We start from the raw sequence: 281,923 nt of genomic DNA, 5'->3' as shown, positions 1-281,923 counted from the left end.
GCTCCGCAGAGAAAACGACGCGCCGGGGAACAGGAAGAAGCTAAAGCCCATGAGCCACTGGGAGGAAAGGCGAGGTGCTGCCGGAGGCTGAGCTGCGCTGGAGACTGGAGCCCGAGGACGCCCCAGGTGGGCCGCCGCCCGCGAGGACCAAAGGCCCCGCCACCCCCGCGCGGTGGCCTACGGCCCGGAGACGCAGCGGGAACGCTGAGCACGTGGGGAACGTGGGCCGGCGCTCTAGGCCGGTCTCAGCCCCACACTGTGCGCCCCGAGGCGGGGCCTGGGACCAAATCCACGTGCCTGTCGGCCGGAAGGGCGCCGGAAGGACGCCGGTCGGAGGCAGCGCTCGGCGGGCTGGAGCGCCTTTCGCCTGTGCGCACACCTGGCCCCGGCCCTCCCCAGCGCCGTGGAGCCGCAAGGACTCACCTGCACAAAGAAGAGGACGAAGACCAGAATGCCACACCAGCTGTGCAGGCTGTACAGGTCGGCGTAGCCTTCCTTCCTGTGGTAGTCGAACACCGCCACCAGGCCTAGCCGGAGGGGGTCGCGTGAGGACTGGGCTGATGGCGACGGAGGGGGTGCGGTGACCCAAGGGAAACCCGACCCGCCGGGACTTCTGGGCTCCAGTCCCAGCTCGGTGGCTGCCAGCACCAGTATCCCTGCCCGGAAGGGGGAGGAGGGGTGGGGAGGGGAGACTGGACAGTAAAGCAGCTCCTTCCCCAAGTCAGCAGAGGTGGGGGAAGGAGGGCGGGCCGTGCCTGGAACTCACCCACCAGAGCGATGACGAAGGCGAAGACGTGCAGCAGCCCGTGCAGAACTTTGGTGGTGCGTTTGGCCTCATTCCTGAAGACGCGGTAAACCAGCAGGGCTGGTGGGCCGTGAGAAAGGGAATGTCAGGGCGCTAAGCCGAGCACGAGGCCTTCCTGCCAGGGCAGCGAGGAGACACCCCCGGCTGGAGAGGGGAGGGCTTGTCCAGGTACCCCAGCCACAGGAAGTGGGGGAGGAAACAAGGCTCCGTATGCCCCCGCACCGCCCACCCCCTTCTTAGCTGTCCTGTATCCCAGGCTTTGTTTTGGGCTCATCGTGCAGTCACATCAAGGTGCCACCAGGCTTCTGAGTTCACCTCTTAGCTATGATGGTCCTCAGGTTGTATAGCACTGAGGCCAGATCAGCCTTTCACTACTCTTAGCCAGCAGGCTCCCTGGTTGGGAAACCCCAGGTTCTCAAAGAACTTTGCAGCCCCAAGCTAACTCCCCCTCTTCGGGCTGAAGCAGTCAGGGCCAGGGGTCCTGCGGAATGCCTCTCAGGAGTGTGCTGCTGAGGAGGTGGCTGTCACCAGGACCACATCTAGGAAGAATGCATAGATCCAGCTTGCTTGTTACCAAAAGGAGAAGGCCAAGGCCCCCTGGCCTTGAGGCAGGGTGGGGGCCAGCCACGGCCTGAATCCTACCCCAGAGAGAGGAGCTCTAGCTCCTCCAAGTCCAGCGTCTACACACACACACGCACGTACCCTCACGCTCACACTCACGCTCACTTTCTCTCCCTCAATTTCAAGCCGCCTCTGCAGAAGATGGGCTTTGCTCACAGCCCAGCCCCTGGGCCTCTGTGTGCAGCACACACACCTTCGGATGCTCCTTGTTGAAGCACGAGGTGAAAGCTCTGGGATAAGTCAGAAAGGAGCTGCCACCCACCAGCCGTGGGGCCCTGGATCTGGATTCCCAGTGTCCCCAAGGTCCAGGCCAGCTTCCTTCTGTTACTGGGCAGATTCAGGTGTGAAAGGGTCCCTGCACATCTCCTCTCTCAGGTGGCATCGCCCAGGGACTCACCATCTCCCTGCAAGAAGACCAGGCCTATGACCATGCAGAGAGGATGCACGTTGAACTGCAGGGCGCTCTCCCAGGCGATGCCTCCTCGGTACACACCGAGCCAGGTGCCAGTCATGGCCACCACGGCCAGGCCCAGCAGCTGGGAGAAGGCCACATAGTAAAGCAGGGCCGCAGGGGCAGGTGCTGGGCGGGCAGGGCTGTCCATGCTGAGGTGGCTCTATGCCGAGGCGACTGCTGCAGGGAAGATGGTGGAGCTTAGAGGAGCGGCCCACAGCCTCCAAAAAGACATCGCAGGCCTCCCTTGCCCACCTCTGCCTCCTCCCTCGGCCCACAACCCCAGGCCTCCGTGAGAGTGCTCCCGGAGCACCCGGTGGGGGTGGGGCGCCTTCCTGCAGAGACTGACCCACACCTGGCTGCACTTCCACCTGCAATGAGGGAGCAAGTCAAAGTCCTCCAAGCTCTGGCCGGAGCAGGAGGGCCCAGTGCCAGTGCTTTACTTTCTGTTTCAGGAGGCCCTGGGTTTTCTCAGGTGGGGTTCACAGGTGAAACAGAGAAGTGAGCAAATTCCTTGAAGGTGCTGGAATTTTTCCTCCAGATGAATCATAAAGGACATCTAGGGTGAGAAATGAGGAACCTGACTCCCCCGTGCCTGCTTTTTCAGCTCCCAGCTGGAGATGAAAGAAGTCCTGCCCACAGAGAGCTGCAGGGCAGCTGCCGGTAGAAGGAACGTTCTCTGAGCCGCTTCAGTAGAAAGGACCAGGCGACAGGAGCCTCCGAGCTGCCCGTTTCCCTTCCTGCCTCGTCTTCCCCTCCACACCTGGGGCGTGGGCCTGCGCCCCTCCCTCAGGCCAGGCTTCCTGAACTGAGATCTACAAGGTGAGAACTCCTGGGGTCACTTAGCGCACAGGGATCCTGTGAGAAAAGGTGTGTCACTGCTCCCGTTGTGCAGACAGGGAACCGGGGGCTCAATGGGGTTTGGGGAAGCGAGGCTCAGGGCCAGTGGGAGGCATTTCCTGGCTCCTCTGCCCAGTCCCCAGTGTCTCCACAGCCTCGCCCGGGCTCAGGGTGGCCTGTGTGCCGGCTCTTCCCTCTGAACCTGCTGGTTCTCCCCACACCCAGGCGGGAGAGGCACTGGAAGATGGGAGGAGAGGAGGCGGTTGATGAACAAGTATGGTGTCCATTTGCTGGGCCTCGGTGCTGGCGGCCTGGGGCCACAGAAAGACGCTGCTGCAGCTCCCAGAGGGCCGAGCACTCCATCCCATCTTGCCTCTCCCACTGCCCCAGCCTCTCCCAGCAGCTCTGGAGACACCCTCCTTCTCCTTCATTACCAGCAGAGAACAGCAGCTGAGCAGAGATGTTTAACTAACAAATTTTGGGGTCCCCCCTAAAAGCGAGCACACACCCTGTACCCTGTGCTGCTCAAGAACTAGTTTCCAGCTGGCCTGGCCTTGTCCTCCTGGGGACTGGGCTGTCTTTACCCCCAGTTCTCTCTGCCACCTTTGACAACTGTTGGCAATTCCATCATTTTTTAAAAAGGGGGGCAGGCCGTGTAACACACCTCCCTGCAGTAAAATACAGATAAGCAAAAAAAGAGAAAAATTACAAGTAATCAACGTTTTGATTTATATCCTTTTCTTCTGGAAATACATGTGCCTTCTTTCATAGAAACATGACCATACCAATTTCTAACCTGCTTTTTTCACTTCATTATATAGATCATGCACATCTTTTCATGTCAGTACATGACAGGCTATTTCATATTTTAACCAGTCCCCTAATCTGTTGTTAAATATTTAGCCAGCTTTCACTAAATAAACAACACTGTGATCATTTTTGTACAACACTCGTCTAATTCCTAAATGAAGAAATAGAATCCTGAGCAAGGGCTAGGTTCTTTTTTAGGTTTTAGATACATTCTGTCAAATCATCTTCCAGAAAACACTCCCAAGGCAGGTGGGAACACCTGTTTCCAGAAGCCGTGGGCAACAGTGAAGCCATATTTCTGGAACTCTTGCCCTCATGCTTATCTGTTACCTCTACACTGATGACTTCTAAATCTAGTGCCAGTCTGTCCTCTCCCCCAAATTTAAACCCCATTTCTAACTGTCCACTAACATTTCTACCTGGACATCCCTCCAACACTTCAAACTCAGCACATCCAAAGTTACACTCCTCCCCTGACCTCCCAGGTCGCCCTTCGAGTCCCAGTGCCGAGTCCTCCTGCTTCTCCCCCACGTCTCGCCATCGCTTCTCTCTTGGCCATCTTCATTTCCACCACCCAGCAGGGCCTGGAGCTTCTGCCCCCGTCTCCCTACCCTCCTCAATCTGCCTGACCGACAGGGACAAAGCCAGATCCCAGTCATGTTGCCCCACCAGGCACAAAGAGCCACCAGCGTGTGGTGGTCAAATGCCAACTCCATAACTGACCCTAATCCAGAGCCCACCGGCAGCCCCCACTGTTCTCCTACCACGTCCACTCGGAAGAGATGCTCCCAGTTCCCCAGCTCTGGCAGCACGGCCTGTTGTTATCCCCTCCACCTCACACCCCGGCTCCTCCTCTTCCGCCTCTGTCGATTTGCTCCACGACCTGAAATGGGCCTTTTGTTCACCACTCTGTCCCCCTCCTCTCTGTTCCCAAGGCTGGCCTGGCGCTTACTCACCCTCGGTGTCCTGCCTCACGTTAAGCCCTGTGAGCCTCTCTGCTGCAGGGCCCTGTGAGCTCCCAGAAGGCGGGGAACGCATCTACCTCCCCCTCGGGAATCTCATCCCTGGGCCGACTCTGACAGGAAGAGTGTACTGAACTGAGAAATGCTGTCCTCCTCTGCTTTATTAGATTCCTCCCCGAGAGCCTGGGGCGCAGTCAGAATCCGATTAGCTCTGAATTAGGAAGACTGGAAGGAACGTGCTCTGCCCCGGCAGACCTGCCACAGCGTCCCCACCGAGTAGCCACTGAGTACAGAGGGGGGGAGCTCAGGGCTGCAAAGACTGCCACTCCTGGGTCCCGAGCCGCTCTGTGGTGACGCATGCCAGAGCCAGATTCCCCCCCACCCCCAGCCAACCTCCTCGTGAGTCGGGCAGAAATCAGACTTCTCTTCACAGCCATGATAGTGTGATATTAATAAGAAATATATGGGACTGAGCCTGTAAAACGCTAGGAATTTTCCAGGTGACAAAGCAATCGTTTCTTTTGTTATGTTAATATTACATCTTGTTACTGAAGCCCCTCGGAAACCTGAGGGTGGGGCTGGTTACCAGGGGAACCAACCACGTGACTGGAGGGTTGGAACGTTCAGTCCCACCCTTGACCTCCAGGGAGGGAGAAGGCCTGGAGACTGAGTGCAGCCACCAGTGGCCAATGATTTAATCAATCGGGCCTGTGTAATGAGCCCTCCATAAACCCCCTAAAGGACGGGGTTTGGAGAGCTCCCAGGTTGGTGAACACATCCACATGCCGGGAGGGTGGTGCACCCCAGTTCCCCGGGGACAGAGGCTCCTGTGCTCCGGACCCTTCCAGACCTTGCCCTACATACCTCTTCATCTGGCTGTCCCTGAGTTACATCCTTTTATAACAAACCAGCAATCTAGCAAGTTTCTCTGGGTTCTGTGAGCTGCTCTAGCAAATTAATTGAACCTGAGGAAAAGGTCGTGGGAAGCTCTGATCTATAGCCTGTTGTTCAGCAGCACAGGTGACAACCTGGACTTGCAGTTAGCATCTGAAGTGGGTGGGGGCAGTGTTGTGGGACTGAGCCCTGTGGGATCTGACGCCGTCTCCGGGTAGGTAGTGTCAATGTTGAGTTAAATTGTAGGACACCCAGGAGCATCTGCTGAGAAATGGAGACTCGCTTGGTGGTGTTGAAAAGAAAACACGTGGGAACAGCACAGTGACTGAATACATGGCTTTAATGTCCTCACTGAAAACTCACAACCTGAATTCCCTTCAGAGTCCAAACCCTAGTGCTGTCTGCAGCCCAGGGTGCTGGACTGGAGTTGCGAGCCTCAGGGGTAGGGAGCCCCGCCCTGTACTCAGTTCAATCTTCGCAATAACCTATGGTGATAACAGGAGTATTACCCCAATTTGACAGATGAGGAAATTGGGACTCAAAGAGGATAAATGACTTGCCCCAAATCAGCCGCAGCAAAGAAGTGCTCAACTCAGTTGTTTATCAAGCGCCTACGATATGGGGGTGACACTGCTGGATACAGATGAGCCATGGCCCCCGCCTTCCAGGACCTTGCAGACAAGGTGCAGAGCAGATGCAGATTCTAGAGTAAAGGGCCGTAACAACTCAGGCTATGAGTTAAACTCCCAGAGCACTTACCACAGTCCACGCTGGCTTCACCACACTGGGGTGGCCACTCCTTTGGATTTCCTACAGGGGTTGCCTGCTCGGGGTGTGGCTCTGCACTTTCTCAGGCCAGTAACTAGGGAAGAAAGGAAAACTTCCTGAATACTGAAGCCAGTATTCAGAGGATCTGAATCTGCTTGGAGGCAGGGTTCCAGGAAGGCCTCTCCCCTCACACGCCAGTCCTCCTGGGCCCTCCCCACCCCTTGGGGAACCATGCTTCTAAGGCAGTTTACACCCAGCATAGCATCAAGCATTGGTGTCCCCCATGGGCTCTCCTGGGAGAAAAGGCTGCAGGATGGAAACAGGTGGGTTAGAGAGAAGAGGTGATGGGGACACACTAGCTGCAAGATCTTCATGCCAGCTGCTCCAAAGGCATCTCTCCTGGTCCCTGTGCCCTGGTAACTAGGCATCCCAGAGGAAGCCAGAGATAAAGAATGACCTTTGGACTCATGGAGGCCTAAGCAGTCTCCCCTGTGGCCCCTTCCAATTTGAAGGTGATTCTAAATCCAGGTATGAGGGATGACAGGAAAACGCACACAGAAAGACCAGTCCTCCTCGGGCAGGCCTGCAGCTTCCCCATAGGTGACATCACAGCCAATAAGATCTAAGTGAAAAATCCAGATTTACAGAAAAGACAAAGCCTCAAGTGGTTCTGTGCTTCACAGAAGATGAAAGACCCCTTCAGCAATGCCGTTGCCCTATTGCTTATTCGGTTCAACATAATTGACGACGTACCTTTGTACACAGAGGGGCTGCTTCCGAGGATGGGGGATACAAAGAAGACATTTCAAGGACTCTGGTTGGAATCTGACTCACCCACAAACACATTTGCAAACCTTGAAATCAGTTGAGATTCACCCCCTAGTAAGCAGATTTTTTTTTTTTTTTTTTTTGTGCAGTTCGCGGGCCTCTCACTGTTGTGGCCTCTCCCGTTGCGGAGCACAGGCTCCGGACACGCAGGCTCAGCAGCCATGGCTCACAGGCTCAACCGCTCCGCGGCATGTGGGATTTTCCCGGACTGGGGCACGAACCTGTGTCCCCTGCATCAGCAGGCGGACTCTCAACCACTGCGCCACCAGGGAAGCCCAGCAAATATCTTTTATTCCGCTCCCTCATTTCCCAGTCTAGACAGTGGGAACATTCTGTTGCCCTCCCTCCCTCCCTCCCTCCCTTCCTCCCTTCCTTCCTCCTTGCCTCCTTTCCTCCTTTCCTGTGGAACACCAGAACACTGGCTGCTTTGGGATCTCCTGTGTTCCCAGCGCAGCAGTACAGGCAGCAATGTCAACAGTCTGGAAGCAGCCCATCTACACCCCCAAAGGCTTCCTCAGCCCAGTAGACCAGAGTCTCAGAACCAGGACGAGCTCTTGTGGATCCTTACCCGGCCACCCTCCTTCCTGTCAGAGTACAGGATGGGGATGTCAGATCTCTGGCAGCTTTTGGGACCTTGGGCTGTGACAGTCACCCCTCCCCTCCCACACACACCTGCAGCCAGACTCCACTTAATGTGATCAACCAGGGTCAGGAGCTGCCGCAGGGCTTGAACGTGCTTACGAGCATCCCTCTCCTTCCCTGAGCCCAGCGGGTTTCACTGAAAGGCCACCAGGCCTAATCTCATTATGGGGACCAGACACCGCAGAAGTGCCACAGCCTGGAAGCAGGGAGCCTGGCCTGACCACAGCCTCCTTATCCGAAGCAGGGTTTTAATTGGGTTAGAAAAGATTGTGTTGGGGGCTAGATCTTTTCTTGATGGGTGAGGGGGAGAAACGACTCAATTGTCCTAGAATGTCCTCGAATGTGATCAAAGAAAAGGCAAAATGAGGGCTGAGCTGTTAGGTGGGGCACTTTCTTACTACCCACACCCAAGTAACCCCTGGGTAGAAAGCGTGAAGTCAGACACTGAGCCCAGTTCTCCACTGGGCCCAGGGACTCAGTGTTGGGGCTCCCAGTACTTGTGGGGACTCACAAAAAATGTTTTGATTTCTGTTAAAATCATAAGAAAAAACAAACTTCTAGGGTTGAAAAAAATATTTTAATTTTTAATCCAGCCTGGATTATATTCATCTTTATACCAATATGGTTGTAAAATATAATTCTCTTTTTTTTTAATTTTTTTTTTTTTTTTGCGGTACGCGAGCCTCTCACTGTTGTGGCCTCTCTCGTTGCGGAGCACAGGCTCTGGACGCGCAGGCTCAGCGGCCGTGGCTCACGGGCCCAGCCACTCCGCGGCATGTGGGATCTTCCCGGACCGGGGCACGATCCCGTGTCCCCTGCATCGGCAGGTGGACTCTCCACCACTGCGCCACCAGGGAAGCCCTCTCTTTATTTTTTTGTGGAGGAAGGGGAAAGTCACAATGCAGCTCTGGTCAGACGGATATGATTTCAAAGCCAGCCCCACTGTTCATGACTGTGTGTGCCCGGGGTGGGGGGTGGGGGGCAAGCACCCTCTCTGAGCCTGCTTCCTCTTCCATAAGGTAGGGGGATGTTGAGAGCCACCTAACTGGCCTGTAGCAAACATTAAACAGGATAAATATGTACCAGTGCCTAGCACACTGCCTGCCACATAGGTATTCAGTTAAATAGCAATCTAACAAAAACTAAACCTGTTCCTAATAGCACCTTAGGAAGAGTCATGCATCCGAAGCTGCTGACACATGAGGTTTGGGGCCACAGAGAGCCAGATGGCAGCAGACAGCACGACCCCTTCTAATAAATCCATACCCCGCCTTCTGTCTACCATGAATCCCCCCACTGGGCAGAAACACCTGGATCTGGCGTGAATTCCTCCACCAAATTCTTCCAGTGCTGCTGAACCCCTTTGTATTGGAAGCCACCCAAGCTCTGCCTGCCAAGGGAAGGTGGCGCAGGCAGGGAAGAAGTGGGACAAGCAGGGCATCCACTCAGGTCCAGGAGGCTCCTCCTGCCCTGGGGGCGGGGTTGTAGCAGCCCTTCTCTGTATGGGGCTCCCCTTGGCATTTACAAGTTGCCTATATTTTCTGCCTCAATCCAGTTTCACAGGAGAAATCAAGATATGTATGAGGAGGTAGCACAGCTCTGTAGGGTGTTGTTGTTGTTTGTTTTGTTTTCCATTTGCTATGAAAAGGAAGGAACTGGGCTTCTGTGGTGGAGCAGTGGTTAAGAATCTGCCTAACAATGCAGGGCACACAGGTTCGAGCCCTGGTCCTGGAAGATCCGACATGCTGTGGAGCAACTAAGCCCGTGAGCCACAGCTACTTAGCCCACGTGCCCAGAGCCCGTGCTCCACCACAAGAGAAGCCACTGCAGTGAGAAGCCTGCGCACCGCCATGAAGAGTAGCCCCCGCTCGCTGCAACTAGAGAAAGACTGCGCGCAGCAACGAAGACCCAACACAGCCAAAAATAAAATAAATGAATTTATATTAAAAAAAGAAAGAAAACGAAGGAACAGAATCCAGATAAGATAGAGCTTCATTTAATGAGCCTTAGAAAATCCTCAAAGCCAAGGTAGAGTGAGAGTGGAGAGGGGCGACCAGAAGGGAGAAAGACTTGGGAGGGGTGCCAGCTCCTAAAGACATGTCTGGGACTCCAGGGTCCACCTGGATCCTCCTCTCTGTGGTGCCCTGGGGGGAAGGGCAGACAGAGAGGGGAGGTACCCCCCACCATTCCCAGGTGTCAAAGGCAGCAGCAGATCCCTTCCTCAGCTCAGTTCTGCATCCCCTGTACCCACAGTTCAGGGGCTACCAAGGCTAACCCAAGGAGTAAGGATTTCCCAAACGGGAAACTACTTACACCCAAGAGGCTGGAGATGTTGGAGAAGAACAAGGAAGGGCTCTACTAGCTAGACATCTCACCCCGAGAGGAAGGAGGCAGAGGGAGGGAGGCCGCTCCACTAGCGAAGCAGTTTGGCAGCTCGGTCTCAGGTTTCAAAAGAACAGTCGTGGCAAATGTTGGTTGATCCACTTCTATGCCACCTAGTTTCTAGAGTAGGGCAAAACATTACGCCGTACATAAACTTGGGATCACCTGCCGCTCCGTGCTAACTTCCGCGGAGACTGGGCACAGAGGCTGACCCGGGGCCGACGGCTGACAGCTCCAGGCAGGAGTGGGATGAGCTCCTAACCTCGGGCCTTGCTCGGTGGCCCCGAGCCGGGGGAAGCAGGTGAGGTGAGTCAGGTGTGGAGGCAGGAGAGGGAAAGAGAAAGACTGGCTGCGGCGCCGGGATCCCGGCCTGTCCCGGCGCGGGCGCGGTCCCGCCCCAGGCCGGGCACACCTGAGCTCGCCGTACCCCCGCACACACCCGGGGCCCCTCCCGACTCCGCGCCGAGCCTCGACTCTCCCCCATCCGCCCCGGCCACCTACCTGGCTGGACGTCGAGCCCGGACCTTGTCCTCGCTGCGCAGCGTCGCGCTGCCGACTGGCCCGCGAGCTGCCCGCGCCACGCCCGGGCTGTTCTGCCGGTTCGGCCAGCCGCGCGGACTTCGGAGCTACCGCGTCTCCATGGCGACCGGGCGGCTGCAGCGGGTTGGCAGCCCGGCGGACTACGCGACGGGCGGGGGGCGGGGGCGCGGGGACCGGAAGTGCCCCCGGCGGGTCCGCGCACCTGGGACCGGGCCCGGCCCCCCAAGGTCCCGGGTCTAGGGACAGGGTCCCGCCAGACTCCGGGCCCGAGCCTTGACGCCCGCGTGCAAGGGCCTGCGGCGCGAGAACGGCGGCCACCGTGACCCGGCCTCCGGACCCGAGCTCGGGTAACCTTCGAATCCGGGCCTCACGACCTGGCTTCCCGGGTCCGCCACGTTCGGGGGCGTATGGGGTTCTGCGACCCACCCGTGGGTGTGGGAGGCCTCCAAGTCCAGGCCTGACTCGGAGGCCGAGGGCGAGGCTGAGGGGGAATGGGCTGCTGGGGCTGCCAGGGCCGGGCCCCGGGCAGAGGGAAGGGGGATGCTGGCCAGGAGAATGGGAGAACAGGCCCCCTGCTCTTCCCGGGCCCTGCCCCGGGCTCAGGTGGCCACTAGGTGTCAGGCGTGGCCGGACCTTGGCCTACCTTGCCGCTGTTGCAGCCCTGAGGGACTCACCCCTTCCTTGGAGCCGATGGTGGAGGTGTCACTCTGCAGGGAGGCTGGGCTCACCCCTTCTCCAGGTCCGCAGCGCGCGCGCGCGCGCGCACACACACACACACACACACACACACACACACACACACACACACGGCGCGCGCGCACTAAGTGATGTTTCTTGCCCCCTTTCCCCAAGCCAGGGACCTTTGCCAGGCTATAGCGCCCACCCCACACACACCCCCTCCAGCAGCCTAAAGATAAATACCAGTTCTCACCAGCCTTTCGTGAAGGCCTAGACCTTGCCATGGGCAGCCTCCCCGGCCCCAGACGCTAAGAGAGGAAGGAACCAAGGCCACGGCTGGGAGCCAGCCCCTAGTGCAGTCCCGTCCAGGGCCCCTATCCAGGAAGTGCTGTGGGTAGATAACAAGTCCAGCTCAGACTTCCTACAAGCTCAGAACAAAAGGTTCTTTCCTGTCGGCAGGACTCACCGAGGGCCTGGTGGTAGTAGGGAAATGGGGTTTCCTCCCCTGGAGACATAAAAGAGCCTCGGCAAAGGGACATCACCCCCACCCCCTGCCCCAGCACTGTGGGCTTCCCAAGGGCCCTGGCCAAGGTGGGCCTTGGGGATCCAATACCTCCTGACAGAACATACTCTCAAGCCAAGGCAAGACACCTAAGGGTGCCCACTGCCCTGGGCACACCTTCCCATGGGGCAAACCCAGCTGGGCCCCCGCCCTCAGAGTGACCAAGCTTAAACCCGCCACAAACAGAAGTTTTGTTGGGGTAGCTTTCCAGCTGGAGGGAGTTAATGGACATTTTAAATTAAGAAACAGCTTCCTTCACAGGCCGGTAGGCAAACAGCAGGCAACAAGTGTCTTGTGAGTTGAGTCCTTGGAAAGGAGCCATTTCCCGTTCTTTGGCCTGCGTATTTGAGGAGGACTGGGGTGGGCTGGGCTGCACAAAGGAGCAGAGCCTCACTGGGGACCTGATTTGAGTTTCCTGGTGTAGGGCTTTCAACCCGTTCCAAAGCCAGGAGAGAGACTCCTGCTGCGGTGAGATGGAGCCCTTTGCGTCCTCCCCACCCCGTGGCCCTGTGGCCCTGGGCTGCAGCATTTTCCCCGAGAAAGGAGAGCACACCTGGCTCCCAGCAGTGCTCTCGGGAGGGCATGGAGGTGGCTCTCCACAGGGACCAGTCACATGGGGTCTTAGCTCTAAGCACTCATGGCTCCACGCCATTTTTAAGAGCTGGAGATCCCACCAAACTGCAGTCAAGAAGCAGGCCCCGTGGCTTTGCCGCTGCTGCCAGAATCCCTAACCCCAGACGGCAGACACTCACTCCCTTCCGCCCCCATCTTTGCCGCTGAGACTCAGCCTTGGAGGCCAGAGAGGCATCCACCCTACAGCTGGGGGCGGTGACCAGCAAGGAGTGCAGCCTTAAGTCCCCTTCCTGGAGACCATGGATGTGGCCCAAGGTCTTCCATGTAAACCCCTTCCTTCCTGCACTCACTCCACTCCACTAGCCTTTATGTTCCTCAGACTCACCAAGTTCACACCCACTCTCCTTTGGAACTTTCTTCCCCAGTCATCACTTGGCTCATTCCTTCAAATCTCAGCTCAAACATCCCCTCCTCAGAGAGGCCTTCCCTAACCGTCCAGTCCAGTAGCCTGGGTCAGGGGTTGAGATGCAGGGAGATACAGTGGATTAAGTGTGCGAGTGACAGCCCTGGGAAACCACGTCTTGAGCTCACCTTGTTCTTTGCCCAAAAGCATTTAAAGAGCAGGAAGGACCCAGACAGTGAACAGAATGTACCTTGTAGAAGGACCTCAGACCCCCTAGCACCTGGCGCATCATGTCTGCCTTGCTAGGATTCCCAGACTTAAAAAGAAGGAAAATACCCCAGGATGCCCCATTCCATCTGAATTTAATATTTTTTTGGCATAAGTATGTCCCACGTATGACATGCAATATACTAAAAATGTATTTGCTGTTTATCCAAAATTCAAATCTAACGGGGCGCCCTGTATTTTGTCTGGCAATCCTACCCTTGCTCCTGTGTGGGAAGGACAGAGGGCCTCCCAGCAGTTCCGGCCCCTCCCAGCAAAGCGTCCCTACCCCAGCAGGCGGAAACACCCAGTTAACTCCTGTTCAGCACACACTTTAGCCAGAGGCTTTAATCTTGGGCTGCAGTGAATACCAAAGGCATTGGAGATGGGGCTCCCCAGTCCTAACGCACTGTAAGATGCAAACATACACAATTCATTCACTCTTTACAACAGTTTTTATCTAGTCCCTTCAGTGTGCCAGGCGCTGGGTGACACTGGGTATAACAGTGAACAGGACAGGCACAGCCCTGTTCTCTTCAAGCCCTAACAGTGCATAGAAAGGGCGCTTAACCCAGATGTGAGGGTCAGGGAAGGCTTCTGGGGCATGGCATAGAATCGTAGAGCTGCAGGGCGAGCAGGGGTAACCTGGCGAAGGGACAGCAGGGAGAGAGCAGGAGTGTTGGCTGGAAGGCAGGTGAGGAGGCCCAACCAGTACTGCTGGACTAGGAATCAGGAATCCATACGCCTGAACCAAACCCTGTGCCAGCTCTGGGAGGTGGGCGTGGCACTCGGGGGGCAAATAGTCGAAGGACACATCTGCTGACCTGTATTCTGAGGATGAGAGCATCCTTCAGTGGGGGTGGCATCGTCAGGTCCGCTTCCTGGGGGACTTGCCCCAACTTGCTGGAAAAGAAAACTGGTTTGAATCTGAAAGTACATGGCTACTTTGATGAGTTTAAAATGGAACAATAATCACTCAGGGGGAAAATCCTATCTTCCAGCCTCAGGGGCAGCAAAGGAGGCCAGAAAATCATCGGCAGCCTGAGCAGAAGCAGCAGCGATGGTGGCGGGAGCGGCAGCACGCGGGGGACTGACCTCAAAGCTCCCAGTGAAGACGGTGAGTCACCTGCGACCTCCAGCATGCGCGGGGATGGGGCTGAGGGGTGTCACAGGCTGTGGGTTCCCGGCTGAACCACAAAGTTGGTCCAAGTCTGGGAAGACAAGACTTAGATAAACAAGAGTCCACAAGCCAAGAGAACACTGCAGGTTGGATGGAGAAGCGATGAGAAGGAAACAGTCAGGCCAGCTTTCACTGCTGCTGGCCCTGAGCGAACAGACGTGGGAGGCATAAGCGGCCAGGGTGGTGCAGGGGACTGGCCCAGTGCAGGAGGTGGCAAAACAGCACTGGGCACCTGAAGTGGGTGGCAGTGGAAGGGGTGGGCTTTCCCAGCCTCTCAGGGAACTCTGTGCAGCCCCCTGGGGGAGGGAGGGATCAGGAGGAAGTCCATTTTTCCTCCCTTCCTCCCTCCCTTCCTCCTCCCTCCCTCCCTCCCTCCCTCCCTCCCTCCCCCATCCCTCCCTCCCTGCCTCCCTGCCTCCCTGCCTCCCTCCCTCTCTCCCTCCCCCCTCCCTCTCTCCCTCCCCCCTCCCTCCCTCCCCCATCCCTCCCTCCCTCCCTCCCTCCCTCCCTCCCCCATCCCTCCCTCCCTCCCTCCCTCCCCCATCCCTCCCTCCCTCCCTCCCTTCCTCCCTCCCTCCCTCCCTTCCTCCCTCCCTTCCTTTCTTTCTTTCAACAAAGGTCTATTGGGCATCTACCTATGCCAGACATTGTTCCAGGCCCTGGAGAGACAGTAATCCATAAGACAGACAAGGTCGCTGCTTTCATGTAACTTACATGAAGTGGGGGAGACAGATAATTAAAAGGTAAACAAACAACACACACAAACCTAATTGCATGTAGTAACAGATGATACAAAGAAAATTAAGCAGGGGAAGGGGATGGAGTGTCCCGGGAGGGAGGGCTGTTGTTGAGGGGTGCTAGTAAAGGCTGTCTGAGGAGAGAGAAGTGAGGGTGCAGCCACGTGAAGGTCCAGGGGAAGGTAATTCCAGCCGATGAAAGAGGAGGGAAGAAGGACAAAGGTCCCAGGACAGGAATGTGCATGGCCATCTCCATTCCACCCTGTCCTCCAACACTCCTCTTCCCCCCAACACAGGAGAAATCAGCCACCTGTGCAGACAAGAAAGCAGGGATGTAGACGGGTCATTAGAGAGGGCAGAGGTTGAAGATGTGAGGTGTGCAGCAGGGACCCCGCCAGAGGCTCCTGGGGCGTCGGAAAAGTGTCTCTAGGCACGTAGTTGTGGTTGTGTCTGAGCACTGACCACGTCTATCACCCGCTGGAGAATCCAGACATCAGTCCCGGTCAGTAGGGCACCACCAGGCTCCCCTGGTCCAGCCCAGGTTTACCTGTGGCTGGTGGTACGGCCCGAGAAGGAGGCATTGGCGCCCAGCCCCGGCATGACATCCACCCAGGCCAGCGCTCCCCTCCAGACAAGAAACCATGAGGAGGCGTGTTTCCCAGTCGTGTCCTCAATCCCACCTCCCCACTCTTCTCCGAGTCCATCAGTCATTGAGTCTCAGTCAAGAAACATTGAAGACCTGCTGTGTGAGTGCTAGACGCGTTGTAGAGAGCAAGAAAGACCCAGGAGGGCAAGGGTGTGAGGCCGGGGGTGAGGACTGGCTAAAGCTTGGGGTGGTGTCAGCAGAGACATGAAGGGGGAGGGCGTGAGCTGCTGCTGACAGCCATCTAATCGCCTCCACTAAGCAGCCATAAACCGCGCAGGGCCAGGACTCCTGCACTTTGTTCAGAGCCCGTGACAGCTGAGAGCTCATCTTGGCTCCTGAAGCGACTCCAGCTCTGGCTCCACACTCCCTGTTTCTCAGCCGCACGCCTCATGCTAGGAGTGTGCTGCGGATGTGGAGGCCACCCTGAGCCGAAGCTGTGGGGTGACAAAGCCGCGGCCCGAGGACGCCCGGGCGGGAGATGGGCAAAGGCTCAGGCAGCGCTTCCCGGCTGTAGCTTTGTGATGACCCCAGAGCAGGATGCAGCTGAGCCCAGAGGAGCAGGACGAAGGGGAGGCCAGGCCAGGCGCTGTCCCTGGGGAGGGCACTAAGGCTGGTGACTCTCCCAAGGTCACAGCCAGTCAGCAGCCTGCTTGTCCTGAGTCAGAGGGCTCACTTTGCCCCGCTCTGCTCTGCCCCTCCCCTCGTCCTTTATACTTCTCCTGACCTTGGCCATCACCTCCTGCCTGAGTGCTCCTATCAGGCCATCTGGTCCCTGATTTGAGAGCAGATGATTAGAAGGTACGCTGACCTTAGCTCAGCACTCCCCTCACGCAAGAAGCCACACTCCTCGGATCCCTCCCAGCCAGTGGGAGACCCTAAGAGGTGGGCTGGTGCCAGGGAGAACCACGCCCCTCAGCTGGTCCCCTAGTCTCTTGCCTCATGGCCTCCTGTGGGGCAGTCATGCCTCCTGCTCTTGAAGGGATCCAAGGGGTCAGAGCTAGGCCTTCCTGCTCCTGCAGCAATGGATAGCTCAGGTCTCTGGGTAGGCTTCTGGGTAGCTCACCCCAGAGCTCCAGGGCCCATAAATGACGACCCTAAGTGCCATCTCTCGGGTTCCACGGACTGAGGCTGTTGGAAGGCAAGGTTACTGCTTGGAGTCTTCATCCATCCCAACATCCCGTTGTCTGTGGTACCTTCACAGCTTGGAAGGCAGTGTCAAGTCCAACCGGGTGTAACTTTGAGTGCTGTCATCCATCTGGAGGAGTTTTTCTCCCCTTCCACAGGCCCCTCCCCATCGGATAAACCCAGGCACCTCCAAGAGCTTATTCTGGCCCAGGGCTCAGTCCTGGCTTCAGTTAGCCACAGAGTCAAGACCAATGGTGCCATTGCCAGCGAGCCCAGCTTCTAAGCTCGTTAGAGACCCCGTGCTCGTTTCCCGCCCCCCATGACCTCGCTGCAGCGCTCAGGTGGCCAGGTTAGCAGCCGTCAGGTGCAGTGAACAGCACCAGCTACCCCGCGAGATGACTGAGTCCGACTGGGCCCTCTGCAGAGCCCGGCCCCATCCACGTTCCTCCGTGGAGAGGCTTCTCCCCAGCAGCCCCAGCACCTCCCTGGCCAGCTGGCCGTCAGAGAAGGTCTGCTAAGGCAAAAGGGTCTCAGCTCAGGTTCTTTCTTCCTCTTATGCACATTGGTCAACCCACCCACCCCCCGCTCAAGGGGCGTGACCTGAGGTGGCCTCTGCCCAGCCACAGAAGGCCACTGCCTCCATCTCCTCAACAGACTTTCATCCTCTTTTTTTTTTTTTTTTATAAATTTATCTTATTTTATTTATTTATTTTTGGCTGCGTTGGGGCTTCGTTGCTACATGCGGGCTTTCTCTAGTTGCGGCGAGCGGGAGCTACTCTTCGTTGCGGTGCGCGGGCTTCTCATCGCGGTGGCTTCTCTTGTTGCGGAGCACGGGCTCTAGGCACGCGGGCTTCAGTAGTTGTGGCATGTGGGCTCAGTAGTTGTGGAGCACGGGCTTAGTTGCTCTGTGGCATGTGGGATCTTCCCGGCCCAGGGCTTGAGTCCATGTCCCCTGCATTGGCAGGCGGATTCTTAACCACTGCGCCGCCAGGGAAGTCCCCAGACTTTCTTCTTGATGTCTGCATAAAAGGCCCTCTCAGGACTTCCCTGGCGGCCCAGTGGTTAAGACTCCGTGCTTCCATTGCAGGGGGCACAGGTTCGATCCCTGGATGGGGAACTAAGATCCTGCATGCCGCGCGGCACGGCCAAAAAAAAAATGGCCTTCTCAAGTGGTACCTGCTAAAGCAAAGCAAACTACGCCGAGTTAACTAAAAGACAAAATGTCATTTTCTCCCTTAGAGGCCCCTCCTCTGACCCATCCTTGATGCCTTCCAGGGAGTTTGATTATTGAAGGGTCCCAGGGAAGGGATGTGGAGACCAGGATGCTGCTGGAGATGGCAGGGGGGCTGCAGGCCTTTCAGGGGCCCTGGGCATTCAGAGGGCCTTGCTGGGCCCTGGACATGTAGAGGTGGGGGCAGACCCCAAAGGTGCATTTGCCTCCTATGACGGAGACCGTATTTGAGGGCAGCAGGAGGATGCCTCTCCCCAGCCCAGCAGGAGGCTGTCCAGACCCCCGGCTCCAGGCTTCCACTGCCCACCGTTCCAATGACAGCTGTGCTTCCTGACCCCCTTCTCTCTGGGTCCCCCACGTTGCCCTCTCTGCTGCCACAACAGGCCTTGTTTTGTTTCCCCTGACTGTCTCTCTCTTTCTCAGTTTCTCTCTCAGTCTCTCCCCCTTCCCTCCACCTCTGTTTTCCCGGCTGACCTGACGTTTCCTGGGCTTCCAGGAGGGAGATGATGATCTCCAGCATTTCAGGGCAAGGGTGGTTTCACTTGGTTTCCTGACCCCCTGGGGGTCAATGTTCCCCTGGGAACAATGAGTGAGATACACACAGGTGCCGGGTAGCACTTTAGGGCCTGTTAAGATTCCGAGCTCTGACCTGGGCCCCACTGGGGTTGGGGAAGAGTCGCTGGCACCCAACCGGGCCTTCAGAGCAGGAGAGAGCTGGCCGTGCCCCGGCCTGACAGCTGAGGCCAGCGGAAGCCTGGACACCTCCACCCACTGCCCCTCACCACCACACACTCAACCTGCTGCAAAGAAGGCTGGAATTCATTCACTCTAGTCAGGCTCTCAGCAAACCTCCAAGTACATGGGTGGCTGGGCCTGCACCAGGCTCTGGAAATGTGAATATGATGGTGCTGCAGACATGCTTTTTGAGAAGGAAGGTCAGGCCTGAGGCACGGTGGGTGATGACCAACACTGGGTCAGGGGGTGAGCATTGCAGACGGAAGGAATGAATGGCAGGAAAGACTCAGGAACCTAAGAGATCAGGGTCTGCTTGGCATGCCAGTGGGGCAAGCTTCCATCAACCACTGAATTGTCAGAATAAAAAAGGAATCTGACTAGAGTTGCAGACATTTTTTAGTTTGCCAAGTAAGGACATTAAGGGAAAAAAATCCATCATTTTTCTCTCAGCACCATTTTATGAAAGAAGTATTTTCACTATAAAAAAAATAGAATACTTAGAATAAAAGATATTGTGACCAAGAAAGGGCAGCTAGCAATTTGGCTGTTGTATGCCGATCGATTTTATATATCTCACTGTTCTTGTTTGTCTTGCTTTATTGCTGACTATCGAACACTTTATCAAAGGCCAGACCAGCCAGTGGACTGGCCTCTGGGAAGTGCTGACAGAGGGGCCTGTAGAGGCAGGGCAGGAGCTGGGGACCTGGAGGAGGCAGGGGCCACACCGGGAAGGACTTTGGACTATGCACTCGGGAGTTTGGATTTTATCCCCCAGCTGATGTGGAGCCAGGAGGGGCTCTCGGGGAACAGATGCTGTGGTCAGATCCGTGCTTTGGGACGAGCATTCATTCTCACAGCTGTAAGGATGGACCAGAGGGAGAGAGACGGGGGAGCCCGGCAGAGGGAGCTGGCAGAAATGATGAGGGTCTGTCCCAAGGCGGGGACAGTGGTGGGACTGGAGAAGGGGGAGGAGCTAGGAAGAGGAAGGTGTCATCCCGCTCTCACATTCACGTTCTCACAGGGACCGTGAACAGAGATAACCTCACTAGGGGCAGAACCTGAGGAAGTGGGCTTAGGATTTGGGATTAAAGATAAGAACATCCTGACTGTAAAGAATATGAAACATGACAGTCGGTGAGAGTAGACCAAGGCAGTGAGCATTCTGGAAGGCGGGGGAGGAGTGAGCAGTGGGGCAGTTCACGGTGGGGGCACTTGTCTGACTTTGCACTTGGGCTCCACCTCTTGTGCAACCTTAGTCAACTTCCTAACCTCTCTGTGCCTTAGTTTCCTCCTCCATAAAATGGGAACCGAATAGTACCTAACTCATAGGGTTGCTGGGAGGTTTACATTAATTAAGATATGTAAAGCGCTTAGATGCCCAGCTCCATAGAGATGGCCTGATATTATTATACATTGTCACATCCCCAGCAATCACACAGCCCCCAGAGAATAGGAGGGGTTGTTAATGTTGGTGAAAATACTAGGCCTGGCTTCGTGGAAGGCCCTGGGCTCGGAGCCCGCCTTCCGGGGTGCTGGGCAGGGTTTTGAACCCTCCTGGGCTCTCTTGGGGCAGCTCTTCCCTGCCGCTGCCACACACACCTAACGCTGACTGAGATGGAAACTTGATGAGCCTGTGCCTGAGCCCAGGAGCGGGAAGGGACTCGACACCTCCTGGAAGGTTCTCTGGGGTGGATGCCTGGTCCAGTGGCAGGAGGCAGGCAGAGAAAAGGGGGCAGAGGGTCTGGGGGCCGCAGGAGGGAGAGCAGACTGGAGGATGCCCAGTGGTGGCAGCAGTGAGAAGAGCTGGCTGCTCAGTCACCCACCTCCTCCCAGCGAAGGACAGTGCCCTCCAAAACCAAGCCCTCATCTCCTTGCCCCCCACCCCCGAAGCCTGCTTCTAGGATGTCTGCTGCCTGGGAACGTGCCTTGCAAGGCACCGTCACCCCTCAGCTCCTCCCCGCCCTGCCCTCATCCATTCGGCCCCTGTCTCCCTCAGCAGACCCCGAATCTACCACCTCCCTCAGTCTCTGGGGGACCCTGAGCCCTATCTTCTCCTGCCACCTCTGGGCCTCCAGAGTTTGCTAATCACTTATCTTCACCGAACACCCTGAAATGCAGTTGTGGCGTTGGCACTGCCCTCTGCGAGCCCTTCCTTAGGAGGAAGTCTGACTGCCTACCTTGACTTGGCAGCCGCAGCCTACTCTCCAGACCCCCCTCACATCCGTGTGCTGACGGGGGGAAACTGCTTTCTCTTTCATCTGCTTCAAATGTGAGTCCTCCAACGACTGACCTGATCAAGTCCTACCCCTCCTTTCATGGCTCAGCCCAAGCAACACCCCCCAGAGGGGCACAGGGCCTGTCACCACTTTGGGAATTGCTGTTAAACATCCAGAGAGGGCTTCCCTGGTGGCGCAGTGGTTAAGAATCCGCCTGCCAGTGCAGGGGGCACGGATTCCAGCCCGTGCGCCACAACTACTGAGCCCACATGCCACAGCTACTGAAGCCCGCGCGCCTAGAGCCCATGCTGGCAACAAAGAGAAGCCACCGCAATGAGAAGCCCGCGCACCGCAATGAAGAGTAGCCCCTGCTGGCCACAACTAGAGAAAGCCCGCATGCAGCAACGAAGACCCAACGCAGCCAAAAAATAAATAAATTTATAAAAAAAAAAAATCCAGGGAGTCTCTGCGCTCCCGGTACAGGGGTGTGCGGTTTCCATCCCTGGTCAGAGAACTAAGATCCCACATGCCATGCCAGAGTCCCTAAAGAAAACATCCAGGGATTCTGTGTTGGTGAGACCATCTTCAGCACAAGCACAGTGCCTGCACCCCATGGTCTCAAGAGAAATGTGCAGAGGAACCAGTGAATGAAGGAAAAGGAGGGAGACATATTTTTTTTCTTTTACATCTTTATTGGAGTATAATTGCTTTACAATGGTGTGTTTGTTTCTGCTCTATAACAAAGTGAATCAGCTATACATATACATATGTTCCCATATCTGTTCCTTCTTGCGTCTCCCTCCCTCCCACCCTCCCTATCCCACCCCTCTAGGTGGTCACAAAGCACCGACTTGATCTCCCTGTGCTATGCGGCTGCTTCCCACCAGCTATCTATCTTACGTTTGGTAGTGTATATATGTCCATGCCACCCTCTCACCCCGTCACAGCCCATCCTTCCCCCTCCCCAGAGGGAGACATTTTTAATGAAGACCAGGCAAGATTAGGCAAGAGGAGACAGGACAAGTGTGAGTTAAAGATTACTCAGATGTTCCCGGCCTGGGAGACAGACCTGACCGTCACCGCCCACAGCTGTGGCAGAGCTGGGCCTCAGCCTGGGCCTGGAGGGATGCGGTGCACCTCCCCTTCCCCTGCTTCCTGGGGTCAGGGGCCTGACATCCCAAAGGCAGAGCACAGAGCAGATAGGGTCCACGGATGCTTAGTTGCCATAGGGCACTGTCCTGGGGATGCCAAAATTAAAAAAAAACAGTATCTTGCTGACTAAATCTGTGCTTGCCATGGAGCTGAGGGGAAGAACAAAGTGAGACATGAGAGTGAAGAATAATTTCTCAAAAGATAGGATTACTGAGTCAAAAGCAGTAAGATTGAATTTTACATATATTCTGCGTTCAGACAAGGGGGAAGTCAGATGCACAGAAACAAACTGGTAATTTTTCACATGAAAAAACATCTAAGGGTTTTCATCAAATCCCAGGTTCCGTACGAGCCACAGGGCCGATGAGGCTGCCAGAACAGCCACGGCCCTCGGGCTGCACCAATAGACTCACGTTAACCGGATCAGGACCCCCCTGCCCCAGCCCTGAGGTTAGACCAGCCCTGGGGTCTTCCTCAAACACGGGCGTGCGGTTTACCAGGAATATGGAAGCGCTGCAATCCATTCACGGGAGGATGAGCAGGTACGGAGAGATCTGGAAACCCTCTCTTCCCAGGAGTCACTGGAGGTGATGGATTTCTCCTGGAGAAAAGGAGACCTGGACAGACAGACTTCTCCTGTTGGAGGATGGTCATGCCAAAGAGAGAAAAGACGAAGTGTGTCTCTAGAGAGCAGAGTGAAGAACAATAAGTGTAAATGGTGAGGCAGGAGACACAACAGAAGAAGGCAGTTCCTAACAGCGGGAGCAATCCGGCCCACCAGAGTGGTGAGCTTCCTGTCCCTGGAAATGTCCTCATGGAAGCAGGATGATGTCAGGGATATCATGGCCATCACTGGCAGGAGACCAGCGTTTCCTAACCTCTCTTCCCCTTCCAAACATCCCACTGTTCACGAATCCCATGTTTGATAATAATGTATCTATTTAATAAATTGTACTTATGCAAAGTAAAATTTATTCCATTTTAATAGTCAAAAACCTGTGTATTGTCAGTTATCTGATGCTTAGCCAGGCTTGGGGCCCACTGAACAAGGAAGGAAGAAATGCTTCTATGAAGAGGAGGTTGTGCCTTTCCTCCCGAGCCACCATTTTCCAGTAACTCACAAAGTGACCAACACAAAAGCGGGGAGGAGAGGCACTTACTGTATATTCTCCAGGCCTTTCAGAAAACAAGGAGCTGTTCCTTTGGCCACATTCACGTGAATCTACAAGAAAGGTGATGTTGTAGACATGAAGGGAAGGGGCCCCGTTTAAAAAGGAACGCCCCACCAGTGTCCCCATGGCAAAACAGGAAGAGTCTCCAGTGCACACAGCATGTGGCTGGCATTGTTGTAAACAAACAAGGGCAAGATTCTTGGCAAGAGAATTAAGTTACGATTACTCCACCAGCGGAGACAGCTTCCTGAAACGTGTGAAAGAGACTGATCAGAAAAAGAAGGAAGAAATTTACTTGGGTTCAACTGAAGCGCCAGCCTGCTCCACCCAGAGAGTCCCGCTTTGTGAGAACCAGTGAGAGGGGCCTGCACTGCTGGAACGCACTCCCTGTGAATTCATGGCTTGATAGCTGTAAAAAAGTAAAGACCTCTGGACTGTGGGGAAAAAAAGAGAGAGAGAAGGAGAAGAGAGGGAGAGGGAGAGGAAAGGGAAGAGGAGCGGAGGGGAAGGGAGGAGGTTGTGCCAGAGCTGGGATTTGAGGAGTGATGGGGTTCTACGAGCAGATGAAGGGAAGTCTTTGCAGCCAGGACAGACTCAGGGGTGAAAACGTCAGCTCCAGAACAAACTACTGAGTGTAAAGTGGGACTGAGACGAGGCTGGATGCAGGAGGCCGTCCATGCTCTGCTCAGAGCTTATCAATTCAGCAGGGACCATGCAGAGGCTTTGACCAGGAAATAGGCATGATCTGCAAGGAATGAAGAGGAGCTAGCCAAAAAAAGGAAAAATAGAGAAAAAAAAGTAAGACCTTCTCTTATTAAAAGACACCACAAGGAAATTCAAACGAGTTACATACTGGGAATGATTTCTGCAACACATTTTAAATGACACAGGACTAATATTCAGAATATATAAAGAACTGTATGAGTTGATAAGAAAATGAAAAAAGAAAAGGGCAAAGGAAACAAACAGGAACAGCACAGAAGAAGAAGCACAATTGCCCCATAAACATATAAAAAGATGTTCAACCTCATTAGCAACAAAGGAATGAAAATATGTCATGCCCCCAAAATTGGCACAAATTTAAAAATAGGAGAACACTAAGTGTTGATGCAGATGTGGGGCAGTGTGCAAGCTCCCATCCACTGCTGACAGGAGTGCAAATCAGTACAACTATTTTAGAAAGCAGTTTGACATTGGGACCCCCTTGAACTTTTGCATATCTCTGAACATCTGCATATCCTTGGCCCAGAAATTTTACTCCCTAGAGCAATATTTCTCAATGAGGACCAGTTTTGTTTTGATTTTTAATTTGTTGGGGGAATAATACTTTCGTAAAATACAGTAAAAATGAATTCCTAAAAATGAAGTGAAAATAGACATACAGTATACAAGCCTGATATTATTAGATTCAACAGACATAAAGTTACTTATGTATACCAAGGAGACATGTGCGAGAATGTTGCTGGCAAATTGTCTTGTAGTAACTGAAAACAAGAAGTAACTCACATGTCCAGTGACAGGATTAGAGGTTGGAAGAAAAAACTGTGGCGTAATCACATGATGGATTATTATGGACTATGAAAAAGTTATAAAAATAAATGAACTGTAAACATGGAACAGCAACGACAAAGTCTCAGAAACGTAATTGTAAGAGAAAAAACAAACCTTAGAAGACTCTAATATGATGCCTTTAAAAAAAAAAAAACTTTATCAAAGTGCAATTTGCATTTCCACGTTTTAGCATAATTCACCCATTTTAAGTGTACAATTCAATGATTAATAGATTATTTTGAGATCGCAGTGCATTTCCATCACCTTCAAAAGAACCCTCCTGCCACTTTTCAGTCACTCCTCATTCCCACCCCCTGCCCCAGGCAACCCCTGATCTATATTCTGTCTCTATAGATTTGACTTTTCTGGACATTACATATAAATGGAATCCTACCATATGTAGCCTCTTGTGTCTAGGTTCTTTCACTTAGCATAATGTTTTTGGAGTTCATCACATTGTAGCATGTATCAGAACTTCATTCCCTTTTATTGCCAACTAATATTCCATTGTGTGGGTCTACCACATTTTGTCTACCCATTCGCCAGGTGATGGACGTCAGGGTTGCTTCCACTGTTCAGCTCCTTTGAGTAACACTGCTCTGCACGCAGGTCTTCGCACAGATGTGTTTTCATTTCTCTTAGGTACATACCTAGGTGACGCCGTCTTTATAAAGTTCTAAAACAAGCAAAACTAAACAGTGTGATGTTTAGAGATACATACGAAGTGCTGAAACTCTTCTTCACAGGAGAATGATAACGATAGCATTCAGGGGAGCTGGTGTGGGTGCATGTGGGTGTGGGGGAGGGAGATGGGAAAGGGAAGGACCAGACTCAGCTAGACAAGAGTAATGTTGGGCAGTGGATTTATGGGTCCTCACTTTATTATGCTTCATAACTTACATATACATTAGATATCATATATACATACTACTTATATTCTATGTAACATATATTACATTATAAGAGGACACTTTAAAAAATGAAAGCCTGTCACCAATACCCAACAATTGCACTGGGTTCTTGTCTCAAGATAACCGGGTCCCTGCTCTGGCCGCCTGTCCACACTCAGCCTATTCTTGTCTCCCCCTGCCCCCGCCGCACTGGTGCCTTAGCTCTTCCTCAACTCAGGGAGCAACCCTTAGAGGGAGAATGGGTAAAAATGTCTATAGCTGTTTTACACATGAGGAAACTGAGGCTCAGAGAGGTTATTTTGCTCAGGTCATAAGGCTTGTAAGTGTGGCCCAGATTTTTCTGGCTCCCGATCCAGTGCTATCTCCCCTACACCTGGCTTTTGGAGTCCATGTGAGTTAATGCTGAATAAATATCGAAAGGCGAGATTATCATTGGTTGAGGAGCTAGAGCTGTTCATGTTAGAGGCAGGACTTGATCTGGTCTTTGAGAGATGGGTAGGTTTTGGCGAAACAAAGAAGAGCAGGTGGGTATCCAGTGAGAGAACCACGTCTCCTCTGAAAACCAATCAATAATCGTGAGATTCCTGATGAACATAGAATGACAAAAGTCAACATTTGGGCGTATTTTTTTAATAACAGCTTTATTGAGATATAATTCATGTGCTATAACATTCCCCCTTTTAAATTGTATGATTTGGTGGTTTTTAGTATATTTAGTATATTCAGAGTTGTGCAACTACTAATTTCAAAACATTGTCATCATCTCATAAAGAAACTCCATAGCATTGGCAGTCACTCCCATTCCCTCTCCCCCAAGCCTCTGGCAACCACTCATCTACTTTCTGTCTCTATGGGTTTGCCTATTCCAGACATTTCATGTAAATGGATTTATACAACATGTGGCCTTTCACTTAGCATCATGTTTTAGAGGCTTATCCATGCTGTAGCAAATAGTCAAGTCTTCATTTCTTCTATGGCTGAATAATATTCTGTGGTATGAATACACCACATTTTGATTATCTCTTCATCAGTTGGTGGACATTTAGGTTATTTCCCATTTGGGGCTGTCATGCTTAGGAATGGAATTGCAGGGTCACATGGCATCTCTGTTTAAAGTTTTGAGGAACTGCCGATGTTTTTTCCAAAGTGGCTGTACTATTTTACAATCCCGCCAGCAACGTATAAGTTCTCCAGTTTCTCCGCATCCTCAACATTTGCTATCGTCTGTCTTCTTGACTTCTGGCCTCTTGGTGGGTGTGAAGTGGTATCTCACTGTGGTTTGATTTGCACTTCTGCGATGACTGATGGAGTTGAGCATCTTTTCATGTGTTTCTTGGTCAGGTCTCAATTTTACTCCATTGTTGGGCATATTTTCTAAGGGATATTTTTCTCAAACTGTGGTGACTTGTGACCTGTCCTCCCCTGGAAGAGAGGTGGAGAGATGGGGAGCTCTCCCAAGCAGACTGCATTTCCTTGGTGGGTCAGGCCTCTGGGGGGTCATAATTACATCCTCCTGCAGGATTCAGAGCCATCTCCATTGTTTTGATGGCAGCTGGGAGGTAGCTGACTGAACAAAGGACCTTATCTCTTTACTACCTCTCAAGGTTATTATAAATATCAAATAAGATCACTTACACAAAAGAATTTAGAAAGGTCTAAAATGCTATCCAGATGTAAGTTGCATTTACTTTTAGATTATCTTCCAGCCCCATTTAGCCTTTGCTCTTATGGTTTTCCAATGAGGCCGAGGCTGCTCCATGCTGAACCCAGATGCTCCACAGACATCGTCACGAGGCCACCTTAGAGCTGAGGATGGGCCGTGGAGCAAAACCCCTGCCCTCCCCGCCTCCCAGACACGGCGCTCAAGAACTCTTCAGAGACAAGGCCCTGCTCAGACCTGCTCAAACCCTTCAGCTTTCCACGCTGTTTCTTTCCTGGTAGAAGAGAAGGGCTCCCCGGTCACAAGCTAAGCGCCAGGCTCTCTACCCCCTCTGCCCATCCTTCCGCTCCAGGACCCCGTCTTTGGGGCCTGAAGGGGTGCCACTCACAAAATCCCCCCCACGCATGCCTTAGCTGGTGGAGAGACTGCTCTCTCCCAGCAGACAGCAGCAACTGTGCACACACGGCCCATTGCCCTCAAAGCCTGGAGAACATAGTTGTTAGAGCCACTCGAGAGCTGGCGAGTTCTGAGGAAGAGAGGCCAGGCTCACTGCGTCGCCCTCAGCCGGGCCCCTGCCCTCGATGGGGCTGCTCTGATCACAGGTGTCCACTTCGCCAGCCCTGAAGTGTCCGCTGGAGTGAAGGAAAGCCAGGGGCCCAGGACTCCTCTTCCTCCCCTCCCGCCTTCCCCCACACTGTTGAACAACAGCACTGACGATGCCCTGCTCCCCCTCCTAGGGCTGGGGCAGCCACCCTCCTCTTCTCCCCGCCTTCCTCCCTCACCCCCCCTTTCACACACCACCCTGGCACCATGTCACCTGGCAGCTCAGCACGGCCTCGGGCCACACAGCCTCCTGCACACACTCCAGAGGGCACAGCGAGCCCACGTGTCCCTCAGAGCCCCAGGCGCCATCCTGCACGCAGATACCCAGGAGCCCAGGTGATTCCCAAGGTGCCCAAGCTGCGGATGGGTTGGGTCTCCTGAGCAGCTGTCACTGACTCCTTCCCTGCTCCCTCTGCCCAGCCTGTGCTTCCTCCGTCGCCCTGCCCACACCTTTGTCGCCCTGCCCACACCTTTGTCGGCGTCTGCTGGGGGTAGGTCCTCCCGCCTCTGGGGACAGACACCATGATGCTGAGGAGTTAGGGGCGAGCCCTCAGCCTCCCCAGCCGCCTCAAGAGGATGCCACTCTCCTTCCTCCCCCGTGCTTGTCACTTGGAGGAACGCGTGGTGAGACAGGGAAAGACTGATGGGGAGTGTGGAGACCTGGAGTGACTTGGAGCAAGCCGTTCAACCTGAGTCTCCATGTCTTCCCCTGTTGAAGGAGAGGTTGCTGTCATCTCTGCGCTCATCTTTGTAGCTAGCTCTCAAAGTCGGCAAGTCTGTGACTGTTTCTGCCTGAGCGAATGACAGCTCGTGTGAAGAAAGCAGGTGTGCCAGTGCTCCTGTGGCTTTATTACCCGCCCCTCCTCCCAGAACAGCTCCTCTATTCTTCCCCCGCCTTCTGACAGCCCCCCTTCCCCAGTCCGCAGGTGAGCCGGGGGCTCTGAGCACCGCTCCAGACGCCTGCGGAAGCTAAACTCTCCCCTACCCGCGCAGGCCACACCCTCTCCCCCCAGGGCCTCGTGAAGAAGCTGGACCGGGCGACCATCCTTAACCCTATCCGGCAGCACTAGCGGCACTGCGGACAGCTCCCCCACTTTGTCACTCCCGAGTCCAGAGAGCCCTGGGGCGGCGAGGCCGGGAGATTGAGCGTCAGAGACCGCTGGGCCCCGGGTCCCTGCGCCGAGGCTGTGAGATGGAAGGGGAGGGCACGCTGGCAGGCTGGGGTGTTCCAGCAAACTGCTGGGTCCCTCAGCTTCAGAGGTGTGTGTGCGCGTTAGGGGGCTTCTTTCTAGCCTCCCTTGTGAGACCCTGACCTAAGGCCCATCCGCCACCCGCGGGCTGCATCTCGCAGGGGGCCGCCTCGGCCCCTCCTCGGGCCGGCGCCCTTGCCTGGGGCGGGCCAGGAAGCCTCGGTCCCCGCCCCGCTCCGTTAGGCCCGCGTAGCGGCCGGGGGACTTTGGAGCCGAGGAGGAAGCGCGGCGGGGCGGGGAGGTGAGGGTGTGTCGGAAGGCGGCGGCGGCGGTCGGGTTTTATAACCCGCGGGGCTGGCGCGGCGCGGGAGAAGGGGCTGCACCGCGCACCGCGCCATGGGGGCCGCGTCAGGCCGCCGGTGGCCGCGGCCGCCGCTGCTGTCGTTGCTGCTGCTGCTGCTGCCACCACCGCCGCCTGTGGTCCTGGCGCTCGACCCCGCGTTGCAGCCGGGGAACTTTTCCGCCGACGAGGCCGGTGCGCAGGTCTTCGCAGAAAGCTTCAATTCGAGCGCCGAGCAGGTGCTGTTCCACAGCACGGCCGCCAGCTGGGCGCACGACACCAACATCACCGAGGAAAACGCGCGGCGCCAGGTGGGCGCGCGGGCCCGGGGCGGGGGCGGGGCCCGGGCGCCCAATCACAGGCGGGCGGACGGGCGCTGGGGGGCGGGGAGTCATCGCCCCGCGTGCGCCCCCGGCCCGTGAGCGGTGGGGACCGGGCTGGGCCAGCCGGCCTCCCCGCTAACCCCCGAGCCCAACGCCGTCCCAGCAAGACAGGCGGTCGGTTTCCTAGCACGGTGCTGGGCACATGCCCAGTAAGGAACCGAATGGATGAGGCTGGCCCCTCTGACCCCGAGTCCCCCCAGGTGGCAGCGTCTGGGGTTGACGACGGGCTGGGCCAGCGGCAGTCTTCGCTGAGGGTGCCCGCTCTGCTCTGGGTTCTCATCCTCTCCGACTGCAACGTACCCCTCTCTCACTGTGCCTGTCATCGCTCACCACTGTTCACACTCTCTTCCCCCGCCTCTCCTGGCCCCAGTTTCTGCTCCACCGCCTCCCTGAGGCAGACTCCCCCAGTTCCTCACCCCGAGGGCCCAGGAGGAGGGAGCCGTGCTCCCACAAGCCCCAGTCTCCTGAAGCCCTTGGCCTTCCTCCCCTCCCCCGCGCCACGGCTTCCCCTATTTACCCTCTCGTGCCCTCCTGGTACCCACAGGAGGAGGCAGCCCTAATCAGCCAGGAGTTTTCAGAGGTCTGGGGCCAGAAGGCCAAGGCTCTGTTCGACCCAATCTGGCAGCACTTCACCGACCCCACGCTGCGACGCATCATCAGTGCTGTGCGCACCCTGGGCCCTGCCAACCTGCCCCTGGAGGAGCGCCAGCAGGTGGGCCTGGTGGAACGGTGGATGCAGAAGTGGCCTGGGTGCCCCCATTGCCCCGGAGGGGTGGGGCCTGGCAGGGAGGGACCCTGGGATCTCTACCGGCCCCGACTGTAGGGGAAGCCCCGCAAACACAGAACGGATTCCTGAAGTACTGATCTTCCTTGGAGCTGGAGTGAGAGAAGTTCATTTCTATCAAAGCAAGTATTATGGAGCAGAAAGCAAAATTCAAATAAAGAGAAAAGGATGAAACAGGGGTTTTCAAACTTTCTCCAGAGGTGGTTTGGTTTATGGGCTTCCTCAGAAAGATTGGGAAGGGCTGAGAAGGCATCAAGGTCAGAGAATGAGAGGGATTTGCCCTCGCTCAAGGTGGTGGCTGGGCTCAGAATTGAACCCTGATCCCTAATTCTCAGGACACTAGTTTCCCAGGCTGCCTCCACTGGAAGGGGAATCCGTGCATTCATGCTCAGCTGTGCTCTGGGTGCCGCAGCGTGGCCTTGCCCTAGCCACGTCCCCCTCTCCAGGCATCTCCCCTTTTCCTCCCAGCGGAAAGAGTAGAGGGCGCCAGATTACCTCCAAGGGCTGTTCATCGCTAACATTTTCTCAACTCTAACTCCCCAGTACAACTCTCTGCTAAGCAACATGTCCAGGATTTACTCCACGGCCAAGGTCTGCTTCCCCAACAAGACTGCCACCTGCTGGTCCCTGGACCCAGGTACTGCCCTGTGTCTACTCTCTCTGTCTTCAGGGGCTTCCTACCCTTCCCCATTGGCCTGCTGCACTCAGGAGGATGACGTGTTTTTGCAGAGAGAGTGGGTAAACCCAAAGGCATTAACCTCCAATTGGGACTGGACTGTCAGATGCCCCCAGACCCCTGCTCCTCCAGGCAAACTGATTTCTGGAATCTCCAGCCTCCAGCCCCCGCTCCACCCCCACATGCATGTGTGCTTTTTCCTCTCTCATCACAACCGGCTTTCCTCCTGGCTGCCTGGTTTTCCCTTTCATGGGTCCTCTCATTCCCCACAAGAGTCCTCCACAGGCCTTAGACCCCTCATGGTTCCCTTGCAAACCTCCTCCTCTCCCCCCACAGCTCCCCCGCCCCGCCACATACCAGGCAGCCTTGAGGTCAGCCACTCCGTCCAAGGAGCCATGAAGGGTCTGCCTATGTTTCAAGTTGTGGGTGTCCTCTTGGTGTCAGCCACCTTAGAATAATCATTTCCTGGGAACCAGGACCCTGCCTGGCTCCTTACTTTGTATAGCTCCCAGTGCCATCCTGTCCAGCTTGTAGGTTGCCCTTGACTTTGAGGGTATCATGATGCTGAGGAAGTAGGTGGAGATGGTGAGGACCGGTGTGGGAGCTCTGGTGAAGGCTACTGCTGACTTCAACGCAGAAGTCTCCAAACTGACCCTGCTCACCTGTGTCTCAGAGCTCACCAACATCCTGGCTGCGTCGCGAAGCTACGCCCTGCTACTCTATGCCTGGGAGGGCTGGCACAACGCTGTGGGCATCCCGCTGAAACCCCTGTACCAGAAGTTCACTGCCCTCAGCAACGCGGCCTACAAGCAGGATGGTGAGCATGGCCACCCTGTCCCTTTTGTGGGCATTTCCCTCTCATCTTCTGTCTCCACCGAACCCCGCCCCCTGAGGCAAGCAGAGCGGCTATTACAGTGACTCCATACACTGGTCCAAGGTCACACAGATAGTGGATGGTGGAATGGGCATTAGCCCCACCGCCCTCATGCTGCGCTCCTGGCACTCCTCCCAGCCCTAGGGCTCAACTTTGCCTCTCCTGCTCTCTAGGATCTGTTTAGCTGGAGTTGGAGCAACCCGTAGTTAGAAGATTGTAGAGCAGCAACCCCCAAGCTCTCCCTTCCAGCTAGCAGGCAGATACACTGGCCCTGAGCCGGGAGAACGGCCAGGTGGTAGCTGGGAGGCGGAGGTGCCAGAGCCTGGGGCCTGAGCTGCACCCCAACGCCACCCTCCGGCTAGGCTTCTCAGACACGGGGGCCTACTGGCGCTCCTGGTACGACTCCCCCACCTTCACGGAGGATCTGGAGCACCTATACCATCAGTTAGAGCCCCTGTACCTGAACCTCCACGCCTACGTCCGCCGCGCACTGCACCGCCGATACGGGGACAGATTCATCAACCTCAGGGGACCCATCCCTGCTCACCTGCTGGGTAAGGACCTGGCCTTGCCACCACACATGTCCAGGGTCCTCCTCATCGTGTGTCACATTTCAGAGCCCCGTACTGCTCGATCCCCTGCACATGAGCCCATAAAGCAGGTGACCCTTCTCATGGTCACTACTGTTCCTACTTTTCACACGGGGACACTGAGGCTTAGGGTGCGCAAGTGACTTGGCAGAGGGCAGAAAACTATTAAAAAGCAGAGCCAGGAGTCACACTGGAGGCTTTAGCTGCAGGTCCAGTGGAGGGGGAGAAACAAGCGTAGTTTATGCCCCAGGAAGCCAGCCCTGTGGCCCTGCGCCAGGGTTGGGAGGCAGGGACCCTGGCACCGTCAGAAAGGACCCGGCAGCATCACCTGGGCTCACACTTGGCCTCTGCCAGCCCCAGGGAACGTGGAGCACTCGGGGGTGTGGGTGGGACTGATGTGTGAGCCAGCTGAGAGGGCAGTGGCCCTGCAGCGCCCTGGGTCCAGACACCAGGCGCCCAGGGTGCCGTTCAGTGACACACATGGGGAAGCAGGCACTGGCTGGACTGGGAGCCAAGCTGTCTGGCTCCCCTCCTCTGTCTAGGGGACATGTGGGCCCAGAGCTGGGACAAAATCTACGACATGGTGGTGCCTTTCTCTGACAAGCCCAATCTTGACGTTACCAGTACTATGGTGCAGAAGGTAAGCTCGGAGTCAGGCCAGGTGGGGGCCACAGGAGTGAACCAGACATGAGGAGAGGGACGGGAAGGGACCTCAGTCCCTCCCTTTCTACAGAGCAGCAGCCTGGAGTGTGTGTCCAAGCCATGAGCTGGGGTCTGTGTCCTCGTCCTCGCTGAGCTGCCAACCCCTCCTCCGGGGCCCCTCGGGAGTGGGGGCTGTGAGCATCAGTCCACCCACTCTAGCCAGCAGGGGCCGGACATCTGGGAAGGGAGGCCCCAGAGCAGAGGTGCTTTTCACGAGCAGGGCGCTGAGCTGGGTGGGGGACCACAGACGTGCCCCTGGGGCAGCCATGGCGGGCTCCAGCGGCTGGCCCCTGACCCGTGCGAACACCCCTACCAGGGATGGAACGCTACACACATGTTCCGGGTGGCAGAGGAGTTCTTCACCTCCCTAGGGCTCTTGCCCATGCCTCCTGAGTTCTGGGCAGAGTCCATGCTGGAGAAACCAAGCGACGGGCGTGAGGTGGTGTGCCACGCCTCCGCCTGGGATTTCTACAACAGGAAAGACTTCAGGTCTCGATTCGGGAGGAGGGTTCTGGGGCTCCCACAGGGCAGGCAGCCTGGGCACGGAGAAGCCAGTTCCCAGGCCCGCCTCTAACCCAGCCCCAGCACTGGCTGGGGGCGGGGTCCCTTCCCTGGGCAGCTTTGACAGGCAGTCAGCTCTGTACCTTGGAACGGAGGGAAAAGGCCAGAGTGTGGGCTGGGGCAGGGGAAAGTGTTTGCCTGTTTCCGCCCGCTCCTTCGAGCCCCAGGGCAGTGCCTGCCTGGCTCCTTCCCCTCAGGCGCCAGCCCCACCGTTCTCTGGTCCCTGCCCCGCCCGTCCTTCACCCTCACCCACGCCCTCTCCCTGCCCCAGGATCAAGCAGTGCACGCAGGTCACTATGGACCAGCTGTCCACGGTGCACCACGAGATGGGCCACGTGCAGTACTACCTGCAGTACAAGGACCAACACGTCTCCCTGCGCCAAGGCGCCAACCCCGGCTTCCATGAGGCCATCGGGGATGTGATGGCGCTCTCCGTCTCCACTCCTGCACATCTGCACAAAATTGGCCTGCTGGACCATGTCACCAACGACAAGGGTATGGGGGTGGGTGGAGAGAGCCCAGTGCAGCCGCCCCCCCCAGACCCCGCTGGATCCCACAGCAGGCCCGCACTTGTCCCCGCTCCCCTCTGCCCTTCTTGTTTCTGCCTCACTGCCCCATGTCAGGCAGGTTTGGGGATCCACCCAGACCCTCACAGCCCACCCTGAGTCCCAACTCCACTGCCCAAGCTCCCTCTTCCAAGCGGGGCCCCAGGGTCCCAAAGCCTGGTGCTCCCTTCTATGCGTCTGCCCAGCCTCACCTCCTGCTGGCTTCTCCCCAGGCCCACCCTGTCCCAGCTGGACTCCCTTCTCCCTCTGACCTCTCTCTTTTCATCTCCCCACAGAAAGCGACATCAATTACTTGTTAAAGATGGCACTGGAAAAAATTGCCTTCCTGCCTTTTGGCTACTTGGTGGACCAGTGGCGTTGGGGGGTCTTTAGTGGGCGTACCCCCCCTTCCCTCTACAACTATGACTGGTGGTATCTTCGGTGAGCAAAGCAGGACCGGGAAGGGCCTAATCCCAAACGGCCCTCCCCCCGCTCCCGGGCAACCTGCCTCCTGCCTCCCTCCTCTCTAATGATGCCTCCATCCTCTTCCGCAAGGCATTCTTTCCTGCCTAAAACTTCCTCCGTCAGGCAGTCTCTCCTGGTTCGCCAGGATGGGGAAGGTATGGCCCGTGGGAATGTCTGCTTAGCAGACTTTTCTGCAAAGGTAAAATCAGCCTGTGTACAACCCTTGGGTCCTAAGACAATTTAACCACATCCTCTTCCAGAACCAAGTATCAGGGGATCTGTCCTCCAGTTGTCCGAAACGAAACCCACTTTGACGCTGGAGCCAAGTTTCATGTCCCAAATGTGACACCATACATCAGGTACTATTGCCCCCACTTCCAGCACACCTTTAGTCCCCTTCCCCCTACTCTGGGACCCCCATTCCCAGGGCTTGTTCCCACACCCTTCTGGACCCCTCAACGGCCTGGAATTTGAGGGGGCCTCTCTCCTGAGCCAAGCTCGGTTCTCCCTTCTCCCCCAGGCAGCCCCTGGTCTGGCCTCTGCCCAGCGGAAGCTGGCTGGGACCTGGGCGAGGGGCCTCCACCATCCCCCTCATGCCCACCCTGTGCCTGCAGGTACTTCGTGAGTTTTGTCCTGCAGTTCCAGCTCCATCAAGCCCTGTGCAAGGAGGCGGGTCACCAGGGCCCCCTGCACCAGTGCGACATCTACCAGTCCACCCAGGCGGGGGCCAAGCTCCGGTGTGTGGGGCACAGGGAGGGCAGTGGGAAGTGAGGGGAGCGACCGGTGAAGGGCATGCCAGTGAGGGCACCACCACCAGACCAGTGGAGGGGGCCTTTCTCCCCTCCCCCTCCCTTTCTGTCTCTCGTCGAATGTTTATTGAGTGGGCCTCTTGGCTGGCATGGGGCAAAACATATGTTCCCCCCTTCACAGAGCTCCTAGGCCCTGGGTCTTAATGCTGCCGTTCTTGCCATCCAGTGGGGGCAGAAGTGGCCGGAGATGGGGCAGGTGGGCCAGGGCAGCGGTAGTGGCCCCTGGCCCGAGAGCCCTGTGCCCACTGTGCCCGCTCTGCCTGACAGGGCACTGCTGCAGGCAGGCTCCTCACGGCCCTGGCAGGAGGTGCTGAAGGACATGGTCGGCTCAGATTCCCTGGACGCTCAGCCGCTGCTCAACTACTTCCAGCCGGTCACACAGTGGCTACAAGAGCAGAACCGGCAGAATGGCGAGGTCCTGGGCTGGCCAGAATATCAGTGGCGCCCACCGATGCCCGACAATTACCCAGAGGGCATTGGTAAGGCCCGAGGGAGCCTGGGGCGGGGCGCTACCGCAGGTTCTCAGTTCCAGGCTCGGGACCAGGCCCCCGGTTCATGGTTCCCCATCAGCTTCTCCCAGCCGGGCCCTGGCGCCCTGCCTGGAGGGCCAGGCAGCCCCCTGAGCTGGTTGGCAGGGCCCTGGGGTGGGGTGGACACATCTTTCCCAGCATCCTGGGGAGGGTATGCCCAGATCTGAGGCCCCGGCCGGGGGTTGGCTGGCATGCACACTGCTCTATGAGGTCACGCTTAGGTCACACTGCAGGCTCCGCTCTTATAGGCCAGGGGGAGGGGCTGCAGGACTCTGCTCTCCTGCTGCCATGGGCCAAGGCTGGGCTGCTCCGGGACTGTCCCGCCTCCTCCTCCTCCTCCTGCTCTGCTGTGGGCGCCCCCTTGTGGCCCCTGGCCAGGGGACCACCGGCCAGGTGTCAGTCAGCCAGGGAACAGCCAGCAGCCAGACGACTACCCGCCACTCAACAACCAGCAGCCCGAAAACCCAGAGCCCAAGTGGGACCAGCTGGGGGCCGGGGCGGGGAGGCCGGGGCAGCAGTGGAAGGGCAGGGGGAGTCCTGTCTGTGTCTCTCTGCTCTGTCCCACAGACCTGGTGTCCAACGAGGCTGAGGCCAGCAGGTTTGTGGAGGAATATGACCGGAGATCCCGGGTGGTGTGGAACGAGTATGCCGAGGCCAGCTGGGATTATAATACCAACATCACCAAGGAGGGCAGCAAGATACTGGTAGGGGCCCCTGCACGCCCCCTTCCCCCCACCAGAGCTCGCGCACAGACTCAGCACACGTCTGCTCCTCCCCCGGGGGCCACCCTCTGAAACCCAAGGCACTGCAGGCCGCCCTTCCGCCCCCGACATCACCTCAGTGGGAACAGGCTGTCAGAATTTGTGAAGAATCCCAGTGGCATATTGAAAAGCGTCCAATTTCAGGCACACACCCAGTGCCTAAACGAGTTGCCTTATCATTCACAATCAACCCGTTGTTGGTAACGGAATAATTTGTAGAGAAATAAGTGATGCGAAAGTCAGTTTTTAAAAAGATTGAACGCTCCCGTTTGCCACCATTGAGAGGGCTGTGCGTCCCCTCCAACCCCCCTCCCCGCCTGTGTGGCTGAGCGCTGACTGTAACCAAGGTGAGCCGCAGAGGACTAACATTTCTTGAAGACCCACTGTGTGCCGGCCACTTTTCCTTGGCACTGGACATCTGTTGCCTCATTGATTCCTCAACAGCCTTGCAAAACCAGTGACCTTATTCGCATTTTACAGCCGGGACCCTGAGGCTCAGAGAGGCCACAGAGCAGATACCAGGCTGCATCTATCCTAACAGCCTTTAGGACACGGGGCGGGGTTTCCTTCTCTGCCGCTGCCATCAGATGTCTTGCTCGAAATGGCCATCCGTTGAGGGGCAGGTACTGCACACAGGATGTTATAGACAGTCCGGGTCGAAGAGGGTCTTCATAGGCAAAGGCAGCCACTTGGTGAAACCCGCCCCACCCTGACACCCTCAGTCCCTTTGGCTCCCCTCAAGGCGCCTCCTCCCAGGAGGCCTTTCTAGAGCTCCTGGGCCTCATGATACGGTTCCCCCGTGCCTTCAGCTGGAGAAGAACGTACAGATGGCAAACCACACTGTCAAGTACGGCACCTGGGCCAGGAAGTTTGACGTGACCAACTTCCAGAACGCCACCATGAAGCGGATGATCAAGAAGATTCAGGATCTAGGGCGGGCGGCGCTGCCTGTCAGGGAGCTGGAGCAGGTGTGTGCCTCGTGGGGCGCGCGGGGCGGAGGATCCAGGGTCAGGGGAGGGTCCTAGCTCGGGGGACAGTGTCTGGCCTTCATGCTGCTTCCCCTTCGTCGATTTGCCGTGTCGTGACATCTGGCACGTCAACACACACCTACAGACTTACTGAGAAGGCAGAGCTCTGGGAGCACCCGCCTCAGCTGCAGAGCGCAGGTCCACGATGGTGCCGGGGGCGGAGCAGGGAGCCCAGGGCTGAAGCTCGCTGCCCCTCTCCTTCCCCCTGCAGTACAACCAGATCCTGCTGGACATGGAGACCACTTACAGCGTGGCCTCTGTGTGCCATAGCAACGGCACTTGTCTGCAGCTCGAGCCTGGTGAGCACACGTGGGGAGTGAGAGGGAGGCCTGGGGAGGTCAGGGGTGCTGGCCGTGAAAGGGCGGAGTTCACTTCTGACTCACGGGGTCCGCGCGCCCGGGAGACTCACTTCCCTGTCTCCCACCGGTGGTGCTCCTCCGCCCCTGCTTAGAACCGACACCTCCTTCATCGCTGCCCTGGTCCCCTGCCCTGCCCTTGGCTCCGCCCGTCCGCTCCCGCTGGGTCCCCTCTGTTCCTCCCTCCACTCCGCCCTTCAGAGCAGGTGTATCTCAAATTCATCTCTCAGGGGCTTGGACTCCCCAGTAGGGAGAGTAACTGTAGGCATCTCCCCTCTGCGCTCTTTCCTTGATCCGATCCACCTTCCCCATCTTCCCTGGCCCTTCCCTGGCCCCCTCCTCCACCCAGAAATTGAAGCCTCAGCCAGCAGAAGCCACGTCCACGCCATTCCCACTTCACTCCCTCTGCCGCCACTCGTCACTGGAAGGAGTGGGCCAGCTCTGGCCTGTCCTCTTTCTCTCGCAGGAGACTGGCTGGTCCTTCTTACCTTCTCCTCTTTGAAGGAGCTCAGCCCCGACACCCCAGTACCTGCGCACAGATACACCCCCTCCCCTCTCTGACCCATGCTTCCCAGGGTCGAGGAGCCAGAGGCATAAACATTTTTCCTGAGGAGTCTCCACCCAGAAGCAGTCTCTTCCTGGCCCTCCGCCCAGCTCCCACATTAGAACAATGACAAACAGAAGGGGAAATGGAAAATAAACAGGAGAGAGAAACAGTTTTCCTGGGACAGGGTTTGGCCTGAGGGTTGTGTATGTGGGTAGGCACGCAAAGTGGGGGGAAGGGGATGCGCATTTGTGTGCATTTATGGAGAAGAGCATTAAAGGGAGTATGGCCTTCACCCCCCGTCGGTCAGCCCCTTAATCCAGGGCTGGGCCATCAGGTCATTGCCAGTAGTAAAAATAAGAAGCACCCACAAAAACAGAGCACTCACATCAGCAGAGGACAAAATTCTCAAGATATGTTTTTTCCCCCAATAAAATTAACTTGAATGTACTTCCTCTGTGAAGAGTAGATAGCGCATAGCATGTTTCAGGATAGAGCACAAGTCCATGAGGTGTGGATGCCCGCAGGCCTCTGTCTCAGGCCAGGCCGGGCAGGAAGGGGAGCCACCTTCAGAACCGACACGTGAGCTCACACCATCCTCATCCCAGCTCTGTGAGGTAGATGTGAGCTCCGTGTAATCCCTAAGCCAGGAGGCCACTCATATAGTCACGGCTTTGACAGGACACAAACGCAAGATTTCTGGCTCCCTGATGATGCTTGAATGGATCTCTGTACTTTGCCTTCACAGCTGTTCTTTTATTAATCAGTCCAGTCACAATGTGGGAAAGATGCCCTGGGCCCTGCGGGGACGTGGGGATGAAGGAGGCACTGTCCCTGCCCTGGGGCCTCCTGCCCCTGGGCCGGCATAATCCCCATTTCATAGTCAGGGAAGGAGGGGTCCCGTGACTCACCCAAGGTGATTTCGAGGTCAGGAGGAAACCAAACAAGAACTCGGGTCTTTTGACCTCCAAGCCATTTCTCCCAGGGAGGTGGTGGGCAGGGAACGAGTTGGGAGCAGCGGCTCTGGGGTCTGGGCCCTTTGTGCCCCAGCTCAGCCACTTGCTGGCTGGGGAACGCAGCCATGTCACCAAACCGCTTGCGTGGAAAGAGGGTCGAGGGCATCCCTCACAGGGCTGTTGCAGCCCTGCAGTTGCCTGAGATTGTGTACGGGAAGCGCTGAGCCCCGGGCCTGGCGCCCTGGAAGCCCCATGGAAAGGGCACCAGCCTGTCTCCAATTTCCCTCGACTTGCTGCCTGTGCAGTCCCTTTCCAGTTTTATTCCACCTCTGAAGGAGGTGGGAGGTGAGCCAAGAGCTGGAGGCTTAAAGCCATCCAATCCCTCCCACCTAGATCTGACACATCTGATGGCCACATCCCGGAACTATGAAGAACTGCTCTGGGCATGGAAGGGCTGGCGAGACAAGGTGGGGAGATCCATCCTCCCATATTTCCCCCAATATGTGGAGCTCAGCAACAAGGCTGCCAGGCTCAATGGTGAGTCCTCTCTGCCAGTGTCACTGGCTGTCGGGTCCCAGCCCCCCGCGAGGCCCTCAGAAAGGTCCTCTGAAACCCAAGAGGTGAGGGGGGAGGAGGCAGGGGATGGTCAGGTGTTCAGAGAGCCTGGCTGTGTCCCCTCTGCAGGCTACAAGGACGGAGGGGACTCCTGGAGATCTATGTACGAGATGCCATTCCTGGAGTACGAGCTGGAGCAGCTCTTCCAGGAGCTGCAGCCGCTCTACCTGAACCTGCACGCCTACGTGCGCCGGGCCCTGTATCGCTTCTACGGGTCTGAGCTCATCAACCTGGAGGGCCCCATCCCAGCCCACCTGCTGGGTGAGGGCAAGTGAGACAGTCAACAGTATGAGGGAGGGGGCAGCCCAGGGCTGGCCAGAGGGCAGAGGGCAGACTGGGAAGGGTCTGCAGATGACACCTGAGGCTGGGGAATGTTGCCAGGGCTGGAGTGGGGTCGGGGCTGGGGGTGGGGAGAAGAGCCCCCTCCCTGCATTTGGTGCCACGTTTGCTACAGATCCACGTTACACAGGTCATCAGGGATGGGGCAGTGGGCGGAGTTCATAGGCCTGTCGTGGGGAGACCACATCACCCGTCGCAGCTCCAGGCAGCATGAGGGAGAGGAGGGGGCCGCGAGTGGGAGCTGAGAAGGCCTCCCCAGGAGGTGGCATGTGAGCAGAGCCCTGAAGGATGAGAGGTTCTGACAGATGGAGAAAGTGGTCGTGGGGAGAGAAAGGCAGACACGACATTCAGGCAAAGGGAGCTGTGAGAGCGCAGCTCCTCCTCAGCTTTGGGCGCCTCACTCTCCAGGGGCTGTAAACTCAGATGCCCTGAACTCATGAAGCAGGCAGTGGAGGACAATAAGGGATGGTGGGGACTGCGGCAAAGTAGAGGCTACTGGGTTCCTGTCTCTGTTGGGCCATCGGGAACACGTTTCTGGGGGCTTCTTACTGTGAACAGAGAGGCCAGGCGGGGCCATGGACCATTTACAAGTCAGGGGGAGACCACCCCCGTCCAGCTTTGGGTCTAGCTCTGCTCAGCCTAGACGGTCTTTGCAGCCCAAGAGACCAGCCATTTTTGGTCCCTCTGTTGTGAGACCAGAGAATATCAGCTCCATGGCGGAGAAACACAGACCCCGGGAGGGAACACAGGTGCCCGGCTGGCCCTGGGAGCTGGGGCTTAGAGCTGAGCCCCCAAGACGAGCAGAGAAGCCAGGCCCAGGCTCGCTCCCCCCTCCCATTCTCGCTTCTCACTCGCTCTGACTCTCACTGGTTTGCACTGTAGGCTCCACTTGATGTCAGCTCAAGCTTAGTCCCCTTTGGCTGTCAAAGCCTCTCCAAATGTATTTCTGCACCTCTCCACTCATTCTGAATAGCTTCCTTATCTCCACTCTTGCGGTGAATGCAGAGGCATCAACCTCTCCAAAAGGAGGGTGGTTCTTGCCAGCTGACCTCGTAAACTGACCTCAGGCGACAGGGAGGGGACAGAGCAGTGGCTGGTCAGGTTATGATCAGTGTTCCCTCCCCCTGCATGACGGTGCTGAGCCTAAGATCTAACACCTGTCTCTCCTCTCTCCGCCATCTCTTCCTCTACCCGCCTCCAGGGAACATGTGGGCACAGAGCTGGTCCAACATCTATGACTTGGTAGTACCCTTCCCTTCAGCCCCCAGGATGGATGCCACAGAGGCCATGATAAAGCAGGTCCGCACCGGCCCCCTCCTTGCACCCCTGCTCCTCCAGGGCACAGGGGAGGGGGACCCTGCCCGGGTGGGAGAGGGCCCTCTGATTCAAGACTCCCAGCTTGGCCCTCTCCCAGGGCCCTCCCACTGCGGCACACAGTCCATCCCCACAATCCCCAGCTTCGCCAGAGCTCCCTCTGCTTGCAGGGCTGGACACCCCAAACGATGTTTAAGGAAGCAGACAATTTCTTCACCTCCCTGGGGCTGCTGCCCGTGCCCCCCGAGTTCTGGAGCAAGTCTATGCTGGAGAAGCCGACCGATGGGCGGGAGGTGGTGTGCCACGCCTCCGCCTGGGACTTCTTCAACGGCAAGGACTTCAGGTATGTCCGGGCTACAGGCCAGGGGGACCTGGTCCTGAGCCCAGAGGACAAGGAGACGAGTCAAGTAGAGGCTCCGCTGCTGTCTCCTCGGCCAGAACAGGGGACGGAGGGTTAAGAGAGTTGGGCCTGGCCGCAGCTTGGCCACTGGCTTGCGGCAGCGTCTCCTCGAGTGCTGACCAGCTCTGTCAGCCCAGCGTTCAAGGTCCCAGTCCTGGGGGTGAGCCCCACGTGAGCTGCCAGCCTTCCCTCCCTCTCAGGCGGCCCCTGTGTACAGCTGGCCCTCTCCCTGAGTGCCTGTGCCTTAACACGGAGGCACATGGGGACATGGGGGTTTTGCACAGATCCACTCTCACCACTGATGGGCTCAGAAGCTGTCTTCATTGGAGGACAGTGTTTCGGTTACCTACTGCTGCATAACAAACCAGCCCAAAACCTAGTGGTGTAAAACAACCATTTGCTTATGCTCATGATTTTATGGGCCAAGAATTCAGGCACAGTGGAAATGGCTTGTCCTGCTCTTCAGTGGTGGAGAGCTCCGCAGGGCTAGAGAGGGCTGGCGTGGCTCAGTGGGGCCGTCTATCTGGGGCTGTGCTTCTGGCTGTCTGTTCGGTTCCTCGGTTTTTCTCTGTGTGGCACGTGCTGGGGCAGGGACGTTCACGTTGGGCTCCTTCTGTTCGGTTCCTCGGTTTTTCTCTGTGTGGCACAACGTTCACGTTGGGCTCCTTCACTCACGTGCTGGGCGCCTGGGCTGGCATGGCTGGAGCAGCTGGGGTTTGGTGGGACATCTCTCTCCAGGAAAGCTTGGACTTCCTCACAGTATGGCAGCCTTAGGTGGTCAGATTTTTTATTTTTTACCTGGAGGCTGGCATCCGCAGAGCAAAAGTAGAAGTAGCCAGATCTCTTAAAGACTAAGTCTAAAATTGGGACAGGTCACTTCTACCACATTTCATTGGCTAAAGCAAGTCACAAGGCCAACCCAGTTTCAAGAGAAGGTAAAGAAGATTCCACCTCTTGGGAGAAGTGGCAGAGATGATCTGCCACAGCTGATGAAGTGTCTTTTATGAGAAGAGTGGGCACAGAGATCCTGGAACAAAGCAGCCAGTTTCACTGGCTCACCTGGCCTTGGGCCCTTCCTTCAAAGGCACAAGGACCAGAGCTGTAGGGCTGGGCGCAGACAGAATCAAGGGGGTGAGGGCTCTTTGGGGATCTTCCTTGTATGGGGAGTCATAGCAGAAGGTGGACAGATCCCAACCTCATTGTCACCAGGGTGCTGGGCTGCTCTTTCCCTAGAATGACAGACAAAGGGGGTCAACTGAGCTGAAGAGCTCTGGTTAGATCCAGGGGAGAATTTCTTTGGCTCACAGAAGATGGAAAGTGAGGTGCAGCCTCTGGCTTGGACTGCCCAGCAGATGTCCCTCTAGTCCTGGCCCTCAGAAATCCTGGGATGAATATCCTTGCTGGCATTGGGCACAAGGGATGCAGAAGAGCTCAGACGCTGTTGTTTCCTTCAGGAAGCCTAAGTCTTGGGAGAGACAAAGCACGTAATGAGGAACCACATGACTCACATGACCCAAGCCCTACACGGACCGTGACCGAGGGTCCCCATGCCTCTAGAGCACATACTTCGTACAGTTAGGAAGCCACACGGCTGTGTGGGCTGGAGTCAGTTGTTCAGGGAAGTTGGGGGCAGAGGAATAGTCTGGAGGACCAGACGTTCGGGGCTTCTAACCCCCAGATTCCCTCTATTTCCCCTTTCGGCTTTCCTTCCCATAATGCTGTGTTCCTTGCATAAAGCAGTCCTGGGGGTACGCTCTGCATCCAGTAAGGACAGCAGGTCCCTTTGCCCCAGGGATCCTCACTGCCCCCTTCCACACCGTCTCCCCACCCCCGTGTTCCCAGGATCAAGCAGTGCACCACTGTGAACATGGAGGACCTGGTGGTGGCCCACCACGAAATGGGCCACATACAGTATTTCATGCAGTACAAGGACTTGCCAGTGACCTTCCGGGAGGGTGCCAACCCTGGTTTTCACGAGGCCATTGGGGATGTGCTGGCCCTCTCAGTGTCTACCCCCAAGCACCTGCACAAGATCAACCTGCTGAGCAGTGGGGACGGCAGCTATGGTGAGAGAGGAACGGGGAGATCCTAGTGGGCGGAGGGGCCAAGAAGGGGCAAGCCTGGGAGGCGGAGAGAGGAGACTTCATAGCCCACAGGCAGAGCTGGGACAGAACAGTGGGGAACAAGAGGGGCAACCAGCAGGGAGAGTGGGAGGATGAAACCCATACCATCCCAAGAGGCAGGTCGCAGGACCCAGAGAGGTACAGCTCGCCCCGCCCGCTCCCCCCATCGCGCCCATCACAGCCCCACTGATAGGAGGCAGGCCTGGATCTGATGCCAGGGCCCCCTTCCCTTGGCAGAGGAGGACATCAACTTTCTGATGAAGATGGCGCTCGACAAGATCGCCTTTGTTCCCTTCAGCTATCTTGTGGACCAGTGGCGCTGGAGGGTATTTGACGGAAGCATCACCAAGGAGAACTACAACCAGGAGTGGTGGAGCCTCAGGTTCTGGAATGCTGCTGTGGGCTGGGGGGGCCTCCATGGCGGGGTGTATGCACCTGCATCTGTGCGCACATGGTGCGTCTGCGTCTGTGGCGTCTAGGGGTGTGTGTGTGTGTAAATGCCGTGATGCGCAGAGGCACAGCACACAGGAGTCTGGAGCGCCCAGTGCAGGCGCCATACTTCAAATCGAAAACACCAACTCTCCCGGCTTGATTCTTCCCAAACCCTCCCTCTAATGTGTCTTCCTCCCCAACAGGCTGAAGTACCAGGGCCTCTGTCCCCCAGTGGCCAGGTCTCAAGGCGACTTTGACCCAGGGGCCAAGTTCCACATTCCTTCAAGCGTGCCATATATCAGGTAACAGGAAAGGGAGGAGGGTGCCGTGAGGGGCAGCGCCTCCGCTCAGTGTTCGGGCTGCCCTTGCTGCTGCCCCCCGGCAGCTACCGTCAGGGCGACCTGGGCACCAGGCTGCATGGCCCACCGTGTCTGGGCCATTCACCTGTGACCAAGGCTGGCCGTTGTTTCACTCTTGTGATGTGACAAGAGCCCGCACCCTCTTGACAGCTGAAAACAAAAACTTCACTATAACTGGCTAATGCTTATAAGACCTTTGTTAGTTAACATTAACCATGACCCACGGCCGGATCATGACCTGAGCACTGTTTTTTTATTTTTACAAGATTGTGATTCCCTTACTATATACTGAACGTATTTCCTCTGATATAACTTAAGTTGTACCTGGAATACCTTCTATCCACTAGAACTAGGATTAGAGACCCAGCTAGATTGGGAGTCTGTATTATTAGGGGCATGGGGTCATAGGCTGGGGCCCAGACAGAACTGGGTTCAAATCTCGTCTCCACAACCCTGTTTCCTTGAGTAAATTCCTCAGTCTCTGTAAGCATCATTTTCCTCAGCTGTGGAATCCTAGTTCACAGGATCATTGCAAGAGCTAACTTCTTATCACACTGTCGAATACATAGCATGTTTGGGAACTGGTGGCCATAACCCACCATTATTAAGTTAATGACTTTTTTTTTCTCTTTTAAAAAATTTATTTATTTTTGGTTAGGTTGGGTTTTTGTTGCTGCGCGCGGGCTTTCTCTAGTTGCGGTACACGGGCTTCTCATTGCGGTGGCTTCCCTTGCTGCAGAGCATGGCCTCTAGGCGCACGGGCTTCAGTGGTTGTGGCACACAGGCTCAGTAGTTGTGGCTCGCGGGCTCTAGAGCGCAGGCTTAGTAGCTGTGGCGCACGGGCTTAGTTGCTCCGCGGCATGTGGGATCTTCCCAGACCAGGGCTCAAACCCATGTCCCCTGCAATGGCAGGCGGATTCTTAACCACTGCACCACCAGGGAAGTCCCTAAGTCACTGTCTTAAATGGAATACAGAAACATAGCCGCGTTGTCAGTCATGCAGCCATAGCGTGAATGCACCCAGCGCAGCCCCTTTCCCTCCATGTGCTGCAGGGGAGCACTTGCTGGGGACTAGGAAGGGTGATTAGAGGATCTGGAGCCCTTCCCAGAGGTAGGGATCTGGGGACACCTCAGGGTAGAGGGCTGGGGGCCCCTGGGCTGCAAGTAGCCCAGGCCACCCATGAGGCAGGACGTAGAGGGCACCCCAGCCCTTGCCTCCTGTGCTCCCCGGAAGGCAGTGAGGGAGGGCTTATGCCCACTGTGCCCAGTCCTCCACCTCAGCACCTGGCACAACGTCAGCACATAGTCAAGACCTAATAAGTAAGCATAGGGTGGGTGAATTCTGTCCCCGAGTCCAGGAAGAAAGAGAAAGCCTGCTCAGATGCTCCAGAGAGCATAGGTGGGCAGGGAGCCAAGGAGACTCAAGGGCGCAGCACAGGCCTGACCCGGCCAGTGTGCCAGGATGACCCGCAGGGAGGGCCTCCGCCCGCCTTCCCGAAGGATTTCTGAGCTTCCAAGCTGGCACTCACTTTCACACAGAAGCCAGGCCCATGTGATGGTTAGCTTCCGAGCTTAGCACAGATAATTCTCTAGGCGGGGGTGCGCAGAGGGGATGCACTCCAAATTCTGACCAGCAGCCTTGGCGAAGCACTTTAGGAAATGCCAGGAAAGTCAGTGACACACGGCTTGTGCCCAGCCTTCAAAGCGGGAGGCCTGCCCTGCTGGTTCAGGACATTCACAACCTCCCCAGGCTCGGAGAGGCGACCCCCACCTGGACCGGCAGACTTCTGCAGGGAATTCCTGCTGCCAAATTTGGGATAAAGGAGGTCCTTCGGGCTGGCCTCCCTGCCTCGTCAGAGAGGTGACCCCTTGGGCAACACCCGGCCTCTCCATGCACGTAGCCCAGGGACGGAGACCTCGCTGCGTCCAGAGCAGCCTGCCACGTCCGTCCGTGAAGGGCTCTGCCAGTGCCCCTGCCCCTCCTCGCCCACGAGGGACGCCCAGAGGCGCTCAGAGTAGGCCCTGCTGAGAAGTGCAGGCAGCCGCGTGGGCGTGGGCGGGAGGTGCCGGGGCGGAGGCAGTGGTGGCCGGGGGCGGTGATGCCGCCCCTCCGCCCTGGTCCCAGGCCTCGCCTGTCCTCCCACAGGTATTTCGTCAGCTTCGTCATCCAGTTCCAGTTCCACGAGGCGCTGTGTCAGGCGGCGGGCCACAAGGGCCCCCTGCACAAGTGCGACATCTACCAGTCCCAGGAGGCCGGGAAGCGCCTGGCGTGAGTCTCCTCTGGTGTCCCCCTGCCTGCTGTCCACCCTCTGACCTACTTCCCAGGGCCTGAGGAGCCCCTCCCCCAGCCCGCCCCCGACCTGCCCTGCGCGGGCCTCTCAGGCAGAGGGAAGCTGGCGCGGGGAGGTGGGGTGCAGAGAGAACCCGTACGAGGCTGGGGCAGACGGGCAGGGAGCCCCGAGGCCTGTCCCTCTGACTCGGTCCCCTTCCCGGGGCTCCCCCAGCGACGCCATGAAGCTGGGCTTCAGTCGGCCGTGGCCCGAAGCCATGCGGCTCCTCACGGGCCAGCCCAAGATGTCGGCCGCTGCCATGATGACCTACTTCAAGCCGCTGCTGGACTGGCTCGTGACCGAGAACACGCGGCACGGGGAGAAGCTGGGCTGGCCGCAGTACAACTGGATGCCAAACTCAGGTACCGCCACCCACCCCCCTCGGCCCCAGGCCGCCCTGGGGCTCGCGCAGGGCCAGGCCCCCCCAGGTTCAGGCAGGTGGGAGGCCGACCTCCGGGCGGGGGCGGGTGGGAAGCCAGCCCGCGGCCCGGGACCGGCCCAGCGCCCGCTCTCCTTCCTCCCTTCCCAGCTCGCTCGGAAGCCTCCTTCCCGGGCTCCGGCCGTGTCAGCTTCCTGGGCCTGAACCTGGAGGAGCAGCAGGCCCGCGTGGGCCAGTGGGTGCTGCTCTTCCTGGGCGTCGCCCTGCTGGTGGCCACCCTGGGCCTCGCCTACCGGCTCTTCAGCATCCGCCACCACAGCCTCCACCACCCCCACAGCGGGCCCCAGTTTGGCTCCGAGGTGGAGCTCAGACACTCCTGAGATGAGGGCTGGGCGGGCCTGCCGGGGAATGCGCCACCGGGAGACCCAGGGACCGGGAAGGCCCGGGGATGGGCTGAGGACCCGCCACTGCTCTCAAGGCTCACCCCAGCCCTCCCCCTCCTCCCCCTCCCACCCTCCTCCCCCTCCCACCCTCCTCCCCCTCCCACCCCTCCTCCCCCTCCCACCCCTCCTCCCCCTCCCCCTCCCGCCCCTCCCGCCCCTCCTCCCCCCTCCTCCAGTCCTCTGGACCGCGAACCACCTTGGCCCCCTGGCCCCTGGGGACCAGGCCACCTAACATGGAACCCCCTCCCCATCTCTCTCTGAATTCAATTAAAGGTCCTGCCCTCCCCATCTGTGTCCATGTCCCTCACAGGGAAGCCAGGGACAGGGGAAGCTCTCTCACCTCCTGACAGTCAAGGGGTCACTTCTTGGGGTCTTCATCCTCCTCCAAGAAGAGGCTGGAAAATACCCAGAGCTCTGGCCCCAGCACCCCCCAGCGCCCATCCCAGTCTCCCCTTCAGCCGGGGCAGCTGGCCCCTGTCCTGCCATGGCAGACAGCCCCTGCCAGGCCTGGACACCAACTCAGGAGGGCTCTGGGCAGCAAAGAGGAAGCAGACATTCTGGGCTTCTGGAGCCCTGCCCCAGCTGTTCCATAAATGGCTAAGTCCCCCAGATGAAAGGCTCCGGGCTGCCCTCTGGTTACCTCGGGAGGGCGCCTTGCATGCTGAGGCTGTAGAACTGGCCAACTGACCCCGGCGTCACCTCAGGCGCCTGCCTGCCCCAGTTCCATTTCCACTCGAAACAGTGGACAGAGCCACCAGAGTATTGCCCACAGGGCCTAGGGTCAGGACCCTTCACCCCAGCTAGGCAGTAGCTGGTGCCCACGCAGGGACTGACTGCTAGGGGACACCCCTGCCCATCCCCCCAGCACATGCCCTCACCCTGAGCCTGCCTTGGAAGGCCATCATGGGTTTGAGGGAGTATCATTTTGAGGGACATTTAAAAATCCCTTATCTACATGTTTATTGTAGAAAATCTAGAAAACACAGAATAGTATAAAGAAAATAAAAGCCCTTTATGTCAACACAGAGATAAGCACTGTTGACGTTTGGTGTATATCTTTCCAGCCTTTTTTTCTCAGCACATATTTTAAGTGGAGTCACACTGTATTTACAGTTGTATAATCTTTTTTCCAGTTAACATGACTAGACCTATTTTTTTAGGTATTTAAATGCCAAACCTAGAAACTGGCCAAAGCCTGGCCGCCTCTGTGGAGACCCTCGGCCTTGAGCCTCTTCTCGGTTTTCCTGATGACTTGGCCCAGCCCCTAGTATCTGTCCCCCAACATCCTTTAGTCCACAGCTTTTGCCCAGCCCCCCAGTCTCCAGCTGCCATTGTGTGTGTGTGTGTATGTGTCTGTGATTGTGTGTGTGTGTGTCTGTGTGTGTATGTTGTACATAGACTTAATTGTACAGGCCTGTTCCATGGGGCATGACGTGGAGTTGAGGTATTTTGGATTTGCAAGAGGGTGGAAGTTTATGATTACTTAGAACAATGGAATCTATAAACATAGCCTCTAAATAGTTCCAAGCCTTCTACCACCAAAGACTTCTGTAATTACCCCCCTCCCCAGCCTGATGTTTCAAAAGCTGTTTGCTAGACGAAGGTCACTGTCACATCACCCCTTTCCTATCTTTATGAACGACATAGGTTTCTGCTGCCTGTCAGAGCTGTGGGCAGCGTGAGAGCAGCAGCATTCAACACCCAAAGGTCTGAGGTGCAAAGAAGACTTAACAGCCTTATCCACTAGACCTCTTGAGATATTAAAACTGTTCAGACTCCTGTTTCTGCCTCCTCGGATGAGCGAGGAGGGGCCGTGTCTACCTGGGAGGTGGCCTAGGGAAGAGGAGGTGGTGACAGCAGGAAGAGGGGCCGTTCCAGCATTTTCTCCCAGTGGCCTGAAGGCTGAGCCCTGCCCTGCGCTGCCTGTCAAGCAGTCATTTCTCAGTGACAGCTCTGACGCACACAGGGCAGGGGTGATGGTGGTTTCTCTGATCTCCCCACCCTGCCCCCAGCTGCTCACTCTGGCGCTCATGAGTGAGTCCAGTGGCTTTGGATTAGGCCTGAGTCAAATCCCACCTCTGCACTTACCACCTATGTGACCTTGAGTGATTTACTTCCATTTTCTGAGCCTCCATTTTCACACGTGTGAGATGGTTCTTATGATGCTGCTTATAATTATGATGGTTCTTATGATGCTGCCTCATGATTGCTGCAGTTGATCGAATGAGATAATACAAATTCCCGGTGCCTAGTCTCCTCTCTTTGTAATGACTGCATCATCTCCTGATAAAGATTGCTTCATATCTGCCTCCCACTTCAAACGTCCCTTCGAGTTGCAAACTGGAGAGCTGGAAGGGCAAGCCCCTCACTAGAGAGACAGAGAAAGTCTTCCAGAGCAGCTCACTGCCAGCTGGATAGACATTTCTCATGATTCCTCCGTGCACCATCGGACGCTCTCGCCCCGGCAGTGCAGTGAGCTTGTTCACTTCAGGGACTCGGCTTCCATCAGTTCTCGAGACGCTCAGCCGTCATCTCCTCGTCCTTTTCAGTCTCCTCTTCGGGACTCCTGCCAGACCCAGCTTGGAGCTTCTTACTTTGTCCTCTGTGTCTCCTCATTCCCACTCATATTTCTCATCTCTTTTTTTGTCCTGTGCTCCAAGCGATTTTCCCCAGCTGTGTCTTAGCCTGTGCATCGAGATTACTGTTTTTCCAATTTAATAACTATATTTTTTATTTTTGCATCTCTGTTACTTTCAAACCTACTGTGTTTCCACAAAAGTCTATCCTTGCTTCACAGATGCTGTTCCTTCTCTCATCCCTTTAAAGACCTTTTTTTTTTAAACTGTTGTAACATATACATAACATTTACCATTTTAACTTTTTTTTATTTTTAATTTATTTTTGGCTGCATTGGGTCTTCGTTGTTGTGCTGTGCAGGCTTTCTCTAGTTGTGGCGAGTGGGGGCTACTCTTTGTTGCGGAGCACGGGCTCTAGGCACGCGGGCTTCAGTAGTTGTGGCGCACAGGCTTAGTTGCTGTGCGGCATGTGGGATCTTCCTGGACCAGGGCTTGAACCCACGTCGCCTGCTTTGGCAGGCGGATTCTTAACCACTGCGCCACCAGGGAAGTCCCATTAACCATATTTAAGTGTACAGTTAAAAATGGCATTGAGTATATTCAATTGTTGTGCAACCATCACCACATCTGTTCAAGTCTCTGACTTCTTTTGAGTATACACTCCAAATTGAAATTCCTGGATCATATGGTAATTCTACGCTGTTTTCCACAATGCCTGAGCCATTTTATAGTCCCACCAGCAGTGCACGAGGGTTCCAGTTTCTGTACGTGTTGGCCATCACTTGATGTTTTCTGGGTTTTTTTGTTTGTTTCTTTGTAATATCCATTCTAGTGGTATCTCATGGTTTTGATTTGTGTTTCCCTAATGATTAGTGATATTGAGAATCTTTTCAAGTGCTTATTATCCATTTATATATCATCTTTAGAGAGATGTCCATTCAAGTCCTTTGCCCATGTTTGAACTGGGTTGTTTGTTTGTTCACTGCTGAATTTGGGGAGCTCTTCATATATTCTGGATATTAATCACTTATCACGTCTATGATTCGCAAATATTTTCTCCAGTTCTGTAGCTTGCCTTTTTACTCTGTTGTTAGTGTCCTTTGATGTGCAAAAACTCTTAACTTTAATGAGGTCCAACTTGTCTGTTTTTTTCTTTTGTTGCCTGAGCTTTTGGTATCATATCCAAGAAATCATCGCCAAATCCAATGTCATGAAGTTTTCCCCTGTGATTTCTTCAAAGAGTTTTATAGTCTTAGTTCTTATGTTTAGGTCTGTAATCCATTTTGAGTTAATTTTTGTAGATGGTGTAAAACCCAGATTTTAAGTCCCTTTCAGATTGCTCTAACACCTGCCCTTCCTCAGGTGTGGTCTAATCCATGCCTGTGTCTGTAGTTTAGCACAGACTCTGGAGTCATACTATATGGATTTGAGTCCCACCTGCACTATTTGCTAGCTGTGTAACTATGAGCAAGTTTCTCAACCTCTTTGTGCCCATTGACCTCATCTGTAAACTGGGGGAGTTGATCACAGTACCTACCTCATGGGTTTGTTGGGAGGATTCATGTCCTGAAAGCCCTCAAAGGGTCCCTCGCCCCTGGGAAATGCTCAGTGAGGGCTGGTGATCATTATTAACACCGACTGCATTGGACTTCCTCTTTCACATGGAAATCTTGACCTATGAGCCATCTTCAGTGGGACAGCCTTCTGCAGGGGGACCCTTCCCATGCAACACCAGGTTGTGAAGATGTCCTCCGGGTCGGTTTCATGGTTGCTTCTTGCAGGGCTCCCTTAGAAAAGAAGCCATCTGCTGGCTCCCTTGATGTAGGCAGTACTTCCACTATGACTGGCTATCCCCAGGCAGGCACCAATGCTGCAGCCCTTTGGGCATGGATGAACTTTGATTTACCACATGGGCCCCCACTCACTGCTGCATGAGCCCTCCTTGTCTCCTAGGCATCTGAAGAGTCCCTTTTCTTGCTTTCCATCTCAGCTCTGTATTTTGCATTTTTAAAAATACTATGTTTTGACCCCAAATAGACAAAGCAATCTTGAGAAAGAAGAACAAAGCTGGAGGCATCACACTTCCAGATTTCAAACTTTATTACAAAGCTATAGTAATCAGAACGTTATGGTATTGGCATAAAAACAGACATGTAGAAAAAAAAAAACAGACACGTAGATCAGTAGAACAGAATAGAGAGCCCAGAAATAAACCCATGCTTATATGGTCAATATATTTATGACAAAAGTCAAGAATATACAATGGGGAAAGGATAATGTCTTCAATAAATGGTGTTGGGAAAGCTGGACAGCCAGATGCAAAAGAATGAAACTGGACCCTTATCTTACACCATAGACAAAAATTAACTCAAAATGGATTAAAGACTTGAATGTAAAGCCTGAAACCATAAAACTCCTAGAAGAAAATATAGGAGGTAAGCTCCTAGATATCAGTCTTGGTAATGAATTTTTTTGGATTTGACACCAAAAGCAAAGGCAACAAAAGCAGAAATCAACAAGTGGGTCTACATCAAACTAGAAAGCTCATGCACAGCAAAAGAATCCATCAACAAAATGAAAAGGCAACCCCCAGACTTGCAGAAAATATTTGCAAATCATATATCTGATAAAGGGTTAAATATTCAACATATATAAAGAACGAATACAGCTCAATAACAACAACAAAAACAATTTGATTAAAAAGTGGGCAAAGGGGCTTCCCTGGTGGCGCAGTGGTTGAGAGTCCGCCTGCCGACAGGGGACACGGGTTCGTGCCCTGGTCCGGGAAGATCCCACATGACGCGGAGCGGCTGGGCCCGAGAGCCATGGCCGCTGGGCCTGCGCGTCTGGAGCCTGTGCTCCGCAATGGGAGAGGCCACAACAGTGAGAGGCCCGCGTACCGCAAAAAAAAAAAGTGGGCAAGGATCTGAATAGACTTTTTTTTCCAAAGAAGACATATGGATGGCCAAAAGCACATGAAAATGTGCACAACATCACTAATCATCACTAATCATGAAAATGCAAATCAAAACGACAGTGAGATATCACCTCACACCTCTGAGAATGGCTATTATCAAAAAGACAAGAAATAAGTGTGGGCAAGGATATGAAGAAAAAGAAACCCTTGTGCACTGTTGGTGGGAATGTAAATTGGTGCAGCCACTTGGAAAACAGTATGGAGGTTCCTCAAAAAATTAAAAACAGAATTGCTGTATGATACAGCAGTTCCACTTCGGGTATGTATCCAAAGGAAATGAAACCAGTATCTTGACATCTGTACCCCCATGTTCATTGCAGCATTATTTACAATAGCCAAGATACGGAAACAACCTGAGTGTCCATTGATGGACACTGAAAATGTAATACACACACATACACACACACCCACACACCCACACACACAAGAATACTATTTAGCCATGTAAAAGAAGGCAACAACATGAATGGAACTTCAGAGCATTATGCTAAGTGAAAGAGGTCAGACAAAGACAAATACTGTATGATCTCACTTATATGAGGAATCTAAAAAACAAAAAAACACCCCAAAACAAAACAAAACTGAACTGAACTTATAGATTGGTGATTGCCAGAGGCAAGGGTGGGAGGGTAGGTGAAATGGGTGAAGGCAGTCAAAAAGTGTAAACTTCTAGTTACAAGATAAGTCCTGAGGATGTAACGTATAGCATGATGACAATAGTTAACAACAACCAAAAAGTACTATTTTTATCATAGTAGATGGTCCTCTACCTTCCGTGCCTCCTCCTGACAGCAAACTCATAGTATCGGGCTCTCCCTGGGGAAGCAAGTGTAAGAACAGGGAAAGGGAGGAAGGGTCCTGCACAGCCCTGGGATGGTCATACATCCCACAAGAGAGAAAAAGGCCAAAAATACGAACATAGGAGGTCAAGTCAGAAGAACACGGAGAGACAACTGTGCTTCCAGAGTCCAGAGACCCGGAGATGTCATTTCCTTCCATCCATCCATCCTCCCACCCACCTGCTCAGAGGTAATCTCAGCCTGTGGAGGGAGGAGACGCATCAATCCCTGGTCATGGCCAAGGGTGGCTCCAGTGCCAGGGAGAAGTGACCGAGTAGAGTGAGACAAGCTCTGGTGTGGAAGTCAAGAGCCCTGGTTCTCCTCTTGGCTTTGCCACTGACTAGCTGTGTGAATCAGGTTGTATGGCTAGACCATTCTGGACCTCAGTCTCCTCACCTGTAAAATGGGGACAGTTGGACCAGAAGGTGGATGGGGGCTTTCCAGTTCTGACGTTCAATGGCTGACCCTTTGGCCCCTGATGTTACAATATGGAGCTTGATCGTGATTGGCCCATAGCCTCACCCAGCTCTGCTGTTCTCCTGGCCATGGGAACAAGATGGACTTGCCCTGGACCTTCCCTACTTGTGCTCTTCTATTATGGGCAGCTCTTGCCATGGCTCAGGACTGAGGCTGATCAGAACTCAGGTAGCGCTGGGACCTGAAGGAGCATGGGATCAAACAAGGGCACCAGGCAGGGGCAGACACCTCCCAGGGCAGCATTATACCCGTCTCCTTCTCCGCAGACAAGCTCTACAATGAGGCCGTGGCAAAGGCCTTCCTGCAGTTTTATGAGCGTACAGCCCAAGTTGTGTGGAACCAGTTCATGGAGGCCACCTGGAACTATGTCACCAACATCACCAAGAAGAACCGCGGGGAGATGGTGTGGTACCACTTCCACCCCAGCCCCTTCTCCCCTTGCTCTTCTCAGGGGTCTCGGTGGGGGGATGGGGGGAACCACACTTTTTTGCCCCCTTTCCAGAGCTAGAGGAAAAAGGGAAGCCCCAAAGTACATGTCAAAACAGACTGTAAGCTCCAGGCCTCTTGGTAGCCCTAAAGATCTCTAAGTAAGAGTCTGTTGTTTCTTTCCCCTTGTAGATATCCCCTGCTTGCTTTTAAGGACCAGGCTCCCTCCTTTCTCCCTCTTAGCAAATTTTTAATGATTCCAAACCCTTAGAGTGGGCTTTGGGGGACTTCCCTGGCAGTCCAGTGGTTAGGACTTCACCTTCTAATGCAGGGGGTGCAGGTTCAATCCCTGGTCGGGGAGCTATGATCCCACATGCCTAGCGGCCAGAACCAAAACAGAGCAGTATTGTAACAAATTCAATGAAGACTTTAAAAATGGTCCACATCAAAAAAAAATCTTTTTAAAAAAAAGTGGGGTTTGGGAGGAGGTTGGGGGGCTGTGAGACCCTGACACTCTCCCTCAGCCTCACATGACAAACACAGTGACCCTCCTTCCAGCTGGACAAGGACGTGGAGCGGTCCCAGCACACGCTGTGCTCTTGGCACGCGGGCCCTCCTGTTTAAGATCGCCAGCTTCCAGGACCCAGCCGTGAAGCGCATGTTGAGTAAGCTGCAGAACTTGGACAGGGCGGTCCTGCCCAAGGAGGAGCTCTGGGAGGTGAGGACAGGCCCCCAGGTCTCCAGGGTGGGTGGGCTGCCTGACGGGGAGCCGCCGGGGGCAGAAGGGAGGTTGGCAGGCAGGGCCAGAGCTTCCTCTGGAGGAGGAGGGAAGATGCCTTGGCCGGGCCTGCCTCTCCAGGCTGGTGGGGCTCGTACCGGGGTGGGCCCACAGGCACCGGCCTGCCCTGGGTGACACCCGTCCCCCCAGTACAACCAGATTGTGGCCCACATGGAGACCACAGACAGCATGGCCCAGGTGTGCCTGAATGAGGGGCCCTGCCTGCCCCTGGAGCCTGAGGAGCACCCGAGCCCCTTCCAGGAGCCTCTAGACTCCCACCCTGGTCCCAACTGCCCTGTTGGGGGGGGCGGGGAGAGTGGGTGCCTGGGGCAGGTGAGGGCAGAAGGCCACCAGCCGGAGTGGGGTCCCACCTTGGCTCCTTTTCCGGGCACAGACCTCCACGAAGTCACGGCCTCCTCCCGGGACCAGAGGGAGCTGCTGTGGGCCTGGCAGGGCTGGCGGGATGCTCTGGGTCACCAGCTCCGCAGCACCTTCGAGCGCTACGTGCAGCTGCGAAGCTCAACGGTGAGGCCCCTCCCCCGCCCCACACCTACCAGCCAGCCCAGCCCAGCCCAGCCGGGGCCGACCAGGTACTGCGTGGGGCTCAGGGCAATGCTGGGAAGGGCGAAGCAGAGTCTGCAGAGGGGAAGGGTGGTGGTAGGACCTGGAGATGGGAACCCTGAGCCCTGCCGCTGGGGAGGGCAAGGTGGCTCACTCATTGTGTGGTTCCACAAACGGTGATGGGGCACTTACTGTGTGCTGGTGCTGGGGAGGTTCTGAGGATGCATAGGTGAAAAGACAGAGAAGGTGCCCACCCTCCTAGGGCTTACAGTTCGCTGGGGGACAGACGCACATCTCCAGTTGTTGCCAGCCAGGATGAATGCTGAGCAGGAAGGGGCTGCAGAGAGAGAATAGGGGAGCCCTGCTTCAGCTAGGTGGTCAGGGAAAGCCTTGCTGACGTTTATCCAAGGCCTGAAAGATGGAACGAGCCAGGCAGCAAGAAGAAAAGAGCATCCTGAAGTCCTTGGGAGGAGCTAAAGGAAGGCGGACTGGATGGGTAGGGCTTGAGGTGGGTGAGAGCGGAACAGGGCTTTACCCAGGTCCTATACAACCAGGCAAGGGGAAGAGCACACAGTATGTACTTTGCTAAGTGCCTTTCCACCCTGATCTCATCCAATACGGACAGTGGCTTTGGGAGGTGTTTTTCCTGTTTGGCAAATGAAGACTCCTAAGGATCTAGGAGGTCAAGTGGCTTCCCTAGAAGGTGCTTGGATCTCCTGCCAGCCAGGCCAGGCTGAAGGGTGGTGAGCGCCTCTGAGCCCCCTCCCCTTCCTAGGTTACAAAGACATGGGGGCCTTATGGCGGTCCACGTACGAGTCCGACACACTGGAAGAAGACCTGGAGCAGCTCTTCCAGGAGCTGCAGCCGCTCTACGTGAACCTGCACGCCTACGTGCGCCTACGTGCGCCTGCGTGCGCCTACGTTCGCCGGGCCCTGTATCGCTTCTACGGGCCCGAGCTCATCGATCCGAGGGAGCCCATCCCAGCCCACGTTCTGGGTAAAACCCCAGCTGGCGGCAGAGGCAGGGCGGGCGGAGTCGGCCTCCAAGCAGGCAGGAGAGCAGGCGCTCAGTCGGGGGAGAGCCGGTCTCCTGCCTCCTCTCAGCTCTCCCCCTCCCCTTCCAGGCAACATGTGGGCTCAGTCCTGGGTCAGCGTCTTAGACCTGGTCCTGCCCTTCCGGAGAAGCCCCCCGAGGACATCGCGAAGATCACGTGAGGCCAGGTCAGCGCTCGGCCTCGGTCTGCCCCTGCCACTCCGCAGCCCTGAGTGGGGCCCCACGCACTTCCTCTTCCTCACAGCAGTGGAAGTCTGAGAAAATGTTCCAAGAGGCTGAAAAATTCGTCACCTCCCTGGGGCTGCTTTCCACCCCTCCTGAGTTCTGGAAAAATGCCATGATGGAAAGGCCAACGGACGGGCGGGAGGTGGAGTGCCACGCATCCGCCTGGGACTTCTACGAGGGGAAGGACTTCAGGTGCTCAGCCTATGGCCAGCATCACCCCCTGCCTCTGCTCCTTCCGCTCTCCACCTGTCTGCCTGGCTCAGGAGGGCAGCGGGGGCGGGGGGTGGGCCAGGTGGGTGAGAGCAAAGGGCTTGGCCGCTGCTTGGATGTGAGGTCTGGAGTAACAGCATAAGGCCCTGCTGGTCTCTGGCTCGACCACCTCCGTCCCTTAACAGAGCCTGAATGGAGAAATCTCTCCTCCCAGGGCATCCCCATGCTCCTTGACCCCTGCCCTTTAACCCTAGGATAAAGAAGTGCACTGAAGTGACCATAGAAAATCTGCTCTCCATCTTCCACCAGATGGGCTATATCCAGTACTTCCTGCAGTACAAGAACCTCTCTGTGATCTTCCACACAGGCGCCAACCCAGCCTTTGAAGAGGCCGTGGGGTCGGTGATCACCCTCTCGGCCTCCTCCCATAAGCACCTGCTCAACAGAGCCCTGCTCAGCCACCAGCACCAGGATGAAGGTGATGGGGACCAAGGGGATCATAGGAGGCCAGTCTGGGCCTGGGGCTGCAGCTGGGGCTTTCCAGGCAAAGCTGAGGGGAGGGGGAACTGGGAGCAGCCTCCTAACGGCCCCACTTTCCCCAGAAGAGGAGGTCAGTTTCCTGATGAACGTTGCCCTGGAGAAGATCGCCTTCATCCCCTTCGCCTACCTGGTGGACCTGTTTCGCTGGAAGGTCTTTGACGGCACCATCGAGAAGGCCGTGTACAACCAGGAGTGGTGGAACCTCAGGTGGGGAGGACCGCTGATCGGGCCCACTGCCCAGGCCCAGCACTGCTGTGGGCTTTCCCAGGGCTTTCAGGGCAGCCTCAAGGGTACCACCTGCTACTAAAGAGCGCTGCTGCCTCTCCTGTGAGGGCAGAGCTGGGAGTGAGGTGCTGCTGACCTGGGGCCATGGGGAAGCCCTGGGGTGGCGTTGGCTGTTTGCTGTCACCGGACAAAAGCGTTCCTGCTGAAGTGGGTGGGGCCCGAGTATGCAGTCGTGGGGGATCATGTCGAGTGCAGCACCAGCTGAGCAGTCCCCTTAGCCTCTCTGGGGATTCTGGGAGCCCGGGAAGCTCGCACATTCGTTGCGCCTGGGCTCCTCCAAGAACAGGACACTGCCTGCCGGGCAGGCCTTCCTGCTCCCCCCCTCCCTTTCTGTGCCCACCAGTGGGACCAGCAGAAGGGGTGTTTGGGGGCTGAGATCTTTCCCTCCTGTGGAAAGAGTCCTCATGGGACAGGGGCAGGCCCAGTGCCCCCTTTCCTGCTACCTGGACACGCACACACACCTGCCTCTGACTTAGCATCCCCAGACCTGTCTGCGGGCAACAGAAGGAGCACCACCAGCAGTCGGGCAGCATCAGCCTTGAGTGAGGGGCACCTGTGTCCATCCCATCACTGACCCCTGGCTGTTTGCTTGGGTAATAACTGCCCATGACTATGGCTTTTCCATCTCCACTAGGCCTCAGACTGACCAGCTCAGGTCTGCTTGCGACAGACGACCCTGATGGGCCTGCTAGCTCTGCACCAGGCCCTTACGTTGGCCATTCACAGAAGAAGGTGTGACCGCCCTGCGGTCACACCGCCATCCAGGGATGGCAGAGCTGGGCGCCCCTCCCTTTGTCCTCTCACCCTCACACCCCCGCCCTGAATACAGGGCCAGGCCTCACTGGAGGGACTGGCGGAGTCTTGACTTTGTGCCCCCTCCGAGGGCACCCCCACCAGCCATCTGAAGTGCCTGCCCAGGACCTTTTCCTTCCTCTCCCGGCCATGCCCACCACCACCTGAGTGATGGAAACCTGGGGTTGAGGGAGAGGGACGGCAACTCCCTGGTCCTTGAACAAAAACCTGTCAATGAGAGAGGAACTTCCCTCAGAGGATAGTTCAAGGCTCCAGTGGGCCAACAGTGAAACGATGAGCTTGTTCACAGACTTTGTCTCATCCCAAAATGGGTCATTTTATCCCCATTTCACAGACAACATTTTACAGCAAGGCTCAGTGACAATCAATAACTTTCCCATAGTCACACAGCTCAGAGGGGCAAAACCAGACCTGAACATGAACGTCATTAGGATCTGCCCATGACTGTTCTGTGTCCTGCTACCAATTCCCTGATCCCTAAGCCTCGGTTTTCTTCATCTGTAGAATGGGAATAGGAGTAGTACTATACCACAGGGATGTCACTCTCTTTTCTTCTTGGTACTTCTTTTTTTTTTTATTTTTATTGGAGTATAGTTGACTTAAATGTTGTGTTAGTTTCAGATGGACAGCACAGTGAATCAGTTATACATATATCCACTGTTTTTTTTTTTTAAGATCCTTTTCCATATAGGCCATTACAGAGTATTGAGTAGAGTTCTCTGTGCTATACAGCAGGTTCTCACAAGTTAGCTATTTTAAATATAGTAGTGTGTATATGTCAGTCCCAATCTCCCAATTTATCCCACCCCCTGGTATCCCCTGGTATCCTCTTGGCACTTTTTTTTTTTTTTAATGTTTATTTATTTATTTATTTTTGGCTGTGTTGGGTCTTGGTTTCTGTGAGAGGGCTTTCTCTAGTTGCGGCAAGTGGGGGCCACTCTTCATCGCGGTGCGCGGGCCTCTCACTGTCGCAGCCTCTCTTATTGCGGAGCACAGGCTCCAGACATGCAGGCTCAGTAGTTGTGGCTCACGGGCCTAGTTGCTCCGCAGCATGTGGGATCTTCCCAGACCAGGACTCGAACCCGTGTCCCCTGCATTGGCAGGCAGATTCTCAACCACTGCGCCACCAGGGAAGCCCCGGCACTTTTTATCAGAAACGACCTTGTTGGTTGGTCTACAACCGTCCCCCATCATTAGGATGAAAGCAGTGACCTTGCCTAGCTTATTCCCTCCTGTGCCCCCAGAACCAGGACAATGTTGAGTGAGTCTGTGTGAAGAGCTTGGCACGGTTCCTGCAGAGAGGAAGTGCTCAGTGTTCACTATTGTTATTTGATTCTGATTCCCAATCCCATGTGTTTTCAACTCATTTATTTAATCAGTAAAAATGCATTAAGTGTCCTCTGCATGCCAAGTCGCTTTGATAGCTGTGCAAATGTTTCAAAAGGAAAAGGCTCTGGGAACCCTACCGGATGGCACTATCAAGCCCCCAGTTTGCCCCCCGCCCCCAGGTTGAAGTCCCAGTGCCTGTGCCCCACTGTCCCTCGGACAGAGGATGACTTTGATCCGGGCGCCAAGTTCCACATCTCTGCCAGCTTGCCCTACATTCGGTAAAGGTCTGGGCCCTGCCAGCAGAACCGGCTCTTCGAGTTGGGAGTCGGGGGCATAGGACCCAGGCTGAGGATTTCCAGGAAGGCAGCAGATCCAAACGTCCCCCTGCACCCTCCCCACCTCCTCCCATCAGACGGCACAGCCTTCTGAGGACCATGCCCTGAACCCACTGGGCTTTTACGTCAGCTCCCGCGTGGAGGGCAGAGCTGACGGGAAAGCGTGTCTCATGTCCCTGAGAGGAGGGAAGGAACGAGGGAGGCCAGCATAGGTTTGATTCAGAAGGCTAGGAAGGAGAGCCCTTGCAGTGCTCCAGGGCCAGCCTACCCCACTGTGACTGCGGACCCAGGCCCACCTCTGCCACCCCTCCCTAGCCAGCCTCGCCTTCTCTCCCCAGGTACTTCCTCAGCCTCGTGCTCCAGTTCCAGTTCCATGAAGCACTCTGCAAGGCCTCAGGCCACGTGGGGCCCCTGCACTGATGCGACTTCTATAACTCCTAGCTGGCTGGGAAGCTCCTGGAGTGAGTGCCTTCCTCCCTCCCCTGTCCTTGGCTCCCCTTCCCCACCTTGCAGGAAGCCTGCCCCAGGGCCCCTCTTCTCACCTGGCCACCCTAGGCCCCCTGAGCAGAGCTTGTGTTCTAGTGGAAGTTCTTCCTTCTGTCAGACTGCAATCTCTCCTATGTTAATCAAAGCTCATTTCCTCTTGTGTAGCCCCTTGTGGTCAGAGAGACTGTTTAGCCCCTCCTGCTAACACATACACACACACACACACACACACACACACACACACACACACACACACACACACACACACACACACACACACACACACACACACACTCACTCACTCACTCACTCACTCCCTCCCTCCCTCCCTCACTCACATAGCCAATAAACCAAACTGTCCCAGATCAGAACCCAGTGTTGGAGTCCTGCCTCTGCCTCCATCTTCCATCTGAATCCCCTTATTCTTTCCTGGCAAGTCGCTTGCCTAGCCTCTCAGCAGCATTTGATAAGGTGCACTCTGCTTTTTCCATCTTTTCTTGGAAGCATCTGAACCCAGTTCCCAGGCCGATCCAGGTGGCTTTCACACCAGCCTCTTGGCACACTCTGATCAGCTGTGGTCTACTTTGACCCCCTACCCGCAGTCTTTTTTCCTGCACTTGGTATCTAGCCCATCCTTTCCATCCCTGCCTCTGTGGCACTGCTTTCTTGTCCTGAAGCAAACCTGGAGTGGGGCGAGAGGCTGACCTGATGGTGGGAAGCATTTACTGCTACAGGCTGGGCTCTCTAACAAGCGCTCTTACAGTGTTTCACATTAGCAGCTCATAACTTTGCAAAATGGATATTATTATCCACATTTCGTAAATGATGAAACCAAAGCTAAGAGAGGTAATGTGATCCCCTAGTGCACATCGCTCAACTAGGAAGTGGCAGAGTCATGCTTTGAGGCCCAAACTGACTCCAGAACACAATATCTTTCACACTGTTGCTTCCATAAGTTAAACGATACTGGTCTGGTGAAGTTGACCTAGTCCACTGGTCCTAAGATCAGCGCTCCAACCACTGAGACATGAGGCCCACCCAGTGACATGGTCTTTTCCCCATTGAGTTTCAACCGATTTCAGTAGGTCCATTACCCTAACATGTCAAGGTCATGTTGAGGTTTTTTTTGGGGTTTTTTGGGTTTTTTTTTTGCGGTGCGTGGGCCTCTCAATGTTGTGGCGTTTCCCGTTGTGGAGCACAGGCTGCGGACGCGCAGACTCAGCGGCCATGGCTCACGGGCCCAGCCGCTCCGCGGCATGTGGGATCTTCCTGGACCAGGGCACGAACCTGCATCCCCTGCATCGGCAGGCGGACTCTCAACCACTGCGCCACCAGGGAAGCCCCAAAGCCTCTTTTTAGTATCCTAATAATTACCCACAATAATTTAGTATCCTTTGCAAATTTAATGAGCACATTTGTGATTCCACCATGCCATTCATCAGTAACCGCAAGGCCAGATGGAGTTGCAGGACTGGTCCCTGCCTTTGCTTGCAGGAGGGCTACACCTTGCATGCCTTCTTGTCTGCCTAGTCTATTTGCTTTTCCATCTTTTCGTACTACAGCAGTTTATTCTAGTTGACTGCCCAGGTTTGAGCTTCTCTGAATGTGTGAAACATAAGAGGCCTCTCTGCTTCCTGCATTCATGTCTCTGGCTGCCTATCATTTATTCATTCAGCAAACATTTACTTGTGCACGTGCCAACCAGCCTGCCCTGCGTCCAGCAGGGGGCAATGGGCCACAGGATAAATCAATAACCGTAATCCAAGAAAGGAGATGGTGCAGTAAGAAAGGGCTTTGATGAACATGTAAAGAGAGTGAGGAGGTCATGCCAGGGGATCAAAGAGGGATCTCTGACCCCCAACGCAGGAGTAGAAAAAATAGCAGACATCCATTTTCTATACATCAACTCACTTTTGTTTTGTGGTGTTTTCTTGTTTTGGCCGCACCGCGTGGCATGTGGGATCTTAGTTCCCCGACCAGGAATCGAACCCGCACCCCCTGCAGTGGAAGCCTGGAGTCTTAACCATTGGACCGTCAGGGAATTCCCAACATCAACTCACTTTTGACTCTGAGCCTTCATCCTGCTTGGTCGCTGGGACTTTTGAGCTCAGTCATTCTCATCACTTCCCTCCCCCACTCCACACAGGGCACACAAGGCTCCCAGGGTGTGACTTGACACCAAGCATGTAGAAGCCTTGCCGGTCGTCACTAGGCATATTGTGGAGGGATGGGGCAGGCGCGTGCTTGCAGGGGAGAAGGGGAAGGGCAAGATTCTTGGCTGCTCTTTTGCCTAACACAGCTTAAAACTTCATTTTGCTATTTTTGACTCATCTTCCTAAATGTGATTGCCGTGGGACAGCCTCTGGATTGGTTCTCCTGGGAAGAGAGGGTCAAAGTGGACTTGGTCCAAATTCCCAAAGTCCCCTGCCTCACCCAGCCAGCCATGAGGACCTGACCCTGTCCATGGGGCCCGTTGCTGCCACATTGGAGTTGAGGGCTCCAGGCAGTGCCCAGTTGTCACCCTTGCAAGTCTCATGTGCTGCCCACATCAAACCTCTTGTCCCGCCCAGCCTGAAAGACTATTTCTGAGTAGGCAGACTCTGAGTGGTTGAAACTTTTCCCCCACCAGGTCCTTCCTTTTTCCCAGGACCTGGCATCTGATAAAAATCTTCTAACTTAAAGTTAGTTTTGTTTGTTTTTTTCTTTCTATCTTGATGACTTTTCTCCTCCATTTCTCTAGGCTCATAACTACATTTCCCCCCAGTGGTTTCTTCCAAGGATCCACTGACCTTTAGTTTCCCCACCTCATTCTTTCCTAGCTGTTTATTAAGCGATGTGTGTAAGTCTTTGCAAGCAACAAAGCCCTCTGTGCTGCCATTACGTGACTTAATCCTCACCACAGTGAAATGCAAGTATTAATGGAACCCGGCTTTACTGATGAAGAAGCTGAAGCTAAGAGAGGTTAAACTGATTGTCTGTGGTTGTGCGGCCCGTAGCTAGCACTGCTGGGTCTGAACCTGGGTCCTGTTAGTCTAGATTCCACACTCTGACTTCTGGGCCTCTCAGCCCCACCTCTCTCCTGGTCGGATCAGGGGAAACAGGTTGAGAAGCATCAACATACGCCTCCTGCTACCTCTGCCTAAGGCTAGACCCCCTGCCAGCAAGCACTAGGTGTGCCTTGAGACAGAGCTGACATTTCTGCAGCGCTGCAGGCAGTGCACAAGACACATCCCATGCTTATTTTCTCTCTAATCATCCCAAACGCTCCCTGTGTGACCGGAAGAGACTGAAGAGTGACCTCTCTCTACTAACACTGAACACCTCATGGGAAACATGAGGTTTCCCTCTTGACTTTAGGCTTATTTGAGTCCAGGAGAACAATAATCATCACAGTAGTAGTAGTAATAATAATAATAATAATATTAGGCAAACATTTATTGCCTACCTAGTATGCTCTGAGAATTACCCCAACCCAGCCTTCACCCCTAGCACATCTATGACCTGGCTTTCTGCTGGGGAGCCCTGTCTGCACCTGATGCAGCCTCGGCCGGGACCACAGCCCACGCCCCAGCCACTAGCTCGCTCGGATGCTTCCTTGCCCACTCTCCAGCTAGACTGCCGGGCTGGCTTCTGAGCACGGGGTGGGCACCTTGCCTCCCGACCCTTGCACGGAGCCACTGCTGGGTGCCGTGTGGTACACAGCCCTATCTGTACCATCCCTTCCTTCTCTTCTTTTTGCTCTCTTTCTCACTCTCCTTCCCAGGCAAGGCCCTCAACTTTGGCTTGGAAGGTGGGTGCCAGAGGCTGAGGGAGAAGGCCCGTGGCAGTCAGATCCTCTCTGATCACCATGAGGTACCCTCCCCAGTTCCACCTGCTTGGCAAGATTCCTATGTCTTTCACAGAGAAAGAAACAGACAGGGAGGCATTCCTGGGTCTGGAGCTGGACCCTGCCCAGGCCAAATCTAGGCAGTGGGTGTTGCTGGCCCTGAGCTTTGTCATGTTACTGGTGGTCCTGTTGCTGGCCTACAGGCTGTACATCCTGGAAAAAAGCTCACTGGCCCAAGACACCAGTGCGCGGGACACCAGTACACAGGACACCAGAGCACAGGACACCAGTGCACTCAAGTCACCACCCAAAGCCTGCTTTCTAGGCACAGCCATGGAGCCCCACCAAGTTGTCAAAGAACAGTGGCTGCTGCTGGGCCTCTGCCTCATCCTGATGCTGCGCTCAGTCGGCCTGACCGTTCGGATTTTCACACAGCACAGCAGGAAGCCCCCGTGGATGAGAGCTGAATGGTGGAGCTGGGACTAGACACCAGTGTGACTGGTGAGGCTGGGGGGCAGGAGGAGGGTGGCCAAGCCAGAGAGGACGTTGGGGAGGGTGAGGAGGGGACCGCTTGCACACATAGTGCCCTGCTGTAATGGGTGCAGCTGTGGCAGATCTGGGTCCGTGCAGAGTTGTAACTGTGTGTGTGTGAACTCGTGTATGTGAGGCCATGTGACTGTGTGATTCCACGTACGCCCTGGGTTCCAGGCCAGCCTCCTTCCCTGGGGGCGCAGGAACCATGGTTTTAGTGACTCAGGGGCTTTGTTCCTCCAAGCCATCCCCCAGCCCCAATTCATGCCCAGAACTTGTTCTTCATAGTCATGCTTTCTTCAGGAGCCCAACTGTGGGGCTGGACAGGGACTGCAGTACCCGAGGAGAATCTGCTCTGGTTAGAAACTGGACACTGCTTCAGTCCCCTTATAAATGTATTCAAGTAGAGCCAGACACTCCTGTACAAATCATCAGCGCCCAGTTCATGAGCACGATTCTCTGTATACTGGCCGGCACCTCGTTCTGCTGATCCTCTGGCCTGCCCTGTGTTGGGCTGCATAATCCAGCCCCCAAAAGCTGCTTGTTAGCTGTCTGAGATGCAAGTAGCCTTACAAACTGCCCGATGGCCCTCCCTGCCCCAGTCCAGGCCCTCCCAAGTGGAGAGAGTGGGTAGCTGGGCACCAAGAAAAGCTTGATGAATGATTGACTTCTTTAATATTTAAACAAAGCTCATCTCCAGCCACTGCGCTCCATAGATGGCCTGGTTCAACACACACACCTGCTGCCTGGGCTGTTGCCCTGGGGATTGAGCACAGGGCAAACAGCACCTTTCCAGGCTCAGTGGGGGAGGGGAGGTTGGGGAGGGAGAGCTCTAGGAGGACATTGGGGAATGAGTACTCCAGGGGCAAACCTAGGAGGAGAGAGGGAAGGCCTCTACTCCTGCCTCTTCTCACCCTTTCTTTCTTGTGTTGTCTGTCTAACCCAAGGATGCCACACCCAATATATAGGAACTTATTGAGTTTGGACTGAGGCCCCAGGGGCTGCTGGGGAGGCTGAGAATCAATGCCTGTCAGAGATTAGGGAAACCTTGAGGAGAAGTAGCATCACAGCCAGTAACCACAGAGGGGAGGCACCGGAGCTCCAGTTGAGCTAGTGGGAAGGTGGCCAAAAGATAGAACTGGCTCTCTCTAGATTAAGGATCTGAGCCCAGAATTCAGGGGTTCAGGGTACAGAAGGACTGTACCCATAGGCTGAGACCTCCATGGATCCTACCTCTGCCCAGGTTTCAAGAGGTCTTCTTGAGTTCTGGCTGAGCCCAAGCACTTCCTGTTCTGACCGCAGGCTCCACAGGCTCCTCGTTTGATGTCTCTGTCACTGCTCTTGCTTTGCTGTGCTGCAGTGTCCTTATTTGTCCCCATTACTAGCTGTCAGCTCTGTAAGGGCAGGACACTGTGTAACACCTGTAACCGGCACAGGCCATGGCACATAGTGGGGACTTGGAAAATGTTTGAGTAAGTGAATGAATGAGTGTCCCACTGCCCAAATCCCTCCTCAGAGCTCAGCACCCCACACACTGAGCCCATGAGAAACAGCCCCACCTTTCCTCCACAGACAGCTTATCCCCCTACACACAGGGTCAGCCAGGACAACTCTGCCCCCAGCAGGAGGCCACACTTGCAGCCCTCCCATCCCCCAGCCACAGTGGCCAACGAGGCCCCCAGCAGGCATTGTGGCTCTGCGTGGCAAAGGCACATCCGACCCAGGACTCTGAGCCTCTCACCTGGACTCCAGCAAAAATCTCACTGAGCCTCCTTGTCCATCTTCCCTCCCCCACCCGCCATTGTGAAATTTCTTTCACTGGACTATTTCCTTCATGCGTAACTGCTAAACAACTTAGTTGTCCATCAGTTAAATCTAGATGTTCAAAATGGCATCTGAGGGTCTTTATCATTCCCTTCTTCTCCCACCTGACCTCTCCCACCCCCCCAGCTCAGACCCCTGCACTGATCCCACCATCAGCCTTTGCCTGAAGTGCATGCCCCATTTGAATGCTTGCCCTCCAAGGCCTGGCTTGAAACTGGCCATTGGACCCTCTGCAAAGCTCCAAGCCCACCAAGATGCTCAGTAAACTGTGGTCCCCTTCTCTCCCTCCTCTCCAAGAAGCCTCTTTCAATAAACCTCACCCCATCCCCATCTGCTTATTTTATTGTATTCATTTTCAACCTGTACTCAGACACTTTAATCAGTGGTCACTTGCTAATAAGTGGTTTTAAATCTGTTCTCTTCCCAAGCAGTGCCTGTATGCTAAGAGCTCAAGAAAGCACCTCATTGCATATTTCTTGTACATCACTCTGCCAGGACCAGGTCCTGGATGGGCTTGCCACTAGGAGTTCTACGTGGGCACTGGGGTTCAGCTGGAGCGCACCTGGTAAGGATGGGCAAGAGGTCTAACCGTACCATTGCTGGAGTCCAGCCCAACAGATCAGGAAAGAGACCTTCAGCAGAAAACCACTTGAGGCCTCTAACACCCCCTTCTGCGCCACCACCCCCCGACCCCCCATGGCCTGAGAGAGACCGCCTGGCAACGTCTGGACTGCCCTCTGGAACCGGGAGCGGGTCTGAGAGGGGCCGAGACCACAGGTCATTGGGACAGAGCAGAAGCTCCTCCAAGGAGTCCTGGAGCGGGACTCCCGCCCAGCTCCGCCCCCTAGGAGTCAGGGCCCCGCCCCTGCCCCGTTGAGTCCTGGAGAAGTTGCCCCCGCCCAGCCGCCGCCGCGCGGCTTCTTTCAGCACCGCGTCGCGGACAGCTCCCGGGCGGCCGCGGAGGGGAGGAGGCGCGGCGAGCGGCCGGCCGGGGAGGGCCGGGGAGGGCCGGGGAGAGCAGCAGAGGGTAGACGCAGGCGGGCGGGCGGGGCACGAAGCCCCGCGGCCCTCCCCGGGGGCGGCGCCCGCCCGGAGCCGGACGCTGCGGAGCCAGAGGGCAGACGGAAACGCAGGGAGCCGGGGCGCTGGTGGCTCCAGGCAGAGGCCGCAGCCGAAAGATGCCGGTCCGCAGGGGCCACGTCGCGCCCCAAAACACTTACCTGGACACCATCATCCGCAAGTTCGAGGGCCAGAGTGAGTGTGTGCGTCGGGTGGGGGCACGATCTGGAGCCCTGGTTCGGTGGCCGGAGTGGCCGGAACCCTTTACTAACTTCAGATAGAGCAGGGTGGGGGGTACCTAAGGCTGAACGCAAAACCCTTCTCTTTAATGTCCCCGAAACACCTTCTCCCCCAGGGAGCCCCCGCTTACCTCCAATGCTGCTCTCTCTTCTACAGCACGGTGGGCAGAGCGCAGTGCTCCCCTCCACCCCTGAGCTGTTTTTTTCCCCTTCCAAGCCCTGACCTCCCCTTCTATCACTGTACCAATTCCCTCTTGAACGGCCCCCCACCCTCCCCCCAAATTCCTTCAGAGGTTTCCTTTTCACCCTCCTTTTCACCCACCTAACCCTAGCCACTCTGGTCTTTCCAGGTGCTCACCCAGGCTTGGCCCCGGTCTGGTCACACCCCTTTCCCTGCCTCCAGGAAGCCTTGGGCCTCCCTCCCTCTTCACGACCCCATTCATTCCTGCCCTGGTCTTCCCACAATCCCCAGCCCTGACTCCCCTTCCCTCACTCCTCTAATCACTCTCCTGCTTCCCCCTCCTGACCACCCCCTCATTACTCCCAGGAGTCTCCTGACCTTCCCCCATGGCTCTGGCCTCCTTGGTCTTCCCACCCTCCCCAGACCTGACCTCCCCCCTCCCCCATTCTGATCACCGCTCTGTTCCCCGATCCAGATCCCCCCTGACTGCTCCCAAGAGTCCCTATGATCTTTCCCTCTCTGCTGCTTGATCCTGGTTGCCATGGGCTTCCCACCTCCCACCCCAGGTCGTAAGTTCCTGATCGCCAATGCTCAGATGGAGAACTGCGCCATCATTTACTGCAACGATGGCTTCTGTGAACTCTTCGGCTACTCCCGAGTGGAAGTGATGCAGAGACCGTGCACCTGCGACTTCCTCACAGGCCCCAACACCCCACGCAGTGCCGTGTCCCGCCTGGCGCAGGCCCTGCTGGGGGCCGAGGAGTGCAAGGTGGACATCCTCTACTACCGCAAGGATGGTGAGGTGCCCTCAGGCCACAGGTTCTGCAAGGCAGGCTTGGCCCCTCTCTTGTCCAGGCAGAGTGACCATGGGAAGGGCACTGACCCAGAGGACCAAAGGGTCTGGATAAATCTTGTCTCTTCTCTGGGCCTCTGTTTCCTCATCTGTAGGGTGAAGTGATGGACACTGGATGAAATGCCTTCTGAGGTCCCTTTCAGAGGCCAGGGACCAGACTGAGCCACCAACTGGTCCTGGCCCCATGCAGGGCCTCTCACACCACCATCCCTCCCCCATGTCCCTGGTCTCCTGGCTGTCCACTCTGTCACTGTCAGCCCCAGCTGTCAGGCAGCTGGGATGGAAATTAACCTTTACTCGTCTCCATCTGCTCTGGGGATTAGGGGAGGAGTCACCCCCTCAAGGCCTCTGTGGCGAGGCAAGGCAAGGGGCAGCTGGCTTGAAAAGAGTGCTGGGTCTGGCTCACCAAGCCCTAGCTCCCTGGGGAGATAGGGTCTGGAGTTTGCCATGACCTGGAGGCTCATCCTGTTTGGGATGTTATTGCCAGCCCAAGCTTACTGCAAACAGAACAAAAGCATAGGTCAGGGGCTGAGGATGTAAAATCATGGAGCCCTTTAAGACCCTCCCCCCAGTGCTTCACTGGATCCGTGAGGGGAGGGAAGAGAGGAGTGGGAATTAGGATCCTGAAAGTCCCTTTGAAATCACCTGGATCAATGGCCCCACCAGCCTGGTTCTGAATCAGAATTACCTGGAGCTTGTTTTCCAAAACACACCTTCCCTAGAGAGAGGCTGACTCAGAGGTGTGGAGGGAGGACAAAGCAGGTGTATTTGTAAAAATCTCCCTGGCAGTTTGGGTGTTTTGCCAAGTTTAGGAGCCACTGGCTTAGATAAATCCCTTCCTTTCATGGATGAAGAAACCAAGGCCCAAGAAAAAGAAGGGACTTGGCCAAGATTCTACTGCTTGGGTCCAGACTGGAACTGGACCCCAAATCTCTGGATTCTTCCCTCAGAGATATCTGGTCTGAATAATCCCAAGAGGGGAGAAAGGAACCCAACAGCCTCTGTGTTTGGAGGCAGGACTCTGGGGGAAGGAAACCTCAGAAGAGGGCCTTCCCTGGGGAAGAAGGAATGAGGACCACTGGAGTGCAGGTAAAGGGCAGGCACTGGGGCTGAGGGGTGCTGACAGCCGGGTAGCAGGGGCCTCGTGTGTGTGTGTGGAGCATGAGTGTAAGTGTGAACCTGAGCATGTGTGTGTGTGTTTAAGGGCTTCCGGGTGCTTCCTGGGCAGGTCCTGGCTGTACCTCTGGCTGTCCCCTGCTGCTGCCACCCATGTGAATGGGGTAGTGATTAGAGGACTAGGAAGAACCTGGCTTAGCTTGGCAGCGCTCACAGGGTTAATGAAGTTAGAATATTTTTAAAAGCTGTGACCTCACCTCCTCACATCACTACAGAGAGGAGGTGACAGTCAAAGGAGTGAGAAGGGTCCCAGGGGAACAGGGTGGGACAGCAGGAAATGATAGCGGACAACAAGTCCTTCTCTGTCCCTCCCCTTGACCCCAGAGCTCTACCTGGGCCCCAGAGGGGTGAGGACTGACCACAGACTCCTAGTGATGTCAAATCAGAGCTCTTAGGGTCTCCTCAGCACCCTGCATGTGCCTGGGCAGGGGGTAGAGGTCAAGGCCAAGCCTTGACCCTCAGATCAGGACTCCGGTCTTCAGAACCCTGCTGGGGTCCTCTAGCAATCAGAAGGGGCCCTAGAGACCTAGTCTTGGAGGTTGTCCCTGGGTGAAAATGAAAAATTACCCACATGCCTGGTGCCCCATAAATCCCAGTCTACTCCCACCCCCATCCTAAGCCCTTCCCTGTCCTATAGTCCAAGACTTTGACCACCTGGACCTGCCCCAAATTGGCCTGAAACCCAGAAAGGGGAACCTCCTGGCTTGCATTCCCCTAAGGGAAGGATGTAATGCTCAGATAACTTATGTTCACCTTATGGTCCACTCTGACTGCATGATTGTTTTTTATCATAGTCACATATATTTTATAGTCCTGCTGGAGGGCATCCTAATGATGATTTCTTCCCTCCTCACGATACCTCTTCTCCCCCCCTCTTTCCCCCCTCTGACTCCAGGGAGGTGAGAAGGGAAGGGGTCCTGGACAGAATTCTAGCTGATTTATAATCCTCTTTTCCTCTAAAGGGGTAATCCACGGACAGTTCTCCAAGTCAAAGTAGAAGGTCTGTGTCCACATATCTCCACATTGTGCAGCTGTGTAAAGTTGGGCTCAAAGAGGCCAGGGCATTTGACAAAAATTACCCCATGAGACAGGGCTCAGAGACCCCTGAGAAACTGGCTCTGCCGCCATCTGCCTTCACTGGGACAAGTAAGAACCTAACAGCTGGAAGGCATGGGGATGGCCATAAGACTAGAACGAACGAAAGTCTGCAGGGAGGGATGGAGGGCACTCAGATCTCCCCCCCGGCCCACGCCCCTACTGGGGGCCTGTCAGAGGGGCCCATCCCTGCCTGCCTTGGCCAGATCCTCTTCTCTGATGACCCCAAACCAGAGAGTCCCTTAATCCGCAAGCCTGGGGATCCTCTAGTCCTCAGCTCCAGATCAGGAGGGTAGGGCAAGGGCTGAGGTCTGAGGTCCCAGTGTTTTCTTTACACCCACCCATGAATGTCAGAAAGACCAAGTCAGGAGGCGGTGTGGAGCCGCCCTCTCAGTGGCAGCTTTTGTGGCACCAGCTCCTCCCTGAGGGCTCACCACATGCTGGACGGGGGTGTGTAAAGAGATGGGGGCAATAGACAACAGGGAGGCTCATAGGGGAGGGGCGGGGACTATAAGAAATTGAAGGAAGGGACACATCCAAGACACAGAGCAGAGCGGAGAGCAGTGAGGTGTCCCAGGGGGCAGATGCGCCTGCTGCCCTTGGTCAGAGAGGTGACCGGGAGGAGCCCCTGGAAGGGAGAATGAGCACAGCCTGTGGCCCCCCGTCCAGGGAGCGGGCAAGGGCACAGAAACACTGCCACTCCTGGGCACAACCTAGGGTGACCACACTCACCCCCTTCCGGTCACCCGGACACAGGTGCTCATGAGCAAGGACAGCTTAGGGATCAGGAAAAGAATGCTCTGAACTCGTCCAAATCCTCATAGCCTCCTGTCTCCACCACCCCACAGGCAGCAAGCGTGAAGGTCAGGCATAGGGTGTCACGCACGGCCCCCTTCCAGCCCTCACTGCTCTGATGGGCTGGTCTTTGGTCCATTCCCAGCCTCAGTTTTCCAAAGATAGCATCAGTGGGTACAGACTGGGCCTTGGCAACCCCTAGCAGCATAGAACCTGGAGGCCCTGCCCTCTGCCCAGGTCTGCCCTCTCCCCGCCTGCTCCCAGGCCAGATTTCTGCAGTGCCAGAGAGAGTGAGGAGATAGTCTGGCCTTGGGGGCAGTGTCTCAGGTCACTGGCCAAGGAGGCTTCCTGGGTGGGTCCCAGTACCCAAGCCTCGCCATGCCCCGGGCTGACAAGAGCCCCAGGCTCTGGCCTGGGAGGCAGGCCTACAGCACTGCGAGCCCAGGAGTGGGTCACAGGCGAGCGGGTAGCCTCTCCTCGGGGTGGATGTCTCCCGTGGGGCCCAATGCAGCAGCTGGCAGATGGCTGCCTGACGCCTGGTGCCTGGGAGTCCGGGAATCTGATCCTGGAGATTCCTGCTCCCAGGGAGGAACGTGGGAGGGAGGATGGGGGAAGCTTGGCTGCCCCCCAGCAGTAATGGTGAGAGGAAGCACACCAGAGGGCAGCTGGGGGAAGCGTGATTCTGGTGAAACCCAAAGTAGTAATAACCCTGTGAGCCAGCCTCCCACCCACTCACATTTACACACATTCTTCCATTCACTCAGTTAACAGCACCTGGAACAGGTCCTGGCAGCTGGCAAATGAGACAGACACAAACCTGCCTTCTGATAGTCATTTTACCTGAGGCCCCTGCCCTTAGCATCCATCCTGACCCTTGGGCCTGACACCCACCAACACTTTGAACTGAGGGACATGGGATGACCGGGTACCATGGGATGACCGGGCTCACGGGGCATCCAGCCAGCCCACAGACTGGACTCTGGGGTACAGGGAAGTTTTAGCTTGTTTTGTTCCACTCACCTATGGGAGGGGGAGTGAGACCCTGGAGCAGAGAAAGAGGAAGAGTGGGGTCAATGGCTGGGTCTGGGCTTCCTGAGAGAGCAGGGAGAGTGGCTGGAGGGCCCATCCTGCCCCCACCCTGCCATCTATCTCCCTCTCCCTCTCCAGACCCCAGGCCACTGCCCTGCCTGCCCCGCCTCCACCCCCAGTCCCAGCACCAGCACCTCTGCCTTGAGACCATGGGTCCCTTCCAGGCCTGGAGCAGTAGCCTGGCCTTCATTCCAGTGTCCTCGCCCCAGACAAGTCCCCTCCCCTCTCCAAACTGTTATGTACTGAGAGCCCAGGGCTCCCCGCTCCAGGGCCCCAGCCAGCCCCAGCAAGTCAGTTTCTCAGAACCCCAGGCTCAGCGGAACAGGGGTCCGTGTGGGCCCTCCAGGGATCCACTGGGTGCCACCACGGAGCTTGAGGCCTCATGTGCCAACTGGCTCAGTGCCCAGCACTCAGTATGTTCTCAACAGTGAGTTCCTTCCAGCATCAGGGGAGCAGGACATCTTTGTGAGACGGGAATATGGGAGCTGAACCCAGGGCCAGCCAGAGCTACATGGGGGTAGAACACCCGACCTCACCTCCCCACTTAATCCACCCCCATCTGCTCGGCTTTAATTACGGCAGAAGCGAACCTCAAGGCTAAGCCCTGAGCTGAGGGCTGAGTGTGGGCTTGGGCCTGATGCTACATTATTTTCTAATGAGAAGCTTAGCTGCTCTGTCCACCTCTGCCCTGTGGGTGGGGCACCTGCTGGGCAGTGTCACGAACCCTCTGCCCAATAGCTCTGGTCACTCTGCAGGCCTCCTCACCCCCCACGGCTGCTCTTAACTTGACCTTAACCCAGATCACTCCCTAGCTTCCCCAGGCCAGGTTCCTGCAGGAGAGGACCCCTCCAGTGACACCCCCTCCCCACGGTGTTTGCAGCCTCCAGCTTCCGCTGCCTCGTGGATGTGGTGCCCGTGAAGAATGAGGATGGGGCCGTCATTATGTTCATCCTCAACTTTGAGGACCTGGCCCAGCTCCTGGCCAAGCGAGGGAGCCGCAGCCTGTCCCAGCGCCTGCTGTCCCAGAGCTTCCGGGGCTCCGGTGAGGCGGGGAGCAGGTGGCCGGGGAGGGGCGGGGAGCACCAGGTAGAGCAGTGGGTCCCCCAGCCCTGGCTGCTCTGACCCCAGCCCTGGTTTCAGAGGGCTCTCATGGCAGGCCGGGTGCACAGGGACCTGGCCCAGGCAGGGTCAAGTACAGGACCATCAGCCAGATCCCGCAGTTCACACTCAACTTCGTGGAATTCAACCTGGAGAAGCACCGCTCGGGCTCCACCACGGAGATCGAGATCATCGCACCCCACAAGGTGGTAGAGCGGACCCAGAACGTCACCGAGAAGGTCACCCAGGTGCGGCCTGCAGGGCAGGGTGGACGGGGCTCTGCTGGGCCTCGAGGGTCCCTCCTTAGGCCATGGACTGGACTCCTCCGGGGCTGGGCTAGCAGAGGGAGCTGGCTTGCCCAGCCCCCTACTGTCTGGTCTGAGCTCCAGGCCTCTTGTCCTGCTGGAGTCTGATTCTTTAGACCTAAAGACCAACCCCAAGGCCACCACCCTGATGCTCAGCTCCCAGAACCGGGGGAGGATGGGGTCAGCAGAGCCTGTGACTAGTGCCACATCCTAGGCCTGGAGGAGCTGGGAGCGGGGAACCCGCAGGTCACCATGGAGGCCCACCCAAGGCTCTGCCAGTCCCGGAGAAGGAGAAGCAGAGAGAAGAGGTGTCAGGGCCATACTGAAGTGGATGGGGAAGCCCCAGCCCTGCTTCTGCCCCTTGTCTTTGAGGCGACGGCCAGCCCCCCCATGGCAGGATCCTTCTGCAATCCAGGCAGAGGGGAGGTGGCCCTGGCATCTTCAGGTCCCTGGGGATCAGGCCCGAAATGCCTCCCTCCCCACCACCCCACCTTGGCCAGGCCAAGGCGAACCCCCCTGGGTCCTCTGTTCCAGCTGACCCCCGTGTCCCTCCTCCTGGGGCCTGATGCCCCAGTCCCCAGCTGACCATCCAGGGGGAAATGCAGAGGGCCGTGCCCAAGGTTCAGGTTCCCTGCCACCAGCCCACTCTGTGACCTTGGGCAAGAGGCCTTATGCCCTTACTGGGCCCCGGGGCTCCCATCCGGAGGAATGAGTTGGACCGCACCGTCTCTGAGGACTCATCTGACATTGAGTGTGCTGGCCCCACAAAGCACTGAGGGCTGCCTAGGCCAGAGATGGGCAAGGGGCTGCAGGGCGAGGTAGGCGCCTACTCCAGCTTCCCCTGGGACTTTGCTTCATAAGCGGATGGGAGCAGCTCTTTTGCCTCCCTACCCCTTTTCACCTGAAGCACTGTCTGTGCCGGAGCAGATGGAGTAGAAACTCCTTGTGACCCAGCCCCTCACCAAGCACAGGAACCCTGGGAAAGGACCCCAGGTTGAGGGCTGGGCGCTTGGAGGTCAGGCAATGTGGCCCAATGACCTCGGAAGCCCACCTAGCTGCACACCCCGGGGCCCTCAGGTTGGTGGTAGGGGCCATGGGGGCTGTTGGACTGGAGAGTTGCCCGTGAAGCCCGACAGAGCTGGCTGGGGCTCGTGGTCCCTGCCCGCACCCAACCTGTCCTGCTGCCCTTCCCCCTGCCCCAGCCCCTCTTGGCTTTACTAACCCACTGCCTGTGGGCCCTAAGGTGGGGAGGAGCCTGACAGAGCTCAGGCTGGCATGGCCCAGGGCACGGAAGTCACACCAGCCTCAACCCGAACTCAAAGGGCCTAGAGGGCTGTGATCCCACACCTGAGTTCCTACGTCCTGAGAGCCCACTGAGAAGGGCCTCGTGCTGGCCTCAGAGGCGATGGGAGACTATGGAGGTCTGTGGTGGGGGAGATGGCACCCCTGTCTGGAAGTCCTGAGGATGTACACTTCCTCGGACCCCACCCCCCCAAAGTCTGACTGCCTCCCTCCCACTCCCCGTGCTCTGCAGTTTCATCCTGGCTGGTCTTGAGCAGCCAGGGGCGGAGGTGGCCATGACAGCCAGGCTTTCAGTGCTCGTTTGGCCCCTTTTAGTTGAGCCCCTATGTGGACCAAGTGCGGGGCATATGAGGCGGACGTGCGGCACAAGGGATCTGCAGCTCTAAGTCAGTGGGGGACAGCTGTGTGGTCAGGGTGTTTACAAGGAGCAGGGAGAACATTGGAAAAGATGGTTTGAGTCTGTGCAGGGTTAGAGGAAACATCCTGGGGAGGCAAAACAGGAGCCGAGGCCAAGGCTGAGCTGGAGGTCACCACAGGGTGGGGACACTGTGGCCCCTCCCAGGGCCTTGGATGGCAGATGGGGGACCGTCTGGTTGGAACCAGCCCTTGGGTGGATCTTCCTTACTGTGATCCCATCTGCTAATGGACCTGGTTTGCAAGGTCAGAACCTTACATGGTAGATTTTCTTAAACCAGGACCACCGGCAGGGCCCTATCTGGTAGTGCTGGGCAGGGGGTGGGGCGTGGTCCGTGAGACACCCCTCAGGCCCCATCCTTGTCGGGGCAGTGTCTGACATGGGTTGAGTGGGGAGGAGGAATTATCGTGTAGAGCGACATGTGCCGTTGAGATGTACCAGCTCATTTACTCACAACAGCCCCATGGAGTTTGTTGTCCTTTGTCATCCCCTTCTGCCAGTGAGGGAACAGAGGCTCACAGAGGTTAAAAAACTTGCCCCAAGACAGACACACAGCAATGTCCGACCTGGGATCAACCTGGGAGGTCTGGCTTCAAAACGCTTGCCTTCCTGCTGCCCCAGCTGTTTGTTGTGTTGGGCAGCTGGGCAGAGCCTGGGTATGTTGGACTGGGCCCTGGTGATCCTGTGTTGGCCGTAGGATTGGAGGCGGGGGTCAGAGGGTCAGAGCAGAAGGGCGTTCAGCTGAACGTAATGATCAAAACCCCCTCGGACGTGTGAAGGAGTCAAGGCTTCCGGCACACAGCACCTGTCGAGGGCTCAGATTAGCTACTCACCCCCAAATTTGGTTCTTTCCACGGAGGCTCTGAGGGTTGGCCCCAGGGAGGGCCCTCACTGGTCCAGGCTCCACAGGGCCCTCAGGAATGCAGAGGGTATTTTGGGGGTGACTTGTTCCCATTGGGAACCTGACCACTGGAAACTTCCCAAACCCACCAGGGAGGACTGATGCCCCCCCCCCCCCCCTCACCACCCTCTCAATCTGCCTGAGCCTGGCCCTCCCTTCTCCCCTCCCCCAGCCCTGTCTCAACCCGTTCCAGGCTGGCCTGTTTGGGAGGGAGTTTGTGAGCTTCAAACCTGGGGTCACTCTGGGACAGAGCTGCACCCCTCATCTGGAACCCCCCTCCTCTCTGCACTTCCTGCACACCTGTCCCCTTAAGAACTTGCCCTGTTATACATGCACACCCCATCTTTGTGTCGTCCCCTCTCCCCGGCACAGCCCCGATCGCCCACCCTCTCCCACATCTCCCTTCCTAGGCCTCAGCCCTGCATCTGCACCCCTCCCAGACCCGTCTCACCAGCGGCGGCCACCCTGCTGACTGCCCCACGGTCCCCACCCCCAGGTGCTGTCCCTGGGTGCGGACGTGCTGCCGGAGTACCAGCTGCAGGCACCGCGCATCCACCGCGGGACCCTCCTGCACTACAGCCCCTTCAAGGCCGTGTGGGACTGGCTTATCCTGCTGCTGGTCATCTACACGGCCATCTTCACGCCCTACTCGGCCGCCTTCCTGCTCGGCGACCAGGACAAGCCTCAGCGCGCGGACTGTGGCTACACCTGCAGCCCGCTCACCACGGTGGACCTCATCGTGGACATCATGTTCGTCGTGGACATCGTCATCAACTTCCGCACCACCTACGTCAACGCCAACGACGAGGTGGTCAGCCACCCCCGCCGCATTGCTGTCCACTACTTCAAGGGCTGGTTCCTCATCGACATGGTGGCCGCCATCCCCTTCGACCTGCTCATCTTCCGTACTGGCTCTGATGAGGTGAGCAAACCCCGTTCAGGCCGGCCGCTGTGGCCATCCCCTGTGCCCCAGCCCTGGGTGCAGAGAGTACCTGGCGTTGGGCACCTTTGCCAAAGCAAGTGGTGGTGGAAAGGGGGGGCCTCAGACATCTGTCATCTCCCAGCTCTGGAGAAGGAGCAGCTGAGCACCCCAGGCCTGGGTGCCCTCCCTGTGCTCCAGAATCCTGCCCCTTCTGGGATGGGCACTCCTGTGCCCCAGCCCCTCGTGCTGACTTCTAAACCACTCTTACCCTGGTGTTAGAAAAGGAATCCACAGGCTGTCCCTCCATGCAGCCTGACCCCCTCCTAAGCCCCAGCCCCTCCACTGTGCCCACCCTGCTTCTCATAGCTGATGTGAGGGCATTTTCATGCTCTTCTCGTAGCTTCCAGTCCCACTATGTCCTTTTGACCCACCTTCTTGGGATCAGCTTTCCGCTGAAATCGGCTCTGCCTCTTGCAGTCACCCAGTCACCCAGCTCGTCCAGCACGGGGTGTCCATCGTGACTACCTGCTCCCATGACCACCCACTCCCAGCAAATCTATCCCCAAGTCCGCCCTCCCACTTTCCACCCACACTGCCCCTGCCTGCACACTAAGTGGCCTTCTTACCCACCCCTGCCCCACCCCACACCTGCCAGCCTCAGCCCCTGCACGCAGAGCCCAGAGCAAGTTTCAGATCACTTGTCTGACACTGTCCCTTATCTGACCCAGTCTTCAGAACTTTCAGTGGCTCCCCAGTGGCTTGGAATAAAAGCCGAGCTCTTTGTGGGCCCTGCGGCCACAGCAGCAGCCCCTGCCCACCTTCCAGGCTCACTCCTCACTCCACTCCTCCACCATCTTCTACTCTGTGCTCCCAGCTGCAGCATCACCCTTGGTTTTCCACGTGGACTGTGCCCTCTCACACCTCCATGCCTTTGCTCATGCTGCTCCCTGTGCCTGGAGTGCCCTTTACCTCTCCCTCCTGTCTGCCTGGAGACCCAGCCTCCTCTCTCAAGACTCAGCTCCTGTGCCACCTCCTCTAGGAAGCCTTCCCTGCCCTGCCGCTGCAGACTTGACCTCCCCTTCCTCTGTGCTCCCCGTAGACTTTTGTGCGAGCAAACATATGGCTATTTTGAACTCTACACTGAGAGCTCCTAAGGCCCTGCACTGTGCCCCACTGCCAAGAGCCTGGCCCAAAGCAGGCTCTCCATAAGTGTTTGCTGAATGACTATGTGACCACATTCGCAAGTGAATAAACGTGGTCTTAAGCACAGCCTTTCAAGGGCTGACCCCCAACTCTGTGTCCCCGCCCCCTCCCTACCTCTCCAGACCACAACCCTGATCGGGCTGCTGAAGACGGCTCGGCTGCTACGGCTGGTGCGTGTGGCTCGCAAGCTGGACCGCTACTCTGAGTACGGGGCAGCAGTGCTCTTCCTGCTCATGTGCACCTTTGCACTCATCGCACACTGGCTGGCCTGCATCTGGTACGCCATCGGCAACGTGGAGCGGCCCTACCTGGAACCCAAGATCGGCTGGCTGGACAGCCTGGGAGCGCAGCTCGGCAAGCGCTACAATGGCAGCGACCCAGCCTCAGGCCCCTCGGTGCAGGACAAGTATGTCACGGCCCTGTACTTCACCTTCAGCAGCCTCACCAGCGTGGGCTTCGGCAACGTCTCACCCAACACCAACTCTGAAAAGGTCTTCTCCATCTGCGTCATGCTCATCGGCTGTGAGTGTCCCGGGCCTTACTCATAGAATCCCAGTTTCAGTTTTGTAATGAGATATAACAGAGGGTGTATGATAGGCAGATCCTAAGTTGGCAGCACAATGAACTTTTGCATATGTGTACACCAACTATACACAGAATTTAACACCCATGTAGCCCTCGCTATATACCAGGGATCAGGACAAACTACATCATTTTCAGGGCCCGGTGCAGAATGAAAACATGGAGCCTTCTGTTAAAACAAAATTATTAAGAATTTCAAGACGGTGACAGCAGAGCATTAAACTAAGTCCAGGGCCCTTCTTAGCACAGGTCCACGCCCATGAAGTATTTAGAGATGTTAAAGCCCAGAAAAACAAAAACAAGGGGAAAATGGGTGAAAACAAGAGACCAAGAGTTTTCCCTTTATTATATTTTTACAACTTGAAAGAGAAAACATATCTGAATTTAAAAAATTCATTGCCCCCCCCAAAAAAAAAATTCATTGCCCTGGTTTCATCTTCTCAGGAGTTTGGCCTCTGGGCCCAGGAAGCTGCCAGGAGGGAGGGCAGAGGGAGGAGGGCAGGAAGCCCAGGGGTCTTTGTCCCCCATGTGCCCTGGCGCCGTCCTGGGCACTTGTGACTTTGCCCTGGACAGAGGGGTCCCTGACTGGGGGATCCCAGGGAGAGGGAGGGGGTCCTGGAGCAGGCCCCGAGGTGTTGTGGCCTGGTGGGGATGCTCAGGAGCTCACCCCGCATCCCGCCCCCGGCCCATATCCCCTGCTCCCCGCCCCAGCCCTCATGTACGCCAGCATCTTCGGCAACGTGTCGGCCATCATCCAGCGCCTGTACTCGGGCACGGCGCGCTACCACACGCAGATGCTGCGAGTCAAGGAGTTCATCCGCTTCCACCAGATCCCCAACCCGCTGCGGCAGCGCCTTGAGGAGTACTTCCAGCACGCCTGGTCCTACACCAACGGCATCGACATGAACGCGGTGAGCCCCCGCCGCTCTGCCTGGGGCGGGGCGGGCGACCTAGCCCAAGTCCGAGCTCTGGCTAACTCCCCGAGGGAGGCCAAAGTCCCGCGGGCGCAGGGCGTCCCCAGAGCCCTCCCCACCCGTTCCCCCAGCCCCACCCCCACCCCGGCCGCGCCCCGCTGGACGCGACCGCCCTTCTCGCAGGTGCTGAAGGGCTTCCCCGAGTGCCTGCAGGCCGACATCTGCCTGCACCTGCACCGCGCGCTGCTGCAGCACTGCCCGGCCTTCCACGGCGCCAGCAAGGGCTGCCTGCGCGCGCTCGCCGTCAAGTTCAAGACGACGCACGCGCCGCCCGGGGACACTCTGGTGCACCTCGGCGACGTGCTCTCCACGCTCTACTTCATTTCCCGCGGCTCCATCGAGATCCTGCGCGACGATGTAGTGGTGGCCATCCTCGGTGCGTCTGGCGGGGAGGGCTAGGCCGGCGTGTGGGGTGCCCTGCCTGGACCAGGCCATTCCCAATGATGACGGTGGCCCCTTCTGCTGACCTGCCATGTGCAGAGCGTGTGCCACGGGGGAGCTTTACACCCAGCTAACTCAAGCCTTAAAACTAACCTCTGCCACAGGCCCCATTTTCCTGATAGGGAAGTTGATGCTCAGAGACTTCTGGTGGGTGGACAAGCAGGGATTCCAGGGCTACGGGGCTGACTCGGAAGTCCAGGCAGCTTCTGACCTTCTCCCACCCTTGGGAAGCTCAGGGTGAGAGGATGAGGGTTTGCCTCGGATGGAGGGGGGTCCCCAGTCTCGGTGCAGCTGCAGGGACAGCTGGACACTTCAGAGGAAGGATGCGAGCATTGGACAGGGGACAGATTTGGGGCACACACAGCCCCTGCCACTTACGTTGGGCAGGTCACCGCAGCTGTCTGAGAGCTCATCTTCCTTGCCTTCCCGCTGATTTCAGCCCACCCCAAGTCCCTGCCCAGGCCGTCACTCACCCTCCCCTGCTCGCCATGGCCGGGCTCTACTCCAGCCCCTCCACCCAGTCCTCTCCCTCTGGCCTGCCCTCGGCTGGTGTTCACCAAGTGTGCTGCTCACTCTCTTCTCCCATTACATCCTCACCTGGGCCAGCTCCTTGCTCCTGTGATCTCAGCCTCACCTATGCCACAAGGACCCCCAGAACTGTGTCCCGACCCCAGTCTCTCCTTAGACTGGACTACCCCATGTGTTCTTGGGCATGGCCACCCTTATATTCCATAGGCAGACCACACAGCATATCTCAGTCTGAAATCATCTGCCCTCAAAGGCAGCTCCGTCGGCATCCCCATCACTGTGAACCTTCCGTTGCCTGGGCCAGAGACCTGGGAGTCAACCAAAGAAGCACCCTCCTCCTTTCTGCCCCACCGCCACCATCCAGGCAGCCACGGAGCCCTGTCTGTTCCCCTCATTAATCTCGCTCTGTCCCATACCTGTCTACTTGTCCCTGCCTGGGTCCACCCCTCATTGTGTCCTTCCTGGGCAGGTGTCAGGAGCTCCTTTCCCATGGCCCTGAATCTGGTCTCCTGCCATACTCCATCTTCCACCTTCTGCTGGTGACCTGAAATTCACATCTGGCATACTCCTCTTCTGCTCAAAATCCTTCCATGGGTCCCATGACCCATGGAACAAATGTAAACCCCTGTGCATGGCATGCACAGCCCTCCCCATTCTGGCCACCTTAAGTCCTGCCAGCCTCCCCCCAGTAGTTCACGTTCCAGCCATACAAACTAGTTAGTTCTGTAAACCTGCCCATCTGTCACACCTCTGTGCCTTTGCACGTGCTGCCACTCTGCTCAGAGCACCTATCTTGCACCCCTGCCTGGCGGACCCCAGTCATCCTTCAACGCTGAGCTCAAGCACGGGCTCCTCTATGAGCCCTTCCCTCAGTCTCAGCCAAGCTTAGAAGTACCGTCCGTGTGGGAGAGACAATAATTATTATTAATAATTAAGAAGCCAGTCCAATTTAAGTTTTATTTAGAGACATGAACTCCTCTCATTTTTGTCCTGAGTGGAAATGGACATTAGGTCATAATCCTTCATCTACTGGAAAACCATCACTTTATAATGTTGCCCAGATTTCCAGCTTCTTGGGTTTCATATGTGACCCTGGAGGGTCCCTTCCTTCTCCAAGTCTCGGTCCCTTCCTCTGTAAATGACCTTTTATCCGGTTCTCTTGGGGCACATGTCTTGGCCTCTGTCCATCATTGTGCAAGCAATTAGCACCTCTTGTGTGGTATGGCCAGGCTGGGGGGCTGGACTTTGCTGTGGGCAGTGGCCATCCAAGTAATCACGGTCCCTGGCACCCTGACCCTGGGCTTTCTGCCCCCAGCCCTGACTGTGCCACACGGACCACATGCTGCTTCCTCCACCCCATTGCCTTTTTCCAGTCCTCCTAGAGTCTCACAACACAGCACCCCCCGACTTCGCTTGCTCTGTAAGCCCCCCTCTTCCCTGCTCGCAACACTCCTGGTGGAACGAGCTTCTCCCTCCCCCATAGCCCCATTGCTCTTGGCTCTTCCCTGTTCTAAGGCTCTAGAGATCGTTCTGTAATCTGTCTCTCTGGGATTTGGGGGGCTCCTTGTGCACGGGACAGCATCTTATTCATGTTGACATGCTGTGGCTAGCACAGTATCTGGCGCCAGGAGGGCCCGATACCCTCACCACGTGCCCCTGTATCCAGCCCGTGTCCACCCTGTGACATCTGTCCCTCCCCGGGCCTTGCATCCACCTGTCTGGTGCGTCTTGCTATTCGAGCCACTTCCTCAAGCATCACATCTGCTTCTCTGGGCAGCCCATGGGGGTAGACAAGGCAGATATGGTTATACCCATTTTAGAGATGAGGACATTGGGGTCCAGAGAGAGGAAGTGACTTTCCCAGGCTTCCTCTGCCGGGGCCATGCTGGTCACTTGGCCCCACAAAGGGAGCGGGAACACGAAGAGAGAGAAGCCTCAGGCCCTCCCCTGGGGAGCTGGGTACTCCTGACGCTGGGTCCCGTCCACTCTGCAGCACCGCGGCAGCCCGGAGAAGAAGAGATTAAGCAGGGAGCCTCTAGGGTCCCTACTGCCCACTGTCCCCTGGATGGGGGTGGTAGGGGCAGTTCCAAAGAAAGTGGGAAACAGGAGGGGGGAGTCTAATAGAGGATGGTCCCAAGGGGCCTGGAGATAGCAAGGGGCCCCACATGCTGGGGTGGGAGGGGTCTCTGCAGCACCCCTCAGCCAGCACATCCAACCTTGTTCCCAGGCCCCAGCCCAGAAGGATCCCTGAAGTGGGGTGAGGTCATGGTTAAGAGGTCCTCAGGGAGGCTCCTCAGAAGAGAGCTTGGAGCCAGGCCCTAGAAAGACCCCGCCCCTCTGGCTGGCAGGAAAGAATGACATCTTTGGGGAGCCCGTTAGCCTCCATGCCCGGCCGGGCAAGTCCAGTGCAGACGTACGGGCCCTGACCTACTGTGACCTGCACAAGATCCAGCGGGCAGACCTGCTGGAGGTGCTGGACATGTACCCCGCCTTCGCAGACAGCTTCTGGAGTAAGCTGGAAGTCACCTTCAACCTGCGGGATGTGAGTCCGGGCTGGATAGGCTGGGTGGGGGGTGGCCCTTGGCCAGCTGGTAATTGGCAATGGCCAGTCAGCCGGCTGAGAGCTTGGCCTGCCTGGCCTAAAGGGACCCATCTGGCCACTTGCCTTCCTTTCAACCCCCTCCTGCATCCTTTGCCATAATTTCTTCTGTGCCTACCATGGCCAACATAATGCTAAATATGAAGGTAGCTACCAATTATCGAGCACCAACTATGTGGTAAGCGCTGGGTTCCTTTTACATGATCTCATTTAGTCTTCTCACAAGTGGTGTTATTATCCCCATTTTCCGGATGAGGAAACTAAGGGTCATAGCGGACAAATGACCAAAGCCACACAGCCATACAGTAAGCCGTATAGTCAATGGCGCAGCCAAAATGGGACTCAAGTTTGTGCATCTCCATAGCCCGGGCTTTTCCCACCACATCCTACCAAGCTGCAGGGGGCGGGTACGGGGCGGGGGCAGCGGTGTCTGCCATCCAAGAACTCACGGTGCCAGGTCCCAGGGGTATAAACAGTAATAGAGCAGTCTCTCCTCTCAAGTTTATCACTCAGCGGAGGAGATTATAATAACTCAGGAAAAAGAAAGAGCTGCGTAGTTAAATAACCAAGGAAGTCTCAAGGGTGTGCAGGGAGACCAAATATTTGTGGAGCTCAGGGTTGCCAAGGCGTGGGGCAGCCAGTATGGAGTGGAAGTGCCCGGAAGGGTCTGTATGGAGGAGCAGGTCTGGAACCAGCTAGTGGGAAGGCGGGGGCAGGCACACCCGGCAGGGGCAGCAGCAGCTGAGGCCCCGATGCTGAGCCCCCCACCCCCGGTGTCAGGAGGAGGGGTCCTGCTGGCCCAGCCCCACACCCAGCTTCTGGAGGTGGTGCTGAGGCAGGTTTACATGCTCTGGACAGCCCTCCCCACCCTCTGCCCTCTGCTGTCCTCCCCTTCCCCGGTCTGCCCCCTTCCCACCTAGGGGACATCTTGCAAAGACCCTGCCTTGGGGGAGGTCCAGCAGCCAGGAGCCATCAGGTGGCCCAAGTGCTCAGTGGCTGGACTCCAGGGCAAGAGGGATGCGATCCCCATGGCCTGGGATATCTGCAGCCCCTGGATACCCTCAAATCTCATGGTGCCAGGAAGGTGGGCTGCCAGGGGCGCTGCTGAGGGCACCCCCTGAACGGACTGGGACTTCCAGACTCCGTCTCCTCAGAGGAAATCGCCCCATTGGCCCACGCTGAAGGCGGGGACACCAGGGCGTTGGGGAGAAAGGCAGGAGAACAGTCCCCCTGTCTCCCACAACCCCAACCTTGCTGCTCAAGGCGGCCTCTCGCAAGACTCTGTGGGGGTCTGCACGTCTCCAAGCCCCTGTTCATCTCCCACCCACACACACAGGAGAGGAGCTGCCGGGAGCACAGTCAGGGAGCCCAGCCACCTGTCACCACTTTCTCACCTAGTGGCCACAGGGCCACGGGGGGAGGGGGAGGGGAGGGCAAAGAGGCCCTGTCCTGGCTTTGGTCCCTGTTACTTGATGCTCTCGTTCTCCACAAGGCAGGCGAGGGTCTCCAGTCATCACCCCAACAGGCCCCAGGCAGCCAGGACCACCAAGGCTTCTTCCTCAGTGACAACCAGTCAGGTGAGCAAAGCCAGCCCCCACCAGTGTCTGCCCCTCCCCAGCCCGAAGCCCCTGCCTAGCCTCCTGCCCCTTCTCAGGTCCTCCCCAATCTGCCTCCCCTGGGAGAGGCCTCCCCAGTCCCCTCAGTGAGTGGAGAGGGGCTCCCTCCCTAGGCTCAGTGTCGGAGGCCCTTGTACCCTTCCTCCCCCTGTGTCCTCAGAGCCTGAGTGAGGGCTGCCCTCAGGGGTAGATACTGGCCAGCCCCTGGGGCTCCACATCAAGGCACCAAGGGCCCTGCTGGGCGGCAGATCCCTGGACAGTGAGGCCAGGGCTGGACGTTCCCAGCCAGCCAGCCACCCACCCCCGCCAGGCTGGGGCCCCAGGCCCCCTCCCAGGGCTACAGCCTTCTGGGTCCCAGAAGCCAGACCTCTATGGGGGTAGGACCTCGTACTTCAGGGCACCCAGGTAAGGAGATCCACTCCTCCCACCCTGTGTTCCCATGGCAGGTAGGGGGAGGGGCCCGGGCTCTGCTCAAGAAGGTCAGGCCTGTGGAACCGGATGAACTGAAGCTCAAGTTTCCCTTGCCCCGTGCAGGTGCAGCCCCTTCCCTGAGCATCTCAGATGCATCTGGCCGCTGGCCTGAGTTGCTGCAGCAAGTGCCCCCCAGGCCAAGTCAGAGCCCCCCAAACCCTCAGGGAGACCCAGACTGCTGGCCTCAGGAGCTAGGCTTCAGGCTAGAGCAGCTCCAGGCCCAGATGAACAGGTGAGTGACCTGTGGGCCACGGATGGGGGCAGCCACAGAGGGCAGGCCCAGTGGCAGGCTAGGCACGGGTGCCCCCTCCTGGTGCCTCAGGGACATTGCTGGGTGCCCCATGGGTTTGAGAATGGCCAGCCCCATTTAGCTGCAGACCTCCCCATCCCTGTCGCTAAGTGCAATTCCTTGGATGGCTTGTCCCAGCAAACCCTGGAGCATGCCAAGGAGGACTTCTGGGGAGATGGGCATAACCTCATGCAGAAACAAATTCCACAGGCCCTTGGAAAGGGGGTGTGGCCTGTGGATGGTAGGGCTGTGGTGGCAGAGTGAGGGCTTAGGGGCACTATAGTCCTGGGTTCCAATTCTGGCTCTGCAACTTACCAGCAATACTGTGGACAAGTTACTTAACCACTCTGAGCCTCAGTTTTCCCTTTTGTGAAATGGGGATAACCAGAATACCCACGTCAAGCTTCATTATGAGGCCAGAGTATCTCTTTGACAGGCACCCTCTGGGAAACAGTGTTAAGGAGAGCTAAGCCTTAGGCTGGCTTCTTGTAGCCACGGGGATGACGTCCCTGGTCACCAAGGCAGTGCATGCATGTTTGGGTTACCTTCACCTTTCCTAAGGTGCACCAAAACATCTACTTAAGTTCTTTCCATAGTACCATTCCGTCAAATAAAGTAATTTGGTTACCCACTCCCCTGCCAAAAAAAACTTCATTATGAGGACTAAATGATGTATGCACCGTGCCTGATCACTGTTATTATCAGAGTCAGGGATGTGCTAAGGGGAATTGGGGCAGGGGCTGTGGATTACAGCAGGGAAATAGCAGGGACAGCATGCAGGCTGCAAAATCGAGAGCTGCCCTCAGGACCTAAACTGCTTTTGCCAGCCCCAGCCCTGACCCTGACTCCGACTGTGGGTTTCTGCCTGACAGGCTGGAATCACGCATGTCCTCAGACCTCAGCCGCATCCTGCAGCTCCTTCAGCAGCCCCCGCCCCAGGACCACACTGGCTACATTCTGGGAGCCCCTGCCTCCAATGACCTGGCCTTGTCTCCTTCAACCTCAGCAACTCAGAGTCCAGGAACTAGACTACCCCAGGGCGATCTGCCCCCTGCACAGGTAAGCAGCTGAGGAGATCCCCAGGGGCTTGCCTGGAGGCAGCTGCATGTCTTCCCCCACCCTTAACTTGGTCTCAGTGGGCATCCAGCCCACGGCCTTTGTGGTCCGAGAGCAGCTATGACTTTTGCTGTCCTCCTTTATGGTCTGAGTCATGACAGGCAGCCTGGACAGGCGGTGACAGAGCCCAGATTGTGACCAGGGACGCCACATCTGGGGCAAGGGCAGCAGGACACAGCTCCTGCCACTTCCCATCGCTGAAGTCGGGGTGGCCTGGGGAGGCTCCCCGTACTGCATGCCTCCCTCTTTCTTGCCCCTCCCAGGCCCCCAGTTATGGTGACCTGGACGAATGGAGGCCGAAGCTCGGGAACTCCTCCTCCAGGATGCTGGCCCCAGCCACAGAAATGGACAAAACTACAACACTGTCCTCAGAACAGAAGCAGCCTGAGGGGCTCCCGTCACCCTTGGCCTCGCCTCTGCATCCCCTGGAGGTACAGGGACTTGTCTGTGGTCCTCACTTTCCTTCGCTCCCTGAACACCTCAGCTCTGTCCCCAAATAGCTGGAGTTCCAGAGACATGGCTCAGATCCTGGATTTGTGAGGAGCTAGAGCCACTGTACCCCAAGATAATAGACACCAGGAAGGAACTGAAGGCGGGTGAGGCGACAGTTAAGGATTTGGGGGAGGCAGACAGCCTGTAAACTGAAAACCATTTACCTAGAGTAGCTACAAACTGCCAATCCAGGTGACCCAAGATGGCTTGGGCCAAGAGGCTCAGGACTTCTCCCAACCTCCCGCAGGTCTCTATTTAGACAGCAGGCCTGGTGGAGGGTGGGTGAGCCTCAGGTGTAGAGGTAGCTTATGGGACAGAGGGCTCAGTGAACAACAGAGACCTTCCTGATCTACTGTGTGAGAGCCTTGCTCTGTGCCAAGTACGATCACCTCCCAGCTCAGAACTCTCCCCCACCACCCAGCCAGCCCCCAAGGTTGGTCAAGACCTCCCGCCGAGAGCTTGTGAACCAGCTGGAGATGAAAGTGTCCTCTGTAGTGGACACATCAGGGACAGAACTCCAGCCCCCAGCCACTCTGCCCCTGATGGTTCTGTGAGGACCTTTGGGACCCTAGGGGACAATGGAGTGAGTGTTTCAGAGCTAATAAAGTCTGCACACTTCATGTTGGGCTGGGTGTGTAACTTACGTAGGGTCATCAGGTCCTTGATTGTGCTGTAACTGACAGCTGTGATCTTCTCCAAGTCCCTCTCCCAAGGAGCTGTGTGTTGGGGACCTGAAGGTGGATCCACCATGTTCAGGAGTCCCCGGAACAGGGGGCTTTTAGCCAGGCTGGGGTGAAGGGAAGCAGAGAGGCGCTGGCATGGTGGCCATAGGGAATCATGACAACAGCCAGCGCTTCCATAGCACTCACCCTGTGTTGGGGGACACCGTGCTGACTGCCCTGCAGACATTAGTTCATCAACTCTTTACAACAACTATATGGGGTCAGTATTATTATCCCCATTTTAAAGATGAGGGATCAGAAGCAGAGAGACACTAAGAAATTTACCCAAGCAGGAGGGAAACTTCTGGGGTGCTGGTACTCTTCTATTTCCTGATCTAAGTGCTGATTGCATCTATGTGTTTCAGGTTGTAAAAACATGTGCACTTCTATGTGTAAACTATACTTTGATTTAAAAAAAAAGAATATTTCCCAAAAACATATCAAAAGGAGGACATAATTTCAACACAGATGGTCTGGTTTGAGAACATGTGCAGTCAACTACTCCACTGAAATTGGCTGTTGTCCAGAAAAGTCAGTGGTCCTGTCCTTTTGCAGTACTCCCTAAAAGAATTTTGAAAATCTATTTCCCCCTCACACATTTTTAGTTGACATCTGAAGTATTTCCTGATAAGTTTAAATAGTTGAAGAGGACAGGACTTCCCTGGTGGCGCAGTGGTTAAGACTCTGCCTGCCAATGCAGGGGACATGGGTTCAAGCCCTGGTCTAGGAAGATCCCACATGCCAAGGAGCAACTAAGCACGTGCGTCACAATTACTGAGCCTGCGCTCTAGCGCCTGCAAGCCACAACTACTGAGCCCGTGCGCCTAGAGTCCGTGCTCTGCAACAAGAGAAGCCACTGCAATGAGAAGCCCACACACCGCAACGAAGAGTAGCCCCCCACTCGCCACAACTAGAGAGACCCAACACAGCCAAAAAAATGAATGAATAAATTTTTAAAATAAATAAATAGTTGCAGAGGACATAATTTCCAGTGTGTTGTAAATATTGACACTTTAAACTGTTGCATTCATATCAATCTATTTCAATCCAAATAGCAGTGATTCAGAAGCCAATATCATTCATTTTAAAAACAGGAGAGCAAGCTCTTCTTTAACGTAGTTCCTTTTTCTCTGCTCATAATTCCACTCTATTCCATCCACAGTTTATCTGACATGTAATTTATTTCCATGCTTGAAAGTCTGTTATTAATAACCTCATCGTATCTGTTTGGAAAACACGCTCGCTGCAAATAGAGAAAGCCCACACGCAGCAATGAAGACCAAACACAGCCAAAAAGAAATAAATAAATTTATAAAAAATAATAAAAAAAATTTTTAAAGTAATTGTAACCTTACTAAGGGTTACACTTATTAGTACTAGGTTTTTCAAAACAACATAAATATCTCTTTAAATTTTTATAGAAACTAAAATTGTATTGGATATACATCGCTTACAAGAGGGAATTTTCCTCTCAATTAGTTCATGTGTGTGGATGAATATTAATTTTTTATTAGAGTAAAACAGAAGCACAGAGAAAACTTGTTCGCATAAGTAGATAGTACTATAAGGGGTTTGTTATATATAACAGTGTCACTCAATTGTTTGAATTCTTTCTGAGCTGTGTTAACAATCACATTTATCATTAAAAACTATATTTAATGATATCTAACAATGAAATCCTCCTTTAGTTTTGTTGAAAGCAAATTATTGGAAACCATTTAAATTATAAAGAGATGTTACCTAGGTTCGGACCCTTCTCCATTTCAAACTCAAGACACAGATATAGTATTTAGGGCTAGATTAGCATTTGCCTTGGGACCCTCGGTGGGGAAAAGATGGAATGGGAACTAATAAAAAGTGAGAGCCACACTGGTCGGGCTGCTGCCTGCTGAAGACCAACCCTAGAATTCAGAGCATTTCTACAGTGGCCAGGATAGCGCAGGAAAGCCTGACTGAAGCTGGCCTGGCCCTGAGTACATCGGCGTGTCCAACGGTGTGTTCGCCTTGGGGCGCTGGGAGAACAACATTCCGGCGTAACGGGGGCGTTGGCACGACGGGGAATTACGGTGGTTCCCCTTTGGCGCAGGCCAGGCAGCCAGGCCGCGGAGCTCTGTGCCGCGGAATGCACCAGGCCCTACGGTAAGGCAGACTTTTCTTTTTCACTCGACAGAGTGGAGAAGCCGTTGGAAATAGCAGCTGCTGTGGGGAAGTTAGAGCACGTCACACAAGAGCTTTCACGCTCAGACTTGACCTAGAACTTGAAGGCCCGTAAGCCAGCGCGCTAGATTCTATGCACCCACGCCCCCATTCATCCGCACTGCCCTCTTATCTCTCTGACTGACATCTTTGTCAGCCAATGACCTTTGGGGCTGTGAAAGCGCCTCCCCCCGTGGAGTTGGGCGGGGCAAGTAATTGGAATGACAAAACACACCAATAGCAAGGAGGTTTCAGAAGCCCCGGGTACAATAGCCAATGAGGAGAAGGCATCGTTCGAAAGGACGTGTCAGGCAGCCAACGGTCGGCGCCGCTGCGAGGGTCGCGTAGCTTCCGTCCCGGGTGGGCGGGGCGGTGTCTCAAACGGAAGGTGGCTGTCGTCCGAGCTGAAGCAGGTTTGAAACTGGGAGTTGGGCTCGGCCCTCGTTGTCTGTCGCTGCGGGCCCTCTTCCGGGCTAGGCCGTCCTTGCCCGCCCCCGCCCCGCCTCCCTTCGGACCCCTGGGTTCCAGGCCAGGCTCCCTTCCCGATTGGCGCCCCCGCCCTCCGCAGCCCGCTGCCGTCCCGGTCCGCACTGCGGCCCCGCCGCCGCCACCATGTCCCTGCACGGCAAACGGAAGGAGATCTACAAGTATGAAGCGCCCTGGACCGTCTACGCCATGAACTGGAGCGTGCGGCCCGACAAGCGCTTTCGCCTGGCGCTGGGCAGCTTCGTGGAGGAGTACAACAACAAGGTGGGCCGGGCAGGGGCTCGGAACCCGGCTGGCGGGGAGCGGGCCCCGGGGGCGCCCTTTCCGGGCCGGAGCCCAGACCCCAGGACCCTCCCACGGACTTGCCCTAGCGCCACGGAGCGGTTCCTCTGTGTCTGGCCCTGTGCAGACAGTTTCGCTCTCATTATCGCATTTAATCCTTGCAGCATTCCTGGGTAGTCAGGAGTGTAGTTACTCTCATTTTACTGATGGGAAAACTGAGGCACCGTGTTGTGACTTGCCCGAGTCACACAGCTATTTCGTGACGGAAACAGGTCTCAAACCCAGGTTTACACCCCAAAGCTATGCCATTTATCACTCCTATCCCCTCCGCTCCTGCCGCATTGCTTCAGTTAGGGGGCGGAAGAAGGATGAGGGAATGGTTGCTGTGAAGAAAATGCTGGCGCGTCGGTGGTCACTCCTGGCCACGCTAGATCTCTATTAGGACTGTTTACTACGCAGGCTTCCCAGCCCCCTACACCCACCCCCAGGTACTCTTCCTGGATTCCCCCAGCCCTTTGCCGGGATTGCCATTGCTATTGCTGCCTCATATTCGTCCTCTTCAAAGAGACCCTCTTTTTGGAAATCTTGGCCAATGGCTGTAATCCCGCCATTGTTTTCCGAACAGAGAAGGATGATACTTGCCGTATTTTTTTCTTGGCATCTTTCGTGCTAATACAGATATGTAATCTTGAGTAGTAAGTCTTCCTGGACATCCACAATTTGAGAATCCTTCATAGAAGCACGGGTAGTAGGAGGAAGCTTTAAGCTGGCAGTGCAGCATAAATTTATTTTTGAAAGTTGTTGAATAAGTTAGTGGGAAGAGTTTTCTTTCCTTTATTCCTTAATCTCTTCCATTTATTGTATTAGAGTAAACGTGATTGATAGTGATCAGAGCAACGGAGAGCCGTGCCTAGCGGTGTTGAAAGCCTGTACACCTGCTTAACACCATGAACACCGTGACTTAAGAAGAATAAAGTGTTGGATGGTGACAGGCATGGGGCAGGGAAGAAAGCCAGGTGCTCTTGGGTTGGGTCCTGTCTGGTCCACTGACCAGCTGTGGGGCACTGCACAGGTCAGTTTTATTATTTCTGACCCACAGTTTGTTGTAGGAAAGTTCTTTTTTACACATAAAGGTCCTGTAAAAAACATTTGAACATTGTAATTTTGTTGACAGTTTTTCAGGAGCACATCTGTTTCTCTAGAGTTAGGTCTTAACTATTTTGGAATCCCCTTTGAGAAAGTGATGAAAACGATGGACTTTCATTACCCAGACATCACACATACACAATTTACAAACAAATCTTGGGGAGTATGCACTGATCTTGGAGTCCACCCATTGCCCACAGAAAGCAGAGAGTCCTGACAAGACATAGCTTTATTTTCTTTTCTCTGGTGCCTCTTTCTTCTTTATGGCCCATAGTGGACGGCAGAGCTGGGAATGGAATTCAAGGCCCTGATGTGTAAACTGAACTAGTAAAATTGAGAACATTAGAACTGTTGTTTAAGGATACATGTTTAAAAGGGGAAGAAAAGTAAAATATATCTTTCAAAGGGCTTGAATCTTTTCACACAGATAGATTTTTTTTCCTTGCAAGTTCTTCCAGGGTCGATTTGGGTAAGCAGGAGTCCCATTTCTAAGAGAGGAGAAACTGAGCCACAGTTAGGCTGCTGGGGGAATCAGTGGAGTAATTGGTGTCAAACCTCCGTTGCAGGGACTGTACCCCAAAGTTTGTCCTTTCGTTTAGTAACCATGTGGAGCCCCTTCTTTGTGCCACAGGCACACAGGCCGCGTGGTCTGATGATCCCAGGGGTAATAGGTTAAGCGGTTACCTCTGTCTCAGTTCACTTGCATGATGTAGGCAGTGCAGTGTCTTGCCTACTGTTTTTGTGCCCTCACCTATCTAGGTCAGAGTTCTTAACGTGTGTGTGTGTGTGTGTGTGTGTGTGTGTGTGTGGGTGTGTGTGTGTGTGGGTGTGTGTGTGTGTGGGTGGGTGTGTGTCTGTCATGGACACCTTTGGCAGTTTGAAGCCAGTAGATCTCTGTTCATAATTCTGTTTTCAAATGCATAAAATACATAGGATTACAAAGGAAACCAATCATATTGAGCTATAGTTATATTTTGTTTGTTTGTTTGTTTTTCGTTTTTTTTGTTTTTTGCGGTACGCGGGCCGCTCACTGTTGTGGCCTCTCCCGTTGCGGAGCAACAGGCTCCGGACGCGCAGGCTCAGCGGCCATGGCTCACGGGCCCAGCCGCTCCGCGGCATGTGGGATCCTCCCGGACCGGGGCACGAACCCGCATCCCCAGATTATAGGAAGCCCTGAGGTATGGTTATTAAAAACATTTTTTAAAAAGTGATAATCTGGGGGCTTCCCTGGTGGCGCAGTGGTTGCGAGTCCGCCTGCCGATGCAGGGGACACGCTGAGCCTGCGCGTCCGGAGCCTGTTGCTCTGCAATGGGAGAGGCCACAACAGTGAGAGGCCCGCGTACTGCAAAAAACAAAAAACAAAAAAAAGTGATAATCTGTACTTTTAATTAAGTTAACTCATTAAATTACATCATCCATTATAATCATTAATCTTGAAGTAGGGATGAGGGTAAACAACATTTCAAGATGTTCACTTTGATGTGATATGAAAAAATCAGTGATTTTTTTTTTTTTTTTAATCAGTGATTTTTATTGGTAACAAATCATAGATCTTGATGCCATGGTGAGTAGCTGCCTCCATTTGTAATGGAAGGAGATGATAAATTTTAGCTAGAGGTTTGTGAAAATGTAAATGTGATTTTCCGCCTCAAGTTCATGGACCTCAAGGTAAGAAACCCTGCTGTAGAGGATCTGTGCCTAGGGGCTGGCGGGCAGTAAATCTCACTTTAACACAGTGATTATCAGGCTCAGTTTTGGAGAAACCTGGACATGGAGGTGCCAGACTTCATATTTTAGAGGAATTTTAAAATTATTGGTTGAAATTCTCAGACCTTTGGTTCCTGTTTGCTGTCAATAGTAATTGCCAGTAGAGGACAAAATAAATTGACACAGCAAATTAACATTGATGAAAAAGCCTAGAAACGGTCATCTTTTTTTGCTGTGAGACATTAAGAAAACGTGATTATAATTTAAGAAAAATTTTGTATTCATGTCATCACATTTTCCTGTAGTAAAATTATTTGTAGTTCGGTAGAATTAAATCTCTTAGCATTTCAAGAACAACTTGACTTCCAGGTGTTCCATCATCCGAATAAATTTGGGAATTGTTGTGGAGTAAACTAGGTTCTATCAACCACACCTGGAATAAAGAGTCCTACTATTGGTAATTGTGTTTGATGTTGTTTTTTTGTGGTCTCTCCTTGGGGATAGAGCAACACTGGTGTTGGAGAATGGTTTTCTAAATTTTAGCTTGTGTATAAGAATCCTTTGAGGGACTTATACATTTTCAGGCTTCACTAGTTAACAGACACCCAGGTGATTCAGACACAGGTGGTCCAGGTGGTGCTCTAAGACCATTACCCTGGAGTTACCTTGGCATCTCCTGACCAGAGACAGGAATCCTTCTTTTTGCATCTGCATGTGCCTAAATATTGATTCCATCCCATGAAAAAAGCTCAATTACCAAATAGCCTCTTTGAGGTAGTCTGGGTTGAGATCTCAGCCCTGCCACTTACCAGTTTTGTATGGCCTTAAGCAAGTTAAACTCTGTGCCTCAGTTTCCTCATCTGTAAAATGAGAGTAATAAGAAAGATTAAATGAGTTAATATATGTAATGGAGTTAGGAACTCTGCCTGGCACATAGTAAGCAATTTAGAAATGTTAGCTATTATTACTTAAACATCATCACTACTCTATCTGTAATCGAAATATAATCAAGGAGCATTATATGGGTGTTAGGTAAATTTGACTTTTTTATTTTCCAGAGAAAAATCAGGACCTTAGGTCAGAAAGGTACCTCAAAAGGTCATTATGTTCATTCCTTTGCCTTTTAAAGACCCAGGGGAAAAAATTCTCTTGGTTTCTTTCAACCAAACCCATTTTGTGGTGTAGAAGCTTCTTGTTGTCGGACTCCAAGTACTGTAATATGCTAGTTTAAGCCCATTTTCTCTTGTTCTACCTGGATTAGACACAGTAACTCTGATATAAGAACTCTGGGGCTTCCCTGGTGGCACAGTGGTTGAGAATCTGCCTGCTAATGCAGGGGACACCGGTTCGAGCCCTGGTCTGGGAAGATCCCGCATGCCGAGGAGCAACTAGGCCCGTGAGCCACAACTACTGAGCCTGCGGGTCTGGAGCCTGTGCTCCGAAATAAGAGAGGCCACAATAGTGAGAGACCCGTGCATCGCGATGAAGAGTGGCCCCTGCTTGCCACAACTAGAGAAAGCCCTCGCACAGAAACGAAGACCCAGTACAGCCCAAAATAAATTAAAAAAAAAAAAAAAAAAAGAACTCTGGTATTTCTCCTGAGTTTTGACAATATCTGTCATCTTTAGACAAGTGGTATTTCCCTTGTTTTATGGGGAAAGATGGGTAGCAGTTCCTGGGCTTCTATTCCACTTAGTTGCATGTTTCAGGGTTGGTTTTGAATAGAATTGACAGCGTGATTGGGATTTATTTTGCCCTAATATTTAACTAGCTGACCATTTGTGCTTTAAGATTTGGCATCTAGAAAACATTTTTTGAGGTTCTGAGGAGAGAAATCATAGGTATACCTGATGCTTTTTGAAGAATACTGGTAGTGAATCTGAGTAAGACTACCTTGTACTTGAAATGCACATGGGATGAATGCTTGCTTTGTCAGCCTGTGTTGATTCCTATGAGATCTTTAATGTAGAATTACTTTATCTATTTGGCACATAATGGTTTTTTTTTTTTTTTTTCCTGCGGTACGCGGGCCTCTCCCTGCTGTGGCCTCTCCTGCCACGGAGCACAGGCTCCGGACGCGCAAGCCCAGCGGCCATGGCCCACGGTCCCAGCCGCCCCGCGGCACACAGGATCCTCCCGGACCGGGGCATGAACCCGTGTCCCCTGCATCGGCAGGCGGACCCCCAACCACTGCGTATTTGGCACATAATGGTTTTGACCCTGGCATATAAGTTTTCATTTCTCAGTATTTCTGGCAGCCTTTCAGGATTCTCATTCATTTGTTCATTAATTCAACAAATATTTATTTGTTGTGTTTTAGGCACAGCGATGATACTTGGTAACCTTCTGTATCCTTTCTTAGCACATTTGAGATTGGTAGCAGTAAAGAGAAAGTGTTTTAATACACATAAGTATTTTTGATAGATATTTATAATTTTGCAGTGCTCCATCAGTCCTTGCCAAGAGTGTCAGCAGGGGAATTTAAAGTATAAAACTCTTCTGGTTTTAACTTCCTCCTTTCTTTTTTCTAGACAGTGAGGGGACTAATTCCTCCATGAGACCACTGAATAAAACTTCTGCTATATTGTTTTTTGCCCTAACCTGGTTCACACAGACTTACTGGAGATGCTGTGATTTGAACAAGGAGTGAATCTGTGTTCTGTAGGTAGTCTGGCCTGCCTGGGGCTGTGATGCCAGAGCTGATTGATTAGCCTCAGAGCCAGGAGCTGAAGGGGTGCTGTGCCAGAGTTCATCTCAGAGTTTGACAAGGCAGGACCTCTCTGCAGATGTTGATCAACAATAATCAGTCAGGAACAGGCTTGAAAGGAGGACAAATGGAAAAGACCAAGAAAAGCTGGTTTATTCTGTCAGAATTTTGCCTTAGCTGATTTTGGTTATATTAACAATTGTGGGGAAATGTTCTACTGTCAAGAGTGGTATTACTGGTTTAGATAACTTGGTTTTTTTTTTCGGTATGCGGGCCTCTCACTGTTGTGGCCTCTCCCGTTGCAGAGCACAGGCTCTGGACGTGCAGGCTCAGTGGCCATGGCTCACGGGCCTAGCCGTTACGCGGCATGTGGGATCTTCCCGGACCGGGGCACGAACGCGTGTCCCCTGCATCGGCAGGCGGACTCGCAACCACTGCACCACCAGGGAAGCCCCGGGTTTTTTTATTATTATTATTAATTACATATATGTGCACACATATTCATATGCATTCACCTTCATGTTCTGGTAGTAGCACTGCATGTAGTTAAAGCGGGATACACAGTCTCCTCCCTCAAGGAGCATAGTAACAAGATAAACACAGCAGCTTTTAAATTTTAAAAAATACAAGGTATGAGTAATGTGAATAGTAATTTATGTTGTTGTTCATGAAAGTAATTGAAAGTGAAGGTGTGGTCATGCCTCCAAGGAATAAATATTTTATGTTTTATATCTGCTCCTTAGGAGATATCTGACATAGTAATATCCACAGTTTAAAAATAAGTAAAAATGATCTTATTTCACAGTCTTTTCTTTTTAGGGGGCATTTGTTTCACATGTTGGGGTAAAGCATTGTGAAACAATAGTTGCAGAAAGGCAGTGGAGGTGGGAGATAGAAGAAGTTTAACAGGAGGACAGGGAAGACTATGGAGGAAAGAAAAGGCAGAGGGGTAACCTAAATGTTGACAAGATGATTAAAGACATACTTTTTCCTTACGCTCCCACAATAAGTGAGGAAGGACGGCAGTATAATGAAAATCAAATGGGTATAGGAAGATGCTGAGAAAGGATGTCTGTGGCTGCAGATTCAAACTCAGAAGAGCACAGTTCTCCAGGATAGGATTTTGATGGGCAAAACCAACAATCCTTTGTTTGGGACAGTGAGAAGAGGGTGCACAGCAGGCAGCAGGAGCTTCTCTAGACCGCACTTGACACCTTGGATGAGAGGGAAGCTAAGCTGTATAAGGAGACATGGAGACATGCCATCGTCTCTAGAAGCACTAGATGAGGCAGGTTGGAAGAGATTGAATTGTGAGCAGCTTGATAGCTCCTCATCTCTGTTGGCCGGGAAGATGCAAAAGCCTCATGTATTTATGCTAACTTGGAACATGGCCCTGACCTCTCTCCCATAGGAACTTCCTTCAGATCATCTAGAAAGAACTTGCCTCATTCAGGAACCAGCATAGTAGCAATAGAGAGATACTATAAGAAAGGAGGGGGAAAAAATGGGAAACAAATGGAAGGTAAAGTATCTACACTAGAAAATTGTTTTCACCTTAGTTGAAAATTAATGGCCACCATGAATTCAAAGAACTTAAGAAAATAAAGAACTCCAGGTGGAGATACAGGAGATCAGGTAAAATAGGCATGGTGACAAGAGAAAATGGGACCACCAGCAGGTGCAGCCCAGGAAAAAAGTGGAAGAGAAAACAAAAATTATCACAGACCTAAAAGCCACATTAGAAAGAGAATTAAAATGAATACAAACTGCTGAAAACAGTGAAAGATAGGGAAGACAGATTGAGAAAATGAAGGGGAAATGAACAATTAGAAAGTCTGTAATAGATGCAGAAAATAAAGAATGTCTAACTTAGGTATAATTGGTGTCTCTGAAGAAGACCAAAGAAATGAAACACAAAAACTCAAATATGTCATTAAAGAAGACTTTATAGAATAAAGGTTTGAAGTAATGAGTTCAAACTATATCTCAAGAGAAATGGACACAAAACAATTGGCACTGAAAACTTTCCTAGGAAAGTGTCTACATTTTCCTAGGGTGAAGAAAGAATCTTTGGACATTCAGGCAAAATGATCACATCCTCTTGAAGAGGGGAAGGAAAAGTCAGGCTAGCCACAGTTGATGATAGAAGGCATGGAGCAGTGTCTGCAAATCTGCAGCTATTACAGATTGTGCTACTGTGAATACCTGAAAATATACTTGAGTATATAAGATTTATATGGGGAATAGAATGCACTTTTTAAAAAGATAATTTATAAAAATTGGCCATGTATTAAGAAAAAAATTTTTCTTAAGGGAAATCAGCTGATTGGTAAAAATAATACATATCAGAACTTATGGGAAGATGAGGAAGCTGAGGCCCAGATGTGCTAAGTAACTCCCCAAAGTGACATAGAAGGTAAATGCGAGGCCAGAACTGGAATACTATTTGTCTCCAAAGTCTTAAAAATACATGTATACTGATGTCCAAAAAAAAAAAAGGGAAAAGATGTTTTGAAAACAGAGAGGGGAACACTTGCCTACCAGATCAGAGTAAACATACTGGAATTGGTATAGTTACAGCCAATACCACATATAGTTGGTGCAATCACACACAACGTTCCAAAGCAGAACTAAGTATATATAGAAATGTAGTTATTGATAAGATAGAACTTTAACTCACTGGGGAAAAAAATAAATTGTATGGCAGAAAAATTTAGAGCCCCCTAATTCACGTCATATATGAAAATCAATTCCAGATCAAGTAAAGAACAGTCCCCCAAACATAGTAAAAGAAACTTGACTATGAAATTTGTACTGGTGCAGTGGAGGGTGCGCAGAGAAGGTGATCTTTAAGCCAATCATTAAATCCAGAGTCAACTAAGGAAAAGATTGACAGGCTATAGTGCAGTTGACCCTTGAACAGTACGGGTTTAAACTGCACAGGTCCACTTATAAGTGGATATTTTTCAATTAAGTACTACACAGGGTCCATGGTTGGTTGAATCCAAAGATGCAGAGGACTCAGATACTAAATTATACATGCATTAACCCCCCACCTTGTGCAAGGGTCAACTGTACATACAAATAAAACATTTCTATGTGAAAAGATATCCTGTGGACAAAGTCAAAAGACAGATGATAGGACAACGAAAAATATTTTCAAAACATGACAGCCAGTAGGAGCTAATTTACTTAGTGTGATAGAAAAATGAACAGAGTATAAATAGCCAGTTTGTAGAAGAGAAAATGCAAGTGATCAATAAACAGGAAAAGATACTCAACCTCAGGTAGTTAAGGGGAATGAGAATTGACCCTGTGATGTTACTTTTCCCTTTCAAATTTATAAAAATTAAGTTACTGCTTCTAGTGTTGCTGATAGTATGGGGAAGTGATAACCTTTGTGATCCTGGGCAAGATACTTAACATCTCTTTTACTCCATCTCTTAGGAAAGTGGGAAGAATAAGAGTACCTACCTCATGGAGATGTTGAGAGGATTAAATGAGGTATTGCATGTAAAGCAGTAAGTGTAATGCTTATACTTGGTCCATTATAAGCACTCATTTTAAAAATTATTATTCAGAAGTAAAAATAATAAATATGCTCACCTTCAGTAGTAAAATGCCATTTTTCGTCTCTCAGATTAACAAAAATGTTAAAAGATTATTTTCAGTGTTTTCAAAGGTATGGGGAAATTGGCGCCCTCATATACTGTTAATGAAAGTGTAAATGGAAGCAGCCTTTTCAAAGGCTGCTGGACAGAATCTGTGACTTTTTTTTTAGCTTAAAACAACACACATTTATTATCTCATAGTTCCTGTGGTATTAACATCTAAAATGTGATGCAGCAGTTACACTTTTAGCAATCTGACCAATAAAAGCCTTTACACATATATGTACAGAGCATTGTTTATAATAGCAAAACAATGGGCTATAACCACAGTAACTATGAATAGTTAAATTATGGTGTGCTTACCACAGTCTGCTGTGGAAGAATGAGGTAGAGCTATTTGTACGGACGTGAGATCTTCCAAGATGTTGTTAAGAGCAAGTTACAGAATACATTTTATGGTCCAAACTTATCTGGGTCATTTTTGGTGTTTTGTTTGGAAAAACCATTTGGAAAGTAGTTCATATCAAACTGGTTTGAGAGTCACTAAGTAGAACTGAGGGTGAAGTTAATGGGAGACTTTACCACTTCATTCTGTATTATATGAATATTCAAGAGAACTTACATTCTCTTTCATTAAATTTTTAACATCTGCGTATATGAACAACAGTTGAATAACAGTGAAAGCAAAGTGTTATTCCTTTCAGTACTTGGTTGGCAATTTGGAGCAGAAGAGCTAAAGCGAGTTAGGCCAAGGATGAAACACGAGTCTGTGCAAACACATGAAGTCTTTGGGAAGATCAGGAAAGATCCCAGCCATTTCCTGGCTTCTTCCCTAGGTTAGGTACTGTTGTGCAGAGGTTGTCAAACCTTGCTGAATCAGATCACCAGGGAGGGTCTTAAGAATATAGACTCCTGGGCCCCACTTGACACTTGTTGAATCAGAATCTTGGGCTAACGGTGGGGAGCCCAGGAATGTGTAAAGCACTCTAGGTAAATCTGGTTGCCAGATTTGAAAACCATTGCTGTTGGCAGTACAAGCAGGAGTAAGACACAGGCCCTGTTTTTTTTTAATTTTTTATTTTTTTAATGTTTATTTATTTATTTGGCTGTGTTGGGTACCGGTTGTGGCACACGGGCTCTTCGTCACGGGCTTCTCTAGTTGTGGTATGTAGGCTCCAGAACGTGCAGGCTCAGTGGTCACGGCACACGGGCTCAGTTGCCCCGCGGCATGTGGGATCTTAGATTCCTGACCAGGGATCGAACCTGCATCCCCCGCATTGGAAGGCGGACTCTTAACCACTGGACCACCAGGGAAGTCCCTACAGGCCCTGTTTTTAAGGCATTTACTAAGAGAAATAGCATAAGACAGTCATGCAGGTGCTTTCATGAGGCAGTGTGGGATTAGTCACCAAATGGATGGAATAGATAAGTACTGAGAGACCACTGTGCTGGGAAGACTGCAGATGGTTTATGAAGGAGGTGAGGTGTAAGAATATTAAAAGCTCATACACTGAGGAAGGCATCATACTGAACAGTTTACAAACAAAAGGTGTTACATACAACTCTGTGAGGTGTAGGTACTGTGAATATTCTCACTTTACAGATTGGAAACAGGTTTAGCAAAGTTAAGTAACATGTCCAAGGTCCTACAACTAGCAAGTGGTAAGTAAGGAGGCCTGGAAGGCTGATGCCACCGTTCTTTATTAATACTGGGCAGGATTTGGATCAACGGAAGGAGGTATGAGGATTTTATAAGTGAGGGCAGTGTAAGGAGAGGGATGGGAAGCACTGACTAGATAAATGAAAGTGGAAGATAAGGTAGGCTAGCGAAAGCTTTGAATGCCTGCTTAAGTGGATCCTGAGTGGCACGTGCTCACGGGAGCTGATATTTTGAGGTTTGCAGAGAAGCCTCCAATGGCTGGAAAGCAACTTTTAGCAGTAGCAGCATTTTCCCCTGCTAGTTTAGCCTTACCTGCATGGCTAGAAAGAGGGATTTTGTGCTTGCTGCCACATCCCCAGCACTTAGGGCTTGGCACCTAATAACCACTAGGTAAATATTTGAATAAATAGATGAATGCAATATCTGGCTCAGAATCTATATGAGAGGCTTACACTTTATTCTGCCCAGTGAGCCACAAAATTTACCTTCTCATCTATTTTCTCCTCCTTCCCCCACCAAACCTGATGCCAATTTTCCCTGTTCCATCTAGAATCTTCCTTTACATTTTGTTTTCTGCAAAGGTCAGAATGTCAACTTTTTAATTCCGTAAGAACTGTTCATTCTGTCAAAATCCTTCTTGTGGCCATCTCGGGTTATCCCTTGCCATTCTCACTACCGGTCACCACAGGCCCTTAACCTTTCCCACCTGTTCCCCTGTGGGTCTCCAGGCTGAGCTCCCCGCCTCCAGCCTCTTCCTGGATCCAGTCAGTCCCGCCCAGCATTACCAGGCCCCATACTCATACCTCCACGGTCTCACAGTCCTACCGCTGCCTCTCAGACGCCTTCACGGGGGAAAACCCACCTCTGTTTTCAGTTTGCTGTCAGGGCTCTCGAGCCGGCCCTAGGCATGTTTCATCAGCCTCCTCTGCGGGGCTCTCTCAGATGGTTCCTCCTGCTGCCCGCCAAGTGGGCCATCTAGTTAGTAACTCTGCCCCACTTGCTGGGGATGCCTTCCGTTTCTATGCCTCCTCAGAACCTTTCCATACAGTTTTTTTTTTTTTTTTTTTTTGCGGTACGTGGGCCTCTCACTGCCGTGGCCTCTCCCGTTGCCGAGCACAGGCTCCGGACGCGCAGGCTCAGCGGCCATGGCTCACGGGCCCAGCCGCTCCGCGGCATGTGGGATCTTCCTGGACCAGGGCACGAACCCGCATCCCCTGCATCGGCAGGTGGACTCTCAACCACTGCGCCACCAGGGAAGCCCACCGTACACCTTTTAAAATTTTATTTGTTTATTTATTTTTTGCGCGGGCTTCTCACTGTTGTGGCCTCTCCTGTTGCGGAGCACAGGTTCCGGACGCGCAGGCTCCGGACGCGCAGGCTCAGCGGCCATGGCTCACGGGCCCAGCCGCTCCGCAGCATGTGGGATCTTCCCGGACCGGGGCAGGAACCTGTGTCCCCTGCATTGGCAGGCGAACTCTCAACCACTGCGCCACCAGGGAAGCCCCAACATAATGCAATATTATTCAGTGATACTGTACACCTAAAGTGAGGGAATTTTATTGTATGCAATTGTACCTAAATAAAATTGTTTAAACAAAAAAAAGATAGGAAGATACTGGTATCTGAGACTGGAGTCAGCAAGACAGGAGTGGAAGGAATTCTTTCTGCTATATGGTTAGTGCCTATCCTCTCGTTTATCCTCCCTACCATTCCATCTTCCAGCTGGTGGAAGTTCATAAGCAAATGTATAGCAGGTGGCATTTCCTACTGAGCCAGATTGAGTTGGACAGCAAAGGATGGAAGTCAATATTGGTCCAAAACTGACTCAAAGAAAGGGTGGCCAGACCAGCTGGGACTTTCTCATCAACAGTACCCACTTTTTTGCCAGTTACAGTGGTTTGGGCTCCCGAATGCTTGTTTGGCACACCCTTCTGTGTCAGCATATTACCAGCCAGTGGGGGCGAGGTTGGGGGGCTAGAGGAGGAGTCGGTTTGTGGATGATTGCCTTTTTTATTAAAATAAATTTTATTTATTTTTATTTTTGGCTGTGTTGGGTCTTCGTTGATGCGCATGGGCTTTCTCTGGTTGAGGGGAGCGGGCTTCTCATTTCGGTGGCTTCTCTTGTTGCGGAGCGTGGGCTCTAGGCGCGTGGGCTTCAGTAGTTGTGGCTCGCAGGCTCTAGAGTGCAGGCTCAGTAGTTGTGGCGCACAGACTTAGTAGTTCCGCAGCATGTGGGATCTTCCTGGACCAGGGCTCGAACCTGTGTCCCCTGCATTGGCAGGTGGATTCCCAACCACTGCACCACCAAGGAAACCCCTACGATTGCCTTTTTAGGTGAGACGTTCCTTTGTTGGCTGTCACTAAATGTCCACAGCACTTCTGGTCGTGGGGTCACTAAAACCACGGCTGCACGTTGTCAGGTGCCTCGGCTTGTGGGGGAAGGTAACCAGCTGGGCAGTTAACACCGCTCTAGGGTGTTGGATCAAGAGGGCAGGAGTTGGAGTCAGAAAACCTGTATTCAGATTTTGTCTCTGCCTCTGACTAGCTCTGCAGTCTTCAGTGTAACTCAACCCCTCCAAGGCTGGGTTTCCTCGTCTGAGCAGCAGGCCCGTTGGACTAGATGCCCTCTCTCTCTTAGTTCTTGCCTCTGCAGTGAAGGGTAGTACAGCGTCAGGACGGCTGTCACTGACAGGGGTCTGGTGTATTTGGTGCGGCTCCCGAGAAGCAGATGTTTACGTGGCTGGATTCTGCTGTGTTACAGGTCCAGCTTGTTGGTTTAGACGAAGAGAGTTCGGAGTTTATTTGCCGGAACACCTTCGACCATCCGTACCCCACCACAAAGCTCATGTGGATCCCTGACACAAAAGGCGTCTATCCAGACCTGCTGGCGACGAGTGGCGACTATCTCCGCGTGTGGAGGGTAAGCAGGTGCTTGATGGGCCTCTGCAGAGTCAGCTGCTCGCAGCAGCGTGGCCTCACGGAGAACAGGCCGGGGCTGGAGGCCAGATCACTGCAGCCGGGAGAACAGGTGGGAGCGGATCTGGACTGAGCTTGTTTGGCTCAGCAGATTTCCTAGTGAGTCCAGCCAAGATTCCTTCAAGTCCTGCTGCCGGCTGCAGTCGGCCTGGAAGCTCAAGGCTCAGTGACCGTGATGTAAGCACGAAGGCCTTCTGCAGGGGTGGGGACACCAGCGGCCTCTTATTCTATTTACAGCCAGGATATTTTTGAGTAAATTAAACAAAATCCAGGCTGCTGCTTCTAGTGCAGCATGGGAGTGGATCCTGGAGCCTCCCCTCCCCTCTGCCGAGCCGTCACCATGGCCTCTCCTGTAGCTGGAGGTGTGGCGTCCAGCCAGGCAGGGTACAGATGCCCCGGTTTGGGCAGAGTGAGAAGACTTCTCGTCTAGAAGAATTTGGGGGTGAAAATTTGGGAAACAAAGCTGGGCAGAGGAGAAAGCTTGGAAGGAAGTAGCATTCAAGTAGTTCCTCTGGTTTTTATTACTCTATGATAAAAATGTCCCCCACGTCTTAAATTTACTAAAATGTGGACTAAAAGAGGCTTTAAAGATTTTTTGTGAAGATAAGACTGGCTGAGTTTTTAAAGATTATTGTTCCTTCAGGTTGGTGAAACAGAGACCAGGCTGGAATGTTTGCTAAACAATAACAAGAACTCGGATTTCTGTGCTCCTCTGACCTCCTTTGACTGGAATGAGGTGGATCCTTATCTTTTAGGTAAGGGAGTGAGGGAGGGTGTATTCCAGTGTGAAGAAGCAAAGATACATTTTCTCAGATATAACACTGGGCCAGTTTTTAACCAGGGCCCTGAGGTCCGTGCAACATCCTAAAATGGGGCCAAGTGGGGAAGAGGCTAAATATGGAATGTGGTTATTAATTCCTCCCGTGGAGTTGAGCTTCCCACGTGTGCATGTCTTGTCTCTCCAGGCAGAGTCCAAGGCCCTGGGGTGAGGATGGAGTACGTGACTCTTTTTTTTTTTTTTTTTTTTTTCTTTTTGCGGTACGCGGGCCTCTCACCACTGTGGCCTCTCCTGTTGCGGAGCACAGGCTCTGGACGCACAGGTCCAGCGGCCGTGGCTCACGGGCCCAGCCGCTCCGTGGCATATGGGATCTTCCCGGACCGGGGCACGAACTCACGTCCCCTGCATCGGCAGGCGGACTCTCAACCACTGCGCCACCAGGGATGCCCACGTGCCTCTTTTGGGCTCTCCATCCCTGTACTCAAGAAGTGTTTGCAGTGCGTTGTCTCCTGGGCTGAATAGATGAATAGGGACAAGGAGAGAAGCTGGCATGGGAACTTCACCCCTGTCAGCTGCTGACTTGCACTGGTTGTTTCCAGGTACCTCCAGCATTGACACGACGTGTACCATATGGGGGCTGGAGACCGGGCAGGTGTTGGGGCGAGTGAATCTTGTGTCCGGCCATGTGAAGACCCAGCTGATTGCCCATGACAAAGAGGTACTGATGCTGGTGTGCAGCTGCTTTCTATGCCTTCAGTGTGAAGGCAGGCTGTTCTCTCCCTGTTTTGCAAATGACATGGAAAATCATAATGCTGACGTCGTCTTGTCTAAATTGAAAATAGTAATGTGTCAGAACAGTGGAAAACAGCACTGTTGTAAATGAGTGTATTTTTTTTTTGGCTGGTGTAAACATTGTGTAGTCTGTTGTTTTTCTTTTTGTGCCAGAGATTACTGGGTTTTAATAATGAGATCTCTTATAGACAAACTTGGACTGGATGTGATTAAAAAATAATCTTAGAGTAACACTTATCTTGAAATATATTTACTTTTTTGGGAGCAGGAAGGCAAGAAGAGGGAATATTTCCTGGCAGACAAAACTAAATCATTAATTTTTCTCTAAACTTGTTTTATGAAATTCTAGTATGTTCACTTAATGCTTATACTTTAATACTATTTGGAATTGAATATGGTTTATTTTGATGGTGATGTTTCTCCTATGTTTATTGGAAGAGCCAAAGGAAGCTATCTGTAATTGTGTTAACAAAGCGTTCTTCTGAGTGATTTTGTAAAGTGGTCATAAATCTTTAACTGCCAGAGCCGCTGCATGCTGGTCCTCTACCAGAAAAATTACAGGACGTTTCCTGTGGGTAGTGTTTTCTTTTCTATCGTACCCTGCACAGTGAAGATTATTAGTATCTGTACCAATAAAAAGGATGCCTTGACATGAGGTGAGAAACTTGAGGTTGTCCACAGAATGGAAAGTTGGTGACCAGATTATTATTCTCAGTGAGAGGTTATTCTTTGGCTTTCTGTGCTCCCAACGGTAAGATCTGTTACAAATCTGCTGGACTTGGCTGCCGTAAGCCAAGGGGCGAAGGAAGAGCTTGTCCTGCCGAGAAGATCGGTATAAGGAGGTTCTGGGAGCCCTCTGGGCATCAAGTGGAGCAGGTTGCCGCATTTTGGTTCTGTGACAGCTTAGCCTGCTGTCCTCTGTCAGGGTCCAACCCGGAAACCTAGAGCTACTTTAAATATTTAACTGAGGGGATTTAATGAGGAGATTGCTTACACAGATGATGGTAAAGCTGAGAAGCCACACCGGAGCTGCAGTGAGGTAGTGCAGTGTAGACAATGGGGGCAGCGATCTCAACAGCCAACGGGCCCTGGACCAGCACCCCGGCCTCGAAGAAAGGAATCGAAGGGTGGTTGTTCTGAGAGGAACATGACGCCTCCTGGCACCTAGATTTTTCTCAGCCCACCTCTCTCTGTTGAAGTAAAGACTTGCCAGGAGGTTCTCGTTGCTGCTGGCGGATTGGTGCAGAGGAGGGTAGCATATATCTGGGAGTTATTTCCCTCCCTTGGCTTATGATGAAATACACTGGTGGAGCACAGAAGAAGAAGCAGTCAGAGCTGAGCTTTACACGCTCGGCCATATTGCCTGTGAGAACCTTACTGCTTAGTGGTGCTGCCATGGTGTCCCTGTCCCTGCGAGTTACTGGGAGCCAACCCTGGGTGCACATATGGATAAACACAGCCCAGCCCTAAGGTAGCTGGTCGGTGTTGGACAGAGCCTTGATCTGTCAGGCCTCTTTGTGATGACCAGCCCAGTTCCCCATTGAACCACTCCTAATTCCTACTACAGAAAGAGAAGTGTAATTTCTTCATAGTCAGCCAGAGGAAAAGGAAGTTATGAGGTTGAATAGAAACAGATGCTTGTTTGCCAGTGTCCCTTAGCAGGTAGAACCTCCAGAAGGCTGGAGTCACGGTCCTGAGTGAGGGATTCCACGCATGTCTCCCCAGAAGTCAGCTGTCATTGCCCTTGGCCCCAGAAGATGGGTTTTGTTTGGCATTTTGTTTTCCTTTTTCAGATTCTCTCTCTCCGCTTGTCTGGCTCTCTGTTGCTCTCTGCCTCTGTTTTCTCATAGACATTAGCAGAGTGCAATGTTTGTAGCAAGTAATAAGTGCAGAAAACAATGATTCAAAACCTAAATTGATTCACTTATGAGTACAAACCAACTAGGAGAAGAGATAGCGTGTCCTAGGACAAGAGAGCGGTATTAAGCCTCTCCGTAAGTATAGGAACACCTGAGCCTCCCGAGATTCAAAACTGCTGTTACTTCTTTCTCGCAAATGAATCTCAGGTCCAGGTTTCTCAGCAGAACCGTGGCTGCTTCCACCCAGCAAATCGATGATCTTGGCCTTAATGTGCTCATGGATTTGCCTCTGATCACACACAAATGAAAACCACGAAGGCCCAGGAAATAAATGTCTCCATCTTGTAACAGGGTGGCAGGAGACAGCCACTGGCTCTCGCTTCACTGAGCCTGTCCAAGCCTGCAGAATACTTGCTCAGAGCTACTTGTGCTCTGCTGGTCAGCAGGGTATGTGCTGTTTGTTTTATCACGGGAGGTGGAGGAAGAATCCTTGGAAAGCAGGAAGTGAGAAGAAGCCAGCCAGTTTCCAGAGCAGAATGACCTTCACTCTTTGGAAAGTCGCTGATGTTAGCTCTCTCAGGTCCCAGTCCTCACAGGCGCTGTTTGGCTTTGTTTACCTCCTTCTGGGTCATGAACAAGGGTTTGGATGAACTCGGGATAGCAGATTTCCCTGTTACAGGAAAGGGCGGTAACAGAGCTGAATCCGACTGACGCTTCTTATTCACCAACAGGTCTATGATATTGCATTTAGCCGGGCTGGAGGCGGCAGGGACATGTTTGCCTCTGTGGGTGCTGATGGCTCGGTGCGGATGTTTGACCTCCGTCATCTAGAGCACAGCACCATCATTTACGAAGACCCACAGCATCACCCACTGCTTCGCCTCTGCTGGAACAAGCAGGACCCCAACTACCTGGCCACCATGGCTATGGACGGAATGGAGGTGAGGGCCCCGCTTGAGGCTAACATAGGCCCTGCCACTCAGCTCCGGCTCTGCGTACTTACTGTATCTAGAAGAGTGGTTCGCAACTGGTCGCCATTGTCTCCTCAGAGGATTTTTGGAAATATCTGGAGACCTTCGGGGGGGGGGAGGGGGAGGGGCGGTGCTACTGGTGTCTAGTGGGTGGAGGCCAGGGATGCTGCTGCACGTCCTGTGGTGCACAGGACCACTCCTCACAGCACAGAATTATCCGACCCGAAATTTCAGGAGTGCTGAAACTGAGAAAACCTGATCTAGAACAAGGACTGTGTGCTAAGAACTTTCACTACTTGGAGAGTTGGAGTCGGAGCCAAGAAAAGCAGTATCTAAAGAGTAAACCAAATCTCATGTGCTTATGGTGCCGAGTAAAGAAACAGGCAGTTTTCCCCTCTGTAGTCCGGACAGATTCTGCCAGCCTTAGTGAACAGATGTGGAAGTGGCAACTCTGTAGCCTGTTATTTGATAAAAGCAGTAGACCGTGGGTGGAGATGATGCAGTGATGAATTTTATTTTGATGAAACCAGTACCTTGGGCTGCTTACCTTTCAACTTTTGCTGCAGGGGTTGGGGGAGAGGGCTTCCATGCTGCCCAGCTGAGCACGCACAGAGTCCTTAGCACATGCACCTAATAGGACTTGGTGGATTATTCAAATTCATGTTACTTGCTCTGCCTTCTCCCCTGCAGCCTAAAGGCCCTGAGCTGCTTATGACACAGACTAGAAACTAGCTGTGCCGAGACCCTCTGTCTCTAAGAGTCTTTAAATCTACAAATGAACAAGTTAAACAAATTTTTTTTCTCTCTCTTGTGTAGTGTCTTGTTTTTTTCTGTCACACCCTGAAGTTTCTGGGCCTCTTCCTTGTTATTTCTGCAGGTAGTGATTCTGGACGTTCGAGTTCCCTGCACGCCTGTCGCCAGGTTAAACAACCACCGAGCATGTGTCAATGGCATTGCTTGGGCCCCACATTCATCCTGCCACATCTGTACTGCAGGTAATTACTGGCAGGGGGCGATGGGGAGGGAGCGGTAAGGAGATCTTCCTCTTGTCTCCTTAGAATTGTAATCCTTACTGTATTCCAAGGATAGTTTGAGAGGTTTACACAGAGTAACTCCATTGAGAGCCTCCCTATGCTTGTGAAATTGAAGCAGTCCGGATTTCCAGATGATTTTGTACCCTCAGTGATGTCAGAGCATCTATATACTACTTACATCGTGTACCCGTTATAGGCTTGTACCAACTACTGTGTGCCTCTGAAATCTAGGTCGGCACAGAGGACTCATCCAGGAGCATGAAGGAGTGCGCAGTCTCTCTTGGATGTAACTGACTCTTTGGGCCTGTCGCCTGGGAGATACCAAAAGCACATGCCCCCTACACTGAGTTCTGGGTGCATGGAAGGGCCTGCACAGCCTGCCCGGGTCCATGGTGTGTGACGTGTAGTTCCCGTCTCTCCATTTGCCAGACCCAAAAGAGTACCCCTTAAAAATACGCTGGCCGTCAGTGTGCTTGTATTCTAGAAACAATGCCTGCTATTAAAAATTCAACAATACAGAGATGTAAAAAAAAAGGAAGGTGAACGTCATCTTCTCTGCTTCCTTTCCCATTTCTACTTCAGCCCCACTTTGTATAGGTGGCACCACTCACGACGGTCGGTGTGTCTCCTTCCAGACCCTTTTAGGTGGATCCATGTGTACACATCCCTCCCATATGAATACCTGTCCCTTTATTTTACAGACAGGATTCCACTCTAGCCCCATAATGCTGTGCTCCTTATCTTTTTCAGAGCCTTGGGTTTCCTCCTAACATACTTTTCCCCTCCTCACAAATCAGTAGCATCCTCATTTCCTTGTTCATTATGGAGCCAGAGGAGCGATGTAGTTTGGTGGGTTTCTGCCATTTTAGCATGAGTTCGAAAGGCATGAAGCTCTTCCTGTTTGGGGCCCTCTGCTCATGCCTGTCTGTCTCCTTGTGGAGCAGTTGAGGCCCAACGCCGTCCTGCGTGCCTCATGTTGTGGCCTGACTTCTTCACTCTTGCCCGCTTTTTCCCAGGAGTGTGGCTAGGGAAGGGCAGGAGGAGCAAAAAGAAAGAAAGGAGAACAGTATCAGCCCACCCAGCAGAAGCCCACCTTCGGCTCCCAGTGGCTGCCTTTGCAGACCTGCTGCTGCCCTGGGTGCCGCACCCACCCTGTGTCCTTCCAGTGGCAGGAGCTGGTGCTGAAGAGCGTGCTCAGTTGAGCGTTGAGGAAAAGGCACTTACTGCTTTAGAGGTGCCGAGTGTTTAAAACGACTTCCCAGATCTCTTGATGCAGATAGTCCTGGGAAGGGCATCTCTCACCCATGCCCAGGTTATGCGGCCTCTGAGGGTTTGGTTTATTCAGGAGAGAGGCAGGCTTTCACGTCGGGATGGGTGATGGGACTAGGGGACACTGTGGTGTGGAAGGTCATTGCCCTTTTTTTCCTCTCTTAAATTAAGAACTTATTATTTTGATCGTAAAAGTAACGTGACCACCACATTACACATCACCTAGGAACTAGAGAAAAGTAAACATAACTCATAACCTTGCGGTCCTAATGGTACCACTGGTCTCATTTTGATATATTTCTTTCCAGTCACTTTTCATGTGCTTATCTGTCTTTTTAAGGTGCTTTCCTTCTTTCTGGTATTTCCCAGGGCCCTTTTCTTGGGCACATGTCCCCACAGCACTTTATCTCATTATCTGTATAACACCTCATTGATGTATAAATGTCCATAAGATGGAGGGAAAAGAATCCCATTAAATAATTGAATCGTCAGAGAGGGATCTTTAGTCACTCAAGTACTTTAAGTGGCTGAAAATGACACGTTTGGGGATCGTTTTTATCCCATCCCTTCTTCCTTTCCTGATGCCTGCCCCAGATGAGATGAGGTGCCCATCCAAGTCCCTTCCGCCATCCCAGCTCTGCTGTGGTGAATGGGTCAGAGGCAGCGGCCTTGCTTTGTGTCCGGGCTCTGCCACTCACTGCTGCATAGCTCTGTGGTTTGGGGCATGTGCCTTAACATTTCCTCATTTATAAAATGGGGGCTTGCAGTAAAACCTCCCTCACTGGGGTTTTGCTGAATGAATGCTTTGTAAACTGCGATCCCCGCTCAGGTGCAGGGGTCATGGTCCTCACTGCCTGAGTTGTGACCTTGCTCGCTTGCTCTCTGTGTCCGTAGCGGATGACCATCAGGCCCTCATCTGGGACATCCAGCAAATGCCTCGGGCCATCGAGGACCCTATCCTGGCCTACACAGCCGAGGGAGAGATCAACAACGTGCAGTGGGCGTCGACTCAGCCCGACTGGATTGCCATCTGCTACAACAACTGTCTGGAGATACTCAGAGTGTAGTGTCGGTGGCGCCGTGCCCACGAGGCAGGGGCTTGTGTGTTTCCCGCCTCTGTCCCACCCCCAAAGTAAGAAGAAACATGTTTCCGGTGGCCAGTACGTCTTTCATTGCTTTGCACCCACTGTTCCCAGAAGCTGCTCTAGGAGTTCCCGGCCAGTCGCCCCACTGCTCTCTGGGCCGGACTCAGTGCCGTGTGGCGCCTCCTCAGCCCAAGGCTGAGTTTTAAGATTTTCTCTCTTTTCCTCATGTCCTTTGGTTCCTCAATTAAAAATTTCTGTATATTTGTTTGTCAGCCGCTGTGTTAATGAGCATTGTGGGCACCGGCTCTGTCTGTATTCATCTGTCCCAGACGTCTCTGTCTGCTGCTGCCCGAGGCAGCAATCTGTGTCCGTGTCCATGTGAGCACTTAGGTGGGAACAAACGCCAGTTCAAAGTTGTCTCTCCTCCTGTTATCAATGTCTTTAACAAACTTCAACTTTGTATATTTTTTATCTATCAGGCTAATTTTTTTACGAAAAGAATTTTACTCCCTGGTCTCTTCCTTTGTCTCATAGCCCTCCCTGTTAGCACCTTCCTCTCTTCCCTCCCTGCCTGGGTCTGGCCCCAGGTCCTTGACCCCATGAGCAGTTTGCCTTCTTGAATCACTGCCTGAGCGGAACATACCTGACCTGGAGTCCCAAACCGCCTCGGTGCTCTGAAGTCAGCCAGCTCTCACACCTTTGCTCAGCCTGGCTCTTCTCAAGGGCATTCTGAGCTCCGAAACAGACATGGGACTCCTTCTGTTAACTCCCGGAAGTACCCCTGTCCAGCCCCCCAGGACCTCTTGGGCACGTGTTAGCTCTGAGCTAGCCAGGCTGATTGGGGTGCCTGACTGAGGGGAACAGTGGCAGGAAAGCTGAGCTTAGAGCATGTTTCCAGTACCTAGTTTGAGAGTCTGTTTTTCCCTCCAGATATAAGCCCCCGGCCCGTCTCTTTCATGTCTTGAATGATAGGCAAGAATGAAGTATAAGGTGAACTTCAGTATCTCTGTTTGTTCAGTTTACTGTGAGTGGCAGTATATTGGCCACTCTTTGGATAGAGTGCTCTGAGGTGAGAGAGCCCTGCTTGACAGGTGCACAGTCTGAGCATCTAGCCTGAGCAGGATCTCCTTTAGAGTGTGGGAGACTGTCAGCTCTTGCAAAGGGTGGACCAATAGGCTGTGGTGATCCCAGGCCATCAGTTATATAGAGAGCAAGAAAAGCTTCAGAGACCCAGGGTCAGCCAGTTCAGAACTCCACGAACCCCTGTCAGCCACCCTGACCCCAGCTTAGGTTCTGAGCAGTACTGGATTGTAGGCTGTGGGTGTCTGTGTCCGTTATATGAGCGAGTTCCGTGGAGGGGGCCTGTGTGTGATTCCGGTGGTAGGTGAATCCTTGGGCAGGCAGAGTTGGGGACGTGCTCAGAGTCGGCGCGGGGTGGCGGGGGGAGTTCGCCACGTTCTGCCAAGTGCCGGAAGGTTTCTGAGACCCTCTGAGTTGAGCGTCCGAGAGTAGGAGAGAAGCAGACCTTGAGGCCAATGGTTTTGTCCAGTTCTCATCTGCTTTTGAGAAACAAAGCAGTTAGCTTTGTCCTTCTGGGCACTCTCTTGGTTGAGTCCTACTTTTCAGAAGCAGATGTATTTGTATCCCCAAAGTCATAGCTCTTTGCTTTAATACACGGGGGCTTGGCCCAAAGAAAAAGGCTCTTTTTTTGGGGGTATTTCCCCTTCTCCCTTTATACATTGTTCTGATTTTGAGGCTCTTTGGCTGGCCGTCTGCTTGAGGTCATCTCTCCTGCACTTACCACCAGATTTGCACTGCATCATTTGGAGATGTAAAGCGAACAGTTCTTGGTCAGAACACTCCTCTGCTTGTTATTGTGTTTGATGGTTCCAGGGTCCTTCCCTCAAGGGTAGCAAGTATAAATTGAGTGTCACTTGCTCTAGGAGGCTGTCAGTTCCTTCCTGTGGAAAAGGGTCTGAAATGAAGGTCTAGTGGTAGAGGGGGCTGGTCCTGCTGGGGCAGGGCTTAACTACACTGAGCTCTCGGTTAAGATTCCTTTCCTGATCTCCACTTTTGTGGTTTGAGTGCTGAGAAGATTTATGCACTCTAACTTGAAAATAATCTGGAGAAAAAAAATTTGTTAATAAGAATAGGGATATATTTGGATAAAGTTGCTATTTACTGTGGAAAACAACAACTTTGAATGTTTTTTTTCCTTGCCCTGCAGACTCCCAGCCCTGTCACCCTCCTTAGGCCCTGCAGTGTGGTCTGGTCCTCTTCCTTTCAACATCCCACTTGGGCCCAGGTGAGACTCCCCAGTCCCCCCAAGCAGACACAGACACACAGTAGCTGGCATGCTGGGATTTTGAAGTCCCGGCTCCCTCACTCTCCCTTTATGCCATGGGCCAGATGGCCTCATGGCTGAGGAGGGGATTTCTGTAGTCTCAGGATTTAGAAAGCCTCTTAGTCAGCCACGCCACAGGAAGCAGAGATCTGTTGTAGTTTCAAAAGCAAGTGTTTGTTTAATGTGTTTAGGTTCTCAGATTGCCAGCCAGCGAGAATAGGTTGGGAGGCTCTGTCTCTGCGCTCCTTGAACATGAGAAGAGCCACTGCCGGGACTGCACTGGAAAGCCTGCGGCAGCACCTCTGGGCTCTGGCTCTCTGGGCGGTGGCCCTTTGACATGCTTCTGGCCCCCAGAGCTGCAGCCGCCTTTGTTTTCCTTGTCTGCTCTGAGGGGAGGGGGCTGCTGAATAGATGAGGCCTCAGGTTCCCCATCAGAGAGCTGGTGAGTGGATCCAGGTCCTTCAAGAGTTCGAGTTGTTTACACCCAGGAGAGTCAGAAGCCTCTCTTTCCAGGGAGGAGCCAGGCTGAAAGATGAGGACTTGAAGAGGGAAGAAACTTGATAGCCAGGTGAGAATTTCTTATCAGAACCAGGATCGGCTCTCAGAGAACTGGTTAAGAAACAGAAAACATTAAGACTCCGATGAGTTTTTGATGGCAGGTGTGTCTGAAATTTTAGGAGGAGATTTAGGATGTGGGGGAAAAGCAGTGGTAGCAAAGGAGAAGATATTAGAGGGCAGTAAAGGTCTGAGCTGGGGAAGCATTCAGACCGTCATGTGGCTGTGGAGTGAGACTGTGCTCTTGGCCTGTGTCAGCCTTCCTGGACTGTTCATCAGGTGCCTGTGATGTGGGGTAACTGGGGACAGGGGGACAGGGGGACCCCTTCCTGCTGCAGTTCAGCCCTAGTGTCGTTTGGTGGTAGAAACTTGCAGGAGTGGGAGTCCCTCGATCATTCCAGACGATGGCTCTTCTTGGTTGTAGGTTTGTAGAGAGAAGAAGCAGAGGTTGTAAACAGTCATGCTGACTTTCCCCCGCTCCCTTTTGTCTTTTCTCTTCCTCTTTACCTTCCCACTGCCTCTCCACTGTAGAACTTTCTCCCTGCTGCAACCTGGGCCTTGAATTCCTAGGCTGTAAGTTGTGTAGGAGCTGCAGGGTCTGCCAACCACGGGAGGCCAGCCTAGTAACTTCCCTCCACTGTCCGCAGCTCCTTTGACTGCCTGACTTGAGAGAAGGGAGACCAGTAAAGTAGAAGCCCCAAAGCAGCCTCTTCCCTTTCCTGTCTGTGCCCCAGGATGAGGAGGGAGGGTCATGCTTGGCACTGAAGTTGGGTTTTCCCTGGGAGGAAAGCTGAGCTGAGCAGTCACTGTGAACCCTGGGCCAGGCTCTCCAAGAACTGCCATCCCTGCACTGGCTGGGCCAGCTACTCAGTGTTGCAGAGCCTCGTCCTCTTTTCCCACCGTTGTCATTGCTGCTAGTGGTCAGAGTTAAATGTGTGACCACATGGGATGGGCCAGCTCCTCTCAGGCTACTTCCTAGATGTGATTTTTTAAGTGTAGAAACATGCAGGTGCCTTTCCAAGAGGCTTGGACTGGTGTATCAAGCCAGAAACAGATAAGCTAATCAAAGTATAAACTCAAGAGGAAGGAGGATGCTGGCAGTCTGTGTAAGAGCTGGAAAACTTACAAGTACTGGCCTTTGGGAAAACCCAGTGAATAAGAACTTGTGATACCTGCTATTTGAAAGAATGTTCTCACCTTGGGTTGATTGTGGTAATACAGTGTGTTATGAAACTCGTGGAGCTGAAGCTTTGACTTGCTTGAGTCGAATATGGATCATTTGATATGGTTCCTGTGTATTTGATGACCCCTCTTTCCGTGACTTTCCATCCTTCCTCCCCCGAGTGTGAATTTGTAGCATGATTGTACAAATCTCTATGTAGAGAAAATGGAGATTCCTTGTTCTCTGAAGTGTTAAGCGCTAGCCAATCCATTTCTGTCCCCTTTAGCCTAGTGTGTCTGAACTTAATTTCCTGTTATATATTTAAACTTTTCCTCTACATTATAGGTTTTGTGGCATCCCATGGTCAGGTGGAGAGGAAGCTGCCCCTTGCAGAACTGTACTGTAACCATTTTTTTAAAAAAACATTTTCACAGGATTGATTATACACAGGGCTTGTAAAAAATTTTTTAACACTGTGCTGTGAAACCATGATGGTAAATCTCCATTGAAGGCTACTTCAGAGGCACCTGAAAGTGGAGTGTTATCTATGATTTTATTTCTTGCTTTCTGAATATATTAAACCTAATTTTCACCCTTTCATTCTGTTCAGCCTCCTGTATAAGAAGTACCGTATTTTCTGCCCATCATACTTTGTAATAAAACTTGAACATGTATAGATTGACTGAATTTCTTCTTGTGATGAATTCAGTTCTTCCCATTCTGCCACTGTGGTCATGTTCCAGACGCACTGGCTGGGGGATTAGACCTCCACCCCAGCCCATCACACTATCTGATGGCCTAATTCATCACCTTTAACAAAATACAGACCACCTACTGTCTGCTGGGGGCCATGACCCTCAGGTCGCTCACAGTCAACCAGAAGAGACAGCTCCATAAAGAAACACTGGCAGTGTTGTGCAGTGATGGGTGTGTTCAGGTTCTCTGGTGGCCCTGAGGAGGAAGTGATCACCTATGTCTGGGTGGGAGCCAGAGAGGGTCAGGGAAAACGTCACAAGACGAAGGATGCTTGAATGGTTTATTTTGGTGGTTGTTGTTTTAACATTTTTATTGGAGTATAATTGCTTTACAATGGTGTGTTAGTTGCTGCTGTATAACAAAGTGAATCAGCTATACATATACATATATCCCCATATCTCCTCCCTCTTGCGTCTCCCTCCCACCCTCCCTCCCTATCCCACCCTCCCTCCCTATCCCACCCCTCTAGGTCGTCACAAAGCACCGAGCTGATCTCCCTGTGCTATGCGGCTGCTTCCCACTAGCTATCTATTTTACATTTGGTAGTGTATATATGTCCATGCCACTCTCTCACTTCGTCCCAGCTTACCCTTCCCCCTACCTGTGTCCTCAAGTCCATTCTCTACATCTCCGTCTTTATTCCTGTCCTGCCCCTAGGTTCTTCAGAACCATTTTTTTTTCTTTTTTAGGTTCCATATATATGTGTTAGCATACGCTATTTGTTTTTCTCTTTCTGACTTACTTCACTCTGTATGACAGACTCTAGGTCCATCCACCTCACTACAAATAACTCAATTTCGTTTCTTTTTATGGCTGAGTAATATTCCATTGTATATATGTGCCACATCTTCTTTATCCATTCACCTGTTGACGGACACTTAGGTTGCTTCCATGTCCTGGCTATTGTAAGTAGTGCTGCAATGAACATTGTGGTACATGACTCTTTTTGAATTATGGTTTTCTCAGGGTATATGCCCAGTAGTGGGATTGCTGGGTCGTATGGTAGTTCTATTTTTAGTTTTTTAAGGAACCTCCATACTGTTCTCCATAGTGGCTGTATCAATTTACATTCCCACCAACAGTGCAAGAGGGTTCCCTTTTCTCCACACCCTCTCCAGCATTTATTGTTTGTAGATTTTTTGATGATGGCCATTCTGACCGGTGTGAGGTGATAACCTCATTGTAGTTTTGATTTGCATTTCTCTAATGATTAGTGTTGTTGAGCATCCTTTCATGTGTTTGTTGGCAATCTGTATATCTTTGAAGAGATGTCTATTTAGGTCTTCTGCCCATTTTTGGATTGGGTTGTTTGTTTTTTTGATATTGAGCTGCAATGAGCTGCTTGTATATTTTGGAGATTAATCCTTTGTCGGTTGCTTCGTTTGCAAATATTTTCTCCCATTCTGAGGGTTGCCTTTTCATCTTGTTTATGGTTTCCTTTGCTGTGCAAAAGCTTTTAAGTTTCATTAAGTCCCATTTGTTTATTTTTGTTTTTATTTCGCTTGCTCTAGGAGGTGGGTCAAAAAGGATCTTGCTGTAATTTATGTCATAGAGTGTTCTGCCTATGTTTTCCTCTAAAGAATTTTATAGGGTCTGGCCTTACATTTAGGTCTTTAATCCATTTTGAGTTTATTTTTGTGTATGGTGTTAGGGAGTGTTCTAATTTCATTCTTTTACATGGAGCTGTCCAGTTTTCCCAGCACCACTTATTGAAGAGGCTGTCTTTTCTCCATTGTATATTCTTGTCTCCTGTATCAAAAATAAGGTGACCATATGTGCATAGGTTTATCTCTGGGCTTTCTATCCTGTCCATTGATCTATATTTCTGTTTTAGTGCCAGTACCATACTATCTTGATTACTGCAGCTTTGTAGTTATGAACTGGGTTTTGAAGGCTGAGTTGGAGTCTTCTGAGAGTAAAGAAAGATATTTAAGGCAGAGAGAACATCCATGTATAAATCTGTAGAGGCAAGAAGAATATGGTTCTATTCAGAGAATGGTAAGGTGATGTGGGGTTTTGTGTGGGGAGTGGTGGGAAGTGGGTCTAGAGAGGAGAGCAGGAGCAGGTGGTCTTGTGCTTTGTAGAAAGTTTAGACCTTCCTCCTGTACGAGCCTTTGGAAAATTTACACAGAGGGAAGTCATGCTCAGTTCTGCAGTTTAGGAGGCAGTGAAGAACATGCCTCTGAGTGGGGGTGAGACAAGGAGTCACCTCACCTATTAAAATAGTCAACATAAGAAAAAGCAAAAGCCTCACTAAGGCAGGAGCAGCAGGGAAGGAGAGGGCAGGGCACAACCGAAGAGATTTAAGGGACAGGCTAATCAGGATTCGGTAATCTGTTGGCTGTGAAGGCTGACCAAGAAATGATAACTCCCACGTCCCCTGGGTGAGGACATCAGGCTCTGACGGCTGACTAGAATTTCCAAGTCCAAGCTGGTTTCCCGAGCCTGTGCCCCAATGTGATAGGATGGAGGAGTTTTATCCCACTGCTATTCAAATTCTGTTAGTCCTAGATGAATACTCCCTCTGTTTATTTTTATTTTCAGTCTGTGCTCTTGTTGAGCCATTTCAAAGGAAAAGAAGAAAGACATTTTGATTGGTTCAGTGAGCCAGTATTTAGTAAGTGCCTTCCACTTTAGTCACATCATTCAACCTAACTGCAAGGAATGTATTTTTCCTGTGTGCCTAGGAAGAGGAAATAAAGTAATGTCTCCACCATGCCATCAAATTAGCAAGAGTATCTGGAATAGTAACGAGTGTGGTTCTATTCATTGAGAGCCGTTAGTACTAGACGACACCTGTTCAAACCTAGTAGAATGATGCCTTCAGCCAGTCTTTAGAATCCAAGGTTCATTGTAAGTTAAAAATTTCAGGGACTTCCCTGGTGGTACAGTGGTTGAGAATCTGCCTGCCAATTCAGGGGACACGGGTTCGAGCCCTGGTTCCGGAAGATCCCACATGCCGTGAAGCAACTAAGCCCCTGTGCCACAACTACTGAGCCTGTGCTCTAGAACCCGTGCTCTGCAACAAGAGAAGCCACTGCAATGAGAAGCCCATGCACTGCAACGAAGAGTAGCCCCTGCTCACAGCAACTAGAGAAAACCTGCGTGCAGCAACAAAGACCCAAAGCAGCCAAAACAGAATTTTTTTTTTCAATGATCTTGACAGCCAGGTCTCTAGGGACGGTTCAGTCACCTGTGAATTCATTTTGAGACATGAATATTAGCTCAGACTGAGAAAGTAAAAATCTGCCCTGCCATTCATCACAGATAAACAGACACAGATAAAACCAGGTGCAAAGTTAACAGGAAACAATATTTCTCCCAAGGACACACTGCAACTTATCAGATAATAATTCCCTTCTCTGGGTGACTTTTAAAAATTCACTAAGAAACTGTTCTCTAAAATCAGACTGGGAATTCCCTGGTGGTCCAGCGATGAGTCCATGCTTCCACTGCAGGGTTCAATCCCTGGTCGAGGAACTAAGATCCCGCGTGCCATGTGGTGTGGCCAAAAATAAATAAAATAAATAAATAAATAAAATAAAATCATAGGCTGTCAGGAAGTTTGCTGTTTGAAATTATGTCCAGTGAGAATGAAGCCTTACAGTCTTGCTTGGAGAATCTAAGTTGCTTTGACAGAAAAGCAGCCTTGATTTCCAACCCAGGTGTAGAACTTCAGGGCTTTCTGAACACAGCTTTCCACATTTAACATTGTAGTTTTCAAGGAAACTTAACCTTGGGTCCACTTTGCAGTCCAGAGCTGATGTTGACTCTCTTTTCATATAACTCTGTATTCCTTTGAGTATATCAAACCCTGTTTCATTGAAATTTCACCTAACCTCCACTCATTCCCATAATTATATAATAGCGATCTTTTCCTATAGTGAGACACTCCACCATCCCTCTGGTGTGCAATTTGCCTTGTTGCAGTGAGTTGATAGCCTGACATTGTTGGACTACAGCTTTGCCCTGGTGGGTTTAGGCTGATTGGACCAGGACTATCTCAAACTTTATTTTGGCCTCTACTCTTTTTTTATTTTCAATTTATTTATTTATTTTGGGCTGTGTTGGTTCTTCGTTTCTGTACGAGGGCTTTCTCTAGTTGCGGCGAGCGGAGGCCATTTCTCATCGCGGTGCACGTGCCTCTCACTGTCGCGGCCTCTCTTGTTGCGGAGCACAGGTTCCCGACGCACTGGCTCAGTAGTTGTGGCTCACGGGCCCAGTTGCTCCGCGGCATGTGGGATCCCTCAAACCAGGGCTCGAACCCGTGTCCCCTGCATTGGCAGGCAGAGTCTCAACCACTGTGCCACCAGGGAAGCCCTTGGCCTCTACTCTTATTTGTGATTATAGATTTCCTTCATTTGCTTTTTGCTACTTGAAGTAACATTTATGTTAAGCTATATTCTTATTTATTATTATTATTTTTAATAATTTTTTTTTTTTTGGCTGTGTTGGGTCTGTTTCTGCACGTGAGCTTTCTCTAGTTGTGGCGAGTAGGGGCTACTCTTCATTGCGCTGCGCGCGCTTCTCATTGTGGTGTCTTCTCTTGTTATGGAGCACGGGCTCTAGGCACGCGGGCTTCAGTAATTGTGGCACGCGGGCTCAGTAGTTGTGGCTTGTGGGCTTAGTTGCTCCGCGGCATGTGGGATCTTCCCTGACCAGGGCTCAAACCCCTCTCCCCTGCATTGGCAGGCGGATTTTTAACCACTGTGCCACCAGGGAAGCCCCTAAGCTATATTTTTAAATTACAAAAAGTAATACTCTGTATGAATAGCTAGCAAGCACATGAAAAGATGATCAACATCATTAGTCATCTGGGAAATAGAAATCAAAACCACAATGAGAAAAAACAAACAAACAAAACCACAATGAAATACCACTTCATACCCACTAGGATGACAACAGCTAGAGTCAAAAAGAGATGATAACAAGTTTTGGCAAGGATGTGGAGAAATTGGAACCCTCATACATTACTGGTAGGGATGTAAACAATGCAACCATTTTGGAAAACACTCTGGCAGTTCCTCAAAAGATCGAACAGAGTTACTGTATGACTCACCAATTCCACTCCTAGGCATATACCCAAGAGAAATGAAAATATATGTCTACGCAAAAACCTGTATGTGAACGTTCATAACAGCATTATTCAGAATGGTCAAAAGGTGGAAAAAACCCAAATGTCCATCAACTGATGAATGGATAAATAAAACGTGGTATATTCATGCAATGGAACATTAGTTAACAACATGGATGAACCCTGAAAACGTTATGATAAATGAAAGAAGCCAGTCAAAAGAACCACATATTGTATGATTCCATTCATATGAAATGTCCAGAATAGGCAGACCCATAGAGACAGAAGTAAAGTGGTGGTTGCCTAGGACTGGGGGAACTGGGGAAAATGGGGAGTAACTGCTAATGGGTACTTTCTTTAGGGAGTGATGAAAATGTAAAATTTGGGTGATGGCTGCACAAATCTGAATATACTAAAAAACATTGTATGCTTTAAATTGGTGATTTGTATGATATTTAAATTACATGTCAGTAAAGTTTTTGTTAAAAAAAAAAGCTGTACTGGGCACAGGAGTACAGTCCTGCTCTCAAAGAATTTAATATCATGGCAGAGACAAACATTTTGATATTAAAAAAGTAAGTGTTAAGGTACAGACATGTATGAAGGGTTATGTGAACACACAGAGTAGGGCGTCTGAACCCAAACGGAGAATTTGCAGATGTTTTCCTCTGGTGGGAAATGATGCCTGAGCTGAATCTTGAAGGAAGAACCAAAATTAGCCAGAAGTGAGGTAGAACAGCAAAGACATAGGTTTGTGCTTAATACAAGAATTGGGAGAAGCAGTAGGAGCAATCTGGTGTTTCTGCATAATCTGCAAAGTACAAGGAGGAGAGTGCCCAGCCCAAGTAGCTTCAATAATAAAAAATAATAAATTAACAATTCATAAGTGCACTATTAGTTACAGCTAAAAACTCAAAGAAGGACTCTTAGGAAGGCTTTAACCAAGGAGGGGACAGCTGAACTGGGTCTTGAAGCACGATGAAGATTTTATCACCGAGACAGTGAAGTTCACTCCAAGCGGATAGGGGCAAAGAGGTGATAAAGAACTTGTATTCAGAGTACAGTGAGTATAATTCCCTCCAAGTGGACTGGAGTGTCAGGACATGAGACCAGAAGAATGAGTAGATCTGAGATTATGAAGGTTCTTACATAATAACTAAAAAATAACATAAAACCTATGCCTGTGTATTTTATCCATTATCCCATTTAATCATAGCAAGGCCATTCTACAGGTAAGAAAACTGAAATATAGGAAAGTAAAGGAACTTGCCCAAGGTTACACAAGTAAGTGTAACAACCGGGGTTTGAACCCACCAGTTCAGACCAGAGGCCACAAACTTAACCTGCTCTCTAACACACCAAGTTTTTGGATTTAATCTCACCAGCCTGGGGAGCCACTGGAAAGTTGTTCACAGTTCCTGCTTTGTTTGTTCTATACCTTCTCCTCCTAATGGCATCGGTTTTCTCTTCTGTGAGAGCAGAGGGAAAATGCAGAGGCGAATTAGGCTCCAGGAAACTCTTCTGATCATCCTCCCTCTCCAGGATGGCAAGCGTCTCTTGCATTTAGGAACTTCATCACTATGATCGCTGCTGCTATTTACATAAGATTTTATTACTTTAAAGCTCCAAGAGCTTTTTTCAACCCTCTTACGTTGGTAAAGCAAGTAGGAGCATCCTTATTTACAGATATCGAAGAGGAAGTTCAGAGAGACTAAATGATTGGATAAATCACATCTCTGGGCGGCGATTTCCCTACCTTAAAGTGAAGTGATTGAACTACCTATTTCTTTGCAACAACAAAACATTTATCATTCTAGGCCTGCTTAGAGTTGGGAAGTCATTCTGAAGCAAAATCAGTTTCATAACTAAGATGTATCTCTACTAGATCATTGTGGGAAGTAAAGTCCGGCGTTCCCCAGGCAACCAGGACGGATTGAGCACAGGGTTGCCCCACCTCCGCCCAGGCTCTGCGCAGCTGCGAGCAACAGAAAAGCAAGTACCACGCGACGGAACGGCTTTTGTGGGCGGTGGGGACGCGTTTTTGGAACGGACCGGGAAAAGGAAGTGTGCTACACCATTGAATGTACCCGCTCCCGGCTGCCGCGGGGAAGGTGCGGCGTACTTCGTGTTCCGGCTGCCCGGGTTGGGCTGCCGCGGTGAAGGTGCGGCGTACTTCGTGTTCCGGCTCCCCGGGGTGGCCCTGAGCCTTTGGCTCTCCAGTGACGGGTTGAGGAGGCCGCAGGCTCTGGACCTGCTTGTTTCAGTGGCGGACTCGGCGGACTGACCTCGGCCACTGCTCTTGCTGACCTTGGCCCAGGGTCGGAGCCGATGGCGGCTTGGGCCCCTGTCACCTTGAGCAGGGCTGCTGCCCAGTGCTTGTGGGCGCGAGGCCCCGGGGTCCGGGTGGCTCGTCCGCGCTTCCCCCCGGCCTTCCAGCCTGAGTCCCCAGGCTGTAGCCCCTGTGAGGGCCGGACGCTGCACCTCACGGCAGAAGTCCTCGCCGGGCACAACAAGTGGTCCAAAGTCCGGCACATCAAGGGTCCCAAGGACACCGAAAGGAGTCGCGTCTTCTCTAAGCTCAGTTTGAGCATTCGCCTAGCGGTTAAAGGTGAGAACTTGACGGTCACCCCCCGGTGGTAGCCACTTGCCCTCACTATGCCCACGGCTTTGCCTGCCTCCTAGAGTTGGGCCAGGCCCACCCCGATCCTCGGCCTTTCATTCAGAGCGAATTGAAAACTTCTTTTCCAAAATACTTACCCAGATCTCATTCAAACACTGGATAAAGTGTCCTCAACAAACCGAGATCTAAGTGCTGACTTGTCGCTCTTTTGGCTGATGGGGGTAGGAGGCGGAAATCCCTTTTTTCTCTCATGTCATAATGAGATGTCTCTGCTTACTCTTTTCTATCTCAGAAGGAGGCCCCAACCCCGAGTTCAATAGAAACCTGGCCAGCATCTTAGAGGTGTGTCGCAGCAAGCACATGCCCAAGGCAACAATTGAGGCAGCACTGAAAATGGAGGTGTGTCCTCAGTTTAACTTTGTTTTTGATCACAGTCCCTACAGGGCACATGTCTGGAAGGCCACCACACACCCCTTAAATTATCAGAGAAGGGTAGTGATGTCGTTGACACTCAGCCCAGAGTCTCCTGGTGACTCTTTTCTTGGCCATTGGTTATGGGAGCACAGTCAGGAGCAGGATGTATAGACAGCGTACAGAACTATATAGCTTAGGATTGCTGAGCTGAGTTTTGAGGAGATGGGGTAAAAAGAAGGGCCACAGTATGGGGAAAGCCCTGGTGTTAGTTTGAGGAAGGGTTTGTTTTTCTGATATTTATGCCTTAAAGGAGAAAAGCCAGTAGAAATAGAGAGGGTGCAGATGATAGTGATAGTGGGAGGGGCTGGGATGTAGAGCCTAGGTGTGGGAATTGTCTGCAAGCCCAGCTGAGGGGACACCTCTTCTCTAGGACAAGGGGGAAGGATCTGAGGAAGTAGTAGTCATCTTAATTGCTAACAGTTATTGAGTGCTTATTCCAGGCCAAGTTCTTTGATAAGAACTTTGTATGCATTACCTCACTGAATCCTCAGAACAACCTTAAATGGAAACTGAGGCACTGAAAGATTAGGCAACTTGACCACGTCACACAGAAAATGACAGACTGGGAACCAGACAGACTCCAGAGCCTATGCCTAACCGTCATTCATACTGCCCTCCTGTCAGGTGTGGTGCAGATAAGGCGGTGGAGGCAGAGGGTTTTCCCCCACCTGGTGTCCTTAATTTCCTTTGTGAAAGAGGAAGGGAGAAGTTATCAGTTGAGAGTTCCTGGGATGACGGCAGGGCAGGGTGATGGAGAGAGTGGTGAAGATCGGAGGCGTGGGCAAAGAATGAGCAGAGGCAGTGTGGGAGATACAGATGAGATTGGTCATTAGAGTTTTTGATCGATTGTTTGAATTTTGAGACTATGCTATTTGATAAGGCCCAGATGTGTCATTTCACGTGGCACTACTCAGCAGCGCTGGGGTAGGAGCACAGGTGGGTTTCATGCAGGATAAGGGAATGAGTTTTAGTAGGCGCTATGGCAGGGTGGATGTGGGATTCAGCTGGGGAGGGGCGAAAACAAAGCTGGGAGATGGCAGATTGATTGTTCAGGGACAAGAGAAACAGACTGCCTTCCAAGTAAGGGATAGTACTTCCAATTATCTCAAAAGTTGGTCCCAAGGGCCTCCTCTCAGAGGGGAGGACAAAATTGAAGCTTAACAGCCTAGGCTCCAGCCCAGGGAGCCCGTCCCATGGAGTCAACTTTGTGGTGCCTGTGGTGCCTGGGCTGGCATGTAGGAGGGAACTAGGAAACCGGAAAATGTGATTATGTTGTTTATTGCAGAAAACCAAGGACATTTATTTGTTGTATGAGGGCCGAGGCCCTGGTGGCTCTTCTCTTCTCATTGAGGCGTTATCTAACAGTAGCTCCAAGTGCCACTCGGACATCAAACATATCCTGAACAAGAATGGGTAGGTGTGTGTCTGGGGAGAGAGGAAGGGTACAGAGTCTTTAGGTTCCAATTCTGTGCAGGGAAAGTACTGTTGTTCCTGGTGGCGTTTCAAGTTTTACACACACTTCATCCTTAGCAGAATCCAAATGGGATCGTTTATTCTCCCTTAATGTGTTCTGTACTGGGCAGGATCCAAAAGACTTGTTCATCAGGTGTAGAACGAACTCTGTCCCATTATCCCATCTGTCTGTATAATGTCCAGGTCTTAAAATGTACAACCAGGAATGGAATCTTAATTGCACAGGAATTGATGAGCAAAGTCTTTGCATCCTCCAAACTCCAGACAGGGCAGAAAATAGAAGGTTGGGGTTATGTTTGGATTATTCCCTTGCCCAGTGGTAGCTGCATCTGCCTCAGGAAGAGAGCTGCTCCATGTCTGTTTATACTCCAGGGGCTGGGTGGGAATGAGTGTCTAAAGGCATTCTTTCTGGCCCATTTCCTTTCCTATTAGGGGAATGATGGCTGAAGGAGCTCGCCACTCCTTTGACAAAAAGGGGGTGATCGTGGTTGGAGTGGAGGACAAAGAGAAGAAAGCTGTGAATCTGGAGCGTGCCCTGGAGCTGGCAATAGAAGCAGGAGCTGAGGATGTCAAGGAAACTGAAGATGAAGAGGAAACGAACATTTTTAAAGTGAGTGTGAAGCCTTAGTGTTTGGTGGACTTCCGAGAGGCCCCTGATTGACATGTTAAGGCATGCTTCTGTCAGTCTCTTCTTTCCTGTGCCCGGGGTACAGGTGAGATAAAGAGCTCACATATTGCACAGACATTTACTAAGAGAATACCGGATAGGGCTTACTCTCTTGAGGACGATGAGAAGGATTCAGAACATTGAAAACTCTGTTTCTGCCAGTGAAGACTTAAACCCAGTGATACAGTAATTCCATTCAGGTTTTGCAAACTTCTGTCCAGCTTTGTCCTGTTATCTCCTGGCTACTTACCTCCTGACTTTCCTTTGTTCCTAGTTTATTTGTGATGCCTCTTCACTGCATCAAGTGAGGAAGAAGCTGGACTCCCTGGGCCTGTGTTCTGTGTCCTGTATGCTAGAGTTCATCCCCAACACAAAGGTGCGGCTGGCTGACCCTGACCTGGAGCAGGCTGCCCATCTCATCCAGGCTCTCGGCAACCACAATGACGTGATCCACGTCTATGACAACATTGAGTAGCCAGGCTGTACGTGCCCCCGGCAGCCTATTCTGGAGCACAAGCTTCTGCAGCATCCTCTGAGACTCAAGCAGGTCAGGGCGGTGGGTGGTCTAGCAGGTTAGGAAGCAGAAGACCTGTAGTTTGTGGTCAACGGAATCCCTGCACTTTTGTGAAGCCTATTTGTCAGCTCTGCTGGTGTCTCCGTGCCCTCCCAGGTGAGCCCCTCCACATCCTTCTGGATGCAGAGTGAGGCCAGTCAGCTGGTCAGATTCTGATCTCAGGAAGTTGGCCCTTGTGGGGATGGTAGGTGCCCTGAGGGCCCATGTACTAGAAACTGCTCTTAAATAATAACAGTTATTGATCTGGGTTTGCTGCACTGCTGTTGTATGACTCTTGAGTTTTCCTGGGTTTGTGTCCAGTTGCTGGGACCCTCTTGACTTCCTTTCAAGTCTATAGGCTTAGTTCCACTACTCCAATCCCAAGACTTTATTTTTTTGATTGACCATAGAAATGTAGCTCCCTCCAGGTACTTTGTGCTCTAGTGCTCATCTAATGGCTTAAACCTGTCATTCTTTCACATAACTAATATTGATCAAACACCTACTGTGTACCAGGAACTGCACTTACAGGCTGTTCAATTGATGCCCTGTGTTAGATCCACTCTAAGACGTAGGACCTCATGGGGAAGACACAGGATTGCTCTCTACCGGAGCTCTCCCAGGGCAATGTGAGGTGCTGTGCATGCATCCTTGTTCTCTTTGTGTGGCCTCTGAACCCTTCTTCTGTCAGAGAGCTTAAGGCTGTAGCCCCGAAGGAGATCAAGTGCCAGTGATAAGGGACTCCAGGCCCTGCTTTGCCTGGGTCCCTCTGTGTTCTGAGATTGCTCAGAGTGGACCTGTCAGTGGGCTGCACTCAGGAAGGGCTATACCAAGCTGGTTTTGAAAGCTGCTTGATCCCCAGAAGGCCCAGCCCTGGCTCCTTTTCATCCCTGATGCCAGATGATGGGGCACTGGGAACTGGAAAGGAGATAAGAACAGAAAGAAGGCTGAGTCAGAAGCCTGGCCAGGTGGGAAATAGGGGCCTTGGTGCCTTTTGTTCCTGAGTCACTTCTGGGTTTAGAGAGACAGGGAGTGCCAACCACCTGTGCTGGAGCCCGTCAGGCGTGTTGGTCCCGGAGTGGCTTTTTGATCCCTGTTATCCACCTTCTTGTAAGTTGTTTAAGCCAGTTCTGAGCTCAGAGTAATTTTCCTGAAGGACTCGTAGGTAAATGAGGATGGAAAAGAACTAAAACCAAATTGGCTAAATGATAACTTCACCTTCTAGGAAAAACAGATTACTAATTCCATGATGACTTCAACAGCTGGAGAGTGAAGGCTAGAGGGAGGAAAACCAATGAAATAACCTGTTATCGTGGCAAAGCATATGCTGTTATACCTCATTTCATAATTTTGGTACTACCTGGCATTCTTTAGTTTTTATAGGAGATAACTCATCTAAATATCTGAATAGCACATCATTAAAATAGGGCAATGTAAAGTTTAAATGCCACTTCCTAACTTATAAGATACTTTCATATTTTATTTATTTGATTTTCAAAACAAACCTATAAAATAGTCAGGCCAAGTATTTTATGCACAGATGATCTCATACCAAGCAGGTGAGAACTACATCTGTATGAAATAAACCAAGGTCTATTATAAATATTGAATATAAATTAATTTGGAGGAATGTGGTCATTCTGATCTGAGAAATCCGTACTAAGGAAGCCTGCTCTAGAAGGGAACTTGGTTACTCATGTGAATAGTCCTCTAATCTAATAGATAGGATTTGTTAATGTGAATTCTTGTGTAACCAGTTTTCTTGCATAAAGACATACTAAACAGCTCTGCACTGACCCCTGGTGGTGCCCTGCAGTCTTTCCTGCAATTAGTATGGGAAAGGCAGAAATGAAAGCTTACTTGGACCTGCTCTGCCTCTAGATCTGGTAAAGAGACCCTTAGCTCTACAGGTTAAATAGTTAACTATTTAACTGAATAGTTAAGTAAAGAGGATATGAGTTATTCTGCCACTAGAAATTATTTTTCAAAGAGTATTTTATGTCAGAGAAAATGTTTACAATATAATGTTAAGTGAAAAACAAAGATGCAAAACTATATGTATAGTATGGTCCAAATTTTAAAATATATATCATACTTTATATATGAACTTTTAAAAAAAGACTAGAAGGAAGTATACCAAAATATCAAAACTGGTTATCTCTGGGTGGTGATGTTATAATTGAGTTTTATTTTCAATAATCGTATCTTACTTTTATCAGGGAAGCATTTTTTTAAAAAGAAAACTAGTCACATTATTGTCCTGCTAGGGGGACAGCATGTGAGAGGGTGGGATTCAGGTGTACCTTAAAGTCAGAAGAATAGCGTCTGGTCCTGGCTTGCCTTTGCCTTATCTTTGGTCATTGTCTTAGCAACACAAAATCATTTAGAGCCTTGAGCTGGCTCGGGCTCATTTTCAAGTTTCCTTTCAGTGGGATGGAAGTATCAGTGACAGGCTCTGTCCATAGCCTTGACTCTTACGAGAAGCGCTCGTGTGGTATGTAGCTGCCCCAACTCTGCCAGGGGCCCCCGCTGAGTCAGACAGGAACAGTGAAGACTCTGCCTCTAGCCAACTCTGGAAGTTCAGTCGTGTGGTTGAGTTACTTTTTTTTTCTCTCGGAAATATATAGCACAGCTGTCAATAAAGCTTCACACTCTAAGAGTCCTCAACTTTTGAATCCCTGAGGACTCCTCTGAAGACATTCTATGAAGAGAAAATAAGTGAGCTAGTAGATCTCACAAAAGAGTGTCATGATAGATACTACACTCGTCTTGACTGAAATCACTTTCTCTCTTTATTCTATCCCCAGACAGTGAATGGGATAGAAGTTTTTACTTTTTCCTCTTTTTATCTTTCTTTGGTTTGTGCCAAAAAGGTAACCTTTATTGTTTTTTAAAAAGTCAAACGTTATAGAAATATACAGCAAAAAAATTAAAGTCCCATCTAATCCTAACCTCCTAAAATAACAACCACCATTAACAGTCTGCTCTTCTCATTGGTGTCAATCTTCTGGGGCACAAATTCTGACTCTTGTCAGTTGCTAGCAACCTTGGGGAAGAACTTAACCTCTTTGTACTTATTTCTTCATCTATAAAATGGGGATAATAGCATCTATATCATAAGGCTGTTTTGAGAATTAAATAAGTTAATATATGCTAAGCACTTAAAACAGTGCCTGGCAATAGGAAGTGTTCAGTGTATGTTGGCCTTTTTTCCCACTAAGTGTGAAAGAACTATTTTAAAAACTGAAATGTGATCACCCTATATATATCTGCTTTATAACCTGTCTCCTGCGCCCCCTCCCCCCAGATATATCCTGGATTCCTTTTGGTATTAGAATGGAGACGTCTGCTTCATTCTTTTTAGTAGCTACGTAGTATTTTATTGTATTAATTAATGTGCCATAATTTATTTAACTAGTCTCTATCAATGGACATTTGGGTTGTCTATCTTACAGAAGATGCTACGATGAACATTCTTTACCTTTGCTCTTTTGCAAAATATTCTTTAGGATAAATTTATAGAAGTGGAATTTCAAAACGAAAAGCAATTTTTCTTTAGAAGTAAATGTCAATATATAAAAATGTAAAGGAGATGTAAAAATCTTCTGTGTACATCACTTCTTAACAATGCAGATAAACTAACTGGTTGAACTGGTAATCTGAATATATTCCACTTTACCTCTGAATTAAAAGAATTTTCATCAAATTAGGTGATAGGTTTTTTGGTTTGTTTCTGTTTTTACACCAAATTCATTGAGCTATCCCTTAAGGAAATTTATTCATTTGTATTTATTGTTCCCTGTCATGTGTCCTATGCTCTTGGAAGAAAAAAGGAAAATGTGCAGCTGGTGTGTGATTGGCTGCCTAATGAGTCTTGGGGTCAGGAGTGGCTCACGTGCTTAACCAGGAGCATCTACTCAGTGTAAAACTAGGGGAATAGACTTGAGAAGGCCTGGCCCAGTTGGGAGCCTTCACATGGGGAAAATGAAGAGTGAGGAGAGAGACAACATAGAGTAGATAAAATACATAGCTAAAAGGGCACACCTGTGGAAATTACATTCAATTACTAACATACCCATTTGAAGTTCACTTATTTATTCAACAGATAATTGTTTTTTTTAAGAATTATATGTTGAACACTTTGACTATTTTTAAGAGCCAGTAGAGTGAAGCCTAATTAATTTATATCTTGTGAATTCTGAGTTTTTTTAAATACTTATTTATTTGGTTGCACCGGGTCTAGTTGCGGCAGGTGGGCTCCTTAGTTGTGGCTCGCCAGCTCCTTTAGTTGAGGCACATGAACTCTTAGTTGTGGCATGCATGTGGGATCTAGTTCCGTGACCAGGGATCAAACCCGGGCCCCTTGCATTGGGAGCACGGAGTCTTAACCACTGTGCCACCAGGGAAGTCCCAAATATTTGTTTTTTTGAATGTGCTGTGAGAGATGCTAGACCATCTTTTTTTTTTTTTTTTTTTTTTTCAGTACACGGGCCTCTCACCGCTGTGGCCTCTCCCCTTGCGGAGCACAGGCTCCGGACACGCAGGCTCAGCGGCCATGGCTCACGGGCCCAGCCGCTCCGCGGCATGTGGGATCCTCCCAGACCGGGGCACGAACCCGTGTCCCCTGCATCAGCAGGCGGACTCTCAACCAGTGTGCCGCCAGGGAAGCCTTAAAGTTTTTAAGCAGAGCATGACAGGATCAGGTATCCATTTTAAAGGATCACCCTGTGATGGGAGTGATCTTGAGAGGCTGTTAAACTAAGTAATCCAAGTGAGAGATTTTGGGGGTTTGAGCTAGGATGGTGGAGCTGGGGCTGGGAGAGGAGTGGACAGATTGGAGACATGGTCGAGATTAGCTGTGGGGGAAGGGAAATGGAGAGAAAGAGCTCTCCAAGTTAGATAACTCGGAAGCATCCAGCTTGGGGAACTGAAGATGGAGAGAGGATATAGAGAACTATGGAGGAAAATGATCAGTTCAATTTGGACCTGTAGAATTTGAGGTGCCTGTGGGGTACTCAATGGGTGATGCCTCTGAAGTTCAGAAGAAAGCCCAGTATGGTAAATGCAGCATGGGAATGTTTGAGATGGCTGGTTAAGCAGCAGGCAACAGAAATGAAGCCCTCAAAGAAAGCAGTTGATAGTAAAGTAGAAGAAAAATCAGAAGGCTCTTTTCAGCTAAAGACTTAATGTAGTTGTATTGCATGTGCTACTATGTACGAGGCACTGTTCAAAGTGCCGGTGATAGCGCAGTGAACAGGACAAAATCCCTCTTCCTACACGGCTTATGTTCATTGTAGTTGGAAGAAAGACAATAAGTATATAATTTCAGGCACTATGAAGAAAAATAAGGCAGAATATAGAAATACAGAATGATGGAGGGGAGAGGGGCTATTTTGGATCGTGTGTTTAGGCGCTCTTAATAGTTGATATCTAAGCAGAGACCTGAATGCAATGCAAGAATTAGCTGTGGGAACATCTTAGGGAAGAGCATTCTAGGCAGAACAAATGGCAAGTGCAAAGGTCCTGAGCTTGGTAGGTTCAAAGTATGGTGAGAATGCCAGTGTGGCTGGAGCGATTGAGGGAGCAGGAGAGTTGTGGTAGGAGAGGATGGCTGGAGCCGGCTCCTGTTGGGCCTGGAAGATTCTATTCTAAGTGTGGTGGGAAGCCATTGGAGGGTTGAGAGCAGGGGAGTGACATGATCTGAATTACATTTTACAAGGATCACTCTGGCTGCTGTGTGGAGAATCATTTGCTGGGTGGCCACAGAGTAAACAGGGAAACCAGTTAGGAGGCTAGGGCAGTTATACAGTAGAGATGGTGGTGGCTTGCACTAGGGTGGAAGTGGTGAGTAGTTGGATTCAGATACATTTTGAAAGGAGAGCTGAAAAGACTTGCTGGATGACTGGATATAGGGATGTTAGGGAAAGTGAAATCAAGGAAGACGCCTCCTAGGTTTGTATTTTAACAATTGGGAAAACAGAGGAGCAAGGTTTGTGGGGGGAGGGGGAAAGAATCAAGAGTTCAGTGTAAAACACATTAAATTGGAGTTGTGTTTTAGACATTCCAGGAGAAGCTGCTGAATGGACCTTTGAATACAGGCAAGTATTCCTAAATCTAGGAGTGGGTCCTACATTTCCACTGGCATAAATGTCTTTTTTTTTTAATATTTATTTCACAGCTCAGTAAAATTAAGGGTCAGATCTGAGCCTCAGATTGGCAGATTGTGACCTCCAGCACTGGCCTATTACACACATTCTTAACAGGGTGATATCCCTAACAGGACGAAAAATGATTCTTACGAGGTGAAAAAAATCTTCGATAATATGATGGTATATGGGCTTCAAAGCTCAGCCCTACCTGACAAAATCTTATCCCTTAATATTTAATTTCTCACATTAGGGAGAATTTAAATTTAAGTAATTAAAAATTTTCTCCTTGGGGGGGTGATAATGAAAAAAACAGTTGAGAAATGTGCAAGAGCATGGCCTTTGGGTGTCAGAAAGCCCTGATGTGGATCCTGGCTTTACCACTTGGACATGATACTTACCTTCTGTGAGCTTCACCTTCATCATTCAAACACCAGTACTACTACTTACCTCAAAGTTACTGACAAGATTGAGAGGATGTGCCTGGCACATAGAAAATGACTGATAAATATTAGTTCTCTCTGCTTTACCTCCCCTTCCCAGAAAAGAGAAGTTATTATAGTTAAGGAACTGCAATAAACTGGGTAGGGATCTACTCAAGTGGGAAAATGACAGACTTAAAAGCTTGTTGGAGGAAAAAAATAACAGACAAGGGGCCTGATTGAATCGTGGTGGTGGCGGGGAGGGGTGGGTGTAAAGAAAGAGAGAAGAGAGAAATCTAAGGTAATTCTTAAGAGATTTGATACCAAGGCAAAGCCACCACTAAAGGTTCTTAGTTGACAGTTGAAAACAAGAGGAAGATGATTCTGACGTCTGATTTATATTACAGTAGAACAGAAGCCAGAGGAAGGGAACCGGGATTGTGGAGGACTTGGAATCTGAAGATCTGGGTGTATAACATGTTGAACAATGGGGGTTGGGAAAATTAATTATGGTCATCTCTATTTTGAAATATCATGCAGCCAGTACAATTGTTTTGGAACAATATTCAGTGGCCCCGGAAAACACTTAAGATAAAATGTAAGCACACTACAAAACAATGTGAAGCCGTTTTTATCAAACATTGTATATTTAGGTAGGAAAGATAAAATTATCTCTGGGGTGGAAGTTTTATTTTTATTTTTTTCAATTTTAATACAAAGAGCTTGTATTGCTTTTATGACCAGGAAAAAAAAAAAAAGTTTTCTTCCCGAAAGAACCTCTCTGGCTTTGCACTTAATGGTTTCGGCCCTGGCCAGCAGATTCCTAGGACCCACTTTCCGGCACTACCCCAGCCCCTTGGAGAGTGTGGCCCTGGAGGTGTGAGACCCAGGAAAAGGCGGGCAGTGGTAAGCCGCTTCTGCCTCCCGGCAAGCGCAGCGTCTGGACCGGAGGACTTGCCTGGGGATCCGGCGGCAGAGGTGGCCACATGCCGGGAAGCGCTCAGAGCCAGAACCCTCCCCGCTTATTACGCGCCCGGTGTGGGCACAGGGAGGGGCAGGACCTCAGCATCAGAGACCGCCGAGAGCCGGGAGGCGGGAGGCCAAGGGGCCCCTCCAGCCGCCTTCCCAAACTCCAGCCCCAAAGTAGCCGGCGGGGAACCGCGCCAGCCCGCGCGCCCGCCGAGCCTTGGGTGACTGACGGGAGGTGGGAATGTGGGCGGAGCCTCAAGCGCGAGCTGTGATTGGAGCGACCCACACCTCCCAGGGAGAGAGGGAGGGCAAGCCTGCGAGGGATGCGCAGAGGAGGGTGCTCAGAGACCTCTATGTGATTGGCTAGCAGCGGAGTGAACCGGGAGCTGTTTCAATGATTGGCAGGCGGTAGACAGCCCTCGGAAACTGCCTTGGCTTCGCCTATTGGCATCCTGAGAGAGTAGGCGGGATTGGTTCATCAAGTGGTGCTGATGATTAGCTGGCGGCTGAGAGTTAGGATGTTGGAGAGAGAGCCGGGGCGGGGGGAGGAGGGGTGGCGGGGGCAGCGACTTCCTCCTTGGTATTGGCTGGTGAAGTGAGTGGGGGGTGGTACCAAGGTCCAGCGACTGCCTAGGATTGGCGGGTGCTGGGGTGAGTGACAGACAAGGGGGCGAGCTGCGCGACCAGCGGTTTGTTTTTCGGAGCGTTCCTGAGGTGGAGAACGGCGGCCGGACCGAGCGACTGCGGGACTGAGGGACTGGCGGTCGGGCGGGCCGAGCGGCGCCGCCGAGGCCGGGCTGGGCCGAGCCGAGGAGCGCCGGGGATGTAGCGGGCCACCCTGCCCATGCCACAGCGCCCGGCTGCGGGCGGAGCCGGAGCCGGAGCCTGGGGAGGCGGCGGGGGCCCTGAGCGCAGCCCGCGCCCCCTGCGCGGAGCCAGGCCCGCTGCCGTCCCCGCCGCCCGGGCCCCCGGCATGCAGCCCCGGCTGCGGAGGTGACACTCGGGCCCAAGACGCCGCCGCCGCCATCGCCACCATGGGTGAGTGTCGCCACCGCCCCGGCCTGTGCCCGCGCTGCTTCGCGTTGCCCCGCCCCGGACTGAGGGGAGGAGGACCCTGGGCCGCCGCCTGACAGGCATGGACAGCCAGCCGGGCCGGGGCTGCGGACCGCCGGCGCCCGCCCGCCCTGCTCGCGGCTTAGCGGCTCCGCGGCCCGGGCGGGGGTTCTGGCTTCTCGGCCCGCCGGGGCGGCCCCGGCCGACGGAGCCCACTCGGCAGCCTCCTTCCGGGCCGCGCGGCCGGCGCATCCCAAAGAAGCGGCGGCGGGTCGAGGGCCCATGCTCGGCGGGGCAGCCCGCTCCGGGCCGAGCGAGCCGGACCGCGAGCCCGAGGGCGGGGGAGTGCGAGCGCAGTGTGGGGCCCGGGCTGGAGGCTGGTGCAGGCCCAGCTGCTGTTGTGTCTTTTCCTTGATTTGCTTTTTTTTCCTGCCTGTGTCATTTCCTTCCCTTTGCTCACACAGGCTGGCCTGTGAGAGTTCCCGGGGCTTGCTCTCGAGCCCTGTGCGCGCCCCAGCGCAGGGGGGAGGGCGTGCAGGGAGATAGGTTGGGAGGTGATTAAAACGGCAATCACTGTTACCAACCGCGCGGTTGAGAAATGCGAGCTGCGCGCAGATTGCTGGAGGTTAGGAATTGGTCGCGGGCTGCCACTTATAATACACATCCTACCTTTCGAAAAATCTAGTAGTGTTTTACATCCATTATTTTAATCTAACTGTATCCCTGAAATTATGTAACTTTTGAAAGAGAGAAACATTCACTACACAAAAGAATCTCTATGAAATCATTTCCTTTTTAATCGATATTTGTAACTTCTGTTGTGAAGATGTAATCTAAGAAAAGCTTTTAATGTCTTCCACACGCAGCATTTGAACTGAATTATATTTCATGTCCTTTTTGGTAATTTACCAAATGACTATTTGACTAGATTAAGTAGCAAATAACATTTTAGATGTACTTTGCTTCTCTTGTTGGATCAGTTATTTTGATACTGTTGTTTGCAATGGCAAGTTTTGTAAAGTATTTGGTATTGTCATAAATAATCAAGGGGTAAAAGTCAGTAAAAAGATCATTTGCACGGCCATTGATTGCATCTGTGAAGAGGGAACGTTAATATTTGATTTGCCCTATAGCAAGGTCAAGTCGTTTCTGTAGGGGGTTAAATGTTTGCTGTGTCACATGGGGCAGATATTCTTTTGCGGCCCATCTTTACACTCTGGCTTTGAATGAATTACCTTGTTCTGTTCCATACTGCCCCTCATACAGTAAGAGATGGGTTTGTTCATTTGTTGGGCTTACTGTTTCCTTCCCATGCTTTACTTCAGAAGTACTTGCTTTTCTGGGAAAAGTCTGTGACAGTAAGCAGAAAAGGAACCCAGTGAGGCCTGGTATTTAAATACATAATTCACCAAATAGTCATTGAACATTTAGTATAAATGGGGAACATAATTCTTCTTGTCCTCCCCAGGTTTCATACATTTATTTTGTGTTCTGGAATTTGATGATTGAACTAAGTCTTTGAATTGATTTGTGAGCCTACACTTGCTATAATCTTTCTAAGTCTTTCCTTTTTGTCCTGCGGGGACAGTCTTAAGTCCCAAAGGGTAGTGTGAAATACTTGAGGGTGTGCAGACCTACTCCCCACTTTCTCAACTGCTAAATCAGTTAGAGTGTCCAGATGCGTTGACTACATTGCATCCCTAGAAATAAAATAGATGTCAGCCTGTTTTCACATTTCAAGATATTTTCAGGGGCTTCCCTGGTGGTGCAGTGGTTGAGAGTCCGCCTGCCGATGCAGGGGATGCGGGTTCGTGCCCCGGTCCGGGAGGATCCCACATGCCACGGAGCGGCTGGGCCCGTGAGCCATGGCCGCTGAGCCTGTGCGTCCGGAGCCTGTGCTCTGCAACGGGAGAGACCACAACAGTGAGAGGCCCGTGTACCGCAAAAAAAAAAAAAAAAATTTCAAAAAGTTTAAGTGTGTGAGTATATGGAGAGACAATAATGAGGAGGAAAGGAACTATATAGGTAGGGTCCAGAGCCCCAAACGAAAAAGGACCAAAAATTCAGTGTCTTCTCATTTGTCCCCATGTCAGGTTTTACATGAAGAAAGTGAGACAGTGAGGGGAGAATTAACTTGCCTGGTGGTTGCAGTATATTAGGCAAGCTGATTTAAGAACCACTGCCTGGCTTTCTTCAGCACTCTCCCCTCATACCATTCTCGGTTTCCTTTTAGTAGATGACCTTGACGTGCAATTAGAGCTGATAATGAATTCTCTTAGAACCTGGCCTTTAGTTTGCTTTGTATAGGGCTCAGCAAGCATGTATGTACAAACACACACACAGAGTCTCTCTTAAATACTAGTTTCCATTTTGGTGACATAAATGATGAAAAATCAAATTCCCAGGTTAGTATGCTTTAGTTGCTGCATGCAGTCCTAAATAAATTCAAGGGGTAATAAGAGAGAAGCATAGACTTATTAATATTTTTATTATACTTGTTAAACTCCAGCCCAGTGAGGAAAGGACTAAAACTAATTTGAGTTCCTGCCCTTCAGGTTCCTTGGTTAATAGTCATATTTTCCTGAGCTGTTCTAAGCCCCAGACTCAAGCTTGTTTGACAACTTGGGTTGGTAATGAAAAGAGGTCAGATTTTGTATTGGCTGTTAGCCCCAGTAAATTTCTAGTGGAAATTACACTTATCCTTGTAAATAATAGGAAATAGTCTTTTTTTTTTTTTTTTTGGCTTTGATACCATGTGGTTATAAAGAAAAATTTGGGCTTGACTGGTCATTTTTTCTTGGTCACACCAAAATTCTTTCCTAGTTTTAGTAATTATAGTGGCACATGCTGTTAATAACACCTAAGATTAATTTACTAGTGTTTATTTGGACTCTATAAATGCAATCTAAAATTTAGTGGGAAGTATTACTGAAAACTATGCAACAACTTGGAAATGTTACTGGAAACGATCATGAACTGAGTATAGGATTTAGGATGTTGTGGTTCTGGTTTGATAACTTGGTTTGAAGTCAGAATCGTTGTGATTTACAGATGCCTTGTGTCTCTAGGGTTTCAAGTCTGTTGGGAGCTCCCAATTAGACCAAGCTAGAATCTGACCACCTGTGTATACTCTAAATAGTTAGCAACTGTTTTGATTGAAATTGGGATCACAGTTTAATGAATCAACATGGCTATGTCATGACTAGATTTCTGATACTTTACAAAATGATGATTGGTTTTTAAAACTGAATTTTAGGCATTTGTAAAAAGTATCAGTCCAACTTAGCATTACTTAGGGGAATACATAGAGGAAGAAGCAGTTTTCTTGGTTCTGACTATGTAAGCTATCCATTTTTTCTTTGCCCATTTATTGAGCATCTCTTATGTGTCAGATATAGTGTTAGGCCCTGTACATACATGTATCCTGTGTTTAAGAAGTTACAGTTAGGTGAGGTGAACCAAAAACATGAAAACAAATCAGTGCAATGAGGTGTTATAGGTACTTCATCAAAACTGTAAAGGTACATAGGAGGGAGAGATCAGTTCTGTAGTTTTGGGATTGACATACATTATCCTATAGTCCTCAGACCTGTAAGGTCAATTTCATTAACCATTAAAATAAAATATGATGGTGATATATTGATTTTTACGAGGAAGCAATAGCTTACTTTGTAATATGTATTTTTTAATTTTAAGTCATCAGTTAATATTGAAGGGCAGTTATATCCCAGAAACAGAAAAATAAACACCAGAATTTGACTTTGAGATTTAGCGAAGATTCAACCTTGATTCAACCTTGAAGGAAAAAGGAAAAATGTTTCTTGTGAATTGAGGATCAGACCTTTTTGCTTATACTTACTATGAAATGATGTTTGCCCAGGTATGGAGAGGGTGGAGGCAGTGTGAGTATGTAACATGTCATGAACAGTAAGATAGTAAAATCTGACTCACAGACACTCTGAAGCACAGGATCTCCTGAGTGAGCAGTGTGATCAGATGATCTGGCAGAGTTGGGTAGAGCAAGGTGAAGAAGTAGTTTGTTAAATGAAAACAAAGATTAAATTTGGGGGTTGTATATATGGAAAAGAGTGAGTGTCTGGCATCATGCAGGACAACAGTGTTTATCGAAGGACATGTTGCTTCTGGAAACTTTTCTGGGTTTTAAGCCAAGGGAATTTGTAAATGGGAGTGCCTTAGGACCCTGCTTTTAGATAGAAGTAATAGCTCAGTCTGGAAGAGTGACTTCCTGCTGGGACTAATGAGAGAGAAGTGTGTTGCCTGGCAGCCCCCATGCCTTAGGTCAGGGTATGGGGAGAAGGAAAAGTACACGCCGCTGGATAATTATGGATAGCTGTCTGCTTGAGACTGCTGAAGAGCTTCCACTTTTTAAGCCTGAACTGTAAACCTTGTTTCATAGATTCCTTCTTTTCTTTTTCTATGAATATTCCTCACCCCTAGATCCTTGACCTCCTAATCTCTAGAGTTAACTTCTTCCTCTGTGCTTCTTTCTGGTAGCTTTTAAGTGTGTCAGACCACCCCCATCCTTCGGAAATCTTTTCAAGGTTATAGCATACTATTACCTCTGCCTCAACTTGTTCACGTGTAAAGTTCATAAGTGAATTGTTGATTTCCACTACTTCCAATTTTCTTTTAATCTCCAGCTTCTCTATTCCCTGTAAAATTGTTTCTGCCTCTACTACCCTATTGGACCTGCCTGGCCTCTGCGTGCCCCTGCTATTCTTTGGTCTGAGCTTCTGTGGTGTCACCCTTGTTTTTTCCCAATCCTCTTAAAGGCTTCTGTGCCAGCACACCTTCCTCCTCTACTTGATGGCATTACTATTCACTGAGGATCAGTCCCTGACCTTTTCTTTTCCTCCACCACTCGCTTGCTTTCATGTCCTTCTCTCAGTTTATTTGTAAAGCTCTCTTGCATAGCTGGTACAACTTGCTTTTCTGGAAAACTCTTTATTCTGTAAAATCATCTATATAATCTCTTGCTACTCACACTGTAAAAAAATTTTTTTACACATGTGTTTATGTATTCTGGTTTGTTTCTTGTCTAATTCAGTCTCTTTATTTGTGTAACCTTGTATTTGTGTGTTTTGTCTTTTTACCCCTAGAGTTTGAATACCTTAGAGTATCTTTCAAAACTGTCTAATGTATAATACATGATAGGTATTCAGTAAATGGTTATTGTTAATGATTAATAATAAAAATTCAGAAATACAATTAAATATTAGGATAGATGGTGGCCTCCATTAACCTTTTCTCCATTGCTAATAATAATAGCCAGCATTTTTTTCAACATTAACCTTTTCTCCATTACTAAAAATAATAGCCAGCATTTTTTCCATCATTACTAAGTGTTAGGTAGCGTGAGGAATAATTTGTAAGGTTTTTTGTTTGTTTGTTTTTTCCCTTAAGTTTCACAGCAGCTCTGTGTAATGATACTTTTATTATCTCCATTTTACAGATGAGGAAATTGAGGTTTAGGGAGAATAAGTAATTTGTTTAAGGCCTCTTAAAGCCAGGTCTTTCTGACTCCAAAGTCCATATAACTGACTACTGCACTCTAAGAAAGCTGCTATTTGTTTTTAAAGGTTTGTTTGTTTGTTTTTATTTTTTAAGGAAAGAGTACGATAGCACAGATAATTCAGTTAAAATCCCAATGCAGGAAGAAATGCCTAAAAGAACCACTCGATTTGCTTCCTGTCTTTATCCATGTCCTCAGTTTGAAGTATCAGTTTAAGAACCAGGGCTTCCCTGGTGGTGCAGTGGTTAGGAATCCGCCTGCCAATGTAGGGGACACGGGTTCGAGCCCTGTTCTGGGAAGATCCCACACGCTAAGCCCATGCGCCACAACTCCTGAGCCTGTGCACCTAGAGCCCATGCTGCGCAACAAGAGAAGCCACTGCAGTGAGAAGCCTGCACACCACAACGAAGAGTAGCCCCCACTTGCCGCAACTAGAGAAAGCTCGCGCACAGCAACGAAGACCCAACACAGCCAAAAATAACTAAATAAATTTATTTTTTAAAAAAAGAACCCGTTTGCCTCTAGAAATATATGCAACTTTGACACAAAATCAGATTCTATTACTTTGTTTCACTTGGGTCAGTTGCCCCAGATTTCAAGAGATAGAACCAAACCATTCCTCTAGTGTGTTCGCACCACTGGAACTACCAAACAAGTTCTTATCCATTAAGTAATGCCAGGAATTGGTTAGCTTCCTGGAAACAGAATTTGTCAACCTGATAAACCAGCTCTTATAATAGCATCATCTTATACAGAATTAGAAACAATTTCTTTGGTCATACTTGTCATGGATTTGACTTGGAAAGCATGTGCGTGTGTCTGTGTGTGTATATTCACATCCATCTTGTTTCAGTATCTGAGTTGAGACAACTGAAGTTCTCAGTTCTAAGGCTGGTTACCTTGATACTGAAAACTATATGCATTCTGCTGTTAGGACTATCACTGGATGCTCCTCAGAAAACACCCACCTAGTCATAATCATAATGACCCCAATTTACTGTTACAGTTGGCCCAATAAATTTATACATATATAATATTTAATGATATATAAGCCAATTTAATATATAAGCCTATATATATATGTTATACATATATATAATCTAGTCATCCTAGCTTAGATGTTATGCTCTAGTTTTAAAATCTTGGTTGGGAGGTTAAAAAACAAAACAAAAACCAAGCAAGTTCCCTTTAAGGAGCCTATAGGTAAATTGTGAGAAAGTATAAAATAATTGATGGGATGTATGTGTTTTAATTTTTTTTTTTTTTTTTTTTGCGGTACGCGGGCCTCTCACTGTTGTGGCCTCTCCCGCCGCGGAGCACAGGCTCCGGACGCGCAGGCTCAGCGGCCATGGCTCACGGGTCCAGCCGCTCCGCGGCATGTGGGATCTTCCCGGACCGGGGCACGAACCCGTGTCCCCTGCATCGGCAGGCGGACTCTCAACCACTGCGCCACCAGGGAAGCCCTGTGTTTTAATTTTGACAGATGTCTTTCTGTAGACACCCACTTCCTCATTTGTTATCTCATTTACCTCATTCTTTTCATACTACAACTATATCACTCTCATACTTTTGTATATATTTTGAAGTGGAATTAGTTGGGAAGCTACTCTACTGGTGTTTTTCCTTCAAGTCTTAAATCTAATTTTACTTTTCTGAGCAGACAAAAATCTCTTCAGGGGCACCCTTCTCCTTCCTTTGCTGCATCTCCTCAGAGGGCACGTAGGGCACCCAAGCAGATTTGGTTTAGGAAGAGGGGAGAGGCAACTAACGCCGCTTTACTTCCTATACTCCATGCTGCTCTTTCCTTTCCACAGGATATTAGAGTATTTTCAAGGGACAGTGATAAAGCACAGAAGATAGGCACACTCTGTGGGTGGAGTCTTGTACTTCTTTTAAGGTGTGCCCCAAGTCCCTAAGTGACTCATTTGTCACTAAAGCAAGTGTAACAGCTCATTCCTCATGTTTCTTTGCAGATCAGCAGATTTATTTTCAACTCCCCAGTGCTATTTGAGTAGACAAGGATCTCTTGAAGGGCCTAGGAGGATTTTGCAAAACATGGAATTGGGCTGGTTTAAGTTCTGGGTTTTGGCCAGTTGTCTTCATTGCATGAGAACTGTAGTGATCTATGCTATGTCAAGAAAGGGGGATTAAAAGTAATACCAGTAAGGCAGAGACAATACATTGCTTGGTCAGTTAGGGAAGAAAAACAATAGAACTGCCTTTTGACTTCCCTGTGGGAAGCAGAAGGCCTATAAAATTGTAAAGAGTTGGGAGGGGGCATTCAGAGGCTAGGCTTGTAAAACAACATTTGTTCAAAGCAGCGACCTGAGGTCCTTGTTTGGTACCTTTTAAATATGCTCTCCTGTGTATGATAGTTTAGGAATAAGTCTGACTGACTATGTCCCATAATCAGCTCTCCATGAATTCATCTTTTCACTCAGTACCCTACTACACTGTGCTTTGTTGTTCTTCACTCCAACTCTTCATCTATTATTCCTGGTTGAGTTTCTCTGGCACTGGAAGAATTGGTCTGTTTGAACACCTCCCTTGCCCCCAGTGAACTGGTAGATATTGCTGCCAGAAATCTGATTGGAGAGCTGTTAAGAATCCATTAAAATTCAAATTGCCATAGTCTGACCTCAGTTATCTACTTTTCACAGATAACAAATTCATGAGATTATAGTTACAGGGTCTCTCACCTGGGCAGAACTCCCTGAGTGTTAGTTATATAATTTGTGAAAGTACTTCTGTGGTCTGTATTAAAGTACCTTAGCCCATGTGCTCTCTTTCTTTGCAGACGAACAGGAGGCATTGAACTCAATCATGAAGGATCTGGTGGCCCTCCAGATGAGCCGACGTCCCCGGGTGCCTGGATATGAGACCATGAAGAACAAAGAAACGGGTCACCCAAATAGGCAGGTGTGTGCGGCCATGGCTGTTAACTAAATTTGTTGGGGAGGGGTTTTCAGGTGGCAAATATGTGAGAAGCCAATGATACTCTGATACAGGCTTGAATGCTATTGGTCCTTTCCCTTAAGTCTGTTAAATGGTAAGTGATATGTACTAACCAGGTGTGGGTTGTGATCTGGAGTCCCAATGCCTTGTGCATCTCACCTTGTAAATACTGTTTCATCTTTGGAGAGTTAGAATAATTTCTTCACTAATTATGGGGACAGTATTCATATACTTTTTCCTTTACTGATCATTTGGCAAATATTTTATCCAGATTCACGATCCCTAATTCAGAAACTTTTTAGCTATCTTACAGTATATACTCAGAAAAAATTAATTTTAGTATTGGTTTATTTAAAATGTAGTTAGGAAGGGAAATTTATTTAATAAAACATCATATATAATCATCATATAAGTAACAATGAGTGATTTTGTTATTGTTGTTTACAGTTGTTTCCCCCCATTAACTCAGGTAGTTGAGAGTGCCTGTTTTATTGAGAGTTGTGTGCTTCTTTAGGAAAACAGCTTCTATTTTGTTAACATTTAAAGTTGTGCGCTGTTGAGAACCTTCTTCTCGCCTCCAGTGTCACTGACCTCCCTGTTGCCTAGGCCCTTTGGCCCACAGAGAGGAGTGAGTGACGGGGAGCTTTCCTTCCTGGTGGGTATCAGATGGCCAAGTTTGGTGTGTTTGATGATATCCTTCCTTGTGGTTCTCTTCGTTATCAGCTAATCTTCTCTCTCCTCATTTGCACCTTGTCTACCAATTCTTCAGAAGTGCTCTTGGTTCCTGGAGAAAGTATAAGGGGCTAGAACTTCTTCTGTCTGAGGTTGGCTAGATATAGCCTCCCAGAGTATTTCCTGCCTTTAGGAAAACTAGGGACCCGAAGTCCTTTTGTTTCAGTTGTAACATAAGGAATAGTTTAGAAAGCTGCTTTTATTTTTTGTGTTTACCTTACAGAACTAGGGGAACAACAGAATAGGGCCCATTCTTGTACTGTTGTACATTATTCTAATTGTGTGGGTTCTCACTTGCTGTAACTCACTTCTATTCAAAGCTGCTTTTGGAAGGAGCATTTTACCAGAAGTGAATCCCCTCCCCCAGGCTTGAGCCTAATGACCTCACTTTCCTTCCTGTCTTCCTATGTAGAGTGTGCTTGTTAACGCTGCTCCAGTCAGCTGATCTTTCTCCAAATGGGACTATTAGCGTGGATGTCAGTTAGTAGGTGAAAAGGGGAAGCTTTCTTGAGTTGGAAGACCTAAATGGACTCTGCGGAGAAGAGGCGGGGTGGAGTGGTCTCTGATCATTCCTTGAAGGGAGATTACCTTTTAGGAATCCTGTTTAGGCCTAAAAGCTATTATAAGAAAAATCCTGATCTTTTACCATGCCTGCTGCTGTGTTATTGGGGTGAAGGCAGTGGTTATGAAGGTAGAAGCCTGTGAAAAGGATTGACTAGTATAGAGGAAATAATCTTAACAAGCGGTACTAGCTCTTTGGACCCACGGTTTACTTGAATATCGTCAAACTTTTTCTGTTGCATGAAGGATACAAATTATTAACCTCAGTTTTTTTGCTTTTAAAGAAAAAACACAACAGCAGCAGCTCAGCCCTTCTGAACAGCCCCACAGTAACTACAAGCTCATGTGCAGGGGCCAGTGAGAAAAAGAAATTTTTGGTAAGGAACAAAATTACCCGTTAAAGCTAAAATGTGCTTTTAAATCTACTAGTGCTGGAAGAGTGTGGAATTCATTTCCTGGACAAATTGTTTTAGTGGATTTGCAGGGAGCACTGGTTACTCATTACCTGTGTGCTGTCACCATTTCTCACAACAGTATTATTCATAAGCAACCTCTGTCAGTGCTGTCCAGTAAACTTCTGTGATGATGGAAATGTTCTATATTTGTACTGCCCAGTGTAGTTGAGGAACTGAATTTAAAATTTTATTTAATTTTAATTAATTTAAATTTAAATAGCTACATATGGCTAATGGCTATTGTCTTGGATAGCACAACTTTATATACTGTATAAGGGACTATTGATTTGTTGGGCAAGAAATTAAGTACATGCTTGGAGATGTGCACATCTCCTTGGTACATTCGTTCCACCACACAGGTCATGAGTTTCTATGCATTGTGATAATCTCATCAGTGGGAATCCCAGCTAAGCGTCTATTCCAGGGGGCATGGGGATCTGGGGGGAATATGAAGCTTGGAACTAGCATGGCTGTTTAGAAGTTGAAGCTCAAAGTTTTATGCTAATATTGGGTAAAAGGGCAATGAAAACGTCAAAATAGCTTCCCCCTTAATAAAGTCAAGGTTGTAGAATGGTCTCTCCTGGGAAGTATAGCAGATGTTCAGCTTCTGACCAGGAGAAATAGTCTTCAGCAAAATCGTGACAGCAGAAGGAGAGAGAGAGTCTCAGTGATTGCATTTCCAAGGAAGGATGGGGTGAGATGGGGATGGTGGGAGCATTTAGGGGGAGAAGTGTTTACAGCTCAATGTAATGAAAAGAGCGCAGCCTGAGTCTTGAGATGTTAATAATCTGTTAATGTAGGACTTTACAGTTTACACAGTGAATTCCCTTTTTAAAAATTCTTGTTTTTGTTTGCTTGGGCCTAGGCTAGGATTAAACGGTTTTCTCCAGTAGCAATTCTTCTGTCAGAAGGTCCATGCTTAGGAGGAGAGAGGACTGAAAGATCAAAACCTAATTTAAATGGCTAAGAGATGCCAAATTGGTCTAAGAAATGTCAAATTGGGCTAAAGATTCAAATTGCAGAGTCCCAGTTGAAAGTACCCGAGTGTTTTGGCCACCAGGAAAGGTGGTTTGTTCAGGGATGGAATGATGTTGGCAGAGGCAAGCAGCGCCTCAGAGTGAGAATGGCAGTGCTGAGATTGGCATAGCCTCATGGGGCTCAAGCTTGGCACAGCAAGGAATGCCACAGGAGCTGGGGGTTCGCTGACAGAATCGTTTGGGGGCTGAGGCCTGGAAGAACGGGAAATCATAATTTAATACCTCTGCTTGGCAAGACTTCAGATACCCTCTTCCCTGAGTAAACAAGCTAGGCAACTAATTGAAAAAGAGAATACATTTGAGAAAAACTAAGCATTCTGAGCAGCTACGGAAGTACAGGGGTATGAGGCGCTTGGTTATTCAACTATTTGCTAAGAGTTAGGATCTGTGCTCTCTGTATTCTCCCACCTGGACATTAGGTCCCTGGAAGCCTACAGCCGGTTAGAGCTGGCTGCATGTTCTTAGACATGAGTGGCACATCCTCAGCTGGGGCCTGTGGCTGGTTTTATAGGCCATGAAGGGCAGACCCTTTAGCAGTCATCAACTAACAGTGCTTTATCAACAGGTGCTATTTCTCTGTGAGGGCGACAGCTTAGTGTAGTGAAAGGAGCACTGGCCCAGAAGTCATTGAGTTGTTAATAATCCATTAACATGGATCTTACAGTTTAGAGAGTGCTTCCAACAACAACAGTTAACAGCAATAACAACAACTATAAGCTAAACTATAAGCATGTGTATAATACTTTAAAGTTTACAAAGTGCTTATGCAAAGATATTAAGTAGAGCCAGGAAGCAAACCCAGATCTTCTGACTCCCGGTCACAGTAATTTTACCATGTATAAGTCTGATAACCTTTTTAAACCTCAGTTTTTCCATCTGAAAATACAGGCCTAGTGTCTACCTCTGAAAGTTGTTGTAAGATCATAGACAGAATACAAAAGATTTTATACATTGTAAAACAAGGTACGGGTGTAAAGTGGTAGTGACTACATCACTTCTGTTAATGTTCGGGCATTGTGGGTATGAGCACTAGTGAAAGCATCTAACCAGAAGTATGCAGATTGTCATGGAACTGAAAGGGTTAAGGTTTTCTACCTTTATTGGACTGACATTACTATATATCAGATGGTCCTTTGCAGACTTAGGAAGCTAACCTGATATATGAAAGTCCCAGTAGAAGAAAAAATAGAATCCTTATTACCATGGATTCCTGTTTCCCTTGAATCTTACACGGTGGTAGGTAGAGGCTTGAACAGAGCCCAGGGTCTGGGTCTGACCCTCCAGATGTTCACTAGTGGGTGCTTAAGAATGGAAAAGTTGCTTTCTTCATAGCAGGTGCTAGAAGGGCAGGCTCTTGGCTATTAGTTACAGAGGAGGAGAATTCTAGGAGCTCTTCCTCCGCAGGGTCAGTGATTGAGCAGACTGTCTTTTGCTTTTACTGTGATAGACCTGACTCTTGAGGACTTCCTTTCTCTTTCATGGGTTGTTGATAAGATAGACTGGCTAGTTTGAAAATAAAACATAATACAATATACAAGCCTCATATTCTATTTTATAAGAAGCTTCCTTTTTTGTGTGTGATAGTTTATTAACTAGCAGTAAATAACTAATACACTATTTCATCATTGATTTATTCAGATACTCACTGAGCCCCTGCTGCATGCCAGGCACAATGCTGGGACTGGGGATATAGAAAGAATTAGGGTAGGGAAGAAGGTTGCTTTATAATCACCTCTTCCACTGATCTCTTAGGACTTTCCTGAGTCACACAAATAAAATTATTTTTGTTGCTCTTTTCTTCTCATTTATTTACTTTCTTTGGCAAAGTAAGGACTCCAGTGCCAGAGATGTGGGAGCCAAAGGTATATGGCAACTACAGGGAGGGGGAGCACTGCAGAGTCAGAGAGAGGGCACCGGAGACACGGGCTGGCCGGGGCCTCTGCCATGTCAGAGGTTCATAAGCCTTTGTTTAATAAAGGTTGTTTTGAATTCTTGGGAGTCTTCTTGGGTTACATATCCAGTTGTTGAGTTCAAACTTTGAGAAGGTCACGTCTGCTTAAGTTTGGTATCGTTGGTTACTCCTATTGCCCCCTGAGTTCCCAAATCCGTAGCTCAGCCTGGAGGCCTGCAGCCAGGCCTGGGCATGCTCTCACTCTTCCTTTCACCAAATTAGCTCTGGTGGGCAGGGGACTTGAACCTGCCTAGATCTGAATTTTTGTACTGGCACTTCTTTCTCAGCAGCAGCACCTCTCCATTCAGTTCAACATGGGCCTATACTCAACCTTCTTAGACAAAGAAATATAAGTTATATTCCCTGTACCCTAGGAATCATGCAGTCTTATGAGAAATGAGAAATATGTAAAAAAAAAAAAAAAAGAAACTAAGGTACTATGTGACTATGCCTAAATATATGGTACAGATACTGAGAGCCACAGGAGGCCAGGAAAGTAAAAGACGAACTTGGGCCGAAGGAGTTATGGAGTCATTTCTGGAGGAGGTGGCACTGGAACCAGGCAGTGAAGGATGTATAAGAGTTTAGTTAGGTGGAAAGGAGGAAGTGTGGCACTCCAGGTTGGGAAGCTGAATTATTAAAGGCCTAGGGGAAGGAATGAATATGGCATATTTCAGGAAATAGGGTGGGCATTGATCTGGCTGGAGAGAGGGTTCCCTTTGAGAACAAACGGTGTGAGATGATTAGGTAAACTGAGTGAGCTTACATTCCAGAGGGCTTTGAATGACAGTAAAGAACTTAGACTTTATTCCATAGGTCATGGGTATCACTGATTACTTTTTGAACAAAGAAGGGGTGTGGTGAAAGCGGTGGTTAAGATGACTGAAACTGTGGAGGAATGTAGAATGTGCTGGAAGGGGGGAGCTGAGAAGTACAGAGGCTGCTTCAGGAATTCAGGAGGGGAAAGGGGCTCCGAGAGTGACAACTGAGAGAATGGGAAGCAGAGTCTCATACTGGAGTCCCTGGAGGGGAGAATTGGAACTTGCCATCTGGCTGTGAGAAAGGGAAAAGAAGGAAAGAATCAAGCAGAACTCAGAGGTTTGAGCCTGTAGCCAGTATTAGAAATGGCAACACTGAGAAGGGGGACTAGTTCGGGAGGGTAGTTGATGCAGACACACATGGCTAGGTTGAGTTTGCGACTACAGTGAAATACTCTGAGAGGTATGTGTGTATATTGCTTTTGCAGGTACACAATCCCTTATCTGCAACTCTAAAATCCAAAGAGTCCTGCAAACTAAAAGATGTTTTTAAAATTTTATTTCTTTATTTTTAAATTTGCAGCAAATTCATTTGGCAACAAAACTTGGCCTGAATGGACACAGGGCCATTTACAGTCTTTATTTATTTGACTAATTGTGAATATTCATACTTTTCAATACAAAAACTAGCTTTTGCTCTTAACAGGTAAACCCTAAATCTTAGTGACTGTACAGATATGGCCAGCACAGGGAAGGGGGGACAGTGTTCCCCACAGTCACTTAAGGACCCTGATTGAAGGTGGCTCCATTGACCTGGCACACGTGGCTGCCAGGGAAGAGAGTGTAAAACTCAACTTTGTTCCCAGCTGCTGGTCAGAAGTAGTTACAAAATCCCAAACTAACTTCAGGAGAGGCTAAGCAGCGCAGAGGGGTGCACGGAATGCCTGTGAGCGTTCTGCTGTGCCGTGGAGTGCTGCCCAGACACCTTCCCCCTGGAGGGGCATCACTTAACATACAGAACACGTACCACTACCTCTCTAAATCCAAAAGTGCTTTCTGAGACACTTTCGGCCCCAAGGGTTTTGGCTAAAGGACCTGTATTACCATTTTTTGAGCACTTATTATGTGTCAGGAACTTTTCTCATATCTTTATCCAGTTATTTCATTTAATTATTTTGATAACTCCATGAGATAGATACTGTCACTATTTTCACTTTTCAGATGAGGAAACTGAGTCACAGAGAGATTAGTTCAAGGTTACAAAAAGGAGGTTATAGAGCCAGGATTTGAAGCCAGACAGTTTGACTCTAGTGCTGCATTCCTAACAATGACTTATCTGCCTTATATCTGTGGCAGACAGATGAGGTTTCGCTTGAGAAATTGGGGCTGGACATAGAGATTTGGGAATCTTCTATTTATAGGTTGCCTGATTTTTTAATTCCTGCCAAGGGGAAGATGTGAGAAGAGGGAGAGAAATCCAGAGGCCAAAAGTCCAAACATTGAGGTACAGTTACATGTTGGGGGAGGGGTGTGAGAAGGCATGAGGAAGAGGAACCAGCAAAGAAGCAGAAGTGGTTAGAGTGGTGGCAGGTTCCCTGGCTTGGGATAGAGTCACAGAGGCAAGAGGAGAGAACCTCATGACAGAGGACGCCGCTACCAGTGCGAAATGCCTCGGAGGGGCAAGGAGGATGGTGGGCAGGAAGGAATTGAATCTAGTTAGCTGTATCTGAACTTCCTTATCCATGGCTTATTCTAGTCAGCCTGACAGGGGTCACTCAGATTTAGGAACTTGGCAGATTTGGGCACACCATGTCGTACATGGAAGCCTGCATCCTGCTCTGGAAAGGCTGTAGCCACATCAGACAAGGGATTCAGAAGGCTAGGCATCTTTGTTTACACTGCTTACTAATCACAGGCTAGGTGAGTCTTGAGTGGGAGTGATTTGTGGTTTGAGGCAAAAGTTTAATTCCCTTTCTCACTAAATTCAAGTAGAATAGTATTTGGATTGTGGCCCATCATGAAATAAATTTAGTTCCTTCAGTCCCACAAAGGGACAGAGGGGATTCCTTCATAGGTGCATCTAAATATAATGTCCCAGTTTAGAATGAGAGCTATTGTTATGTGTTTTTATGTTATGTGTTTTTTATTACTATAAAAAATTAGATAAAAATCAACAGAGGAATAAATTTTTTTTTAATCAACAGGAAAAAAGGGAAATCTGAATAAACTATGGGCTTTATTTAGCACATCAATATTGTTTAATTAGTTGTAACAAAAAGAAATGTACCATACTAATGTTACTGATAGGGGAAACTGGGGGTGGAGGGGGGAGAAGGGTATATGGACACTCTGCTCTATCTGCTCAACTTTTCTGTAACTCTAAAGCTGTTCTAAAAATAGAATCGATTAATAAAATATAATAATAATGAGTGCTACACCAAGGTGTGCTGGGCTGTGAGCAGGAGGAGGTGAAAGGAGTGGTAACCCAGCTGCAGGGACAGACAGGGCTGCAAACTGCGGTGAGCACTTGGGATACTCCAGAGCTAGTTGTGGAACCAGACAGCATGGGAAGCTGGAGACAGCATGTCAGATGCGGCAGCGTGTTGCAGGCACTGTGCTTCGGAAGGCCTTGCCACGGGAGCTGCTTAGTAGTTCAGGGGAAGGAGAAACAGAAGACAGTGAAAACACTGCTGTCACTCATGCAAACCTTGAAGCCCCATGATAACTTCCTCTGCAGCAGTACCTCACCTTTCTGCTTGTGTGCGCATGTTCACACGCGCATGTGCACACATACACACACAGTCTCTCTCACCTGGAATGCACACCAGAGGGGGCACACTGCCTTTCCATGCCACCTCCTCCATCTCCACCTACGCACAGCCTCAGCCAGAGCCTCCCCTACTGGTTCCCCAGGCCCCATAGCTTCCTGCATGATCGCTACCCTGGTCTCCTGATGCTGGTTCCATTATTATTACTCCATCTTCTCCATGAGTTCTGAAAAGGTCTCAAAAGATCCTTTGATAGTTTCCTTCTTTCAGTGCTCCCATTGAAGCCCTGCATCTGTGAGTAAAATAAACCTCCCTTGCCTGTGTGACACTTAAGTTATAGCATATCTGAGCTTCTTTTAAAGCATTATAATCTTGAGAGAACTTGTTTAACTTCATTGTAAATTAGGTTCTCCTGTAAAGTAGACACAATAATAGTACCTGTTGTGAGGGTTAGTTTAATTGATACATGAAACATGCTTAGAACAAGGTTTAGTATATAGTAAATCCTCAGTAAATGTTAACTGTTGTCCTATTATTAGTAATGGGATCAAGTGGCCCATATGTTACATCAAAGGATGAAAGGACTGTATCAGGGCTGTATTTTGAAAAGTTGTCACATCGCAGGCCTACTCCTCAGGGGAGCTTTGCTGTCCACTGTTTAGTATGTGAGCTTTTCAGGGTCATGAAGCTCTTTGAGCTTCCATTTCCCTGTCTTTAAAATAGTGAGTTAGAGGCTGTATTCTTATATTTTAATTCATTGACTCTCAAGGTGTGTTCTGGGACCCCTAGGAAGTTCTCAAGAACCTTTCGAGGGTCCATCAGGTCAAAACTATTTTCATAATAGTACTAAGATGTTCCTTGCCCTTTATACCCTCATACTCTTAAGAATGTACAGTAGAGTTTTCCAGAGGCTACACAATACGTATTATTACAACAGTTTGAAAGCAAAAACTGATATGAGAATCCAGCTGTCTCCTATTAAGCCATGCATTAAAGAGACTGGCATTCTCTCACTTCACTTTTTTAAAGTTTTTTTAATTAAAATGTACTTATGTTAACACATAACGTTTTTAAATTATTTTTAAATGAATAAAATCTAAATTTTCTCGATTTTAATTTCTAACATGGCAAATATCAGTAGATATAATCTACATAAACAAAAGCTTTTTGGGGTCCTCAATAATTTTTAGAGTGTAAATTAGAAATACCAGTCTAGTTCATTTGACTGGAAGGGAATTCTAGCCCCCCAATCTCTTGGGAAAAAGAAGTCCTGTGTGCACCCACCCTACCTTTCAGCTTTCTCCCTTTTCTGTCATCTTTTCTGTCTGCTCTGTGTTCTTCATCTTCAGATACTCTGAAACCCTCTTCTTTCCTCCAAGCCACAGTTTTTTAATTTGTCAATCTCAGTATAATTTTCATTCATTGACCATGAACTTTCTTACCTCCCCCTCTATTAGTTGTTGGTTTCCTGACTATCTTAGTTTTCTTTTTCCCCTGTACCTGTTCTTTTCTTCTATAATATCTTCTCCCTTTTCCTGTCATTTTTAACTCCTTCAAGTTGTTTGTTTGCCCTTTACAGTATCTCTCATCCTCCTTGATTTGTTCCTTAACATTCTAACACTCCTACCTCGTCTTAATTTCTGACACTTAACGCCCAACTCTATTCTTCAGTCAATCCGTTTAATAAATATTGTAAGCACAGATATATACTATTACCTTTGCTTATCACTGGAGCTACAGAAACAAGAGAGACATGAACCCTGTCCTCCTGGAGCTTATAGGGTACACATGATGGCCATTTAGGCTAGAGCTGGGGACAATTATAAGGTATTTGTCCAGAGTGCCACTTTACTCCCACTGAGGGCAGCCTTGAAAGGATTGTGGAAATCATTAGTAGCAGCAGCAACCATTTATTGCATGTCTGCTATGTATTAGGTATTTTACTTACATTTTCTCGTTTAGTTCTCATAGCAACTCTGTGAATTAGGTATGTTTAGCCCTACTTTGCAGATGGAAAAACTAAGACTTACAGAGGATAAGTAACTTGGTTGTGGTCATAGAGCTAGGAAGTATCAGTATTAAGGTTTCTTTTTCTGTCTAGTTACATCAGCCCAGAAGGAACAGTGTGCTGGCCAGGAGGTGGTGATATAGTGGGAGAAACTCCAGAGCCAGTTGTGGAAATAGAGAATGTGTGAACTTAGAAATGATATGTCAGAGCAGAGCACCTGAGCTGGGGCAGCCACCAAAGGATCTTGTCCCAAGAGCTTTGTTGCCGCTGGGGTTAGAACTCATTGAAAGGAATGCCTGTCGGGGTAGAGAAGCTCTAACAGGAGCCATCAGGGATGTCTGCCTAAGGTTGCTAAAGGACTGCCTGAGACTTACCTGGGAAGGGCAGGAATGACACACACCAGAGAAACCGCTAACCTGTCTATCATTTCTTTGGCAGAGTGACGTCAGGATCAAGTTCGAGCACAACGGGGAGAGGCGGTAAGTCTGCCTTCTGATGAGTGGTTGTGTTCATGTATGCTGCATTTCTTAGAAAGTGTTCAGCTTGTGGAAGCCATTGCCCTGGAGTGATTCCTGTGGGGTCACTGGCTGGGGAATGGGGTTGATAGGGCATAAAGGGGAAAGTTTCACCCTTGGTTTGGCCTACTGATTGAACCTTGTTTCTGGTCTTAAAATTGGAAGCCGTTTCAACTGCTAATGTTTTACTCTTCTGCTCTTATTTTGCTACTGTGAGATCCACCATTGTGCTAGGGGAGGAAGTCAGGACCCCAGCTCTACTGAGTCATGGCTTCCAGACACACTGACACTGTGCCAGCCATGGGCATCAGAGGGAGATGAGGATTCTCCTGTTACGTGGTACCATTCCCATCCCCGGTAGAGTGTCCCTGGTTTTGTCCACATCAGGGGTCAGGTTGGTGAATTGGAAGTTTTTCTTTAAAATGTCTTGGGACTTCCCTGGTGGCGCAGTGGTTAAGAATCCGCCTGCCAGTGCAGGGGACACAGGTTCGAGCCCTGGTCTGGGAAGATCCCACATGCTGCGGAGCAACTAAGTCTGTGTGCCGCAACTGCTGAGCCTGTGCTCTAGAGCCTGTGAGCTGCAGTTACTGAAGCCTGCGCACCTAGAGCCCGTGCTCTGCAACAAGAGAAGCCACCGCAATGAGAAGCTCGCACGCCGCAACGAAGAGTAGCCCTGCTCGCTACAATGAGAGGAAGCCCGTGCGCAGCAGTGAAGACCCAACTCAGCGGAAAAAGAAAAAAAAAGTTTAAAATGTCTCTAGGTCATGGGAAGCTGCATCAAGTCCCTCAGTTGTGAAAGATTTCAGTTCATTTGAGGACATAGAAAGGGAGTTTTCAGTCTGCATTCTGTATTTTACCTTGTTAGGGAAGTGAAAGTAATGTTACAAAACCCTTGTATCCTTTTCTCCATTGTCAGTATTTAGTTTTTTGTAGGAAGTCAAGGTAGAAGTTCTCAGTGGAGAAAAATGACTCCACTGAATTTCTCAAGTTATTTTAAGGAAAACCTTTAAGAAAGCCTACAGAACTCTGGTCAGGGGATATTTGAGACCCTGTGTGTGCATGTATGTGGCACAAGCATGCGCACAAGCAAGCTTTTCAGTACCTGTTTTCCCCCTCTTTGCCTTTCTCTCCCATTGATAACTGCCCCGCCCTTTTTCCTTTGCTTTGAGCATTTGGAGGGGCAAAGAGCATACCCATCAGGATAAGATCCACCTACTTTAGGAGTCCCACCAGAGGACCTTAGTGCCTTCAAATGCTCTTGTACTGGTAGTTCTGTACTGCTGGCATCTTTCAGCCCAATTTGAAACTAGCTCCGGAGATCTTTGGCTGCTGTTCTCCCTTAAAAAAATACATTCGGAAGTCTGCAAGGTTGTCAGAGGTTGCCGGATGGAAACATTGTACAAAGAGTGGTCTGCAGAGCCAGGGTTCTGCTGCCGCCATGCGAATTCTAGGTCTGTTCCAGGGCCGGAGGGAAGAAGGTCTTCTGAGCTCTGTCCCCAGCTGTTTGTCCTATGACCTGCCAGTAGCATGGAACTTAAATTGTCACTTCATTGTTGCTCCTTTTCACACTTCTGACCTGACTGGGTTTTGGAGGGATTGCCAAACTTGGAGCAGCAGAGAGTTTTCAGAAGTATTAAGATAGGAAATCAAAAGCTCAGTTGTGTTAGAGCCTAATTACACAGTACACGCTCCTGAATTCCTGTTCCCTAAGTGGTGTGCAGTTACAGTGAGCGGACTTACACTGAGAAAGTGAATGTGTTTAGTTTCAGAGATGCTGCCAGATCGAAACCACAAATATTTAAGGTGGTCAGGCTTTTGAAGCCCTGAGCGGCAGTGTTGGTATCAAGGTTTTGAAAACTGCATTCTCTTTTTATGGAGCTGTTTTCGGGAGCCATGGCATTTCACTGTTTGTGTACTGTGTGTGGAATTGAGGACTTTATAAAGTCGGTGCGGGGAAGCCAAGTTCAAGCTGCTCTGTGCCAGACAGCTCTGGTTTCGTGTATTTCATGTCTTAGGATTTTGTAGAAAGTGTTATTGTGGGCTTTCTTTACTTTTTACAGGGAATATGGACAGTATGTACCTAAATGTTGTAGGCCCTTATAGAATAAGAATTTACAGAAAAGAGGAAAGAAGTAGTGACTTTTCCCATTCGTCATTGCCAGGTATCCATTCTGGTGGGCTGGCTTTCCCTTTGCTTTGGAAGGGTGGGCATCAGACTTCTACCCTTCCTCCCTCTTAGCCTCAGGAGGGCAGAAGAGGACTGTAGATTAGGATCTCCTTCCCTTCATGTCTGAACACTGGTGGGGATGGTTGTCCTGGGTGTTAGACCCCTCTTTGAAGTACTGGCCTAAAAATGTCTGTTATTCAAGGTGGTAGCAGCAGCTTAGATCTTACCAAACCTGGGAGTGCTGGTTTCTGATCTTGACCAGACTTTTGGGCTGCTTTTGGGGGTTTTGAATGGCTCATCACCAGGCCAAATGCAGGAAAATTTATCTCTGAGCCTGATGTTTTTCTAACTGTGCTAGAGACATCTGAGTGATCTCCTGGTATTTTATTCAGAAAGGCTGGCCCCGGGGACTTCCCTGGTGGTGCAGTGGTTAAGAATCTGCCTGCCAAGGCACGGGACATGGGTTCAATCCCTGGTCCAGGAAGATCCCACATGCTGCAGAGCAACTAAGCCTGTGTGCCACAACTACTGAGCCTGTGCTCTAGAGCCTGTGAGCCACAATGGCTGAGCCTGCGAGCCACAACTGCTGAGCCCACATGCCGCAACTGCTGAAGCCCGTAGGTCTGGAGCCATGCTCCACAGCAAGAGAAGCCACCGCAATGAGAAGCCTGTGCACTGCAAGGAAGAGTAGCCCCTGCTTGCCACAGCTAGAGAAAACCCACACGCAGCAACGAAGACCCAATGCAGCCAAAAAAATAAATAAATTTAAAAAATTGATTTAAAAAAAAAAGGCTGGCCCCTTTTGAATTAATAGAAAGGTATTCTCTCAAAAGAATCCAGAAAACACTCATATCTAGATAACCCATATCTAGATTGCACCTAATTATTGTTTGGGACAGTTGATTTGAGGGAAAAATAAGGATTACAATATGGATGGATTTCCTGGTAGATATAAGCTAATACATTCAGCAGTATAATTTCCAAAAATGAAAGGTAGTGATGGATGAAGGAAAAGTTATAGAGAAATTATCTTCCTGAGATGTTATGCTTTGTGTGAAGGATAGATTATGGTTTATAGTAATATCCTATCAATGTTGTTCAGTAGAACTTGCTGCTGTAATGGAAAGGTTCTATAGTAATCCCTTGGTAGCCGAGGGAATTGGTTCCAGGACCCCCTGTGGATACCAAACTCCTTGGATGGTCAAGTCTGTTAGGTAAAATGGTGCAGTCTTGGCATATAGCCTATGTACATCTTCGTGTATACTTTAAATCATCTCTAGATTACTTATAATACCTAATACAATGTAAATGCCATGTAAATAGTTGCCAGCATGTGGCAAATTCAAGTTTTGCTCTTTGGAACTTTCTGGAATTTTTTTCAGATATTTTTGATCTGCAGATATGGACCTGTGGATATGGAGGGCCGACTTATAGCTGAGTTCTCCAGTATACTAGGCACTTGCCACATGTATCTAGTGAGCACTTGCAATGTGGCTAGTGGGACTGAAAGAGCCAATTCTAAAATTTAATTTGAATTTAAATAGCCACATGTGGCTAGTGGCTACCATACTGAACAGCGCAGTTCTAGATGATAACAGCTTTTATGGTGCCCACTGATTTCAGCCAGCCAGATTTCATTAAAATCCAATGGCTTACCTATCAAATTACCCATGACATTTTTCACAGAACTAGAACAAATAATCCTAAAATTTATGTGGAATCATAAAAGGCTAAGAATTGCCAAAGCAATCCTGAGGAAAAAGAACAAAGCCAGAGGCATACCCCTCCCAGACTTCAGGCAATACTACAAAGCTACAGTAATCAAAACAGTATGGTATTGGCACAAAAACAGACATTTGAATCAATGGAACACACAGTAGAGAGCCCAGCAATAAACCCACATTACCTACCATTAATCTTTGACAAAGGAGGCAAGAATATACAATGGAGAAAAGAGAGTCTCTTCAAGTGGTGTTGGGAAAGCTGGACAGCCACGTGTAAATCAGTGAAGTTAGAACACACCCTTACACCATACACAAAAATAAACTTGAAATGGCTTGAAGACTTAAATATAATACATGACACCATAAAACTCCTAGAAGAGAACATAGGCAAAACATTCTCTGACATAAATCATACTGTTTTCTTAGGTCAGTCTGCCAAGGCAAGAGAAATAAAAGCAAAAATAAACAAATGAGACCTAATCAAACTTACAGGCTTTTGCACAGCAAAGGAAACCATAAACAAAATGAAAAGACATCCTATGGACTGGGAGGAAATATTTGCAGATTGATGCAACTGACAAAGGCTTAATTTCCAAAATATACAAACAGCTCATACAACTCAATAACAAAGAAACAAACAGCCCAATCGAAAAATGGGCAGAAGACCTAGTTAGACATTTCTCCATAGAAGACATACAGGTTGCCAGCAGGCACATGAAAAGATGCTCAGCGTCGCTAACTGTTAAAGAAGTGCAAATCAAAACTGCAATGAGGTATCACCTCACACTGGTCAGAATGGCCATCATTACAAAGTCTACAAATAACTAATGCTGGAAAGGGTGTGGAGAAAAGGCAACCCTCCTACACTGTCGATGGGAATGTAAATTGGTGCAGCCACTATGGAAAACAGTATGGAGATTCCTCAAAAAACTAAAAGTAAAGTTGCCATATGATCCAGCAATCCCACTCCTGGGCATATAGCCAGACAAAACTATAATTCAAAAGATACATGCACCCCTGTGTTCACAGCAGCACTATTTACAATAGCCAAGACATGGAAACAACCTAAATGCCCATCGACAGATGAATGGACAAAAAGGATGTGATACATATATACAATGGAATACTACTCAGCCATAAAAAAGAACGAAATAATGCAATTTGCAGCAACATGGATGGAACTAAAGATTATCATACTAAGTGAAGTAAGTCAGAAAGAGAAAGACAGGACTTCCCTAGTGGCACAGTGGTTAAGAATCTGCCTGCCAATGCAGGGGACATGGGTTTGAGCCCTGGTCTGGGAAGATCCCACATGCTATGGAGCAACTAAGCCCATGCACCACAACTACTGAAGCCCGCGCTCCTGGAGCCTGTGCTCTGCAACAAGAGAAGCCACCGTAATGAGAAGCCCGTGCACTGCAAGGAAGAGTAGCCCCTGATCACCGCAACTAGAGGAAGCCCGCACGCGGCAGTGAAGAACCAACACAGCCAAAAATAAATAAATAAATAAATTTCTTTTAAAAAAAGAGAAAGACAAATACCAGATGATATCACTTATATGTGGAATCTAAAATATGACACAAATGCACTTGTCTATGAAACAGAAACAGACTCGCAGACATAGAGAACAGACTTGTGGTTGCCAGTGGGGAGGGGGGTGGGGGAGGGATGGATTGGGAGTTTGGGATTAGCAGATGCAAACTATTATATATAGAATGGATAAACAAGATCCTACCGTATAGCACAGGGAACTATATCCAATATCCTATGATAAACCATAATGGAAAAGAATATGAAAAATAATGCATGTATATGTATAACTGAATCACTTTGCTATACAGGAGAAATTAATATAACATTGTAAAATTAACTATACTTCAATAAGATAAATTTTTTAAAAAATGGCTTAGAGCCCTCTTTGCTGTGGCTTATTGCTTCTTCCTCTGGTTATACCACTTCCCAGTCTGGGGGAGCAGGGAGTATATGAGAGAACCACGCACTTCTTCCTGTCAGTGTGGAGGAGGGCAAGAACTATAGAGGCTGATGGCTGAGTGCTGCTAGTCCGCCACACACTAGTCAGATTTCATCTAAGTCTAGACATGCTAACAGATTAAGGTGGTTTTAATATACATTTTCCCCTATCACATTAAGCATCTTTTCATGTGTTTATTAGCCATTCATCATAGCCTTTGCTTGTGTTTCTATTGGGTTGTCTTTTTCTTATTGATTTTTGCAAGTATTTTCTCCAAGTTTGGTATTTCTTTTTAACTTTTTTTTTTTTAAAGAAGATGTTGGGGGTAGGAGTTTATTAATTAATTAATTTATTTTTGCTGTGTTGGGTCTTTGTTTCTGTGCAAGGGCTTTCTCTAGTTGTGGCAAGCGGGGGCCACTCTTCATCGTGGTACGCGGGCCTCTCACTATCGCGGCCTCTCTTGTTGCGGAGCACAGGCTCCAGATACACAGGCTCAGTAGTTGTGGCTCACGGGCCTAGTTGCTCCGCGGCATGTGGGATCCTCCCAGACCAGGGCTCGAACCCGTGTCCCCTGCATTAGCAGGCAGATTCTCAACCACTGCGCCATCAGGGAAGCCCTCTTTTTAACTTTGTTGATGGTTTATTTTCCCATCAAAAGTTTAAATTTTTGTTGTCAAACTTGTCTTCTTCCTTTTTGTCTTATCTATTTTATGCAATGCTTAGGAAGACCTTCCCTGCTCTAATATTTTTTTCAATCCTGTATTTTCTTTATACATATATATATATATGTATGTATATATATATATATATAATATATATGGGTTTCTGATATTCTCTTCTGTTTATCTCTTTGCTTATTTTTTTTAAATATTTATTTGGTTGCGTGGGGTCTTAGTTGCGGCAGGCGGGCTCCTTAGTTGTGGCTCATGGGCTCCTTAGTTGCAGCACGTGGACTCCTTAGTTGTGGCATGCGAACTCTTATTTGCAAAAGGCATGTGAGATCTAGTTCCCTGACCAGGGATCGAACCCAGGCCCCCTGCATTGGGAGTGTGGAGTCTTATCCACTGTGTCACCAGGGAAGTCCCTCTTTGCTTATTTTTGTTTTAATTATTTAAGTTTTAGAGTGTTGGGTTGGTCCCATATAAAATTGCCACTTTTATATGCAAAAATTGTTGACTACCTCCAGTATCATATAGTTAAACCTAATGCATTAATTAAAGCTTTTTATTAAAAACATTTCAAGCACACACAAAAATAGAATATGATACTCAACCCCCAAGGACCTGTCACCCAACTTCAACATTATCAACATTTTGCCAACCTTGTTTCATCTATCCCCACTTGTAAATTTTGCTGTGACATTTAATGACAAATCATTTTAAGACCTCTTTGAACATGTTCTTACTCTACCATCTATTTATAGAAATTGTTCTTTGAACTGACCTAGAGAGTCTCTCTAGAAGAGCATCAATATCAACGCTACTTACATGCACACATGTGTCACTGGTTAAGAAAAAACTGATCAGGCATATAACCAACTCAAGGGGAATTCCTGTGACTATGGCAGGAAATGTCAGTTCTGAGGATAATCAGCATTGAGATTACTGTGGCATCTCAAAAATGAACAATGGAAGAGACCTTTCAAGTCCTGGAGTTGAGTTGTTTATAGGAGTTAAGACCATGTTTTCAGGACTGCTGCTCCAATCCCCAGGTTTTCTTCCTAACAGGAATATTTGAAGCATAGTTTTTAAATCCAGGTATCCTCCTATGATACTGCACTGTCATTGACCGAAAGAGCTGAGATGAAGTGGAAGAACAATGGCTGAGATTGAGTACTGCTCATAGGTACTATTGACAAACCTGAGAGATGCTCAGAAGAAGGGTGAAAAGATAAAGGTAGACGTAAGAGAAGAAAAAAATACAGAGAAAGGCAAGCTGCATGAAAAATAAAAAGAGAATTCTATGTTGAAAAGAAAAGGAAGATAACACTCAGGAGCCATAGCTTCTAAACCCTGCATTTAAAATATACAGTTAACCATGATTTCTGTTCCTTTTCAGAATTATAGCATTCAGCCGGCCTGTAAGATATGAAGATGTGGAGCACAAGGTGACGACAGTGTTTGGGCAGCCTCTTGATCTACATTACATGAACAATGAGGTACGAAAGATGGATGGTGTGCGGGCAAGGGAGGCCCAGCTGCCTACCTTTTTTCTCTCTGTTTAACTGAGGATTTCCTAGTTTGTTCCTTTAATGTCATCTTCAGGTTTTCATTTTTTGGAGCCTCTTTCCTTAATTCCAGTAATTCTGCGATTTCTCTTTTTTATTACATGGGAGGTTACATAGCTATGTCCATTCCCTCTGCTCATTGAATGCTGGTAGCTCTAATACTCCATGGTGGAATCAGGTACGCGATTAGGGTCAGGGCTTATATTGTCTCCTTTACATTTTGTAGGTTATCTTTTTCCTTCCAGCACAGCCTTAGTAGCAGAGGGTTCAGAAGGGCTGGGGAGGTGTGGAAAACTGGTGGGTAGATCCTCTATTGACAGGCATAAATGCTGGATTCTTCTCTCAGAGTTTAACTTCTAACTGTAGCTGGTTCCAAACGTTAGCACCTACTCTAATGATTTCTTTAACTCTTAGTCCTCCTAACCCCGCCCAACAGCCATTTTATTTATTCATACTTTGAACATCACCCAGGAAGGAATTCTTTTGAATGTCAGTTACTTGGCTGCTTTCCCAGCTCCAAGGAACGTACTAGAGGCTGCAGTCTGCTTAGGCTGGTGCTTTGCATTAGTCTGAAAGGCACTGTTTGTGCCCAATAAGGAGCCTGCACCTTGAGGGAACTGAGTTGGGGGGAAAGACAGGAAAGCTGGGCAACCTCGTGGCTCTTTGAGAGTCAGGTCCTTACTTTGTAGTTTTTCTATTTTTTAAATTTATTTATTTTAATTTATTTATTTTTGGCTGGGTTGGGTCTTAGTAGCTGTGCGGTGTTTCTCTAATTTCGGTGAGCAGGGGCTACTCTTCGTTGCGGTGCGCGGTCTGCTCATTGCAGTAGCTTCTCTTGTTGCAGAGCATGGACTCTAGGCACTCAGGCTTCAGTAGTTGTGGCACGTGGGCTCAGTAGTTGTGCCTTGCAGGCTCCAGAGCACAGCCTCAGTAGTTGTGGCGCACAGGCTTAGTTGCTCCGCGGCATGTGGGATCTTCCCGGACCAGGGCTTGAACCCATGTCCCCTGCATTGGCAGGCAGATTCTTAACCACTGCGCCACCAGGGAAGTCCCCTTACTTTGTAGTTTTATTTTATTGGTTGAAAAGTTAAGAATTTCCTCTACTTTGGGGCTTAAATCTGTAGGAGATGACATTTGTTGGCAAAAACTCTGTGGTCCTCTTCATATAAAATGTACAACCACAACTGGATATATGCACTGCCAAATAGCTAACAAAAATAACACCATCTGATTTTTGCTTTTTGGATAAATTTTAGAAATACAGCAAATTTGAAAAATAAACCACTAACTCTATAGTTAATAAATAACACAGATGTAAGTATTTTAAAGTATGTAAAGTAACACATTTTAAATACAGGATTTGAGAACTCCCCCCCAAATACAAATGTCAAATCCATAGAAGTTTAAAAAATTGCAGCTCAAGCATCAGTGACTATATAAGAAAGTGAGGCTGAAGTCAGCTAGCCAATCAGCATTAAAGAAGGTGTTCTTTAGTTAGTAAAGACTTTTCTGGATGATTTAGTACCACTTGTTTCTCTTTCCATTAATATTTCCATTAAGAATTTCAGATGTCCCAAAATCCATTTTCAAACTCTTTTGCCAAGGGAATGACTGCCCAGAATGTTGAGCATTCCTTTATTCAAATGTTTATACAGATATTGATTTTAAAGCCAAATATAAGTAATTGTCATTATTTTTTGAGTCAGTGAAGACTAATTTATTTGAGCATTTATTTTTCATCACTTTGTTTTTTGTTGTTTTTTGTTTTTGTTTTTTGGCTGTGCTGCACGGCTTGCAGGATCTCAGTTCCCCGACCAGGGATTGAACCTGGTCCATGGCAGTGAAAGCCTGGAATCCTAACCACTAGACCACCAGGGAACTCCCATAATTGTTACTATTTTAAATCATTCACGTCTTTCCGTAGTCTGCTAATGTCAGTGACCAAGAATTGACTAATTTACTTACATCTTATTAATTTCAAATGTCTCAACTATTTTTCTTTTCTTTGCCCTCTAAACCCTGCCTTGTCAGGATTTGTGAACGACAAATGAAAAAATCTGTTGAGATTTTATTTTATTTATGTTTATATTTTTGTAATAATAGCTTTATTGAGATATAATTCGCCTGCCATAGAATTTACTCTTATTTTTAAATTTACATTTTAAACTGTATAATTCAGTGGTTTTAGTGTATTCACAGAGTTGTGTAACTAACATCACTACCTGATTCCAAAACTTTTTCATCACCCCAAAGAGAAATCCTGTAGTTCTTAGGAGTCACTTCCCATTCTCCCCACTCCCCAGTCCCTGGCAACCACTTATTTACTTTCTGCCTCTCTGGATTTGCCTATTATGAACATTTCATATATATGGAATCACACAATATGTGGCCTTTTGTGTTTGGCTTCTTTCACTAAGCATGTTTTCAAGGCTCATCTATGTTGTAGCATGTCTCATACTTCATTCATTTTTATGGCTGAATAATATTCCATTATATGGATGTACCACATTTTGTGTATCCATTTATCTGTTGATGGACACTTGAGTTGTTTTCACTTTTGGCTATTATAAATAATGCTGCTATGAACATTTGTGTACAAATTTTTATATGAACAAATGTTTTCAATTCTCTAAAATATACCTGAGTGGAATGATGGTTCTTGTAGAAACTCTGTATTTAACTTTTGGAGGAACTGCCCAACTTTCGCATATCAACTGGTACCACTTTACATTTCTACCAGCAATGTACGAGGGTTGCAATTTCTCTACATCATCACCAATACTTGTGATTCTCTCTTTTTTTTTTTCTTTTTTAAAAAAATTATAGCCATCCTAGTAGACGTGAAGTGGTATCTTATTGTGGTTTTTAACTTTCATTTCCTTAATGACTAACGATGTTGAGTAGCTTTTTATGTGCTTATTAGCCATTTGTTTATTTTCTTTGGACAAATATCTATTCAAATCCTTTGCCCTTTTAAAAAATTGGATTGTTTGTCCTTTTATTGTTGAATTGTAAGAGTTCTTTATATATTCTGGATACTAGACCCTTATCATACATTTGCAAAATTGTAGGTTTTTTTTTTTAAGTTAAAACCTACTCCAGTAATTTCTTTATCTTCCCCTGTCTCCACCCACCCCTTCCCCACCTCCCCCAACACCAGTCCTTATTTATCCCTACTTTGAGTGTTACCCAGGAAGGAATTCTTTTACAATATGATATGATTTGTAAAATTTTCTCCCATTCCATGGGTTGTCTTGAGGTTTTATTTTAAATACTGTTTTTACTATTTGTTTTTTCCTGGCCTGGGGTTTAGAGTTCTCATTTCCTTGTATTCTGAATGGGGAACTGAAGAAATTAATTGGATTTTTGCTTTATGTTTGCCACAAATACATAAGATCTGACATTTTTTAGGTCTTAGGCAAAGCATAGTTTTGCATCTTTTAATACTAAGTACTCATAATATCTTCTGCTTCTAACAGTGAGTGAGGCTTATCTGTACCCTCAAGAACCATCTCTTTAATACTTCAGTGGAATGAAAACAGAGGAAGTAGTTTTTCGTTCTAGTCACTGATTTTTTTTAACCTTTATACATTAAGATACTAAACCCTTCTATGCAGTCTAAGTTTGTGTTCTTATTTGAGTAACGTTTTCATCCTCTGCCTGACCCCTCCTCCTCCTGTGCCTTTTCTGCTTATTCTGTTAATGTCAGCACAGGGTAGAATGGGACATGATTCTACTGCTTAATCTAGGAAGAAATATGGGGCCTATAACTGTTTCGGATTTGATGCTTTGGAGTAAAGGGTATTTTTAGAGACGAAGCTTTTCTTAGAAAATATCTTGGGGGGGGGTGGGATGAATTGGGAGATTGGGATTGACATATATACACTATCGATACTATGTATAAAATAGATAACTAATGAGAACGTACTGTATAGCTCAGGGACCTCTACTCAGTGCTCTGTGGTGACCTAAATGGGAAGGAAATCCAAAAAAGAGGGGATATATGTATACGTATAGCTGTTTCACTTTGCTGTACAGTAGAAACTAACACAATATTGTAAAGCCACTATACTCAAATAAAAATTTTTTAAAAAACTGAAAATATTTAAAAAAATATTTTTATACCATCAAAAAAAAATACCTTGAAATAAAGTACTGATATGTGCTACAGCATGGATGAACTCAAAAACGTTAAGCAAAGTGAAGGAAGCTAGATGCAAAAGGCTATGAATTGAATTGAATTGAATATGAATTGTGTGATTTCATTTATATGAAATGTCCAGAAAATGCAAATCTCTAGAGACAGAAAGTAGATTAGTGGTGGCCTGGGGTAAGAGGTAGAAAAGGGGAGTGACTATGAATGGGCACAGGAGATCTTTTTGGAGCAATGGAAATGTTTTGAAATTGAATTGTGGTGATGGTTGTACAACTCTGTAAATTTACCAAAAATCTTTGAATTGTAAACTTAATAAAAAGGAAAAGAAAATATCTCTGTGGTTTCAATTAGATCTTTTAAGACCCCATAGTATCCACTGAGACTGTTTTCCTCCAAATTTATTTTTTTGTTGCTTATTTTTGCAAACTAAAGACTTATGTTTTATGTGATTTCCTTTTTCTGTGTCCTGTGTCACAGCTCTCCATCCTGCTGAAGAACCAAGATGATCTTGATAAAGCAATTGATATTTTGGATAGAAGCTCAAGCATGAAAAGCCTTAGGATATTGCTGCTGTCCCAGGACAGAAATCATGTAAGTAGCCCCTGTCACGGCCTGACAGCTGAAGACAAAGCTTGCTGTCCTTCAGGAGTCCACCTTGCTTCCTTGACAGAATTTTGTGTTCCTTAGTCACTGCTAAAGCGAGAACGTAGGTATGGCCCAGCCCACTGGGTCAGTAGCCATTTAGCCTTCTGCATTTGATTTTACTGCGAAGCCAGATCATTGGTGTTAAAATTGCAACTGAAGGTGACTTGGCTTGTGGTGTGGGAGGAAGGGAAACATTTTATGATAAAGGAGGAAATTCTTTTTCTCTGTATTTGTGTTCTTTCGACTAGATTTGGACCCCAGCAAGAGAGATTTGCTCAGCGTGGGGGAGCTGATTAGTAGAGGCTGTCAAGGATTTGAGACTATCATGCTTTGTAAACCCAACTCCCACAACTCCTCGGCAACCGTGACTTTCCCTTGGGACACATGTAGGAAACAAACTTTCCCTTCTGTTCAGTGGAAAAAAGGCCATGGGCTAAAGGGCCTCTTGTAATTTACCAGCTGCTACCTTACCAAATGGCAGCAATCTGTGGGGGCCTTCAGAAGTGAGGGATCATCCCTTATGTAGTTTCCTCTCTAAAGGGTCCCTGGGGGCCTACATTTCAGAAGAATGCTTGTAATCTGGGTCTGTCTTCTAATCACTGATGGCTCTACCAGTTTTCTTCAGATGCATGTTCCTGAAGGTTTCTTGGCACTCTTTCCTTTCCTTATGCTTGAAGACAGCCAACTGTGGACAGCTGACATTACTGTCTGAGAACTATGGACGCCCCATACCAGGACAGAGTTTAGATGGAATGGTGCTTTATGCTGACTATTTATTTATTTAGTTAGTTAGTTAGTTAGTTAGTTAGTTAGTGGTACGCAGGCCTCTCACCGCTGTGGCCTCTCCCCTTGCGGAGCACAGGCTCCGGACGCGCAGGCTCAGTGGCCATGGCTCACGGGCCCAGCCGCTCCGCGGCATGTGGGATCCTCCTGGACCGGGGCACGAACCCGTGTCCCCTGCATCGGCAGGCGGACTCTCAACCACTGCGCCACCAGGGAAGCCCCTGACCATTTATTTTTAAAGACACCTTGGACTGTCTATTGATTAGCGAAAGACACAGGAGAATGCGGTTAGGAAGGCTTAGAGTAAAGAAGACATTTTCTCATATTATAGAAGTGTCCTTGAGCATGAGGACTGGTCTTCTCTCTCACAATGTCTTCTTTTCTGGATGTGTTTTGGGAAGTATTCTGAAGTAAAATATATACTTTATTATTTCATTTCTCTGTTCAAGTTACTCACCTGCTCCTTGTAGGCCTTCCTCGTTGCCTATCATGTAAGATCTAAATTTAGCCTGGCACCCAAGGGTTATCACTACCCTTCCTCTCAGCTCCCCAGTCTCATCTTTCCAGGTTCTTCAGCATACTTCCACTATTCTGCAGTTCTTCCTGCTTCCTCTTTGCCAGACCATGGTCAACCTTTTTTAAGGCTCTAGCTTGATTTACCTGCTGCAGTTTGGTCAGTATTTTTGACTGAGACCATTTTCATTATTCCCTGTTCCTTTAGTCATTGGATATAATTTGCACACTAGTTTATGGGTTCCTGAGTAATTGCCCTCTAGTTGTTGCATATTTGTAAGTTTTACCCCAAAAGATTATAAGCTCCTTGAGAACGGGAGCTGTGTCTTGTTTTGGAACCCATCCTCTTAAGAGAACACAGTGAATACTTCTTGAATTGTTAGCAGGAGTCAAGCAGAAATCATATTCTGCCAACCCCTTCTTTACAGAAGAAGCTGGAATTGGGGTTGAGTTTAATGATGTGATTGTTTAACTGGGAGCTAGCACCCCTGATTGTGATCCCTCCACTCCCCTGATGAGAAACTGTAGACAACTGGTTCTTTGCATTCGCTTTCCCATCCATTAAGGGGTGCACTCAGCTACAGATACTGCTGCAACACCAGAGCTGTTTGAAAGATGACCATCTAAGCTCTGACACTGATGGTGTGGCATTAGATATCACATAAAATAAGTGCCACGTTGATGCCTCTCTCTCTAAGGATGTGTATTTTTTAAAATTATTATAAAGTCAGTATAAGTTGTTGTAAACTTAAAAAAAAAAGAGGACCGTCTTACATAATCCTAGCACCGTAACACATTGATTGATTTTTGCATACGCCCCTCTTTGGCCATATGTATACACACTATAAGTGTTGTCATGGTATTTATACAATATTCTACTTTAATTTTTCACTTAACATTGTCATGTACATTTTTCTGTTAATATACAGTCTTCATGATTATAATTTATAAGGATGCATAAGTCCGTTGAGTGGATATACCATAATTTAATTAAATAACCATTTTTGCTACTGTTGGAACACTTAAGCTACTCCTTTTTTTGCATTTATAAAGATTTGCATTTAAGACTAATAGTGGCATTGGTGGTGATGAAATCTTTCCTTGAGGACTTCCTCAGCTAGACCTCAGGCTTCTCAATAAACAGAGGTATCATGATCCAAAATTGCTACGTGCTTAGGAGTCCTACTTCTGGAAGTGCTTCTCTGTTTGTGATGAAATATCAGTTTTCTTCTAGTTTCTAATCTTTTATGGACCAATTCTTTTTTAAAAACGTGAAAAGTAAAATGGAAAATTTAACTAGAGACGTATAAAATACAAGCCCACAACTTTTATTGTTAAGTTCAATAGACATGAGTCACTGCCAAATTGTTGTAAAAGTGCTTAAAGAGTTACTCTTCCATTTTGGTATTTACCTTGTTGAGGACTGGTATACACCACAGGTTGTACCCTGGCACCAGCCCACAGATCACACTTTACATACACTTCTCCAGGATACCATATCAACCTGGTCTTCATCTCCTCTTGATGGTAACTGTGAGCCACTTTGTTCTCTACTTAGTTTCCTCCATTTTTAGCAATCTGTCAACTCATCCACCTTTTGTTATCACCTATACCTTTACTTCCCTTCTTATTCCTGTTTCTAAATGTACTATCTCTTTCTACTCTCCAGATTCCTTTTTTATTGATCCTTCTATGACAGCTTCTGATCTTTCCTCTGTCTTCATCCCTCACCAAGGTGGAAAGTCATACTCCTCCCATCGCACCTGGCCAAGGCCAGGTCTTAGGCTTCAATATTGTTTTTACCTGAGAACTCCTGGATTTGGGCAATCACAGAACCTCCTCTTAGTCTGAAGAGTCTTTCTCTAGCCTTGGTTTTACTGCCATTTTAAGATACTTCACCGTCTCCTTCAGTAGTTCTTGCTGCCCTAGCCCTCTGCCTTGGGCCATCAACTCTTAGCTGTTTTCCTATTACAGACTTCTTTTCTAAACATGTGTGCATCTAACTCTTAATTTATCTTTCTGCTCTTGACTTTCTTATAACTTTCTCGACCTTTCCACTGTCATAACATAATCTCAAGCTTAACATTCTGTTGTCACTTGTACCTGCATATGATAAAAACTAAATACCCAACCATCTTAAACTGTGAATGGCATTTTGTTTTGTTACCTCATATTCTCTCTGACAAAAGTAAACTTATAATCTTCTCATCTAAATGTTGCCCACTTCCCAAATTTCCCATCAATGAATTTGACACTATTTAAGTTCAAAATATCAAGGATAATCTAAATGGTAGTTATTTTCAGTTTTCCAAGAAACTAATGGGGCAAGTGCAGGAAGTTAGAACGAAACTTGTTGGGCAGAATACCTTCAGTCTGGCCCCTGTTTAAAAATCATTACACTTTACATGTATAAGGTACTTTCAACTCTCATTTGGTTTTTGCAGCTTTGAGTGGTTGGTTAGGCATCTGTTATCGCCAGTCTACCCCCTGGGGAAACTGAGGCTTAGAGTGATTTGGCCTAGGTGAAACAGTAGATAGTGACAGAGCTGGTCTTGAATCCAGATGTTCTGACTATAGTCCAGTATGTATTAGATACCATCCAGGAAAGGGATCTTAGAATTATTGTAGTCCTTGGAAAACCTCACCCAGGTTCTTCCACAGTTCATTAGAAACAGAACAGAAAGTATAATGTTGCCCGTGAGGAAAACTTGTGAGATGTGTCATTCTCTTCCCCACAGCTCAGAAGGTTAACTGAGCTAGGAAAGGTCCAAGAGAAGACAAACTTTTTAAGGGGTTGGGGTCAGTTTTATATGTGTATATATGTGTATGGCCTAAAAAGCCTGGAACTCTTTAGTCGGGAAAGGAAGCCGAAGCATACGTATGTATAAACAAAGTCTGTGACGCATTGAAGAGCAGGGATAATAAAAACACAGATTTGTTCACCTAATCTCAGTTTGGATGAGCCCCTTGAATATTGAGGATTATCATAGAACAAAATGGAAATAAGAATGTGTATAAGGGGTATAAACATGGCATCCTTTATTCAAGTTGTATAGCTTCAAAGCAGATTTTTTTAAGGCTTTTAATAAATTCATGGATGTTAAAGCTGTAAATCTATTAAATAACCTGGATGCTTCCACAGCTATCATAACTGTCATGGTCTATCATGGAAATGTCTCGTTGCCACCATTGAAGCAGAGGACTAGTGACATCCAAGGTGCCATTTCTCAGCTCATGTTTCCGTGAACCAAACTAAAGCAAACACACACACACCTCTTCTTTTCCCCCTGCATCATTGAATCCACCTGTTCCCTTTGTCTGACACCACCAAATCTTTTATCGAGATGATTTGTGGGTCAACTTTTATAATCTCTTTTTCTGCTAATCTCCTCGCTTCCAGTGACTGCAGTCTTTGTGCATGTGGCTCCCTGGTAATTTTTCATGTTGTTTGTGTCGGCCACAGCACACTGCTACCCCCAGAGCCTTTCAGTGAGGTTTTCATTGAATGGTCAAATGAAATGACCATTCTGTTTGCTGTCTTTAGAATGTTCTGCCAGCTACACACTTTATACCTGTTGGCTCTCCTTTCACTCTCTTACAGGTCCCTTTTATTTTTCCTAGTCCCACCTTCCTCCTTCCTCTCTTGCCCACTTCTAGGTCTTGTTCAAGTTTCCCTGAATCCTTGCATCAACCTCATTTTTGTTTACCATGCCATTCTCTTTTATCTCCTTAAATCAGGGTTTTCTGAACTTGACTGACTATTACAAACACTTGGGGGAGATTTAAAAAACACCAATCCTTCGGCCTTACCCCCAGAGATTCTGTTGTAGTTGGCCTGAGGTGTTAAAAATCCCACAGGCAGTTCTGCTGGTCGGCTCGGGCTGAGAACCATTGCCTTAAACCCAAGTGTGACTCACCTCCTAAGACCTTGCTGCCGCCCTGTGTCAGCATCACCTGAAAGCTTGTTAGAAATGCAGATTCTCAGCCCCAGCCCAGACCTACTGAATCACAATCTGCACTTCATCAAGGTCCCAGGTGATCTGTGTGCACACGAAAATGTGAGAAGCCCTGCTTTGAAACCTTCCCTGATTCCCTTCATCTGTTTTCCCACTGTTGCCACAGTCAGCCTTTCGTTTTAGAAACCTACGCTCATGCTGGCTGTTGAACCTCCTCTCCTGGCTCAGCTTTTAGATTTAAAATTGAGAGTTTAGAATCTATGTTCTTTGATACGTTTCAGATTCATGTTGCCAAGATGTATTGAATTCCCACCCTGTGTAAGGCCCCGTGTCTAAGCAGGTGTCCTTGGGGTGCTCAGCGTGCAGCTCTCCTCTTTCTGACTCTAAGGCTGTGGCTTTTTCCTTGCCCTTCACTGGCCTGCTTCCCCAGCGTGTGGCTTTGATTGTTTTTTCCTTTCTGACCCTCGGCAGAGAGCTATTGCACATTGGAGGCTTTAGCAAGAACACTCACTTCCCCTTGGTCTGACTTCCCGTTAGAGCAAGACAGTTTGTCAAGACAGCCCTGCATGTGATAGAGTCTGGCGTGGGGGGACTAGAGGAGGCTGCTTGGCAGCTGAACTTAGCCCTGAGAGCGGGAAGCCTTTTTCCTGGAGGACAGGATATAGTTTGTTTAGGTTGGACCTTTTTTTTTTTCTTACAGGAGGTAAGAGAGAGAGAGAAACAAGTAGAAACTTTGACCCAAATTATTTATAAATTCTGAGCTCCCACTCTGCACAGTGCTCTGCTTATTTATGAGCACATCCTGACATCACTTGCTCACCTTCAAGCTTCAGTTTTAAGCTTTCGCAGTGCAAGGGTCCCTTTCTGTTGCTTTGTTTTCTCTCAAGGGCTCACCTTGAGGCCCAGCTGGGTCAGTGCAAAGTGAGGTAGATGTGGCAAGGCTGCTGACCCTGTTCTGAAGTCCTTGACCTCTGGCAGAATGGTGCCTTGATAGCCTTTCTGAGATGAACACAATCCTGAGATGGTTCACATGTAAACCCCAGTAATATGAAGCATCTGAGACCTTCTTACCTTAATTTTCCAGGAGTGATTATGGTTGGGGAAGAAGCAGCACATCAAGCTATTTTTTAAGTTTATCAGCCAGAATTTTTGGTGCAGAAGTTGCCACCATTCTCCATTCTGACCCCCCACGTGGCAGGTGATCTTGCCACTGAAATAATTTCCTGCTTTTCCTGCTATTCTTCCCAAGCTCTCTGGAGAGTTTTATGAGAGGGTATTTACAACGCTTTTCTGTTTGGCACATTATTACAGGAATGCCTGTTATTCTTCTGTGTCTGGGTCATCACCTAATAAGTTGGAGCACTGAGTCTCAGTGCTCTATATCAGTGAAGCTGGATAACTACATTGAGTAAACAGTGATTTGCCAAGATGAGTTGAGGAGTGAGATTTGAGGGAAAGCTGGGTAGCTCATGTATTGAAAGCGTGATGGCGGCTGAGAGCATGGGGAGGCCCAGGGAGGGGCGGGGGGCCTTTCTAAGCCTGCCTGCTTAACGAGCTCAGCCTTTTTCCTCTTATCTTGCAGACCAGTTCCCCTCCCCACTCCGGGGTGTCCAGGCAGGTGCGAATCAAAGCTTCCCAGTCTGCGGGAGACATAAATACCATCTACCAGCCCCCTGAGCCCAGGAGCAGGCACCTCTCTGTCAGTGAGTATCTCACCCCTTTTTTCCTCTCATCTAATTTATCTGCCCATGTATTTTTTTAAATATTCTTTTTAAAAATTATTAAAAAACAGTCATCAAACGTTATTGACTGCTACGCTGTTCAGAATAATGTTCCATGCTTTTCTTTGGGGAGAAGAAATAGACAAGTGACTGGGATGGAGTCCTGACCCTCCAGGAGCTTACGCTCTCATGATGTGGTGGCAAAATCAAATTCCTTTTCAACAGCCCTGAAAAAGTGATCTCCTCAAACATCTGCTCGAAGACCTCCAGCAGCAGTAGACCCTCGTTTTTGACCATTCTTTCCCCAAAGGACTGGGGACTTGTGAAGTTACGAATCAGGTCCAAGATTGAGTTTTGACATCAAACCTCTTGCTTGTGATTCCTGAGGAGTCCTAATGCTTCAAGGAAGATGGGACAAAGTTTCTCCAATGAAACTCCTGGAGAGTCAAACTAAGTTGTCTGGGAAGGACAGGAGACTGTTGACGTAAATACAGTTGGCTCATTAGGAAGAAAGCTACAAAGCTGCTGACAGGTCTCCCCAGGAAAGGAATCTAAATCAGGTCTGTGCATTATACCAGGCAATCCAGGTTTGCTCTGGATCCCATTTCCCACAGTCTGAGGAGAAAGCTCATTTCTTGAATTGTGCAGTTTGTTTCAAGAGGGAAGTCCGGCCTTAACAATATTTCTGTTGAGGTTGCTGCCCTAACGTCGCTGAGACCCCTGCTGCTGTCCATACAGGTTCTATCCATACAGGTAGAATTGCATCAAACTGAACTGCTCTCTGGAGATCTTGAGCTGAACTTGGGGAGGTCTGAGCATCAGTCCTGTCACTGAGCTTGTCTGGGAGTGATAAGCCTCCTCGGGGGGCAGCCGGAAGAATGTGTTGCTGAGGCACTGACTTTGCCTCACTGAGTAATTTCTGGAACCCTAGCAAGCACTGGTAGTAAGTGTTGCCAAGCTGAAAGTCTGTATATGTGTTTCATATTTCCCTAACATTGTGGATAATTGGTGGCTGCGTTTTCAATAAGCTGGTTGAGGAGAGAGCCAGCACCCCAACAAGGAAACCTTATCTAGAGTATCTCTGGCCCTAAAATCCAGGTGCCCTGGAACCTGGGAATCTCTGCTAGTTTGGCCTCTGTTCCAGAGCCCTTGTAGAGAGCAAGGGGCTGGAGGAGGGCAGCATTGCTCCTTTGCAGAGTAAGCTGTGAGGATGGACACAGGGCAGTGATTGGGCCTCCGGCTCCTGAGCAATTTCCTGTGACTTGTGTGTGGAAGCTACATGCTGGGCCCTCACTGTAGGGGCCGTATATGGAATTTCCTTGTCTGAGAGTGCTAAAATCTTACGGGGGGAGTAAGATTTCTATGAACGAGTTCCTATCTATCTAGAGAATGGGCAACACAGCCTCCCAGCACACACAGATCCTGGGTTCCTTCAGTCAGCAAGCATTAGGCACCAGCCTTTGGGCTGGCATGAGTGCCATGGTGGAGGCATCTGGGAGGCTGAGAGTGGTGCGGGAGCACAGAGCAGGCAGTAACCAACGGCGCCCAGGACTTTGGGGAAAGGTTTCGCTAAAGAGAGGGAACATCAGAGCTGACAAACTAAGGAAGATTTACTGAGTGCAGGGACAGATACTCCGGGCACAGAAAAGGGCATCTGCCAGGCACGATCACAGAAGAAGGTGGTGGCTTCTGAGAACCCCAGGTGGTTTGGAGTGGTGGGTTTGACGAGAGAAGCAGGCAGAGCCTGGCAGCCTTTCTAAAAGCTGGAAAATGGCAGAGATTATTTCTAACTGGAACGACCTGGGAAATGCATTCTGGGATTTTTATAGATTATGGAGGATTTCCATAAGCAAGGATGAGGGGAGAGGGCATTTCAGTGATTTGCTGGTGGAGATCCCACTTATCCTTCAGACTGGCTCGTGTATTGATATTTGGAGAAGTAGAGAAGGCTGGGAAAGAATGCCTGCCTTGGCTGGGGACCCTTGTCTGCACATGGGCTTGTTCGGTGGGCAGTGGAGAGCCACTGGGAACAGTGACCCCTTGTACCCATCTCTATCCTAATGCTTATCACATTGTCTTGTTATTGTATCCCTCTCCCTGTCAAACTGCATTTTTACTCATTTGTTCATTTATTCATTCAAGAAATAATTGCCAGAATCATGGGAAGCAAAACACACAGTTCCCGTCCCTATGGCCCTTGTCCACCTGTGGGAAGTCAGACCTTACGTGTCATGATGTGATTCATCTATAATTACAGGCTGCGACCAGAAGGTGTGTGGTGCTGGGAGCACGTATAGCAGAAGGATGTGACCTGATTTCGGGGCCAGAGAAGCCATAGGCTGTGACCCAGAGCTTGAAGGGGACTTACTCAAAGGGGATATAGGGAGGAGAGCTCCAGGCAGGAGAGCTGCCCATGCGGAGGCCTCATGGTAGAGGGAGTGTGGTGTGTTTGAGAACCAGAAGGAAGCCCTGAGGGCTGGAGAGCTGAGAACAAGGGAAAGGAGGATGGGCTGAGGCTGGGGAGGGAGACTGAGCCTTGGGGTCCTTACGTTGAAAGCAGTGAAAATACACCTTAGGATTTTTAAGTGAAGAGGAGTGGGTGGCATATTCGGATTTGTATTTTGAAAAGATTGCTCCAACTGCATACAGTGTGGAGAGCCAATCACAGGGGGCAAGCATGGGTCCAAGGGAGAACCGTATTAGTTAATGCAGTGGTCCAGGTGAAAGAAGACAGAAGCGTGGATTAGGCTAGTGAGGGTAGTGGAGAGAGGAAGGAACAGGTGGATTTGAGGCATTTAGAAGGTAAAGCCAACAGGACATGGCATCGTGGTCTAGGGACATGGGGGGGGGCGGTCCCTGAGATCCTTTTAGGATCTGGAAGGTCAAAGCTATTTTCATAATAATACTAAGACATGATTTGGCTCTCACATATATATAGTGGAATTTTCCAGAGGTTACCTGCCTGAGGTAATGTCATTGCTCTATGGCTAATGGAACGTGTACTTGTGTATTATTGTGTTTTAAATTTTTTTGACCCTTATTTCTTTTTTTTTTTTTTTAATTTTTTTTTTTTTTTTTTTTTTTTTTTTTGCGGTACACGGGTCTCTCACTGTTGTGGTCTCTCCCATTGCGGAGCACAGACTCCGGACGCGCAGGCTCAGCGGCCATGGCTCACGGGCGCGGCCGAGCCGCTGCATGTGGGATCTTCCCAGACCAGGACATGAACCCGTGTCCCCTGCGTCGGCAGGCAGACTCTCAACCACCGCGCCACCAGGGAAGCCCTGACCCTTATTTCTGATACAGTAAATATCAATTGATATAACCTCTATAAATAAAAGCTCTTTGGTGTCCCAAATTTTAGAAGTGGAAAAGGGTTCTAAGTTCAAAAGGTTTACGAACCACTGTGGTATTGGATTGGATTTTCAGGTGTTGAGAGAACAGGACGTAAATTACTGGTTTGTGGATTTGGGTAATTGGCAGTGCCTTTCACCAAGACAGAGACTAGAAGAGAGCCTGGTTTCAGGCACTGTGAAGGGCAGACCTTAAGTTTTAGACAGGTTGAATTGGTATAATTATGGATATTTTGGTATGATTATCAATTCACCAATAAACATATTTGTGTTTTTTTTTTTTTTTTTTTAAAAAGAGAGACAGCCAAGAGGTGATAGCAGATGGGCAGCTAACTATACAGATCTCTAGCTCAGAGGGGAGAAAACCAGAGGTAGAAACAATTGGAAATTGTCAAGTCGAAGCCAGGGGCCCAGATAAGAGTTTCTAAACAGACTACAAAATGAGAAGAGAAGAGGGCCTAGGACTGAGCCTTAGAAACCCAGACAGTGGCCAATTAGAGGAGGATGAGCCTGCAAAGGACGCAGGAAAGGAGTGACCAGAGAAGTAGGAGGGAAAGTAAGAGAAGGTGGGAAGAAGACGTTACATGGTACCAGCCAGGTTGGAAAGGACAGACCAAGAGTAAGAGACACAAACTTGTCATTTTCATCCACAAATGTCTGAGTGCTTGCTGTGCTGGTACAGGGTAAGGCCTTCTGGAATAGAAGGAAACAGAAAGAGAGAAGTCAAGGTTTAAGCATGAGGGACTAGGAGAAGCCCTAGCTATACAAATGGGGTTAAATGAGAAGCCTTAGTGATCCAACTCCCCACCTACAGGAGGGGCTTCTCTGCCCTCCTCCTCCACCAGCATTAATGTACTTGTGCTACCAGTGCATATGAGTGAAAGACTAAACATGCAGGTCATTCAGCTCCCACTGCAACATTTTCAGTAATGAGGAAGTGCAAGGAAGCCCAACCCAATTTTAGACAGCTCTCTTTATTCGACGTTCATCCTTATTTTGAAGCGAAATTCTGCCTTCTCTCACTTTACGCATTGACTCTAGTACTGCTCTCTTGAGCAACACAGATAACATCTTTCATATGACAGTTTTTCAGATATTTGAAACCAGCTATCCTGTTCACCTTTTGTTTTTTCCATCATAATATACATACCTTGAATTCCAGGTTTTTTTCAAGCCAGTTAGTCTGCTAAAAATAAAATAAAATAAATAATAAATAAATAAATAAAATTTAAAAAACTACTAGGGAATGTGTTAACCCAAAAGAGAGACCCCTGTGGGAAGATCTGCAGACAAGGCAAATGGAATTTCCCTACGCGAATTTACCCTTCCTTGTGTCTTTGCCTGTAGAAATTCTGTCACCTTTGAAGCTGAGCTCAAGCACTGTTTCTTCCACAATGCAGTGGGCGGTGCCCTTAAGCCATCGACTAAAGGACTTGTCCCTGCCACATCTGACTCCCATTTGGTCTAGTGTATCTTAAGTCCTTCGCCTCTGTTCTTATTCCATCTCGCTCCTCGTCCTGCCACTGTGTCCCACAGCGGGGCAAGCCAGATTACCCCACTAAGGAATGGGTACCTGATGAGTAGAGGCAATCAGTTCTTTCAAGGGGTTTGGCCATAAAAGAAAAAAAGAGGTGGGCTAGTGGCTTAAGGGAGTGGCAGAAATAAGGTCAGGATATTTTTTAGGCTAGAGATCTGAGCATGTTTATGAAGGGAGGCACAAAGACAGCTGAAAAGGAGATTGAAGGTGGTGAAGAGGGGACCATAGGGGAGCTGACTCCTGCTGGGGGTGAACTGGGGAGTCCAGGCAGAGGGCTTATAGTGCCTTGGTAAGGAGGAGGGCAGCCCTCTTCCTCTGAGAACAGAGGAGGAAAAACTCAGGCAGAGGGAAAAGGAATGTTGAAAGGATGAGATGACTTACAGTGACACCCGGGCAGTAACAAGTTAGAGAGCTATACACAGTGCACACCTCCAGTCCTGGTAAGATATGCAAGAGTGGAAACCAGGACTGCAGAGGTAGTGACCACATACATGGAAACAAAAAGGTCAGCTGCCTTCACTGCACAGGATTTTTTTCTCCTTCTTGCTAAAAATTCTTCTGTGATACTAGATGAGACCAGAAACTGTTTAGTGGTGGTCACAACTTCAAAATAAAATGGGAGTTTTGAAAGTTGAAACACAGGATGTTCTCAAGGTCTTACGAGATGAAAATATTGCGGAGCTCTGCTCTGCACAACCTGGTCCAGTGCGAGGATATTGAAGAAGAAAAAAAGATTTGATTCTTCCCCTCATCAGCTCCCTAAGAGAGAACAAGGTTTAGAGAAAATAGTCGATGGCCAAAAAAAGCTTTCTCTTTGTACTTGCAATGACCTGCACATTAACACTGACCCAAAGCCCTAGAACTAACTCCCTGTGGAGGCAACTTCCTGACTGCATCAGCTTCCTGACAGGAGTCTCCTATGAGAAGGGCTAGAGTCTGAGAACCTAGCTTTCAGCTTTGAGTCAGAAGACAGAGCAAAAGAATCAACCGTATCATAGGGTAAGGGTTTTGCTGCCCCAGATCAAGGAGGTAAGCAGAGAGCCAGCAAGCGCTAGAGGAATGCAGACAGCTGGCAGCTGAAATCCTTGTTCAGAAGAGAGCACTTCTGAGCACAGGATTACTACTCTGTTCTTTTACTTCAGCTGGTGCTGAGAGGGGGCCCCTTGGTATAAGTGCCCTGATGAGACTAGAGCAAGATCAGGCTGGAATGCCAGGGAAGGGTGGCCCAGAGAAGCTGCCTGCCTTCTGAGACCTAGGATGAGCTGTGTCTTGCATAGCACTGTGTTTGTGCTGTCTGGCTCACTGTTGTCCCTGCTGGTAAATACGCGAGGATCAGTGAGTCTTACAGTTCAGTATCCTGTCCTATTCAGGTCCCTGTCTAACTCGTTCTCAGATGCTGTTGTGTGTCTCATTAGCCCCTAATTTCTGAAATGAAGATAAAAACAAAACTGAAAATGCTCTGGAGCAGTTCTGCCAACTCCTGGTTTTTCCATTCGCTTCCTCTGATAGCCATTGGTTTGGGGAGACTTCCCTTTCCTGCCCCAAGCTGTGGGCCTGTGCACAATAGCCCCTGGCCCATTGCCCATCAGATAACAAGGCTGGCTCTCGGCAGGCAGCAATGTGTATTGGAAAAAGTGAAAGTCTCTGGCTGGAAATAAAAGCTCAGAAAACCTTTGCTGTTTTCCCCCAGCCCCTCCTGGGTCTGTAGTGCTGGCCTCATGTGAGCTAGTCCCATCCCACCTGCAAAACCAGGGGAGAGTTCAGTGGCAGCAGTGAAGGAGAGAATGGGTGTTGAGGGGCCAGGGATCTTTTGTGCCGGGGAGGTCTCACCCTAGATGCTCTGATGCTCAGATCGAGGGTAGTTCAGCCTACCTGGGGGTAGTTTGGACTAGTGTGTGGGATTTCATCAATATGTAAGAGTTTTTCTTTCTCTCTCATCAGTTCCTCACAAGAGACATTTTTTGTTTGTTGTAGGTCAAATATGTAATACCTTTTCGCTCCAGAATGTATTGGTCAGGGTTCAGTTGCACAGAACAGAATCCACTCTGACTAGTTTCAGGAAGAAGGCATTTGGTGCACATTCTGGCTTGTAAAATCATGAAGAGTGAGAAACAGACTCTAAGTCTAAAGACACACTGCAGAGCTCCTCTTCCCTCTGTAATGAGGAAGCCACCGGATCCAGAAGCACAGGGCCCCTGTGCTCTGTCCACACACCACTTACACAGGGATACCTGCACCTGTGTCTTGAGATCAGGTGTGGGGTCTCTGCTGGTGCTGCAGCAGAAAAACCAAGGCTTCTAGGACTGTGCCCAGGAACAGCAGGAAGCCATCCAGATCTCACACAAGTGCATCTAACTGGCTGAACCTAAAGGAGGTCTTAGAATAGCTTTTAGCTGATGAACTTCTGAAGTGCTGGAAGGCACACTAGAAGGGTAGAATGGCTCTTGAGTCTATCTAACCCATTATATCTGCTACACAGAGTGAAGGGAACGAATGGAATTCTATTGAGTTCCTACCACGTATATGTGTACCTGTGCTACCACATTTCATTTATAATTTCCAAAAACGGTTATGAGGTAGATAGTTGTTTCCTTTTTGAAATGAGGAAATTTAGGTGAGAGTTTAAATCATTCAGCTAATAAGTGACAAAGCCTGATTTGAACCTCTGTTTATCTAATTTTCAAGCCTAGGCTTTTCTCACTATACCTTGCTCACCTTTTTAGGTCGCTTCTGCTGCTGACAAATGTTGCCAACATAGGGATTGGATTTCCATAGAACGTGTGGGCTACTGGAATGTTTTCCAAAGCCGGAAGTGGGAAGTAGGCACTGGGCTAATGTTTGTAAGCCATGTGTTAAAAAAGCGCTCTGTGCTTTAGGGCACGCTAGGGCTTAAGAAAACTATCTTTTTCTTCATGGTTACACTGGCATTTTGTGCTACAGTGGCAAGGGAAATGGCCGGCTGCATGGGTCTTTGACATCTGGCCCTCTGAAAAACGGAGTAGCTTTCTTGTTCGATTTCCCCTTACCTCCATCTTGTCATTGCCTTCGAGCCCTCTGTTGGCCAGATGGCATCTTGCATCCAACTCACAAGTGATCACTGACAGAACAACTCTGAATCTGAGCTGCATGAGACATGGCACTGTGTTTCCCTCGTGCTATCAAGAAATCCCCATATTTGCCTCCCTCCTATTCCTTGCAGAAAGGCTGTCACATTTCCCCATGGGTGGGATCCCCCCCTCCTCTGTTTGGATTGCTTATGGGGAATGTATGAGTAGCATGGCTGCCCCTTTTGGAAATAAACTGTGGTCTCAAAATTGCCTTGGCTGAAATATACTGGGAGTCACAAGGCCTGTTTTCTAGATGCAGCACCACCCTTAAGATACTACATGACTTTGGGCCTTGGCTTCCCCTTCTGCACACTGTGGATGATAATAATGCACCTCCGCTGTAGGTGTGTTGTGAGAATTAAAGACAAGGTAACAGTATAAAAAAGAAAAGAAGGGCTTCCCTGGCGGTCCAGTGGTTAAGACTCTGTGCTTCCACTGCCGGGGCGAGGGTTCGATCCCTGGTCAGGGAACTAAGATCCCGCATATTGTGCAGGTGGCCGGGGGTGGGGGGGGGGGCAGAGAAACAAAAGAAAACTTGCCTTGGCTGATTTCGTTGCTTTGTTAGTTCATGGCATAGCATCTCTAAGTGTATACTCTGAGCAGCATCAGTTTCTGCCAGGGCTTAGAAAACTTGGACAAACAGACTCTTTCCTCCATGGACTGTCTGAGATCATTTGAAAGGCATGGTTCAGGTACCTCCTTATCTCAGAATTGGTAGCCTCTACCCTGTGAGTGAGATGTTGCAAGTGGAAATCCAGCATAATTCTGTGCCTGTTTTTAGAGCAGTTTGGTTTCTGGCCTCTGCCCTGGAGTCACGTGGGGAAGCCAGACTACCAAGAGCCTCAGGTTAGCCTTCCCACCCAAGATCGTGTCAGTGGTTCTTGGAGAGAGTATGGGTTGATGCCTCCAACAAGAGATTGGAGCACCAAGTGCTCTCGGTGGCGAATTCATTAAAATAGCGTCTCTACAAACCGCGTGATCCTTGTATTCTGACCGAGTGACTTCGTGAAGAAGAATGAAGGAGTCAGTTTCTTGAAGGACATTGAAAATAATAGTTTAAAACTCCTTAAAGACTATCTTTCAAAGAGCAACCCTACCCACCATTCTTTAACTTTTCTCTTAAGTATTTTTCTTCCTTCTTGAGGTCCTTGGATTGGGGGAGGAGCTGCCTGGCTCAGGAAGTTTCCTTCAACCTCAGCACTTTGTTAGGCCCTCCCTCTCCTCCAGGATGTTCAAAGAGCCAAACCAGCTCTCTACCACCAAGCAGATGCTTTGTCTGAGCTGGCCCTAAGTCTGCTCCTCTCAGGCTGCAGGTCCTGGCTCTGCAGTCAAAGGTCGTGTTTCTGTGCTCTAGGCTCCCAGAACCCCGGCCGAAGCTCGCCTCCCCCTGGCTACGTGCCTGAGCGGCAGCAGCGGATTGCCCGACAGGGGTCCTACACCAGCATCAACAGCGAGGGGGAGTTCATCCCAGAGACCAGCGAGCAGTGCGTGAGTATAGTCTGGGGATGGGGGTTTTGGGGCTGGGGTGTGTCTTGGGACGTGTCAGACCACGCTTAGCAGGGGGAGTTCTCAGTGGGCATGGTGTGTAGGTGAGGGACTTGAGTCCTATCCAGTAGCTTTTTTGTAAGCCAGGCCTGCCAAAATATGAATTTTTCCTTTCTAGGGGCCAAATATCCATTTCTACCAAAGACAGAATCTAAGCTGCCTAGCCTCCTTGGTGCTGCATGTGCATTTGACAGATTCTTCCTCTTCCGTGGTCCTCTCACTGGTCTCCCTGCAGAACACCACTCCGCTGTTTGTATACTTCCTTACAACGACCTGTCATTTCAGCAGAGTTTTAACATGTGACCAGTCCTAAACAGATTTTGTTTTGCATTTCAACCAGATTTTAGTTTTGCTATTTCTTAATGAAAGGTAACGAGTATACCAGTCCAAAGTAGGACTGTCTCCTTTGGGTGGACTTTTATGATAGTAGACAGCTGTATTAGTTATCTATTGCTAAGTAAAACAACCACAAACTTAGCAGCTTAAAACAGCAGACATTTATTATTTTACAGTTTCCTTGGGCCCAGAATCCAGGCATGACTTAGCTGGGTTCTCCACTCAGGGTCACACAAGGCTTCACTCAAGTGTCAGCCAGGCTGCATTTCTTTCTGAAGCCTGTGGTTCCCTTCCAGGTTCACATGGTGGTTGGCAGAATTCAGTTTCTTGTGGTCGTAGCACTGTGGTCCCTGTTTTCTTGCTGGCTGTCGGCCAGGGGCCACTCTGAGCTCCTAGGAGCCACTTGCAGTTCCTTGCCATGTGGCCCTCTCAAAATATGGTAGCTTCTTCAAGGCCAGCAGAAGAATCTCTTGCTCTGGTCTGCAAAGATGAAGTCTCAGGCTTCCCTGGTGGCGCAGTGCTTAAGAATCCGCCTGCCAATGCCTGGGACTTAGGTTTGAGCCCTGGCCCGGGAAGATCCCACATGCCACGGAGCAACTAAGCCCGTGAGCCACAGCGACTGAGCCTGCGCTCTAGAGGCCGGGAGCCACAACTACTGAGCCCATGTGCCACAACTACTGAAGCCCACACGCCTAGAGCCTGTGCTCCACAGCAAGAGAAGCCACCGCAGTGAGAAGCCCGCACACTGCAACAAAAGGGTAGCTAGCCCCCGCTCACTGCAACTAGAGAAAGCCCGCACGCGGCAACGAAAATCCATCCTCTCTGCCATAGTCTATTGACTAGAAGCAAATTACAAGTTCTACCTATACTCAAGGGGCGGGGGTTATATGCAAGGCTTTGACTTACTGGGGTGGGGTGGAGTGAGGACATCCTAGGGTGCGTCTACCACAATGGCTTACCCATTTTAATGGCTAGCTTTTTTAACTTGTGGCCCACTTGATGAAAATGGCACTTTGGCTTAGTGAATTCAGCAAGAGTGAGATCTCTGGCTTCATTCTGAAGTTTTTTCAATGAGCTTGCTTTGATTGCAAGAAAAAGATCTGTCTTATAAACTTTTGGGATTTGATCTTGAGAGGGGAAATTTCTTAAGGGTAAAAGCATCCAGTAGAAGGCCAGCACCATCACATGGGGGATTTTACCAAAAAAACCTGATTCTTGTAACTTCTTTTTCCTAAAACTGATTCTTACAACTTTTCTTCCCCTCAATAGCTAATCTCTGTGTAGCATTGTTCAAACTATATAGGCTATGAGAAGCATTTTTAAACTGCCTCTTCTCTCTTCTACCGTCCTGCCTTCCAGGTAAATTTATGTTTAGAACAGTGACCTAGAGTGCTTTTAGCTGCAGAGTCCCTTCTTGGATATCTTACTGACCATCCTTTCCATTCTCTCTAACCAGAGTGCTTCCAGACATCAGCTGTACTAGGGGTGACTTTGCTAATGAATTTGATTGCCTTTGCTTTCTATCCCTCCCCATGGTCCTATATCCTGGTCCTTTTACTTCTTTACCTGCCTGGCCCTGGAAAGCATGGGAGTATTAGACTTGTAGTGAGGATAGACTTTTAGAAAGAGGCCAAGGAAGCAGGAGAATGCCTAGGTCCTTCCCCAGTGCCCGCCTCTTTAGCTAAAGAGAATTGCTGCTGCTAATGGGCCATTCAAGATAAATCCACTTAACAGAGACCAAAACAGCATAGTATATAGTGAAAGAGTATCCAACTGGGACTTTCTTGAAAAATGAAACTAAGATAACTTTATTTTGTTTTTTCTTTAATCAGATTTGAGTAATAGTTGCATCTATTTGCTAATTTTTAGAATGAACAAAGCATGATTCAGGCTAATTTTTTTTGGCTTAATTTTTCTAACAAAAATTTTACTAGCACAACATAACTTCCTTCACTTCCTCTTTGACTTCTGCAGCACTGTCCTAAAGAGGCTCCTTTTTTTTTTTTTTACAGAAGCCTTCACGGGGTTCCGTGTATTTTCCACAGGCCTTTCTTGGACCTTTGGTATTCTTCCTCCTTCGTCACACCTGTCATGTTGTTATACTTGCTCATTCTCTCTTCTGTTATCTGATCTAACTTTGCCAAATATGCACTTTATGGTTTGGGAGCAATTCTTTCCCATGTTGGTTTTATCCTCTTGGGGAAATCCTATATCCTTATCAAGATTTTGGGGATTTTACTTTTCAATTAATTTGCCTTGATTGGCAGTTTAAAAAAAAATCATATATGACAATATATGAGTGACAGTATGGGTGAGGTGGACTCCAGCATTAAATGGGAAGAGATAATTTGAGATGGAAACCAATTTTATGAAAGTTGTTCATGAATTTTCATGGTTCTGATACTCTGCTTCCCTATGTAATGTTTAACTTTGGATCTCAGATAATAAATTCTCTGGTAGTGAATACCCCCCATAGGCAAAATGAAGGGGAGATTAGTTGGAGAAAAAGCTAATCTGAAGGCTTTTTGTTACTGCATTTGACCAAGGGCCAGAGAAACATTTTAACTTACATAGATACTTACTGGCTCTGCAGGAGAACGAGGAACTGGGAAATTTTTGTTCTGTGTCAGCTGTGTACTAACTAGTTTCATGACTTCAGACAATTCTCCTAACCTTTCTAGACCTGCAGTGGCTTGTCTGTGAAATGAGGGCAATAAAATTATGAATTTTAAATTATAAATTGTGGAGTGTAAACAGAAGCATTAGGGTCCCACCCAAATGCACTGGAAGCCTCTGCAGGGTAGGACCATCTCCAGCACCAGGCTCCAGCATTCACAAGCCAAGAAAATGTCAACAAGAGAAGCAGCGTCTCTGCTTTGCTCTCCTGGCAGAGCTCCTTGGGATGCCAGCCAGGCATTTTTCTCACTCCTGGAAACTTGCCTTTCAGACTGCGGGGGAGAATGGTACCTTCCTAACCATTCTTCCCACTGCCCTGGCGGAGAAAGGGCACTTTCATATTTTGGAAAAGAAAAAGGACCATTTGCTGGCCTTGGCTGGGTCACCTGGCTGGGATTGGGGCTGGGGTTTTATTGTATGACTTGCCTTGCAGATGCTGGATCCCCTGAGCAGTGCTGAAAATTCCTTGTCAGGAAGCTGCCAATCCTTGGACAGGTCCGCAGACAGGTATGAGACTGTGGCTGGTTCGGGGGTTAGTGCATAGGCATTTTTGGAACTGATGAGCTGAGGAAATGGAGTCAGCTAGTGTGTGTGTCCCTGAACTGCACATTGGTCTGCAGGCCCATGGTTAAAACGTCATGCTTCTGGGAAAGAAACCTTTCGCTAGCATTCCTAGCCCTCTCCTTAATTTTCCAAACAGGGAGAATGTTATGTTTGTATAATTATATGAATGTAGTAGGTTATAATAGCAGCTCACATGTGTTAAATGCTTGCTCTGTTGTTCCAAGCACTTTACATGTTTTGACTTCCCACATAACACATGCTGCCCTTGTACCCTTAGCCTCATTGCTGAGATCTGGACAACCTTCAACCTTCATTGCTTGGGGGACAAAACTGAATTATCACCTTTGGGTTTACTTTCGTTTTTTTTTTTCTCCAAGTCTTTCTGGTGGAGTAAGAAACTGGGATATAAAAACCAGAAAACAAGATATTCAGACTGCCTAGCTTACCACACTGCATGCTTGGTGTGTAATCTTGTTCTTACACTTTGGGAGGCAACAAGCGTCATCCTTCACACACCACGTGGTTCTGTGGAGCTGATTTGCCCGTCAGCGGGGGTGTTTGGAGGTGGCTTTGGCACCTATCATTGGCCACCTATCATTGGTGGCTTTGGCATATCTATCATTGATGTAGCCAGTCTCTCTCCTTGACCTTATTATGCCCAAGAGCACATTTTGACCACATCCAGCTGGGCTTAGGACTGTGGTCAGAGGCTAAGGAACAGTTCTGGGGATTTTCTTTTCTTTTTGTAACTGATTAATTGCTCACATGGGTAATCACCTTGTGACCATGGCTGGATCTGTACCGTGTCTCTCCTAACAGACCTGTGAGCTGCTGAGCGTGGTCTCCCCTCTAGGTATCATAGAACAGTCACAGTTGCTTATTGGCATCCAATCTGCAGCCTTATTTTAGGCTTGCTTTCCAACCAAAAGAGTAAGAAGGCAGGGCTTCCCTGGTGGCGCAGTGGTTGAGAGTCTGCCTGCTGATGCAGGGGACACGAGTTCGTGCCCCGGTCCAGGAAGATTCCACATGCCGCGGAGCGGCTGGGCCCGTGAGCCATGGCCGCTGAGCCTGCGCGTCCGGAGCCTGTGCTCCACAACGGGAGAGGCCACAACAGTGAGAGGCCCGCGTACAGCAAAAAAAAAAAAAAAAAAAGAGTAAGAAGGCACAGGTGAAAGTGCCAGAGTTGCTGCTGCAAACTGAGAGCTCTGCCAGGACAGGAACTGACTCTGGCTTTGAACTCTCTTCTAAGCCTTGTGGCCACGCTGGTGGGGGAGGGGAGCTGTGGGACAGGACCACAGAAGGTCTAGCAGTTGGGAAGTAGGGGACAGCCCCTGCATCACCGCCTTGAGAGTTTCTTCTGACCTATGACCTTTTCCAAAGGCACTCTCACATGAGGGAAAGAACCGTTCAGGTGGATGCTGGGAAAGATAACTCACTTGATTCTTGAATTCTTCCTCTGTCCCTCCAATGCTTTGTTTTCTTCTCCTTGGGAGTCAGACTCAGTGACCTGGACTTTACTTCTTTGAGGGCCAGCGTAACCTAAGGTCAGAGCTTTCATCTTCCCTTCATGGGATCTGGAGCCATATAGACCCAGCTCCACCAAATATTAGTTGAATAGTTTTGGACAAGCCCTTTAACCTCTCTATTCCTGTTTTCCACGTCTCTAAAATGGGACGGTGGTGATTACTCTGAAAGGAAGATGCTGTTGCTATCTTTATTACTGCGCTGGGCAAGGGGCTTTGTGCAGCTCTTCCCCTGTCACCAAGGTGGGAGGGAAGGGTAAGATAAAGCACTGTGCAGCCAGGGTGGAGGTCGGTAGCACTGGAGGGCTTCATTATTCAGGGTCCCGTCAGATGTGGGCCTCAGACTAGTGAAGAGAAAGTAGTAGGCTGAGAAAAGGGCTGTTTCTCTCCAACTCTGCTTCCTACCATGCAATGACATGTGTGGGAAGGAGCTAGGAGAAGCAGTCTGTGTGAGTATCCTCTCTTCTGCCCTGTTGAGCTGCTTTGGAGGTACCCTGAAGTCTACTTTATGATTCATTTTGTTTTTCTAGCCCATCCTTCCGGAAATCGCGAATGTCCCGAGCCCAGAGCTTCCCAGACAACAGACAGGAATTCTCGGGTGAGTTCTCCAGAGCCTGGGTGAGCACTGCGGGGTGTCCGGGTGGGGCTGCAGGCAGTCTGCTTTTGATGGCTGAGTTGGGAAGAGAAGCCAGGGCTGTATTTTAATTCTCCTCGGGCTTGCTGCTCTGAGGCCTCAGGTGACCTAGAGGCTTAAATGGATCACTAACATTGGCCTGTCGAGAAGCCAGTGATTCCTCTCTCCTACTCAGATCGGGAAACTCAGCTCTATGACAAAGGGGTCAAAGGTGGAACCTACCCCCGGCGCTACCACGTGTCCGTGCACCACAAGGACTACAATGACGGTGAGTGTGCCTCCACCCTGCCCCCTGCTGGCCACCTCAAAAGGGATGTGGTTAAAGCCACTGGAGCGGGTGGCCCAGGTACTCCAGGCCCCATGTTCCCTTTATTCCTGAGGAACTGTGCCCAGGCTTGAGGCAGTAGAGTCAGGGTTAAAAAAGGGTGGGGGGAGGCTGGTATTTGTAGACTGATGCTGCCTCTGGGAACTCTGTCCTTTGTCTGAGTGCACAGCATGCTCCAGGGCGCCAGCTCTCCAACGCCCCCTTCTGCCTCATGCAGCAAACGGAATGGAGCTTCCTCAGAGGTTTAGGGTTAGAATGCCAAGGAAAATAGATCAGCCGTGGATTGGCCCTGCGAGTGACGTAGGACATAGGGGCCAGCCCTATGCTTTCGCTTTGGCTAGGTTTCCCTAAACCATCTGGCTGCTTGCTAATTCCTGCTTTTGTCCTGATTCTCAGGATGCTTGAGACATTAGCCATTCTGGCACGAGTCAGGTGGGAGGGCAGATGGGTTCTGGAGAGCTCACCCGACTGGAGCTGCTGTTATGGCCCGGTTTGCACATTCAGCCTGTGGCCAGGGGTCTGACTTGCTCTATTCTGGCCCTGCAACCCTTCAGGCAGAAGAACATTTCCCCGAATACGGCGTCATCAAGGCAACCTGTTCACCCTGGTGCCCTCCAGCCGCTCCCTGAGCACAAATGGCGAGAACATGGGCCTGGCGGTGCAGTACCTGGACCCCCGAGGGCGCCTGCGGAGTGCGGACAGTGAGAACGCCCTCTCTGTGCAGGAGAGGAACGTGCCAACCAAGTGTGAGGAGTGGGCCCTGGCCAGGTGGAGGCTGCCCAGGGGATGCTCAGACCAGCTGCAGGGCGGGAGGCCAGCGGGTCCACTGGGGCTGTTTGGCTCAGCAGTTGGCAGCTCTGGCCCATCCGCACCCAGTGGAAGAGCCCGAGGGTGGGCAGCAGATCCCCTGGACCTTAGTCCTCACTCCACTGTTGTGTGACAAGCACTTCTCCCTGGCCTTTAGTTTCTCCATGTTTAAACTGAAGAGCAGTCTCCTTAATCCCTGACATAATGAGATATTTGGGGGCCTTGGAAGTATGAAGGTATTTAATCAATTCAGATGAACATTTAACCACTATTTTAGCCAATCCTCTGCTTCTCAGGCCTTGGGCCTTAAGGTCTGATTGACCAGGGCACTGAGCCTGTTCCAGATGGGCGTGGAGATGCTATGCTGAGAGATGTGATGATGCCGGGTGAGGGGGCAGCTCGGGCCTCTGTAGGATGAGGCAGGATATCGGTAACTAAGTGCACGAACTCTAATGCTCTTTCCTTCTGTTCTCCTGTAGCTCCCAGTGCCCCCATCAATTGGCGCCGGGGGAAGCTCCTGGGCCAGGGTGCCTTTGGCAGGGTCTATCTGTGCTATGATGTGGACACAGGACGAGAACTTGCTTCCAAGCAGGTCCAGTTTGACCCAGACAGTCCTGAGACAAGCAAGGTATTGCTTTCCCCATGGTCTGACTTCCAGTTCCTCCCTCTCAAGAAAATACCTGTCTCGTTGCACAAATTGCTCGAGATGCTACAGGTTGCTTCTCCCATCATTCTTCCTCCCAGGCTCCCTTGCTGTTGACCCTGGCCCAGGGGAGAGATTGGGTATGAGGAACTGAGTTGGTGCCAAAGTACCAAGCAACCCAAACTGGGAGGTGATGGCCAGTGCTACAAAGAGCAGTACCTGCCCCACCCTCACCAAACAGATGCCTCTGTCTCCCAGCTCTCAGACCAGGAAGGAGCCTGTCTTTGGAGCTTAGCTTTGGATGTGACCTTCATTCCAGTTTGAGTGGATAAATACAGCAGTTATCTAAACTGCTTAGTTGCCCCCACAAACCCGTCTCCCACCCCACTGTCTGCTGTCTTCCAGCATGGGAGTGCCACCATCCCAAGGCTTAGCCGGCATTGTGGACAAGGGCCAAACAGTTGAGAGAGTCCCTCCTTTTCTCCAGCTGAAGTTCCCAAGGCAGACAGACTCCTCTGAGGCCACTGACTAGGGCAAGCTGAGCTGATCCTAGGCAGGTAGAACCAGGGCCCTGAAAGCCTAGGTGACCACTGGGCCTCTCCCCTAGGAGGTGAGTGCACTGGAGTGTGAGATCCAGTTGCTGAAGAACTTGCAGCACGAGCGCATAGTGCAGTACTATGGCTGCCTGCGGGACCGTGCCGAGAAGACTCTGACCATCTTCATGGAGTACATGCCGGGGGTATGTGCCCCTGATGCATGTGGGACACGCAAGAGAGGACCTCTCCTGGGGCTGTGGGCTGTGGAGGAGGGGTCCCTTTGACATGGGTCTGATTACCTGAGACTCCAGAGGCTCAGGGGGGAAGGTGAGGCAGTGGCAGGACTTAGAGTCAGCAGGCCCTGCGTCTGGCTGCAGTGATGGTGTGGGATGAGAAATGTCCCAGGCTACCCTAACCTGAGGCTTACAGGGCAGCTGCACTGTCCAGTAAGTAGCACCTTTACCTAGAGTAGACAGACCTCCCTTCTGGATTTGGGTCATCTGTTGCTTAAGGAAGGGACTGTCTCAGACTTTTCTCCAAGCTGCCTGACAGCCCCTAGCAAAGTGCCTGGCACATCACAAATGGGAATCGGAAGAATCACTCCTTCGCCAAATGCCGGGGGCTGGAAGTAGCCTTGCCCCTTCCCACCACCTTCCTGCAGTGACTCCCTCTGACTCCTGTGGCTTTAGGGCTCAGTGAAAGACCAGTTGAAGGCCTACGGAGCTCTGACAGAGAGTGTGACCCGAAAATACACCCGGCAGATCCTGGAGGGCATGTCCTACCTGCACAGTAACATGATTGTTCACCGGGACATCAAGGGTGAGCAGGGGCAGGCTGTGTGGTCCCCGTGACCTAGTTACTTGGGAACTTTCGACCTGGTCATTTTGAGCTTTCTGAAAAGTGGAACCCTAATTGCTTCCTTGGGGGATTGGCATGAAGATCAGTTAAGCAATTTGGGAAAATACTGTGAAGTGCTCTGCAGATGTTGGCCATAGTGATGACGGTTTGGTGCTGTAGGGCTGAGGCTTCCCGTCACTAGCCTGTTTGTTCTGTGCAGGTCATGTCTAATTCATGGTAGCCCCCCATCCTCCCCAGCAGCCCTTTGACCTGGGAGGGAGAGACAGAGGGAGGATGGTGGAAAGTGCCCAGGGGTCCAGGGTTGCAGCCTCTGCCCTTTCATGCCTTAGGAGCCAACATCCTCCGAGACTCTGCTGGGAATGTGAAGCTGGGGGACTTTGGGGCCAGCAAGCGCCTGCAGACCATCTGCATGTCAGGCACGGGCATGCGCTCGGTCACTGGCACACCCTACTGGATGAGCCCTGAGGTGATCAGCGGTGAGGGCTACGGAAGGAAGGCAGACGTGTGGTGAGCACTGGGGACGTGCTGGGACCCCATCTAACTGTCTGGGCTGTAGCGGCTCCAACTTAGAAATGAGGCTTGGGGGCTTTGCAGCGTGGCAGGAGGGAGTGAGAACTCACCTCTGGCCAGCGAGGCCAGGTTGCAGGCTCTGTGTGGGCAGAGGTGGTGGTGCCTGCAGCAGTACATACAGCAGATGCGCTGTGTTTTAACTCTGAATAGCAACTGTTTTGTTACCACTGAGAACTTAGGCCATGGAAAACATCCCTGATGTTTGCTAAATCCCTGAAAGAACTGGGATCCAATCTGAAGGCCTGATCTGTCTCTAAACAGCAGCAGGCTTGCGCTCCCTCCTCGTGCTCAGGTGGCTTGCATCTGCTCTGCCCAACTTCATGTCCATCCTCTGAAAGGGCCTGAAAGTTGTGAGAGCATCACTTCCTCTTACAATGTTACTGTGGTGGGATGAATAATGGTCCCTGAAGATGTCCACATACTAATGCCAAAAGGATTAGTAAATGTACCTGTGTTACCTTATATGACAGTAAGGCCTTTGCAGATTAAGAACTTTGAGATGGGGAGATGATCCTGGATTATCCAGATGGGCTCAGTATAAGCACAAAGGTCCTTATAAAAGGAAGGCAGGATATCAGAGTGAGCAGTAAAAGGTGACAAAGGAAACAAGAGGTTGGAGTGACGCAAGGCACGGGCCATGAACCAAGGAATGCAGGCAGCCTCTAGTAGCTGGAAAAGGCAGGGTGATGGATTCTCCTCTCAGAGCCTCCAGAAGGAACCATCCCACTGATACGTTGACTTTAGCCCAGTGAGACTCACTTTAGACTTCCGACCTCCAAAATGATAATAAATTTATGCCACTAGGTTCGTGGTAATTTGTTACAGCAGCAACAGGAACTAATACCGTTATCTCAGAGCTCTTTCTGAACATGCTAAAGTGGTTCTCTTCCCCAATGTCAGGAAGCACCTGGGTGGGTGTAGGTTGATGAAGCCCACATGGACGAAGCTGACGGGGCTTTGAAGCCTCTTCTGGCCTTGGGGACCCCTCTACAGGGGTGTCAACCGTCAGCTTGGCCCATCCTGTCTCAGTGTGTTCTGGGAAGGGCACCTCCTTTCACAACAGTGGGCAGGGCAGCTGGGAACCTGGGGAGGGCTGAGGAGGTGACACTGGGGTTCTCTCTCCAGGAGCCTGGGCTGCACTGTGGTGGAGATGCTGACAGAGAAACCACCTTGGGCAGAGTATGAAGCCATGGCCGCCATTTTCAAGATTGCCACCCAGCCCACCAATCCTCAGCTGCCCTCCCACATCTCTGAGCACGGCCGGGACTTCCTGAGGCGCATTTTTGTGGAGGCCCGCCAGAGACCTTCGGCCGAGGAGCTGCTCACACACCAGTTTGCACAGCTCGTGTACTGAGCTCTCAAGGCCACGCTGTTGCTGGCCGCCCCCTGCTGCATGGGCGAGGGGCTGCTGTGGGGCTCAGCAAAATTGCTGCTTCTCCCAGGCAAGGCTGTGGACCATGGAGCTGCAGTCCAGCCAGCGTTGTCTGTGCCCTTCTGCTGCTGGGGCCCAGAGCCAGGTAGGGTGGCTGCAGCCTCACGGACTGGGAGCCCCCAGCCTGCCAGACCTGAAGCTCCAGCATCCTAAGCTCAGCCTGGAGGGGAAGGGGCTAGCAACAGCGTGCGAGGCGCCGTGGGCCCCGTCCTCGGCACTGTGTCCTGACACCACGGTCAGCACCAGACCCCCGGGAGTCTGGGGGCACAGGATGGACACGAGGGTCTGAATAGTGTTACTTTCATTCAGAGTGTTATTTTGTTTCTCCTCCCCATGTCTGGAGACCACCAGGGCATCTCTGGGCTGGATGAGCCCACCCACGCCTGAGGTAAAGCCCAGCATCCCGCAGCCAATGGAAAGCGGAGGCCTGGGCTGCACTCCCCCTGGAGCCCCAGGCCAGCTTGCCAGTCCCTTTCCTTTACCAAAGATGAATGAAGCAAATGTTATGCTGCCTTATTCAGGGAAGGAGGAGCCTGTCCTGCCTGCCCCCATGACCCTGACCCCCTCCCACCCTCAAGCAGGGGCCTGAGATGTGGAACTGCCCCCACTGAGAGGGAGACCCAGTTTTGTCAATGCAATTGTCTCTGTTTTACAAGTTGGAGTCACTCTTATGCTGTACCCAGTTTCTAAACTGGAGACTTCGTGTGCCCTCTGGGCTCTGAGTACCCCTGCTCTCGGCTTGGGCCTTGGGCCAGATTGGAAAGAGCTGAAGGTCATGGCCTTTGTGCTCCTGGCCTGGCACCTGTTCCCCTCCTGGGGCAGAAAGGACGATGGACAACACAGTGAAGGCATCTGAGCCAGCTGGCTACCCTGAGTGGGCTGTTCAGGGCAGCCAGGGGAGTCGTATCAGGCTGTCTGCGGGTTACGACCTGCTAGGCCAGAGCTCTCTATGATGCCACCAACTGTGTCCCAAACTGCAAAGCTCTGTTCCTCCTTGGCCAGCCTTGCTCATCCCCATGAGGTCTCAGCCTCTTTCCCTTGTTGCTCCTATGGAGGAGGAATGGCAGCAGGGGTCAGGGAGCCAGTATCTCCAAGCAGCTTAGAGTTGGCCTTATTTACCTCAGCCTGGGCGCTGGTCCTTTCTTCCGGCCCCTCCCCTCCAAAAATGTGCCTATTGCTAGAGCTCCTCCCTCTCCAACACCCAGTTTCCTTGGGAGTTGTCATTAAAGGAAAAAAAAAAAAAAAAAAAGCCAGTGCCCAGGGATGGGTGTCTCCAAGGGGCTGGGGATTAGCGCCAGGCAGCTCATTGCCAGCCTTGCCCACTTCCCCACGGGCACCAGAACAAGCCAAAGCCTTCGTTGTATGTTGACGATGCACTTTTATGAATGTAGTTTCTATCGCTGTTTTTAGCCTTTTCACATCATGTAATGTGAGGCCTTGTACTTGTTAATTTATATCTCAGATCATATTTGATGGTTTTTATATATATCAATTCTAGACTGTTACAGGTGATGGACGCCTCAAGAGAGAGAAGAGAAAATGAAAGCAGCTGGTTTTGCAGGAATGTGTGTTGCACGGTGCCAGTTGGGCCTGGGCCCCTGTTTCCATCCTTTTCCCCCAGGGGCCTCTGTCAGGCACCCCCAGGCGGGCGCTCTGAAGACAGTGAGCATGTGCTCCTGCCTCCACCTTGGCTCTTGGCCCAGGGTGGGGACTGGCCCCTTGCCTCGACCAAAGCTGCCGAGCGGCAGCTCGGCCTCTCCACGACCCCGTCCTGATGGCTGTAGCACTCTTCTTGGGCCCACACCCCCGCCCCCAGTCCCTGACCCCCGCCAGGAAACGGCGTGGTGCCGGTGCCGACAAGATGAGACGACTCTGTGTCCCAGGTTCAGGCTCTACACAGAGCCCCCCCCCCCCCCCGGGGTCTTGCCGCACAGGGAATGTTTTTAAAAATGAATTTGCGAACAAGCCAACAAATCCTACACTCCAAAAAACCACGACCCTGATTTTTTGTGTGCCAAAAACTGTGGACATGCTGGCTCAGCATCCTCAGGACCAAGCTGTTGCTTAATTTTAATTTATTGTTTTTTTATTAAATAATCCAGATGAAAAGTTGTGGGGCCTAGGATGGCCTGGCCCAAAGGATCTGAAGGGCCGTCTCCTAGCAGCCCCAGGCTGGCTGTGGGAAGGGCCTGCCACCACTTGCTCATCAACCCGTGGGGTATGTCAGCCTTGGCCAGCCCGACACGGAGAGGCCAGGGCTGGGGACAGTCCACACTCCACCACCCTCCTGCCCACCCCAGCTCTGTGTCTGTGTCTGAATTGTGGATCGTGCAGAAGAACCTGCAGCCATAGTTATTTTGACTATATCTTGACCGAGGGCTTGCAGTGCAAAGCCAGGCCAGTGTCTTGCATTACTTACAATAAAAGGGATCATTTATACCCAAGGGGTCCTGTGGCAGTGCTTTTGGTTGGGGGGGAGGGAACAGGTGTCTACCTGGGAGAAGCTGGGTATGGCGCCTGGCAACAAGCTTGCCTCCCTTAGCAGATGAGAACTTGAAATGACTCCAAGAGGGGTCCTGGGGTGGTGTGACTTGGCTGGTACCAGTCTGCTAGCTCAGAAGTGGCTCCCTTTCTTCCCCCCATTCCTCGGAGCTCTGCCGAGGGTGGTTCTACCACAGCTGACTCACTGAGGTGGCACTGTCAGCTCACCTGACCCAAGTATCAATGTGGCTCCGTTTCCAGGACCTTTGTGGCATCCACTGGTCTTCCCAGCCCAGGGAAGGACTCACCTGAGTCGTATCCTTGCAGGGCAGGGATCGGGCACCTCCAGGAGCCACCTCTCTGATAGCTCCCCCATGGCTATCTGCTGCTGTTGCTTAGCTCGGAGCAGAGAAGGACCATCCTTGTCCCCATCTGAGGCCTCTGGTGCAGACGTTGGACCTGCCCCAAGTGAGGCTCTCAGCAGCCCTCCTCACGCTCTGAGGACCCAGGCTCGGGGTGCCAACTCTGCTTGCTGTTAGCTCTGCCATTTCCAGGGGCAACATAGCACAGTGGCCCGCCCACCTGCCTTCGAAGTTTGAGGCCCAGCTCCCTGCCCTGTTCTATGGGCATGAGGTCACTTAGGAACTTAAGGACGTATATGGGGTGGAGGTAGCAAATCCCCCAGGAGTCTGCCCTCTTGTTCCACCAAGTCACATAGTCCACAGGCAGTTGGGGGAAATCAGGATGGTTGGGTCTGGGGCAGGACAAGCCAGACATCCTGCCTGTATTCTGTTGGGGTGGGGGTGGGAGCAGGGGAGGATCTTAGGTCCTCCAAGCTTGCCTTGTTTGTTGTAAACTGTTGTCCCCTCAAGAGCAGACGAGCTGTTTCTCCTTAGACTGCTTGGGATGGTGACCACGGCTGCCCCATTCCCTGGAGCTTGAAAAAGCAGGAGGAAGAGGACAGATGGGGAAAGGGCACAGAGACTAGGAGACCTTTGATACAAATTGCTGGATCTGCTGGTTCCCACCATTCCAGGGCAAAGGGGGCTCAGATGAGGACTCAGCAAAAGGATTCTGTCGTGTACCCCAACATACTGAAGTGCAGCGAGGCGCAGCACCATTACCCACTGACGGCCTGACCTTAAGCAACACAGACTGAGGGGCAAAGTGGAGTTCAGTCATCAGACACTCTGGGTTTGACAGTATGAAGACCTGGCTGGGAAGCGTACCCCCTTTTCTCAGGCTGCCCAGTGTTCATTCCCCTGACACCCATCACCATCAGCCCCCCACCACCAATCAAGGCCAGGGGTGCTTTGGGCTGACCCTGTCCCCCTTCACTTCTGTGTGGTGACTCTATCCTTCCTGCCACAAAACCCCCATCAGGCCACATAATACAGAGTCAGGATCTGTTGAAACGTGTTTAAAACAGGGTTGATTACAACAGTCAAAACCGGCAGAAATGGGAGAAGAGGGGAACGTGACCCTGCCAGCTCCCCACCAGTCTCCGTGGCTCTCAGCCTGGCCGGTGCTTTAGCTTCTGCTGCTTCCGTGGTGTGGGATGGTCCCAAGCCCTAATGGGCATGCCCTGCCTCGCCTGGGTGGGGGGGGGGGGGGGGGGTGAGGAGGGCGGGTCTCTTCCACTTTCCCTCCCCTCCCCCACGGGGTCCTGGTGGGCATTTGGAGAGACCCAGCAGGGGGCATCCTGGCTCACCTTCCTGCAGTCTCCATGGCTCAGGACCAGGCTAAGGGCAGAGGTAGATGGGGAGATGTGGGGGCCACACAGGGCCCTGGGTGGCAGTGAGGGAGCTTGGGACCCTGAGGGGGGCATGCTGACTCCTTGCTGGAGAAAAGGCACCTAGATAGGGAAGCTGGGTTGGGGGGCCTTCCCAGGGGGCCGTGGGGTAAGGTGGGGTAGGCTGGAAGCAGCAGGAAGCGGGCTGGTGAGCAAAGCCCAGTCCTGGTTCCCTAACCCCCCCACCCACTGAGGGAGAAGGAAGGAATCCCGAAGCAGAGCCCTGCCCCCAAGACCCTCTGCCCGAGCAAGACAGCCTCATCCCCTTCCCACCCTGACCCCGCCGGGGCCCGGTCCAACCTCTCTCCCACCCTGCCCGCTGCCTGCTCCAGGCCCTCGACGGAAGGAGGAGGGAGTGGATGGTGAGAGGGGCCTCAGGCTGTCTTGGTGCCGGGGTCCACCTCCTTGTGGGCCCAGAGCTCCTTGTGCTGCTTCCGGCCGAAGCCTTCGTCGTAGTTGCCTTTGCTCTTAAACAGCTGCTGAAAGTGGGGTTTGCAGTAAAATTCTCCGTGCAGCGCCGCGTAGCTGCCCAGGCTGTAGAAGCAGAACAGCTGCGCTCAGGTCGGGTCGGGTCGGGTCGGGTCGGGTCGGGTCAGGTCAGGAAGGCCAGGGCGGGGGTAGGGCAAGGGCGCACCTGAGCTTGGTGTGGCAGTGCTTGCAGCAGAAGCAAGAGTTGTGGAAAATGAGCTTGTCGGCCACCAGCCGCTCCATGGGGTACACGGTCTTCTGGCAGGCAGTGCAGGTCTCCTTCACCTGGGCGCGAAGGCTGAAGGACTGTTTCGGGAGAGACCCCATCAGGGGCCTGACCAGCGACCAGCCCGCCCTCCCGCACACCCCAGCCTCAGGGCCCTACCTTGGAGCGCTGAACCGCGCTGCTGCCACTGCCACCTTTGGCTTCCTGAGGGAGAGGGCAGGCGGGGCAGGGTCAGCTGAGGAGGGCCCCAGACCATCACCAGCCCAGATCCCAGGGACAGTCAGGAGGAGGGGAAGGGAGACAGGCAAACACGCCGCTCAGCACGCCTTCACCCTCAGGCCAGACACCTGCGGGAATGGAGTGCCCTCCCACCCGGCTGAGCACCTACGTGGGAGGGGGTGGCCTGGGTGGCTCCTGCAGCCTGGAACATGGCTCACTGGCGGCGATGGAGGCCCCGTGTGGAGCCGCGGCACCCGCTGGGTTCTGCAAGGGGAAGTCGGTTGAGAGGGCCCCACAAGCCCTTCCCCAGCCCGCAGGGTGGGGGTGGGGTGTTTACAGGCAAGGGGCTGGGGGGCCGCGGTTGGGGCTTTCCCTAAGTCATTTCCTGTTGCTCTGGGTCTTGCCACTTCCGCCCCTCACCCACCTCCCCCTTGGCCCGCTCGTCCCCCACGCGGCTCCGCAGGGGGCAGGGGTCCCTGAGTGGAACCATGTGTCGGGGAAAGAACAGTTAGCTGGCAGCGACTGGGGGAGGGGCTCCGCGCAGCGGCCTGAGCGCTTCGCAGACCAGGACCCCGCCTGGTGCGAGGGGAGGTCAGGAGAGGGCGGGTCCTGGGGGGTGCGCGGCCAGAATCCGCTGCCCCGGCCTGACCCCGGCCCGACCCTCCCCAGCTCGGGGCCGAGGCGCGGGGGCCCGGGCGCTCCTCGCTCGGCCGACCCAGCCCCTGGACAGCGCTCGCGGGCCGAGCCGCCCGCCCCGCCCGGCCGAGCCGCCGCCCGCGCGCCCCGCTCCTCCGTCCCGATCCCGCGTACCGGAACCCAGACCCGGGACTCCCGCGGGTCCAGCCGAGGAGACCTCGGCCCCGCCTCTGTCTGGAGGCCGGACCCGGAGGGCGGACGCTGGCCTCGGGGCCACGGGCGAGCGCGACGGGTTGAGGCGCTCGGCGTCGGGACCCCGTGGGCGGCGGCCCTCGCGCCCACAGCCCCGACCTGGGCCTCCCGGATTACGAGCGTGATGCCGGCCCCTCCCCTGGCCCGCCCGCGGGTCTCACCGGGCCCCGGCCTGGGCCGCGGGGCGGGGGTCGGTCTCCGGGGAACGCCTCGGGTGCGAGGAGTGCGCGGGCACGAGCTGCCGCCGCTGCCAGTGGTCCCCGAGCGGCCGCGGCCGCCGCCGCCTTATTACGGCGCCGCCCCCGCCGGCCCCCGCCCCGCGCCCGCCCATTGGCTCCGCAGCGCCCGGAGCCGCCTCCGGGGCCCCGGCGCCGCCGCCGACCCCCTTTCTGCGCTTTGTCTTCCCCTTGCTCGGCGTCCCCCGCCTTTGTCTGCCCCCAGCGCCGACCCCGCTCTCCCAGCGCTCCGCACCGCCCCTCGGCCTTGGCGCCCACCATCCTCGCGAAACCGGCCGCCCCGTCGGCCCGCTCCGGACAGAGGCAGGGACCGGAGCTGGAGGACCCGCGCCGCAGGCCTCGGGCCAGGGGCGAGTCCAGGTGGAGCTGACTGGGGTCGCGGGACAAATGGCGCTCCCGACGAGGCCCTCGCGGCGGAAAAGGATAACCCGGCGCGCCTGGGCCTTTCGCTGCCTCCATTTCCCCGCTCCGTGGGCCCTGCGGCACGAAGGACCCGCGGGGGCCGCCCCGGAGGCCCGCCCAGCGTCCCCGTGGGGCTCCCACGCCCCCTCGGGCGCCTCGTCCTCCCGCCGCCAGGGGCGCCTCGCGCGCCCATATGGCCGCCGAGGAAGATGGCAGGGGCGGCCGGGCACGCGGTCTGGCCACGCGAGGCTGCGAGGCCCGGCCCGCGCCGCAGAAGGGCCCCGGGGTCTCCGTGTTCGGTCAGCTTCGGCCACCAGCCCTCAGCGCCTTCTCTTGGCGCCCCGGAGAGAGGGAAACCGGGAGCCTGCGGCTGTGGTGCCCAGAGGCTGCCGTCCTAAAGCGCTTCTGTGGAGGGACTTTGTGGGCTTCGTCACCCCCCAACTCCCAGCCCCTGCCGGCACCCCCTTCAGGGAAAGAGATCTCCATCCTTGAAACAAGCAATCCTGGGTTCAACCAAACCTCATTTGACACAGGGAGCGAGGCCTGAAGATTTAAAGTGACTCGTTCAAGTAACAAAGCTGGAGCGGCAGGGCTGGCGTGAAAGGCCAGGCCTCCTGACTCCCCCCTCCCCGCCCCGCCCCCCAGGCCGAGCCGGCTGCCTGGGCTCCTCCGGCACACGGCACTAAGGGTCCCAGGGAGCATCACTCACTTGTGGGGTAGAGCCTCAGCTCTGCGGGGAGCACAGGGAAGCCACCTCCCGGTCGCAGCTGGAAGCTGTTGCACGAAGCATAGCCCTAAGCATAGCTGCCCTGCGATGGCAGGAGTAGAACTAGTGGCTAAAGAGCGAGGCCCACAGCCTTGTCAGGAACAGAACAGCTCATCGTGCTCACCTGGCAGGACAGTGAGCGGGGCAGCAGGCATCCCCAGCCCCCGGGTGTTCCCTTGGCTCGCTCAGGGCACCCAGGCTGTGCTTCACTCTTCCCCTCAGCCTCCCTCCCTCTCTGGAGAAAGTTTTACGTTTGGGTTGAGCTGAAGCCCCCCGAACTCCCTGGATGGGGTGTGTGAGAACTTCTAAAACTGTTAACAGGCATCTTTACCAGCCAAGCTTCCACACCTGTCGTCAGATGCTCAAAGGGGGCTATGGTGATGCAAGAAACGTGAAGCTCTCTGAGGTGCAAGGAGCAGCGCTTGGCTGGTGCCTCAGGGCCCCCTGCCCTGCCCAGGATGACCCGCAGCTGAACTGCGGGGGCCCCCACAGAATCAGCCCTTGGGGCGCCGACAGCAAGGTGGAGCAAGCAGATCAGAGGGAAAACAAACAAGCTGCCGAGGGTGTTAAGAAAAGGGAACTTGAGGTTTAAAAAAAAAAAACGAGCTGGCAAGAGGGCTGGAAATAAATGTGACCTGGCCTTCTCACTCCCTCCGTTTCAGGTTTCCCCACGCCCTCCCGGCTGGTGCGAGTCCCTTCCCCTCAACCCCTGTAACTGCCCAGGGGAAGAGGTTTTCTATTTTTCTTTTTAAAACTGATGTTACAATTTCTGAGGAAAGGGAAAGTGAGGGCATTTGACGGGTTAAAGCAGCTACAGGGAAGAGGGAGGGGCACTTCCTTGATCTGACATTTGAAGTACCCAGGCTAGAGAGGGGCACCCACCTGGGGAGACTGGTGGGGGAAGGGGCCCGGCTGGGGGGCGCGTGCAGGCTGGGACGCACACGCAGGAGCCCGAGGTGAGAATCACCCCCTGGCCTGGACTCCCTGGCTGCCAGCCAGGACGACAGGAAGGGCGGGGGCCGGGTCTTAGGTTACCTGCTCTTTGAGTATGAGTCCCAACGGTGAGGAGACGCTGAGTCCTGTTCCAAAACAACCCCGTCCACCGCCTTTCCTGACAAAAGTGAGCCTCTTCTGCCTGGGCTCCAGTGGCCCAGAAGTGGTCCTGCAGAGAGGCCGGTCTCCAGCGCTCAGACCTTTCCAGCCCCAAAGCAGTTTGATGGCCACAGGCTAAAATTAATCGTCTCAACGTTAGATAGTTAAGAGACAAATCCATTATGGGTTTTAAAAGAAACGTGTGCTGTGAGGCTGTCTAGCTAAAGAAGGAAGTCACCGCTGTGCTTCCACAAGCACTTGTGGGACCACCCTCAGATGGCAGAACCGGGGGTGGAATGACTCACGTCCGAGCCTGCATGGCCAACACACAACAATGTCACTCTCCAGTGGATTCTCTGGAACTTTTAATTTGTTCTGGCGATGAAACTAACACTGCGTAAGGACTCAGGCCCTCAGGTTAGGCAAAAATTATGGCCCTTGGAGGAAGCACCAAGGCGGCCAGCGGGAGTCGGTGAGATGGACCCTTCGTGGGAAAGGAATGAGCTACAAAGATGAAGCACGGGAAGGTTTCAGGTGTCAGGGCCCAAGCAAAAAGGGGGAGGCGGGTGGACTGCCCCAGCCTTCAGCTAGTGCTCATAAAGAAACAATACCCTTGCCTTCAGTTATCAGGGAGAGGTCCGAGGGGAGGGGAGTCTTATTGCTTGCCCCTCTGGACCTATAGGATCTGAGAGCAGGGGAGAAGGACGCAACTAGGCTGGTAGGAGAGCCAGAGTGGGAAGAAGTCGCACAGTTCCCTGGGTGGGTGAGTCAAACCCTGGCCTTGGACTTCAGCCGCCACAGCCAGAAGAGCATCTATTCCTTCTGAAGAGGTCAGGTCACCTGAGCTCACAGGACTGGGAACGTCAGCTTTCCGGCCCCTCCCAATCCCTGGTTGTTGGGATTCCCTCGTGTCTCAAAAGCCTTTGGAGCAGTAAAAAAAAAAAAAAAAGTTTCCTTCCAGGAATTTCTTTCCCAGTCAGTAAGCAGCCAACACTCCTGGCAGAAATGTCCTTTCTGCTCAATCTGCCCCCAGGAGGGTGGGAGTGCAGCCAGCCCTCAGGAAGGGTCCCGGAGGCTCACGCAGCCTGGGATGGAGAATGTGCACCTTCTTCAGAGGCTCAGAACTCCCAGTCGTCCACCTCCAGCTCTTCCAGGTTTGTTACCAGGCCAAAGATTGCACTGTGATCCTGAGACTGGCTGCCTTCAAAACTGGTGATGGGGGTGACAGGACGAAGTAACTCCGGCAGAGCCTCTGAGGCACGTCGCTTGATCTGGGGGAGGAGAGAGAGTTGGGGGTGGATGCTGTTGCTTTGAGTCTCAGGACATCATGGGGCAAGGGACCACGGCCCAGGGACAGATGGGCTGTTGGAGCCACGAGTCTCTGGGAGGAAGGAGCAGCGCCTTTAAGGGGCTTTGGAAACATGGTCATTTCTCTGATTTGAACGGAGGAGGAGAGGATATCTAAAGACCCCAAAGCTAAGGGGACTGAGGGTGGTTGGAACCACAGGCAAGAAAAACAACCAGGGAGCCTTGGGAAAGTGCTACTGTACCTGCTTGAAGAAAGAATGGTTCAGGAGGGTGCTAGCACTTGGTCTGTAGAGGAAGGGGAGGAGAGACCAGCATCAGCCCTGTGCCCGGATTTCCCCAGTCCTGCTGCTTCTACCTTACCCTCAAGTGCCCCCTCTCCTTCCCTCAGCTCACCAAGAAACAACAGCCAGAGCTACCCAGGCTGGCTTCCTAGCAAACCCCTCCTGCCGAGGGGGCTCTGGACTCGTCCCAGGAACCCAGACTTTTACAGGACAGAGGCATCCTCTCAAACCCGGCCTTGCACTCCAGAGCCCCCTGGGCTCCCCACAAAGCCCACTCCCAGCCCAGCAGACATACCTTACATCCGGGTTGCGCTGAAGGCACTGCTCCACAAAGTGGTGGAAATGGGGTGAGAAGGTGCGGTGATAGGGGTGGGACGGCGTGTCGCCATTGGAGGTCCTGGGGGGGCTGGGGGCCAGGCTCTCACTCAGGCCAGAGTTGGCCGCTGAGCGCGAGATGCTCATGGTCAGCTCCTCGGCAGGGATGGTGCTGGTGTCCAGCAGGCAGGGTACGGTGCCGTTCAGCTTCTCCAGCAGCATCTGGGGAGGACAGAGCCAGGGGCTAGGCTGGAGGGGGCCCCTGGAAGGCCAATAGAGTTTCTTCACAAGTATACTTTCCCCAACACACGAGTGATTCGGGAGAAGTAAAGAAAGAAGTGGAAAAAGTCTGACTTTTCCAAAGGACTGGCAGCCACACCCTAGCAAGGCCAAACTGACGAGGAGGACTGCAAAGGAATACCCGCCTCCGCCGTGGTTGGAAGGCAGGGGCTTTCAGTCTCTCCCCCTTCGTAAGGCATCAGATCCTTCCAACTGTAGAGCCCTCACCCTAGGGTCAAGGTGGCAGCCAGGTCCTTTCTTTAAAGCCCAGCCCCAGTGTGCCACGCCCAGGTGGGTCCGATGGGGTTCATTCTGGCCGATTGTCACTGCACAGGAGCAGTGCACCCAGGGGCGGGCTAGGCAGCTGTTCCGAAGTCCTCAGACTCCACACATGTAAAAGCAGCCCACCTTGGGGACTGCTGTCCTCATGGACCTCGTGAGCTGTTCAAGGCAGAAACCTGGAAATCCTTCTAGAGCTGTGCTGTCCAATATGGGAGCCACCAGCCACATGTAGCCATATATATAGAGAGAGAAAGAGAGAGACAGAGAGAGAGAGAGACAGAGAGACAGACAGAGACAGACAGAGACAGACAGACAGAGACAGACAGAGAGAGAGATTTTTTTTGGTTGCTCTTGGCCATGCCGCTTGGCTTGCAGGATCTCAGTTCCCTGACCAGGGCTTGAACCTGGGCCCCAGCAGTGAAAGCACTGAGTCCTAACCACTGCACTGCCAGGGAATTCCCTCTCCTTCTCTGATTTACAAAACCAGGGTAATAAATAGACTGCAAAGAGTCTTTTTTTTCTTTTGGCTGCACCATGTGGCTTGCAGGATCTCAGTTCCCTGACCAGGGCTTGAACCTGGGCCCCAGCAGTGAAAGCACTGAGTCCTAACCACTGCACTGCCAGGGAACTCCCATAGCTATTTATCTTTATTTAAATTCAGCTTAAAATCCAGTCCTCAATCTCGCGGGCCACAGTGCTCAACAGCCACAGGTGACTAGTGGCGGCCACGCTGGACAGCCCAGGTCCAGAACATTTCCATCACCTCAGGAGGTTCTCCTGGGCACTGCTGTTTCTGCATCCGTACCTTGTTTACCTAAAAATGGCCTTTTAAGTCTTTCCTGAGCATCCGTTTCTGTCTTACTTAGACTTCCTAGACTCCTTACCTAGATAGATTTCCATACCCTCCTAACTAGTCTGCCAGAACTAATCCATCTGCGAGTCATCTTTATAAAATATGTATCTGATGCTATCACTCCTTCAGCAGTTCTCCACATGCTTTGGGACAGAAACCAAACACCCTGGCATGGCACACAAGCAAAGTCCTTCGTGATCTGCCCTTGCTTCCTTCTCCAACCACGTCACCTAGCAGCCCCCCAGAAGCACCCGTACTTCAGCCATTTACAACTACCTGCTCTTCCCAGATCCTGGCTTTTTTTTTTTTTTTTTTTTTGCAGTACGCGGGCCTCTCACTGTTGTGGCCTCTCCCGTTGCAAAACACAGGCTCCGGACACGCAGGCTCAGCGGCCATGGCTCACAGGCCCAGCCACTCTGCGGCATGTGGGATCTTCCCGGACCGGGGCACGAACCCGTGTCCCCTGCATCGGCAGGCGGACTCTCAACCACTGCGCCACCAGGGAAGCCCCAGTCCTGTTCTTTCTTGACTCTGGGTCTTTGCACATGCTGCTCCCTCTGCCGAAAAGAGTTTCCTTCCAGTTCCCATTCTTCACACAGTTAATTCCTATTTGCCTTCAAGTCTCAAGGGTCACCTCCTCCCAGAAGCCTTCCCAGATCCCCTCCTCTAGAGCTGCCCTGTGGCCGTTCTCTAGCTGCTCCTCTCCCCACAGGGCAAGCAGTCTGTGGGTTCTGGGAGAGGCTGACTCAGAGCCTACACGCCCGCCCCCACCCCCTCTCAGGTCTAGATCATGCTCCAGGTACTTGGGACCCAGGTAATCCTTGCCCAAATGACCCAAGTCCACTTCCTGGACTTGATAAGACCTGGATAACCCTCTTCCCTGGGTCTGTCTCCAAGGGTAGACGATGCCACTGGCTGCGTGTATACCTAGAAGCCAAGGGCGGTGGTTAAAAGGGGCATGAACAGAAGTAGAACGTGCAGGCTGGAGGTTGCAAAGGTATTGACTGGAACGTGGTAGCACAGAACCTGAGAAGTCTAAGAATTCTAAATTAGAAACTGGTCTTCCAGGTATATGGATCAAGGTAAGAATATAGAACATATTTTATACATCTATAAAACTTTGTTAGCTTAATTTATATGTTTTAAATAGACACCTGGTGTGTGGGCTCCAGGCCTGAAATTGTGAGCCCACACCCGCCCCCCCGCATCCCCGGGCTCCATTACCACCACAGTTACCACTGACAGAAGTAAACAGTTACACAACTATCTCCCCACTGGTGGGGCTCTTGAAGGAAAGAACTGGGTCTTTCATCTTAGTATCCCAGGCTGGTGTCCTGCGTGTGGCGGTTCCTCAGCAAGTGTTTGTGGAAGGCAGACAGGCAGGAAGGCAGAAGGAAGCCCCTGGGCTGCAGGCTCACCTGGGTGGCAGGCATATCCTTAAAGGGGACGTGGCCATTGGCTAGTTCACAGGCCGTGATTCCCACACTGTAGATGTCAGACTTGGCATCGTAACCCTGAAGATTCTAAATCAGGAGAAAAGAGCCACAGGTCACTCCACACTGTAGCCTTGGCCATTGTTCTTAGAGAAAGAAGCGAGTGGAGCAAACACTGGGGAGAGGAAAAGAAGGCCTGTCCCCAAATCGGGACCGGCTGCGGAGACCTTCCTCGCCTGTACTACTGAGGGGTCACTGCTGTTTTAGAAGGAACGAATGCCTTGCTGATGCTCTGTGGCAGCAGGAGGACGTGCTCCTGCTTAGGACAGGGATGTAGAGAGCGCCAAACATTTCCCAAACGCTCTTCTTCCCAGGAAATGGCAGCATCTTTGAAGGAAGGCTCAGGCGCAGTTTGGGACCCTCCCCAGGGTGGGGTGGGGGGGAAACGAGATCAGCTGCTAAGGGCGTGGAACACCCGTGCGAGAAGCGTCCCAGTTCTACCTGCCACCAGGGAAGCCCTCCCTCTGGGAACCCCCATCCCCGGAAACTCCTGAAGGCCTCCCTGGGGAATCACGAGCTGGTGGGGAATGGGGGCCCCTTGAGACCCAGTTCACAGACCTGCTGGAGGACCTCTGGGCTGAGCCACGGCAGAACCTTGATACTGTACTTGGGGAAGTCGTGGACCACGCGCTGCCGCTGCCCGTGGCTGATCATGCTGAGGTTGCTGCGTAAGCCAGACAGGTAGACCTTCCCATCCGCTGAGATCAGAACATGGCTGGCCTTGACACTCCTGGGGGGCGGGGAGGGGGTCACGGGGCAGCAGGAGCCCCTCACACCACGAACCTTTGTCTTCACACACTAGACCCAGTCAGCCCTCTCCCCTGGCAGGTGTGTGTGTGTACTATACGCATATACATCACATAGATATACACGAACATGCATTTTTATGAAAATTTTCAAACATACACAGAAAGAAAAAATAGCATGACCCCATTTACCTATCACCAGACTTTAAAATTTATTTATGTTTTGTTAAAGTTCTCTTTTATGCTTACAGACCACTGCTTGCTCTACCATCTACTGCCTTTAAACTGTACGTTTTGTTTGTAGGTATTCTCGAAAGTGTATTGTTTTTTCTCACGTGTTTTCTATTGACCTAATGGTACTGTGTTATGCAGCCCATTCTTCAGTGTAATGTTTCCAAGACCCATCTGTGCTGCCAACTGTATACACCTAATCGTTGCTTCTAAATGCCACCTGCACTCTGGGGTGGGGTCTAACACTTACTAATCCATTCTTCCAGGAAGGACACTCGTGCTGCCTCTCATCACCACAAATATGAACAAAGATGTCCACATACATGTCCCCTGATGGGCCTGTGGGAGGGTTTCTTTGGGGTATGCACCCAGAGGCAGCACTGATGGTCCTGGTTCTAAGTGACTCCGACTGGCTGTGTTGGGCCACCTTCCACTATCCGGACGGGAGACCCACCTCTTCACCGCACCGGTCCTCACCCAGCCTCTGAATTACAGCCAGTCCCACGGGTATAAGGTGACATCCTCCTGTTTTAACTTGATTTTCTGATTCTTGCTAGACTTGAGTGTCTGTTCATATGACCATTAGTCTTTCAGGTTTTCTTTTATAAACTCCACATCCTTTGCTCATCTTTCTGTTGCTCTGCTATCCTTTTCTTATTGATTCACAAAATTTCCTTGTTACTAATCTCCTGTGTGTTTTAGACAAAACTAACACCTTCCACGCTGTAACTCCTTTCTTAACTTTGTTCCTGGTGTCCTGTATTGGAGAGGAAGTTTTAATCTTGATATTATCAATTCCATCCATTTTTTGCCTTGTTTTGTGCATGTAAAACATTTAGAAGTTATGCCTCAGGTCACGAAAGTATTTCCTCGCGTTTCCTTCTATCTAAGTCTATCGTTTCCATGTAGGCCTTTAATCTATCTGAAGTGCTCCTTTGTATGTGGAGTTAGGTAGGGGTCCTAGTTTTATTATCTCCCCTACCACGAGCTGCTTTTCTGGACACCATCTACAGAGCAGTCTGTCTTCTCCCGAGCCTCCCAGCATAGGGCTGACTCTAGGGCACACCCCAGTATGGGTGCTCCAAGGAAGGAGAAGGTGGGGTGCAGAGGCCCACGTCAGGTATTCCCCTCATACTCGGGACCAAGCTGCTCGGTAAAGAGAAAGTCAGTAGCTTTAGCGCTGACAGGGTAAATGCTCTGCCCTCCCAGCAGAGGCAAGGGCAGGATTCGACCCTTGCTTTAAACTCTGGCTTCACTAGCTTCAGTCAACCTTTACTCGAGGGCTCATGGGCCCAGATACCACTCTTATAAAGGGTTAACAGGCCCAAGAAAGCACCTGTGCACGTATCCCATGTGGTGGATGTAGTCCAGGGCCTTGAGCGCCCCCTGCAGTATGTAAGCAATCGTCAGCTCATTCATGCCGTCCGTGAAGTGTGTGCAGATGAGGTCCTTTGCAGAGCCTGAGGAAGAGGATCGTGGGGACGGAGCACAGGGTGACAGCACGTGAGCAAGCTGACAGCAGAGTTCTTAGAACCCATCCCTGCCAGGACCCCTTCCCCACTCACCATATGCCATGAATGATGTGACAACCCACAGCTCATTGTCTGCGATAAAGGTGGCTCGATATGGCAGGATATTGGGATGGCTGAAGAGCTTAGAGACATGGAGCTCCCCCTGAAAGCAATGGTGAGTTGCAGTCAGAACCAAGGGGCCCTGAGGAGGACGCTCAACATGAAGGTGGCAGCACGAATAATACGGGGACCTAGGCCTCCCTGCGTGCCCTGCTCAGAATCCTGGGAGCAGCCCGAGCAGGTGCCACCAGTATGAAAGGAACCAGGCTCTGCCATCTCAGCAGGGAAGCCAGCCCTCCTTCGCCAGCTTCTGCCTAACTTGGGCTCTGCCAGCCAATCCTAAAGCACCTCGAGAAACCATTCCCTGCCAACAGGGAAACTGCTAACACCACAGCAGAGGGTCACAGTGCACCACCTCGGAGGCCATGAAAACAAACCGCCTACTGCAGACTTAGGAAGTTATAAGCTTAGCTCAACTTCAAGGGCCCAGGCACAGAACTCCTCTTTAAGATAAGAAAACAAGGACTTCCCTGGTGGTGCAGTGGTTAAGAATCTGCCTGCCAATGCAGGGGACACTGCTTCGATCCTTGGTCTGGGAAGACCCCACACGCCGTGGAGCAACTAAGCCCACGCGCCACAACTACTGAGCCTGCGCTCTAGAGCCCGCGAACCACAACTACTGAAGCCCGCGCGCCTAGAGCCCGTGCTCCGCAACAAGACAAGAAACCACAATGAGGAGCCCGCGCACCGCAACGAAGAGTAGCCCCACTCGCTGCAACTAGAGAAAGCCAGCACGCAGCAACAAAGACCCAAAAAATTTTTAAATTAAAAAAAAAAGATAAAACAAAAAAGTGTTTTCCTATTATAAAGGAAAATGTTGTTAGCAATAGAAACACGGAAAGAAAGCATTAAAGAACAAACAACAACTACTAAACATTAGAATAGATTTCTCCAGCGACCTCAAGCTGAGAGCTCCCTTCCTCAGAAGCAGCTATGAAAAGCGTTAAGACCGATGGAATTTTGAAATAAATTTGGACAAAAGATGTGAAAAAAAATTTGGACAAAAGAACTACAGCAACTCCAGGGTCCTGGCCTCTGGGAAATGAGCCGAGGTCAAATAGGCAGCAGCACCTTCTGCCTGTCCACGGCTGTACGGGATAAAGACAAGAATCACAAAGCTCAAATGTGCTCTAGAACAAACTCAGATAAGTTTTTTCCCAAATAACTGAGCTGGGACTGACATTCTGTTCCATCCTCAGACCCCAAAACTACTCTGAACACATGAACTGGTACTGGAGCACTGTCAGATAAGCGTGAGTTCAGAAAAACATTGTAATTGAAGAAGGGGGAGGGGCTGCAGCCAACTGTACTGAAAACACACTGAGCCAGGCCCTAAATCTAGGGAGTCCCCAGGGCAAGCCTTCATCCCCAGGCACTTACTAGACCTGCAGTGTCTCCCAGTTTAACAAGAGGGCAGCTACTTGCTTCTCCAGAAGAAAGGAACCTCAGGCAAACAGGACACTAAGAGTCGGAAGACGGTCGCCCGTGGCCAGGCGAGCTGCCCCGCACCTGGAAAGAGACTGTCTGGGTGTGAAGCCTGCCTCTGCCACTTACTAGTGTGAGCGACCAGGGGCGAGTTACTTAGCCTCTCTGAATAATAAATACGTGAATAAATGAGTCACAGGAGGATCTGGTGAAGAAGAGGGGAATATAAATTGGGCTGAGCAGCGTTATAGAACCCTTAATGCCAAATGCCCAAGATTCTTCACCAAGAGCTTCCGTAACTTCCTGGCTTGGTCTACCTTCGTTTCCCGCCAGCTGTTTCAGAAGACAGATGTAAAGATGCCTTGTGGTTACTGCTGGAACTAAGAGCCCTCCCTCCAAGTGTCACATTCACGTGCGATTACCTGCAAGAACGTCACCATCTCATTGGAACAAGCTTCTAGGTTAATCCTTCGTACTGTCACATACTCTCCCGCTGGTTTGTACCTTGCTAGGTTCACTGTCATCAGGTCCTCAAATCCTTTGCCTAAAAGAAAAGGGAAATGCCATAAACAGGGACGAGAGCAACACAGGTTTTCGTCTTCCTTAAAGAGACTTGGTTTTAAAAGAAAACTCAAGTTAAAACTTTCATTTCTGTTATTTCTTGATTTTTCTTCCATCAGTTCCTTCTCAGCCAACTATTCTAACTGACTATGGCCCAGGACACCAGAAGTGTACAGCCCAAAAGGAAAAATTGAAAAGAGCTTCTCTCCTGGAAGCATGATCTCTTCCCCTACACTTGGAAGAAGAAAGCCATAGAAGAACCACAAAAGCCAGTTTTGTCTCCACGAATCCTGCCAACTGGCTGACAGCTTCTGGCACACATTCACCCGAGGATGCTGAGACGGCTGCCATGATTCCCTGGAGCATGACAGTCCTGGACATTACCTATAACGGTGAGCAGCTCATAACACCCTCCCTCCGGCAGAAAGCTACTCATGATCTCCTGTTTAGAAAAGGATGCTATCGACTCTGCGCTCGCCTCATTGGTCTAAAGAAAAAGAAAAACAGGTTAGTAAGAGGAACTTGGGGACGGGATGAGAGTGGGGAGATGGTAATTCAGACCCACAAGGAGACTGGCATGTAAACAAACATACAAATTCTGACCCTGGAGCAAAGAAACAGTTCCAGCCCTACTTGATGAGAAATAGAAAGTAAAGCATCAGCTGCTCAATGCAGTCACTGGCACTAATATCAGAGCAAGCGTGAGTGCTATCTACGAGTGGGGGTGGGGACAAGGGCCAGCTCTAGTCAACACTTGGTTTGCTTGTCCTTCCCAACAGCTGGCTCATTTGCTAAAAACTATGAAATTCTTACTTGGGAAAGGATGTCTGGAGAAAGGCACATTTAGAAAAGAGAAGGGGAATGGAGAGGTGGGGTTTCTCTTGAATTTCCTGCTGCATTAGGGTCCTTTTTTTTTTTTTTGGCTGCGTTGGGTATTTGTTGCTGTGCGCGGGCTTTCTCTAGTTGTGTCGGGCAGGGGCTACTCTTCCTTGCGGTGCGCAGGCTTCTCATTGCGGCGGCTTCTCTTGTTGCAGAGCATGGGCTCTAGGCTCATGGGCTTCAGTAGTTGTGGCACGCGGGCTCAGTAGTTGTGGCGCATGGGCTTAGTTGCTCCACAGCATGTGGGATCTTGCCGGACCAGGGCTCGAACCCGTGTCCCCTGCATTGGCAGGCGGATTCTTAACCACTGCGCCACCAGGTAAGTCCCTAGGGTCCTATTTTTAACATCCTGACTAAAAAAATCCCAAAGATCAGACGCTGAATCTTGCTATAGGCAAAATGTGGCCATAAGAGGCCCCCTTGTTAGCAAACCAAGAGGCCAGACCAATCATTCCCTGACATTTCCAAGTGAAGCCAGAAAACAGCTAACACACTGGGCTGCAGGCGGGGAACAGAGCTGTCAGGTCTCAGCCATCATCCCAGGCAGCAGAAGTGACCTGCTCCCTCGTCCCTGTGCACTCAGGCTGCAAATGAAGCTGGATTCCAGCCATTTAGGATGTGGGTGTCACATGTGAGGTCCTGATGGAAAAGTGCCCCGCAAAATACATGGCAGGCCAATGGCTCTTCCTTCAGTTTAATAGGTTCAGTTTCCTTCTTCCAAACCTAAATTGATTTGTATGATTTAGGGACTGTGAGTAGTTTTCTTTCTTTGGGATCCTCTTTCTTGAGATGTATGTCTAACTGAAACAAAGAGCCTTAGGCCAGCTCACATGTCATATGCTGCGTTCCTAAACCTGCCCTCTGATCAGGAAGAGGTCTTTGAATACACGAAGGCTCTTGGCTCAGCACGAGACAGAAAAGTGCTGGAGTCGAGAATGTTCTGACGTGCTGGTATCACCTTGGGGTGGGGGTGGGGTGCCTGATGTTTGAAACACATCTGGTTTCAAAACAGTTGATGCTGCCAGTGACGAAAGAAACCATATGGGGTTTTACCTCCAGCACCACTTAACGTTAAGAGGAGCCCAGTCAAGCAGAATTGAGCCCTGTTAGCAAATCCCAGTTCCAACTTAATCAACTTTCTATTTCTAAGATTCACCTATATTGTTGTATTTAGCCATATCGTATAATGCTCATCTTGTGAACATACCTCAATTTATCCTTCCAATGCTGAGGGGCTTTTGCAGTTACTTTTCATTCTGCTATTATGAACTGTGCTACTAAAAACACACTTGAATGTGTTTCTTGACACATAAATGCAGGAGTTACACTAAAGCTTACACCTAGGAGTGGAACTGGAGGTCACAGAGTATATGAACATTCGACTTTAGAAAAAAATGCCAAACGGTTTTCCACAATGGTTATATCAATTTACATTCCCGCCAGCGATACATGTATGTTCTTGTTGATCCATCTTTTCCCCAACACTTGGTATATTCAGACTTCATTTTTGCCAGTCTCATTGTGGGTCTGATTTACATTTCCGAGTGCTAATGAAGTTGAGCATCTTTTCATGCATTTATTGGCTACGCGGGTTTTCTCCAGAGTGAAAATGCCTATTTCTGTCTCTTGTCCACTTTTCTACCTAGTTGTTTTAATGCAGGATTTCCCCAAAGGAGGCCCCATGGAACACGGATCCTGCCAGTTAACGCATGAAAAAAGTTTACACGTCCAATTAAGTTACAAAATGCAGCACTCTCCTTCTCATGGACAACCACAAGGGGTACTCCCATATTAAGGGCTTTGAGAAGTTCTGTAATTTGACAAAGTATAACTTCGTTTAACCTAACATTTCCCAAAGATACCTGTCCAGAGAAGTCTTTTTGTGCCTAACATCCGTTAAATTTGGGGGAAGATGATTTGGGAAAGGCTATTTTAAGTAAAATATATGGTATAATGTGAAGACTCGAGGCTTAGGGGCCAGGGATAGGCAGAACTTGAACTCAGTCTATCCCTTGCTCTGTGACCCTGGGCAGGTCCCTCTAAGCCCTGAGATCTTCATCATCTCATCAGTGGAACAATCCCCACTTCATAGGGTTGTTGTGACTATGAAATGAGATAAAATATGTAAAGAGCTTAGCACTACTTGGTGTATCACAGGTATTCAATAAATATGAATTCTATTCTTCCCCTCTCTCTTTTGCTGTCTACTTTTTGGTCACTCTCCTGTTCAGCAAAGAAGATGGAACAGAGAAAATGGAGAAAACAGAGACTCCTAAATAGGGCTTGATCGATAGTTAAAGTTGGTTTGATTTTGTTTTTTACAGGTTTCTGTGTTTCCAAATACTCTGAAAACAGATTCTAGGATGACTTAATAGCCACTGTAGCTTCTTGAAACTATCTTGTCTTCAAAACAAGATACTGGTGCCAGCCAGTGCCTCACACAGGTGAGAGGGACACAGACAATCAAGGAACAAAATGGAGTACAGATTTCGTAACAGGGAAGAACCAAATCTGACTCCATGTTGGATCTGTTTTACTTTACCCTTTGCTTCCATTGCTTTTGTTCACTAAAGGATACTGTCTATACACAATGGCCTGCCTCAGGGAACCCTGCCCCTCTGCCTGAATGTTAAACCAAAGTGCCTTTGTTCAGGGAAGCATCCTGACCCCCGAGAAAGAAGAAATGAACACATCCCCTCCCCGAGGCTGGCCATTCAAGGTGATATTTGCAAAACTTATGGCCTTTTTACTTTACTTCCTCATCTCCTCCCCGCTCTGTTCTATAAAAGAAACTGGCATCCAAACTCCGATAAGATGGTTTTTTTGAAGACGCTAGTCTGCCATCTTTTCGGTCTGCCGGCTTTCCGAATAAAGTCACATCCCTGGCCTCAACACCTCGTCTCCCAATTTATCGACCTGGTGTGCGGCGAGCGGAGCAAGCTTGGACTCGGTAACAATTTGACCAAAAAGCCTAAACCAAGAGCTCCGACACGGCGACTCCCCAGCTGCTGAGAACTTCGCCGCCGGCTAGGCTGACTTTGGGGAGTCCCAGCTTCACCTCATACCTCTAACCCGCTGCACAGACTCTTGCTCTGTTTTGCTGTTTTCTCAAGTATCGACCTGCCCTCAATAAAATCAGTGTCACCGGTTAACACAAAACTCAGGGGCTTGCTTTCGGACCCAGCACCCCCTACTCTGGCCTGTGAGGATCCACACGACCCGGCCGCTGCCTACTTCCACGACTTCACCCCACACGGGGCTGCCCTGACCCACCGCACCTGACCCCCACGAACCAGCTGTCCCTCTGTTTGGGACACTCCTGCCCCACTATTTTCCCATCGCTGCTTCTCCTCGTCCTTGAGGTCTCAAATGTCACCTATTCATTGAAGACTCTGTCCCGCCGAGTAAAGCAGCTCCCAGTCACTCTATTATGTCATCTTGCTTGATTTTCTGCATAGCGGTCACTGCAGTTTATTTTGTCTACTGCCTGTCTTCTCTACTAGAACGCAAGCTCTGTCGGGGCAGGGCCTGTCTGTCTCCTTCACTGATGTATTCCCCAAGGCCTACAACAGTGCTGGCATCTACTTAAAAAGTAATCATTTAAGCAACGTTTGAACTCAGGAGGTTTTCTGCCCATGACCTTGTTATTCCCATGGGCTGGAGAGGAGAGCAAACGTACCAGTCGGTTCCACTGGAGACAGTTCCACATGCTGACTTACACCACAAACGCCAGCCCTCCTACAACACATTCCCTAGCTTCCCTGTTACCAGGGGAACTTCACAGATCAGAATCTGACACCTGCATGTGAGAAAGGACTGCATTTTTTAGCAGGTAACAATATGGCCTCAATGAGGACAAACCTAGAATGACTTTGTGTTTGAAGGTCTCTCCTCCGATCTCTAGGCAAACTCCTTGTTTCTCTAATTTGGAAAAAAAAAAAGGACTATGAGGAACAGCTGAGACCTGAGAGTTTAAAAAATTCTTTTATAGGTACTTTAAATAACTCCCTTTGGATAAACTACATATAGGATACTTTTTTCTTAAAATTACCTATCTCCCTTTTCCTTGCCAGGAGTGCACGTAGTAAGACATACTACCTACCAGGCTACACACTAAAGCCACACTTTTGTTGAGCCTAGGTGAGAAATGATTCATTAAACTACTGATGTGATTAGTTCATAACTTGACAATATTTCTACTGTCTTTGTTGACTATGGAAAACTACTTCAAAGTGTTAGGTTTAGAAAATGAAATTCTTTAGGTAATTGGGAAGATGAGTTCATTGGGCAAATCCAGAATCGCATGAAATGAACTCGTCTGGTGGCTGCTGTGACCCCTCTACCATTCTGTCCCCAGCTCCCCAGAAATGACCCTAAAATGGATGCTTTCTACTTTGTGGATGTTCTATAGTCTGAACTCAGACAGAAGGCGACCTTTATTTAGGAAAACAAACAAACAAAGGCACTATTTTGAAAGGAAGAGATTTGGTCTGGTTTTACCACAAGAAAGGCAGGTTAGTCCATTATACTGCTTCTGATTTAGAAAAGGTCAAAATTCAGACGAAAAGGAGATATTTAGCCCATTCTCGTTAAACATAGCATGGCACGGTTTTATTAGTATAATGTATAATCTCAAATTGCCTAGAGAAAGAAACGAATTCTATCGAAGTCTTTTCTTAGTTTCCCCCACCATGAAAAGCACTTTGTTCATTTTGAAGCATTTGAAAAACACATAAGCTACTGCTATCCAGAAATGACCATAAAAGGATAACTTTGTTTAAAGAGCTTGTTTAAAGACAAAATGCAATAAAGCCCACAAACACAATATTTATGAAATGTCCAACAAATAAGCACATTCAACCTCCCAAAGGTTTCACACAGGATAACTTTTGGTATAATGTCAGCCGCTGTGAAAATATAAGAACTATATATAATTGGCGCTGTACTCTGGAAAAATACCCAACTGATCCTATAGGGCACGTTTTTGGTCTCCTGACTGGAAAATATTGGGATCTGATAGTGAAGTGCTCTTGGCTAGTAAAGCACAGCCAAGCTTTACTCAGAAAGAAATTCCTAGTCAGCAGCACCACCCTTCACTCACCGTGGAGCTGCCTGCAAAAGGCACAAAGGTCTGTTATCTGAAAAGAGGAAGACGTCTATGGAGAAAAGGGCTCTTATCCTCTCTGTATAAGACACTGATTCACAGTATCAAAAGGAGCTTGGGGACTTCCCTGGTGGGGCGTAGTGGTTAAGAATCTGCCTGCCAATGCAGGGGACACGGGTTCGAGCCCTGGTCAGGGAAGATCCCACATGCTGTGGAGCAACGAAGCCCGTGAGACACAACTACTGAGCATGCGCTCTAGAGCCTGCAAGCCACAACTACTGAGCCCGCATGCCACAACTACTGAAGCCCACACGCCCTAGAACCCATGCTCCGCAACAAGAGAAGCCACCGCTTGCCCCAACTAGAGAAAGCCCGCGCGCAGCAACGAAGACCCAAGGCGGCCAAAAATAAATAAATAAATAAATAAACAAACAAATAAATAAATAAATAAAGCAGCTTGGCACGCTGCTGTTATTTCCACTGGTAAAATAAACTAGAAGAGTAAGAAGCAGGGCAAGAGTCTTGAAACTTCTGCCAAAAAAATACATTTTCTGTTTTGTACTTTAAAACATGGGGTTTTGTTTTTAAACTAGATTTGACGCCCTGCCTTATAATCTAGACAGAGATCTATATTATCTCTGTGGACTGAAATCTATTATTAATAGACTAAGGATAGGAAATTTAGTACTACTAGCCACTGAAAGATAACCACATGTTAGAGTGTTGAAACTGTCCCTTTTAGTTTTTGGAGGGGGTGGCTGGTGACTGGTAAGGCTACAAAGGGGAGGAGACAGAAAAAGTGCCTGAGAGTTTTTCAGTTTTCAAAGTACACATCAGAATCTCTCTAGGGTGAAACCTAAGTCCCCATAAGGAGAAGAATTATACCATGTATAAAACTCAGTGACAGATGAGCAGAAACATAAAATGATAAGCCAACCAAAAAAACGTACAACATTCCACAAGTCACCTCCATGCAACAAGCCACAGTGCTAGAGCCTGGAAAATCACTTACTTTTCTCCGAGTGTCACCCGGAGGCTGCTCTGGAGTGGAGAGATTGAGTGTTGGCATTTTGGGTTTTGGAAGAAGACACACCCACATTCAGAACAGCAATTACTGCACTTAGGACTACATTTACTAATGGAAACCACTTAAGAATCATTACAGCAAAAAGTGCCTGCAGTGCTACATATAAACACACACACACACACACACACACACACACACACACACAGCCCCAGAGATCCACAGTAAAAATGCTGCAGATAGATGGAGTTTTAAACATGAATCTATGGCTCTTCAAAACTTGGCAAGGCTCTTATTCTACGGGTATTCTTTACTGAGTACAACTCAACTGCTATAGTTCTGGTCATACAATTACTTTCCATCAGCACACAATGTTACTTTCAATAGGCTACTTTCAGAGTCTTATACTGTGAACAAAAAATTCATTATAAAATTATATGCATGGTTGGCTATTTCCCAGGGAGTGCAGGGACTAGAAAACAGGTTTTCCAAAAAAGAAGACAAAAAAGTTTTAATACAGTCACATGTGTTTGTGGGACCATTACCCAATTTGATTCTCCAGTCAGATACATTCTATTCTAAATGAAAATAAAGCAAGGGCTTTTTGGCTCTCTGCTACTCCTGATGAATATGAATAAAGCAAAGGACAACTTAAATGACTTTCTGCTCCAAAAGAAGACAAATTCTGTATCTGTGCTTTTTATTTTCTCTATTCTGAAAAGTGATCAAAGTAAAGATTTTAACTGTAAAGTATTGGAATGATTACACATCTCCAAATATCTTAAATTATATTGCTAGATATTGGGTGCAGAGTAAATTAGCCTCAATTTATCAAAATGAGATTTTTGTGTGTGTGCCATGGACATCAGTTTTCTGGTATATAAATGGCAGGAGCGGCTGCTTAAGAGGGGCTTCTTACAAGTCAAAGATAAGCCAGGTGAATAGGTAAAAGGAAATCAAACCAAGGCTTCTTAGAGCAGGAGGCAAATTCCAAGCTGTATCAGCTTGGTAACATACACTTCATTCAGCTGTAAACAATATACAGAATAATCTCTTCATCCTCCTCAGATCAGAGACTAGGGAATTATCAAAAGACATCCAGAGATCCTACACTCAAGACACTGAAACCAAAATCCATTCATCTAATTCACATAACTGGAATATTTTTAGCTAATTAATGTAAACTGGACTTCCAACTCAATTTCCATCAATGCCAATGTTTACTGTTAAACCACTGTATTGCCCTTAATGCTGGGGGAAAAAATGAGAATAGCACCAGAACATAGTATTTTTGTTCCACTAGCCTTTCCTTTACTGTGCAGATTACTTTTATTCTTTATAACCAAAACAAAAATAACTCATCATTTTTCTAAACTCTTATTTGTCTTCTCTAAAACCCTTTGACAAAGTTTATGAATAATTCAACTCCAGAAGCTCTCTGAGTGGCAGTAGGGAAAATGAATTAATAGGTGCCACCTAGTCACTAGCAAGTTTGAGTCTTCAATTACTCAAGCCTCTCGAGGTAGTTTGGATCAGTTAACCAACACACTCTATCTGATAACCGATTTCTTTAGCTATAGGAGCTGAAGAGAGTATCATGGTGTACAGATAAAAAGAAAGGGGCTTTACTACTATTATTTTTATAGAAAAAGAATTTTCCTTGCCTTAAGTCAAGATCACAGTTCCCAAAACAGCTCAGTTGGAAAATAGCCAAAGGGGAGTGCCTGGATTTGTTAAACCTCGAAATTGCAAACCTACTTTACTTCTGAATCAACATTTAGATTTTACAATAGGAAGTTAGTATTTTTGTCCTGACAGATTTTTTTTTCTCTAGTCTCTAAGTCTCATGAAAAGATGAGTCAACTAGATTGATCAGAAAAAACATAACTTTTATATCACTGCTACCTTTGTCCTGACTATAATTTTATTTTTTAAATCTTCAAGGCTAGAGACTTTTAAACACCTACTTTTTTTTCTTTTAAGAATATGTATTTCATAGCCAAATACTTAGAAGAAACACGTGTGCTTTTAAGTAAATACTGGCTTTCTAACAATCGAGACAGGCCAAGGACAACTGCCAGATTAGTCCTCAAATTTTGGGGAAAGCATGGATTCAAAAAGGAGCCAAGTAAATATAACAGCTGTAGCCAAACAAATATAACAACTTGCCCTTAAATTGCTAATTTCTATAAATTGATTTAATCAACAAAAAAGCAGCGATATTTATCCTGAAGTGATGGCTAAATGCCATACTGTACTTACCTCCAAATAGTTCCAAATCTCTTAAGCCCTCAACAATGAACTTTTCCGAGACCCACCGCTAAAGAGGAAAACCCCAAAGAGAATTAGTATTTCTTCCAAGCCACAAAAAAATTAACTATCAGCCATTAGATAGACAAAAAGACAACTACAAAAAGCGAATCATGCAGTACAGTTAAGCTACATTTCTATGGAAAAGTTTTGAAAAGAATCTTGGATTTAAATCAACTGAACACAATAGATTAATTCCTTTCTCTATTCTTCTTTGCCTAATTTGATGAACAGTTCTTAAATCTGACAGATGAGAAATAAGTAGCACTGGCCCTGATAATGAAGCATGCTTTTGTCCTTCCTATACATAAAACTGCCTTTTGGTTCCATCTTATTCATCCCATGGCTGTCTGTTACAGATGCTTTGGTTCCATCTTATTCACTCCATGGCTGTCTGTTACAGATGCTTTGGATCATTAATGCCAATTTGAAAACTACTGGAATTCACACACAGAAAATAGGGATGAAACAGTTTTTCACAAGCCTCTATTAGTTTGTAAAAGGAAATAGCAAACTGCATATTCTTTCCTCCACTAGGATTTCTAAAGACATCACCAACGTTTACATTTTCTACCAAGTTTACAAGGACCAAACTAGCATGACTAATCTATGGTTCACTTTACTGGACTATTTCAAACTAGTATTGGATTTCCATCATACTGATCAGCGGTCTGGTTTCACCTGAATCAGGTTAGGTTGAAATAGAAAAGCAGCTCATACATAAAAGCAATGGGATCAAGGTTGTATTTCACTCAAGGGCTGGTATTAAAGCTTGGCTTAGGGGTATTCTTTCCACTGGGTAGAGTTCAGGCTAAGGAGGGATTCTGTTTTGTTTCTCTTAATTAATAGCGAGGTTTACTCTTTCCAATATAAGTTATTCTTACCACATAAACATAAGAAAAAGGAAGATTAAGGAACATTCAAAAATAAGTTGCATAATATGGACTATGAATTTAAACTATAACATCATTCTCTATATCAATTTTTTCCAAATTAAAAAAAGAACACTGTAAATTTAAAAAATTGATATAAAAAATTGATATTCACTGGAACACAAAATATAATTGACACCTTAATATTTAAAGAAAGTGGTATATTAAGGGAGTTCCCTGGTGGCCTAGTGGTTAGGATTCCAGGCTTTCACTGCTGTGGCCCGGGTTCAGTCCCTGGTTGGGGAACTAAGATTGCACAAGCCGTGCGGCCAAAAGAGAAAAAAAAAAGAAAGTGGTATATTCACAATGTCTCACAGTACACATACAGTGTTACAGAATTTTAAAATAATTACTACAGCAGTTAGAAATTGAGTACTTGATAATAAACAAGATAGTCTTTTAGGAAATCATTTAGGAAGCTTGTAAAGAAGCTAAACCCAGTATTTGTTCTTGAGATCATCTTAGCTAGTGAAGTTCTCAGGTGTAATAAAATTTTTCAAAAAGCCTTCAATTAAAACCTATGATGGGAGTTCCCTGGTGGTCCAGTGGTTAGGACTTCGTGCCTTCACTGCCAAGGGCCCGGGTTCAAAAAAGTGTTCCAATGATTACAATCTGATGCTGATTTTTTTTTTATTAATTAATTTATTTATTTTCAGCTGCATTGGGTCCTTGTTGCTGCATGCGGGCTTTCTCTAGTTGCAGTGAACGGGGGCTACTCTTTGCTGTGGTGCGTGGGCTTCTCATCGCGGTGGCTTCTCCTGTTGCGGAGCACAAGCTCTAGGCACACGGGCCTCAGTAGTTGTGGCACATGGGCTCAGTAGTTGTGGCTCGTGGGCTCTAGAGCACAGGCTCAGTAGTTGTGGCATGTGGGCTCAGTAGTTGTGGCTCACGGGCTCCAGAGCACAGGCTCAGTAGTTGTGGCACACAGGCTTAGCTGCTCTGTGGCATGTGGGATCTTCCTGGACCAGGGCTCGAACCTGTGTCCCCTGCACTGGCAGGCGTACTCCCCACCACTGAGCCACCAGGGAAGTCCGATGCTGATTTTTAAAACACACAAACTGGGCTTCCCTGGTGGCGCAGTGGTTGGGAGTCCGCCTGCCGATGCAGGGGATGCGGGTTCGTGCTCCAGTCCGGGAGGATCCCACATGCTGCAGAGCAGCCAGCTGGGTCCGTGGGCCATGGCCGCTGGGCCTGCGCGTCCAGAGCCTGTGCTCCGCGACGGGAGAGGCCACAGCAGTGAGAGGCCCGCGTACCGCAAAACAAACAAACAAACAAACACACACACACACACAAACTCACTGAAAATGTGTAGGAAACAGGCAGATCATTAGTGGGTACACATCTACACTGAAAAGGGCCAGCAACTCATTTAATGTTGAATGACTGATAATCATAAAATAAGCCACCTTGTTTCTTCTCTATCAGACAAGCTGGTGGGTATATTCTATGTCTCTGGCCAGCCTCTGCCTGCAAATTCGTTTCTTTTTTTAAAAAATTTATTTATTATTTATTTTTGGCTGCGTTGGGTCTTCACTGCTGCACGCAGGCTTTCTCTAGTTGTGGCAAGCGGGGGCTACTCTTCGTTGCAGTGCATGGGCTTCTCATTGTGGTGGCTTCTCATGTTGCGGAGCACGGGCTCTAGGCGTGTGGGCTTCAGTAGTTGTGGCACACAGGCTCTGTAGTTGTGGCACACAGGCTTAGTTGCTCTGCGGTACATGGGATCTTCCCGGACCAGGGCTCAAACCCGTGTCCCCTGCATTCACAGGTGGATTCTTAACCAATGCGCCACCAGGGATGTCCCTGCAAGTTCTTTTCTTAGGAGTGGAGGCTGCAATACCTACTTTACTTTCTACATCCCTCACTTCTGTATGATTCTGAACATCACATAAAAAAAAAACCCCAAAAACCTCCTAAAATATCTGCCAAACACACTGCTTTTCAGAAAATAAAAAATAGTAAAGCCAGAAGAAGAGAAACACTCACCCTAATTCGCTCTGGTTTACTTACAAGAAAAGACATGAGTTCCTAACGTGTAGACCTACTTCAATTTCAAAAATTTAAACCTAAAAGGAAAATAGACACAGGTAGTTAGTCAAATCTGCTTTTATAGAAATATTTGTTGATTAACAAAAACCTACTATGAGTCTACCATTCAAAGCACTGTACTAGACCTACAAATTCCTAGATTCTAAAGATTTGTTTAGAGAAACTTTAAGTGACAATAAACCTGGATGTACTTTGGCCAAATACATTCTGAAATACTGCAATATCTGTAAGAGAAGTTTTTTATAGGGTTTTTTTGTTTAAATTAATCTTTAAATTTCTCATGACCCAACCCTCCACTGACCCCTTTGCAGAAGCAATTACCTTCAATTCTTTTGTCTGTTTATCCTCCTTTTTATCATCATTCTTAAATGCTGTTTATGTGTCATGACTTATCCATTTTAGACATTTATCTACTAACTTCCTACCATGGTAGGTGAAGACTAAGCTCTCCTACATCAACTTCCTGCACCCTACATTCCTGCCTTCATTCTCCCAACATAGTTCTGACATAAATTTTGGTTAAAACAATAGTCCAAATTTACATTACTAGGACTATGCAAACATGGTTCTTCATGGAGGCAAACGGAGGTGACCACGTCTTCTTCCCCATACACTCATTTTTCCCCCCTAGAGTTAATAATGGCCTCATTTCTTCACTTGCTTGTTTTTCCATGTAGCTATTAACTTTTCCAAATACTTCAACATTTCTGCTATTAGTCTCATCAGTGTGTTTTTCCATACACTCAAACTCATCCATTCCAATTTTCCCCTGGAGACGGCCTTCCAGAGGCCCTCCATCCTGCTGCAGTCTGGACTAGCCGCTTAGTCAGTTGCACTTAGTCAGCCTTTATAGTGTGGAGATTTGGGGCTTCCAATTCTGGGGAATATCATTTCTTTGACAAGAAATAGGAACAGAAATTCTAATAGTTAAAGGTGTACTGCTAGAATTAGCCCCCAATTTTGTATTTATTTCACTCATACTTTACAACTCTCTGCTTTCTAGGAGACGTCTTCAAACTTTATTTTCCAACCTTTCTACTAAGTTTTACATTTGTTACCCATTTCCAAGAGCTTTGGCCATTTCTCAAATGTATCTTTTTTCATATCATCCTGATCTTATCTTATGTTTGCTATTTATAGTTAAGAATTTATATCTAGAATGGCTAAAAGCATAATACATCATGACCGAGTGGGGCTTACTTCAGGAATAACAGATTGGTTTAACATTTAAAAGTGAGTCAATGTACACAAAACTGTCTTTGTTTGAAGTTGTTTGCAAATAAAGAACAACCAATTTTAAGGAATTTTAAAAAATGAATCGCTGTCATTTTACCTTATTAACTGAGTAAGCAAGTAAAAATACAATCATTTCAATAAACGGAGAAAAAGCATCTAACAAAATTCAACACTAACCCACAAGTTAAAGAAAAAAACCCTCTTAGTCAATTAGGAATAGTCAACTAGGAATAGAATAGAAATAGAATTTACCAAGTCAACTTGCTAAAAGATATGTATAAAAAATTTCAGGGGAGTGGGGATGGTGGTGTGCTGAATTGGGCGATTGGGGTTGACATGTATACACTGATGTGTATAAAATTGATGACTAATAAGAACCTGCTGTATAAAAAAATAAAATTAAATTAAAAATTAAAAAAAATTTATAGCTACCATCTATTAACAGTAAAAAGAATGAATGAGTTTCTTCTAAGGACAGAAGGAAAGCAAGAATGTTCTTATCACTGCTATTCATCATTGTACTAGTGGTCTTGGCCAATGCAAAAAGGCAAGAAGAAATAAAAGGCATATAGATTGGAAAAGATGTAAAATTCTTTATGATTTTCTATGTAGACATGATTGTATACATAGAAAACTCTAAGTATTCTATAAAAAAATCATTATACTTAAAATGAATTTAGAAAGGTCAATTATAAAATGCAATTGTATTTCTATATACTAGCAACAACCAAGTAGAAAATGAAATTTAAAACAATACCATCAATAATACCTACAAAACCATAAAATAATTAGGAATATTTTTATAAATTATGGATAAGATCTGTACGTTTAAAATTATAAAACACTGCTAAGAGGGATTAAAGATGATCTAGATAAGAGGTCTGCACCATGTTCATAGATTGGAAGACTCTATATCATTAAGATGTTAATTCTCTCCAAATTGATCTACAGATTTAGTGCAATGCTAATCAAAATTCCAGCAGACTTTTAAAAGAAATTGATAAGCTGAGTCTAAGGTTTACATGGAAATACAAGAGACCTAAAATAGCCAAATCAGTTTTGAAAAAGAAAGTTATGACTTACATTACCTGATTTCCAGACTTACTTTATTGCTATAGTAATCAAGACAGTGTACTTTGGTCTAAGGATAGACAAATGGATCAGTGGAACAGAACAGAGAATCCAGAAATAGACCCATGCATATATGGTCAATTAATTTTCAAAAGAATGGCCAAAGTAATTTCATGGGGAAAGACAGTCTGGATACAACTTGATATCTATTTAGAAAAAATGAACATTGACCCTTACCTTACATCGTACACAAAAATTAACTTGAAATGGATCATAGAACTAAAGAGAAAGTTAAAACTACTAAAGAAAACAGAGGCGAAAATCTTCATGATCTTGGGATAAGTAGAGATTCAAAAAAAGAACATCAAGAGCATGAAATATAAAACAAAAAATATGATAAATTGATCTTTATCAAAATTAAAAATGTCTGCCTTTGAAAGACACCACTAAGAAAATGAAAAGATTGGGAGAAAACATATTGTGTGTGCATGTATATGTGTGTGAGCGTGTGTGTCTACAAAGGACTTTATATACAGAATATATAAAGAATTTCTATACTCAATAATAAGACAACTCAGCTTAAACAATGGGCAACATATCTGAACAGAAGATATATGAGTGGCCACTAAGCACATGAAATGATGTTCAACATCACTTGTCATCAGGGAAATGTTCATAAACCAACAATGAGATACCACTAAACAGCCCCAAAATGGCTAAACATAAAGACTGACAATACCAAGTGTTGATATCAACCAACCAGAACTCTCATATGTTGCTGGTGGGAATGCAAACACATATGGCCACACCGGAAAATGGTGTAGCAGCTTCTTATGACCCAACAATTCTGCTCCTAGGTAATCTACTCAAGAGAAATGAAAACATATTTTCTCATAAACTTGTACATGAATGCTTGTAAAAGCATTATTCACAAGAGCCCCAAACTGGAAACAATCCAAACATCTGCCAGCTGGTAAATGGATTTTTAAAATGTGGTACACACACCAATGTAATACTACTCAGCAATAGAAAGGAACAAACTACTGATATAGGCAACAATTTCATGTTAAGTGAAAGAAGTCAGACACAGATCTACATACTGTTTCCATTTACATGAAATTCTAGAAAAAGTAAAAATACAACAGAAATCAGGTCTTTTTTTTTATAAAGTTATTTATTTTATTTATTATTTTTGGCTGCGTTGGGTCTTCGTTGCTGCGCACAGGCTTTCTCTAGCTGTGGCGAGTGGGGCTACTCTTCGTTGCGGTGCACAGGCTTCTCATTGCGGTGGCTTCTCTTGTTGCAAAGCACAGGCTCTAGGCACGCAGCCTTCAGTAGTTGTGGCACACAGCCTCAGTAGTTGTGGCTCGCAGGTTCTAGAGCACAGGCTCAGTAGTTGTGGCGCACGGGCTTAGTTGCTCCGTGGCATGTGGGATCTTCCTGGACCAGGGATCGAACCCGTGTCCCCTGCACTGGCAGTTGGATTCTTAAACTCTGAGCCACAAGGGAAGTCCCATAAAGCAGATCTTGCTTGCCTGGGACCAACAGTGAGATGAGGGACCAACTTCAAAGAGACACATGAGAACTTTTCAGGGTGATGGAAAAGTTCTGTATCTTTATTGCATGGTGGTTATGTGAGTGTATCTGTCAAAACTCAACAAACTGTACACTTAATACAGGCGTATTTGAGACTTCCTTGGTGGTCCAGTGGTTAAGACTCTGCGCTCCCAATGCAGGGGGCCCGTCGATCCCTGGTCAGGGAACTAAGATCCCACATACCGCAACTAAGCCCGCACACTGCAACTACTACTGAGCCCACACGCTCTAGAGCCTGTGCGCTGCAACTAGAGAAGCCTGCATGCCACAAGAAGGCCCAGCGCAGCCAAAAAAACCAAAAAAAAAAAAGTGTATTTTGTTATAGGTGAATTACATCTGAATAAAGTTGATTTTAAAAGTAAAATGATTAAAATAAATACTCAGAAATGCTTTTGAAGAATCTAGAAAAAACCCTGCCACATTTCCCTTCTTTCTTTAAGGTGGGGTAGGGTTGTGAGGGGTTGTGGCAGTGGTACAGCAATGGGGGTGGGGACTTAGTGTGGTACACAGAATCTAAAAGTCCTTAGAACAGCTTCAGAGGAATCGAAGCAATGGTTTTCAATCCAGGGGAATGAGGAGGCCTTTCAAAATCATCTATAGATTTTTACCAAATTGCATTTATTCTCACCCCAACACTGATCGTATAGAAGCCCCACCCCACCATGCTGAGAATAATTTATCCTGCTACGAAACAGTAAAAATATAGATTGAATTTGGAAAAAAAAGATTATTAGAATGCACATTGTCTAATAACATTAAACACAAAGCATCAAGCCAAAGAAATTTAAGAGAAGACAACATCCACGTCCATCTGTAGTCTACAACAGAAAGGAAAGAGAATATTAATGTAGATAAAGAGATGATTTTTATCCTCGGAAGGAATTATCTATGCTCTGAAAAAAATACTGGAAATAGAAAATAAAGTCAATTCCAAAACACTGTATAAACAAATATAACTGCCCAATTGGAGAGACCCAAGAACTGGTTCTAGGCTGCCACTTCAACAGCTTCTCTAATGATCTGAACCACTGGTTCCTAAATCAGGATGTGTTTCAAATTCATTTGTGTTGTTAGAAAAATCTATGGATGCCCGCCCAAACTCCCACCTCCAAAGATTTTAATTCAGCAGGTCTGGGGAATGCAAAAGTAGAAATGGGCAACACTTTATGAAGTTCAGCAAAGGGAAAGATTACAGTTAGCTAGGTGGACCTGGATAGTTTCATTGAAGAGGTGGGGCTTGAATGTCAAACAGGACTTAAAGAAAATGGGAATTCCAAGCATAAAATAGTATTAGCTGCTGATTATTTAGTGCTTACATATCCACAGGTGTATCTCCTGGTTTCTAGAATAGCGCCTAACACAGAGGAGGCACTCAGTAATACTGAAGGACTGACCAAATGTGCCGAGCAGTATTTCAGCACTTTGCATATACTCTCCAATTAATGTGAGGGCGGTTACAGAAGCAGAACTCCACACATATGAGAACAATTAACAGGCCTTAAGTGCATGCTAGCTCACGGATCTTATTCAGCAGGCAGCAGGAAGCCACTGTAGGTTTTGAACAGAAAGGTGACAAACACAGAACAGTGGTCTACAGTAGTGTCTCTCAAACTTTATTGTGCATGTAGATCACTTGAGGATCTTGTTAAAATGCGGATTTTGATTCAGAAGGTCTGAAGTGGGGCCTGGTAGTTCTAACAAGCTCCCATATGATGGTAATGTTGCTGATCTGTGGACCATCATATTGACATTTGAGAAGCCTTGTTCTAAGGAACATTCTAAGGAATATTAATCTGCAAAAGGATGGGAGAGGGGGAGGTGAAAATAACCCAGAAAAGGAATGCCAGTTAGAATACAATTATACTGGACCACATCTGTGGTGATAAGAGCCTGTGGCAGAGGGAATATTAAGAAATAGATGGATAGGGAGAAGAAAAAATAAAGAAATTTAGTTAGTAAGTACACCATAAGTCATCGAGCCTATCCTCCACCCTTTGGAAGAACTGCTTTTAAAAACTCCTGGGGCTTCCCTGGTGGTGCAGTGGTTGAGAATCCGCCTGCCGATGCAGGGGACGTGGGTTCGTGCCCCAGTCTGGGAGGATCCCACATGCCGCGGAGTGGCCGGGCCCGTGAGCCATGGCCACTGAGCCTGCGTGTCCAGAGCCTGTGCTCCGCAATGGGAGAGGCCACAACAGTGAGAGGCCCGCGAACCGCAAAAAAACAAAACAAAACAAAACAAACTCCTGAATATAAGGTTATCTAGTCTCTGCTTGAAAACTTCTCATGCCAGAGACTCACTACCTAATCAGGGAACCCATTCTAACTGTGAACAACTCTGATGACTCCGACTTTTTTTGTGTGTGCCCAAGTAACTGGGAAAAGAGTAGCGTGTCAAAGACAAAATGGGAAAGCTCAGAGATGGAAGTTTTGGTGGAAAGATGAGTTTGAGTTTTTAGGTCATCCTGAGGTTGAGAAAACAGTTATATATCCCAAGTAGAAATAGCATTCAGTTAGAGAAGTACTGAAAAGACTGATGCGTAAAAGAGGGGTTAGAGATGGCTATGTGGACTTGGAAGTTAGCAGCTAAAGCTATATGAGCGACAAAAATTCACTAAAGAGGAAAATGGTGAGAGAAAAGCAGAGAGCTGGGAAGTAAGCCTTGGAATAGGTCCATATTTAGGACATGCAGCTTGAAAGGCAGGTAGGAAATGGAACCCAAAGAAAAACTTTAACGATCCTGCTTCCCCTTGTGGACCACTAACACTCTCCCAATCTGTTAACTTTTACCTGTCCTTCACTACTCATCTCAGGTGTCCTGTGCTACAGGAAGTCCTCCCTGACCGCCCCTCCCTACCCATGTTAGATGTCTGGCCTCTGTATTCAACCCTTATACCTACCACTCTCTTAATTGCCTATTTATCAGTTTCCTCCACTAGAAGAGAGACTCTGTCAAGGCAGGGAACGCATTTCATTCACTGTTGCATTCCCAGGGGCTACTGTGACCAACACTTAATACTGGCACTCCTCTATCTGTTAACTTAATAGTGGTAAAAATAATAAAAGCAGCAGACACTTATGTGAACTTAGTATGTGCCAGGATCTGTGCTAAATGCTTCATGGAGATCAGCTCACAGCAAGTATTATAGATCCTCGTTTTACAGATCAGGAAATTAAGACTCAGAGAGGTTAAATGCCCAAAGTTACACAGGCATGGGACTTCCCTGGTGATCCAGTGGTTAAGATTCCACACTTCCACTGCAGGTTTGATCCCTGGCTGGGGAACTAAGATCCCACAAGCTGTGTGGTATGGCCAAAAAATAAAAAACACACAAACAAAAAAAACAAAGTTACACAGGCAAGTGGTGGAGGACTGATTAGGTCTGTTCCAAAGCCTGTGCTCTAGAAACCATGAGTGATAATAGAGAAGCTTAGGGAGAAGTGTCAAGACTGTGTGTGCAAAGATATAATGACTGAAAAAGCACCACCTGATTTGACAGTGAGGTTGACCAGATGCCAAGTGGTATAGAAAGGAGATTCATTTATTTTGATTTTTCCTTTTTTCCCTATTTTTGTCACTGGTTTTCTAAACTTCCTCCATGTCTGCGATGACAACTACAAACACTGCATTTGAGCCACAATACCTCTAAGAAACCTAGTTAAAGGGTGGGGGGGGGGGGCAACAGATTTAACCCGTTCAGCACTAACATATGGCTGAATAGGCTCCTGGCCTGAGGAGATTTGAAAATCAGGAAAGATTTGGCTTCTTCAACTCTCAGGGACAAGAAACAATCTTGGGGGTCTCTAAAGAAAAGTATCCATCAATCAATGAAAAACTGTTTTAATGCCACAAATACATATTGGAATACGGTTCTACCCCAACAGATATTACAATAAGAAAAGAATCAATTCGAACGGCTTTTGCTCTTTTGGGAGAAGTCAAGTTAGAATATACTAGGATATCTTAGCAGAAGGCTGGGCATAGACGTTAGTTCCCCATTTCCTGAAAACTTGAACAATTTTATTTAACCACACCCCTTCTCTCTCGCTCACCTCCCTACCCCCGCCCCTCATCTCCACCCCAATCTACTGTGGGCACTTAAACATTTTGGAAAACAAGACCATCAGAAGCTCTGTTTAGGCTGATTCAGGGAGTACCTGATCTCTGTTCTTACGAGGGCTTGACCCACTGGCTATCCAGCCTGGGATGGGATGGGGATGTGGTGGGGGGATGCGGGGAGAGGGCAGCCTAGGATATGCCTCCTCTTTGCTAGATCAGGACAAATTGCCACCTGGGCCCCAGGTTTCCCACCTGAAAATGAGGGGGGAAGAGGAGAGGGAACCCGGCAACTCTGCTCCGGTGTCTCCGGGCCAGGCCCAAGCCTATTCTGCTCTCGGGCTGCAGCCCCTCATCGCAGGAATCGAGAATTCGGGTGAAAAGGGGCCCGTAGAAGGCGAGGGGGCGCTTAGGATGGCCGCTCTGCCGGAGGCCCGCCCCCGAGGAGATAGAATCGGCGTCAGGGCAGGAGGGACCGTTCCCTGGAGCGCACCAGGCGGCCCCGCCAGCCCGGTACCTGGTCCTGGAGTTAGCAAGCAGTCTCGACCCAATCTCAGCTCCGCCTCCTTGGTTTAAGGCCGCGTTGCCGCCAGGCCAGTTGCTGGGAGGGAGGTACGCAACGTGCCATGCGCAGTAGAGGGACCCGGGGAGGGCTGGTAGAGAACCGCCCCGCCCCGCCCCGCCCCGCCCGCCCCGCCCCGCCCCGCCCGCCCCGCCCCGCCCCGCCCCGCCCCGCGCCGGAGAGGAAGGCCCGCCCCGGCCCGCCCCGGCCCGCTAGGCCCGGCAGGTGGGGAAGTTCTTCCTGGTTCCCGCATCTCCGCTGGTGCGGCCGGCCCTCAGCAGCGGCCTCTCAGAGAGCGGTTTTCCAGTGCTGAGTTACCTCATTACGCGCTGCGCATACCCGAGGGCATTCGGTCTCCAACGGAGGGGACACGTTTCCCCCCCGCGTGTGGAAGCCAAAGACCTAGCTTGTCGTCGGTGTGGCCTTCGGGGTCCGAAAAGGGCTCTCCAGAGCCTCCATCCCCGAAGCAGGAAGGCAGTGGGATGATTTCAGTAACGTAGAATCAAGGGGACTAGAATAAGGCAAACCAACACTGTCTGCTGACTTGGCTACTTTGAGTACTTTAAAGTTCTTTTTTTCGTGTGGTAGGACTTCAGTGGGAAAATCAGTCTCGCAGTTTCCTTGAAGATATCTCAAATGCCCCTCACTTTGGCCTCTCGGGCACAAGACTGACAAGCTACAAAGGGGAATCCCACCCTTTCTCTGTGCCACCTTAGGTAAAAGGAGGAAAATATCTCAACTATCTTTTTTTCCCCCTCTGGACATTTTTGGTCCTGGATCCTTCCTTACCCACAACTCTGAGAGACATGTTCTGTTTGCAGAAAACTGTCAGGTTTGCCTTGCTGGGGAAGCTAGCCTAAGCCAAGGCATGCAGGGCTTGAGAAAGGATGAAGCAGTAAGGGATGGAGCAAGGCTTCCTTCTGCGACACTGATTTTTTTCTTTTTTTTGCGGTACGCGGGCCTCTCACTGTTGTGGCCTTTCCCGTTGCGGAGAACAGCCTCCGGACGCGCAGGCTCAGCGGCCATGGCTCACGGGGCCAGCCGCTCCGCGGCATGTGGGATCTTCCCGGACTGGGGCACGAACTCGTGTCCCCTGCATCGGCAGGCGGACTCTCAACCACTGCGCCACCAGGGAAGCCCCCGACACTGCTTTTTTTTTTTATTTATTTCAGTGACTTACTCCGCCCACGGGGGTGGGGTGGGCTAGATCCAAAACTGGATATACGCCATCAAGTAATGAACACTCGCCCTTGCCAGCTACGACCCTTGACACGGATTTATACTGGTCTCACTTCCACGATGGGGAAGAAGTTCGCTCCATTCAAACAGGGACCGATGGAAATTTGATGCCGAAACTGAATGTGAACTCTGCCAGTGCATCTCAGGATCTCACTGAATTTTACACACATCACTTTGCTCTTATCTAGTGCTTTAACATTCCAAAACAGTATCCTCACTATTCTGTCATCAAATAAGATACTAGCTGCAAACTCGGTAAATGGACAAAGCAAGATAGTAGCAGAAATTGAAGTAAAATCCCTGCAATTTTTTAAAAATTACTTTATTTTTATTTATTTTTGGCTGCGTTGGGTCTTCGTTCCTGTGCGCGGCGAGGGGGGGCTATCCTTCATTGCAGTGCCTGGGCTCCTCATTGCGGTGGCTTCTCGTTGCGGAGCACGGGCTCTAGGCAGGTGGGCTCAGTAGTTGTTGCTCGTGGGCTCTAGAGCGCAGGCTCAGTAGTTGTGGCGCATGGGCTTAGTTGCTTCGCAGCGTATGGGATCCTCCAGGGCCAGGGATCGGACCTGCGTCCCCTGCATTGGCAGGTGGATTCTTAACCACTGTGCCACCAGGGACGTCCCCTGCGATGTTCTCTTGAAAAGACCTTCTTCACATGTGGTCTTTGGAATCAAGGGTACTAGAGGAGTCAGTGCCTGAAAGATGCCAGACTTGATGCAGCCACCACAATGGGCAGTTTAAACACGTAAGTACTTCTCATTTGTTCTGTCCAGCCCAGTAGCTATGTCATTTTCTAACTGGATGTCAGTTGGTCAAGGGGGCTAAGAGATCTCATCATCTTCAGGACTGCCCACAAAAGATATTTTGAGAAACTTTTGGCCTAGACTCTGTTTCAAGGAGCAAATTTCCTTACAAAAGGGCCTCCAAAATCCAGATAACTTAGAAAACTGGTGTCATGAAAGGTCAATTTTGAGAGTTTACAAACTCAGTTTCTCCTTGCTTTGCTTTTGACTTGAGTCACAGGATGTACAAACTCCCTATTCCTTTTCACTTCTGTATCATAAGGGCTGGGACTCTCCAAGATTTCTGGAACCTTCTGAAACTTGCTTGAAGCCTAGAGGAATGGAGATGGACTGAAGATCCTGGCTATTTTGTTTTAACTCTGAGCACCCGGAGTGCACTGCCCTCTTTAAGATACCACATAAATTAACTGTGAGAAAGGTAAAACTAATTGCCTAGAATACTCAAGTGAGAGCTAGAAATGCTTACAATGTGTAGTTTAACAAGTTGAGCAGGATTATTTAATTTATAGAGCATTTTATATGTCAAAGCACTTTATACATGTTATCTAATATCCTCTGAAAAGGCATTTTAGAAAGGGCAGAGTAGATGATGCCCACTTATAGATAAGGAAAGAGACTTGTTACAGCACTAGGACAGCACCTGGGTCCCTACCCACAAACCCAGGGCTCTTTCCTGAAGCAGAAAATAGCTTCAATTCTAGCTTTGCTACAACCTTGCTAAGTGATGCAGTTAACATGCAAGAAAAAGAGGCCAAAGAAAGCTATTTAAGTTGGAAATGTGTTAGGAAAGCAAAGTTGATACAACAAACAACCTAGGCGGATATGATATTATCTGATCTCCAAATAACTCCCATGGAACTCAATATTTTAAAAGGCCTGGGTGTCTTTTACATAAATAAAAGTTACACTATTTGGAAAAGCAAAATAGGTGAAATTAAAGAGGACAATTAATTTTAAAAGATGAAAATATAACCTAATAATAGCCATTAAGAGCAGAATAGTAGTAGACACAAAGTTCTCCCTTTCAGGGAAAAAAAAACAAAACAAAAAACTTTCTTCTGAAATTGGTATTATTTCTCAGTTCACAGAGCTGAGAAGATGGCATTCAACTTGTACAGATAAAAACATTACACTTTTTTTCCAAATGCAAATAAATCTTTAGCCCATCACCAAACTCCAGAAACTGAGAAAATATTTCCACTATTGTTTTAGTAGTGTGTAATAGAAGCCACTCTTATGGGTATAACTGTCTTCTCCCTCTTACATGCTTTCAAATAATTCAAAGCATGAATTTGAATTCATGGAGCCAGGAACAGTAAGGAAAGAGAATCTGGGGTGATTAAGTACAGTATTTCATCCCTCACACCAAAACTAGATCCTTGTACAACACTGCTCTAAGTAATTTTCACGTTTCCAATTCCTATTGGATGGGTGGAATGAGAAAGCCAATTAATGTTTTTCTTTGGTCTAAGTTCCATCTAAAGAAAGGAGTTTCACATCTGGTGCCTGACAAGGAAAGTTTCTATTATTAAGGAAACAGAATTGTAAACTATCCCCCTCCCCCCGCCCCAATAATACCCTGTCAAGTTTTGCAGATAAAGTTAGAGAACTCTGGAAGGATCTGCTTGGTTTTCACTGAGAGAAAGAAAAGCAAAACAGAATAAAGCAAAAATACACCACTTGGAGAACAGGCCTAGATGATACATTTTTTGAAGTGCTACCATTTACAGGAGAATTTTACATATATTACCTCTTAGTGTTGACCTAATGTGAGGTAGGTAGAGAAAATGATTACTTCCCTTACTTTGTAGAAGGAAGATCAGAACAGAGGCTCAAAGAGGTTAATGACCTGCCCAAAGTCAAAGGATTGGTAACTGGTTTTGCTGGCACTAAAGGCCAAGTCTTTATCTTCCAGTCCAGCGCTTGTTGTGGTATTGCTAAGTGCCCAGGCAATGCAGACAATACTGGAGGACAAGACAGGTTTTCCAACGTGTTACAGTCAACAACATTCTCCTCTCTTTGTCCTCTCAGTCATAGGAGAGACAATGGTGTCTTAACTCTAGTGGGGGACTTTGGGGAGAAGCCCATCAATGACATAATGGGGCTCTAAAAATATAAAACATTAATTAACTAGTGGGAATTCCCTGGTGGTCCAGTGGTTAGGACTCCACGCTTTCACTGCCGAGGGCTCGGGTTTGATCCCTCGTTGGGGAACCAAGATCCCGTAAGCCGTGCAGCACAGCCAAAAAAAAAACAAAACACCAAAAACTGGTAACAACTATGGGCTTATACTCTTGTAGGGCAACCCCAGCAAAGTAAAGGCGGCACTCTGAGACTTTTGTCAATTAGTTTAATATATGTCCATAGGTAGTTCATACGAATGCTTAAATTACAAAATTAGCTGCCATGGTCCAAATGTGTGGGACTTTAAGAAAGCTTTTATTAATCAAAAGATAGCTAAGCATACCAACTTTGATTTCTAAAATGCAGGTTAAAGGTTTGTAAAACAAGGCTAATTCTAGAATTATATAGCATTAAGGTAATTAAATTTTGTTATTTTAATAACTTAATTTCATGATCTGTTAAAAAAAATATTACATTTGCATCTCCCAGTTTATACATTTCTGCATTAACCTAGAGAAAAACCCATGTGAAAAGTTTCCATGCAGTTACAAAGGCAGCAGCACATGCTGTTTTCACAGCAACTTGTTATTGCCTCAGAACACACCTGCACATGAAGCATCAACAAAAAATACCCACCCACCCCTCTCCCACAAAAAACCCAACCCTTTCCCATCCCCAGCAAAAATTACCTGGTACAAGCAGTGACTTAAAAAATGCTTTCTTAGTAGGAAGCATTTATAAAATGCAGAGATCTGAACAAGCTAAATGCTTGCGCAGGTAGATGGGCCTCTCCCCCCGAGAGTTCCTTCCTCAAGAGGCAGAAGGAACTCTCAATAGTCTAGGAAAGTGCATTTTTAAAAGTATGTTTATGCATATTCATGGCTATTTCTTTCAAAGAATATACCCAGCCTCAACTGTGGAAGAGATAAAAGCAGAAGGAGAAGCAAAGGGATATGGCCATAACACAGAGAACAGAGCTTCTCCGTGAACATCCCATACGTTGCAGCGACCAAGAAGGAAAACTTTTGTGACTTCACATAGACCACTGATCTCATCTAGGTGAAGCAGTTAATTTTTCATGCATTTGTTACTCAAGAAAACATACAACCACTTAAAATACAGCATTCACATTGTCATTAGCTCATGGTATCAGGTAAGGAGGAAACCGTGCTCCTGTACTATCTATCCCTAGAATTTTCTACATACGTGTAAGTATCCTAAAGCCTACAGATATCCTATCATACTGTCATCAGCACCTCCCACCTATAAACATATACTGAACTAGACTGTTGAGTCCCTGAAATCTCAACACCACATATAGTGTTCTAAATTTTATTTTTTTACAAGTTTAATGTAGACACAGAAGAGAACACCAAGAATGTTTATTGTGCAATTCCAATAGTTATCTGTGGAATCTTGGTTTAGAGTCAGTCTTCATAGCCATTTCAACTGCCTAGTTTAGACAAAAAGCAACAATCTAATTATATATCTATAAATTTCGTGATATTTCTTCAAATATCAAGCACTAAAAGTACTGATTCATGTTATAATTTTTAAGATGTTTTGAAACTACACAGATTTCATATATTATTCCTTTTATAAAATAATCAAAATAATTTGATTATCTGGAAGAAAATTACTGTAACAGAGTCCTTCCAATGTATCTATGACCTTTGTAAAACTCCAAACCAAAAACAGAACACATGATGAAATAAGGATTTCTCAGTCACTGGGAAACTTTAAGATAAGAAATGAACTGGTATTTTTTGTTTCCTGTGAATTCAGAGCTTACAGGTGGCATAAGGACTCAGATCTCTTGGATGACTTTACATGGCTTTCACTTTGATTTGTTTCATTTTCATTTGCTTCTTCTCCAATTTCTTTTGCTCACGCCTCAAGGCAGCTTCCTAGAGAGAAAGAGGGAATGCAAACTAAGATTTCAGTACTTGTTTAAAAAAAAGTCAAAACTAGAATACTGCCTATACTATTTAGGCTAGCATCACAAATAACATTCCAGAAGATAGTTATAAGAATTGCTGGGGCTTCCCTGGTGGCGCAGTGGTTGAGAGTCCGCCTGCCGATGCAGGGGACATGGGTTCATGCTCCGGTCCGGGAAGATCCCACATACCGCGGAGCGCCTGGGCCCATGAGCCGCCGTGGCCACTGAGCCTGCGCGTGCACGTCCGGAGGCTGTGCTCCGCAACGGGAGAGGTCACAACAGTGAGAGGCCCGCGTACCGTAAAAAAAAAAAAAAAAAAAAAAAAAAAGAATATGGAAAGACACTTTCTTGAAAGATTGCTATATTTTTAATATAAAAAGTTTATAAGATGATCTACATTAAGAAATGAAATAAGTACACTGAATATACACAGTTGAGGGACTAAATAAACTATATAGCATTAACAGTGGTTGGTTTTAGGGATGGGAACTGAAGGATTATGTTACATTGTTCTTACATGGTAGAATTAAGGTTAATTTTAATGTCTGTGTATATGTTTCTCTATACTTTTCAAATTAAATATGTAAAAAGACAAAACAAGGCTCTACCAGTAGCGGCAGGAAGGTCCAGATCATTGGTATAAATGAGCCATTCAAGCCAGAAATTCACTATGGGGTTTTTGTGTTTTGTTTGGCTCCTTTCCCATTTAATTCACTGGATCTTTTTACAAGGTACCTAGGCCTAGATACTATAAAGTGGTGGTTCTAAAAAAAAATACATGGTTTACACCCACAAGCAACTTACAATCTGACTTAAGTTCTGGGCCCATCTTTTACTTAAACCTACTATAGTTTCAAACTCTGGAAATAACTGGAGAACTTTTTTTTCCATAGAAAAATGAAAGGCATTATCTATTAATGAGTCCATGTAGATTCTTCCTGTATATCTGTTAAAAAGCCATTTATATTTATAAAGAAGATTGCATAAACACAGAGCTCTATTTTCAGGGGAAAAATACCCATCAACTAAACCAAACCAAACCAAACCAAAGATTGATGAGAAAGGATGAGAGGAGGGCTGTGGTACTCTGGGCACTTCACTCAACAGCATTAACGACTCTACCAGCAACTAAAGTGCCACACAGGGGCTCACTTTTTTTTTCTTTTTTAAAAATTAATTTATTTATTTTTGGCTGTGTTGGGTCTTCGTTGCTGCGCGCGGACTTTCTCTAGTTGTGGGGATTGGGGGCTACTCTTTGTTGAGGTGCGCAGGCTTCTCATTGCGGTGGCTTCTCTTGTTGCAGAGCACGGGCTCTCGGCGCGCAGGCTTCTAGTAGTTGTGGCGCACAGGCTTGGTTGCTCCGGGGCATGTGGGATCTTCCCGGACCAGGGCTCGAACCCGTGTCCCCTGCACTGGCAGGCGGATTCTTAACCACTGCGCCACCAGGGAAGTCCAGGGGCTCACTTTTTCTTGGCAGCTTGCCTCCTCCACTTACAAGAATTTTCTTCAACCCTTGAGGTTATTCACATTAAAATTCACATTTCCCAGAACTTTGTTCTCCTCTTTTTTGATCAGCATTTACAAAGTTTAAAATTTTAGAGCTGGACTGCAGCATCTTACTTCACAAAACATGAGAACATGCTGATGTTTGAAACATAACGGACTACAGCCTTAAAAAGCTCTTGAGTTTGAGATTCTACTTATGTACAAAATAGAAAACAAAATACAAAGAAAAAATATTAGAATTCTCTAATTCTATAATCAAAATAAAATTTTTATAAAACAAGTTTATGTGGACCATAGGGCACATGTCCTGGCTTCTATTAAAATTCCAAATTTCTTTCTACCTTAGTATGTGTTTGGCTTGAAAGATGATAGTGGAACTTTCAAAAAGGGCCTATGCTGGGGGAACAGGATAATTCATATCATTCTCCAGGATTGAGGCTCAATCTAACATGGTTTGAACAGGAAGGATTATTCTTTTTTTTACAGCGCTATCAACTGTCCCAAGTGCTGAGAAAATGCTAAGCTTTTAGCCTGTGTACATTCCTACACAGAATTACCTTAACAGCCAATATGGCGCAAATAGGCATCCTTATAAATCTGAGTTTTACCCCAGTGATAAGAAAAGTTTGTCTTACCTCCAGCCTGCGCTGTTTCTCAGGATCTTCCTCATTCATGATTCGCTCCTTCTCTGCTCTTTTCTTCTCCTCACGCCGAGACTGGGCAGCTTCCTGTCTTTGCACATGCGTCAGCTTCAAGAAGTTCTCCTCCACTCGAGCTCGGTTCTTGTCTGCTTTTTGTTTGCCCTTTCCCCAGGAAACAAAGCAATTCATAAGAAATCCATTTCAATCCAAACAGATACAAAATCCCATTTAATATTCTTTCATAAAACCACTCCCATGTAGCACTTTTAAGTCAACTAGCAAAGATAAAATCACTGAAATAATCGAAAGCTGGGCCCCCTCCCCGCCGCCCCTTGGGGGGAAAAACACAATAAAAGGCTCCAACTTAAGGCTGCAGGTCTTACTTCTCTGTTGAGTCGAAACTTTTTGGCTTTATCAATAGAATAAATCACCATGTTCATCAGGGGTAGTAAAGCCTCCATATCCTTTGGGTAAGTGTTACCTGAGCCAGGCACTGGAAAACAAAACCATTTTCCTATTGAGTTAATGGCAGCATTCATACTTCTTGTATTAATTTTTTTTTCTTTTTGTATTAATAGGCTCCTTTCTCCAAATTTCTTAGGCAGCTAAAATACAGCAGAAAATAGAAATTAAAATATATAAAAGGATCTCTTACTGAAGAAACCAAAAAACCAATAAGCTGGCATGAGGTTTTTTTTTTTTTTAAAGATTTTCTTTTTGATGTGGACCATTTTTTTAAGTCTTTACTGAATTAGTCACAATATTGAATCTGTTATTATGTTTTGGGGTTTTTGGCCGCAAGGCAATGTGGGATCTTAGCTCCCTGAACAGGGATCGAACCAGCACCCCCTGAATTGGAAAGCAAAGTCTTAACCACTGGACCGCCAGGGAAGTCCCTGGGGTTAGTTTTAATGTAGTTTTTTATAGCTATTGTTTAGAAAGAAACAATACTCTCCTTAAGATCATCTCACAGAAAACAAAGAACTCAGACAGGACACAGAACACTTACCATTAAATGTAAACAACAGTGTCCTCTTAGTGTCAGGTAGCTTTAAAGGCTGACCTTCCCTGTCATAAAAGAAAGAGCTATTTAGAAGGAACGCAAGAGAGAGATACTTTCCATGCACGTAAGTCACCCAATTCACTTAGATGAACAGATAACTGTGCAAATAATCAGCACAGTATTTGGCTTGGCATCCCCAAGTTAAAGGAGCTTTACAGGTCATCTGGTCCACTCGTCTATCTGATGGATGCATTCCCAAGTATCTTTATCCTATCCTTCAACACCTCCAGTGATGTCCCCTCCAGGCAGGATAATTCCATCTCACTTGGGGAGCCAGAAATGAGCCTGTATTTAAGTATGCGGCCCATATTTTAAATAACCTTTTTTTAAATTTTTATTTATTTATTTTTTTAGATGTTGGGGGTAGGAGTTTATTAATTAATTAATTAATTTTTGCTGTGTTGGGTCTTCGTTTCTGTGCGAGGGCTTTCTCTAGTTGTGGCAAGTGGGGGCCACTCTTCATCGCGGTGCGCGGGCCTCTCACTATCGCCTATCGCGGCCTCTCTTGTTGCGGAGCACAGGCTCCAGACCCGCAGGCTCAGTAGTTGTGGCTCACGGGCCTAGTTGCTCCATGGCATGTGGGATCCTCCCAGACCAGGGCTCGAACCCGTGTCCCCTGCATTAGCTGGCAGATTCTCAACCACTGCGCCACCAGGGAAGCCCTATTTTGATGGATTTTTATGTTTTATTTCTAACTCTTAATCTATCTTCCTATGATGAAGGACCTTATTTTTGAGTCAGGCTCAGAATAAGTTGAGAAATAATCTACTATAGCATATATAATTTAGTTCTGACTCTTCAAAGAATCCTCTTGCAATCTTTGACTTTCAACCCTCCACACCTCCCCCCACACACAAAATGCTCCATGAATGCCGCAATGTGATACTTTGTCCAAAGCGTTATTACTGAGTTCAGCAAGGCAAGGATGATGCAACACCATCTAGAGGCATAAGTAATTTTGATTACCTTAGTGATTTTGACACAAAATTAAAATTCAAATTGGCTTTTAACTGTATTCAACTCCACAGTCCTTAGCCAAAAATTTAGGTCAGAACCAATTCTACACCAAGGGTAAACTTAAATACGCTCTCCTGCAACAGGATGTGAAATCAAACAGCAAATTCAAACCCTGAATATTTACATTCGAACAATATTACTATAAAGCCAGAAACTTTACGGGCATCAAGGGTGTCTGATAATACACTAGAAAGAATATAATCACTCAACCATTCAAAGTAGAAAGCCGGAAAAGGCCATGAATTACAAAATGCATACACCTGCAATCAAACACAAATCAAACGTCACAGATTCACATCATAAATTAAAAAGGAAAAAAATCCCCGAAAAACAACCACCCTAGACTACAAAGGACAGAGACTACCAATTGTATTTTCTTACTACAAAGGACAGAGACTACCAATTGTATTTTCTTAGTATTAGCCATTCTGTTAGATTCTCATTTACCTCACTGAGTGGGTGATGCATACATGTGGTGACAACTGCAAACTGGGGAGGCTTATTTGATTGTCCCCCATAGGTTTTCAATTACCTTCACGATGCATGCAGTCAAAGCAAAGGAAAACTTGGATGCTGTCACCAACTTCCCTCACTCATTTGGGAAGGGAAACTGCAGAAGCACCTTGCAGGTGTTTCAACACAGAAAGCTAGTGAAGAAAACTGATTTCAATATTTTTATTTCATACGTACTCTTGCATAATTTTTGGACCAGAGAACTGGTCTGAAAAATGAACGGATTCAATCTTGTCAGCATAGTGTGTAAGAAAGTGAACCATCTGAAATAAGAAAAGAAAATTATTTTTTTTAAAGTAGGTTTGATGCACTTCTCTTTTTTCATAGATATTCACTCTTTAATCCTTACTTTTGCACATCATGAAGGCTAAAGCTTAAAAAAAATTAAATTTAAATAAGGACTCTCCCTATGATGAAACTACTGCCCTTCTTTAGTCACACCAATGATCAAAATATCTCAAAATAGTGTTCAAAATACGAGTGAAAGCATGAACATAAAATCTAAAATAATTTTAGGAATTCTTCACAACCACACCAGCCAGAACTTACATTTAGAACTGTCTTTGAGCTCTCCTATATTTTTATGATACTAAGATGTGCTGTTACCATACACAACCAATAGGAAAAAAATAGCTCTTTATATACCCGTCTTCTACACAAACTGAAACTTTAACAAACGTACTAAATGACATGGTGATAAGGATTAAAGTAGTAGTCCTTTTTCAAAAAACCTGAAAGCCGTTGGCAATCCTAGGGACAATTTGTTCTTGATTTAGAGAGAATTTCTTGACTAATAAAACTGTCTTTTTGACAAGTGAATCTATTGTTTAAAGAAAGTATTTTACCGGTTGTGTGGGAAAGGAAGATAAAATGAAGAATTTGTACAGTGTAACTTTCAGGGAGACTGCCCCGTAAATGGTCTACAAATGTATGTCTTCTATTGTATTTACCTTTGTATCCATCATTCCCTCTGTGACTTCTCCCATCTCTGACAGGATGGCCAAGGAGTCAGGCAGTCCATACTTCGCTCCAGACTTAGGTTTGTCACTACAAAACTCACTCTAGAGGAAGACGTAGTTGAAAGTAAGACATGATATTTTATTATGCACAAGGATTTTTTTTCTCAAGAGAATATGTACTGACCTATTTCAAAGTGATACAACTGTTCAAGTGATATAATTACTTTATGCTCTGAAGTCAAACATTTATGTAATAAAGAGGCACAGTTTCGACATATTATTTGAAAAAGAACCTGACATACCAGATCCTGCATCTCTTTCTGTAGTCGTACCAAGGCTTTCCGAGTACCAACAGCAAACACATAGGTATCCATATCTTCATCATTCATGGTTACTTTTATTTGCTTTAAAAAAAAAACAACAAAACTCACCTGTTAGGTTCTGTGATAGGCAGATTTCTAAGACAGCCCCCAATATGCCTGCCTGCTGGTGTATACATCCTCCCCTCGAATGTTAGCAGGACTTATGAATGTGATGGTATTATCATTACCATGATTATGCTGCGTTACATGGCAGATGGTCCCTAATCAGGTGACTTTCAGTTAATCAAAAGGGACACTATCCTGGGTGGACTGACCTAATCAAGTGAGTCCTCAAAAGGGACTGGGCCCTACTTGAAGAAAGGGTGAAAGTGTGAAAGGGCTATGGGGTGGAGGGGAACCACGTGGCAAGGACCGGAGAATGGCCTCTAGGAGCTAAGAGCGGTTCCCAGCGACAACTAGCAGGAAAATAGGAACTTGCAACCACAGGGAACTGAATTCTGCCAACAGCCTAAATGACCCTATGAAGAGGGGCCCAAGCTCTAGAGGCATGGAAGCTCTGTGCACCACCCCACCCCCATGCCTCTCTTCCATTTGGCTGTTCCTGAATTGCAGCCTTTACAATAAACTGGTAAATGTAAGTAAAGTGTTTTCCTGAGTTCTCTGAGCTATTCTAGAAAATTATTGAATCTGAGGGGAGGGCTGTGGGAACTCTAGATTTATAGCTGGGCAGTCAGAAGTACGGTGGCCCGGGGCCTGCAACTGGCATCTGAAGTGTGGGCAATCTTGTGGGAATGAGACCTTTAACTTGTGGGATCTGGCATTAACTCCAAGTAGATAGTATCAGAATTGAATTGAATTGTTGGACACCCAACTGGTATCTGGAGAATCAGAGAATTGGTTGTTGGTGTTGGAAACACCCCAGAGGCAGGTTAAACAGTTTTTAATACTCGACATTGGGCCAGAGAGATAAAGTTATAGCCTAAAGAGTCCGGTATGATAAAACATGGCCCTATTTGTCTTATTAACTATATCTTTAGAAGTTTGGGTCAAAATTTACCAGTATATATGTGGAAGAAGGGAAATGTTAATGAAGGGAAATATGGCAAAGATCTGGCAAGATGTCAGCTGCTAAAGAAAGGTTTTCTGCTCTTTTAAGCAGAACCCACATAAAAAGGCTTAAAAATATAAAAAACCCATATGTTTGTTGAGGCTGCTTTTCATTGCAGGGAAAAAAACCCCCAAAACAGCAAAAAAGGTAAAAGGCTGGCTGGCTCAGAAGAAAAGAGAAGATTAAATCTACCTTAGGGAAGAACTGAAAATGATTAACACAACACTCTAAAGAATAATTTCTACAAAAAGATGGCAGAAGATGCAGCAAAACTTCGTCCTTTGAGTTTTAACTGAGGAGGCTCTAAAAATTAGTGGGTTAAATCATCAGCGGCCACATTAGAAAAATTAAATAAAAGAAACAGGTTTCCAACTAACAATAAGACCTTTAAAATAACAATTGAGTTTCAATCCAATAAAAAGTACCTAATTATATTACCAATATAGCACTTATTAACCAAATACTACTTTGTATTTTGATATATATGCATACATTTCTTGTTCTACTAGCTTATATAAAAGACTGTCTCATGTATTTTTGTTTCTTGCAGCAGTGGGAGTCAGCACAATTATTTATTGGAAGAATGAAGGGAGGGGGAATGTGGCATTTCTAATGAAGGACACAATTTTCAGATTAACATGTTAATTTAACAAAGGAAAGAAAGTATACCAAACAATAAGGTCTCCATATTGTGCTATGAACTCATTCAGCCCAAGATGAGGCAAAAAATATTTGAAAAAAAACCCAGCCTACTGCCAAAGATAAAAGCAGATACCAAAAGCAGAGTCAGATGTGAGGGCAAACGGTCTGTGACAACTGTTTTTCCCTCCATCATCCAGGTTGATTCTGTTGATCTACCTGGTGACAGAGTATTACCTCTTTCCCCACAAAAAGCACATATGTCTCCTCACACCCACCTGCACCTCCACCCCCAGTTTCACACTGAGTGGAAGATGATCTGTCTAGATAGAAAAGGTTCCATTTTTTGGGCAAGGGACACAAGTTGTTAGAAAGTCCAAATATAATCCTGGCAAGAAATAGAACAAGCTCTAAGAAGTTAAGAATTCAATCTGTACAGAGAAAACCAGCAGGAAGAATACATACCACTTGATCACTCACTGGCCTCATCATCCGGGCCAGGACATTCAATAAGTCCTGTCTCTTGAGGAACTAAAAAACAAAAAAGAAGCCCAAGAGAACAATTGCAACTTCTGTTTGCTATAAGGAGAAGACATTGGAGGGGGACTCAAATGCTTCATCAAATATACTCTACATTTGCCAGTCAGTAAAAAAGATGATTTTTATTTACTTATTTGGCCGTGCCGCGTGGCTTGCAGGATCTTAGTTCCCTGGCCAGGGATTGAACCTGGGCCTCCTGCAGTGGAAGCGCAGAGTCTTAACCACTGGACCACCAGGGAATTCCCAAAAGATGATTTTTAGATCTCATTTTAAGTCAAACATGAAAAAAATGAGACACTGATCTTACAGGACTTGGGATCACACTGGAAAAAATGAAAGGAAGATATACACTGTACCAGAAATTCCCTACTTACCCTCAGCTGGATAAGCATCCCCTCACAGCACACTCGACCAGAACACCATAGGTTGTAAATGTGCTCATTCTCCTGGTTCAGCTTTCCTGTGCTGGTGGCTTCTTTGTTAGTTCCATCATCCCCTAGGGGTAAAACCATTAACATGATTCACTGGAAATGTTGGGGCCTAATCACCACACACTCTTCTACTCTGACCCCAAAATGACGGTACCTTTAGGTTAACAATACTTATCTATCTTATAGAACTCTCCTTTAGACATAGATTACAACAGATGGGCATTATTCCTTTTACTTTTAAAATGCTTTATTGTTGCCATTAAAAAATTATGGACTCTAGCATTACTTGTGTGTCCTTGTTAGTTAACGACATTCAGCTTGGAATATAAGTATCTCAAGAGTAGGTACAAAATGGAGCAAAGTCAGTTTAAATGTCTCTGCCAAAAGTTAAAAAAAAAAACCAAAAACCTATGTAGTGAATTAAAAATACCATTAATACTAACTATTCAACACTCCCTCACTGTGTTTCCTTTCATTTAACTTTATCCAAGTTTGTTTTTCCTGCAGCAAAATGATAACAGTGGTATTAAGAGCTACAAAAAGCTCAAATTCCAATAATTTCCTCTCTTCATTTAATTCATTAATGTACAAAAAAATATGTCCAACTTTACAAGGTAAAGCAGACTGACACACCAAATGAAAACACACCAAGGGAAGTAGAAGGCATTAAAGGCTACTTATTTTTTTCCTAATTTCCAGGTCAAAAAGTACTGAAATAGTATATGGTACAGTGGACAGCATAGACTTTGGAAGCAGGTAGACTAGGTTCTAATATCATGGTTGCAGTTGAACAGCTTAGACAAATTTTAACACTTCTCCCGACTTCAGTTCCCTCCTTAGGAAAACAGAAACTATATCCAACTGACAGTATTGTTCTAAAGATTAAACAAGAAACAATGTATGCAAAGTACCTAGCACAACATAGTACACAGTCCTGCTAAAGGGCAGAAGAGATGGATACTTGCTTGCTATCAAAGGGAAACAAAGTGTTTAAAGCCAAACTGAAGTGAAGGTAAGTGAGTCTACCTTACCCCCTACACTACACCATTACAGGACTTCCTCTAAGGTATCAGTGTACATTTTGTACATCTGTACAGTGGATCTGACACTAAAGTGCCTAAAACCTGAAGGAATTTTGAAGGACTTCCAATTTCTAAAAGATGAATTGAAAGGATTTATCAAGCTACAAGCTACCTAAAATGTCAAAATTCTTTGCTTTTGGCTAGATTTTTATCAACTTGTTTTGATAACACTGATTGTCTCATTCTATCTGAAGCCGTACAGCAAATGTTTGATGAAAAGTGAGAAAATTATTTCATGAATGCAATTTATTCATTATGCAAAACCTAACAAAAAAGGGATCCTTGAGAGAAGAAAAAAAAAGCATCCTCTTCAGCAGTCCATGAAAGTAGTGAGATGCTTACACTGAGCAGAATAAGCAGTTCTTACCAGAAAGTTTTCAAACAGGTGGCTAGACTTGTATTAGCCTAACTTACCTACTAAGGTAAAGTTGCTCTCCAAAAGCTCCCTATGAGTGTTAAACCAGGCCTGAGCAAGGCGACTGTTTTTATTCTTCCCGATGATATAATTCATGATGTAGGCAAGCAGACCAGTCACCATTAAAATCTCTAGATAATAACTCTCCCAACTGTTCTGGAGGTGTGCAGGAACCTAAAGAAGAACAATTGTTCCATTTAATGTTGGCTGAGGCTGAAGGACAAAGTCTAACTCAAGGTATGAAGGAGAATGAGAAAACCCATAAACAGAAGTGGATACGTTAGATAACTGTCACTGAATATGGTTATACTTTGAAAAATATGCCCATTTCGGTTTTCCAGGCCATCTTTTTTTTTTTCAGTGTTACTTTTTTTTTTTAATGAAGGTTTTATTATTTATTTATTTATTTGGCTGTGTTGGGTCTTCATTGCTGCGCGCGGGCTTTCTCTAGTTGCAGCGAGCAGGGGCTACTCTTTGTTGCAGTACGCGGGCTTCTCATTGCATTGGCTTCTCTTGTTGCACAGCATGGGCTCTAGGCATGCGGGCTTCAGTAGTTGTGGCTCGCGGGCTCTAGAGCCCAGGCTCAGTAGTTGTGGCGCACGGGCAAAGTTGCTCCGCAGCATGTGGGATCCTCCTGGACCACGGATTGAACCCGTGTCCCCTGCGTTGGCAGGCGGATTCTTAACCACTGCGCCACTAGGGAAGTCCTTCCAGGTCATCTTTGTAAAAGATTCTTTAAGGAAACATGAGGATAATCAAATGGGATGAAACGCTGGAAAGCCCTCTGTATTCATCTTGATTCTGAGTCCCACCTCCCAAATAAACCCAACGTCCATCCTCCTCATTCCTTGGTAAATAAAACTAGGAAGGCTAAAATAAAAACATATGGGTTGTGGTACTTCCCTGATGGCACAGTGGTTAAGAATCCGCCTGCCAATGCAGGGGATATGGGTTCAAGCCCTGGTTTGGGAAGATCCCACATGCCGAGGAGCAACTAAGCCCGTGTGCCACAACTACTGAGCCTGCGCTCTAGAGCGCGCAAGCCACAACTACTGAGCCCATGTGCCGCAATTACTGAAGCCCGTGCACCTAGAGCCTGTGCTCCGTAACAAGGGAAGCCACCACAATGAGAAGTCTGTGCACTGCAATGAAGAGTAGCCCCCGCTCACCGCAACTAGAGAAAGCCTGCGCGCAGCAACAAAGACCCAACGCAGGCAAAAATAAAATAAATAAATAAATAAATTTATATAAAAAGAACCCAACAAAAGATACAGGTTGTTTTTCCGTGTGTCCACTGCATCAGAAGAACTGATGTCAAACTCTTTCATGGCTCCCACGTTACAGCAACACCAGCTACGTGTCACTAATTATATTTCTGAGATTAATGACAGCAAGGTATTTTGTTGGTTAGTTTGGGATTCAAAACCTGTATACCTACATCGACAATTGTTATTGGGTCTTTATTTTTGCTAGAAGAAGTATCTGGTTTGTCTTCATAACCTTCAAATTCTTCATCATCATATGGTTCACTCTCGGTATCTCCCTCCTACGAAAATGAGGCACAATCTGTTTTCCCCCGCTAACATCACCAGCAATTTTATCTCATTTTTATAGATAACATTTGTAAGGAAAAAAGAACATGAAAGCAGCAAGCACAGAACACAGAGATCTTACATATTTTCAACAAATGATGACCCCCCCCCATGCATTTCAACCCTGAGTTCTAAATGATACAATTCCCACCCACCCACATACCAATACATATCCACCCCCACTCCACCATCCTCCATCCAGGCTTTCCATAGAGGAGAAAAATACAATTCATTTTTTGTTGAATGTAAAAGGTGAGAACATACCACAAACATTTAGAAGAGCTCCACCTACTGGATAAAAATGAGCATACCAGAGGGTAAAGGTCTCCTTAGACCTGGACATTACTTTTAATGTCTGGGAAAAGTGCTAGTTACACATTGTCCCATCCTTCCACTTTCCCAAGAAATCAATAAAAAAGAACCTTTACCTGGGTATCTGCATCTTCAAAATCTCCTTCTTGGTTTTCATCCTGCCCTTCCAACTCCACAGTAGTCTCGTCTTCATCATCTTCAGTGGTTATCACTCGTTGAGGAGATTCAGTAACAGAGTCTTCTGTGATATCCTCAAATTCAGCAAAGTCATTATCATCATACTCTACGATGTCTTCCTCATCCTCGAAATCATCAAACTTGGCTTCAGAGACACTCCCAAATATCAAAAGAACAACACAGAAAGCATGGAAGGCTTCCATTGCCCCTTAAAAATGAGTCAAGCAAGACAAAAACGAACCCTAAGTGGACTGCCATTCTACACATACCGACCACATTGTGCAGACAGCTAAAAATTAAATATAAGACTCTCCCGCTTTTCTCTCATTTAATACTGTTCATTTCAGATAGCATTATATGAAGAATAATAAGTTGAGATTCAAGAGGCCTGGGTTCTAGTCTGGACTCTCTCACTAGTTATCTGTAAAATCTTGTACTAGTCATTTAATTTCTTTAGGCTGGTTTCCATTTACACTGTGTATTCAGTACGCAGTTTTTGAACGCCTATTAAAAGCTTTATATAGAAACTGGGAGAGGGATAATGAAAGAAGAATCAGATGCAACTATCTGTTGGTTGTAATAAAAATAATACATGAATGGAAAAGCTATTCATTCTTAGATCAACTTTATGTGTGCACATCATCATCATCATCAAAGCACATGTTTAAGACACAAAGTGCTAGGCACTGTCCTAAAGGCTTCACAAAAAGCAAGTAATTTAATCCTCATGACAACCCTCTGAAGAAAGTGGTTTTATTAACATCCCCATTTCATAGATAAGGAAAATGAGGCACAGAAATGCTAAGTAATACAACCACCAAGTGACAGAGAACTATGTTCTGATGCCAGTTTTGCCTCCAGAATCCCTGCTATCATCCACTTCTCAGGCAGCATCTCCAACGTAAGCCAGTAGCAGTGATTTTGTTACTTATTTAAAGTAGCAATTTTTGCTAACACCACCTACTCAAGAACCACAGTATTATCCTAAATGGTCTCCCCTGCTCAACTCTCTCCCTACTTCTCACTAAAAACTACCGTTATCCTTCCAGAACATGACTTCTGTTACATAAGGATTCAATCACCAATGAAGGCTAACCAATTACCCAAAGAATAATATAAAACTCCTCTGGCTTTCACTGCTTTTCATAAAATGATCCTACCATATCAAATAAAATGTTCCCTCACTGAGCATATCACCATGTCAGATACTATGCCAAGAGAACCTAGCTTCAAGGACATGAGTTACAGTATGACAGGGAAAATCTGAAACCAGTTAAACCATACATACATACAAAAAACAAACTTATTTTGTTTATTAAAAATTGTTATGAATGAAGTTAGAACCCAAGTTGTTTTAGAAGCAAATACACAAACAAAAAGGTTTAGAAGGTCATACATACATCTACATATAAATAGTAGTTATTATGTATGATAGGATTATGGACATTTTGCCTTTATTTTTCTTTATATTGAATACTTTTCTCATTTTTCTATTATGTTCTTATAATAAAATGTTCTTTAAAAAATAAAATAAAAGGATAGTTCCTGCACTCAAGAAGAGGCACTGCAGACTGAGGAACAGCTATAGCATAGAGGGCTGAAACAGCGCATTTTAGGAGTTTGGTATGATAGAACATTGGGTTTGTAGACCCAAATGGGGGAAATGAGGCTAAAAAGGCCAGCACAGGCCAGATCATGATGATCCTTATTTATTTATTTATTTGATCATCCTTATTTAAATACCACACTAAGAAGTTTGGATGATTAGAATCAACTAAAGGATTTAAGTAAGAGAGTGACACAATCAGATTTGCAATTTCACCCTGACAGCTCATACAGAGGGTGAATTAGAAAAGGACACCTGAGGTGGGAAAAATAGGAAGTGGCTGAGATAATTAGATAAGAGATAAAACACAACTGAACTGGCAGTGGTATTGGGAATGAACAGGAAAACAGATTTGACAGGTATTAAGAATTATATTTGTCAGCATAAAGTGACTGAATATAAGGAATGTGGGGAAGGAAGATCTGGGGTGATTCCAAGTTTTGGCTTGATTAACAGCTGGACAAAGTCATCCTTGAAATAAAAAACAATAAAAGAGCGAAAAAATTGGGGGAAGGCAATAAATTAAATTTAATACTTGTTGAAAAGTTTTAAGTGTTTTCAAGCAGTATGTTAGATGATTAACATTTATCTCTTAATTTTCACAATATCCTAAAAGGTATTATAACCTATTTTACAAAGGGAGGAAAGGAAGCATTTGAAGTGTAAGCCTGGAGTTCAGGATATGCGCCTAAGCTGGAAATAGAGATGGTGTGAGAATGGAAGAGATCCCCAGGGAGTAGTAAGAGTTAGGTTTAAAAAAAAAAAAAGCACCAAAAAGTCTTGAAACAAATCATAACAGCTAAGAGTTGTGCATAATAGGGAGAACTGGAATGGGAAACTAAGGAATGGTTAAAGAAAAAGAGACTTTGGTCAAAGTGGTAGCACAGAAGTCAAAGGAGAAGCATATTTCTAAGAAGGAAACAGAGCTCGGTTTCAATTGCTGCAGAAAGTTCAAGTAAGATATGGACCAAAAATTTCCCAATGTTAATAAGGAAGTCATTATTGGCAACTGCAAGGAAGTGGTAAGTATGAAAGCCAGGATGCAGGGAGCTGAGTACTAACAGAGTGAATGGGTGGCAAAAGGGAGTATGTATTGGGTTGGCCAAAAAGTTCGTTCGGTTTTAAGTTCAAAAAAGACACATTTTTCACTTTCATGAAGAACTTTATTGAACAACACATTCACTAACTGAAAGAACTTTCTGGCCAACCCAATACTGATCTCTCAAGGTGCTCTGGCATAGTGAATATTCTATATCTCATATTTACAACACCATAAATTCATAAAGGAAATTGGCTCAATATCAAAGGCTATTGCCCAATACCTTGCAACTCATGGCTGCTCAAGAAATGTTCTTAAAATTGGACAAAGTTCATAAATTTTGAAAGGCACCAATGATTTGAGAAATGCCACCAATGATTTGAGATATGCCACCAAGGATAGGCCAATATTATATCCTTTCCAATATTTGATCTTTGACGTTAGCACCAGCGGACATTTTATGGGAAAACATAGCTGCCCTCTTGACAACAACCTCAAAGAGGCTTGCGATGTGTCTCCAAACACCCTTAGCTTCACAGTCAAAAGTGGAAGACATATGAAAAGGAGCACGTATGTTGGTGGAGTTAGGTTTGGTTCAAAACATCAGCTCTACCATTCGCCAGCCATGTGACCTTGGGCTAATTACTTAAACCCCTGTTCCCCACATACAAAAAAGGGATAGTCATTCACTATTTGCCTCACAGGGCTGTAGTGGATATTACAAGAGATACGTGCTTGGCACACAGAAGGTACTCAATAAATAGCAGTTCCCATTACTTCCTTCCACTGTGCCTTATGAACACCCTTTAAGGTGTAAAAATACTTCATTTTTAGTGTTTCTCTTTCAGATCTCAGTTTTAAATTTTTCAAATAGAAGCAAATAAAGGTTAACACTGGCACAGTCAACTTGATTAACTCCCTGACAAAAGGTCTGGTCATTTCAAAGTGAATTTCCACTTAGAACGTTCACACCACAGAAGCACTTCTAAGTTAACTCAGCCCTGTAACAGAGCTCCTTTAAGGATATTTAGGTTAAAATTATCCAAGCCATCCATGCCTTGGCCTTCCTTCCCAGAAGTCTGTCTGGTGCACCTGTCAACTCATTTCTCAAACGCACAACTCCCTGCCTGAGAGGCAGTCCTGAGACTCCTGGGGCAGGGCACCCCAGCACTAACAAGTCTGGTCTGATTTCTTCTGCTAGCTCACCTGGCAGTCTCAGCGATTGGGTCTGGACTTAAAAACGGAAGAGGACTAAGTGCAGGAATCATTCCTTGTTGGCATTTTAGAGTAGGCCTTTCTGACAATGGCCAGACCCTGAGGCTTCTGGAGATCATGGAGACATTCCCGTCTCCTTACACATGTTGGATAAAAACATGTCATGTTAGAAACCTTCAGAGAAGACGGACCACAGAGGTTGCTGCTTCTGTTAAGCCTGCGGGGTCTAGTCTTTCCCCAGCAAGCAGAATCAATTCTACGCTCCATTCTTCCTGCTGGCACGCTGTGGGCTTGCTCTAACTTTGCCCTGTGGGTTGGCATTTGCTCACAGTTCTGGAAGTTCCCAAAAACCGTTAAAAGTCACTCCTACCCTGATCAGAACTCCCAACAAAAAATGGGCCTTGGGGTGGACAAAGTCTGGTTTGTTTTTAAGAAAGTCGGGAAAGGCGAGAAGGCGCGGGGACCGAGGCATGTCACCATAGGCTGGACTTAGGGGATGGGGTGGGAAAAGGGACCTGGTTAGGCCACGCAAATCAGCGTCACCGCTCGGCCCAGCCCGACCCCACCGACTAGCGCGTCACGGCCCGCTCCCTACCTGTACCGAGTGCTAGAACCCGGCCCAGCGCTCCTGCGGCTGCCGCCTTACCCTGCCTGCCTCTCGGGCCGGCCACCGCCTGCCGGGTCACTGCGGTTTCACTGCCCTCAACGCCTCTAGGACACAGCCTGACCAGGTAGCTCAGTCACGCCGCACCACTCTTCACGTAGCCTCCGCCAGCCGTTACGTAGAATGCGTGCGGCCCGTCCGCGCCTGCGCACGGCGCGGGGGCGGGACACAGCTCAGGGGGCCGAGCGAGACCTCCTCCTCCCCCGCCCAGCTGAGGCGAGGCGTGGAAGCCGGGAGAGTTACATAAGCCCGGCCCCTGGGCCGGAACTGCCCGCGCCTATCCCTGTGCTCTCCACTAGGGTTCAGTCAAGTTGTCATCACGCTGAACCCGTGCTCCGGATGCTAAAAGTCGCCATGCTCTACGGGACCACGTGGCCAGAGGCACGCGGGGAAATCTTGCCCAGGTCGCATTTGCAAAGGAGCGGACTTTAGAGGATCGAAGATTTTATGTACATGTGGTTTCCACTCGAGCCTCTTTCTTCGGATTTTTTGGCGGCTCCCAGTCAGTGCTACTTTCTTCACTTCCAGGCCCACTTCCTAAACGGGCCGTGAACACTCTTCATCCAGCAGTAGTGCCTGTTAGGTGTCTGAGGTGTCTGTGAGGCAGTCTGGAGCTTTAGGGCCAGGAGCCCGCGGCGCCTTCCGGGAGCCATAGCTCAGGCTCCGCCCTTCGGCCCGCGCTCTGCACTGCGCATGTCCGGTTTTGTTCCCCTTCCTCGCGTCAGCTACGGGCCGAGAGGCGGCGGAGGCGGCGGCGGCGGCGAAGAAGGGGGCGGAGAGGCGAAGAGGAGCGCGGTGGGACGGGGTCTGGACCGCTCGTACTTCGGGCCGTGGGATTCTCTCCGCGTCGGCGGTAGTAGTAGCTGCCTCTGCAGCCGCAGCAGCAGGTTTGTGCGAGGTGGGTCTGGACGCGGGGCCGTAACCCCTCGGGGGCACCGCAAGGCAACTGTGGGGCCTAGCGAGGGCCAGGGAACCGCGGCCTCTCTTAACAAAGAGTCGGCGGAGCCTCGGGGAAGCCGAGGCGCAGGGGGCTGGGGAGTAGTAGGAGTGCGTGACTGAAACCTCGAGGGGCCCTTCCGAGCCTTGCCGTCCTCCCACGGCTCCCGCTTCTCCCGCAGCTCTTAACGAGGCCCAGTTGGCGGCGTTCCGGAGGCGGCGCTCTCCCGGCCGCCTGCCCTGCAAGGGAAGGGATTTGCAGGGTGCTGGGCTCCGGGTGAGGGATACCCGCGGGGAGGATTCTGACCCAAGCCAGCAGCAGTTAGCAGATGCTAGTGTCCAAGTCGGGGGACCTGATAGGGAAAAGTTGCCAAATCTGAGGACAGTAAAAGATATAGTCGGTAATCTTGGTGTAGCTTTGAGTACATCCGTGATTAGCATCACCATCGTCACACAAACTTTTTTGCGGCCTACTTAGGAGCCTATCTGATGTGGGTAAATAATTTATATGGAGTTGCAAGCATACGCGCCAATAATATAAGGAAGAACAGTCGTACTAGTCGAGAGTTTGGGGGAATCATAGCTTCCTTATCACCTTAGTGGAAGCTTTGCCCCTCACTCCTTTGGTCAGTCATTCACATTCCTCTGGCTTCCCATACATATTGCTTTTTGTAAATGATCTTTGTATATCTATTGTCCCCTGTATACACACCCCCGAACTCCTAAAGAGCAGAGATTCTGCTTCAGTTCACTTTAACTTTCCAGATCCAAGCCCAGTGGAAGGTGGGCAATAAGTCTTTCATACCAAAATTAATTTTTAGACTTTAAGCGGTGGAGGGAAAAAAATGTATGTTGTATTTTCCTGTACCCAGAAGGGGCATTATATGGCCTAATCTGCAATTCATTCACTCAAGAAATATTTTTGTTGATACCTTCTGTGTGCCTGTTCCCTACCACTGTTCGAGGTGTGTGACCCCGGCCTTCATGAAACTTACTTTCTAGTGAGGGAAAGAGAGACAGAAAACACATATATAAATTATATCGTATGTTAGAAGATAATTAATGCCTTAGGTAAAAAAAAAAGCTGCAAAGAGGGAAGGGGAGGTGTTGAATTTTGAAATAGCATGGTCAGGGAAGTATTTACATACAAGCTGATATTTAAGCAACTAGAAGGAGGTGAGGGAGTGACCCCAGCTAGTTTCTGGAGGAATGATCATTCCAGGCAGAGGGAACAGCAAGTATAAAGACCTTGCAAAGGACAATGCTGGCCTGTTAGAGGAACAGTTAGAAGACCAACATGCTTGGAACACTGTGAGCAAAGGAGGGAGTGGTAGGAGATAAGGTCAGGGAAGAACTGGGGGGACGGGGGTGCGGGTGAGGGGAAGCACAGAACAACCAGTACCTTTTAGGCTGTTGTGAAAATTTCATTTTTCTTCTGCCTGAGATGGGAACTGTCTTAGGGTTTTGGGCAGAGAAATGGTAAGAACTGACTTACATTGTAATAATTTAGTGTAATTTGTGGAAGAGTACACTTCTTTATATTTTAGTTTTATCAAATCTTTACGTAATCAGCTCTTAGTTTCTTTAAGCCAGCAGAGAGAAGAGAGATGCTTTTAAAATAAGTGTAATCCAGCATTTACTTGTATTTGGCTTTAGAAGAATGTGTTGAAATTCTTGGGTTTTGAACAGATTCTTGTTAAAGAACCGACAGATTTATAGTGTGAGTTGTTCTCAAGGCAGATTATTAGAGTGGATGGTGATCAGCTGTCACTAGAAATCTTTCTTCTCCCAAAACACAAGTGATAATGTAGTTTTATAATCAGTTGTTTTTAGTCCACTATTTTTAAAGTCATTTAGATCGTATCTTATTTGATTGTCCAAAACATAAACTCTCGCCAAATTATCTTCCTTATGTTCCAACTTATTCTAACTCCCTAGACTGCTATTTCTAGCTTTCCTCCCTAGAATGTCTTCTTCCTTCACACTTCTCTACTCAGCTTACATCTTTCTGTATAAAAAACCCCATTTTCTGGGTTCTAGCTCTCTTATGAAGCCTGTCCCCATTTGTCAGCTCGTAGTGATCTCTGACATCTTCAGTGTCATGTGGCACTGATGTATGGAATCCCTGAGTTGAAAGAAACCTGAGAAGTCTAGCTTGATATTCTCCGTTTACCAATGGAGAGATTGATTTTTGGAGAAAAAATAATGATGATAAACATGACAGCTAATACATATTGTGCACTATTTGGCAAGCTTTGTTCTAAGTGTATTTCTGTGTATGAACTCAGTTTTTCACACCAACCTTGTGAAGCAGGTGATAGTCTCACCATTTTACAGATGAAGAAGCTAAGGCCAAAGAATCTGAGTAACTTCCATGAGGTTCACATCAAGTTAGTGGCAAAGCCAGTGTTTAAACATAGTCAGCTTGGCTCCATAGTCTGTACTACTTTACTATGCTGTTATGATTTTCTGCTAAATCACAACATTTCAGCACCTAAAACAGTACCAAGCAGGTATTTCAGCTGTCTTTAATTTTTCTATTTAGCCAAGTTGTAAATTGCCTTGGGTCTCCCATATATTGAATAAACCTGAATAATGAGTGTATTCTCTGGAAAACAAAAGAGAAGAAAGTGAATAAGCCTGCTATTTTAGCCATAGAACTTGTAACATGGAGTTGGAGAGATAAAACAAGAACACAAATAGTTATGAATAGATGTTGGGTGTTTTAAGACTAGAAAGGGAGTTTGAGGAAGGAGATACCACTTCCCTTGGGGAATCATCTTCATGTCATAGTTCTACGAGTTGGTATTTGAGATAGGCTTTGAAGGATAAGACTATGGTAGGTATAGGATTTGGTGGGGAGGGTATACAGGTAGAGGGAAGAGCATTCACCAAAGTGCATGTAAAGTAGTTCTTGCCACAATGGAGAGCCTCATTCCAGCCTGATTGAGTAACTGTGGAGAGCTGTTGAATTGAAGGGAATGACAGGGTCAGAAATGTGCGGCCGGGAGGTTTGGGGCCAGGGTCTGGAGGTACCTGGGAGAAGGTTTTGCGGAGCATCTGAGTGCTCATCTCCCTTGAGCGTGACTTTCCCTAGTTCCACTATATTAACAAACACCTGCCGAAAAAAGACGGAAATTCATTTTCTCTATTCACTATTTATTTCTGACCCACTATACTTCATTTAATACTTTACCACATAGAATTGCCTTTTATAGATTATGGGAAAGGAGAGGTGTTATCCCTCAGTACTGGGCACATAGCAAAAAGTGGCTATTGATCTATATAAAACAATGTTTGTTATTTCTAAGACTCAACTCAGGTTGTTCTCTTTAAAGCAAATGCTTATACATTTTGTTTATGGTTCTATTATACAGCTAATTCTTTTCAGATTGGATGTTTTATTTTAAAAAGCACTATTTTTTAAAGAGAAAAAATGTAACTGAAATTTCACAAATATGTTTGCATTTCAGAGTAGAAACTGAGGTCTAGACAGCATCATTCTCTCTCATAAACTGGATAAAATAACAATCTAAAAATACATGTGCAAGTGGAATTCTGATTCTTTGATTTTCAAGGTTTTTTTTTAACTGGTAAACTACACGTAAAAAAACTTAAGCATTTTTAAGTGGGCAGTTCAGGGGCATTAAGTACATCCACATTGTTTTGCTACCATCACCACCATAGTGTCCACAGAACACTTTTCATCTTGTAAAATTGAAACCGTCTCCCCATTAAGCAGTAACTCCCCATCCCCCCATCCCCCAATCCCTGGCAACCACCCTTCTATTTTCTGTCTCTGAATTTGCTACTCTAGGTACCTCATATAAGTGGAATCATACAGTATTTGTCCTTTTGTGACTGGCTTATTTCCTTAACATGATGTCCTCAAGGCTCATCCATGTTGTAGCATGTGTCAGAATTGTCTCCCTTTTCAAGGCTGAATACTATTGCTATATATTTATCTCACCACATTTAGTTTACCCATCCGTGGACACTTGGGTTGCTTCCACCTTTTGGCTGTGGTGAATAATGCTACTATGAACATGGGTGTACAAATGTCTGTCCCTGCTTTCAGTTCTTTTGGGTCTATACTCATAAAAGGAAATGCTGTATCATATGGTAGTTCTGTGGTTAATTTTTTGAGGAGCCACTGTACTGTTTTCCACAGCAGCTGAACCATTTTACATCCCTACCAGCAGTTTGCAAGGGTTCTGGTTTCTCCACATCCTTGCCAAGACTTGTTATTTTCTGTTGTGTAGGTTTCTTTTTTAAAAAAATTTATTTATTTATGGCTGCGTTGGGTCTTCTTTGCTGCACTCGGGCTTTCTCTAGTTGTGGCGAGCCGGGGCTACTCTTCATTGTGGTGTGCAGGTTTCTCATTGCAGTGGCTTCTCTTTGTTGCAGAGCACAGGCTCTAGGTGGCACACGGGCTTCAGTAGTTGTGGTGCACGGGCTTAGTAATTGTGGCTCATGGGCTCTAGAGCGCAGGCTCAATAGTTGTGGCGCATGGGCTTGGTTGCTCCGAGGCATGCGGGATCTTCCTGGACCAGGGCTTGAGCCCGTGTGCCCTGCATTGGCAGGTGGATTCTTAACCACTGCGCCACCAGGGAAGCCCTTTTTTTTTTAATAGTAGCTATCCTAATGAGTATGAGGTGATACAGTTTTGATTTGCATTTCCCAAATGATTAGTGATGTTGAGCATCTTTTCATATACTTATTGGCCATTTGTATATCTTTGGAGAAATGTCAAGTCCTTTGCCCATTTTTAAAATTGGATTGTTTTTGTTGCTGGTGGTTGTTTTTAATGAAGTCTGTGAGCTTTACCTGGGTGTCAGAAGCCATGTGGTGATTTTTCACCTTTTCTGTCATCAATTTGAGAAGTGTTTATGGAGGCAGAGGTGAAGTTTCAGAGCTATTTGATATGAGTTTGCCAGCTTGTGGGAAGGATGTACCAGGCATATTGTAACCTGAGAGAAGGCCCGGTGTGTGTGTGTGTGTGTGTGTGTGTGTGTGTGTGTGTGTGTGTGTGTGTGTGTGTGTGTGTGTGTGTGTGTGTGTGTAGACCAAATAAAGGGAGCTTTGAGGAGACCCACGAATAGCAGGACTACAGTTAATTTTTTAATATCCTCACTATGTTTTGACTTTCTTATTAACTGTTTAATGGATGTCTCTTCTCCAAACAATGTTTGCTTAGAGAGTGAAAATTAATTTTAATAGCCTCAATAGCTTAAGCAGAGGAGGGTTCATTTTTTTTCTTTTTCTTTGAACATCATGAAACCAAATAGAGATTAGGTTGGCCATCTTGTGCTTCTTATATCAGCTACAGCCCCTCAAACCTCTGTTTGTCAAGGATCTGTAGCCATATACATGGACTAATAGTAGGAAAAACTGTTGTCAAGAAATTAAGAATTAGTGGTGCACTGAGGATTTAATCAGATTTAATCAGGACTGGTTGGCTAGATAGCAAGGTTTGTAATAACGGGAGATGATGGTTTTCACAAATACTGGGATGAATTCTGAAGAGCCTGAATGCATGATAGTTATTCATTCATCATAAAATTTTTTGAGTACTATATACACTAGGCACTAAGGATACTATGTTGGACAAAACAGGCAAAGTCCCTGCCCTCACGGAGCTGACATTCTAGTCAGTGGGGTATAGATAGCACAGTTGTTTGGCCTTGCTAGAGGCAATTAATTAGGGAACATGGGCAGTGTGACCTAGCTCACACTAGTGTAAGGCTTGGGGGCACTTAAGTGTTCTCAGTCTTTTGGCTGACCCAAATCTCCGAAGAGTTAAAGAAACGCATATTTCTTTACGCATATTCTAAACGCATATTTTGCGTCTTATGTCTCTAAACCATTAAGCAACTCTCACTCCCCTAAAGTCACATTGCTTGCCTGTTTGTGGCAGAAGTTGAATTTTTAAAACGAAGTATTTGATTTATTTCTTTTGTAATTTGAACCGTTTATTATTTAGTAGGATTAATTTATGCCCATCCTTTTCTTCTATCCTCAGTCTAGGGGGAAGAGTTACTTACTCCTTATTAAAGGTTTTGATCTTGTCTCTTCAGGTCTCTGCAACACCTTGTTCCTGTGATTTTTCCTGTCATCCCAAATCTTTAGTTTTTCTTTTTGTTGGCTTTTCCTCTTTAGCATATAAACATGCTTACATTTCTTCCTTAAACAAAATTCCTCTAGTTAACACCTCATGCTCTCCTTCCTGTCATTGGTAAACAGCCTAGGAAGTAATCTGCACTCCTTGTGGCCTAGTCTTCATCCTCTACCACTTACCAATCATTCCTTAACCCTGCCCCCACTCCTTCAACGGAGGCTTTTTAGTTCTTATCTCACCTGTCTTCTTTTTAGTTTTTAACATTAGACATTTCTTTCTGCCTGTAAAACTTGTCTCACCATCTGTGTCACTTTCTCTGCTATCCTCCCTTCCTCTTCGTTCGTCCTCAAGTTTCCACGTGAGTTTCTCTTCCCCTGCCCATTCCTAAATATTGACATACACTATGATTGTCTCACCCCTTTTCTCACTCTCTGCTAGCTTATCTACATCAGTAACCTCAGATGCAAATGTCTCATATCAAATCTATAGCCCCATCACAGATCTCTCTCTGCAGTTACAGACCTTACTTGCCAGCTGTCCTTAGCTCTCCCATAGGTACTGAACTGATCTCACTTTCTACCTGCTTCTCCATGCCTGGCATTTCTAGGTTTCCATCTCTACTAATGGCACCACCATTCACCCAATCTGTAAAAGCCAGAAACTTCCAGAGTTATTCTAGACTCTCCCTTCCTCCTTAGCTCCCACGTCTAATTTGGTTACCCCAGTTGATTCTTCCTCATAGATACCTAAGTAAATAACTCAGATCTACAACCCCCCTTCTCCTTCCTTATAGCCACTTCCTTAGTTGTTCATTACCTTGTCACTTTATATTTGTATTTTTATGATAATGTCCTAACTGCTTTCCTTGTGTCCAACTTTTCCTGCTGTCTCTCATCTAATCATTCTAAAATACTGATCTGAAACGTGTCCTTTTTTTTGCTTAAAATTATAACTGGCGGACTATAGTTTTGTATGGTGTGTTCTTAGCATAGTATACTAAACTGTTCCCCTGGGCCCTGCTTGTCTTTCTGAGCATGTGCCCTGCAATTTTCCCAAATGTCCTACAGAACTCTAGCTGCACTGCAATATTTCTAGTTCTCTGTGGTAACACTCAACAGTGCCTTCTATCTAAAATTCCCTCTCCTGACACTTCTTCCCTGATATAATGCCTCTTCAGATTTAAAAAGTTAACGCCAGTGTCATCTCCAGAAAAACTGTGCCTTGTCCCCAATTCATCATAGGTTGGGTACCCTCCTCCTGGGCCATCAATAAATGCACTTTGTGTAGTACCTCTATTAGAACACATCCTTTTTTTTTTTTTTAAGCTGGCTAAAACTACACTGTGAACTCCTTGAGAATGGGACTGTATCTTTCATCTATAAACGCCGAGCACCCAATGCATTGCCTGACCTTCCTCAGCAAGCTTTCGATAAACCATTGAAAGTCTTCCTGCTAGGAGATTGTTAATGTAATTCTTTTTTAAAATAAATTTATTTGTTTATTATTTATTTTTGGCTGCGTTGGGTCTTCGTTGCTGCACACGGGCTTTCTCTAGTTGCGGTGAGCGGGGGCTACTCTTCGCTGCAGTGCACAGGCTTCTCATTGCGGTGGCTTCTCTTTGTTGTGGAGCACGGACTCTAGGCACACGGGCTTCAGTTGTTGTGGCGCGTGGGCTTCAGTAGTTGTGGCTCACAGGCTTAGTTGCTCCGTGGCATGTGGGATCTTCCTGGACCAGGGCTCGAACCCGTGTCCCCTGCATTGGAGGGTGGATTCTTAACCACTGCGCCACCAGGGAAGTCCCTGTTAATGTAATTCTTACAATCTACCAAGGGTGGTTTTTTTCCATCCTTCCTTTGCCTACGTTCTGATTTCAATGGCTTATTTATTACTAGCCTCTTATTATGCATTATATACACTAGGAAAAAGGTTAAAATTCAGAATCCGTCATTTTTGTTGCTTAGGAACAGCCCTTGGAAAGCCAGGCTCACAGATTGGTTAAACGATACTATCAGATGCTAAAATTTTCTGGCTTGTAAATACTCTTACCAAATCTCATCTCACTAGAATTATGTTGATTCCCCTTAAGGGATTCCTGAAGAAGGCAGGAGATGGTCTAAATTAAGTGTAAGTAAACTATTACTTATAAAGTGCTTATTCTAGCCATGAATAACTTTTATACAAAGTCCAAAATGGGTAAAGACAGTCCCTACCTGGAACTAAGGGCAGTGGTTGACATGGCATAAATCAACTTTAATACTAAACAGACTGAACTAAGTGTTGTATAATAGTTAAAACAAAACCTATAGGTTATATATGGGGGAGGGGCATAGAACCAGAAAAGTAGAGCGTGTTGTTGCTGTTCCTGGTCCCTTTAACAATGCCATTGTAAAAAGCAGTTTTTGGAACTCTGTTCACATTGGCTTCAGAGTCTATTATAAACATTTAAACTTTTCTTATTAATGGTAAACTTTAATACAAAGAAAAAAGTAAAAATCAAATAACTGCTATTAACATTTTGATAAGCAGCCCTCCAGCTATCTCTGTACATGTAAGACATGCTTTTACATTGAACCATACCACCCACCTTGTTTTATGCCCTTCTCATATTACTCAGTGTATAATGGACACTTTTCTGTAAATGTAAAACTTCGAATGCACATTCCCGTTTGCTAAGCAATTGCATTTAAAAAAATTGATCCTAAGGAAATAAGAGTATGCACAAAGATATATGATATGTTTCATAACTTTAAAAAAACAGAAGTAGAGAAATGTATTTATTGACATTTAAAGATGTTCATGTGTATCATACTGTGAAGAAATCAGTAACTAAAACAATTTGTACAGTATGGTTTCAGTTTTGATTTTAAATGGGGTGTGTTTGTGTATACACATATGCATAGAAAAAAAGCAAAAGATATCAACGAAATTGCATATCTGGGAGAGGAATTTCAGGTAATTTTATTTTGTTCCTTTTCGCGTTCTGAGTTTTCTGCTATTCTATAAAACGTAGGTAACTTGTGTCATTAAAAAAAGGTTTTTTGGAACCAAGACTTATAAGAGATAAGGTGTTTTTAAACCCATTTGATCGGTGCTTAGGAAATTTCTTTGTTATCCTTGACAATAGGCAAACTGAATGAGATGTTAAACGAGCAATCAAATCCTTTTGAAGGGTATGGTATTACATACTGCATACCTGTTCAGATTGAGATCTCAACAAAGGAAATAACAATTTCTTCAGTGTTTCAGAAAATGTGACCGTTTCATTGAGGTTAGCATATTGCATATCTGAAGTACAGAGTTAAATTTTTTTAATTGAAATATAGTTGATTTATAGTGTTGTGCCAATCTGTGCTGTACTGAAGTTAAAATTTTAATTGAGAGGCAAAGGTTTAAAATAAAATTGTAGGCAAAGGTTGGAACTGACATAAAAATCAGTGGGCTGTTTATAAAGTTAAACTTATGTAAGTGTCTCTTGTTCCTAACAGATCAATCATTGACACCATGAACTGGAATAAAGGTGGCCCTGGCACTAAGAGGGGATTTGGCTTTGGAGGTTTCGCTATTAGTGCGGGAAAGAAGGAGGAACCAAAACTCCCACAGCAGTCCCATAGTGCCTTTGGGGCAACCAGCTCTTCTGGATTTGGAAAGTCGGCTCCACCACAGCTCCCTTCCTTCTACAAAATTGGTTCTAAACGGGCCAACTTTGATGAAGAAAACGCGTAAGTGGGAATACCTGGTAATTTAGCAAAGGTTAGGCATTGAGGTATTCATTCCATCAACAGAAATTGAAGCAAAGAAACCATTTGTTTCTCAAATAATAATATGACTTGTTAAAGTGGTTATCTCACTGGATTGCATTGTTCCTAACAAGTTAAATTGTTAAGTTTACTCATTCATAAGGAGTATACTTTTGTGGTCCTTCACTTTTGCTTGTTCCAAAAAGGATTTGAGGCCATTTAAACCTAAATGTGGCCGAAGAGTTTTAAATAATTCATGTGGCTTTTGATGGTCTTTACTGAAGTTTTTTTTTTTTCTTGCGGTACGCGGGCCTCTCACTGTTGTGGCCTCTCCCGTTGCGGAGCACAGGCTCCGGACGTGCAGGCTCAGCGGCCATGGCTCACGGGCCCAGCCGCTCCGTGGCATGTGGGCTCTTCCCGGACCGGGGCACAAACGCATGTCCCCTGCATTGGCAGGCGGACTCTCAACCACTGTGCCACCAGGGAAGCCCTGAAGTTTTTGTTTACACCATACAAGTTGTTTTGGAAACACAGGCAGTTGTCAGAACTGGCAGAGGCATAGTTTGGCTCAACACCCAAGTCCTTACAACTGTTATGTTTAATATCTTATAGTGGTAGGAAGATCTCATATTTTTGCCCACAGTTCTCAGGAAACATATTTACCGGTTACCTTTTTTAACTTGATGTCTAAGAAGGTGATTGTTAAGAAGCTGGGGCTTGAAAGTTTGAGCTGTAATTCCTTATAGATTATAACTTCTCTCTTTGCCAAGTCTGAAGAAATCTTGTATTGCTATTATTCCCAACCTGGTTGTGACGCTGCTTGAGGTTTTTTTTTAGTTAAAAAAAACCCTCAAGATCAGAGTTTTTAAAGTACACAGCAGCATTTTAAAAAGTTGGTATGTTATTTAGCAATTAAATACAGAAGTAAGTGTTCAAGATTCAGCAAAGTCAAGGATCATTATTCTAGAGAACAGTTTACCGGCTCAGAGATACTTTTAAATGATACATTAATGAAACTACTATATAAATGAATATGCATTTATGTGTGTGTGCAGCACATAACAGTGGCTAGAGCTTTTAAAATGAAGACTTGAAAGGCTATAAAATTTTAGGCTGTAGTAGTGATTTCTTTAAACTAATATTTGGTTGTATTACTATTTCATTTAATTCTGAGGTAAGATCTAAACAATGTTTTTGTTTTAGTTGATAGCTACATAGATATTCTTTTCTGGGATATTTGTTAGAGGGAAAGTGATACTTTTTACAGATGTTGAAATTCTTTTCTGAATACTTACATAGTATGGTGAGGATTTTGGATTGAACATTTTTTTTTAAGTATAGTTGATGTACAATGTTATATAAGTTTCAGGTGTACAACATAGTGATTCACAAATTTTAAAGTTTACACTCCATTTATAGTTATTATAAAATATTGGCTATATTCCTGAACATTTATTTTTAATTTTAGAAATTTTCTGTTGGTTCTCAGAAAACAGCCCAGAACTTCTGAAGAAAGTCTCTAGCCTCATGAATACATCTCAAAATTTTTTTTAAGGATTATGAAGAATAAACTAGCTTTATAATATTTCATACAAAGTAATTTTTTCCATGGCATACACTTTAATATTTGCTATATCTATGCAACAATGATATACTAAATTTGTACTGAAAACTTATCCCTTTTGAGAGAACTGGAAATGTGATTTTTAACAGACACTATTGAAATGGAGAATCTGCTGTGATTTTTTTTTTGCAGTATTAGAATTTGGCATGTATTAAGTGATAATTTAATAATTAGGTCCTAAGCCAAAGGACCAAAATCTCTTAATTGTGACATATACTTTAATAAAAATTTGTGTTAAATGAAAGATTCACCTGACCCCAAATTAAACATTCACTCTATCAATCATGCATCTTAATTTTCAGATATTTTGAAGACGAGGAAGAAGATTCTAGCAATGTTGATTTACCTTACATTCCTGCTGAAAACTCACCTACCCGCCAGCAATTCCATTCCAAGCCAGTAGATTCTGATAGTGATGATGATCCCTTAGAGGCATTCATGGCTGAAGTGGAGGCAAGTATCAACTCTGTTATGTTAACATTTTCAGTGATTAGAAATAGATCAGATTAACCTAGTGCTTTAGTCCTCAGTCAGTTTGTTTCTTGGCCCTTTATTGGGAGAATTTTGCTTTTGTATTCTATAGTTTCTTAAATATGCTTCCACTGGCCCTGTAGCATTTTCAGAGATGATTCGTGCCTAGGAATTTGAACTGTATCCCTTGAACATAGTAGCTCAAAATTTGTGTGTTTGTTGTGTGTGTTTTGTTTTAATAATTCTTGGTATATTCTTGAATGAATATTATCTCATTCAATCTAGCATTTATTAAATAAATATGTAAGGTAATTAAACTTAAGGAACTTGCTAAAATTACAAATTCTGTATTCTGTACTTTTAATGTTTATTTCTTATTATCAACATTATCATCAACATTCATGACCTTGCTATGGAAATTGAAACTTGTGACCTCTTCCTTGCTAAAACTCTTCTCACTAGGCTTTTGTGATTTTGTATTTTGTTCTTTTCTCCCATTTCCCTTTCTGTTTATTTGCTATTTATTATGAAAAAGTTCAAACACATACAAAAGTAGAGTAATAAAATGAGCCCCCATGTACCCTTCACCCTGCTTTATCAGTTAACAACTTGGCCAGTCTTTTGTTATCTAACAACTCCCACCCCTCTTTCAGATTATTTTAAAGTAAATCTCAGACATATCATTTCATCCATCAGTATTTCTGTAACTCTTAAAAAACATAGCTACCATATCATTGTACCAAAAAAATTCTTACATAGTTATCTGTCATTCTGTGATTCTCTTCGTTTCTCAAATATGATTCTCCTACAGTTCGCTATATTGATTTGCTATTGTCACTCTTTATACATTCCTTAGTGACCTCATCCTCTTCTAAAACGTAACTTCTATGTGAATAATTAATATCTTTAGTTCCATAGTCTCTCTTTGGTTTCAGCTCTGCTTTTCTAGAATCATATTGACCATTTTTACATGGGTGTAAAAATGGCACCTTAAACGCAATTCATCATCTTTTCCTCCTCAGCCAGGTATTTCATCTTACTTCTCTTAATGGCACCAAAATTCACACAATCACATTGCCTTTTTTTTTTTCCCTTGGCCACTCCACTCAGCTTGCAGGATTTTAGTTCCCCAACCAGGGGTATCGAGCCCCGGCCTTCAGCAGTGAAAGTGCAGAGTCCTAACCGCTGGACCGGCAGAGAATTCCCACATTGGCTTTAATTTCTTCCTTTAATTTGCCCCTCTTCTTTTCTTTTTTTTAAATTTTATTGAAGTATAGTTGATTTACAATGCTGTGTTAATTTCTGCTGTACAGCAAAGTGACTCAGTTATACATATATATATTCTTTTTTATTCTTTTCCATTATGGTTTGTCATAGAATATTGAATATAGTTCCCTCTGCGATACAGTATGACCTTGTTGTTTATCCATCCTATATATAATAGTTTATCTCTGCTAATCCCAAACTCCCATTCCTTCCCTCTTTTCCTCCCCTCTCCCTTGACAACCACAAGTCTGTTCTCTATATCTGTGAGTCTATTTTCGTTTCGTACATATGTTGATTTGTGTCATAATTTATCAATAGATTCCATATATAAGTGATATCATATTGTATTTGTCTTTTTCTTTCTGACTTACTTCACTTAGTATGATCATCTCTAGATCCATCCATGTTGCTGCAAATGGCATTATTTCATTCTTTTTCATGGCCGAGTAATAATCCATTGTGTGTGTGTGTGTGTGTGTGTGTGTGTGTACACACACATACGCACACCACATCTTCTTTATCCATTCATATGTCGATGGACATTTAGGTTGTTTCCATGTCTTGGCTATTGTAAATAGTGCTGCTATGAGCATAGGGGTGCATGTATCTTTTGAATTACGGTTTTGTCTGGATATATGCCCAGGAGTGGGATTGCTAGATCATATGGCAACTCTATTTTTAATTTTCTGAGGAAACTTCATACTGTTTTTCCTAGTGGCTGCAACGATTTACATTCCCACCAACAACGTAAGAGGGTTCCCTTTTCTCCATACCCTCTCTAGCATTTATTATTTGTAGACTTTTTAATGATGGCCATTCTGACTGGTGTGAGGTGTTACTTCATGGTAGTTTTGATTTGGATTTCTATAATGATTAGCGATGTTGAGCATGTTTTTGTGTGCCTGTTGGCCATCTATATGTCTTCTTTGGAGAAATGTCTATTTAGGTCTTCTACCCATTTTTCGATTCGGTTATTTGTTTTTTTCTTGTTGAGTTGTATGAGCTGTTTGTATATTTTGGAAATTAAGCCCTTGTCAGTTGCATCATTTGCAAATATTTTTTCCCAGTCCATAGGATGTCTTTTCGTTTTGTTTATGGTTTCCTTTGCTGTGCAAAAGCTTGTAAGTTTGATTAGGTCCCATTTGTTTATTTTTGTTTTTATTTCTATTGCCTTGAAAGACTGACCTAAGAAAACATTGGTACCATTTATGTCAGAATGTTTTGCCTGTGATCTTTTCTGGGAGTTTTATGGTGTCATATCTTATATTTAAGTCCTTAAGCCATTTTGAGTTTATTTTTGTGCATGGTGTGTTCTAACTTAATTGATTTACATGCAGCTGTCTAACTTTCCTCCCACCACTAGCTGAAGAGACTGTCTTTTTCCCATTTTATATTCTTGCCTCCTTTGTTGAAGATTAATGGACGGTAGGTAATGTGGAGTTTTCTCCTGGGTTCTCTATTCTGTTCCATTGATCTGTATGTCTGTTTTTGTGCCAGTACCACACTGTTTTGATTACTGTAGCTTTGTAGTGTTGTCTGAAGTCTGGGAGGGTTATGCCTCCTGCTTTGTTCTTTTTCCCCAGGATCGCTTTGGCAATTTTGAGTCTTTTATGGTTCTGTATTAATTTTAGCATTATTTTAGTTCTGTGAAAAATGTCATGGGTAAATTGACAGGGATCACATTAAATCTGTAGGTTGCTTTGGGTAGTATTGCCTTTTTTTTTTTTGGCGGTACGCGGGCCTCTCACTGTTGTGGCCTCTCCCGTTGCGGAGCACAGGCTCCGGACGCGCAGGCTCAGCGGCCATGGCTCACAGGCCCAGCCACTCCGCGGCATGTGGGATCTTCCCGGACCGGGGCACGAACCCATGTCCCCTGCATCGGCAGGCAGACTCTCAACCACTGCGCCACCAGGGAAGCCCTAGTATTGCCATTTTTAACATTATTAATTCTTCCAGTCCAAGAGCATGGGATATCTTTCCATTTCTTTGAATTATCTTTAATTTCCTTTATTAATTTTTGTAGTTTTCAGCATATAAGTCTTTCACCTCCTTGGTGAGGTTTATTCCTAAGTATTTTTTTTTTGATGCCATTTTGTTTTGTTTATTTATTTAAAAATATGTATATATTTTTTGGCCACACTGCACAGTTTGCGGGATCTCAGTTCCCTGACCCAGGAGGATTGAACCCAGCCCACAGCAGTGAAAGCGCTGAATCCTAACCACTAGACCACCCCTGGTGCAATTTGAAAAGGGATTGTTTGTTTACATTTCCTTTCTGTTATTTCCTTGTTGGTGTAAAGAAATACAACCACTTTCTGTATGTTAATGTTGTATCCTGCTACCTTGCTTAATTCGTTTATCAGTTCTAGTAGTTTTTGTGTGGAGTCTTTCAGTTTTCTATGTACAATATCATGTCATTTACGTATAATGACAGTTTTACCTCTTCTCTACCAATTTGAATACCTTTTATTTTGTTTTCTTGTCTGATTGCAGTGGCTAGGACTTCCAATACTATGTTGAGGAGAAGTGGTGAGCATGGGCATTCTTGTCTTGTTCCAGATTTTGGGGGGAAGGCTTTCATCTTTTCACCATTGAGTATTATGTTGGCTGTGGGTTTGTCGTAAATAGCTTTTATTATGTTGAGATATGTTCCCTGTATATCCATTTTTGTAAGGGTTTTTATCATCAGTGGATGTTGAATTTTATCAAATCCGTCTGTTGAGATGCTCATGTGGTTTTTGTCCTTTCTTTTGTTTTTGTGTGTTTGTTTTTCTTTCTCCAACACCGTAAGTTTATTTCTTGCTCATGTAAAAGCCAAAATGGGTGTTTCTAACCTGTGGGTGGTGCTCCTTCAAGCAACATTCAGGGCTCCTCCATCTTGTGGCTCTACTCTCTTCAACATATGATTCCAAGTGGCAGAAGGGGACTGAGCATCTGTCGTTTCTTTTGTTGATGTGGTGTATCACATTGATTGGTTTGTGTATGTTGAACCATCCTTTTGACCCTGGGGTAAATCCAACTTCGTCGTGGTATATGTCTTTTTTTATGTGTTGTTGGATTTGGTTTGCTAATATTTTGTTGAGAATTTTTGTATCTATATTCATCAAAGATATTGGCCTATAAGTTTCTTTTTTGGTAGTGTCTTTGACTGGTTTTGGGATCAGGGTGATGGTTTCTTCATAGAATCTCTTTGGGAGTGTTCCTGCCTCTTCAGTCTTTTGGAAGAGTTTGAGAAGGATCGGTATAAGTTCTTCTTGGTATGTGTGATAGAATTCCCCAGTGAAGCCACCTGGTCCTGGACATTTCTTTGTAGGGAGTTTTTTGATTACAGATTCTATTTCATTTCTAGTGATTGGTCTGGTCAAGTTATATATTTCTTCTTGATTCAGTTTTGGTAGCCTGTATGTTTCTAGAAAGTTGTCCATTTCTTCTAGGTTGTTGAATTTGTTGCCATATAATTCATAGTATTCTCTTATGGTTTTTTGTTATTTCTGTGGTATCAATTGTGATTTCTTCTCTTTCATTTCTTATTTTGTTTATCTGGGGTTTTTCCGTGTTTTGGGTTTTTTTTTTTCTTTTCTTTTTCTTGGCTGTGCCACGCAGCTTATGGAGTCTTAGTTCCCTGACCAGGGATTGAACCCATGCCCTTGGCAGTGAAAGTGTGGAGTCCTAACTACTGGACCACTGGGGAATTCCCAAGGTTTGTCATTCTTGTTTACCCTTTCAAAGAACCAGCTCTTGGTTGTATTGATTTTTTTCTATTTTATTTTTAATCCCTATTTTATTTCCTCTCTTTTCCTGATCTTTATTATCTCCTTCCTTCTGCTGACTTTCTAGTTCATTGACATTTAAGGTAATTATTGATAAATATGTATTTATTGCCATTTTAAACCTTGTTTGCCCATTGATTTTATATATATTTTTTGTCCCTTTTTGTTTTGTTTTGTTTTTCCTTTTGTGGTTTGATGATTTCCTTTTGTATATGCTTAATTATATTCTCTTCTTTTTGGTTTTTGCGAATCAGTTGTGTTTTTGATTTGTGGTTGCCCTGTTTTTCAAGTATGTTAACCCCTTCCTATATCTACTTGCTTTACACTGGTAGTCATATAGACCTAAACATACTCTAGAAAAAAAAAAGTCTACATTTTTGTACTCTCCTCCCTCACATTTTATGATTTTGACGTCCTCTTTTGCATCTTCATGTTCATCCTTTTGCTGTTCATTGTGGTTATCATTCTGACAGAAATGTTTTGATTTTTTTTTAATCTTACTTAAGTGATTACTGGCTTAGTTAAGTGATTTACTTTACAATTGTGATTTTCTCTTTCCTGTATATTCTTTTGTGTGTGTGTGTGTGTTTGATTTTTTTTTAACATCCTTATTGGAGTATAATTGCTTTACAATGTTGTGTTAGTTTCTGCTGTATAACAAAGTGAATCACCTATACATATACATATATCCCCATATCCCCTCCCTCTTGCTACTCTATCCCACCCCTCTAGGTGGTCACAAACCACCGAGCTGATCTCCCTGTGCTATGCGGCTGCTTCCCACTATCTGTTTTACATTTGGTACGGTACATATGTCCATGCCACTCTCTAACTTTGTTCCAGCTACCCTTCCATCTCCCCTTGTCCTCAAGTCCATTTTTTTTTTTTTTTTTTTTGCTATGCGGGCCTCTCACTGTTGTGGCCTCTCCCGTTGTGAAGCACAGGCTCAGCGGCCATGGCCCACAGGACTAGCCGTTCCGCGGCATGTGGGATCTTCCCGGACCGGGGCACGAACCTGTGTCCCCTGTTCTCCACAGTGGCTGTATCAATTTACATTCCCATCAACAGTGCAAGAGGGTTCCCTTTTCTCCACACCCTCTCCAGCATTTATTGTTTGTGGATTTTTTGATGATGGCCATTCTGACTGGTATGAGGAGATACGTCATTGTAGTTTTGATTTGCATTTCTCTAATGATTAGTGATGTTGAGTGTCCTTTCATGTGTTTGTTGGCAATCTGTATATCTTCTTTGGAGAAATGTCTATTTAGGTCTTCTGCCCATTTTTGGATTGGGTTGTTTGTTTTTTTGATATTGAGCTGCATGAGCTGTTTGTGTATTTTGGAGATTAATCCTTTGTCAGTTGCTTCGTTTGCAAATATTTTCTCCCTTTCTGAGGGTTGTCTTTTCATCTTTTTTATGGTTTCCTTTGCTGTGCAAAAGCTTTTAAGTTTCATGAGGTCCCATTTGTTTATTTTTGTTTTTATTTCCCTTTCTTTAGGAGGTGGGTAAAAAGAATCTTGCTGTGATTTATATCACAGAGTGTTCTCCCTATGTTTTCCTCTAAGAGTTTTATAGGGTCTGGCCTACATTTAGGTCCTTAATCCATTTTGAGTTTATTTTTGTGTATGGTGTTAGGGAGTGTTCTAGTTTCATTCTGTTACATGTAGCTGTCCAGTTTTCCCTGTACCACTTATTGAAGAGGCTGTCTTTTCTCCATTGTATATTCTTGCCTCCTTTATCAAAGATAAGGTGACAGTATGTGTGTGGGTTTATCTCTGTGCTTTCTATCCTGTTCCATTGATCTGTATTTCTGTTTTTGTGCCAGTACCATACTGTCTTGATTACTGTAGCTTTGTAGTATAGTCTGGAGTCAGGGAGCCTGATTGCTGCAGCTCCATTTTTCTTTCTTAAGATTGCTTTGGGTATTTGGGGTCTTTTGTGTTCCCATACAAATTGTGCAATTTTTTGTTCTAATTCTGTGAAAAATGCCATTGGTAGTTTGATAGGGATTGCATTGAATCTGTAGATTGCTTTGGGTAGTATAGTCATTTTCACAATGTTGATTCTTCCAGTCCAAGAACATGGTATATCTCTCCATCTGTTTGTATCCTCTTTAATTTCTTTCATCAGTGCCTTATAGTTTTCCGCATACAGGTCTTTTGTTTCTTTAGGTTGTTTTATTCCTAGGTATTTTATTCTTTTTGTTGCAAAGGTAAATGGCAGTGTTTCCTTAATTTCTCTCTCAGATTTTTCATCATTAGTGTATAGGAATGCAACAGATTTCTGTGCATTAATTTTGTATCCTGCTACTTTACCAGATTCATTGATTAGCTTTAGTAGTTTTCTGGTCGCATTGTTAGGATTCTCTATGTGTAGTGTCATGTCATCTGTAAACAGTGACAGTTTTACTTCTTTTCTGATTTGGATTCCTTTTCTTTTTCTTCTCTGATTGCTGTGGCTAAAACTTCCAAAACTGTTGAATAATAGTGGTGAGTGTGGGCAACCTTGTCTTGTTTCTGATCTTAGTGGAAATGGT

At 48.4% G+C, this 281,923-nt stretch overlaps 11 protein-coding genes across 16 annotated transcripts in view; 7 read left to right on the top strand and 4 right to left on the bottom strand.

The window, feature by feature from the left end:
* The window catches only part of CYB561 (cytochrome b561), a gene marked incomplete at its 3' end in the record, with an annotated part of 11,039 nt that extends 489 nt beyond the window's left edge, over positions 1-10,550 (bottom strand). Inside the window, exons 1-6 of the mRNA XM_082860604.1 lie at positions 10,505-10,550; positions 6,143-6,245; positions 1,824-2,057; positions 767-865; positions 424-527; positions 1-57 (exon numbers count right to left, since the gene is read on the bottom strand). The exon at positions 1-57 is cut by the window's left edge and continues 101 nt beyond it. Of these exons, the coding sequence (XP_082716730.1) occupies positions 1-57; positions 424-527; positions 767-865; positions 1,824-2,028 (465 nt within the window). The 5' untranslated portion in view covers positions 2,029-2,057; positions 6,143-6,245; positions 10,505-10,550. The remainder of the gene's footprint in view (positions 58-423; positions 528-766; positions 866-1,823; positions 2,058-6,142; positions 6,246-10,504) is intronic.
* Positions 10,551-29,528: 18,978 nt separating this feature from the next.
* LOC309975152 (angiotensin-converting enzyme) lies at positions 29,529-48,707 on the top strand (the record flags this gene model as incomplete). Its single annotated transcript, XM_082860095.1, has 25 exons — positions 29,529-29,783; positions 30,400-30,567; positions 31,183-31,276; positions 31,989-32,132; positions 32,552-32,743; positions 33,322-33,419; positions 33,798-33,970; positions 34,314-34,537; positions 34,884-35,028; positions 35,313-35,411; positions 35,667-35,789; positions 36,129-36,340; positions 36,959-37,095; positions 37,962-38,120; positions 38,392-38,479; positions 40,430-40,573; positions 40,721-40,912; positions 42,192-42,289; positions 42,475-42,647; positions 44,547-44,770; positions 45,065-45,209; positions 45,463-45,561; positions 47,765-47,887; positions 48,123-48,310; positions 48,478-48,707. 25 exons carry the CDS (start codon positions 29,529-29,531, stop codon positions 48,705-48,707), a joined length of 3,927 nt encoding a protein of 1,308 aa, XP_082716221.1.
* Positions 48,708-55,904: 7,197 nt separating this feature from the next.
* Positions 55,905-66,993, top strand: LOC309975604 (angiotensin-converting enzyme-like protein Ace3; the record flags this gene model as incomplete). The annotated part of the gene is given in 18 exon segments (XM_082860781.1): positions 55,905-56,042; positions 56,624-56,659; positions 56,661-56,783; positions 56,994-57,368; positions 57,823-57,916; positions 58,180-58,401; positions 58,529-58,576; positions 58,579-58,615; positions 58,672-58,875; positions 59,148-59,371; positions 59,496-59,640; positions 62,040-62,138; positions 62,534-62,612; positions 62,616-62,633; positions 62,637-62,656; positions 65,584-65,642; positions 66,445-66,471; positions 66,584-66,993. Coding segments are annotated over 18 exon segments (2,277 nt in total). The 5' UTR covers positions 55,905-55,985.
* A 3,047-nt stretch (positions 66,994-70,040) lies between these two features.
* On the top strand, positions 70,041-90,611 carry KCNH6 (potassium voltage-gated channel subfamily H member 6; the record flags this gene model as incomplete). Of its 3 annotated transcripts, none has more annotated exons than XM_082861240.1 (14): positions 70,041-70,116; positions 70,908-71,138; positions 76,230-76,391; positions 76,490-76,695; positions 79,867-80,292; positions 81,618-81,772; positions 81,932-82,017; positions 82,789-82,988; positions 83,175-83,427; positions 86,369-86,562; positions 88,112-88,196; positions 88,770-88,938; positions 89,868-90,054; positions 90,375-90,611. In XM_082861240.1, 14 exons carry the CDS (start codon positions 70,041-70,043, stop codon positions 90,609-90,611), a joined length of 2,667 nt encoding a protein of 888 aa, XP_082717366.1. The 3 variants fall into 3 exon arrangements, with proteins under 3 accessions (XP_082717366.1, XP_082717364.1, XP_082717365.1); XM_082861238.1 differs by adding an exon at positions 88,521-88,640 and having other exon boundaries at positions 81,618-82,017; XM_082861239.1 differs by having other exon boundaries at positions 81,618-82,017.
* Positions 90,612-93,996: 3,385 nt separating this feature from the next.
* DCAF7 (DDB1 and CUL4 associated factor 7) lies at positions 93,997-116,140 on the top strand. Of its 2 annotated transcripts, XM_082861748.1 has the most exons (8): positions 93,997-94,271; positions 103,297-103,353; positions 107,882-108,040; positions 108,740-108,851; positions 109,474-109,592; positions 112,257-112,466; positions 113,374-113,491; positions 115,694-116,140. In XM_082861748.1, the coding sequence occupies exons 1-8, from the start codon at positions 94,134-94,136 to the stop codon at positions 115,864-115,866; spliced, it is 1,086 nt and encodes a 361-aa protein (XP_082717874.1). In that variant the 5' UTR covers positions 93,997-94,133; the 3' UTR covers positions 115,867-116,140. The 2 variants fall into 2 exon arrangements, with proteins under 2 accessions (XP_082717874.1, XP_082717875.1); XM_082861749.1 differs by lacking the exon at positions 103,297-103,353 and having other exon boundaries at positions 94,002-94,271.
* An 11,740-nt stretch (positions 116,141-127,880) lies between these two features.
* Positions 127,881-135,228, top strand: TACO1 (translational activator of cytochrome c oxidase I). The gene is made up of 5 exons (XM_082861093.1): positions 127,881-128,383; positions 128,688-128,794; positions 130,155-130,282; positions 130,775-130,952; positions 131,284-135,228. The coding sequence occupies exons 1-5, from the start codon at positions 128,104-128,106 to the stop codon at positions 131,482-131,484; spliced, it is 894 nt and encodes a 297-aa protein (XP_082717219.1). The 5' UTR covers positions 127,881-128,103; the 3' UTR covers positions 131,485-135,228.
* A 4,586-nt stretch (positions 135,229-139,814) lies between these two features.
* Positions 139,815-200,395, top strand: MAP3K3 (mitogen-activated protein kinase kinase kinase 3). The gene is made up of 17 exons (XM_082860483.1): positions 139,815-140,137; positions 148,483-148,604; positions 150,218-150,310; positions 159,349-159,389; positions 167,347-167,446; positions 172,149-172,262; positions 179,151-179,271; positions 188,638-188,771; positions 192,274-192,347; positions 194,458-194,525; positions 194,737-194,829; positions 195,441-195,632; positions 196,173-196,321; positions 196,944-197,075; positions 197,562-197,691; positions 198,060-198,237; positions 199,426-200,395. Exons 1-17 carry the CDS (start codon positions 140,134-140,136, stop codon positions 199,652-199,654), a joined length of 1,974 nt encoding a protein of 657 aa, XP_082716609.1. The 5' UTR covers positions 139,815-140,133; the 3' UTR covers positions 199,655-200,395.
* Positions 200,396-203,710: 3,315 nt separating this feature from the next.
* LIMD2 (LIM domain containing 2) lies at positions 203,711-206,060 on the bottom strand. Its single transcript, XM_082860603.1, has 5 exons — positions 205,968-206,060; positions 205,088-205,182; positions 204,859-204,903; positions 204,640-204,779; positions 203,711-204,539 (listed from the first exon to the last, which is right to left on the bottom strand). The coding sequence occupies exons 2-5, from the start codon at positions 205,127-205,129 to the stop codon at positions 204,380-204,382; spliced, it is 387 nt and encodes a 128-aa protein (XP_082716729.1). The 5' UTR covers positions 205,130-205,182; positions 205,968-206,060; the 3' UTR covers positions 203,711-204,379.
* Positions 206,061-208,779: 2,719 nt separating this feature from the next.
* STRADA (STE20 related adaptor alpha) lies at positions 208,780-238,518 on the bottom strand. 2 transcript variants are annotated; one of them, XM_082860336.1, is made up of 13 exons: positions 238,477-238,518; positions 229,940-230,019; positions 226,977-227,034; positions 224,703-224,731; positions 218,092-218,194; positions 217,569-217,690; positions 215,656-215,764; positions 215,427-215,550; positions 213,672-213,843; positions 213,039-213,143; positions 210,187-210,428; positions 209,853-209,895; positions 208,780-209,573 (listed from the first exon to the last, which is right to left on the bottom strand). In XM_082860336.1, exons 2-13 carry the CDS (start codon positions 229,973-229,975, stop codon positions 209,421-209,423), a joined length of 1,296 nt encoding a protein of 431 aa, XP_082716462.1. In that variant the 5' UTR covers positions 229,976-230,019; positions 238,477-238,518; the 3' UTR covers positions 208,780-209,420. The 2 variants fall into 2 exon arrangements, with proteins under 2 accessions (XP_082716462.1, XP_082716461.1); XM_082860335.1 differs by lacking the exons at positions 224,703-224,731; positions 229,940-230,019; positions 238,477-238,518 and having other exon boundaries at positions 226,977-227,028.
* A 4,846-nt stretch (positions 238,519-243,364) lies between these two features.
* On the bottom strand, positions 243,365-261,573 carry CCDC47 (coiled-coil domain containing 47). Of its 2 annotated transcripts, none has more exons than XM_082861047.1 (13): positions 261,397-261,573; positions 256,881-257,149; positions 256,299-256,406; positions 254,860-255,034; positions 253,307-253,428; positions 252,858-252,923; positions 250,625-250,726; positions 250,314-250,424; positions 249,541-249,626; positions 247,780-247,838; positions 247,154-247,263; positions 246,765-246,932; positions 243,365-244,591 (listed from the first exon to the last, which is right to left on the bottom strand). In XM_082861047.1, the coding sequence occupies exons 2-13, from the start codon at positions 257,142-257,144 to the stop codon at positions 244,511-244,513; spliced, it is 1,452 nt and encodes a 483-aa protein (XP_082717173.1). In that variant the 5' UTR covers positions 257,145-257,149; positions 261,397-261,573; the 3' UTR covers positions 243,365-244,510. The 2 variants fall into 2 exon arrangements, with proteins under 2 accessions (XP_082717173.1, XP_082717174.1); XM_082861048.1 differs by having other exon boundaries at positions 261,448-261,573.
* A 683-nt stretch (positions 261,574-262,256) lies between these two features.
* Positions 262,257-281,923, top strand: part of DDX42 (DEAD-box helicase 42) — a 51,611-nt gene continuing 31,944 nt past the window's right edge. The window contains exons 1-3 of the mRNA XM_082860780.1: positions 262,257-262,352; positions 272,005-272,238; positions 274,183-274,333. Coding sequence (XP_082716906.1) covers positions 272,021-272,238; positions 274,183-274,333 — 369 coding nt within the window. The 5' untranslated portion in view covers positions 262,257-262,352; positions 272,005-272,020. The remainder of the gene's footprint in view (positions 262,353-272,004; positions 272,239-274,182; positions 274,334-281,923) is intronic.

The sequence above is a fragment of the Leucopleurus acutus genome, assembly GCF_964270905.1.
Source record: "Leucopleurus acutus genome assembly, chromosome: 19".
Classification (NCBI taxonomy): domain Eukaryota; kingdom Metazoa; phylum Chordata; class Mammalia; order Artiodactyla; family Delphinidae; genus Leucopleurus; species Leucopleurus acutus.
This window is presented reverse-complemented; position numbering and strand designations above follow the sequence as displayed.

What these genes read in the sequence shown, in the direction of transcription:
- DCAF7 (XM_082861748.1), top strand. Translation starts at nt 94,134, where the DNA reads ATGTCCCTGCACGGCAAACGGAAGGAGATCTACAAGTATGAAGCGCCC. An exon ending in GGTGGATCCTTATCTTTTAG is followed by an intron (nt 108,852 to 109,473) that starts GTAAGGGAGTGA and finishes GGTTGTTTCCAG; the next exon opens with GTACCTCCAGCATTGACACG. An exon ending in TGATTGCCCATGACAAAGAG is followed by an intron (nt 109,593 to 112,256) that starts GTACTGATGCTG and finishes ATTCACCAACAG; the next exon opens with GTCTATGATATTGCATTTAG.
- STRADA (XM_082860336.1), bottom strand. Translation starts at nt 229,975, where the DNA reads ATGTCTTTTCTTGTAAGTAAACCAGAGCGAATTAGG. An exon ending in CACATGGGATACGTGCACAG is followed by an intron (nt 213,844 to 215,426) that starts GTGCTTTCTTGG and finishes CCCGCCCCCCAG; the next exon opens with GAGTGTCAAGGCCAGCCATG. An exon ending in CAGCGCAACCCGGATGTAAG is followed by an intron (nt 209,896 to 210,186) that starts GTATGTCTGCTG and finishes CTTCCTCTACAG; the next exon opens with ACCAAGTGCTAGCACCCTCC.
- CCDC47 (XM_082861047.1), bottom strand. Translation starts at nt 257,144, where the DNA reads ATGGAAGCCTTCCATGCTTTCTGTGTTGTTCTTTTGATATTTGGGAGT. An exon ending in TTGAAGATGCAGATACCCAG is followed by an intron (nt 256,407 to 256,880) that starts GTAAAGGTTCTT and finishes TCATTTTCGTAG; the next exon opens with GAGGGAGATACCGAGAGTGA. An exon ending in GGATGCTTATCCAGCTGAGG is followed by an intron (nt 252,924 to 253,306) that starts GTAAGTAGGGAA and finishes TTTGTTTTTTAG; the next exon opens with TTCCTCAAGAGACAGGACTT.
- MAP3K3 (XM_082860483.1), top strand. An exon ending in TTGGACAGGTCCGCAGACAG is followed by an intron (nt 192,348 to 194,457) that starts GTATGAGACTGT and finishes TTGTTTTTCTAG; the next exon opens with CCCATCCTTCCGGAAATCGC. An exon ending in CCACAAGGACTACAATGACG is followed by an intron (nt 194,830 to 195,440) that starts GTGAGTGTGCCT and finishes GCAACCCTTCAG; the next exon opens with GCAGAAGAACATTTCCCCGA.
- TACO1 (XM_082861093.1), top strand. Translation starts at nt 128,104, where the DNA reads ATGGCGGCTTGGGCCCCTGTCACCTTGAGCAGGGCTGCTGCCCAGTGC. An exon ending in AGGCAGCACTGAAAATGGAG is followed by an intron (nt 128,795 to 130,154) that starts GTGTGTCCTCAG and finishes TGTTTATTGCAG; the next exon opens with AAAACCAAGGACATTTATTT. An exon ending in AGGAAACGAACATTTTTAAA is followed by an intron (nt 130,953 to 131,283) that starts GTGAGTGTGAAG and finishes CTTTGTTCCTAG; the next exon opens with TTTATTTGTGATGCCTCTTC.
- LIMD2 (XM_082860603.1), bottom strand. Translation starts at nt 205,129, where the DNA reads ATGTTCCAGGCTGCAGGAGCCACCCAGGCCACCCCCTCCCAC. An exon ending in CCCAGGCCACCCCCTCCCAC is followed by an intron (nt 204,904 to 205,087) that starts GTAGGTGCTCAG and finishes CCTCTCCCTCAG; the next exon opens with GAAGCCAAAGGTGGCAGTGG. An exon ending in GCGCGGTTCAGCGCTCCAAG is followed by an intron (nt 204,780 to 204,858) that starts GTAGGGCCCTGA and finishes CTCCCGAAACAG; the next exon opens with TCCTTCAGCCTTCGCGCCCA.